This window comes from Alligator mississippiensis, chromosome 2 (assembly GCF_030867095.1).
Source record: "Alligator mississippiensis isolate rAllMis1 chromosome 2, rAllMis1, whole genome shotgun sequence".
Lineage (NCBI taxonomy): Eukaryota > Metazoa > Chordata > Crocodylia > Alligatoridae > Alligator > Alligator mississippiensis.
Window position 1 is genome coordinate 227458580 of NC_081825.1, and position 221422 is coordinate 227680001.

Below are 221422 nucleotides of genomic sequence, written 5' to 3' on the forward strand. Positions count from 1 at the left end.
GGAATGATCAATGGTGAAATGATGAGTTGAGGCAAGTAGCTCCCAAATAGGTACATTCACTTCTCTTACCGTCTGCTAGAAGTATAACCTAAGGCTGTTTTTCTCAGGGAAATGATCCTGCCACACTTTCTCCCAACCTCCTAGTTCCTTATAGGGCCACCACTATATTAAGAGAGGGAAGATAGCTAAGCTGCAAGAAAGCTGTTTGGGTCAAATGTAGGGATAAAGAACATTATTATTCTAAACTGCCAGGATTTAATTATGGTCCTTTTATAAGTTATAAGTGAGGAAATGGGCTTGGCAGGATTTGATTGTTTAAAAAACAGGGTAAAATGCCAACACAAACGTCAGTTTCACCTCACACTGACCCATAAAAAAATATTTCCATAGTTAATAACAAAATGTATAGAAAGGGGACATAAGACTATAGTTTGGACTGCAACTCTCAGAAACCCCAGGAGACTGGAAACAAAGGAAGAGGAAGTGACAAAGCAGACAAGGGAGCTACAGGCGAGCAGAGCCCGAACTGATGGCAGCAGTGTTGCTCAGCTGGCGGCAGTCCTCCAGTAGTTATGTTTGTTGCAGTAGGCAATTAAATGGCGCTATAATAATATACTGTCATGAATAAAGTCTACCTCCCCACTCCTAAGTGTGTGCAACCCTGAACATCGATAAAAACTGAAATAAATGCTTAAAATAAACATCTATATTATCTATCAAAATTATATAAAAAAAAAGAAAAACTGAATTCTGTCAACCATTACCACCATTTCAGCACTGTAAGCAAGAGCAGCCTTGTAGGGATTGTGAGGGAAGACTAGAACAGGCATCTTACAAGCTTACAGAACCAGAATAGTTAATAGCGCTTTATTTGTCATTTTAAGGGCTTCTATTAACTAGGCACTTTGCCCTCTCCCTCAGCTGGTTAGAAGTGGTGAATCCAAGTGTATTTTCTCCTTGCTTAATGGTGACAAAAAAAAGTAGCATCACTTTCAGTGCTAGCCTACTGCAAACAATACAGAGGAATTCATTTTTGAAGTCAGTTTAATGTTTAAACATTTGCTCTGGGCTGACGATTACGTGTACTTTTTGAATGAAAGCCTAAAAATGTTAAGCCAAAATTTCCAGGGTACTGAGTCCAACCACATAGTACAGAGACAGCACAGGGCAAAAACCCCATCTAAAAGTAAACAACTGTTTTCTACCATTGATATTCAATTGCTTCTGATCTTAGCTGCTAAACTAAGCTTCACATGTACATTAATATTGTACAGGTTTGACAGGCATTGCGCATTTATTGGTCACTATGTATCTAGAGTTAATTAGCAATTGTTAATTCAGAAACAATGCAGCATTTTCAATAAATGGGAATGTATTACTCATCTAAGACCTGCAGCTCTTAGAAATTGTGCAAAAAAGCCAGCTAGAACCCAGGAAACAGCTGGTGTTTTCGTCTCCAAGAAACAGTTCAATGAGTGGCAACAGGAATGGCTCCAATGCCAGTTAACGCAAACTGGCCACACCTCCACTCCAAATGCTCCAGCTGACATTTCCATGACTGAACTCTATTCTACTGCAAAGGGTACAAGCTACCACAAGCTAGTAGTGTTTTCAAGATAAGTAAACAGAAGCATGCCAGAGACAGAATGGCAGTGTAAGTGATGAACATTAAGTAGTAAAATGTGATGTAGGAAGGAAAATGCCTTCAAGAGACTCATTAAACAGACTCACCACAGCAGATTACAGCTCACCTGAACTCCAGACCCCGAGTTTCTGTGCAAAACTAAATTTCAGTCTTCTGCAAAAGCTGCAGCACAGAACTGCTGTGCATAAATACAAAGTTAAACTATATTTTTGCACACATGCCATAAGTTTTTAAGCCAAGACTGAATTAGGGGCAGAAGCTGCTGGTCTGGGTAAGAGACAGTAAGAGCCGAACTTTTAAAAAAAAGGAAGAGTTTAGGCTCTAAAATAAAAAGATGCTATGCAAGTCTCTTATGTCACAAGATCCTGAATACCTCAGAGATTACTGCTCAGGAGCAGATGTACATTTATACTCCATGAACAGCACATGAGAGCCAAACAGCCAAATGAAGACAATCCCCCTATCCTCCCCGCCAGAGAAGCAATCATCAGGCTGAGTCCAGGTCTTGACCGTTTAAGCATTTTTCAAAGGCAGTGGCCTAAGGACATTCTCTTATCACAACTTTCACAAACTGACATTACCAGATAATCTCTGATCACTTCATTTAGAAAGATCCAAGATAGAATCTGCCAAAGTTAGATGCTTGTAAGTGCAATGATTGTGTGTGCTGATATCCACCTGCTTTCAAGACAGCTGTATGGGGAAGACCACTGAGCAAGAAGTCCAATACATACACTGAATCTAGGGTACCACTTATACATTTCTGTGCCTCAGAAAAATGTTACCCAGTCCCTTTCCTTTGGAAAAGGCAGGCACGTCACTAGACTTATTCACAAAGGGACTGCTTGATCTGGGTAGTTGCTTCACAGGGACCAAAGATTTCAAACGACTAGGTTGCTACACATTTGTTGGTCTATTCTTTTCCAACTTTTTTACAAAAAAAAAAAAAAAAAAACAAAAAACACTGAGTAAACAAAAAGCAGTGTATTAATATAGCAAACGTACTTCTGATATAAAGGAATGCAAAAATCTCAGGGCTCCTTCCAATGGCTAGAAAGGGCACATTTTCTCAGGAGTCCAGTTTCCCAATGCTACATTCCAATGCCAAGGTTCAAATCAAGAAGAGCTGGACTCAGCTCATAAGTGCCCAGGCACTAGCATCCAGCAACACCAAGTGGCTTCTATTCTCACCAACAGTTGCTGCTGCTCCTACAGAGACTGGTATAGTTAATGCAAACTTTATTTACAAAAGACACTTAAATTAGTTACTTCATGCCATGCGTCCATACAGAATCAACAGTTCAAGGATTACATGGAGAAGAATTCACAAAATTAAAAGTGAAACCACTAAAGAGCTTCTAGGAGTTAAAAGCTAGGAAAAAGATCTTAAGACAATTTTACAAATAAAAACCCAAGTTATGAGAAACTAGTCTGAGCAGGAGGATGGCTGTTTACAGGTCTGTACACTAAAACTAATACACAGAGTCTTCTATTGTCAAGATATGTCAACTGAGAAGCAGAGTATGTACAAATACTTGTGCCACAATGACTCATCCTCCCCAAAATCCACTGTATTATACATAAACCAGTTTGTATACACTAGGCCTAAATGAGGCCACTTTAACTATGAAGACTTCTAGTTTAGTAAACTAAAGCTGAAGACAGCTTAAGCTCCAGCCATGATGTCCCTCACGGAGCTTCATTTGCGACTGCTTTTTATTCTCTCCAGTCTTTTTTTCAAGTCGTCAATATTGGCTGCTGTGGAAGAGGAGGATGTGGTGGTTCCAATGCCAGAGGAGTGAGTCTGATTGGAGTCCAGGTCCAAATGCTGGTACTGTTCCCGTGATTCACGGAGTTGCGAGAGCTTACTGTGGAGCATATCTGTGGAGGATGCAACTGTAGGGACTGCTGGTTTAGAAAGCAGCGATGTTAGTGGTGCTCTGTCTTCCTGCTATGGGGCAGGGAAAATGCGAGATGTTATTTAAAGGCAGTAAAGCCTCGCCCTCAAAGAGAACAGATGTGAAAAGCAAAAGTGGTTTTGTTTTGTTTTTGTTTTTTTTTCCAATCACTAATAGCAAGTCAGAACCAGCCAAGACAAAGCACTGCGCCTACATTCCAATTTTTTCATTCCCAGGACAAGTTATAACATAAAAGACTCATCGTGGCATATTATTAACTGCTTGGAAAGAAATGGTCAACAGTTCATCTTAATGATGACTGGAATGAACTGTGCACTTTTGACTACATGCACATGTAATGGAATCTTCTATACGAGATGATAATATTATTGCATAGTAACATTTTCCACAAGACCTACCAAGCTTAGTCAAAAGATTTACATTACTCACAGTAGAGACACTTGGTTATTAACTCACCTGAAAACTAGACTCTGTTTCTCATTTGGATTAAAACTTCCTGTTTTACTGGAGCTAAAGTTCTGCAAAACTGAGCATGCCCATAACCATTTGTACTAGTCCCTACTACTTAAAGACACCAATATCTACAGTAAGACCCACAGTCGCACAGAAAGGTTAAGCCAGCCAGAATTCCAGCAAGTTAGTGGCAGCAGGAACCAATGAATAGTTCAGGAAACAGGAGTTTGCTACAGCCAGTTTTTAACACTACTTCAGCACAAGCTTGCTGAGAAGCAGCAGATAAAGGAAGAAAGAATTTCTAGGAAGTAGCAGCAGAAGAGGAAAGAGACTGAAAAAGAATTAGTGAGATGGTTAAAAGATGTCACAATGCTGAAGCAACTCCCACCTCTTCCTTTGCCTGCACTAGTTCTGGCAAACTGACCTCCAAGGCTTTCACACAGGTCCTGGTTTACCTTTGCAGGGATTATAATCTGCATATCCCTGCCAAGAACAGGCAGGTGAGGGAAAGTGCTTGTGGTGTGAGAGATGGAACCCCCAGAACCCAGGTAAGCAGACAGCCTCAAAAGCATCTGGGAGAGAAAGGACTTAATTGACTCAGTGTACAGAGAGATCTCCAGCATCATGGAAGAGGGAGAGCTAGAGAAGGTGTTAGAGGACAGACAACCTAGACTCTCAGGAAGGTGGAACCTAGCAGCTTGTCACTTCTGGCATCAGAGAGTTCACTTCTGAACCTGCAGGTGTCCAGCTACAGAACAGATCCAAAATCCTAGCATCAGAAGAAGAGGAACCTACTCCATTGCCGCAAGAGGCCAAGTCATGTACTCCAGAAGCTAGAACAATCAAGACCATTGCCAATCAAGAGGGTGCAATGGATGGTGGTGGCTGGCAACTACCTTCTGCAGGAGACAGAGGCCTCAATCTGCTGGCCTGATCTGTTGACTTAGGAGGTCTGCTGCTTGCCAGGAGCCTGCATCCCAGATGTTATGGAAAGGCTGCAGAGACTCATCTAGCCCTCTGACTACTACCCCATGTTGTCTATCAATTTGTGCAGTAGCAATACTGCAGGGGTGACCCTGAGCAGATCAAAGGCGACCACAGGGCTCAGGTGGTGTTCTCATCAATCCTTCCAAGTCAAAAGTAAAAGGCCCAGGCAGGAATAGATGCATCCTAGGGATCAATATATAGCTGCTGGTGACACCATCTATGCAAAGCTTTAGCTTCTTTGACCATGGAGTGACGTTCCATGAAGGACTGCTGGAAATAGATGGCATCCACCAAATGAAGTGGGGACGGGAAGGGAAAGATGATTTTTGTTTACAGGCTTGCTAGCTTAGTAAGGAGGGTTTTAAACTTAGTTGACTGGGAGACAGAGACTAAAGTTCAGGGGTGACTAAAGAGCCAAGAGACCTAGACAAAAAACAAGTATAAGGAAGCAATAGGGGAAGCCTTAATGTTCCCAGAGAACTTAAGGCAGTCTGTTAACTACCTAAAAAAACTTTGTACATTAACACAAGACACATGAGGAATAAGCAAAAAGAAATGCAAATCCTAGTACAATCAGGGAATTATGATGCAATTGGAATAAAAGAGAGGTGGTGGGATAGTTTGCCTCTGGAATACTGTCATGGATGAATGTAAACTGTTCAGGAAGGACAGGCAGTGGCAAAGGGAGGTGATGTTGCTCTATACATGAACAAGATGTGTGTTTGTTCTGAGGTGCAGACTAAAGTGGAAGGTTGGCCTGTTAAAGTCTCTAGGTCCAGGTCAGAAACCAGCTTAAGATAAAGCTCGATGAATGTAGTATCAGATGCAAATGATTTAGGTTAAACTGGTTTATTGAACTTCTGTCCCAGGTCCCCTCCAGACTCTTAGCACTCCCCAGCATCCCAAGGTGCTTGCAGAATGGGTAGGATAGCTTTGGCCCAAGCTGTCTGCTTTATCAGAGAAAGCAGACATGCTATAGCAACCCCTTGCTTCTGGCCTGGGCCACTGCAGGCATGTGGCTGCATTTCTGGTATCAAAAATGAATGTCTGTTCACTTGCTTTTCAGTTCAATCTAAGCAGTTTAGACTAACCTGAAAAGAGTGAATCAATTCAGCCTTGGGCTTTTTGACTGTTCGTACTTAGCCCTACAGACCAAGCCAGGAGGAAGAGGTGGACAAGCCTTTTTTGAAACACCCAACTGAAGTTTTCAAGTCAAAGGACATAGTCTTCATGGGTCACTTCAAATACCACAACATCTGCTGGCAGGGCAACGCAGTAGTGCACAGGTAATCCATTACGTTCTTGGATTGCGTCAGATAATTTTTTGGTACAGACGGTGAAGAGGCCAACTTTGACCTGCTGCTCACAAACAGGGAGGAAGCAGTTAAGAATGTGAAAGTGGAAGGTAACTGATGACTGTGACCATAAAAGTATAGATTTCAAAAACCTAAGGAAAGGAAGGAAGGAGAGCAGTACAAAGTCACTTCTCAGAAAAGTAGACTTTAACAAGCTCAGGGAACTGGTGGCAGCATCCCTTGGGAGGCAACTCTTAGAGTTAAAAGAAGCCCAAAAAGGCTGGTTGTACTTTTAAGGAGTCTTTGATAGCACAGGAGTAAAACTATCCCAATGCAAATTGAGAATAGGAATTGCAGCAGGAGGTCAACCTATTTAAACAGTGAACTGTGAGCTGAAACTCAAAAAGGAATCCAGCTGAAAAGTAGAAGCTTGGCAATATTACTAGGTTAGAGTATAAGAGTATTGCATGAATATGCACAGAGAAGAACAACAGGAAGGCTGAGGCAGGTTTTGCAACTATTAAGAAATGTAAAAGGGATGAAAAAAGGATTCTATAAGTATGTTAGAAGAGAAAGACTAAGGAAATCTGTGCTCTAATTTTTTTATGCGTCCAATAACAGATGATGCAGAGAAGGCTGAAATATCTAATGCTTTTTTTACTTCAGTTTTTAGGAATAAGATCAGCTATCATAACAAGTGCAGTTAGCAGCAAGGATAGGGAAAGAGATCAGCAGTCTAGAATACTGAAAGACCAAATCAGGGATTATTTAGAGAAGTTAGATGTTTTCAAGTTAGTAAGGCCAGACAGGATGCACCCTAGGGTACCAAAGGAATTGGCTGAGGTAATTTTGGAGCCACTGGCTATCATCTTGGAGAATCGGAGGAGGTTAGGTGAAGTATAGATGACTGGAAAAGGGCAAATACAGGACCCATCTTTAAGAAAGGGAAGAAAGATCTGGGGAATTAAACCAGTTAATCTGACCTCAATACCAGGAAAAATAATGGAGTGAGTCAAGCCTACTTCTAAGCACCTAGAAGAGATCAAAGTGATCAGAAACAGTCAGTGTGGATTCATCAAGGGCAAATCATGCCTGACCAATCTGATTCCCTTCCATAACAAGGAGACAGGCTCTATGAGTGGTTGGGGGGGAGGGGGGGCTGGGGAGCAGTGAGCACAACACTTGAACTTTAGCAAGGTTTCTCATACTGTCTCCTGTGACATTCTCATTGCTAAGCTAAGGAAATACAGACTAGATGAAAGTACTGTATGATTACTTAGCTAGTTAGGTCATCACGCTCAACGAGTAGTCATCAACAGTTTGACATCAAGTTGGGAAGAGATTTGAGTCCTGCTTTACTTAGGCCCAGGATAAGCTAAAATCCTGTGTGGTGCTGAGGACTCAGATTCTAAAAAGACTGAGGGGAGAGGAGACTTAGGACTGTCTGATAAGACCCTCTCTGCCACAGGCTGAATCGAGTTAGGTTCTCCTGATGAGCTGAAGCTTCATCTGCTATCAGTAACAGAGGAATGCACACCTGCAGCATGTGCCACTTTGCCCTCCAGAGCTGTAAGGTCGATATGCATTTCAGACCTTAAAAAGGTCAGGATAGCGCTGTACACGAACCTCTGCCATGTATATTGTGGACAGTCCAGGTGTCTCTGGCATGTCTGAAGGGACAGGCAGAATATTTTTCAGCAAGTAGCTTTAAAAAGATATCCAATGTATATGTTGGGATTCACTGAAGGTTTCTGGCATCATAGACAGAACTCATTCAGAATTACTGTCTGCCTCAGAATCCCACACAACCAAGATGCACCCCCACAAAAGCCCTCACTTTAGAGTGCTGACTTGTTTTAGAGCATCTTTGTTTAAGACGCTCAGCAATCCAAACTCCTGGATCACATGAGAAAGTAGACATTAACCTTGAGAAATCAGCAAATCCTGGGCAGGTGTACAGCATTAACCTAACCTTTAAAAAGGTAGGAGATGCATCAGTTTCACAGATCTAAGGGGGGCAAAAATAGCACATGCAGCAGATATAAACCCCACAGTATTCCTGACACCTCCTTAGACACCAGCAATCACAAGCCAGTTATTCAGCCTCTCCCCGCAACTGTTACTGGACAAGCTACCAGACTCCAGATCAAAAGCAGCAAGCTGTGTCTACATCAGTGCAGCAGACAGAAGGAAACTGAAGCATAAGCCTACTAAGCCAGACAACAATTTTAACTGCACCTACACCACTAATGATGAGACCATGCAGAAGGAATCAAGAGCAATGATTAGCAAAGCCTGTGTGCTGCATAGCTGGCATTCAAGTGAGCAGCCCTATCATACTACATAGACCAGTTCCCTAAGTAGATTTATACAAGTCCGTAGAAGTACAATACCTTTGCATTGTCAAGACCACAGCGCTGCCTGAGGATTTTTAGCCTTTCCAGGTAGACTGAAGGCCCCACTTCCTCCCCATTTGTGTTCCCTATGGATGAAGACACTGTGCTGGTGGAAGTGGGGACACATGTTACTTCCATCTGAGGAGAAATTCCTAGAAAAAGAAGAAACAGATCTAAGCCTCTTGGTCAGTCATGTGACACCAAAAGGTAGCATGCAGACTGTGAAATAGCCACAGAACAAAGCTAGAACCCAACACTATACTGACTCGGGGCACTCTGGGAAATCCATTTTTTTCCTATTTACTGTTAGTGGGACAGAACTGGAAAAGGTGGAATACAGCCCATTTTCTGAAACAGGCCAGACCACTAAGTGAGGCAGACTGCTTCTCCTCTCCATAAAAAAACAAAGTATCTACATACAAACTAACATGTTCTGGCTAATAACTGAAAGAACTGAAGAGGTTCATTGTAGGAAAGAGCTGTTAAAGCTACTGGAGATGACTCAGCAGGGGTACAAGGGAGTTTTTGTGTTTACCCTTTGCTATTAAATACTGCTGAGGTGAGTTAGATGAACCCAGTGGAATTCCTTAGAAGAGGCTCTCAACCCTTCCAGGGTTCTTGCTCAGAAAGTAGAAGAGTGCTGCTTCTCTGCCAGTTCCTTTTTGTGCAATAAAGGACTCTGGTAGCCTTCCCTCTTTTAAAGATCCCCTCCTTCTCCTCCATATGCATCTGATAGCAAGAAAAGCCTTTCACATTAATAATGGAAGGAAGCTTTCTCTACTGCAGGAAATCAGAAAGCTTTAAGAAGAAAGACTCAGACTGAGGTAGGGGATGTCCTTAGATTTCACTTTACCAATGTAGTGTAGGGCTCTTCTGAAGAATGAAAGTTTAGGAGCAAGTTTTTGTTTTGTTTTTACACACTTCCAGCCCAGTGAAGCTAGAATCGCACCTTTTTGGCCCTGGTCTGAAAGAAATAGAAAACTTAATGGAATGAAATGCTGCTTGGAAGGCTATGCTGCTGAGCTGCTGTTTAGCACACATCTGGGATGTGCAGGGGACAGAAGGGAGTTCTGTATTTCCAGAGGCTTCTTGAAATTTCCAAATCCCAGTCACTGCTTCCCCAAATGAAACTTAAGCACAAGTGAAGACATCGATTGGCTGAGTTGGATGCTCTTGGAGCACAAGAGGCAAGATAGTGCCAATTAAATCCCTACCCTTATTAGTAGCTGTTCTGCTGTTATGATCCCTAGCAGGAACTACAATTTAGACTGCATTTTCTTAAGAACTGGACTGTGCCTTCCAGCAACGTGAATTCTGTTCTACTGAGAAGCTTCCTTGCACAAAATAGAGTTATTTCTTGCATCATGGGTGCTCAACGCCAGGTCCACAGGCAAATCCAGCCCCTTTTGCCGTGTTATCCAAGCAACCTGTGGTGACAGCTCTGAATAGAGCACCCAGACTGTGCACTGGGACATTTACAAGCTGTCTTACATCTTACCCAACAAATAATGCACTGATTAGGTCTGCTAGGCTATTTCTCATTCAACATTTTCTTTTAAAATTCTGTGTTCTATAGTTGTCTGCTGTGTTGATGCGAAATCTGTGCCAGGCTTCAATTTGGCTTTCACGCAAAGATCCTGTTCTTGTTACTTAAGTAACCCAAAAAAGTGTTAAGCTGCATCTGTGGTGCCTTCATTGCACACCTGCAATTCCTACAGGAAGACTACCTTAATGCAAGGAGCATGTCAGGCTAGACTGCCAGGTGTAACAAGAATCATTGCTTGCCACACCTTATATCTGGAGCATCTACAGTACCCAGAGTACTACACACCATTTGAAAAGATAAGTTTCTGAAAGTACTTTTGGAGAGGTGCCCACAAATTAGTGGTGGGGTTATTTTTTCCATCCAAAGCCACAGTCGTCTACACAAATCTATTCAGGTCTTTTATTTTCTTTTCTTGCCTTCCAGTAGGAAAGGCGGTATCTCTTACAAGTGGCAAAGTGTGAGTGGTGTCTGTGAAAGGTGGAACTAGAAGAGTCTCACATATTTGCTCCTAAGTGACATAGCTGCAGCTACTCCTCTTGCAAGATTCAGCTTCTAAGTCCCCAATTCAGTTCACTAGTGCCACTGAGCAGCTCTGTACCTGTAGAAGATGGAATGCGTCCTTTGCCTTCCCGCTCCATCTCAATCAGCCGGAGGCCTCGTTCAACATAGCTTTGGAAGAACTGAGATGAGTTTTTCAGGAAGGGCTCAATGTCTGCATCAGAATACTTCTTTTTGTATTCATACAGCTCTGCCAGGCCCTAAGGAAAGAGAGTTCCCGTGTTTTACCAAGCTCCTGCATACATCACTCCAAGCATTTATCTTTCCCCTTTCTCTATGGAAAGAATAAACTCACCTCTTTAGTGTTCTCCTTGGACCCAATCTTCTTAAATATCTCCGCTAAAATATCATTTACTTTGGCCTTTGAAGCCTTTTCATCCTAAAGGAGAAATTGAGACTTCTGAATGAGATTAAAAAGGTATCCCTCAAAAATAAGATATGACTGATTTAACAAGCGACTAATATTTGGAAATGCCAAGGACTTACCAGCTGACAACAGGCAGCCCTAGCTAGCAGAGGCTGTATCAAGGGAGTAGTCTTTTACACCCACTAGTTATAAAGGAGAAATGCTACAGGGTAGCATGACAGGCTGGAAGTCTCATCTAGGGAGACACTGGTGACCATTTCCAAAGGGCAGGTGCAACTCTCTCATTAACTAATAGCAAGCAGTCAGTTTCTTGGAACAGAATATTTCCCAATTTTCCCTCCACCTTTCAAAAAAATCATGCTACTTACTATGTGGGAAGCCCCTTTTTCTGTGTCCTTATCAGCCTTGCTTCCAGTTTGGTCCATAGAGTGTTTCATTACCCTACACAGGTGAGCTTCCAGCTCAGACTCATTTTTGTTGTCTATCATTGTTAAGTGGTCCAAGATCTGAGGAAAAGAAGAGAACTTCAGCAATCTGAGATACTTTAGCAATCTCTAAAGGAATGCTGCTGCAGTCGGCTCTCACCTTGGGCCCTTTCAGCTTGCACAGGGTATGAAGCAGAGTCTTCAGTGTCCTTATGGGAAATTCACTCTTACACTGTTTCAGCTTCTCCTTGGGAAAGACTTTCATGAAAACGTGGATGTCCAACAGAATTCGGTCCAGGTTGATGCTATTGATCGTTTCAGGCAGAAGCCGCACCATTCTCCATAGACACTGAAAGAAATAGAAAGCCTGACCCTAAGCAGTTGTCTCTTTGTAAAACAGAGTTTGTATTTTACAGACTAGCTAACTGCCTAGAGGTGAAAGACCTGGTGTTGAATCCACTATCAGTAACAGAAGATTGAATGTGTGTACACACTGGGACAGATATGTTATTCTTCCCACACTGACCTGCTTAGTGCTTGTATATCTCAACAAATATGTATCTGGACTGGGACAGAACACTTTCTAACATGTTTTGTTTTAGAACCTTAGTGCAGACAGGGCAGGTATGCACATTATGATAGCTGGCTGAAGCAAGTGCTTTTTCCCCTTAATCCATCTGGTCGAGCCAAGCAGAAACCTAGTGTTTCAAAGAAGAAACAAGTGAGCTCAAAGCCTCCATTATGGGTTTACCTTCATGACAAGCTCTGAAAACTTGGGAGAGCTGGCTGTTGCTAGCAGACTGTCCTGGAGCAGAACAAGCAGGGCACTAGAGAAAATAAGTTTAGGTAGTATTAGTCAGGTAAATGCTACAAGGAGCACAAGTACAATACCCTACTAAACACAGTATCAAAGGCTATAGGTTAGGGATAGTTGAATTATTTCATGCGGTGTTAAGCCCCTTTTTTCAATACCTTACTATGATTTTATAAAATTAGAGCACTGAACTTCTGCAGAACATGTCAGGTCTGTGTTAAGCAATCAACACTGAATACAATATCAGGTGGTACTTTCATCAAAGATTATTTGCAGTAATTTAGTCATGATTAGAACCTGGCTAATTACTATACAAGCATCCAGGAGGAATATTTGCTTTTTAAATAGCCAGCTGGACTGCTGCATGGCCAGCTATGCTCATTTCTGTGATAGATAAGAAAGGCCTTAGTCTTGTGAAATTGTTAAACACCATTTTATTTAACTAACGGTAAAGGAAGACTAGGATACTGATAGTAGTTATTGCATATAGTGTCATGATTTTAGTACAGACAGAAAAGTTTCCATAGAATTCCAGCAAAGACTATTTTACCTCAGGATATTTGTCTGGTCAGACTTCTCTAGAACTTTCACCACCAGGAGGTTGACTGATCGTATGACCTGCTGACCTTCCTCAAGGTCTTCGACTCGTGAATCCAGCATCAATGTGATAAGCCCATGCATCAAGTCCTTTAGCACTCCTGTGGAGGCCTCCCGGGCTAGGCTCTCTATTTGGAATAGCTATCAATAGAAATCAGAATTACAAATCAATATTATGAATCATTTTAACTTAGGGAGTCCTCCAGGACTCCCACGTCCCTCTTTAGAATGCACCTTTTCCACAAAGTGGTGTTTATACATTCTACTAAGATGCAGATAGTCCCCTGTTTCTGGCACATGGGCTATAACAGGTTGTATAGTTAAGTGTTCAAAAGCAAAGAATACAGGAAGTTTAGGCTGCATGTGTGTATCTTAATAGGGATTTATTTTGAAATAAGACTACAGCTTTTACCTATGTTCCTTTGGACAAATCAGCTGGAATTACTGATGTTCATGACTAATATAGAATTACAACCATTTACTGCTGTTGGTCTCAAAAAGCTATCCCAACTTAAGAGACAATAGATTCTAGTGCTTCTTTAGCATCAAGAATAGCTAAAATAAAAGTAACCTAGCTGCCTATGCAAACTGATGGAAAAAACATGGCTGCACAGGTATCACTAACTACTTTGACCTACAGAGAGGTTATTGCTAGTGATAAGACACTGACAGTCCCAGTTGAGTTTTATGGGAATGGCAATTAGGAAACACATTTCAGTTTGTAAGTTAACTCCCATGATACCATTTTCAGTCCATGCAGAATAGGACTGCATTCTAATTCTGTTCCCTTGTGTTTAAAATATTATTTCTTTTCAAATAATGCAACACTTATCGCATCAACAATGTCTGTATGTCAGAGACTTTAGAAAAGGTGAAGCACTGTCTATTGAAAGTTCCCCAAACATCCCACTAGCAGAACCTATTTTCAGTTCCTTAAAACGTGGCCAACCTCTTATCACTTGGGCTGAAGTTTTCTATGCCAAATGTCAGTTTCAGGCAGAAGTGATTTTAAGTTTCAGCCAAAATGGGCCACTCCGTTACATGAATGAGACTAGGGAGAAATGACCAGTAACCTATTCTTTGAAGAGTTCTAACGATTGCTATTCTTTGGCTGAAATATGGTATTTCACAGGGGATGGTGTATATGTCAGGAACATGGTTTTTCTCTTCCTCTGCAACTATCTGCTTGAACTTGACCAAATTGTAAGCCTTTGAAAAAAATTCTTTGTACACATTCAGGTAAGACTGATAAAATTTAGTTTCTAAAATTTAGTTACTAAAATCTAAGAAAAATTCTAGCCACACTGAACATGCTCCAACCCAGTGCTGAGCAGGACTTTCTTGCGATGGCCATTCTTAGCTGCTACAGGCCAGGGCAAATTCTGGGCCTGTCCTTAAAGTTCTGAGACCCATTTGTCTGGCATACTTTTCTGGTGCCTGGTAGGTCAGAGAAGGAAGCTGCCCCTTTCAAATTCAGAACGGACAACTACCAAGTGAAAATATGGTGGAAGAGAGATGGGAAGTATGATACAGGCTAAACAAGGAGACTGGAAATACATATGGCAGAGGGATCAGACTAGGCTAGCTGGGTAAGGAGCCACACAAATGGAGTGGGACCAGTTGAGTGAAGACAGACCAGGCTTAAAGGAATAGGGCAGAAGGATTCACTGTAAATAGATTTCACTCTAAATTCTGGATAGAAGTGTAAGTCAACACCTTTGCTGTCAGCAAGTATGCGACAATATCCTGACCCACCTTGCGTGGAGATCCAAATGAAGGGTAGCAGCCTATTCTTGCTCCCTGTTAACCTAAACAGTAGAGGTCTGTTCAGTGAACCCAAGGGTTCCAACCCTACTACTGACCACATGGGATTTATAATGCAGATTTCCACCCCCCCCCCCATTTAATTCTTAGAAAGTTGCACACAAAATTATTAAAAAGAACCCTATGGTGCCAAATTTAGGAGCTCAAAAGTGAAGATGTGCCAGAATTAATTACAATTCTGTAATTAAGATAATCTGTGCAACCTTTTGTACATGTACATTATGCTACACTTGGATTATGTGACCAAAGCCTTTTTGCCCTCCTAAGTCTCTGCCTCTTTTAGTGCACATTTAATGAATAATGATTCAATGATTCACATTTTCTTTTCTCCTCATTGTTCTGTGTGTGGCCTTGCATACTGTAACAAGGCATTTTGGAAGGTGGCATTCTCTAACTCCTGCCAGTGTACACATCCCTAATTTAATCTTTCTTTGACAATCCCCATACCAAGTTATGACGGCAAGACTTCAAGGATCGCTGCTACATATAGCTTCTCCCTAAGAATTCAAGTGTCTTGAGTATCTTAGAATCATGAGGCAGGACTATTACAAAGCCAAACCTCCTCTTTCACCCTGCAGTTAAATCAGGCATGTCTGCCTAAGTCTTCCTTCATTTAGGATTCAGGTAAAACAGAGTCCAGTACTATATTGTACTCTAAGGCAGCCATGATACTGGACTCAATGCGCAAGTTCCATGCCTGTGCAATGCAAGGAATTAGACTACATCATAATGCTTTTCTGACACTGCTCTTTGAAACATTATTCTCAACTCCTTTGCCTGGGCAAATGACAAGCCACTCCCCAACATGCAAAGTTACTTCTGTCCAGGAAGGCTTCTTCTGTCAAGTGTCAGCACTAGAGCTATTAAAATGTCACAGGTCTTTTCATAAGAAACTACATTTCCAGAATTTTTGCTCTTCCTCTAGCCCCTCATTTCATACTTTAATCCTTCCACTCTCTCTCTGCTCCCTGCCCTGTCCCTACCACAACTCCCTCACAAACGAAGTGAACTTAAAGCAAATGAAGCCAATGAATTAATTGTAAGGCACAGACCAACCTTCCAGATACAAAAACTCCACTGGAAAAACAAAATCTCAGCATTCACTTTCATAGAATTCAGTTTGGAATTCACTACTATTGACAGGCAAGATCTGTGTTCTGTACAATACTGGGCATATACCTCAATAAATAAGTCAACCCATCTAAAGTTTGTTTCACCCTATTCCCATTTGAAATCATGTTCCCAACTTCCCCTTGTTTTAGGATACCTATAGCCCACTTGAGGGGCTTGTGACCAGGGTGTCAAGTACTTATTTCCCAAAGGCCTCCTGTGGACTTAGTATTAAATTTGATTTCCTGCATATGGCTGTTGCTACACTATCTTAAAACACATAATCTATCATAAGCTAGGAACAAACTGTCCCCAAACAGGATTCGCTAGAAAGCAAGGCCAGTGGAAAACATTTCCATGTTTCTTGCAAAGCATCTGGCTCAGAGCTTGGTTTTTGCCCTACCAGGGAGCAGCCTTACCGAGATCATGTTCCCAATGATGCAGCTATAAAGCTTGACTATCTCATCCTTGTCCAGCTTCTCATCTGCCATGTGTGTGTTGTAGATCAGTCGAAGCTGCATGAACGTAGCTATTAGGAACTGGTCAATGTGGCCAGACATGGCTTCTGCTTTGTCCTCCTGTCTGAGGACTTCATCAATCTAGAAAAAAAAAGACACCCAAAACAGATTAAAAGTTGATCTTGGTACAGAAAAACTAAATATAAGAAACTATTCCAAAGAAACTGCCCACTTACTCCACTAGTGGAGTGATCCGCTTCCTAAAACTTCACCTAAAAATTAGTAATTCTGTAGCGAGGTCAGCTGTGAAAGTCCAATCAGTAATATGTGCATGATCTCTTCTATAGCTGCAATTTGCAGCCTATACAAGACGGAGGATGCAAGATGTATGGATTCTATACTGGATTTGCTTTGTGCGTTTTTTCTACGGACTCTAGTCCCAAACAGCTAGAACTGGTTTAGAATGGTGAAAGGGTTACAAGGCAGGAAACGGGATTCCTACAGTGGGAATCTGCAAGGTGATTTCATTAAAACAGCAGCCTCACTGCCACAACATGGGCTGCATCACATCCAATAACCTGAACATATTTCCAGGTAGAAAAAGTAGTTTATAGTAAGTTACGTAAATGTAAATAACATAAATCACCCACTCCATGGTTCAAGATCTAGAGCTGACAAGAATATTGATTTGATAAGTTCCCATGCCTAGGATGGTCTAATTGGAAGTAGCGAGTCAGATGGCCCCTGTGCACATAGCTTTGTCATCAGGGAGATTCTGAGTGGGGTCCATGTCACCGGACATGGCAGCTCCACCGAAGTGCAGCTCATCACTCTCGCAAACTGCTGGTCTTAATTAAACATCAGCCAAATGTTCCTCTTACTTGTGCCAGAGCCTGGATGCTAGTATTGATGTCACCACTGGCTACCTGGGAGATGACAAAGTTGATAGTGGAAGCCGTGTTACTGTGCATATCATCAAAGTGTGGGGACACAGCACGGATCCTAGACAGTTGGAAGAAAAGGATTAATGAATTTCTGTGGAAAGAATTCTAACTTGTACTTCACAGGTGACTTGTAGCAACATCTCAGACACTTGACAAAGCAGGAATTTATCCTAACAGGGATGTCTGAGAAAGTTATTCCCATTTACAAATAATGAAAGGAGATGGTAGGCCATTTGTCCTAGTCTGTGACAGAGCTAGGAGTGCAACCTAAATGTGACAGTCTATGCTGTACTCAAATTCAGATTTTTCTTCCCATATAACCACAGGCAGCTCCCTCAGCTCTTCCAGACAGTAATAATGTGTTGTCATGGCAGCTTAAACATCTCCTTTTGTACTCTCGTTCCACAACATCAAATGTACCATCACTTTCAGAGTTGGACTCTTCCAATTCGTTCAGGTTTTACTTGCTCATGCTAGCTTTTTATTCAGTTTCTTAAGACTATCCTGAAAAGACCATTTCAGGTAGCTTCACATAGGCAGGGGGGTATAACTAAACTCACTTGGGCTCCGGAATCAGGACTGGCTCAAAAATGTCATCTAGTTTATGCTGTACAAGTGTTGGCATCTCACATCGGACTGTACCATTGTCATTCTCGATCTCATCTAGATCCAGCTGGAACTCCCGTGGAACTGCATGCATCGTCTCAGAATGGCCACTCATGTTGCGGGCTTGACTATAGGAACCAAGAGAGATGCATTTATTAGGTCTTAATACAATAGGCAAAAGTGTTAACACTAGCATCCAATGGTAGTCTTAAAGCTCTCATATCAGGATAGCCATTTTGAAGATCCAAAATGTATTCAGTCCCTTATCTGAACCCCTTATGGATTCCCCCAGCTGTTAGCAGTATAGGCTTGTGTAAGCCAGGAGAGCAGCTGCCAGTTATTTGCTTTTAAAGTTCACCTGAAAAGCTACCAATTTCCCCTACAGCCTTCCGTAAGTCACAAAGCAGCAGTGACAAGTGTACACCACCCTGTTATGACATATCCAGTGCCACTTAAGACTGTACTGATGGGCTATCCTAATGCAGCTTAGGTCTCTTTCATGGTTAAGAGAGGAAAAAATGCCTCAATTAATATGTCTAACTGAATTAGCAGCCTTACAAGATAAAAATCAGCATCATAAAAGGTTTGCAGATCACTATGTTAGGCATATGATTATTGAAGTGGAACATTCTACTATACTATTTTAACTGGGATGGGGTTGAAGGAAGGGGACTTTCCCCAAAGATTGAGTTAATACAGGCTGTAGGGTATTGTTACTGAGTATTATAGGTGTCCCAAGGTCAAAAAAATTCACAGGGCTTAGACAACTCTGCTGTATATCTGCTCAATCAATATCAAGTTTAAATGCAATGTATGGGAATGAACTCTCCCAGTATCTCCAGCAGCTGCCCAACATGGAGGTGCCATGTCTGCTAGCAGTTTGGGTCATAGTTGCCATTGGCAGAGGCATTTTATACTTTTACTTTTAAACCAGAGGTATTTACAAATAACCTAGAACTGGGCTGCGTAAACTAGTCATCCTTTGGAGGGGACGACTAGGGCAAAAGTTGAAAGATACAAGAGCCCTGCTACCAAGGAGTTAGTGGGCAGTACTTACATCCTATAAGTGCGATACATAATTCTGTCCATGGAGAAGCAGTGAAAGAAGGCACAAGACCATTTAGAAAGGATTCAAGACAGACAAGACAAAAAAAAATGAAGAATCAAACATTTTGTTTTGCAATATTTGGCCTGCTTTTATGACATGCAAAGACTGGGATTATGAGAACTAAAGTAACATAGCTGCACATGTTTTTAAGCACATACACTGCAGACACCACACAGAAGATCTCACTACATACCTGAGTTTGGAGGACATGTCCTCAGCTGATCCCTTACGCAGCATGCTAGTATTGGCACTGGTGGTCTGAAGACGCTGTGGTTTTTCCTCTACTTGCCTTGCTGGAGCAGCAGCTGGTCTCTTGGCTGACCTCTTTATTCTCTCCTCCAGCATGCTCATGTCTTTCTCAGAAAGCTGTCAAAAAGATGGTTTTAATTTTGCAAACACTCAGCCCATTTTACAAATCTCAGGTAGAAAGCTAAAAGACAAATGATCCTGCTACCACACTCCATGGTGACTGAGGTGCCATTTTAATGAGTAACTGGATTCAAACCTCAGCCCTCATACAACCAGCCTCAAGTAGTACTATAAATTTGGGGATAAAAAAAAAAAAGTGAAAATTGTAAGGCCCTCTTAGTTCAAAATAAAACTAGCTGCTACAGCCCACTTGCGAGCTGTCCTTGGTCCATACTAGAAAAGGGTAGCCTGAAGAGAAGCCATACAATTAAAAAGATTTTCTCAATCCCAGATCAGAAGTGGTAGCAATGCAGACCTTACTGCAATAAAGGTGCACTCAAAACACCAGCATGGAAGGGTAGCCACCCAGAAAAAGGGTGGCATGGGCAGGTAATGGCTGCATTACCTGTAACTCAACGTTTGTCTGACAATGGAAGAGCCCTTAGAATTTAGTTTAGCCTGCTCACTGCTTGCTACATAAAGTTCTCTTCAGTTATTAGTTAAGAGTTGTGCAAATCCACTGAAGTAGCTGTATACGACTTGGAGGCCGTTGGAAACAGAATTTTGCAATCTTTAGTCTGTGCTATATTTTGTACATCTGTTGGTAAAGCAATCAAGACTGAGTAGAACATCATGGATCCAAGGTAAATCAATACTGAGGTGCCTGAGAAATATTAGAGGCTTTAGACAATGGAATAGCAAGGGATGCCAAGAAACAGAAACAAAACAGAACACCGCTGCTGTACACTAAAAGCATTACAACATTAATTGAATAAATTGTAGCAGCTGGGATTTTAAGGAGCTTTACATTAGCATGGAAACGAAGGTGAATAGAAGGGAAGGTTACTTCAAAGGAGTTCCCATTTACAGAAACAAACTGGTAAGTTAAGAATGATTGCAGCTAGCCGTATGCCTCTTTTCAAAGACAAAGCTTAGACTTTCATTCACATGAGTCATCAGCAGTTTGCTTTACAATGATGTGACACTATTTACCAACAATGGAATCTCCAAGAAGAAATACCAATTAGCATTGGCTTATTCTTTCAATTATAAATGTGTCACCTTTGGTTACTAGAGATTAGAATACTCAATCTAGAATTAATCAGTTAACTTTTAGAGGATCTGCATCATAACATCAACCCCAAATCACCACAAGTTGAACTCTTGGCATTGATTTTGCTGTCAAAGGTGGGATGTGCCAAGACTGATCATTAGCACCACACACAGTGTGAACAGCTGCCTTATGCAGGGTTCAGAACTGATTAAGCTACCTCTCCTCCAAGACTTCTAGTCACTCACATTTCCAATCAGCTTGAACACCTGGTCTCCATGCACATTGTAAACAGTCACAATGGTGTTGAGTGCGGCATTGCGGACGGTGTTGTCCCGGTCGCCAATGTGAGCTGCCATCTCCTTTAGGGCTTTGCCTGGAGTTGGTTGGCAGACATTCATACCGTAGGATTCAACTAGACACCCCAACTCTTCCAGGCACTCTAAGGGATCAGGAGGAGACATTTGTGAATCAAAAAAACCCTTCAGGGTCAGTAAAAAGGAAAGCCTGTCAGTCCTGCTACCTCTGTCCCAAATGAGCTCAAAGTGTGGCAATGCCTTTGGCATCTGGCACCGTTGTGCTGAATTTAATGACAAAACAAAAAATCTCTCCACTTTTTGGGTGGAGAAGGACCAGCCCCCAAGGGTGGCCATGACACCCTTGGCAATTGAACCAATCCTGCCCAACTCCAGCTCCTCAGGGTACCCTCCCCCCCACCTCACTTTTGTTTCATCTCCCAGGCTTTGATGGAATCTTTGTTACTTTGGGAGGTCACTCTCAGAGTCCTAGAGGGAGCCTAATAGTCCTGCACTTGGCCTAGTTCAATTTGTTTAGCCAGACCCTCGGCCCACTAACTAAAATATTATGCAACAAACTGGCACAAACTGTTCCTTGCTGATACTAATCTTGTCTTAGGGGGACCAATCATGGACTCCAGATGCCCCATAGCCAGACCCAGGCCTCACAGGTCTTACTCCAACTCCATTCACAAGGCCCTTGGGCCCTACACTGGTTTCAGCTCACCAGGTCCCCGACTCTTGGCAGAGTTCAAATTGCCAAGTGCCTCCCAGGCACCTCTTGTGCACATCCAGGCAAGCATGCATGTGCGTTATGTGGTGCTGCCGACCCACATGCGGCGCTGTGCACCACACATGCAGGTGTAGCAGCATAGGTTTTGTTTGTTTTTTTGTTTGTTTGGGGGTTTTGTTTTTTTTTGGGGGGGGGGTTGACACTGGGAGATCACGGTGTAAAAAAAAAAACAAAACAAAAAAACCAAACAAACTCCGCACTAGAAAAAAGCAAGGTGGTGCATGTGGTAACAGCATGTGCTGCCTGAAACTGGAGCCTGACTAGCCAGAGCCATACTCCAACTGCCGGTTAGGTTCCCTGCTGCCAGATTGCCGCAGCTGGGTCCCAGGAAGCTATGTGCTGCTGCTATTTGTCTGGATGTGGCCCCTACAGCCACTCCCAACCCTCCAGTTAAATAGCAACATGAATTGTATAATAACCTACTTAACCCTGTGTAATTTCTTGAAGAGCTTCTCTTCAGTCAAGTCTGAGGCTCCTTACCAGAAGCCAGGATTATGACCCTATGCTTCACCCTCTTCCACTCACCTGACCTTACTCACTTCCAGTAACAGGGGGTAGGGGTTGTTACAGTGAGTAGGGACTGAGAAGACTCAGGGAGGAAGAAAGGGGGGAAACTTTTTAATCTGTTACCAAGTCACACCACTGCCCACCACCCAATATTTTCCATTACAAGAGATAAGCATGTTGGATAATTACTTTAATGATGCAATCTTTAATTGTAAAATTTAATGATCAGACAGATTAACAGGACAGGGCAGGAACAGGCCATTTTGGAAAGAAGTCCAAGTTCTGCACAGTTCAGTCATTTGTGAGTATCATGTCATTTGGGGCAAAGAACTAATGTTTCATCTAATATTTCAACTTTAAAAAAAAGGGTCCCCCAAGCACCTAGGAAACTGTTAGAGGCAAGTCGTGTAGAAACAGGGAGGGGCTACACACCACGAAGACCTTGGTTTCCCTTTCAAGACTAAACTGTTAACAGCTCCCAATTGGTTGACATAAGTCACCCAGGCAAAACTAGATTCTCTAAAGTCCTTTGGCATTGAGCAGGCTCCTGGCTTGGTAAGACACAGACCTTCTAATGATTAGAATAGAACCATCATGATGGGCAGCTTACAATGTATTCTTTAAAACTTTTCTGTAGTAATACCAAAAAGAATCTGAACAAGGGTTTTTTTTTAAGTTTTTGTTTGGGGGTTTGTTTGTTTTTTTGTTTTGGTGGTTTTTTTACATCCCTGCTTGCCCCTAGAAGAGTTATGCATTCAAGGGAAATGGCATTTGTAGGCAAAGCTCAGAACCTGTTGGTCTGATTCTACCCCAAAGGTCCCAGTCCATACTGCTATTCCTCACCTGCCCGCTGTTTGGAGTTTTTGGACTTTGTCCCCTCCATAAGGAAAGTGAACATTTTGCTGGCTGGATAAATGAGGCACATCCTGTTCAGGATGGCACGCACATCCTTGCGAACAACATCTTTTGGTTCCCCGACCTGGGTGAAGGAGAAGCAAACCACAGGACCAAGTTTTAAGCATTCCACATTGCCCACTGCACTTTGCCAGGTGTCTACACAATACCAGACAAACCTGGCTTAACCTTCAAAAAAAATGTAAACACTCAAGACAAGGACCTTTGAAAGGCAACTATGCAAAGTATTACAATGAACTGAGTTGCTACAGCATTTATTTGTGCCCTGGTGGCATCCATAAGTAGAACTGTAATGCCAATTTCTGTTAGTATATCATACCTTCAAAATAAGATATGGGATGAAAGAGGATGCTTCGTTCTCAGTAAGGTGGTACTCCTCCTGGCTCAGCAAGGTAAAAAGCAATTTAAGGTATTCAAGGGCCTTCATCAGAACACTTGTGTTGGTTTCAAAGAAGCGCAGTGTGAGCCACTTCAGAATTAGATCCAGGCAGCTAATAATTCCATCTTTTTCACTCTCCAAGTGCTTGAAAGGAGGGGGGGGAGGGAGGGGAAGGTGAAAAAAACCCACACACATCAGTTTGTGTACTTCAAAATATGGCCTGAACAAATGACAAAGCATACATAAAAGCTGCATCTAGTAGCATAGTACATATTTATATGTTATTTCCTGCTGATGCAGGTGTTAAGTCTAAAATTCTTGTTTTAGGCCTGAGAGGCACATCAACTGCATATACACGTCACAGCTCCCTCCCCACCAAAAAAACAACTATATTAAAGTTATGGTCCTTCTGAACATGGTCATTTGGGTTTAATTTTCTCAGTAAAGCAAGCTAAACACAATGACACTTCTTACCTACTCCTGACTCTTTAAGAACTATTTAACACAACTGAGGCAATGCTTCTGTGGCACAGAACACCCAACATTTTGGCGGCTCCTGTCGCAGGTCCATTACTCACCTCGATCATAACAGTCAATGCCTTGTTGTGGTGCTGAAAGTCTGCATGAAACATCTCATCCTGTAGCCACCTGGCAACACAGCTGGACATCTGAGTCTTTAGCTGCTCGATATATTCGTCACGGGGAGTAGTGAAGTTCCATTTCAACACCTGGAAAAAACAAAAAAACAAAGCACTCAGAACTCAACGCAAGTAATTCACTGCTTTTTACCAAGCTGACACGAAAGAATAAACCTCCAAGTCTGCTGTTTTTTAATAATATAAAACAGTAAACTCTATCCCATCACTAAAAGAGCACAGATATATAACACTGCCCTTATTCTAACATTATAAAAGCCTACGTCTGTCTGTCTGTCCGTAACACTGTATTCGCACTCCAATTGGCTGACGGAAACAGTCAGAGTGCTCCAAGCATGGGGAGCACTGCTATGATTCCAAAGCTGCAACGAGGACCGGACAGGGGGTGTGGGAGCTGGGGCCAGCAGCACTGGTCTCGGCTCCCCTGCCCCACCCCCTGCAAGAGGCAGAACAGCAACAGCATGGGACGTTAAGTGGCAGCACTCCATCCCAGCCCCCTTCCTTCCCCACCCCTCATCAATCTTGACGGACAATTGGCTAGTATAGCCATAAGAATGGAAGCAGCCATGCTTCTCCACAGCATTTGGTAGTACTCTAACAAGGCAAGATTTTCCTAGTTCAGGAAATCATCTTTCAGCCATGCCTGTAATGTGCCAGTTCAACCACTTAGGTTCCCCGACGATGATTGATGCCCCTATAAATTATGGGTTTCAAGGTATAAACTTGCAAATAGCGATCACTAGCATTTTTCATAAGAGTGGATTTCAGCAACAGGGGTTGATAAGAATAACAAAACCTAATCCTTTTCTAAAAGTTCATACTTAGTGACTGAATTATCATGCTTGCAGAGTAGGACTCATGTCCATCAGTCAAATCTTAGCAGTCTTTTGTGCTTTAGTGTTTGGTTCAGTCTTGGAGCACTCTTAAATTAGATTGAAAGTACATCGTTTTCTTATATCATCTAAAAACTTCTGTGCTCCATAAACAGCCTTTCAGTTGGTCTTCTGCTCTTTAGGTGAGGACTGCTACTCATCTCCTTAAGTAGGATGCTAAGCTCACAGGTAAGAGATCAAGTACTTACTTATAGAATTCAAGGTGCTAAAAAGAAAGCATGCTCAAGCTCTCCCTCACCTTCAATCCTTTCTCATCTCTCATTCTCTGCTCTTTCCCATTTGGGACGATGATAAAAACAGGACCAGATTTGTCTTCATCTTCCTTCAGGTTAGGTTTGCTTGGTACTTTCTTCCCTTGAATACCCTGAAAAACAAAAGACCACTGAGGAAACAGTACCACAAAACCCATATACACGCCATCACTCCAAGTGATCCCATTCCAAGCACCGGACATTACCACACCATCATGCTGGACAAGTGTACGAGACCCAGGCAGAAGCTGGAAAACTATGTTTGTTAGAATCTTGAGGTAAATGCTCTGCTGCAAGTGGAAGCAAAACCCAGTACAAAGTGTGTGAAACAGCCTCTTGTGACACAGGACATCTCAGAGTTGGCCAGTGCACAAGTTACCCAGATATCTAAACCCAATTTGGTACCTGTTTGATGGCTCTGTTCTTTGTCAGACCGGAACTGCCTTTGGTGGGGCTTGTATTAGCTTTGGATAGGCTCGTATTGCCCTTGGACATACTGTTATTACCATCAGACTGCTGCAACAGGCCACAGAAAAGGCTTTGTGGTTGGACAGTTCTTAATACTTATCTCTAAATCACTCCATTAAGGCCCCCCAAGCCCACTGCATGCTCAGCAAGAACATTTTAGCTTAAGAGTTTAGATGAAATAATTAATCTGAAACATGAACATTTACAAAGGCATCCTCACTAAAATCTCTGAACAGTCAACTCTTTTACTTCAAAGAGGTGAACAGGCAAGCAGAACAGGACTTTCAATTTCTGGCCCACACAATAGCAAGACAATGAACTATGATATACTATCAATAAAAGAACAGAGTGAATGCCATAACTCAAGTACAGCCAGCTGAGGCTACCATTCCGCTCCTTAGCATTCCCTTCACATACTGTCTTAGAGAGAAGGATTTCCACTTCCAATGTCAGAGTTGACCAAAAGATGCAGTGGCAGCATAGTAACTTACTGGTTGAAGTATCACGCTACAGTTCCAGAGGTGCAAATTCAAGTCCTGCTCTGGACCCATGACAAATAAAAAAAACACCACCACAAAATTCCCACTTCACTTTGCAATAAACAGGTACCTGGCCATTTAGGTTGGGGAGTCCAAGGCAGCCAGATGTGATGCTAGTTTCACGCCTTTGCGGGCTGTTAGCTATGAAATTGCTATTCCTGTACTATGCTAGCCCAACGGACCATTAGGCTTTGGTGGACCATCTCTCTGCTATGGATTCAATTACTGTTCCAAGCTAAAACTTTACAGCTAGATACTTACTACAGATTTTAACATCTAAATCTATAATAGGGTAAAGCAGCCAAGCAGACTTGGAGACAGGTAGGTTCAGCCCCAGCAAGTTTCTGGTACAGCTGTGGCTGTGCTGACAAGAACAAAAACAATTATAAAAGCACATCTAGAGAACAGATCTGAAAAAAAGACTCCTTTGGTTTAAAATCCCTGATAGCCTGACACAGACCCTCCTTGTAAAAGAAGTGCATATTACAGGGTTTGTTGGAAAGCTAAAAATCCACAAGAATAATCCATTAGTAGTTATTAATCATATGTTTGGAATCCCCATACCTTGGCTTTAGAGGCAGCTCCTCCTGCTTTGGCCTTTTTTGGGTCAGGCTTATACTCCATGGTGCTGGACCCTGAATCGTCAGTGGGTGCTTGGGAACAAGAGAGTATTTCAAATATTTTACAAAGAATGAGCCCTTCCATAAATTCACACGGAGCTCACCTCAGATTTTCCAGTCTTACTGCAGAGAAGGTAAAGCTGCTTACTGAGGCAACAAATCCCTTTAAAGTTACAAAATGGGGGATTTTAGACTCAACAGGGAGCTTGCTTATCTGTGAATTAAAAGCTAAGTCTTTGCAAAGTCCATCACTATTAAGAAAGAAATCTCTCATATCTGAACAACCAGTAAAATAAAGGGTTCCACACTGATTTTCCTTCTTCCTCACTATTAGTATGCTGTTGTTCTTAAAAGGGCAAGCTTTGTCAGAACAGGGATGGTTTTTTTCTGTTGCAGAATTAAGCCTCCATGTGAACACTAATTCAGAACAGAAGTGACATAAACTGATTTTTCCTAAAGCAAATTAGCCAATTCAAACTAAAGCCAATTTCATTCTGAATGGAGATTGAGCACATGGAGGCTTAGTGCATTTAACTAGTTCATTTTAATTCATGCATATTGGCTTCAACATCCTCATGCAGAAAAAGCCCAAGGCCAAGAAAGTGTCTTGAGTCCAATGAAAGGTGCTTCAAGTTCAAAAAGAATTGAGAACGACTGTACTAAAGGAACAACTTAGTCACCAAAGTCACAAAAACTATGAAGAAATTATGTGGTTCATGATGGGAGAACATGCACAGGATTATGGGACATGCAGTTCAGCCAGAGAAGCTGGCCTACAGGACAGAATGAGGGTGCTAACCCTCCACACTAATTTCCACAAGGCAGTTCTCCCCAGAAGCCAAAAAGGACTCTGAAGGCAACTGTTTAGCTGTTTCATTTATTTTTTACTTTTCTTCCTCAACTCTGCTGTTAAATTTCCTATTCATTTCCAGAACAAAATCATTAGCCTTGGATATTACAGATTGGCTCTACTCCTATCCTAGTCCTCACACTATGCAAGCAAAGGCTTTCCCCAAAAGTACCAGCATCTTACAAAGACTGGGTTTTCAAGTTTGCATGACTGAGTGCTGAAGGGAAAGGTGAGGCTCAAGTCAGTCTTTTCCAGAGAATCTCTTCCTCCCCTCACTTTTTCCACCATTAGGGGGCCTGGAGATTACCTGATGTAGACTGGAATTTGGCTGGTGCTGCTCCTCCTGCCATCCTGGAAGATGCCTTAGCAGGAGCAGCTGGTTTGGCTGGCATGTTGGCTTTGGCCTTCTCAAGCATGGTCAGGACCTGGTCTTTGGAAGTAGGCTAGAGAGAAACCAATATAATATAAGCTATAAACAGAAGTTAAATAGATGCATATTAAAAGGTGCATCACAAAAGAGGCTAAGCAGAAAGAAGCTTTGTCTGAAAGACAGAGCTTTTTAGATACCTTGTTTTGAAATAGAGGCAATTCCTATGAATGTAGTTACAAGATATTTAGAATGTCACACAGCGTGTCAAGTTAAAAAAGAAATTTATATATGAGACTGTGAAGAGTAAAACCTGTCGTCAGAGAAGATGTTTTAAAATTCCAGGTCCCTAAAGGATCATTTGGTTGCTAGCTACAAAGCACTAGGGAGACATTTATTCAACTGCAAGCAAGGACGTGTAGAACAGTATTTCTCAACCTTTTAAATAGCAAGAACCCCCTGACTTGTTAAAATTTTCAGAAGTACCCCAACACTCAATTTTACAGGGGATTTTATATTTACAGACTAATGTGTCCCGTATGTTGGAAGATGGGCTGTGTATATAAGGCCATGACATTACAGATGTCTAAGCTAGTGTGAGTAGGGTTGCCATCTTTTATACCAGGGGTGCACAACTCAAGTATGTACCTGGGCTAGAGGTGATGTTGGCCAAAACTAGGAGGGCTGAACACCAAATTATTACTGGGGAATTTAAAGCACTGCGCAATGTGTGGCACACCAAATTTTTTACCATAGTTTTGAAAGGAAGGGACAAGAAAGAGGAAAAGAGGGCAAGAGAGAGTGCTGGGGTACCCGAGTACCCCCTTGCCTGTGTCTCACATACCCCCAGAGTTACATGTACCACAAGGTTGAGAAACTATGGTGTAGAAGAACAGTAAGGCAGTGGAACAGACTGCCTAGTAAGGTTGTGGATTCTCCATCACTGGAGGTGTTCAAGAGGAGGTTGGACAGCCACTATTGGGGATAATCTAGGTGCAGCTAAACCTATGCTCTACCATGGGTATTTCCTATGTTTCTGGGCTTTGCTGGTTGCCCCTCCCCCTCTTTCTGCTACGCGTGTCAGTGTGCTTTTAAGCCTTCCTCAGAGGCAGGGAGTTGGATTAGATACCTTTGGGAAGTCCCTTCCAGCCTTGCCTCTGGGAGGCTCCTGCCCTTCAGTATCAAGACTTGACAGCGATAGATGAGACCTTCCTGAAGGTGTCATGAAAAGGCCTCTCAAAATAGTCTAATCCATAAGGGACTACAGGAGTTCAGGATACCAAGCAGGTTGCACCAATACAGTTTGAAGGCTTTGCAGTGCTTGAGAGTTTAGAGTTCATGTGGAAATGAGCATTAGAAATATTTGTTTATGAGTTGTAAATTCTAAGTGAAGCAAGAGTTCATCAGTTAACTGGCCTAGATCTCTGGTACCTCATAATTCCTATCCCGTATGTCAGCAGTACCCTAGTCCTACAGACAGTATCCTTGGAATAAAGGAATAGAGCAAGGAGGTGTGTGGACAGACAAAACAAGTGGATATATCAACTTAAAAATAAATAATAAAAAAAGAAAATCTGCATGGGGACAGAAAACCCAGGGTCATGATGCTATACAATTTGTTTTGGCCATATCCACAGGGAAAACAAAGGCATTTCAGGCCTACAAAATTAGCAGAGATTTCTGCAAGTTTATGTAGTTCTAATAAAATGATCTTATGACCTATTTAGCAAAATTACATTTGCTATATATTACAGTTTACACCCACTTTTATCCAAGCTCACACTGCCATCCCCAGTTTAAAGTTAAGACCACAATACCTTCAGCTTGCCAGTGGCTTTAGCCATCTTCTCGAAACCAAGATGCATCATAAAGAATGGCAGGGCATCCTGGGCCTTTTTACGCACATCCCCATTTCGATCCTCTAGACAGGAATACAGATGAGGCACGCACAAAAGCAGATCAGAAGGAACTGAACGGAGGGTAGGTAACTTTTCAGCCAGCCATCCCAGAAGCTGGAAGAAAGCATAGATAAAGCTTTGCTCTTTTAATATTGTTGCTGTTGTCTGGAATACTTAAGTGGGGATGTGTCATCAGCAGGCTTAATAGGAGCAAAATTTCTCGCATCTGCCCTCATAGTCAAGAACATGCCTGGCTCAAACTTGGCACTTGAAATCACCTGTGTCTTCTTGAATATGAAAGTGCAATCCACAGAGGCAACAAGGCTTCAATATGCAGCTGACTTGATTCTAATTGAAAGGTTTCATCCCCAGCCTAGACTTCCAGAGTTCACAGACTGTACTTCATGTACAAAAATGTGACCAGCATTTCAAAGTACATATTGCTTTTGGTCAGCACTTAGTTCCAGTAACATCCCAAAACCTCAGTCCTGCTCTTATCCAGCATTTGGGCAAGAGGCAGAGTCATTCATTTTTGGTTTGTCTTCTTTAAAAAGTTTTGTTTAAATTTCAATACAAGCAGAGAGAGTGCTGCTTATTACTATCCTTGTCATGTTTGTCAGTTTCAGTACTGAAATTGCATTACACATTTTTTACCCTCATGGTGGCCCTGGTATATTATTGCAGTCTGCCTCATCTTATCCCCATTATTTTTGGAACTCTTTACTGTGGCTAAAAGGCAGTTCAAAGGCACAACAAACAACTCAATGTATACTACCAGTCTTTACCTCTTGTCTTAAGAAAGGATTCTCCTTTTTGAGCTCCTCTGACAAGTCTTCTCCTTCCAACCACTCTTTCATGCCAGTCTGTTCTGCCCACGCATTCACAGTTGCTAGTGCAGTAGCACGGACATTGTTCTGCAGCAAAAACCAAGATTTAAAAAGGATAATCCTACAGAGGGTTCAGAATATCCAAGTAAGGGAATTTCTGGGATCATTCATTCAAGCAGAAGGGAAATCCTTCTGTACCAAGATCTCCAGGCCTCCCATTTTTGTACACTGCTGTACTAAGTTTCAGAGTGAACTACTGTTTGTGATGGTATGAGACATGGAGATGTTTCTGAAATATACACACTGACTTGGACTTAATTTTTGTTTAACATAGTAATTCATCACTCACAGAAAAAGACTAGAAGCATCTCAAAGTGTTTTGTCTGCTTACAAGATGGTTAAGAAACAGGGTTAATACTTTACATGAAAGTTAAAGAAGTTTAGCAAATTGTGAAACCAAGGCAATAATCAGGAGACAAGTGGGTTACAGAATCAGTTTAAGGCATGAATTGATCCAAAGCAGGTATCAGGAGACCAATATCCCATTCATTACTTCCAGCATAATCCAATACTGTTCAACAACCCTTAGAAGGAAGATGCTGCTTTCCCTAAAGCCACTAGTATAATTTTTAGGGACAAACCAGACAGAAAGAACCACTGCTTAAGGAAATGCCAGGTTTAAAATTGCAGTGTAAATATACTTGCATTGTATGTATACATGCACCCCATTTGTGAGAGAATAGATTCTGTTAGCTAGCAGCATTCACTGGGATTACCTACACAGCCAAAACTTCCTTATGCTTTCAGGAGGAAACACAAAAAAAGGTAGAGTAAACATGACCCTCCTTTACGTCCCTTGCAATTCAAAGTCCGTAAGAGCAGAGGACTCTGAAGTAGGGCAAGAACTTGCGAGCTCCACACTGATATCCAATAATTCCACTTACTGTAAGGTGTTATCCCTCTAAACTATTTACTACTACAACTGTCAGAGACAGGATACTGGGCTAGATGGACCACTGGTTTGACTTAGTATGGCACTTATATATGGAACATAAGAGCGCAACTGCTTACTCTAACGCCAAAGCAAAAGAAGCCATGATGTTTTGCAGTAGAACCATTTCCATGGTTCCCTAGCTAACTGCAACCCACTTAAGTCCCAAGTTGACTAGCAGTCACCTCTCCCAGGGCGAAAAAAAAAAAAAAATAAAAATCACACAGTCCTCCCTTCAGGTTGGGCTCATATGGCATTTATACACGTACCTTTGTCTGTTCCAATGTGCCAGAAATCCCGCACGTCGGAGCAGACTCAAGTAATCAAGTTAGCAGATCATGTGAGCCAACACACCCAGTGCTGCGTCGCATACATTTGCATAAATGGCAAAATGCACATCAGCGCGCAGAAAATGGTAGCGGTGCGCTTTTGGACTAACACACCTTCGATTCATTTTAGTTCAAACGTGCACCACTACCATTTTCTCAGCGCTGACGCACATTTCTAAATCTTACCCATCGCAGTAATGCAATCGCTGGGGGGAAGGAGGGAACCAATACAATAGATTTTAAAAGCAGATCATCAAGTCCAACCCCCTGCCATGGGCAGGAAAGAATGCTGGGGTCAAACAACCCCAGCAAGGTGTCTATCTAGCCTCCTTCTGAAGACCCCCAGAGTAGGAGTGAGCACCACTTCCCTTGGAAGTTGGTTCCAGATCCTAGCAGCCCTGACTGAAGTAGTGCCTCCTGATATCTAGCCTGAATCTACTCTCCATCAACGTATGGCCGTTATTCCTTGTTACTCCTGCTAGTGCTCAGGGGAACAGGGACTCTCCAAGCACCTGCTGGTCCCTTAGCCAGTTTATAGATGGCCACCAGATCCCCTCTCACCCTTCTCTTGTGGAGGCTGAACAGGTTCAGGTCCTGTAGCCTCTCCTCATAGGGGCTGCCCTGCTGCCCCGATCACGTGAGTGACCCTCCTCTGGACCCTCTCGATGTTGTCCACATCCCTCCTGAAGTGCGGTGCCCAGAATTGGACGCAGTACTCCAACTGCAGCCTGACCAATGTTGCACAGAGAGGAAGGATCACTTCCTTGGACCTGCTTGTGATGCATCTGTGGATGCACGACAAAGTGCAGGTAGCCTTCCTGACTGCGTCCCCACAGACTACAAGATGAACATGGGCTGCCAATAATGACTCCAAGATCCTTTTCTGCCTCTGTGCTGACAAGGGAGTTCCCCAGCCTGTAGGTATGCTGCTGGTTCTCTCTCCCTAAGTGCAGTACCCTACACTTGTCAGTATTGAATCCCATCTTATTTTCATCCGCCCACCCCTGTAACCTGTCCAGATCCAATTGCAGCATGTCCCTCCCTTCTACCGTGCCCACTTCACCCCACATCTTAGTGTCACCTGAGAATTTGAACAAGGTGCTTTTCACCCCCTCGTCCAAGTCACTGATGAAGATGTTGAACAGCGAGAGCCTGAGGACCGAGCCCTGGGGGACCCCACTGCCCACATCCCTCCAGGTCGAAAATGACCCGTCCACCACCACTCTCTGGGTGCAGCCCTCCAGGTCATCATTTCAGTATTACTTTGCCTGGCTCTGACCTCTCAGCAGCAGACCAATCTGCTCTTCCAATATTGCTAAGCTAGATCTGTTTTTTATGAACTTAAATAATAAAGAGCTAGATACTACATGCATAAGTAAAGTGTACTGTATGCTACAGAAATTTTAAAAAAAGAGAGAACTATCAGCTTTAACAACACAGGCAGAGACTCATATAGATGGATAGTGAAGTTACAGTAATTTTGAAAATGGAGTTTTAATGGGGTTTAAAAAGCTTTTGAAATAAGAACTCACCTACCTTTAAACAGTTAGATCAAACACTAAAGACTGCTCTCAAGAAAAGAAGGGTAGTGTAGGGAACTGCAGAGGAAGGACCTGCATTCCTAAAGAAAATGTGGAGTGATGGCTTACCTTACTGTCCCCTAGGACTGTAATGATAGGAATACCCAGGTTTTTCACATGCTGCCTGATGTTTGGGCCCACTGCTATAGCTAGCTGCTGGAGAATGCTCAGTGTTTGTTGTACCTGGAGAGGCAAAAAAAGTCTGAAGTTGGCAAGTGTTAAATATAAATACTCTGTGCTCCAGATTCTCCTCCAAGATACAGTGCACTATAAAAATCACATTGCTGTTTTATGTCCAAAAGCCCTGCTGGAGTCAGTCTAGGTAATACTTCTCCTTGAATTAGTTCTTCCATTTGCAAACAATTTCACATACAGCTGAAAGCTGTTGCCTATATTTTATGTCAATTTTAAGAACCCCAACACTAATTATTTTCAGGCAAAGGTAGTTTAAATTTACATTTGTCACAATGAATGTTTACACTGCATATAGAGAGAGAGCTATAACATATTTCCTAATGGGAAGAAACAAATTTAAGAAACAGAGGAACTGTCAGATGGAGGAATTGAAACTACTCAAAATCACTGACTTGAATGGATTTCTGTTAAATCTTTCAAGAAAGAAGGTGGGTTCATTCTTCTCCCCATCTGACCCCAAGAAGGAAATGAAGTTAGCTAGATCAAAGGTGTTGAAATCATTCACACCAGGTAACCCAGAAGCAGTGGTGGCATTAATCCCCCCCAGCCGTCAGAGCTGCTGTTTCAGTGTGGTTCTGGAACTTGAGAGTAAAACATTGCTGCTGCTGCTCCCCCCTGAAAACCCAGATTTCAACAGCAGGTGAGGTGGGGGGGAGGGGTCGAGTACTGTTAACTCCCTAGGTTCCAGAACTGCGCTGAAAGAGCAGCAGGTATTAATGCCATGGCCCTAGAGGCTCAAGCAGCCAAAGCAACAAGCCCCATGGGTCAAATTCAGTCTGTAGAGATAAGCAATCCAAGCCACAAGAAGCCCCAACAAGCTGGATGTTTGATACCCTTGGGCTAGATAAGTTTAAAGTTACTGCCATTGTGATTTTGATTAACATACCAAGATTTTATTGGAGTCATTGAGGCGAGACTTCAAAGCAGCTGGAAGTTCTCCTAGATTTGGCTGTATGAACTTGGCATCATTAATGATGCTCGCCACTTCATCTAGACCTTCCTTTCGGATCTTCCAGTTTTTGTCACCAATCTTAGACACCAGTTCACTTGTAATCTTCTCACTATTAAAAAAGAAAAAGCAAGCATAGCTTAATCCCTTACATTTAGTTCCTTTTATGACCTATTTAGTGCAACTATAATACAATATGCTCCAGAGAACACACAAAGATTGCAGCACGCTAGACAAGAAGCACTTAGGATAGAAAGATGGCATTTTAGAAAATACAGAAGAAAGGGGCAGTCTTTAGCTTGTAGAATCAAACTCACCTGATATCTGCTCTTGGAAGGAGATCCACAACATCACTCCCTACATCCTCCTGCTCTTCTTCCTCACCATCATCCCCATTGCCACCACTGTGCCTGGAAACGCCTCGAGTTGGGGCTGGTGTGGTTTGTCCCTGCATCTACAAATGATACATAAAGTCAATCTTTAGCAAATGCTGGGAGAAACAAGGCATTTAAGAATCTTGCATTTGAAACTGTTCACAAACACAACCACAAATTAAGTGGTCAGAGCAATGGATTTTCGAGCTCCCAGTGTACTGCTCCAGTACAGAAATAATGGAAAGCCAAAACAGTTTCTTTGAATAGCTAATTACACTCAGAAGTTTTGAGGGCTGACTATTTTTTTTTTTGAAAGATAGCCAGGATAAGCAGCCCACTGGAGATTTCTAAACCAAGAATAAGTGGCACTTGTAGGTGTTTGTTAAAAGAGTTAAGTCCTGCAGAGTTACCTTCTCAAATTCCGCATCTATTTGGGAGAGAAGAGCTGGCTTCTCATCCTCAAAGAACATTCGCAGAGGGGGACCCACATAGAGATACATGACTCCCAACAACGTAATAGCAGAGGTCCTTACAGCCTGCCAGAAAAGGACAAAAGTATTTAAGATTTTAGACTAAATGTATTAAAAATTTCAGACGTAATCCTTAGTTACTCACTGGGTTAGTGGCAGCAAGAGCTGTTTTCACATTGCTAATGAAAGCTTTGACATTCAACCTGAAAAAAAAAAAAAAGGAGAAAAGCACATATGAACGTGACAGCAAAAATATTGAAGCACCAGCAAGAGACATCAGCTACAGCTGGTTATAGAACAGAGGCAAGCATGAAATAGAATGGAACATGACAAATGTCTAGTGCTTTGAGGTTTTTTGTTAATTAGCCCAAAGCTACAAATGCAGCTTGTATGTTTCAAAAACCAAAACCAAAAAAAACCCCAAACACCACTGCATGATTTTTCCATTTGCCATTGAACTGGAAAATCCAAAACAGAGCAATTTATTTCCAACTTGAAGACAGCTATTTTGTTGCTTGAAGAAGAATGATGATTTACTCTACATTAACTAGTTCTTCTGAGATGCAAGCGTGGGACCCATTGTAGGTGCTCATCAGGGATCCTGGTTTTCCCTGATAAAAAAAACAACCCCCCACAAAAAACACAAACAATTTCTCTCATAAAAAACCTCAAATCCATGATTAAAATGAAAGGCCACTATCTATATCTGTTGAACACAATGTTTTCTTGATATAATAAATACCTATAAATTTTGGTATTTGATTTGGGGTTATGGAAAAATCAGAGCTCCCCCTGCTCACAGAACTCAGGTCCAGACCCCTCATTGCCAAGCCATAAACAGCCCTAGCCCCCCACCCAAACAGCCTTGCCAGTGCCCCTCACTCCCCTCCTTGGCCCTGCCAGTACGCCCCTCACTTCCCCACCCCCCGCCTGCCAGGACTACAGGGTCAAGGACCTGGGTCCACAGCCTGCAGCACCCAGCAGCAGCACCTGGGCCCTGGCTGCCACCTGCAGGAAGCAGCAGCTGCAGAGCACAGCCTGCCCCTGCCCCCCACCCCCCTCTCTGCAGGCTTGGGGGTGAGGGGTGGGGAGGGGAGCAGGGGGGGACCCACATCCCCAGGTCTGTGCCCAAGACAGAGGGAAGGCTGCTTGTTGCAGGCTCAGGCTCCCTGCCCTGCTGGCCTCCACAGGGGACTCCGCAGCCTGGTGGGTGTGACCCAGTGATGCAGGGCAGGGTGGGGAAGCTCCTTGCTGCTGAGAGCTCTGTACTGCCCTGGCAAGGTACCCCCTCCGCTTTCTCACACATGCTGCTGCAGGATTGGGGGGGGGGGGGGAGGTGGCACCTGGCTCGCAGCAGCAAAGAGAGCCCTGTCCATAGCCACACCAGGTCTGCAGAGGCCCCGGGGGAGGAAAGCGGGGGGGAGCCTGCACCTGCCCCGCCCCGCATACAGATCTGGGGGTGTAAGGCCCCCCCCTGCCCCTTGGGGGTGCACGCAGTGGCGGGGAGCCGGCCCTCCCCCTCCCCTTCCCCTTCCTGAGCTCGCAGCAAGCACCAGGCGGGAGTGGGGACAGAGGGCTTCAGTCCATAGCCCTGGCAGCTGGGGGCCTTCTCCTGCAGGGTTGGGGAAGTGGGATGCACAAGCAGGGCCAAGGGGATGTGGGGGAAGAGGGGCATAGAGCAGGGCCAGGGGGGCCCGTGGGGTGCCTTCAATTTTAATTGGGGTTTTTTAAATCAGAGAACTTGCATTTTTTTTTAAACCAATCAGAGAAAACCAGGATCCCTGGTCATGAGATATTCCTAACTGGATTGAAGACTGAATAGCCACCTGTAAGACAAGACTGAGTCAGCCAGTACAGAGCCACCAGAATGATTATGGCTTTGTTTCTGATTATTTAAAATCACCATGAGAAGGGGGAAATTGTGGAAAAAGTCAACAACTAGTCTAATTGTTAAAGGAGAAAGATAACCAGTAACAACCACTGATCTGGGCTGGGCTGCCTCAAACATTAGTTGTCCTTGGTATAAACATGAGGCATCCTCAGTGATGGAATAACACATCATGAGGAATCTATGCAGGGGGCACTCATGGATGGCTACTGACTGCAGACTAAAGCAGCCTAGAGTACCAGCTCCCTGAAGTCAGGACCCACTGGTGTTTCCTATTCTGACAGCATCAGTTCCAGAAATCAATGACTTCCTGACAAGAGGAGTGGGTGCGCTCTTGATTCGTTTGTGTAGTATAGTGATTCTGAACTCGGGTGTCAGGGAACCCTGGAGTACTTTGACAGCTTTTGAAAGATGCCACCAAGAGAGGAGGTAAGCAAGATAATTGCAGGCTCCTGTGAGGAGCTAAGTGCTGCCTCTTTTCTTCATATTGACCAAGCTAACACCCCCACCTTCTCATCCTACCACCATGGCTCCCAAAAACTGTGACAAAACAAAACAAAAACAAAAATTAAAAACACGATACCTATAAGCATGAAGGAAGACTTATTCTCTCATGTCTTTCTTCTATAGAAAGATATAACTTAAAGTACCAAGACGCACATGTATCCGCTCTTGTTAATCTTGTCCTTACCACCCATGCCATCTCACACTTCAGTTTGCAAGATCTCTGGGACAGGTATGTATATCTGTATGCAGTGTCTAGCACACTTTAGGCAGCTATTAAAATAATAGTCCAATATTCTTCTGTTGTTGTTAGGGAGTGATGCACTTACGTACGTGAAACACGATCCTTCCACAGACAACAGTGCTTGTATTTGGGCTACAGGAACAGCAGCTTACTACACGCACTTATGGCAGCAGACGAAAGAAAAAGTTTCACACCAGACTAAGACCCTATGTCTTCATAGATGTTTCCACCCTAAAAGCATGAATTCAAATTTCCGTTCACTATTTCAAGACTTACCCAGAAAAGCCAAACTCTTTAATTGCATTTGAGAGCCAGTTCAGGGTTTCTGACTGGTTTTTAGGATTCTTCTGTGAGAAAGCCATGGCCATAACCTAGAACAGAAGGGAAAATTTGCATCTTTATCCCACTAACAGGCTATGACAAACCCATAAACAGAAACAAAACACCTACTAAGATTTTGCAGAACACTTAACTGGATCTCAGGCATAAGAAGAAAAGTCTTCCATGTGAATGGTACTGGTGTTCCCCACTCCCTACCTCCCCCAATATTGAAGTCCTACTGTGACTCACTGACCTGTTCAGCAGTCCACGGCAACTGACATGCCTCTGCTATTGCTGTCATAGCTTCCTTTGCATTACTCCCACATTTTACATCACCAATCTTGTCCACAAGACCATCCAACACAATTTGTGCTGATGTTTTGGAGAAGTTTCCTTTCTGTGCAATCAGGGCAACTATGTGAAGCTTCATCTGCATCACCTGGAAAGGGCAAAACAACACTAAGTAAATTCACTTGTGCTACTACATATTCTAGTCTGGGCTACAGGGTAGTTCAAACTGACTTGAAATCCTGTCAAATGGAATTTGGCTACCTCCCCAAATGTAGTAAATAGGTTCACAAACACTTTGGACTCACATTAGTATCTAGTGCAGTGGTTCCCAACCTTTTTTTGCCGCAACCTGCTGCCTGGAGCAGAGTGTGCGGCCCAAGGACAGGGGAGCTCCCAGCAGATGGCACAGCTTGTCCTGTGGATGCGGCACCACTGGCACTGCACCAGCAACCCTCATTTGGGTCACTACCTGAGGATGGGAATTGCTGATCTAGTGGAATACAGGATTAAAATCTTTGTTTCTGACACGTTAACATGGTTCATCTTAAAACCTAGTTTACCATGCATTATGGAAAGCTTTTAGCATATCATTCAGCTTGAGCAATAGAATTAAGCCATCAACTAGCTAAACAATTTTCAGACACAACGACATTCGAAGTACCTCATAAGAATGGCAATACTATTCCCATTATACAGATGGAAACAAAGAGCAGATCAGCATCCTGGTATAGCTGGCAAGTTTCTGTGGTAACAATGAATCTTTTGAATTCTAGTCACCTACCGTTCTGACTGGACTGCTGTCTTGTTTGAACTTGGGAGAAAAGCACAAATCCTTGAGTTGTACCATCAAATTCTTTTAGAAAATGTAGCTATGCCAATTTTGTGAAGAAAATAAATCACTTTATAAAAAACTGATCTTCCGAGCTAATCTCAAAAGGAGAAAGGCACAGTTCCCTCTCATGCTTTCCAAAGGCTCTAAGACTGCTCTACATACATCCCTTAGTGAAATTTTTCTTTACAAAAAATATTCTCTATTATGAAGGTGAAATTTGTTCAAACTTGCTGAACAGAGTAAAAGCATCTTCAGCTCACCAATGAGCAAAGCTACTATTAAAAATGAAATGTTTTGGGGGTTTTTTTTAAATCATCACTGCTTGCAAAATGCAGCACCTTCAGCCACTGGCTTTAAAACCAAGCTACTGCATGATAAACTCCCCAAAATAAACCTGGAATAAGTTTATTTTCCATAAAAACCTAAATCCGGGCCCAAACAAAAGTAACAGTATTTCTTTAAAAAAAAAAAATCTCTTTAATATGAAGATGTTTACAATTGTACCCATATGACAAAAACCACAAAGCAAAACAAATTATTTGGAAGAGCATCTCATTTGCATCAGAACCCTAGAGCAGACTATATGTTCAATTTAGAGTTTTAGTAGCTAAGTTCCAAAATAACTAGCAGAAGTGTACTTACAGCTTATGTTCTACATTTTTTACGTATGAAGAACCTGCACAATAATGGGCAAATGTAAGACTGTTCCAGCAAGGAACTGCAATCAATGATGTAAAACTGAAATTTTACCTGAAAGTTGGTTTCCTTCCACCCAGGTTTCTTGGCCAGCATCCTCACTAGAGCCTGGCAAGGCATTTCATTTTTTTCCATTAGTTCTACAGCCTGAAGAATGAAAATCAAATTAGCCATTAGATGCCAAATATGGAGAAAAAATAGCGAAACAATTGTGAAACAAGTTTAAACCACTCTGGGCTTATCTACAAAGGGTTTACACTTCATAGTAAATCAAGATACTGCACACCTGAGACTTGCATCTACACAATAATTCCTCAGTAAGTAGTAACTACCAGAAAGAAACCTTGCCACACAAGACTAGAACTTCGTTTCAGCTTTATAGCTACTGGACCCATACTGAAGTGAAACAGTTCAAACTGCCATTTAACTTATTTGTATTTATTTCCTTTAATAAATGTATATAGATATATAAGCAGCTGTGCCTAACAGCTCTTCTTTAGGTGGCAACATTTGTCATGGGAACACAACTGAGTTTTCATCAAACAGCCAACGTTGCTTAAATTGAAAATGCAGATACCTCCCTATAAGAACAGAAACAGACATCTTAAGATTAAGTCTATTAAGCAATTTAGACATTCAAAATTCTAGAATGATCCAGAAAGAAAATCTGCAGTCCAACGAAATCCTGATGTCTTAACATTTGGATAAAAGTTCAACGTTGATTCAGATTTGCGATAATGAAGTGCAGCCATGCATGGTATATAAACCATATGATTTCAGTTAAGCATGTTTTATGGCTAATGCTAAAGCTCAATGACAACTGTAATACAAATGCATCAATTATTTGTGCATCTGGAGTACCTGCTTTTAAGTGCAAAACTCACAGTTAAAAAGGGTCACATGGCAGAAATGCTTTAATGGAAAAAAGCCAGGCTCCATACTAAATAGAGCTGTTTGTTGTACATGATGCTTTGTTTGAGCTCTTTCAAGAGAGACACTGGGGTTCTCATTAGCAGATATGGAGGCTGATGTAATATGGTGTAATCAGATGGTGCTTACAGACCTACAAGTTTGCCAGCCAGGGTTTTGCATTTAAAACTGGTGCTGAACATTGAATAAGAAGAGATTTTAGTAGAGATTGTGACACACATTTCCAGGTCAGGACAACAGGTTTGATTCAGACTTGCCCTATGCACAAATTTTGCTAGCACAGCTACCCTCATCAGGAGTTGGAAAAAGTCAGTGTTATACCAGCAAAAAACCTAATATACATAAAGTTATACTAAAAGAAAAAAAGTATTTGCTGTTAAAAGTTATTTTGTTCAAAAAGCAGATTAAAACTATATCAGCAAGTGTTCTTTGCCAGCATACACTGCCTGTTCCACTAAGCAGATTTGTTGTTATTTACTAATATACACATGCTTCCCCTTTAAAAAAAAAAAAGTAAGCCCTAAAAGGCAGCAGAAAGTCACTGTCTTCCCTAATTTCATGCTTGCTTCTAAAAGCCATCCTTTTCTTTTCACCTTCTAATGCTTACCTTCTGAAACTCCTCCATACAGGCAAGCCTCTCCTTCCAGTTGCCACTATCCAGCTGCTGTATGCAAGAGGCTGGAAGGACAGCTGCAGCTTTCTCTTCGCACACTTCTATCTGCATACAAAACAGAACAGAATTAAACACCTCTCAACAGGCCCTCTCAAATGAGATACAGAAGCCTTAAGTGCATGTCAGAGACAGAAATACCACCTCTCAAAGTGCCTGCAATTCAGGAGTCAGACTGGTAGAGCCATGTAATTAACAGTTTTACCTTAATGGAGAGGAGTAATGCAAGTAAAACTTTTTGGGCCCTGTGAGTTTCAGGATACAGTTAGGCTGTTAGAGGACATAGAAAAGATTAGTTTTTGTGCATAACTGCCAGATGAAGTTAAGCAGGAACAGGGAAAAGAAGAAAATCCTGTGCTACCTGCATTTAGTTTTAGGGTTATGCAAATTTTAGCCCAGATTTGCTAGACTGCCATTAATATTTACCTGGCTTCAAAATCCAATCCATTTACCCACAGCACTTGGTAATGGGAAAAATTAATATTTTCGCAGGCACCCTAGGCAAGGGGCAAGTATATGATTGCAAAGTTGTTTTGGTGTATGGGAAGGAGCTACCATTATCAAATTGGTTTCCAACAATATCTGTACCTCCTACTAAGACTGCATATGTAAATGACACAGTAACATATGTACAACATTTAAAACTTGGAGAAATGTCTTCATTTCAGAGCCTGACAATCATAGAAAATTAAGGTTGGAAGGGACCTCAGATCATCTAATCCAATCCCATACTCAAAGCAGAACCATCCCCAACTAGATCATTCCAGCCAAAGCTTTGTCTAGCCGGGTCTTGAAAGCCTTCAAGGATGGAGATTCCACCACCGCTCTGAGTAACCTGTTCCAGTGTTTTATTACTCTCCCAGTGAGAAAATTCTTCCTAAAATCCAGCTTAAAATTTCCCTTGCTGCAACTTGAGACCATTGCTCCTTGTTCTGTCATCTGCCACCACTGAGAAGAGTTCAACTCCATCCTCTTTTGAATCCCCCTTCACGTAGCTGAAGACTGTTATTAAATCCCCTGTCTCCTCTTCTCCAGACTAAATAAATTCCAGTTCCCTCAGCCTCTGCTCACAAGTCAAATGACCCAGCCCCCTCACTTTTTTTGATGCCCTCCACTGAACTCTCTCCAATTTGTCCACATCCTTTCAGTAGTGGGGGGCCCAAAACTAAACACAGTACCCCAGATGTGGCCTGACCAGTACTGACTAGAAGGGAATAATCACTTCCCTTGACCTACTGGCAACACACCTACCAATGCAGCCCAGTATGCCATTAGCCTTATTAGAAACAAGGGCACACTGCTGGCTCATATTCATCTTACTGTCCACTGTAACCCCCAGGTCCTTTTCTGCAGAGCTGCTGCCCAGCCAGTCAGCCTCTAGCCTGTACTGGTCCATGGGATTGTTCGGTCTTCAGTGCAGGACTTTGCACTTCTCCTTGTTGAACCTCATGAGATTTCTTTTGGCCCAATCCTCCAATCTGTCTAGGTCACTGAATCCTAGCCCCTACCCTCCAGTGTATTTACCACTCCCCCAGCCTGAATATCATAATTGAAAACACACATAACAATTGTTTCAATGACTTTTATCATTGCTCAGCATGTATACAGCTTACTTGTGGGTTCTAACTTTAGCCCACCTACCATCAGTATACTACTGCATTAAGCAAACTAAAAGGATGACTTAGAATTGGAAATGCACTCTGGAAAGCATGAGGTTTGCAATTTAGTCTGAACAATATATATTTTACTGATTTGCTCATCTGGACTGTGGGAGTCAAGCTCCAGAACACTCCATTTCCCAGACTTAACTCCCGATATGCAACTGAATATAATTTGCAACTTTGAAAGTACTGTTGTGGACATTTCAGCCTCCTCCATCCTTCTGGCAACTGAGTTTTCCTGAGAGGCAAAAGACCTCAAATGTTACCCAAATAGGGATTTGATAATGGCTTGTTTACCAGAACCTGCCCCATCTTAAAACTTCAGGATCAAGTGAAACAGTTCCTCTGCCCCACCAATTTGAATGCACTGCTTTACTCTGGTATAGTGTAGGAATTGCAACTTGAGGGCCATAAATCCTACAAGATGTAAGTGATGCAAATTATTTTTCTCTGCAAGACATAGCATTCCCTTTTGTATTTCAGAGTGAAGAAAAGTACCTACCGAGAGCTCAGATTCAAATATCTCTTTAGTCTCAGGTCCTTTCTTGCCTTTAGTTCCAGCGCCTCCCATACCAGCAGTTGCTGCTGGTTTGCCTTTTTTGGGTGGGCCACCAGGCTGAAAAGGAAACAAGTCAACCAAGATAAAGCTCTCAGTAAAGAAACAATATTTATAAGTCAGAAGAAGGGAGTCTTGCTTTTCAATCTTTGGCTCCAATTCCAAAAGATACATTTAAGCAATTGAAGTCTTTCTTCACAGAAGGAAACTTTGATATATACCAATTGTAACTGGATTAACAAGCAAAGTGGTCAAGTCATTTATGTGTAATTTCAAGAGCAGCAAGTCTTAGCAGATGGGGAGAATTCTGCAGAGAAGTTAAAGACAGTGTAAAAAGGGTTTACATTTGCTTGAGAAGGGTTATGGAACAAGAGACAAGTGATTCCATTTCCTTTGGAGATTATAGATGATAGGTTCCAAGTTTGTCAGGCCTAGAAGAAAGCATTTTTCATTACAATGTTAAACAAAACATTTGAATGCCACCTTTCTATTTGTTCCTAGAATCCCCAACTCTCTGCTTGGCCAGAAAAAGATACCTGAAGGACACTGTGAAGATGGTGTACTATTGGAAACCTTTTTAACATCTGAAAGTCATCTCGATTCCCTTAACCAGATTAGCAGTTTTAAACAGCACTTGGTAGTCAAGACATTAAAGCAACATTGCAGATTATGCTTTCCTGCAAAAGCGATACCGGTATTGAATGTGCTGTGAATTCATATATGTGCCAGTCCTACACCAACATGCCTGGATGTTTTCTTGCTTATACAGTTCAAAAACCTCCGAGGAAGGTATTGGGTGGGTTGCCCTCAGGGTTTCAAAATTATAGAATCATAGAAAATTAAGGTTGGAAGGGACCTCTGAAGGTCATTTAGTCCAACCCCCTGCTCAAAGCAGGACCACCCCCAATTATATCATCCCAAACAAGGCTTTGTCTAGCTGGGTCCTAATCAGTACCTGGCATTACAAAAAATATTGGGATTTAGAAGACGTAAGAACAGAATCCTCATTCCACACCAGTTTGCTTTCTGAAAGAGTCCAGACTCCATCCTTTTTAAACCTTTTGCTGCATAAGCAGTGTGAAGAAGTCTCCCTCTATCTGTCCTTGGATTGGGACATTTTGGGCTGGAGGGAGAATGTAACACCCACACACCTGGAGTTGTGTGTGGTCAAGTGTTTCTGGATTTATTTTGCTGTGTATCTTGTGCGTGCTGTATGGGACACTCTCATCCCCCCTTATTGTCTCCAGAACCTCCGTCTTAAGTTTCCCTCCAATGAACCTGTGGAACCAGTTGAGTGACTCTGGTCACTTCACCAGAGGTTGCTGACCACTTTTGAAATGACTGGTCTGCGACAGCAGGGTTCAAATAATGCCCGTTTCTGGCTGGCACCAGGTGGTGAGTTTAGAAAAGTTATTTAAGGATCAGGCCACCTGGTCTGGGGGGAGCTCTTCCTCTGGCAGGCATCTTGGAACAGCTTCAAGCAGGGACCTTAGGCTGCCATCTGCATGAATCAGTGAGTATGCCTGAAGACTAGCTAGAAAGTTAGATCTATGTAACTTTAGCCACGTATTAAAAAGGGCCAACAAGACCATTCTATTTTGCTCAAGGCATTTTCTTTGAAGATTTGTCCTGTACCCCTTCCCTGTTCTCCCCCTCTGATTAATAAAAAGTTATCTGTTGTAGCGTGCCTGGCTCTGCATCTGAGGGGAGAAGGGAGAGACAAGCCTTTATAACTCCCTTGGCTCAGCTATCTAAAGTAGGCTTGGCTTTTTACTTTCCTCCAGTGCAGCAGGCTACTTTTGAATGTTTCAGGCTAAAAGAAGCACCCCAAAATACCAGTGGGCCAATCACCCCCAAGGTCTGCACGGTCCATGTACCCCAGGCTGCACAGAGCCCTAACAGAGAACGAAGCCTGGGTGGTGGTAGCGATTACCCCAGGCTTGTGCACGTGCTCCAGTAAGGGGTTCAGTCAGACGTAGGTGCCCTGGGGGAGACACCCAAAACGTAGTTAAGGTCAGGCACAGTGAGGTGGGTGGCTCAGCATAGTAGCACCCCCCACAAGCAGCAAGAACAAGAATACTTGCTGGGATTACCTTGACTCCCAAAAGAGTGCAACTAGGAACAATTTAAACAGGTTCCCAGGGAGTAACTCTCTCTTATAACAATTTGCTAAGGTAGGCTGTCTATATCCCTCCTACCTTGACAACAGGTGCTTTTTTTGGTGGTCCTGATTTGGCTGAAGTCTCTTTTGTATCCTTGTCTCCAGCAGCCCCCGAAACAACTGGGGTCTTTCCAGGAAGAGTTTTGCCTTCCTTTTTATCAGCTGCTCCTCCTGCCTTCTTACCACAAGCCAGTTCCACCTTTTCAGCACACTCTTTAATCTGGAGAAAAAGAGTTAAGACCACCACCATTTAAGTATCAGTCCCCAGCATCTAACCACCTAATGCCCCTTTTAAGAACTAGGTTTTTATCCATTAGCATAATAGGAATACCCCAAAGATCATTCAAATTGTTTTATTATCAAAAAATAATCAAAATTAGTTCCATTAGACATTAATAGCACCAGATTTAATTTCTAGCCCAAGCAGCATGTTATCTTAAAGTATACATATAAGAGTTGTAAACACACACACACACACGCACAGAAGGTCTTCTAATAAGACCTCTCAAAACATTTTAAAATATATTAAGAGTTTTCTTCACAGAAGATATTATTGAACAATCCTGCCACATGTCAATGCATGGTTGATCTTGTCACCTCAAAAAGGTACACACACAAGCACACCTCTGGGATGAGTTCAATCACATAAATAATGAGTTGAGTAAAACTTGGCTTCCAAAGGTGAGCACTGCACCTTGAGAACTGACCATTTCCAGCAAGGATTTTAAATAAAATAGTTACACAGTTCTGAAGGCTATTCAAGACCCACTACACATGGCATCCTACTAATACCACAGAGACTTACCCGATCAAGTTTAAGTTTGTCTACATCTGTAAGGAAAGGGTTCACAGCTTTCTCCCCCGCTACCTTCAGGGCGGTCCCTAGTGCTTCAAATGCAGCATCTCTTACTTCTGGTGCAGAATCATTAATATGCTGTGGAAAAATGGTATGATTCAGATAATCAGAAGTTTAAAGGTGGGTTCAGGATTTCTAATCCAGTTTCTTTACACCAACTTAATAAGACTTTCTCCTGAATATTCTGCCTGCAATTACTATAAGGCCTAATGTTTCTGTTACAGGAGAAATTAAGTTTCTTACTACCCCATTTACTTATATATTTGAGTGCAAGTTTCCACAATTTCCCACATACAGTGAGCTTTCACTCTTTGGGTCTTTCACGAAGGGAGAAAAAGCTATACACCTTTTAAAATGTATTTTAAATACCAGAAGAAATGACATGGAGACTTCTTTCCAGTTAACGGTGCCCTTTCAAAAGTACTGGGAAATGTGGAATTAGGTTTAAGACCAGGGGTCAAGAGGATTTATTTGAAAGAACAAGGCAAGAATTAAGCACCACTAATTTCAAAATAATGCTGTAAGATATGTTTTAAGTTTGAGCAAATTTTCTTCTGATGAAGATTTACCAGAAGAGAAATCAAAAGGGAAGAAATATTAGTTTACTCCACTGAATATCAGTTATCTTAAAGCTGCTGTCCATTCTAGTTTCATGTAATAAGATAGCTGGAGAAGTTTAGTTTAGGGAGAAAAAGTTTACCTGTCATAGTTGGATCTAGGCAATGAAAGCCTTTAAAAAAAAAAAACCAACAACACACATAACAGACTGAAACTTATTATGAAAGAATATTTGTTCAAATAATGTAAGGGGGGGGAGGTGGAAATCAATTTATTGCTGCAAGCCAATCTCGACACAACATTCCCAGTTACTCTGTACTTATTGCACCAGAAAAAGTGCAGCTTCAATATCTAGTACCCTCCCTACCAGAAATATTATGCCATTCCAACCCATTGTTTCCATTGCATCACTGGCAGTGATAATACTAGAGAAGTATCAACCCATCCCCTTCTTACCTTGAGAAGAGCAGCACAGAAGGGTTTTAACAGGTTCTTTGGCAGGGTAGAAGGTGTGCAATGACGAAAGCTTCTCGCAATGAAAAGAGATGTCTGTTGTTTGATGGTTGGGTTTTTGTTGTCCATTACAGCCAACACATCCTCACTTATGTTCTGTAATGTGGTCTAAAATGTTAGAAAAATAGCCTGGTTAGTTTCAGAGGGACAAGGGAAAAGAATACTGAAGAAGACAGAGTGACCAGCTCTCAGCAGGACAAGGCCTTTATTACTTACAGTAAGGAAGATTGCATCAATGGCCTCCTGTAGTGCTTGCACCACTTGAGGCTTCTTCTCTTTAAATTTCTCTAGGATGGTTGGAACAACCTGTTTAAAAACAAAGTACACATTTCAGTTACTAAGTGTAATGTGACAAGATGATGTTGGTTCCATCACTTCGACAGCATGTCAGTGGCTTTAAGTAGCATGCATCTCTTATTTCCCCAAGTGGGAAACTGCAGCAGCAGAAACAGCTCTTGCCAGTCCTACACATCACTGAACAGCACCAGAGCAGTGACCCCTGTGTACTTTTAAAAGTGAAAATGAATTAAAAAGGAGCTGGGCTCTTCTCTCAACCCCTTACTTAAGCACAAGGGCTACAATGGGACTCTGCTCCTCTCATACAAAAGAAACCTTTAGCTCTAACCCTGTTGCTGACGTCTTCACAACAGGGGTGCACCGATAAAGATTTTTTGGGCCAATGTAGAAGGCTGATTATTGACCAGCCATATCAGCCAATAACAATTCGACTGCTGATATGCAGCCCAGAAGCACGGAGAGCAGTGTACAGCTGGTAAGTCTCTTGGTGGGGAAGGGATGGAGAGAGGTAGATTAAGGCCCCCACGGTGAGGGAGGGAATGGGGCTGGGGCAGGAGATGGCTCATCTGGGGGCAAGGGAGGGGGTGGCTGCACACACCCCTGGGGAAGTCATGGGGGGCATGTGCCCCCTCAGATCTGTGCATGGGACAAGGACAGACTGCCCACTTGGGGTCAGGACTGCTCCAGCCTCTTCCCGGCAGCTGCACTCCAGCTTTTCCTTGCCCCTGCCCCAGCCCCACTGCCTCCTTCACCATGGGGGCCTCAATCTGCCCCCCCCACCATGGCCTTTCCCTCCACACCCCCCCTTTCCCCCAACAGGACTTACCAGCCAGATGCTGTTCTCCAAGCTGCCGGGCTGCACTCCTGGTCACACGCATACTGCAGTTGCGCACATGCACGTGGCATTTATTGGCAACATTATCAGCCACATCAGCCCAAAAAGCCGACTGACAATAAATGTCAACTTTCCTTTTAAATCAGTGCTGATACAATATGGACTGATGTATCAGTGCACCTCTACTTCATAACCAATCTGTAATAGACTATAATGCAGTAAATATTTGCCTCTCTCCTGAATCAGATAAGAGCACTAGAGCTATCATAAGTTTGTTTTCAAGAAATAAAGGTCCAGTACTGCTGAAACCCACCTTTGTTGGTTAGGCCAGCCATCACCACCACAGTTCTCACTTACACCCACATGCCCCCAGCATACTCATAACTACTTCAAAAAGCACTGCTCCAGCTCTGCTCAAATCTCACGATTCAACCAGCCATGATTCTAAAAAAAGATATTCAACAAATCCATCTTTCCATCAGCATCTGGCTCAGACAATAAATTACTCTGTTCAGGTCATCCCTTACATAATATAAAGTGAACTGTCTTCTCAGTCAAATCTGGATAAACTGTCCAATCTGAAGTCAAGCCAATGTAGAAACCAGATTCCAGACAGTGCATGGGAATTGGAATCACAGCACAAAGCAACACTAATTAAACTAATGCAAACTAAAACATTCTGGTGCCAAACAAGAAACATGCAGTCTCATTTACAATATCGAGCCCATTGCAGCCTGCATCATCAAGACCTACTTGATGACATCATAAGGCCTATATTGGCCAATGTCATCCCTCCCGATTAGCATTGGCCAGAACAATAGGCCAGGCAGGACAGCATTGGCCACAATGACTAAGGGATTCCAAATTCCAAATCTGCTAAAGAAAATCAGTAAGGGGTCAAGGATTTTATGAAGCACTAGCAAACTGCCTGTCACGAATGACAGATGACTCAATGTCACTACTGGGCTTGGTTACCGCCATCTTCCTTTGGGTTGCTCACAGGTTGCTTGGCCATCCAGGAGGTTGGATTAGATCAGGGGTTGTGTACTTGGGATATAGATACACTTTCAGGTCTACTGCCAAGCATGCTGGGGAGGCCCCCGCGCTCCTGTGGGACACTCCATGCACCCTAGCATCACAGCATTCACAAGCTGCCTGCTACCTAGAGGTATGTAGAAAAAACATTTAAAGCTATTGTCTATATCCGACTCTCCAAATCAATTTGGAGGGTTCCAGTTTGATTTGGAGAGATTAAAGGATCCTTTGATTCAATTTGGAGATGCGGCTACTGAATCGGGTCAAATCTCTGCCAAATCAAATTGGAGACTGAAGCTTTGCACAGCCCTAAAGCTCACACGCAGCAGCTGCCGCCACCACCAACTGCCCTGCACTGCTGCTGCTCAGGTCCAACCGCATGCCCCACTCTCCCCGCTTGAATCCCTGGTGGGAGCCATGCCCCCCCCCCGCCTTAAAAGAGCATTACAGACTCACACACAGACTAAGCCCTTTATATAGCTATTTATATCTATAACTATATCTCTATCTATAATGATCTCTTTATCCATCTATATATAATGATATATCTATATATGATCAACACTATGATTTTCTTCATGATAAATCCACATGTGGCAGACAAAAAAAAAAAAGACAGAGAGAGTACATGCGGCTTTACTTTAAATTCAGCACATTCCCAAACTGAGCTCAGCACATGCCCAGAAGAGTGCATTAGTTAGGCCTGGCTCACCCAATATCTGTACAGAGCAGGTGTTTTAATGGGCCTTTTTTGGCACTTATCTAATAGCTGATTGAATCAGCTATTACATAAAAGCACCAAAAAGCCCGGCTGAAGTGCCCAATCTATATAGACACTGCAGACCAAGGTCAAAGTAGCGTGCTGCTTCTTCTGTTAAGGCACAGTTGCTTGTTTTTAACATCTGCAAGCAGCCAATATTTACAGAAGCTACCAAAATTGCCTGCTGTATACCTGTTGTAAGCAAAACTACCACACATAACCAAACAGTCCATCCTAAGGAGGGCTCTCCATCTCAAAGACAGATTATACAGTTTACAGATGTAATGCTTCCAGGTCATCCTCACTGGCTGAGCTAATTTCTCATGATCCTATGCACCATGAAGATGTACCACGAGAGTCAAATTCAGTTCCCAAGACCTCCATGACTGTTGTGATAAAATCCTAACCTTTATTATGCTCACTGTACAACAGTTTCTATTAACTAACATCCTCTTTACCACAATAGGTACTAGTTATTGATACAACGTATTATATAGAGAGAAGTGGAATTTTGAACACTGACAGTTCAAGAGGCTGAAATGGACAGAACTACATAATGCAATCCTACAAACCTGTGCTGAGGTTTAGTAAAAACTATGATAGTAAAAAATGCTGCAACAAATCACCCTACTTTGCTGGGCTGGGGAGGATAATACATTTGAGAAGTATTTCCAGACAATTTGCATCTGTCCCATCTCTCAGCAGCACCATTCCCTCTAAGCTGTGCGGCATGGAGTCTGCGTGGCCACGCAAGCATGCTTGGCAGTGCAGCATGAGCGTGCCTGAGCAGCCACGCATGCCACACAGCTTAGTGGGAACACTACTCAGCAGCCTATCTGCATTTCTGGAGTTCAAGATACTCGAGTTCTGGATAGCTTTTAAAGTTAGTCTCAACTCAAGATCTGAAAATGCAACCCATTCCTTTCTTGGTCCATGAGACTGCCATACGGAATGTGGTACCACTCAATTAAATGACCAATGCTTTATTTAGGGCAGGAATTTTCCTTTTCTCTTTCAACAAGGCAATAGTCTCACTAACTCAGAAAGAAGATCTAACCAGATATACACATCACTTCTAGCCAACTACCAATTTGTAACAAACCTCCATTCACAAGCAAGCTCACAAGTCAATCATGCAACTGCAGCTAAGATTTTACACAAGTAATTTCCAAACCATGGGACAAAAATTCCCAAGTTGGTGACAAGCCAGAAATTAAATAACATTACAGCAGCTGTGCTCAGACTTCATATGGAGTCATAAGCCAAAGGATGTTAGACATTGCTTAATGCACTACTGGAAAGGACACAGATACCAATGATGAGCAGCATACAAAAATCTATGTAGGAAAGAAACAAAAAGGAAGAAGGAATTCTATAATTCTACTGAACTGTTAAGGGTTAAAGGAAGCACAAAAAAAAGCTTTAAAATCAAAGCAGCAGTGAGTTGTTCCTATGTGCAGTGCTGAAATGGAGTGGTATGTACTGTGCCAAGAAGGGCTCAGAGAACAGAAGCAAGCTCAAGGACTGTAGAGAAATTCCCCAAATTTAGAGGTGAATTACACAGAAAAGTTGTGCGGAAATAAAGCCACGTGTTAACTTCTTTCCATCTACCTTCCCAAAGCTTGTTGAATTCCATCTCTAAGTAAGCATGAAGCCTGACTTCAATTAAATAGTTTTTAACAATACTATTGATACCAGAATGCAAGCTTAAGATAAGATTTCTCATACTGCTGAAGACTAGGTTTAAATGCAGTAAACCAAGATTAAAAAAAAAAAGACTGGGGCACAACTTCATTGCCATAAGACAATTGGATCAAACTTCAAGAAAATGTTTTAATCACACATTCACCTCTGAAAGAGTTTGTACTGCATGTACAGTCATAGAATTAACATATATTCTGCTAAACATTAGCTAATAACTCAGAGTTTTCATTGCATATTAAGAAATCAGATGCAGTGATCTGGCTGAAGCAAATTCACTGGCAAAAAAAGCCTATTTGCCAAGTTTGTCCAACTCAAAGTTATTACAGTACTGAATAAATCACACCTCCACAACCAAACTAATTTACAGGTCAATTCACTGTTTCAAAAGCTCAGCTTTTTCTCAGTTAGCTGACTCTGTGGCCATAAGGGTTAACTTTTAAAACATGAATCAAAGTAAAGGTGCTTGCCTGCATCTAAATACAGCTCTAAACAGTAGCCTGGACAATGCCCGATTTGTCTCAATCAGGGCTCTGAAGACAAGCAATTCCACAGCAGCAAAAGCTGGTATTTTTCCAATCTGTCACAGAATTAATCACTTTTACAGAAGGCAGAAATATCACTTCACTCCCTCTTGTCAGAGTTACCTAGAGCTCTCTCTCTTGCTCTTTAGAAAGAGAATCAGGTTGGAAATCCATTGTACCCAACGAGTAGGGCTATGGAGACCAGCCGCTGACATCTACTACAGGTTCTTTTCCTTCCTTATGGATGATAAATCCCCCACAGACTCTGCCATTTTACAGGAAAGGAAAAAGGGTAAGAGATTAAACCAAAATTTCTGAAAAGCACTTTGGCAGGCAAGGCCTGGGTAACAAAGGGGAGGAAAGAAAAGAAAAAAAAAAAAATCAATCCTCAAAAGTGGCATTTTAGGTCAGCAAGTATTTTCAACATAAGCTTGAGGTATGAGCATGTGAGACTCTCTCTTGGGAGAGGGAAGAATAAAGGCTTTCACAGCAGTAGAGTAAGTTAACACAATTATGAAATTCAAGAGTTGTTCCTATAAACACACATACACACACACACACACACACAAACATGAAGCCACCTACCTCAACAACAAAGTATGGTACTTTTAACTTAATACCATAATCAGAAGTCTTTGCATGTAACTTCCTAGTTATTAGATTAAAGGGTAAAAATTTCTGAAACAACATGCATACATACAGGTCAAATGTACTTTATTACAGAAATGCTGGCCTCAAGCTGTTATACAAACTCAGTACTAATTTTTAAAGCAACTTTACTACTCGTGTACCAAGAAGGTAACAGAGTAAAATACATACTCTTACTTACATGTCCTGCATATTGTCCAAATTTCTTCCTGAGGCCAGTAGCCAGACCAGCAAGGCATTTGGCAGCCAAAGCAACCAACATAACATTTGTGTCCTTCCCAACAACCTGAAAAAGAACAGCATTAAAGATCAAACCAGCAAAAAATTCTTAGCATTGAAATGGACAGCCAAAGCCAGTGACATCCAAAGTGAAGAGAGAAACAGGTACTTGGTGAGCTCACACTATTTGAGCTGGCTAATAAAACAAAAACTTTATTCATCACTGTTCTGACATTCTGAACCAAAAATTTACTGTCTAAATCAGTAACCGTGTGTAATGCTGGCTAGACTTAAATTTCTACTGTGGTCCATATTAAAATGCTATGGCACCATGATTAACGTTTGCCCCCTTCTCAGAGAAGCTTAGAAAAGTTTGTGCAATTATACCTTGTTATCAGATTTGAAAAGGTCATTTGGCTTGACTGCGCCTACTACAAGCCCCAGAATTCAAGGAGTGCATACATTTTTACAGATGTCACACTCAACTCCAGCTGGACTGCCTTCAATGTCAAAGGTAAGTAGTAGGCCTTAAATTCCAGGTTTTTTTCCCCAAAGGGATTCTATATTTTTTTCTTTTCATATTAATCTGCCTCAATTTAGAGAGCACATGTCCTGGAACAATAATATTTCTCATGGCCCATTTTAGGAGGACACTTTAGAGGTACTTAGGCAAGACAAGCTTAACTGACATTTGAAAGTCAGGAGAAAGCAGTGTGGGTTTCCAATGGAATAAAAAAGGGGCTAGATTAAATTTTACCCACTTCAAAGAACAAAAGTACTTGTATGAAGCGATATAGATTGGTATCAACCAAACCTAAAGCTTAGGAAAGGCATTTATATATTGTTCTCTCACTGGGAGATGTTTCACTACATTTATGTCTAAAAGGCAAGTTTTATGAACAGCTGCATGGACTGCAAATGCACTATTCCAGAGGCACACAGTTATTTCAGGAGGGCCGCTTAACAAGGTTTGGCGAGCTGTCGAGGGCCACATGGGTAGCCCCATCCCTTGACAGTTGCAGCTCCCCCCAGTCACCATCTTGGGACCAGAAGTCCTGTAGTCAACACAGGGGGGGTGTGGGTGTGTGGCCACCCCCATACTCCCCACATGGTGCAGCAGCAGGCAGTGGTGCTGGTGCCTGACTCTGCCCAGTGCTGAGGAGCTCTCCACAGTGAGGAGCACAGCCGCCACCGGGCATTCTGTATTGCCAACACTCTCCAGCACTCACGTGGCAGGGGAGAGAAGCCCCAGTCACTGGACCTCACTGCCTTCCCTGCCCCAGTTGGCTCCTGTGCCTGGGGCTTCCCAACCATGCAGTGAGTGTGGGAAGTGCTGGCAATACAGAGGCCCGAAGGGGGCTATACCTCTTGCAGCAATGTGCAGGGCTGACCAGAACCAGCCACGAGTACCCTCCCTGCTGCTGTTGCTGCCCCCACTCCCTGCTGGGGCTGTGTACCATGTGGGGGGAGGGGAAGGAGGAGTATGGGAGGGGTCCCCACACTGCCCTCACAGCCACATACTGTCCAGCTGAGCTCCGCACTGAGCCTGCCCCCTGGGTGCAGGCTCTGCACTGCTGCCAGCCCTAGCCCCAAGTTCCATACCCAGCTACAGGCCCCACCCCCACCCCACTTCCCTTCTTGCTGCTCAGAGGGAGCAGGACGCTGGGTTTGGCTGCAGCAGCAGCCCCGCCCCAGTGCTGGCAGGGCTGGGCCCTTCTGCCCATGAGGGTGGGAGGGAGGCACAATAGGGTACATTGGGGGCAGGTGTAGGTACCTGGCTCCCACCTTTGCATGCAGAGGGGCTGGGTGGTCACAATTTGTAGATGGGCACCACAGGCCAGAAAGTGCCTGGTGGTCCAGATCCAGCCCACAGGCCAGGTTTTGCTTGCCCCTCCACTATTCTCAACCAGATGCATAAATCACAGCAGACACTCTGTAAGCTGGATGTATACTTCTGAACAGCCAAGAAGCTGCAGAGTTGGGGGGGGGGGGGGGGGGGAGGAGGAGGAGGAGGAGGAGGGAGGGAGGGCACGACAGACAGATGGACATTTTACTCGCTGCTGACCCCAAATAATTATCTTGGAAAATTAGGATTGTAATAAGTGTCAGAAGCATCTGGTTCCATTATCTTAGGTAGTTTGGCATGAATGGGGAAAACATGACCACTCCCTAGAGCAGGGGCAGGCAAAGTCTGGCCCATGGGTGGGATCCGGCCCACAGTGGGCTCCACTTCTCAGCAGTCGCTGATTGCATAGCTAGTTCCCATGGAGACCCCAGTAGCTGTGACAGTATGGGGCCAGGGTTTCCACAGAGACTGGCCCCAGCAACGCTGGCAGGGGTCGCAGCTGGGTGGGGAACTGTATGGGGCCAGGGCTGGCATCCTGAAGTGGTAACAATGTGGTCTGGAGCTGGGGATCCACTGCTCACATACCCCAGACCTGGGTGAGGGAAAGGGGGTGCCTGGGGCACGCGGGCAGCAGATAGCAGCTCTGCCCCAGCTCTGGATCATGGCGTCACCATTACAAGATCCCAGGCCCAGCCCCGGAGCAGTTCCCTGCTAGCACTGCTGGGGCCAGTCTCCATGGAAACCCTGGCCCTGCACTGTCACATCAATACGAGCAGGGGCTGCTTGGAAATGGAGTCCAACCACTAGCCAAAACCACCGTTTTGCCCACCCCTGCCCTACAGTCTCTTAGATAAGATTAAGGTACAACAGCTACCTTCTGGGAAGAGACAACAGGTCTATCTAGTTGAGTATCCCCCTACAGTAGACAGCACCAGTTTCAAAAGGAACATTCAAGACTGCCTGTTGCAGAAATCTGAGAGATCTGTCCTAGTATTTTTGACCAAAACCAAATCAAAAGTTGCCTTTTTCTCTGAAACATGGGGTTTTTTTTCTCTTTTCCATTTCTATTTTAAAATCTTTGCCATAACAACTGAATAGTTATGAATACAAATATCCAATCCATTTTAAATCTGGACAGCTACTTTGCCTCCAAAGTTATATGACAACCAATTCTGCTAGAACTATATATTATCCTATGTTTGCTAAAGTATTTAGCATTTAGAAGCAGTGCATTTAATTTCACCAAATGTCTTTGTTTTTGCATAATAAAAAGATCTGTGTGTATTATTTTCTCTAGGCAATGGGCATCCGTTTCTCAGAGGACCACTGATTTGTGCTGAGTAAGGAATTATCAGCTCAATGAACATCTGCAAGTGTGGCTGTAGAGCCCAATACTCAATCGCTACCCATTGTCTCTATCCTTTTTTTATTTCCATCAAAAGTAAGCACTCGCTCAGGGTTTTTTCCACTCTTCACAAACAGGTTTTTCCATGAGTAGGACACTGTACCTCTCTGAATTCCCTGCAACTCTGCCATATCCTTAACAGTGGGCACGTCTACACAAGACTCTTAATGTGCAGAACATAAGTTCTACTGCACATTGATGTGGCAGTCAAAACCCATGCTAATAAATAGGATTTTGTTTAATGCGCATTAAAATCACTAAAAAAAACAAACATTCATCTGTGCTAATGCACAGTAGCGCCGATTATGGTGCAGTTAGTAGCTAATTATAGTGCATTAAATGAATGTGTAGACGTGCCCAGTGTCAGATACAGTAATCAAAATGAGGGATGAGCTGGTGCTCTGTAGTACTGTTCACCAACCTGCTTTATTCTAAGATGCCCTTCAACTATTTTTACAAGTAGTTGTACACAGGCCAATTATCTTTGGTTGAGGAGAGGTCTGCTACAAAAACAGATTCTAACAAACCTGCAGGTTTCACCAACTTTCATAGATTCATAGATGTTAGGGTCAGAAGGGACCTCAATAGATCATCGAGTCCGACCCCCTGCATAAGCAGGAAAGAGTGCTGGGTCTAGATGACCCCAGCTAGATACTCATCTAACCTCCTCTTGAAGACCCCCAGGGTAGGGGAGAGCACCACCTCCCTTGGGAGCCCGTTCCAGACCTTGGCCACTCGAACTGTGAAGAAGTTCTTCCTAATGTCCAATCTAAATCTGCTCTCTGCTAGCTTGTGGCCATTGTTTCTTGTAACCCCCGGGGGCGCCTTGGTGAATAAATACTCACCAATTCCCTTCTGTGCCCCCGTGATGAACTTATAGGCAGCCACAAGGTCGCCTCTCAACCTTCTCTTGCAGAGGCTGAAAAGGTCCAGTTTCTCTAGTCTCTCCTCATAGGGCTTGGTCTGCAGGCCCTTGACCATACGAGTTGCCCTTCTCTGGACCCTCTCCAGGTTATCCGCATCCTTCTTGAAGTGTGGCGCCTAGAATTGCACGCAGTACTCCAACTGCGGTCTGACCAGCGCCCTATTGAGGGGAAGTATCACCTCCCTGGACCTATTCGTCATGCATCTGCTGATGCACGATAAAGTGCCACTGGCTTTTCTGATGGCTTCGTCACGCTGCCGGCTCATGTTCATCTTGGAGTCCACTAGGACTCCAAGATCCCTTTCCACCTCTGTGTCACCCAGCAGGTCATTCCCTAGGCTGTAGGTGTGCTGGACATTTTTCCTCCCTAGGTGCAGCACTTTGCATTTCTCCTTGTTGAACTGCATCCTCTTGTTTTCTCCCCACTTGTCCAACCTATCCAGGTCTGCCTGCAGCTGTTCCCTGCCCTCCGGCGTGTCCACTTCTCCCCATAGCTTTGTGTCATCTGCAAACTTGGACAGAGTACATTTGACTCCCTCGTCCAAGTCACTGATGAAGACATTAAAGAGTATCGGTCCAAGGACTGAGCCCTGCGGGACCCCACTGCCCACACCCTTCCAGGTCGAGACCGACCCATCCACCACGACTCTCTGGGTGCGACCCTCCAGCCAATTCGCCACCCACCGGACTGTGTAGTCATCCAAGTCACAGCCTCTTAACTTGTTCACCAGTATGGGGTGGGATACCGTATCGAAGGCCTTCCTGAAGTCTAAGTATACGACATCCGCCCCACCTCCTGTGTCCAGGCGTTTTGTAACCTGGTCATAGAAGAAGACTAGATTGGTCAGGCACGATCTGCCTGCCACAAACCCGTGCTGGTTTCCCCTCAGCATAATTTGCCCTGCTGGGCTCTCACAAATGTGAGCCTTGATAATTTTTTCAAAGACTTTACCAAGGATGGAGGTGAGACTGACTGGCCTATAGTTGCCCGGGTCCTCCTTCCTCCCCTTCTTGAAAATGGGGACCACGTTAGCCCTTTTCCAGTCCTCTGGGACTTGGCCCGTGCGCCACGAGTGTTCGAATATTCCCGCCAGTGGCTCTGCAATGATGTCGACCAGTGCCTTCAGTACTCTCGGATGGAGCTCATCCAGGCCTGCTGACTTAAAGGCATCCAGTTCTTCCAAGTGACTCTGCACCACCTCAGGATCTACGTATGGAAGTCTGGCGCCTTGCTGCTGCCTCTCTACAACCCCAGTGAGAGACTTGTCGTGCCCCTCACTTAGGAACACTGAGGCAAAGAACTTGTTGAGGAGTTCAGCCTTGTCCCCCCTGTCTGTCACCAAAAAAGCCAAAATAACTTAAATACCCAAAGGGTCTCATCAGTCCAAGATGTAATGCTGAAAGTAACTTGCATATACATAGTATTAGGAATGGGACTTCTGTTCAAGAAAACAGTGCTCAACAGTGCCTTTTCAGATGTGAGGTATAGTCTTCTGGAATTAAGGAGTTCACTGACAGAACAACGGCCTACTATATGCAGTGCAGAGATATTTACCTTTTTAAGAACTCTAACCAAGTCTGCATAGTCTCCTGCTTCCAGTTTGGGATTCTTCACCAAAATTTCAACAGCTTCTAGGGCTTCTTTCCTCTCTTGCCACTTTTTGGCTTCCTGCAAGACAATGCTTCCACATTTGCATACAGCACAGACATTTAGCAGCTCCAGGAAAATTTGTTTCAAGACAGTTCAACTTTGACCCAAGAAATTCAACAATTTTTAATGTCTTCATCTATTCTAAGCTTAGAGGTTGCAACAAAATGTTGGAGTGTACATTTCAGTTTTCATCTTGCTTTCTTGAACTTATATCCATTTTGCTGACAGATTAAAGGGCTGATATTTTGCAAACCATCTCCCTACTACTGTTTCTGTAGCATTACTCCATTCTGCAGGAGATAAGTTAGTCTTAAACACCATCAGCCCACATCTTTTTGGTATGGGATCTCAACACGACTTACTAGGAGCAGTTAAAGCTGTACTCACTATTTTGTCATAAAAGTCTTTGGGAAGTTTGGAAAGAATTTCCACGGCTTCCAGAAGCTCATATGCATCCACCTGTGGGACCACCTCGTCCCCATCATCTCCTCCTGCAGATGGAGGACAGGTTAACAGACAGGCATGAGAAGAGAGACTTGGGTAATTCTTAAATATCGCCATATTCTACTTACTCAAGGACGGCAACAAAAGTGGAATATGGATGGTAGCAAAATCTGCTACTCCAGAAGTAGGAAGCTTTTTCAGTTACTATCTTCTCCACCAGCTGTCATTTCAGAAGGCCTGGTGTGCTCTACACATCTTCATATCAGTTTAAATTAAAAGCACCTTTTTCACCTGTTCTATTTCATCATTAGTCTTGTAATAATAATAATAATAATAATAATAATAATAATAATAATAATAATGTTGTATTCCCAACTGAAGATTGAGATCAAATACATTACCTCCATCTGCATCACCTCCAGCTGCCTGCTGCTGCTCAAACTTTGCTTTCAGCTCTTGCTGAGAACGTAAAAATCGAGTCTGTTTGGGAGCTGCTGGTTGTACTTTGACCCATTCTTCCTCTAGCTCTTTTAGCTGTAGAAAGTCACAAGGCATCACTAATATAATATGTATTCCAGCCAAGCAAAACATTACTAAAGGCAGTATGGTTCCTCCTTAGTCGATAGGAATGCTTTTAAACTTGTCTGGATGGGGTATCCTTGCAATAGTTCACATACAATGGTATTATATTAAACTACAATATTTGTTCTGCTACTGTGGTGTTGGCTAGAGGTAGTCTTCCACCAGCAGCACAATACGTTTACTATTTAATCAAGTGTGCGCGTTACATAGAATAATACCAGATAGCAGTGAATTTTTACACTATCTGGCTAGAATGATTGGAACTGGTCATTTCTGGCTTATGTGAAGGGGTTACAGTCTAGATTTCTCTTAAAAAAAAAATGATTGAGAGTATAGGACAGTTTCACATTTCTACTATACATATAATGAGGGCAACAAGTTTACAGGATAAGGAGGGTTGGGCTAGGCCAGCGGTTCCCAAACTGTGGTGCACTTACCACCAGTGGTATGCAGACAACCTGTCAGTGGTATGTGTTAAACAGATTTATTATAAATTACTGTATATGACAAAAAATTGCTGGTGGTACTTAAGGTTGAACTGAAAAAATTGCTGGTGGTATTTAAGGTTGTATCATTTTAAACTGCTGGTGCACAGTCTGTCAGAATTTGGGAACTGCTAGACTAGGCCAATTCTGATGCAAGACATTTACCAACTACCTAGTTCAGACTTGTCCAACATAAAGCCCACGGGCGCCACACGACCCTCCAAGCTGTTTTCCGAGGCCCGAGGTACTGCGACAGGAAACTAAAGTAAACACTGTACTTCCATTTCGGGGGGTGGGGGTGATGTGATACCGCTTCCTGCAAGGTCTTTGAATATGGCTCGCCAGCCCACTGGGTAATAAAAAGTTCATGATCCAGCCCCACATTCAAAAAGGTTGGACATCCCTGACCTAGTTGCACAAAGGATGACAAATACTTTCACAAAGAAGGAATCACCATCCTTTTTATTTTGACTCATAGAAAGTCTTTCCTGAGTCCAACTAGAATGCTGAACCTCAGTTTCCATTTGTAAAGCTACAGAAGCTTAAGAAACTATTTTATAGAAGACAATGCTTGGAAGTTTTTGGCCAATAGTAAAAGTTTCTGTCATATTGAATGTAATAGCTTGAATGTTTGTAATAGTTGCCCATTAGCCAGTTTAGGAAGAAGACAAGATTCATCTTCTTATCTAGGCCATTGTTTTGGTCTATGTGCGGAAGGTCCTGACTTTGCTCAAAGTCTTAACTCTTTAATTTTATCTTTAGAGGCCTTTAACAAAGTTAACCTAAAAATGACCCTTAAGCAAACATCCCACATTCCGAGAAATCAAAACCTAGGAGCCTTTTAAAAGATTGGAAAGAAAGGAAATTCCTCAAAGTAATTAAATGATCAACAAAAGAAACTGAACCCAGCAGAAATCCGTTGAGTAAGATTTGAGCCCAAATTTGGGAGTAGTGACAGGTTTGGGTAGGAGGGGCCCAAGACAGCAACTCACTCAATAAAAACTGTAACCTACTGTTCCAGTTTGGAGGTAACCTCACTTGCAGAACAACGAAGGAAGAATCGCAAGTGTAGGCCAGATCAGACTGATCACCTGAACCACCCTCTCCGTGAACACAAATCTCTTAGTTCACGCTGAAGCTGCGGAGCACCCGAAAGGGACTGAAGGAAGGGGACTTAGTCCTATCAGTATTGAGGCCAGCCCATTGAACCGTATTACTGAGGGCAACCCATTAAATTCTACTATTGAGGAATGAAACCATATCTAAGTGTTTGGCTTCTCGGAATTCTAGGATTGTAAGTATATTATGAAAATAATAGTATTGATTCAAATTTAACTTTGAGTTGTAATTGTTTGGGAAGGAAGTACATTTGGAGCATTGTTTCTGATATATGTAGTTATTGTGTTCTTAATGTTTGTGGTATTTCTTAAAGCTAAGCAGTGTTATATGTGTAGCAGAGAATTTTAAAATAAAATTGTGTTGTATGAATTAAGTGTGTAATCATTGTGAAATCGTGCAAGTAGCTAAAAATTTCCCCAGCCAGTGCATCAAACGAATCAGTAAATTGTGTGGGATTTTCTCTATTCCATAACCCACTAGATACAGTTTCCTGCAAGCCAAAAAGGCACAAGAGAGATTTAAGCGAAAATACCCCATCTGGCATATAATAAGGAGGTTGGTGAAGCATTTTAAAACACAGAAAATGTTTGAACCAATGGTTCATTCATATCTTACTCAGATACTACCAACAGCATACCTGGACAGAATTTATGTTCTGTAGCGGGGGTCTCAGAGCATCTCTTATCCAACGATAGATCTCCACAGCAAGGAGTTTGGCTTCATCTCGAACAGCCTTCTCTCGAGACTCAAAAAGTTTTGGCAGTACTTTTATTATTGGCTTTAGTGAGATTATTTTTGAGCCAAATTCACTGAAAAATAAAAATATGAAGGTGGGTCAATGCTGAAGTGTAAAGTCCAGAAGACTCGCTCACAAAAAGTGTCATCAACTTAATATCTTGGCACAGCTGGGGCTCTAGACAGAGCTACCTGTATAGCTGATGCCTTTCATAAACCAAGTCAAGTACTAAATTTTGTCACACTGTGCACTATTATGAAGTTGTTCTGTATTTACTGCCATCATTTAGTAGTCTGAAGCTGTAGTTACGATGTCTGAGACTTAAAAAACACCCACCCTATCACACTTATTTGCCTCCCAAACCCAGATCTGGATGATAAAACCAGGTATTTAAACTGCTTCAAAGCCCTTAATCCAAAGACTAAAGCTTGTGACCTATTTCTTTTTTTTTTTTAAATCATGCTAGAATCTCCTTTGACTATCCTGGGAGGTAAACTGCAGTTAAAGCATGTGTCATTTTCTTACTTGTTGAACCAGATAATTAGCGAGCCAGGGTCATCTCACCGAAACCAGGTGGCTCAGAAACCAGCAGGTGCAATTTTTGTTTAGCTTTCCAAGAGTTATGAGATACAAGTCTTCCCATAAAATTGGTTTTAAGAAACAGTAAAAGGAGAAAGGCTGCAGTCTTGAATTAAGGCAAGTTAACTTACATTTTTCCGGATACGGTCTCCTGATGAGCCCTGATATAACAAACTTTGGCACCTAGCAAGTTACACCGGGGCAGTAGGGGAGGCTGGGACCAGCAATGGACTGGCCCCAGCAGCCTTACCTGGGGTTCTGAGGGCCTTCCGGGGCTGGAGCCGCAGTAATCCTGCCAGGCAAAGCCTTGCTAGCAGCCACAGCACAGGTCCGGGCAGCCCGGCTTCACTCCCCGCCCCCCCGGGTTAAAAACAAAAAAAACCCCCAAACGAATAAAAAGAACCCAAAAAAACGACACCACAGGGAAAAAAAACCTAGGGCAGCTCACCCTTGCAGCGTGGAGAACACCTGACTGTGCAGTACGTGGCGCTGCCAACATGTTTGTGGCCCCATATACCTCATGGGCATGCTCATCTGGATGTGCCCCATAATGCCCAGAAATCTTATACTACTCAGTAAAGCATTTTCATTAAAACCAAAACGTGGCAAATCAGTTGCCAAGAGTAAAATTGACCCAGATACATGACCAGCAACTGGATAGACAACACTTACATCTGACTATCCTCCACAGCAGCTCTCAGGGCAATGTATATGAATTCACTAAAGTTACGTTAAAAAGATTCAGCAATACAGAATTCCATGAACCTCTCTAAAGGCTCATAATAAACCCTCATGCTTTTACAAAAGAGCAAGACAAAAAGACCTTACCTTAGCGCTTTCCTCAGAGTCTCTATACATGCTACTATGATCTTAGGGTTTTTGTTGTCCAGACCTTTGAGTAATTCTTCTTGGACTGGTTCCCCTTTCTCAATTTCTATATACATTAGACACATGTCTATGCCCAACTCCTTTGCTCTGGCTTTTGGCTGATTGAACACTTTATTTACAACTCCAGAAACCACTTCACCCGTTGTCCTGAAAGGAGATAAATTTTTACTTTCAAATAGTACAAGCACATAATTAGCTCTATCATCAGGGGAAATTTACACTTAGTAATGCCCAAGATCTGGGCAAGAACTTACTAAACCTCACTTCATAGAAGTTAAATCCTATTTAGGTCAACCACGGTGACATTACTGGACTCTGCACATACTGCTGACAAGCCCATGGGCACGCCTCACCACTCACCTTCTTTCATGAGCCTATTGTCCCTTTTATTTTTACATTGTAATCTAGTTGCAGGCACAAGGCATTATTTTAAACTCATAAATATTATTAACCCGCTGTTGTGGTTCAGTGGTGGAATCCACATCTGCCACACACGAGACCAGTGTTCAATTCCTGGACATACATAATGACTGCCATTGAGGCACTGAACATCCAGACTCAGCCTGGCCTTTGGTTTGTGTGTCAATGGTCTAAGGGTGCGATGGAAGGTCTGGGCATCCTCCACAGTCTTGCCTAGGCATATGCGTCAAAAGGTCTAGGTGACCTCTCATGCATACACCATTATTCAGAAGGATCGACAGTTGCCTACTAAGAAACACTATTATGCTAACCCTAGACTGTATTACCTCCCCAGGAGATGACATCTAAGAATTCAAGGCATCAAACCTTACGTTATTTTATAAGTACACTGCACAAAAACACAGACAGTACTTTTCACGTAAAAGAAGAAGATGCAGACCATCCCCAAGGCATTTGCAAGCTAAGCTTAGCACAATAAGACCTGACCCTAGGAAGATTGCATACTCTGCTATGGAACCGTTTGTTCTAAATTACCAGAACCATTTAAAGTTAGAAGCTGGGCATGGGACAGTATATTCTGCAAGATTTTTTTTAAAAAGTGAGTTCAAGGAGGGATTTAGAAGAAAGTTAAGGTGAATATGCTATTTCACAGAGGCAGGCTGTTATTCTACAGAAACCAGCCCTTAAATATAGTAGCCTGCTATCTTTTTAGATACTGACAAAGTATCATTACAATATATAGTATTTCCTCTTTTAAGGAATTAGAATTCATTACGCAGAGAAAAATATATAAAATATGGATTAAACTGCCATTTTTTTTATTGAATTATTGGCAAAGTGGATCTTGCTCAATAAACTCTACTATTAAACTATGAAAGCAGGCCGTTATAAAGATTGGGACAGCATTGCTACTAGCAATTCTGGATTGCTAAGGACAAACTATTCTAAAGATCCAAGAGTTAATTCAAAAATTGAAAAGATATGTCCATAACAGCCAGTACACATGCAATTCTGGTTGCATGGACTAACCATGCAATTCCCAGTCATTGGAATAAGAATGTAATCAACAATTTCTGGGGGCACTTTGTTAACCTACTGATTTAAGATTAGCCAATTCCTGTTGCTACATCCAGCAGAATAGGCTGACCTACTAGCTTGCTTATTTCATATTAAAAATCCAGGTATGCACATCTATGTTTTTTTCATGCTGTTCTGAGCAAATAAATTCTGAAAAATGACTCCCTTAACTGGTCATCTTTTCTTTCCTCCAGCCACATGTTACTTTCTCTGCAAGTTAACAGAACAAAGTCATTGGATTAAAAAGAAATCTCATTACATATCAAAGAGAAAAATAAAGTTTCACCTCAACCTCCACAGAAAAAGCATCTGTATCCCACACCACTATTCCTATATGTTCCTTATGAGACTAGCAAAATGTCCAAGTGATTTTCTCAGCCCTAGACATTCATAAAAAAAGTCTACTTCTCTTTTTTTCATAAAGAAATATCCTTTCATAGCAGGCACACAAGATCTTCAGTAGCACCCAAGAGAATTAACCAAAAAGTTGAGTTTTAGGAAGAGATGGTTGTACTACACTATATATTGGACAATAAAATTACTATAGAGACAATAAAAATAAAAATCCATTCAGATATTTGTCAGTCACAGTAACCCAAAAGAAGCTCTGTTTATTGCGAAAATGCATTTTAAAACAAAGTAATGTATAGTATTGGCACAAATACCTGGTAGACTATTAAGTACTACTGCAAGGCTTTGAAAGAAATTAGTTTCAGTCCCTATTTGAGTTAGAGGAATGAGACTTTCAAATGTCATTAGAAAGATTTTAACTTGTGAATTTCTTATAACACGAGAGGATTTAAAGCATCAAATCACTTAGTTTTACAGTAAATTAAGAACAGGAACTTTAACTTTTGCCATCCATTCTTCAACTCTTGTGTCTCACTTTTTCCCATTTCAGAATTTAACCAATTTGTATTAATAATATCAGAAGAGATTATGTCCAAAACCCTAAACGTAACAGCATCAGAACAGTCTAATAACTGACAGTACAGAGAACATACCAGCAGGAAAACTAACAGCCACCCACTAACAGTTTCTCTACATCAGAAAATAAATCCTCCTCAAATTAACAAAAGGGTAACATGTAGAAATGCTGTTAAGTGATGTCTGCCTGAGCTAACAGAGCCCTTCCTAAGTGGGGCACATTTACAGTGTTATTTGTAATAGTTTAAAGCAGGGGCACACTAATAAGAGATTTTTGGGGCGATACCAACGGCCAATTTTTAAGAAGCCATAATCGGCCAATATCGATCCGATTCTGATATGCAGCTGGGCAGCTTGGAGACTAGCACTGGGCTTCGGGGGTGTGCACGCGCACAGACTGAGGCCCCCTGCAGTGAGGGAGGGAGTAGGGCAGGGGCAGGCGCTGCTCAGCCTGGGCAGGGCAGAGGATGGAGCCGCAAACAGCCCATCTAGGGGGTGCGTGGGGGGGGGAGGCGGTGGTGGTGCAGTTTCTGCCCTGCATGCACCTCGGGAGGCCATGAGGGCCTTGTGCCCCCAGATCTGCATGGGGTGGGGCTTCCTACCAGGGGCTGGGCCAAGCTGCAGCCACCCCAAAATTCACTGTAGCCCTCTCATAGCCCCCTCCCAATGCCACATACCCCAAGCACAGCCCCTGGGGCCCCCCCCAAATCCTCCAGATGACCCACTCGCAGCTCTGTCCCAGCCCCACTCCCTCCCTCCCGGTCCTTGATCTCCCCCATGCCCCTTCCCTCCCCCCCGACCCCTTCCCCCACACCAGACTTACCAGCCAGATGCTGGTCTCCAAGCTGCCAGGCTGTACTCCTGGCCCCGTCCACGCTGCGGCTGTGTGCATGCACGGGGCATTTATTGGTCACGTTATCAGCCACATCAGGCAAAATGCCGATTTCCAATGTTTTCAATTTTCCCCTATATCGGTGCCGATCCGATATAGGACCAATGTATCAGTGCACCTCTAGTAAAAGGAAAAAGGGACTTACTTTCCTGCTACATGAGCATTTTCAACGTAGGCAAGTGCTGCTTCTAATCCTTTCAGTTGAGCCACTGCATTGGAGTCTGTCACAAATTTTTTTATCAGACCCAGGTACTTGGACCACTCAGGGCTTTTCTCATCATCTATTTTCTGGAAGAGCTTCAGAGCTTCTTCGTAGCCATTCAGTCTGGCTTTCCACAGCTAGGGAGGAAAAAAAAAAAGGAAATCATGCACAGAAGCACACTTAAATATGATAGTACATTTCCCCCTCCACCTCCCACCCCAAAAACCAAGAGTAAGCCACATTAATTCAAAACAGTAAAAGTTTATTTCTTCTCTACGGATTGAGACATTTACTCTACATCAGTCATCTCACGATCTCTCTCTGCAAGTCACTGGAAGCTGGATAATAAGACAATACACATCCACTGTTCTCTTGGTAAAGAATGATCACTAAGTGACTGTCAATTCTTTCCATCCCTCCTCACAGGTTTCCAGAAGCAGTTCAATTGTTGATAAGCTGATACAGACACATCTATTATATATGTGGAATATCACAAACGGATCTATTCAGATTAGGCCACCACATAATTTAAGTTCTGTTCAAGAAATACCACTTACTGTCTGGTTTCAATTTTCTGTTGAAGTAAAACTGGGGCAGCTTCAAAAAAGGACCCACCCAATGCAGGATTATCTGTATTCTACCAGTTTTTTGTGCTATTAGTAAATACAGAAGTAAAAAGGAATCATGCTCACTGAGTAAACAGAACAAGGCAAGAAAAATATCTCCTTCCTACCTTGTGTTCACACTTCTGGTCAATGGGCAGTTTCATCCATTCGCTATCGTCTCCCATTGTGCCTCAGATTCTTGTTATAATTACAATAGTACCTGAAGAAAGAAAAAGAAACAATTTACTGCAAAAAAAAAACAAGTTTTGTAATGTGCTAGTTCTAAATTATTCCTGCAACACAAATATAAATATAAAGATGTCCTGTAATTTTTAGCCAATGCAACAATCATCTATCATGCTAGCAGTTACAGATAGCTGCCCACCCTTAGGACAGAAGTAATTTCTTAGCCTTGGAATACTACTGAACAGAGTTAAAGATTATAAACCAGTGGTACTCAACCTTCTGCCCCTGTGGGCTGGAAGAACAGCATGGGGTTGAACTGTGAGCCAGTTTCTGCATGCAAGGTGAGTCTATGGCTGCAATCCAGCCATTCACTGACATGATCCTATGCACTGGTTATACAGCGCACACAGCCACATCATACAGCCCATAGGGCTCCCCACAGGTTCAGAAAGTTGGCAGGGGAACAGCAGTTAATCCAATCACCTTCCCTGCCACCAGGGCTGTCCCTAAGTGGGGGGGGGGGGGGGGGGGGTGAATTGGGGCAACCGCCCCAGGTCCTGCACTTTCAGGGGCCCCACAGGGCTGGGCAGAGCGGCTGCAGCAACTGTGCTGCTGCCAGCTTCACATCCGGCCATTCGACACGTTGTCATCGTGTCCCGCCCCCCCATCCTGCCACTGAATCAGGCCACTCGGACCCCACCCTCCCCATTGCTGCCAAATCCATTGCAGGCTTCCTTGTGTCCGAGGGCAGGGCCCTGCACAGGCTGATTTGCCCCAGGCCCTGCACCCTGCTCAAGTCATCTCTGCCTGCCACCAAATTACTGGACCTGTGAAGAGACCCACAGACTGGATGATATGACTTCACAGGTTAGAGCAGGGGTGGGCAAAATACGGCTCACAGGCTGAACACAGTCCACCAAGCACTGTGTGTTAGAGGTGGATGGGGCTGGCCCTGCATGCTGCCACCACCTGCGGCCGGGGACTGGGGCAGGAGCATGGGGAGCTGCAAGCTATGGGGCCGGGTGGGGCTGACCCCACTTGCTACCAGCACATGTATCTCCAGGGACTGGCATACTCCAGGGACTCCAAGGCCCCCTGTTTCCACACACACACACCCAACTCCACCCACCATACCCCCACCCTCCCACAGCCCCCACCTCAACCACATACCCCACACCCAAACCACACCCCCGTACTCCTGTGTGCACACATGATACAAGAGTAAGACTATTTTGAACTATTATGCAATTGCCTCTAGATACACTCAGCTAAGCAAACACACATAAAATCATTAGGGTTAGGGTTGGATGGGACCTCAGGAGGTCATCTCATCCAACCCCCTGCTCAAAGTCCTGAGCAGAGATGACCCAAGCAGGCTGCGGGGCACAGGGCAAATCAGCCTTTGTGGGGCCCCGCCCCTGTGCACCCCAGACGTGAAGAAGCCCACAACGGATTCAGCAGTATGGGGGCGGAGGCTGAACAGCTGGACACGAAGTCACCACACTCCACCCAGCTCCATGGGACCCCAGGCCATTACCCCGATTCACCCCACCCCTAAGGACAGCCCTGATCCTGAACAAATCAGGACAGAAGCATTTTTTAAACTAAAATTAAAATAAGTTATAGTAGATGTCTGATTTTTTTTTTAGTAGAGGTGCACCAATAGAGATTTTGGGGGCTGATACCAATGACCAAATGTTAACAAGCCATACTGGCTGATACCGATTCAATTTGCAGCCCTGCAACGTGGAGAGCAGAGTCTGGCTAGTAAGTCAGCTGTAGGAAGGGGGGGGGGGCAGCTCCTGCTGCTACATGCCCCGTGTGCAGATTTGGGGGTACAAGGCCAGGCTGCCAGGCTCTTCCCAGCTGTGGCTGGGCAGGGCTGCATTTGGTGCACTGCAGCAGCAGCATGGAGAGTGGGGGCTACGGCAAATTTTGGGGTGGCTGCAGCCTCCGCTCCCAGTGCCGCCACCACGTGCCCCAAGCGCAGCCCGGCCCAGTCCCCAGCCAGGAAGATCTCCACACAGCCCTGGCCCCAGGCTGAAGCCCCCCTGCCCCACGTGCAGATCTGGGGGCACCCCCCCATAACCTCCCAAGGTATGTGCAGTGGCAGGAGCCCCTCCCCCCTGCTCCCCGGATGGGCCGCAGTTCCATCTTGTGCCCCGCCCTGCCAGGCAGCACCTGCCCTAGCCCTACTCCATCCCCCACCCCAGAGGCCTCAAATCGCCCCCGCCCCCCTCAGCCACTTCCCTTCCCCCACAACAGCCTGCAGACAATCAGCCAGATCAGACAAAAAAGCCGATTGCCACCACTCAATTTTCCTCTGAGTTGAGTACCAGTGCTGATCCAATATGGGACTGATGTATTGGTGCACCTATTTTTTTTAGTATATGATTTGGGTTCTTTTCTAGTTTCAAGATGGCAGCACCCATCCGTCTCAAAAAGAATACTTCTGGGGCAAGGGGAGGGACTTCCGGTGGCAAAGGTTGGAGGCCAGAGGTGGGACTTCCAGTCCCAAGATAAGGACCAGGGGGTGGGGCACCCATCAAGGGGCAGGGCTGCCCTTCTGGCCCTCAACAGCTCACCAAAACTCATTAAGGCGCCCTCCAGCCAAAATAATTGCCCACACCTGGGTTAGGAGGTTGAATACCACTATTACAGACTATTGGTATTGCAATCAGTAAGGAATTAATCAGAGGAATTAAGTTTTAATCTAAAAGAGTTTCAGAAAGCTGGAAATAAAAACCATATAGAATTCAGCCTTATAAAGCACAGTAAACATCACAGCAAGTTTGGCTTTTTTTGAGAACAGGCAATTGCTCTTCCACACTAGAAAACAGGCTCTTTCCTGACAACTGTTTTCAGCAACAGGTGCCCTGACTCAGTGTTGAGTTATTTGCTAGTGTGAGGACAGCCATTTTAGCAACCTAAAGATTATAACTCAGAAACAAAGATTTTTTCATGCTACCAGTACAGCTTAGCTTTGTCACCAATTCAGAGGTACCCAGCACTAAGCCATCAGCCAGCAATAAACTTTATTTCCCTTAGGACCATAAATTCATATTAATTCAAGTTTCTTAAACCAAACACAAATGTTGATAGTTAAGTTATAAAAGACACAATCCAGACCCAATGCCAATCAATCAGACACACCACATGATTAATCTGACTGCAGAAAATGAGCAAAGAATGCTACTACAGGGGAACAAGAGATAAGTAGAGTGAAAACAGTATGGTGCAGTGAAGAGCTCCCTGCATTACAAATACAAACAAATGAAGCCAATCCAGGGATGATCTACTTGAAGTGGTCACAAGTAATCAAGAATAGCACTTAAGAGGTACAATCAGAAAGTACAGGTAACACTAAAAGGGCCAATCTCATCTGTACTACAAGTGCTTTACCAAGAGGTACAGTACGCTGTCCTACTATACCAAAGTTTTCTTAGGGAGCTTATATTGTAACAATGAATCTCTTTTACTGCATGGTTCATTCCACTCAGTACACCTCACCCATGGGAAAAACAAGTGGCAACAATATAAGTACAGATTTCCTAGTATTATTGTGTATGCATTAGGAGCTTTTACTAAGTCACAACAATCAGAATTGCACCTTACACACCCCTAATACACTGTAGCTACACCATCCACAGCATAAACAGCCTCACTCTTTTTTCGTTTAAGAAACCTATACCAGAAAGTTACTTTCATGCAACTCTCAAACAGGTCTCAGCATCTAAGGGTATGGCTAAACACTGTTCTCACCAAGGATGCATAAACCTGCTAATTTGCACACTGTCTCCACAGATAAGAGAGCCAGCATCAGACTTGCATGCTGAGCATGCAATGAAAATATCAAATATATTCTGAAGTGTTACTATGTAATTTGTCCTTCCCATTTTGCAAACATGGATGAGATGTGATTGTTTTCTTTTTTTTCCCCCAGAATCAGCAGTTACTGAAACAACACTAAAACATTTTTATGGTAGAAAGGAGAAAAGGTTATGGGACCAAAAATATACCCCATGAACTTCTTATACCTGATTCAGTTTTTAAAAGAAAGACCTAGTAAGAATTGAGGGCCATTCCCAACTTATTCTCAAATTCTAAGCACAAAGGAGAGAATAGGACCAGGCCGCTTGGGTTTATGTGGCTTTAAATTACATAACAAAAATTTAACCGTTAGGGCAAGTTAAACACATAGCAGTTGTGACTATAAGTGGATACTGTGCATATTTATACCAGGCTTAGTTTTACCTTGCTTGTCAGATTTGCCCATTAATACCAGACATCAATATCAACAAGAAAAGGTTACCTGCATCCAGAGTCAAAATTAACCCTTTGAAATTGGTTTTCAAAGGTACTACAGAATAAGTTTTGTTAAAGCAGCTCTGGCACCAGTATGTCAATCTATATTACAAGCATTTCATAATTGAACTTCCTCCTATCTATCTGACATTTTCTCTTCCAAAACTGAACTGTTCTTTTTTCTTCTTCCAAGCACTCATTGTTTGCTTTTGAGTCTATTCCTGGAAATGGGACACATCAAACACTATCTTTCAACAACCTCCCAATTAACATTCAAAGCATCCTCATTTTTCCTTCAAGTCACTGCACCCTATTTCACAATGCTCATGTATAAATGGATTTTTTGCACCCTTACTAGTAGTGGTGGGCATGCCATGGAGGGGCTGGAGGGAGGAAGATTTGTTTCCAGCCCCTCTAAATGCAAAGGCAACCTTCCAGAAACAAAAGAAGGCCTTGTCCACACTACGTTTAGTGCAGACAGAATTAGGTCTGCCAGCAGAGTTGGTCAAAGGTGCAAAGAGGCACGATACTGGACCTTAAAAAAACAAACAAACAAACAAAAAAAAACAAGCCCTCAAAAACCTACTTTGCCAGCAAAATATCCTAGCCTGTTTTGCTCAGGAGAGAATAAACTATAAGATGTATCCATGCTAGGGGCATGTTACCAGTATTCTTGTCCTGGTATACTATCTGCAAAGTGCAGCAAGTGTGGACATAGTCCAAGTGCAAACAGATGCAATGTGGTCTTCCTAAATCTGCAGACAGCTCCACGTGTCTGCTGTTCATAAGTAGTTTTGCAAAGCAGCAGCAGAGAAAAAGTAACAATGTTATGGTACCTATTTAGAATTCTTAGGGGCAATGGAGAAACCCAGACTTATTTCATGTTGCTGAGTTAGTTTTAAGGAGCTGCAGATACAAGAGCCAGAGATTCAGAAGAAAACCTAAAAGAAACAGACGTTCATTAAGAAGAAATTACTGTTACCTATAAGCAATGATCCAGAAGTACTGCAAGCAGTTAAACAGTTGGATTATTCAAGACAAACCCCCATCTATGTCCATTTTATTCAGGAAGAGAAGACAGCAACATGAGCTTGCTACTTTTCCAGTAAAAGCATTTTTGTTTATTCCAAAAATCTGCCAATGCCAAACAAAGGCTTGTTACAAGACAGTGGATGAAACTACAGTTCCAATATTGTTTCTTGCATTAGGGTGAGAAAAGCAATAGGAAGAGGTAAAGTTATATCTGCTGAAAGTTCCACTTTGCCCAGCACAAATCTGACACTTACTCAGGCTGATGCTTTTATCTTTGAACACAAACACTAGTTCAGTATTACATTATCTAAACCAAGGGCAGGTAAAACACAGCCTGCAGGCAGCATCCAGCCCACCAGGCAATTTCATTCAGCCCCTAGGCAGGCACCCACCAATTAATTGCATCTGGTCTGGTCAGCAGCTGCCCCGCTGCACTCCTCATGGGGCTGAGCCCCGCCCTCTCCCACTTCAGCCAAGTCCCAGGACCCCCTTGTGAGCCACAGGGAACTCCAGGCCTGGCCCTACTCCCTGCTGCTATATGCAAATCCCGGGACTTGGCCAGATCCATGCATTGCTTGGGGAGGGGTGGTCTGCCTGCCACGGATGCCCTGAAGACCTGCAGCCTGCTACTGCTGTTGCCAGCAGTGAGGGCTATGCGCCATGGAGGGCTCCCAAATGCCTCCCCAACACACGCACCTTCCTCCGACACATAATATACAAAAGTAAACTTTGAGCTATCATGCAACTGCCTCTATATATACACTATGCAAATGCACAGAAATCAAGACCCAATAGTTTTTCAAATAAAATTAAAATGCTATAGTAACTGTTTGATTTTTAGTATATGATTTGGATTTGTTCTGGTTCAGATGGCAAGCCCCTCCTCCCTCCCCCCCCCAAACAAAGAGCAGGGGTGAGGGGTGGGACTTCCACTTCCAAGATACTGACCAGAGGGTGGGGCACCTGTCAAGGGACAAGGTTACACTTGCAGCCCTGGACAGCTCACTAAAACTTGTTAAGTAGTCCTCCAGCCAAAATAACTAACCACCTCTGATCTAAACTATAACCCTATGGCTTTGTGTGCATCCTATATCCTAAATAAGAGCAACCACAAAAAGCAGCAATTTTTAGGTGTTTATCATACAGATCACATCTTGATAAAATAATCATCTCCTGGGCATCTTCTGCCTCATTCTTCATTTAGGTCTGTGTGTCACCTTCCTTCCTATTTTCAGTCATATAACATGTGGCAGTTATAGCATAAAAAACTGTGTTCCTATGCTATTTCATATAGCATCTGGAAATTATAAGAAACACCCAACATCCTATAAGCAAGCAGCTGTAATGGATAACCAGCAAAAAGTCTCTGAAAAAGCTAGAGATTTGCCATCCCAAAGATCACTTCTCAAGAAATCTGCAAGGCAGTTAATAAATCTAAGTGTCCAACATGTTACACAGTTTGTATGTTACCTCTTATCGAGCAAAGCAATTTAAGATGATTGTTTTCACTTTCATTTGAGGCATACTTTAAGTCCCTCTAATGGATTCTGTATACTTTTCTTTGAATACTAGTGGGAAGAGTGTTATGGCCATGTTTTGCAAAGCACTGTTCTAATTTTACCGTTTGAGAGCTTCTTACCAAAGGCATATAAATGCCACCCCTTACTTTCTAACATCTAAATAGCAAGTAACCTCTGTAGACAACAATGCAAGCTATATTAAGACTGCTCTATTACTAATGGATTCACAACACTGCAGTGTTTGACTTTTGGAGCTCCTCCTACAAGTGAAACTGTTAACTAGGATGAAAAAAAAATTCAAATAAGGAGCATATTTTGGTTCTTTCAATGTCAATTATTAAAAATTTGGTACTAGCCCAGGATTGAAAGCCCCAGGGACTCCTGAACCAAAGCATGCTTGAGAACATTTTGTTATTATCTCGATCAATAAAAGAATTAAAAAAAAAAATCAAACCCCTAACAATCCTTGGTAGGACAAGCTCCTATGACACTGAGCAATTAAAATATGAAGAACACCAAAGAAGGGGGTGGGGGCAAGTTTCTTCAAACCTCACAGTGATTATAGAGGCAAGAGGGCTGAGAAAACTAAAAGCTGTGGCCTTCAAGCTTCACTGGTCTATGGTAACCTACTTGAACATGTTTTGCCAACAACATCACAGCATACTCTCCCTGTGACCCCAGTTTAACTTTTTAATTTCCTGTGGCCACAAAAACCATTAGAGAGACTTGCAGGCTACGTGCTGCTCAAAGGAAAGGGTTCAACACCATGAGATGCAAGAGTCAGTAAATTAGTAAATGGGAAGTCTCAGGGAAACACACAGCAAGGTGGACAAATTAACCAAAGACACCAAGTCATTATGGGGAAAAGCAACCCTTAAGTGAAAGTCTGAAGTAACCCTGAAATGCTACAAACTGGTTGCTAATTAACTATTTCAGTTTCACTAAGATTAAAAAAAAGCAGCACTACGGTTTACTTCTATTCAGAGTCCAAAAGTGTAGAACAGTTTGTAAGTGATGTCTTGTCATCCTTAATGAAAGTGTTGTCATCTGGTCAAATGTGTGGCAATACTGAAATGGCAGACACTTAGTTGAGATACTCTGAAGTATAGCACTTATTTCAACAAAATTAGTGTAATTTCAGCTTCCAGACCTGCATCCTATAACAACTGCAAATAATAATACAATTGTTTTGTCTTAATCAAGAGTGGACACAAGGAAATTGTTATCTGCTGCAACTCTTTCTATCTCCATCACTTCTGTATCTGAGCATTATCATTCCACATGGTATAAGCATAGGCAGCAGAAGGAGGGGGGGGCTAATGGGGCTTAGCCCCTCACTAAACATGGGCAGCAGTAGGGCTACAAGGCAGGTCTGGCCACAGGCTTCTAGTGGCTGCAGCAGGGGTGGGGAAGGAGTGGGGCTGGGGCAGGCACTGCACAGCTGGCAGGGCTATGGACTGAGCCACGAGCAGCTTGGCTCCTGCTGCTATGTACCTGGGAGGGATGGGGGGGCGTGCACTCCAGATCTGCACAGGGCAAGGTGGGCTGCTGCTTGCTGCAGGCTGGGGCTGCACTGGGCTCTGCCTAGCAGAGGAAGGGAGGTGGGGCCAGGGGCCGGGCAACAGCAGCCCTGGGACTGGGGTGGGGGGCTGCAGCCACCCCAAAATTCGCTCCCAACACCACTGCTTGCCCTGAACACAGCCCAGCCCAAGCTACCTGCCAGGCAGCCCTCAACCCAAGCGCAGATCTGGGGTACATGGAGTGACGGGAGCCACCACCCCCTCCCCGCGCATGTGCATACACTCAGCCACCCAAAATATTTTTTTAAACTCTCCACCTATGGGTATAAGTCCACTGTTCCAGTGCTATTCCTATAAAGCCAGGAGTTCTCACACCATGGGCTACGACCCCTTGGGGGGTCATGAGCAACTTAAAAGGAGGTCGCAAGCTTCCCAGGGGGTACATGGAGTGGTGGCAGCTACTGCCGTGTGGGAGCTCCCCATCCCCCACCACCGCCATCCAGCACTCGGGGTCACGGTATCACAAAGTTTGAGAACCCCTGCTATAAGCTAAAGCAAACTTTTTTAGAAGACCCTAAATTCTGAAAAAATTAATAAGGCATTCCCAAGAAGATTATTTCTAAAACCTAAGGAATAAAGGCCACCTTAGTTTCTCCTATAGCACAGTTTTCTTCATTTGGTCTGAATTATAACCACAACAAGGGTTAGCTGATATTATAATTGCCAGTTCAGGTTGTTGTTCTTTTCCGTATACAGTTTTCCTGACGGAAAGAACTGAATACACTTGTTTCATAGCAATTTTGAATCACATTTGAGATCAGGCTCTATGTACACAGTTCTACTTCAAAAAAGAATACGAGTTTAGCAAAATAAAATTAGGACATATTAACACATTCTAGTAGGGCTTTCTCGACCACAACTTTTCAAGATATCATCAAGCAGAAGGACAGTTATCTATTGAACTTTCTAATTTTTTTCTTTTTTAAGTATGACCCTCATACATTCCTATAAACTTTTTTGCATGTTGCAGACCACTCCAATTAAAAAACTGATGTCCAATCAGCAACTAGGCTGGCTCTAGTAGGTTTTATACTACTAAAAAAAGAAACTGCGATCTGATTTCCAATCATGAACTTTTGATGCCTGCAAGAGAACTAATGAGGAGTCAGAAGAATGTTCACCAAGTTACTCAGCAACAACATTCTTGAATGATTACTGATATAAAGCTTGTTAGGGCTTTATTCTCCAGAGATTCTTCTCTCAAAATATTGAGCCAAGCAATAGAAATAGGGTGGTTGTTGATTTTTCAAGGAGAGAGAGGAGTCACTTATGGGATCTGCACACACTAAAAGAATTTCTCAACCTGTGGGTCACGACCCAAAAATGGGTTGCAAGAATATATGAAAGGGTTGCAAACAAATTTTAAAAATAGATCAACAAACTTTAAAAATGGATTCTTCTTTAAAGAAAGAGAAAGACGGAGGAAGCCGTGGTTTTTCCCTTGCAGGCTGTTGGGAGTTCCAGCCTGCAAGGGGCTGCTAGGGGGCTCTCCATGCCCCCCACACTGGGGGACTGGGGCCTGGAGGCAGCAGGTCAGGAGTGAAAAGGCATTGGGTCAGGACTAGCCAACAGTGTTTACAAATAGGTCCTGGTACAAAAAGGGTGAGAACCACTGTGTTAAAAGGGTGCCTGTACTGAAGGAATTCCTACCCAGAAGGATGCTGGGTACCTCTGCCATAGATCCTCAATAGAAGAAAGGGGCTACTAAAACAAGCCAAAGCATCCTCAAAGGAAAATGGGGAAAAAAAAAAATGCACTCCCAACAAGATGGCTCTCTAAAATGTGACTGGAAAAACAACATCTTTTTTTTTCCCAACCTCCAAGCAAGCAAGCTGTACACCAACACTAAATTAATCAGGTTCAGACTCCAATATTCAGCAAGTCACTTGTTATACACCTGTCTTCATGGGAATTCACCAAAATCTTGAGCTCAATAAATTAGGCCAATGACAACACAGCCAGCTACTTTCTCTGGCAGATTTCAATACAGGCTCTTTGATGTGGTTTGGCAAGCACATTTACAAAATGGAAAAGAGGTTGTATGCAGCAAACTGACCATCCCACACAGCAAAGAGCAAAAGAGAACCTGAATCCAGAGGCTAAAACCCACAAAAGGCCAACATGGACAGAACCTGGCCCATGGTCTGAGGAGGACAACGAGGGCGGCAGCTACTGGTAGGATAGTGTTTATTCACCATACCCCTCCCACAAAGATGGGATGTTTGCAAAGCTAAGGTACAAGGCAAGCTAAAATTGTTCTACAGAAAGGACTGAATCCTCCTCAGCAGCAGTCTGGATGTCACACACATTTGAATGACCCCCCCCCCCCCAACCATCACAAGCTGCCTCCTACTAGATAACCTCCCCCTCCAACGGCATGCATGCAGCTCTCCTTTCCCACCCCCAACCCACTCCCGTCGGGCCTTCTGAAAAGGCAGCCCTCAGTGTCCTTGCTCCGTTCATCAGCCTGCGGCTCATGCTCTACCCACAACCCCTGCCTAAAGCTCAGGCCCTAGACGCCCCCCCGGCGATGCCCAGTAGGGCCCCACCTCCCCCGAAGGCCGCAGCTCGCGGACATTTTGCAGCGAGCAAGCAGAGCCGAGCCGAGCGGAGCAGAGGGGCGCCGCAGGCCCAAGGAGCTCGGCCCGGCCGGGGGCTGCAGCTCAGTTCGAGCCCCCCCCCGGCCAGCCGGCCGGCTGCAGCCGAGTAGGCCGCCCGCCCCGCATTGTTTATCCCCGCAGCCTCCCCTGCCCCGAGGGCCCCGACAGCGCAGCCGCCACCCCCGATCGGGGCCTGCGTGGCCCAGGGCGCAGCAAGCCGGGCACTCACCCACCGACAGCCGCGGCGCGGCGCGGCCCCGCTTAGCAGCAGCAGCAGGCGGGGAGCTGCATTTCTGAGCCCGGCTAGGAAGGAGGCGCCTCCTCCGGGGCGGGGCGCGGAGCGCTGCAGCCGGCGCCGCCTGCCCCCGCCTCCCGCCATACCTGGGAGTGAAGGGAGGAGAAGAGGAGCCGCTGCATGTGCCAGACAAAGGCGATCGGGCCCCCTTCCTCCCGGCATTTCACCGCCCCGCGCCCTTGCCCAAACTCCAGCCCCTCCCTGCCACCCCAACGAGCCGGCGTCGCCCCCGCGGAGCCTTGGCTACTGCCTTCCTCGAGAGCTGCACAGCCGCGCCTGGCTCCCTCTCGTGGGAGAGGGCGTGGGCCGCCCCAAGCCACCGGCCCGTCCCGCCTTGACAAGGCACAGACTCCTCCACGTTGCTGGCGGTGAAGCCACTCCCTGGACCAGCAACAACCAACACCATGCTGCATGGGGGGTGCTGTCTGGGAGGAGGAATTCATGCATCAGAGCCTCAAACTTCAATACTCCACAGGGTTTTAGCCGGAGCCCCCACCCAAAAACATATAGCTAAAAGCCACGAGCAAGTTTTTCAACATTTGTGTACAATGGTGACAGATGGGTCATTCCCCTCCCCCCACCCCAAGTTGCGTGGCATGCAGTATCCAAGGCCATTTAATGAGATTTAGAATTACAGCTTGGCACTGGGGAGGGATCAGGGGTGGCAGTGAAGGGCTGAAGTGATAAGATCTTAGGCTAGGGGTGTAAACCTGTAGCCTGAAAAACAGAGTAGGTTCCAAGAAACACTTGAAGGTGTAACCGGTCACTGTCAATGCCACTTCCTTTGTTGTTTGAGATCAAGGCACCCATTCTAGAATGAAGGCTGCACCCAAGCCTGGTACAATGGAAGTATCCATACTTTATGCCAGACTGTGCCCCTCCAGCCTTCTGCTCAGATAGCCTGAAGAAAGGGGTTTGGCTCTGGGCACCAGCACAAACTCTGCTCAGGGCCCAGATTTCTGAAGAGCACAACAGCTGCCTCTACTGAATGTTTGGAAGTTGCTGTAACTAAGCTACTTAAGTAATTGTTTCTATGCCACCTTGCTTCAAAGCATAGATGCCCAGCCTCAAGTGATCTGCAATAACTCAGCTCCAGTCTCCTTAGGTTGGACAGATGCCCAAAACAACAGCCTTGTCCACATGGTACAGCCAAGGTTTAATTTAGTTGTAAATCTACCAGGTTTTCCTGCAGCACGTTTTAGACTGCTTCTCCCCACCTCAAAGAGTCACAGGGGAGGCTCACACTTGGCTGTTCTATACTGTAAGGCACCTGCAACAGTTAAGTTGATGCCAGAACGAAAACAACAAGGCTATTATGGACTGAGATCATCCATTCAGTTCCTTCCCAACTTTGCACAACATCCATAAACCAAGTCATAGTACATCAGTGGTCTGAATGTATGGAACATTAGAGGTTTTTTAAGACAAGAATACAGGAAATTCAGAATAAAAAAAATAACCAAGTTATCCTGAACCTATAACAAAGTCAAAGGGAAGGGGGAAGAAGGGGTGAAGGAACCAGATGCATATTGTAACTTTCTGTACAAGAGTTTCTTTTTTGGCAGCATCATAACTTTGAGTGCCTTAATGTTACTCATATATATGGATATGCTGCTTGGGATCTCTCTAGTTGCTCACCATGGAAGCTTACAAGTTAGACTGTTAACAAACTGGAGAGAATTATAATTATTCTCCCTCAGATATTCAAATCCCAGTTTTTTCCCCCTCTGTTCTTTGTAAAGGGCCCAAATTCCAGATGTTGCTCAGCAAAATTGGGGTTCATGCTTTTATTTGACAGCTTTTAGGTCAAGGGTCATTAGACATGCAACTAGCATCTTTTCATATATGTAAAGTTTAGGTGGTTAGATCATAACAGAAGGAGAGCAAATGTTAGCATGGAAATGCCTTAAATCACAATCCAGAAGAGAAACATGCACGTAAAAAAAGAAAGAATTATGTTTTACAATGCATGTATTTGGTTCCAATACATCAAGAAATATAGGACACCTTACATCTCTAGAGGAATGTTTAAGATAATTTGGCCAGTTTCACCAGTTTTCCACCCTTCAGTAACAATCTAGGTCTTTTAATTGCATGCAGATCTTACTCACACATACACACACACCCTCTAGTTTTCTGAGCTTCCTGAAAATTATTCACTATGTTTTTTAACTCCAAGCTTAGTTGCCTCTGTTGAGAGCCATGTTAGAAGCACAGGTTACTATCCTGGCTAGTATTTAGCTCAGTATGCTTTGATGTAACAATTGCTTTTTTTCAGAACAAAAGTTGCAGGTCAAGGAAAATACATGGAAGTTTTCAAAACAGAAGTTTCCTTATCCTTGCAGCATAGGAGACCAGAACAAGGCCAAACTTGGGAAAGAGACGCACAGAATTAGGTCAACTTCTGACAAGCTCAGCTGATCTAGCATTGGATGCTGAGAAGTCAATACCTACACAGACAGTGCTTATTCACTTGACTGCCATCTTCTTGGTCTCATCACTTGTATTTCATGAGTATATGACAAACACACCTCTACCCATATTAAGTTTGGTAATCTTTTTTTAGGTTTAAGCATTGGCCAGAGGTTACCTGCCAGCATATCTTTCTAAATACGCATCTTTGAGGGCCCATGGGCTGCAGAGACAGACTCTGTGTAAACTCAAAGTTCATATGGTATCACCCTGCTGACAGCACAGCAAAACCCTCTCACTACAGACAGTCCAACAACAAAACAAACAGCTCTATTCCTTCTGCAAATGAGAATTGGAAGAGTTATGCAACATACAGGACCAACAATCTCAGATTGCAGCAAGGGAAGCTGAGGTTAGATATGAGGAGAAACTGTCTCACTAGGTGGGTAGTAGAGCACTGGAACCGGCTACCCAGAAAGGCTATGGAATCTCCATCCTTAGAGGTTTTTAAGACCCAAGGAGTCAGAACTGGCTGGGATGATTATCACTGGGGACGGTGCTGCTTTGCGCAAGGCTGAAAACCACTAGATAAGTGGCTTTCAGCCTTTTTCATTTTGCAGACTCCTAAAGAAGTTGGAGCGGAGGTGCAGCCCCCTCTGAATTGTAAGTGTGGGTATTTGCGTATTTTTCATGGATCACAATCATCTTTCACACACCCCTTAGACACAGTCTGCAGACCCCCAGAGATCCACGGACCACAGATTGAAAGCCACTGCACAAGGCTAGACTGCCTCCTCGGTCCCTTCCCACTCCCGTTTTCTCGGATTCTCTATGCAGCCCTGAAATTTAGTGCCCATGACGACAGCTGCCTCTTAGCCAAAGAAACAGAGAACCACCGCCAGGCAGCTGGAATCAAACTGCTCCAGCGGGCGCTTGCACAGGGGCTGAAGAAACCTTGTGGCTCCAAGGCAGACGAGGCGGGCCCCGGACAGCCAGCAGCCCGGCTGAACGCCTCGTGGATCCCTACTCCTCGCACGTAGGCTGCGGCCAAGGAGCAGCCGCAGGCAAGCGGCAGGATGCGGCTGCCCAGAAGCCCGACGGCCCCGCGTCCCACCGGAGACTAAGACACGCGCTACGCAGAAGCGGCCGTCACCGAGCCGCAAGGCCCTGGCCCGGTTAGAGCGGCCCGGCCAACCCCGGGGCACCCACGGGCAGCGACATCGAGGCTCTGCGCCGTCCGTGACCCTACCCCTGCCGCTACCCGCCGCCGGCGCCCGGCGAGGGGGGAGGGGCCGCGCGCGGCGGCCGGCACCTGGGAAACCCCAGGGGTCGCCCCGCCTCGCTCGGGCCCCGGCAGGCGGGAGGGGAGGGGAGGGGCTGGGCTGGGCTGGCCAGGGCAGGAGCGGGTAGCGGCGCTCACCTAGGCCCGGCTTGGTCGAGCGCGGGCAGCCGGGAGCCTTCTCAGCAACAGGGTTTGAAATCACTACCCCGCCCGCACCTCGCAGTGTCCTGAGCGTTCATTGGCCGCCGCCGGCCCCGCCCCCACCGCCTCATTGGGTGGTTTGAACGCGGCTTGTGCCACGCACGGAGCTGTGCTCTTAAAGGGGCAGCTGCAGGAGGCCTCAGGCTCGAGACAGTAGAGGATGTTAGGCCCGGCCTAGCTGAGCCTAGGGTGCGGGCCTGCAACTTGCCAGCCTCCAGGGAGAGTGGCATGGCCAGAACCAGCCCTTGCCTCAGAGGGGCACTGGGCTGCCTTAGGCCCCTGCCACATGTTACTCATGTCACACAATGGTGAATCATACAGTAAGTATAGGCCAGCCGTGCTTGCAAAGGGATGATCACTTCATGAGCATACACAACCAGCTCCAAAGTTAGTGCTTGAAAACATGCAGTAATTTTATACCTGGGTTCTATCCAGCTTTAGTTTGAGTGACAGGGGCCCTCTTAGATGAACTAGATGGGAGTATGTGCACACAAGGTTTAGTGGGTAGCGATACATCTAGATATAAGCATAGGCAGATCTAGGATTTTGAAAGGGAGGGTACAGACTGAAGGGCATCAGCACATAAAATACAACACATTTTTCTCTAGATAAAAATAGGAAGGTTCCTTTACAAGATAGGGGGCCAGAACTGGATTATTCAGTTTAGGATTGAAGTAAAACCAAATATAACTTCATTGGAATGAGTTAAAAAAACAATCTGCAGGGCTATGAATTGGCTGCTGTGGGAATGAAGCTCCTAACACACAGCAGAGTTGCAAAACAAAGGCTAGATTGATGGGAGGAACATCACAACCATTAAAAGGAAGAGGGTCATTGACAACTGGAATAAAGAGTTGAGAAGGAATCAGGTGTATTAGAATGAAACAGAAAGTCAAGTAGCTACCTCAGCACTGTCTGACTAGATTTGCTGCTACTGCCAGGCAGTTGATTTAAAGTGGTGGAGCAGGATTGGTGGGTGGATGCAAGTGCACTAGTGCACCTCTCCCTGATCCACCCCTGGATATATGATGCACAGAGAAAGTACAAGCTTTCTGAGCTTCTGCTCACTTCATCAGATGCTGGGAAAGGATATGCTGAAAGCAGAGTATCTGATGACCTGAGCTCCAGCCCAGGAAATATTGTGTTCACAGTCTGTCTTGGTCAGATCTACCCTGACTTCACCCTGGTTGAGACTCGCCCATGTAAACCACTCTTACAAGTCTTATGCAAGTACAGCTGCCAGCAGTTTGCTGACTTGCTCAATTTGGGTGGTGTGAAATTTGCCAGGTGCTCCCAGTGGCCTGCGGGCTTGGTAGACAGGGAGGAGGAGGACTCCTTCAAAGTATTAAAATGAATCAGTCACATGAGGAAGACTCACCTGCCAGAGATGGAACTTTTATACCAACTTCATCAAGACACTGGACCTAAAAAATGATTCCATAACTTTGGTGCAGGTGCAAATAAAAGCAAAAATCTGGTCTTTTGAATTCACTTTCTTACCAGAATGTGACTTGGTTTTGCTGATTGTGCCAGGATTAAGACTTCTGTATTTACTTTCCAGGGCTGAGATATCAGGGACAAGTTTTCTATAAATTTTACATGGCAGAATCAACAGATTTAGATGTTTACTCTGCACTTGTGGTATCCAAGCATTTAAAGCATTGGTTTTCTACCTTTTTATAGACTCCTAGCTTTTGTGAATTGAGCAACACTCTATTGCAAAAACTAATTTATTACAGTGCTAACCTCACTGCAGAGAGGCTGGTCATTGGGAGGTGGGCAGCAACCAGGTAGAGAATAGACTGAGCCCACACTGATCTCCTTACATCCCCCACCCCAGGGTACCCTAACAGCTTGTTTGAGAATCCCTGATTGAAAGCATAGTACGAATCTTGTCTAGAATTAGAAGTCTAGAAAACTACTCATTTAAAAAAACTGTATTAAACACAAAAATCTAGAATGTATTTAGAGTAGGATTTTAACCATTATGTGTATCCTGCTTAATCTTAATTTCTCCAGTAAATGTACATGGCCAAATTTCACTCTGGCAGCGATGCTTTCACTAAAGCTAAACAGTGGTGAATTTAGGTTCTGCTACAGGCATCAACAGGTGTATTGTAGTAGTGTATCATTTAGTAATTAGGACTGCTAAATACTATAAAACGGCATGCTACGCAGGAGGACAAGCTAGCATTATGTGAGCTTTTCATATTATGGTTTCTTATTGTTCAAAGACAATATAATATTTGGTTAGTTTACAGTTAAATTCCATTTGTTTGGTACTAGCAGCACAGAAATGTACACACAAGAAAAGAGAACTCAGCTCTTCCTGCTGATGTAGTTGAATATGCATTAGGTGTGATATGTACTTATGCAGCTCTAGAATCTCCCCAGTAAAACAACAGAACATATGTACACACCTAAAAAGCCTTACTGGTGTAGGCTGGAACTAATTTGGTGTAGAAAATCTGTCATGCAGGCACAACACAGGTGTCCTTTTCACCCTGCTCACTTTCAACAGCTGAAGGGATTAAGGGAAAAGTAATCTCAGGGCAGAGTCTAAAGTGAAGGACTTCAGTCACAAACATAGATGCTCTTGGAAAATTACAATTATGGGAAAATGGGGTTAGATTTTAAGACAGGTTGTTAACTATCATCATGAAAAGAAACGGCAGTATGTTTCAATTATTCAGCACTGCCTTTCTCCCCCCAGTATATTCAAAAGTCAATGTTTATAGTGAGGAACCAGCTGTCAGAACATCTTGCTTCTATTCTCTGCATGGCTTACTTCATAAACAGAGAGAAATTACTTCCTGCAGGGATAGTGGTAACATCCTCCACTTCCACAGCAGAACTGATGCAAAGTTCATTAACCTCTGTAAAGAGATTTTAGACCTTCATAAGGAAGAATCTAGAAAGAGTCACTGGTAGCAGCAATCCTGCCTTGTATTTGCAGTGCCATGATTAAGCATTTCATCCATTACCCATCTTATTTTGCCCAATTTAAAAGATTCATTAGTAGTTATTTAGAGATATTTAAAAGTGCCAGAAAAACAATGGACAAAGAACTCAGGAAAGGAATATAGCTTCTGCTCCTTTTCATCCCCGCTCTGATCTCCTCAGGACTACCCCTTTCCATTAGGAAAAGGCAGGGTTTACACCAATTTCGTCACCATGGCCTGCAGAATTAAGCTACTCTTGCTTTTACTGCCATGCTAACCTAGTAGTGAAGGGAGAAGGCAGTGAGTTTGCTGCATTTAAAGCTGTACTTGGATCTTTTTTGACACTGGGCCCCAGTTCAAGCTTCAACTGGTGGAAGTAAGTCATGTTATAGTCAGTTTGATGGTCAGCAGATTCCACCCATCCAAAATGCTTATTAAGCATGCAAACAAGGACCAAGGCTGTTCCTTCAAAGAATGTGGGTAGTATACATGACTCACAACCCAACACCAGGCAGAGTGATTAAGAAAAGCTAAATTTATATTAAATTATCATCAACCCCTAAAATACTGAACATAGTGGTTAAATAACTCCAGAAAGTCCAATGTCTCCAGTGAGTAACGTTAAAACCATTACACAGGAATGCAGGGGAATCACTGCCGTTAGCTCAGGACAAACAGGAGAGAGGTCTGCTTTTTACACAGTAAATCAGTGCTGAAGAGATCATCCCCCAGCTGTGGCCTTTCTACATTCCATACAACAAAAGTGCAATGAGGGCCTTCTCCTCCCCAGCACAGGGAAGTGTGATGTACCCCCAGCAGCATCTCACAAGGGCTGTTTGCCCACATCAGGGAATAACACTTTTGCTCATCTCACTAGTGGAACAGAGGCTGCAGTACATTTCATGCCCCATCTCCCCAGTGTAGCAGTCCCACAATCTCTACAGGAGTTGGAAGGGAAGGGAGAACATACTTGAATGGTCTTGGGGCTGGAATGTGCAAGGTGCCTTCCACAGAGGACAAATGGATATGTCAGGTGGAGTTTAAGCACTGCTAGCTGCTGGAAAGAGTTTTCCTGGGGTATAGATACCAGGAAGGGCAATTGCTCTGGGTTCCCCTTTGTTCAAAAACTGTTTAATACCTCCCCTACAGGACATGCTTCTCTGTGTTATAGCAACTGCCTCCACACAACAGCTCCTACATGCAGGGGGCCTGCCTCTACAAAAATCTAATCTATGTCCCTGGGCCTTCCCCTTTCATTCTGTACTGGTAACTCAAGCAGTTTTTCTTTACACAGGTTCACTGATGGCATGTCTATGCAGCACAATGCTGCGCAGTGTAGAAATACCCAACCTGGCTCTACATGAAGTAACATGGTGTAGACAGTCATAGCCACTGAAACATTTCCAAGTGAAATATATCTGATAATACTTCAAAAAGGAAATGTTTCAGCCAATGGGCATATGCATACCGTTGCGCTGCTCTGACTGGGGCATTTCAATACTGCAGCCTCCTCTAGTGGCAACCAAGAGGTGCTAGCTAGACAGGCTGCAGCACCCTTTGTCTCTGCTCTCAGTTCACTCCTCTTCCCTCTCCCCTCACACAGAGAGAAAAAGGAGGGGGAAGACAAGTAGAGAGGGGTAAGGGGGAGGGGTCCTAAATCCTCCCTCTCCTCTCCCCCTCTGAGTAGAAAGGTCCAGGAGATTGGGGGTGGAGGACTAGATTCTAGTAATGGCCCCTGTGGTCTGGTAGGGAGTGCAGGGTTTAAGCCCAACTCTGACTCCAGCCCCAGGCAAGCCCTCATGCGCTCACAGCAGGCACACACAACTGAAAAGAGAAATATTCCAAAATAGTATTTCACCTAAAGAGGTATTATTTTGGAAGGTTTCAGCCACATTTAGGACATTGTAAAAGGCTTATATGCTGTTTAGGGGCCCTTTGAAATATTTTAAAGGCACAGCGCTGTGCATTGTAGAAATACCCAACCTGGCTCTACATGAAGTAACAGGGGGTGTCATAAGCACCAAAATGTTTCCAAGTCAAATGTACCTGGCTGGGACATTTCAATACTGTAGCCTCCTCTAGCAGCAGCCAAGAGGTGCTAGACAGGCTGCAGCAAGATCCAGCAACTGAAATATTTCAATTGTTAAGTGCATCCATATTCTCAGGTACTGAAACCAGCATAGCTGTATTAGAATGGTGCTCTATTCAGTCTGAGTCCTACTAGTTCAGAGCTATCTCAGGTATTGCTGTACAACACTTCATTGTGCCATGTAGACATACCTTTGAGTCTTCAGTGAGAGGACTGGGTACATATATCCAATCCTTCCCTCAGTGCCTGGAGTTTTAATATGCAGTGCAGAGTAACACAGCAACACAGCCTGTCAGAACAGTAGGAATGTGCCCCAGAATGTCCGAGTCTTCTTCCACACACTCATACCCACTCCTGCTGCTGCTACTGCAGCCACCTTCTCTAGCTCCTGCACATAGGCTCCCCCACAACTGGACTCTTCCCCTCCTGCACCTGAACTCTTTGATCTTCCAGAAGTAGCCTAGACAGCCTAAGTCTATGTCAGTGAGCTGTGTACTGCTTTGGTTCCTGCTGCTCTGCCTCTTACTCCACATTGAGTCCAGGCCTCTATCCAGCAGGGCCTCAGCAGCTGATACTACACAAAGCACAAGTGGCACCTGGAACAACAATTTCCAGCCTGGAGCCAAATAATTAGATTTAAATTAAAATTCAATTAAAAATAATTTCTCCCTCTGGGAGCAGGAAAAAGTTACACATTAACTTAAGGAAATTCCAAAGTCTTAACTCTAAGCCCACTTCCCACAGGACTGTGCACTAGCTATACCTGGAATCTCAGCCTTGGCTTGGGTAGTGTAAGTTGAAACCTTCTCCTAGCTGCAGAACCATCCCTCGATTTACCTACTATTGCCCATCAGCTGGTAATGGTCACATTTTCCAGTGGACAGAGCTTCTGCAAAGTGAGCATGGGCTAGAACAGGGACTGACTTTGTTCACTAGCTGGAAAAATACTGCTTGGAATATACAACCCATCCAAATCCCCACTCTACATAGCTCCCCCGCATCCTCCTCATGTCATGCATGAGATGTGACAGAAGTCCCAAGTAGGGATCCTTCACAGGTGTTTCAAGAATCTCCTTCCTTGGATGGTTTTGCTTCCAAACAACTGGCCTGGGATTTAATGTTCTACCTTCAGTAACAACATCCATAAATGTGAAGGAAAGGAAGGGACTAACCTCCATTTCGGGAGTTTTTTTCTCCCTCTTTGTTCTCTATATAGGGTTACAGAGTGGTGGGTCAAGGGACAATGGTTCCAGAGCAGGTCAAAGCTCCAAATTACCAGGGATGCTTTCTGGAAGCTCAAAAAATGGCATTGATGGTTTTCCATCCCTTGCCTTCCTTGACCCCTCCCCAAAACTGAGACTAATTCAAAGGTGGTTTGTCTGTGGGTTTCCATAAAGCCTTACTTCCATACAGGTGCTTATTACTCATACCATGTCTGGCATATCATACAGAGTGTAAGGCCAAACACCAGCTCCCCTGCAGCTATGAAGGATCTGGCAGGAAAGCAATCATGCACTGTGTTGATGGGAGCCTAACACAGGGAAAAGGCTTTACAGAGCCCAGAATTCAACTGGGCCCTCCCACAGCTGATAGGAAGAACACAGTTCCCCCTGCAGAGGTTTGTTTGCTACTAACTTACAAATGCAGGTCAACTTGATAAACCAGTATTTTACAATGGTGCCTATAGCTCCATGACCCCAGGTCAAATTGGCTCAGTTTTAGTAAGAGAGTTAGTTTTCCTATGTGTCAGTACTGTAGGCCCCTAGTGCATCAGTCTGGGAATGTCCCATTTCCTACATCACCAGTTAGAAAAGATTGTAGAGGCTGAAACAGGACCTCAGCCACACCTAGGCAGCCCACTGGCCATCCAGAGGTATAAGTGACTAGTCTTCTTTCTGGAACCTGGCAACTGTTTTTGCTGATAATGCAGGAAGAGGAAAATAAGCTAGTTCTTTCTCCCCAGCTCTGAGATGAACTTTCCTTATCTCTACAGGGCTAGTGAAAGAACAATTAAATCTCTGTCCACATATGTGGTAGCCGACTCCAGTATGCATGGGCAGCAGTTGTGAAGGTGCTATGTGCATGGAGTAATTTTCCAGAGTAGAACCACAGTGGACAGGTGCCTGTGGTGAGGTGAACAGGAGCAGCATCCATTGCCAGCAACAGTCCCAGTGCTCCAGTCCCAGGATTCATCACACCTCCAAATTAACATAAAAACAACTGCAGAAGTCCATAATTTCATTTCTGCTGATTGGGCCAGGATTGAGACTTCTGTATTCAGAAGACGATAGTGACACTCTAATCGTGTGCAACATGGCAGCTGTGACTGCTCTCTTTATCTCCATATAAATCACCTTTCACTACATCCTTCAGCCATGAAGCCCACCCTCCACTTGACATAACCCATTAATCAAGGAAGAGCGAGCATAGCACAACACTCAACTGGTGCTGCTCACACCTGACTAAGGGGCAATAATATACATGAAGTCTGATCAGGAGCTAGCAGTAGAGTAGCTCTGCTCTCTTAGGAGCTGGACAGTGCAGGACTCTCAGGTTGCCACAGGGAACAGAATCTGAGCCAGACATAGCCCAGAGAGTCACTGCAGAAGTTAACATGGCAGCTTTCAGGAAAAAGGAACATATAAATAAACCACAAACAGTGAGAATGAGCCAAAAAGGTCTCAGGGTCCATCCCCCCCAGCCACAAGAACACAGTCTGGCCCAGGCTTCTTGCCAAATGGTAACTGCAGTCTCTAGGCTCCGTGAAACTGGGAGGCTAGCCTCTGGGCTCCTCCTGCATGGCAGGCAGAGTCCTGTCTCATTCATGCAGAGCAGAGGCTGGAGAGGGTATGAGCATCCTGAAGGTAGAATGTGCTTTAGACCTCGCTCTCTGTGGAGGGCTTGCGTTGGTGTTTCCAGCCTGTGTCTGGGAGTGAGCCGCGCCGCTCAGGAGTGGCTGCTGCAGTGTTGACACTGCTGCACTCAGACTGCTCCTCCTGTAGCAACTGCTCAGTTTCGGTATCATCCAGTGAGCCAGAACTGGCCTGGATAGAAACCGTGTCTGTCTTCATGCAGACATGGTCCCGGAGAATTCCTCCCCGGGAGCTCCGTATCTGCTTGAGGTCGTCCCACTCAGAATCGTCACTGGACAGGAGGCACATACCTTCCACGATCTTGATTTTCTCCTTGGTGTAGCTGTGATCAGGACTAGCCTGTGGAAAGGGAGACCACAGAATGAAAGATGCCTGCAGAGAACTGGTTACCCCTTGCCAAAGAACAAAACAGGCTGCAATGAAGGCAGGCAGCAAAGCAAGCAAAAGGGCTGAACTTCAATGCAAAGGGTAACTGGCTCTTGCAATGAAGGCACTAGTAGAGTCCACTCTACACTTCCCCTCACCATACTCTGCCCAACAGACCCTTACCCTCCTCAGAGGAGTTCCTATCTCAAACTTCAGGCTCCTTCAATCTGAGGACAGACAATGGGAAAAAGGTGGTTCTTATGATTCAATTGCATAATGCAAGCAATGCCATTTTGGGGCCAATAAAAATCTTATACTGGAGCCCAGACAGGACAGAAAAACAAAGGGAAGCAGAAGCAGCTGGAGAGAGAGACTGAATGGCAGGGACTCAGGTATGATTTTACAGTGAGACACTTCTCCAAAAAGGCTGATGCACATACAAATGCCTTACATCCCAGAGCAGTCATATACTGACATCTGAGTTGCTCTTTCTATTCCTCACAAGACTGGCCATCTAAGATACTGTGTTTGGGTCTGAGTTCCACAGTATTTGTGAAATACTGGAAGAACCCTGCAACGAATCAACAGAAATGACCAGAGGCAAATAGGGATCATGAGCAGAGACTGGAGTAAAATTGATCTAACTTATCTCAGTGATAACTAAGTGGGCATAGGAACATTCGATAGACAAAACTCCAGAGAGAGAATTATGAGGGACATATGCAGGTAGATCTAGGAGCAATGGGACAGAAATGAAAAACAGGAAATAATTATGTTCTCAGAGAAATTATCCTAACAGCAAGTTTTACAAGGCTGAATCTGAGCAGATAGGAGGGGAAATCTACAACATGAGACATTTAAAATGAAACCACTAATGGTTTGTCCTCTCTTTAATTGTCCTTTGGTGGGAAAGGGACTGAAGGATCTAACAGGCCTTGTCTGTGAAAATCATAAACACTCCCAGAGAAAGCTATTTTCTTTAAACATCATACACAGCAGACCCTGAGCCATGACAAGGGATCTCTGCTTCCCCGGCACCGGAAGGCAGGCTAAGCTTGTTTAAGGAGATGAACAAAGGACAGTGAGAAAAGCCAGCCAAACAGCAATTAGTACAGGACAGTGTTAGAACCACTCAGTAGTGCAGGAGTGAAAGATATGGGAGATGCACACCAAGCAGTGATACCTGGCACAAGGATGCAGGCAGAAATCAGAAGAGGGAAGATGAGAAGGTATCAAAGGAATGGGAAAACTTCTGAGGAGGAAACCAAGAAGAGAAACTAAGTGCTATAAGATATCAAGCTAAACCCTCTCCCTGTTGCACACAGACCCATATGGTTTCCTAACAATACCCTAGTCATCAGAAGCATCAGTTGTTCTCCCCACCCTATCCACTCCATATGGTGCATAGTTAAAAACTGTGTCCACCTTTCCTGCCCTCTTTTTGCTGCCTGGCTCCCCAGTGTCCAAAACAGCACTTGAGGTAGAAGCCACCAGGAAAGCATGGGTCCAGCAGAAGCTTCCCTTTGGGCTCCAATACCTTAGATATCAGTAGTTGCTGCTACTGCTGCAGCAAAAAAAGATAAGACACCATAGGAGTGGTAAAGAAGACAGGAGCCTAATAGAGGTCTGTGCTAGGGCTGTGAGAAGCTTCGGTCCCTGGTTCGATTCAGAAAGATTCAGCTATTCGGACATAGACACAGCTTTAAATGATTTTTCTATGTACCTTTAGGTAGCAGGTGGCTCATGAATGCTGCAGTGCTGGGACACATAGAGTGTCCTAAGGGAATGTGGTGGGGGCTCTCCAGCGTGCTCCACAGAAGACCTGGAAGAGGACCAGAAGCACTTCCAATCCACTTCTGGGTCTGCTGGGCCCACCAGCGCGCTTCCCAGCAGACCTGGAAGTGGACCGGAAGTACTTCCGGTCCACTTCTGGGTTCACCGCCAAGCACGTGGAGGGCCTCCTCACACTCCTGTGGGACGTTCCATGTGCCCCAGCACTGCAGCATTCACAAGCCGCACTGGTACCTCAAGGTACGTAGAAAAAACTTTTAAAGCTGTGCCTACGTCCAAATCTCTGATTCTCTGAATCGGCATTGAATCTTCAGATTTGGATTTAGCTGAATCGAATCAACAAATCGAATCACTGTTCCTGATTTAGGCCAAATCTGAATCTGAATCAAATAGGGCCCACTTTGCACACCCCTAGTCTGTGCCACTGGGGAAGCAAGGGATAGTGCTTGTTAACCCACGTGAGTCTCACTGAGTAGTCGACTGAATGATGCCCTAACCTCTCCCATGCAAACGTTGGAGAAAGAAGTGTAGAAGGCACCTGCCAAAAACCAAGCCAAAGTCACTTCCACTATCTCCTCAGTTTTGCAGGATTATAACAGCTTGAGCTGGGACCCCAAGGCCCCAAACAGCAGCTCTTACCTCTTTCTTATAGCACAGTTGGTTGTACATTGCTGGCTTAGGAATAGGTTCGATCTTCACTTCTTGGGTAGATGTCCGGTATGAGGGATTACTGTAGGTCAGGTTCCCCAAGCCAGGGTCTGTGAACTTGGATTTATTGTGCCTGTAGGAAGAAAACCATCATAAGGAAGGCAAGATTCTATTGCCAAAATGAAAGATTCCATAAGAAAAGCCACAACCCAATGTGTGACGGGGACAAACTCCCAGGCCCGTTCTCAGTATCAGCCCACCACCTTTCTATGGGCAAACCGCCCATCTCATTCGCCTGCCATGTTTTGTTGTTAATTGATCCTGATGTTAAATAGGCGGGAGGCTGCTCTTTGAACACCCTGATGTACAAGGGCGATAAGTACACGCTCCAAACTCCTCTTAACGTGTCCCATGCCTCGCAGATGACATATCGTTTGTTCTATCTCCAGCTTAAGGTCAGGCCAAACTCAGGATGTAGTTTGGCCCCTTACACACTGCCCTGTTCTGGGCCACATTCACACCACCCCTCTCTCACCAGGGCCTCTTTCACTCCACCCCTCTCTCACAGGGGCCTCTAGCATACTGCCCATCCCTGGGCCACACACACCCTGCCCTGCTCCCTTAAGCAACCCTGGAGGGCCATTAAGCTTGACTGTTCATTCCTCGAGTGGCCCTAGCTCAGCCTCTTGGATCTCTCCCATGACCTTCATCTGAACGGTTGCCGGTCAGTTCACCAACTGTGGGCTGCCTCTGCTCCTAACCCCTCACCGGACCATGCCGCCCCTTCCTTGGGCCAACACTGCACCCCTACTCTGGGGCCCCAGGGTAAACACCCCTCTCAGGCTCAGATGCTTCCCTCTAAGCGTACCTGGCCTCAACTCCACCTTCTCATTAGGGCCTGGGGTCTTACACCCCTGCAGGCTCAGGCGCTCCTCTCTGAGCATGTCTGGCCCCCACTCCTGGGTCTTACACCCATATGGGCTCAGGTGCCTCTTGGTAGGCATACCTGGCCCCACTGCTCTCACCAGTAACCTACCAGATAATGGGGGCTAGGGTTATTGAGTCACCTTTCTGCTTATTGAGGCACCACCTTTCACTGGGGAGGTTAGCAGTCCCGGCACTTGAATGGCACTGCCCCACCACAGGCAGTCCCACCAGGCCTCCCTGCCCCAGCCAGGTGCAGTTTTAGGTCATGCCCAGGACCATGGGGCCTCCTCCTTCCCCGTAGCTCAAGCCCTTATCTCCAAGGTGTTCCTGGAGCAGTATCTCAGCTGGGTGACGTTACTCCCTCGCTGGCTGGCAGCAAACTGCCCCCTCAGACCCGAGAGCTGGGCTCTAAAATTACCGCCCTAATCAACCACCTGCCAGCTGCCTATTCCAGCCCTTAAAGTGATGGAGCACTGAAGCTGCTCCATCATACAATGAATAAAAGGCTCCAGTGGTCTCCTATTTCCTCACTCAGGCCAGAGAAAGGCCTTTTTCATCAGGTCCCTACAACTGCCCTACAGCCATCATACATTAACACAGCATGATAGAGTTCTAATGACTACCACCAGACTAAAATTAGTGAGGGCAGAATAGGATGCATGGCTTTATAGGGACAATGACTGGCAAAAGGAAAACAGTCCCTCAGGGTGAAGCCCATGGAAGAAGTAGGCAGAAAGCATTTGGAACTCACAGATTTACCAGATAACCTCCATAGCTAGGGTGGCACAAATTTAAACACATTCTTGGACATCACATTCAGACTCTCTGTATAAAACAGAGACAAGGATCTGAGGGAGAAAGGTGTATACACATAAGGGTTTACACTTTTTTTGAGTTCCCATAGGGAGAAGGAGAGCTTTCAAGCCCCATAACAGCTTGATCTGCTTTCCAAGTAATGCAAGAGTTTTTTATATAAAATAAAATAGTCATAATAGAAAGCAGCCAACACAGCTTCCAACACAGATTGCAGGGAGTGTAGCCCTAGATGACCTTTGCTGAAAGTCTCTTTCAACCATGTGACTCCATCCACCAAGATCAAAGCTAAAGGGAGTGGAGAGGTACCTGTATATAATCAAAGCAGCGATAAGCAGCAGAATGAACAGGACACTCAGGAGGCCTCCAATAACATAACTGACATGCAATCCTTCTCCTGAAAGAGAAAAGCAATGACTAGTTAAGGGCCCTTCTGTACCACCAGACTATGTTCACCCTGGTATACCCACTCTGCATGTGAGCATGCAGAGTGGGTATCAGCAAGTCACATCTAGGAGGAGAGGAGGCTTTGGTTGGTGCAACATGAGCCCTCTGGTGCATTCTGGGGGCTGCAGGGGTGGAAAGGATGGACTCAAGGAATCAGGTGCATGGAGGAGACCTTGGAAGAGGGGGTGATGGTTTAGCTTGATGATAGGGATGAGTTAACCTTCTACCATTAGCCCTCCCATAACCTGGTAGTTACTTTGAGGGAAATAAGCTTCCCTTTTCAAAAAGTCTAGACTAAAAGAGTGAAGAAGGAAAAGGCAGGCTTGCTGAAGCTAAGCCTATCCCAGCTGAGTGGACAAAGGTGGGGGGCAGGGGAGAACAGAGAGAAGGGGCTCTCTGGCATCATGTAATGACTATCCACTGTCTTCTGGCCACCTGGAGCAGACACTGTTTGGTACTGGTGAATGATAGAAGGCTGATTTTCATTCTCTGTCTTACTTGGAATGAATTTGAGGAAGACTTCATTTGAGTCAGAAGCACTGTGGAGTGAAAGGCACTGGCTTGACCTGGAAGAAGGGCCAAACTAGAGATGGAGAAAGAAGAGGAACTTGCCTGTGGTTGCCAGCACTGCCTCATTTTCCCGGGCACACAAGTTTTGGCCAGCATCTTTGTCAGAACAGCTGGAAGGAACAAAGACAAACAGCCCATTAGTGCCAACCCTCAGGGCAAGGAGGGTGTGCTATATATATAATATATAAATACATAACTCCAGCCACAAGTGTAGGAAAGAGTGCTGCCAAACTGGCAGGCACAGAATATACTGTAAACCAAGTAAAAATTATACATGCACTGGCATTAGCAAATCCAACAAAAAATAACTTGAGATTCACATGTGCAGATTCAACATATTTACATATCTCACAGGGTGTCAAGCAGGAATGAATAGAGTGGAGCTAAAGATGGAGGCTAAGGGAGGTGAGAGAAGATCCTCCTTCCCCTGCTAAAGTAACTCAACATGAGGAATAAAACCTCATGTAGGACCTTATGTTGGACCTCATCCTATACATCCCAGAGGATCCACATCCTTTCTCCTACAGATTCACTATAGATGACATTGGGATTTTCAGGCAAAAGTGGACCTTACTAAGTACTGTGCACCCCTCTTCCCCTTGTCTCTGTGCTGAGATTGTGCTCCCAGTGAACAGGGAAAGATGTCTCTGCTTGTAGTTCTTAAACCCACCTACCAAGGAAAAGCTCTCTGTGCTGGCCAGGGGAAAAAGATGGCCAAAGAGACAGCTAATTATCCACACTGGAACATGAGTTGAAAGCTGCAGAAGCGCTGTTCAGTCCTGTCCAGGCTATTCACTCAGGGCCAAAGTAGAATTGCTCCCAGGGATCTGCCTAGTCTAGTTTTAAATGATCAAAGTAAGGCTCCCACCCAAGTCAGTTATGTTAACCACAGGATAACAGGCTTGACCAAAAGAATTCTAGCTTCTTACACAGCGCAGTAGGCTAAGTCATATCTGAATCGAATGGACAGCAAGGCCTCTACACCCCATGCCCACTCCAGAGACCCCTGTCCTCTCTTTTCATAGATGGGGTTTCTTCAACTACTTATAGGGCATTTAGATCTCAGGACGTTTCTTTCTGTCCTGGGAAAGTGGACGGGATGTGCTCGTGCTGTATCTGGCATGTATACCCACATTCCAACAGAACATGCACTCACTTTCCTTCTGTTGTTTCCAGAGATGTGTGAGGTTTACTTGTTGAAGCTCCTTGGCTGGGTGGGGTCTGGCTCTTTTCACTCATACTGGTTGTTTCAGGAGCAGGGGGCACCATACCAGGAACTAAACAATACAGAAAAAAAAACAAATAAGAGCTTGGTTCTGTGAGACTGAAGAAAGAAGATTAAGAACTTGTGTTAAGGGCCCCCATATGCCAGACCAAGCATCTCCAGATTGTACTCCAGAAATGCTTAATTTGTAGCACAAGATGCTGCAGGGATTTTTGTAGGGTGTAGAGACCTCCAAGATGGTCTGAAAACCATAAGGGGGGTACTAGGGGTCCTGGTGCAAGTATCATTTGTGACTCCTATAAGGAGGTTGTTCCCCCAGAGAACCTCTTAGAACTCACCAGTGGAGCAAGGCCACCCATCTGGTTCATCTGGACATGCACAGATAAAGTCAGAAGCTCTGGCAAAGCAGAGATGAGTGCAGCCTCCATTATTCACACCACAGGCATTAGAACCTGAAGGAGACAAAGTATTGCACATAGAGGTGGTGCTCAGATAGATTTGACTACACAAGGGCAGGAACCTTTCTTCCATCTCAGATAGGATAACCTCTCTCCATTTCCCCTTCCTCAAGGTCATGGATTTTCTACTCCATGAAAATCACACATCTCAGGGCTGAGTGAATTACAAGAATTAGGCACTGATAAGGTCAAAATAATCTTGGGGGAAAAGGGAGCTTAAGTCAGATGGGAATCAGTCAAGAGGAGCCCCACCATTGCAGCCAAACTTACAGGGCTTCAGAAAAAAATTATCTTCTCTTGCCTCATTATTTCACTATCATAGTAGCTTTCAGAATTCTCTCACATCAGCAGGTGTTGACAGAGGTACTCTCCACTCCCTCTACTGAAACCTCAGAGTGAGGCAAAGAAGAAACCCCAACAAAACCGAGGGGAGAGTCAACAGTTTGGATGTTGGCAAGGGCTCTGCACTAACTAAAATCATCAAGTGGTACTGAGGGGCACTGGGTTTTGTCTGGCTCCAATTAGCCAAGGCAAGAATCAAGACCTTCCCCACATACCTGTTTGCCTCTGAGGAGAAACCACAATGATATCCATTAGCCCCTCAACATTGGCCAGGATAGTCTCTTTGTTCCGGCCAGAGTATTTGTCCACTCGCTGGATTGATTTGGTTTGCCAGTCAGTCCAGTAGATCCATCTGTCCTGCTGCTCAGAGAAGACAAAAAGCACATAGAGATTAGAACACTTGGCCATATATATAGGGATTGTACGAGGGAGTTTTCATGTGGCTTAGAGCTCCATACAAAGTCCCTTCATCCAAGCCTGGCTTCCCTCTTCTCAGAAGTGTAACTCCATCCTAGAGCAACTCAGCCAATCTTTCCTTAGATAAACACTAAACCGGAGAGTGATACACCAGCTTCCACATACAACCAACTACACTATAACATCCTCGAGGCAGTCCAGCTCTCATACAGTCACTGATTTCCTCATCACTCTAGGGAGCCCCTGTTTACCTGTGTCAGGGCAAAGGGATGTGACACCTGGCTGACCAGCACCTGGCGCAGCTTCCCATGGAGATCAGAACTCTCTATACGGTCAAGATGTGCATCTACCCAGTAAATCCTGTAGATAGTGGGGGAGGTGGGGGCGGAGTGGTAAAAGAGAGGGAGAAAGAGAGAGATGAAACCAGACCAATCTTCTACCCATACTTCCAAACCTCTCTTTCAGATCACTCACTAGGCCACACTCTTCAGAGGACTGTAGTGATAAAGCTCACCATTATTACATCTCTTACTCAGTCCCTCTGGATATTACAGCATCAATCCACATCTCTCACTGACCTTCTTGTGTCATAATCCAATGTCAATCCATTGGGCCAACCCAGGTCAGTGTTTATTAAGATTCTGCGCTCAGAGCCATCCAAGTTTGCACGCTCAATTTTAGCAATGTGACCCCAGTCTGTCCAGAAGAGGTACCTGATGATTGAAAAGGGGTAAGCCCTCAGGAAGACACACAGAGACAGGAGACATTTCACTGGATTCTCTGAAAAAATTTTTACTTATGGGCCAAACCAATAGATTCTGCATTTTCTACTAAATGCTCTAGTTCTAGTCACATATCATACCCATCTCCTAGTATCTGTTCCCATCAGCTCCACATGGCCTTAGCTCTTCGCCAGTCATTTCACCCTGTAGAGCCAACCCTTGGGCACCCATCAGGCTCACACTAGGCATCCTTTCTTCCTATCCAAACTCCCCCTTGATTTAGCCTTGTATAATCTGTCCTCTCCCATCCCTCCCTTCTACTGACCCCAGACCTACCCCTTCTTGGGGAAGACAGCAATTGCTCGGGGCTCATCCAGGCTGTTATTAATCAGCACTTTTCTGCAGCTTCCATCCAGTCTGGCCACTTCAATGGTGTTCCGCCCTGTGTCTGTCCAATACAGGTTCCTGGCAACCCAGTCCACAGCCAACCCGTCTGTTGTCTTCAATCCCTGACCAATGACAGTCTCCATGTTCCTGCCATTCAGATCTGCTCGCCTGGGGAATTCAGTGCCAAATGGCATGAGAAAAAGACAGTTTCTAATGAGCCTTCAAGTCTCCCTGTGCCCATTCCTCTCAGCCACTGGATCTCCAAACATCAGCCCTAACACTGTCATTGTGTTTTTTCAGCCAGGCCCCAATTAGTTGCACAACCCAAATTATTGTGTGTGCTTCCAGCAGCAAGTGAGCATCACTATATCCTCCCACCCTTCAAGGAGGGACTTCCCCAGTCGATTGGAACATGATATAAGAATCTACAATACACAAAATCCAGTCTTTGAGGCTGAGTATGAACAGCCACTTACAAATTGGGCACTGTATGGGGAGCAGATGACAGGCACCTACCTGATGACGTCAAGGAAGACATCTGTGTAGTAAATCTTGCCATCCACACTGTCATAATCCAAAGAGATGACATTGTTCAGCTCTGGGACAGGGATGTGGACATCAGTGTGATCACTGGTGTCCAGTGAGATGCGCCGGATTGAACCACGGCTGGAGAAGAGCAGATAGGTCTCTGGAGATGGATCACAAGTCTGCTCGTCTCTCTTCAACTGGATGCCAGTGGGGCAGGCACAAGAGAAGCCAGTAGGATGGGGGAGGCAGAGGTGAGAGCAGCCACCATTCCTTATGCCACACTTGTTAAAGCCTTGGGGAAGAAGAGGAAAAACAATCTAAAGTACCTCACTTCCTAGAGACTAGACCCTTGCCATCTCCCTACATGCATGAGTGACTGGTGCCTCCTGAATCTGGGGGCGCACCAGCCCTACTGACAGTATCAGCATCAGCCGTCGGGGGGGGGGGGGGGGGGGGGGGGCGGGGGTCACGTGCATCCCTGGGCACCCCCTACCCGTCGCCTATGCTTACAGGGCAGAGAGACCCACTACTGGCAACTGATTTCACCCCAACCATGTTCTTGCTCAAAGTGCACCACAGGCCTCTAATACAAGGACCTACCTAAAGCTTTGCCAGCTGCTATAGGGATCCAAGGATACTGGTGGGCTCAGTGGAAATGGTAACTCCATGGTTTGTATCCTTTGATATTAGGATGTCTCCATGGAGGAGAGACAGCAAAAGGCTGGCTGCTGTTGGCTGGCTGAATATCATGCACCTGTAGTTAAGCTGTGTTTTTTGCAATCCTAACACTAGCAGTAAGATCCCAGACCATAGGGGAAGTAGTTAAATATGTCATTCCAATCTGCTCATGGAGCTTCTACAGTAAATCAGACACATCCTGTGAGATGCTAGAAAGGCCAAGGAAACAGGGAGGCCTATATTAGGCACTTGGCTTGTTAACGTCTTTTAGGTTTGTGCATTATTTTTTAAAACACAGCAGTGTCCAGAGTGTTTAATAAGTCAGTATAAAAGCAGTTTGAGGGAACAGTCTAGCAAGAAGGTCGGAGCAGTGGGAAAGAGGTGAGGGAGACAACTGGGGTAGAACTGGGACTGGGAGATTAACCAAATGCAGCAGGTGGTGAAGAAAGAGTGGTGCTACAAAGTGTACAGATTCAAGGGGAGGTGGTAGGGAGCTATATGTGAAGAGGTAAGACATTGTCTGTAGATGGTAGTGAGGAGAATTCCAGGGAACTGAAGCAGCAGTGCAGTGCAAAGGCACAGGGAGGATTGGTCAGCAGGTGGGCTGTGCAGTCCCTGAGAAGCAGAGGAAGGAATTTGGTTCAGATAAAATGGAGAAGGTGATATAAGAAAAGCAGAGGAAGAAAAGGTGCAGGCACAGAGGTGCCTTCAGTGGCAGTAGCCTGGAACATTGTGAAATGTCAAGCAAAGAGGTGAAGGCTACAAATAGTGGGTCAAGAGATGATCAGGCCTTCGAACAAAGTTTTAGCTTTATTGGGTCAAGATAAAGTAGAAGGGACAGATTTTAGAGAAAACAGACTCCTGTCTTTTCTACTGTACATGAGTCTTCTTGAACCAGCAAATCCCTTAGTAGTTCAAACAAGTGTGGATTACTTAGTCCTCCTTGTTAAGTCTGAGAATTGACTGGACTGATAGCCTCAAGCAGAGGATTGACAGGTGGGCTGTGTCTGGGTACCTGGGGGAGGTGGTGGTGTTGGAAACGACCACTACAGAACAGGGGGAAACAGAGAAGTGGGAGGTAGCAGGGAAGATTTAAGGTTGGAGGAAAAGGAGCAGATCAATTTCTCCAACATACACTCTGCTATGGAAATGTAAATGGGTCCCCTATAGTAACAGATTCTAGGGGCTCCTCTGAATCACTAAGGTTGGATGCTCCTGTCTCTTAAGCAACCTAGAAACTTACCAAAGGGCCGTGCCCTGTCAATCGCTTGGATGTCCATTAGGCCAGGCAAGTTGGCCCTCACCAGGATAACGTTGGCCCCAGTGTCCTTGTCAGCTCTGTGAATGCTGCGGGTTTGCCAGTCAGTCCAGTAGATGTAGGAGTCCAGCAGGGTGAGGCCATAGGGATGCTGCACTGGGGACAGCAGGGTGTGGCGGCTGGCACCATTCAGGTCTGCAGCTTCAATGCGCTGAAGGAGGAGAGAAGAGAAACTGCTTATTCAGACCCTTCCTCTGAGACTGATGTCCCCACCAGACCATCATCCCCAACAGCACAAGACAACAGGGAACCCTTGAGCCCTTCTACATAGTCCCTTCCTCTTCCAATGCCTTCCCCTGGAAACAACCTCCAGGATACCAGAGGCCCAGTGATAACCCTGTAAAAATCATAAAACAGACTCCAACCTCTGTGTGTGCATCAGCCCACAGCAGCTGAGACCCAGCCTTATCTACTGCCAGGCCATTGGGCCAGCCCAGATTGTTGCTGATCAGCACCACACGTCCTGAGCCATCCATGCCAGAACGCTCCAGCTTGGCATGCTCCCCCCAGTCTGTCCAGTACATGTACCTGGAAAAAAACAACAAGGCATTAGAGAAGCAGGAGAAAGAGATGAACTCTGCCTTGCTTCCCTCTCCCAGGATGGTCCCTTGTCAGCACTTACCCCATCTCATGGTACAGTGCAATTGCCCTTGGGCTGTCCAGGTTCTGCCAAACCAAAACCTTCCTCATTGATCCATCCAGGTTGCCCACTTCAATCCGATTGGTCCCTGTGTCAGTCCAATACACCTTCCGGCCAATGGCATCCACTGCCAGCCCATCTGTGGTCAGCAGACCTGAAAGAGCAAATGTTTCCAAAGTAGCTTCTCAGCATTCCACACAGATGAGGAAACTCTGGGAATTCCCTCTGCCCTTACCTAGAGTCTTGGGAGTTCTCCCCTTACAATATCCATAGGCCTCCCCCCATAAACACCCTCCACAAATCTGGGAGTCCCTCCCCACAACTCGGAGGAACTCTCCCCACTTTGGCTGCCCTAGGGAGACATGAAGTTCTCTAATAAAGCATTCCTACCTGTAGTGATGATATCCTCATACTGACAGCCATCCAGCGCAGCGCGGCTGATCTTCCGCAGTGTGCTGTCTGACCAATAAACCTTTCCTGGTAGGGAAATGGAGGAGGGGGAAAGGAGAGAAAAGCAATCAGCAAACGCCTTCATCCAACCCCAGGCCTCCTTGAGATTACAGGCACCTGGATCACTGTGAAGAACAGAAGGACTATGTAATCCAGAGATCTGACAGCATCATAGGAGAAACAGACTGCCTCCAACTCCATTAATGACAAAAAGCCTCTCCCAGAAGGGGACACTACAGGGAACCATGCAGGAGCACAGGCTGTGGGGAACCTGAAAGGATGCAGTTTTTTTAACATATTACTGAATAGCTATGTAACAGACCCACAACTGGTTTTCAGGAGATAAATAATCAGACTATCTCTTACTACCATGGAAAATGGAAACTACAATCTAAATGTATAACGTCAGATACCCAGCATAAATCAGTAAACATCAACTCGGCTCTTTTTACAGCAAAAGCTTAAATTCACACTCCATGTGAACCTATACAAAGGGAGAAGGCAGTTTATTCCTGTCAGCTGGTGTTGAAGCCCTCCAGAATCTGTTTTTGCACTAAGACAGGGCAAGGAGGGAAGGAAATATAAACAATACACATTGGAAAAAATAGGGCTCTCAATCTGCCCATATTCATGCTACCAAGTAGATAATAGATAGCATCTTTACACATGCATTCTATTGATTTAGTTAACTGCAGCACTTCAGTGATCAATGAAGGCCCAGACCTTCCTGGGGATCCACTCCGATTGCAATGGTATTTTTCATTGTGACATTGACTGAGACGACAACATCTGCAAAATATGGGATATCCAAGGAGACCATACGGATGTCCGTCCTCCGAGCAAAGATCAGGAAGCTGGTCATCCCTGTAGAAAGTTGGGAGATGGACAGGCAGTCAGTGTCAGCCAATTGTCCCTGGGGCATCACTTGCTAAACAATGCCCTTGACCCAATTGCTGAGGAATAGATCTCTTATTTACCTATGGGGCAGCAACCTGAAAGCTCTCATGAAGACATTAGCCCTGCTTGGATGGGTTCGGGTAGGATATTGAGTGTAAGCCTGATTCCTTGTCAAGGTGAATAAGATGAGGGGATAAATGCCAGCTCCAAGCCCTGAAGCCAAGAGCTCTCCATTGTCCTGAATGGGAAGGTGCATGAGGGATGGATGGATTCTACCTAGACCAGAATACAGCACAGTGCCTTCTCAAGTTGCGGGGAGCCCAGCCTTAAGCTCAGGGCAGAGCTACAGGAGAGACTGACATGTACCTAAACCACTGGACATAATATTGATGTTCCCTTAGGATAATCCAGCCCCTCTCCACAGGGTAACCTCAAGCCAGCTCACACCATACTTGAGGGTACAGCTACCAAAAGACTTCTCAAGGCAAGCTGAGACTGACCATCACACCTAAGTCCCAAAATTTTAATTTTGTTCCAGTAAATACTGTCACGGGGCCAAGAGTGGACCATGAACGATCCAGCTGCAATGAGGATCTTATGGAAGAAACCTACCAGGAGAGCAGGTCTTGCCATCAGGTTGCAGATTGATACCAGTAGGGCATGTACAGCTGTAGCCTTTAGGTAGAGGAGCCAGAAGGCAGAGGTGGCTGCAGCCACCATTATTAACTTCACATGCCGTGTGCACTGTATGAGAGAAAGGAATGTAAAAAAATTAAACAAGCACAGGCTATGAAGAGCTCAGCATGGAGCTCCTGGAGTGTCTTATCAAAAAGGACACCAGCTGCAAAGATGCAGGCTGGGGACACTTCCCTTAAATTTTCAGTACTGATTTATTTCCACACACATTCTGCACAGATGTGCATGGCAGCAAGAGCCTGAATGCTTGACAGGGGTGTAGACCTTGTACCAAGAGACCTGTTACAGGCAGCAGCTGTTGAGCAAGCTGAGTTCCTTGAGGGGTTGGGGCTGCTGGCCCTATACCTGAAGGTCTGTGTCGATGGAAAACATGGATGTCCATGAGGTTCTCCAGGTTGTCCTGAAGTGTTTCACGAGACTGCCCTGTCCTTCGGTCTGCACTCTGGATGCTCTTGGCCTGCCAGTCTGTCCAGTAGATCCGCTCACCATAAAGGGTAAGCCCAAATGGATGAGGTAGATTGCTCCCAATCAGCACCTGTCAACCCCCAAGATAAAGTCACCAGGAAATCATGAGGGGAGGGGGCTATTTTACCCATCCCTTGGCTCATTCCCCAGAAATGGATGTACAAGAGAGTCAGTAGCAGTAAAAGGAAGAAGGACTAGGCTGTAGGGCTCAAGGCAGTGCCCAGCTTCAGAGGGCCCTCCATACATAGTTTGTATTCAGAAAGAGGCTCTTTGCTCTCTGGATGAGGAGCTGACAGTGTTTTCCCAATTCAGGGATTTTACTTCCAACTGACTGTCCCTCTTTCTATGAGCCCTCTGGGACAGCCACTCAGCCTCCCAGACTCTCCCCTCCTGTAGCCTAGTTCTCTTACCTTCCTGTTATCTCCATCCAGACTGGCATACTCAATGGTCTTCATACCAGCATCTGCCCAGTACAGGCGCTGAGACTCATAATCAATGGCCAGCCCATTAGGCCAAGTCAGATTGGAGGAGATGATCACCATGCGGTTGGAGGCATCCATACCAGCACGTTCAATCTTTGGGCTGGCCCCCCAGTCAGTCCAGTACATGAACCTGAACACAAGCCAAGAAAGAATGAGTGCCTGCACTCTTACACCTCTACAGCTGCCTACCATTGACACCAGAGGAGCAATGTGGCTTTGTGCCTTCCACAGCCAGCAGAAGACTGTCAAACTACCATTCTATCTGCAGAGCTCCACCATCTTTCTATATATCACTCTAGTTCAGTGTCCCTTTCACTGCAAACTACCAACTGCCTGGAAGATGAAAGAGAACAGTGAAGTTCTGTTTCAACCCTTCAACACTTGGGAAGGAAGAGCTAGTAGTCTTGTGCTCAGGTATCTCAATTGACCTTGGTTCCCAGTTCTGCAAGGTCCCATGGCTCAGAACAGAAGCTTTAATTAGAAAAATTCACTCTTTCTGCAAACCTGCTGTGGAAATTTGCTTTTTTTGGCACAAAGGACAGTCACTGATAGGATACTCCTGAGCCTAGGACTTAGTGATTCTGAGCTTACTGGGAACCAAAAGTTGAACTAATGGTCAAATTTCACTGCAATTCAGATTTGTTTTTAGGTCAATCTAAATGGTTATGCAGATAGCAGGGGACTACCAAGACCTCAACATGGAACAAAGGGCATTTTCTTCTCTCATTAATGTAATTTCATGGACTTCAGTGGTATTGCTCCCAATTTTTGCTGTGCAAAACAGCAGGAGGTGGCTCAAAGCAACATAGAGCTTTGACTTATCTGTTAAGAAGCATGTGATGCTTACTCTGGTGCCATTCACTTTTAAAGCCAGGCCCCTCCTCTCAGACCTTGAAAGGAATTGTTATGGAGACCTCTCTGATACCAGAGCCCCCAGACATCACATGGAGGTGTAAGGGTACAAGAATCGTACTCAAATAACCTGAGTTTTACAGAAAGATTGACAAATCAATCCCACATGAAAAAGGCTCTTACCCTCCAACAGGGTCCACCACAATATCTCTGGGTCTGTCTAGGTTTTCCCAGATCAAAACAGTCCTCATGGTCCCATCTGTGTTGGAGACCTCTATCCGGTCTGTTCCTATAGAGATTGGGAAACAGGGACCGAGAGAGGGAGAGAGCAAGAGAGAAAACAAGAGAGAGAGAGCAAGAGAAAGTGATAGATTACAGCCCTCTGGAATCATAGAACAGATCACAAAGAAAACCATATCTGCACAGTGATCTAGTTTTCCCTCCCTTCATCCTTCACCCTGACTAGAAAGCTGGTAGTGAGTGTGGAACAAGTTGACTTGCTTATCAGACAAGATATTCTCACATTCACCTCTCTAGCCCACTGCTGCTAGTCCTATATATATGGGAGGAACCACTAAGTCTGGTCATTGAAAGTACCAGTAACTGGCATCAGAGGATGGCTAGGAAAGAATCATCTTCCTGACTGGCCTCAGTACTGTTATCTTCTGGCAGGACCATCCTCAAGATCCTAGCCATTATACTGCCACTGGCTTGGAAACATAAGTGGGTGTCCACCACAGGCTGTGCAGTGAGAAGCTAACAGGCATTTTCCTCTCACACCATATTCCTGTATGCATCAGGATAGGATCCAGACAGAAGCAAACAAAAAAATCCAAGTTGGTTCCTCCAGTGTTAGAAACATGGAGGAGAGACTATGTTTGTCTGACAGAGACAAGTTTGGGAGGGACACAGATGGGACTGCCCTGCTACTATTGCATCTTCATGAAGGGTGAAGACTAAACCTAAACCCAGCAGAGAACCCCAGTACCTGCATCAGTCCAATACAGCTTGTTGGTGACCCAATCAATAGCCAATCCAGCTGGGCTTTCCAAGCTGGTGTCCACCATAACCTGAGCAAAAACCAAAAGCAAATGTCATAAAACAAGAAATCAGCAAAAAAAAAGCCCTTGAGACCAGTTCACCAGCTTCGTCAATAGCAACACAAAGAACCCCCACTGGCAAACCCCAGCAGGAGAAGTCCATATGAGAAGTATTGGGTACACCTGTCCACATACAGAGAATCTCTGCTTCACTCTCCAGCCTCCAAACTCTTGAGCTCTGACAACTATTCCCTGGTTCAGTCAACAGATGCCTGAACAAGAGACAAAGGGAATGTCCAGAGAGGAAGCCAAGGGAGAGGGCTGTGTCTGCTGCATGTGGGGCAATTTGTGTTTTAGTGAAACATCCAAGCAAATCAGTTTGATCAAGCAGAGATTCTGAGACTGGCAGGCACGAACAGTTGCACACACCATGTGGGCAAAGAACTTCTGGGATCGCCAATGGTTAACATGGAACAAAATAAATGTGGCCATAAACAGAACCATAAGCAGTAATTCAGCTGAACTAAAACAAAGCCCTAATGGCTTATAGTCATCTTATGCCCAGCATCCAAAGAAACCTCAGTCTTCCAAACTCTGGCTGGCCTAACATCCCAATTCAGGACAAAGACTTTACCTCCTGCCCTGATCCATCCCATTTTGCCCGGCTAATGGAGTCGGTGCTAACATCTGTCCAGTAGACATAGTCATCCTTTGAATCCCAATCCAGAGCCACAGCACTGCGCACATCAGCAAGAGGGATGACATCATCTGACAGGTCGTCTGTGTCAAAGCTGATCCGACGGATGTCCATCCTTCGAGCAAAAAGCAGGAACTTGTCAAGACCTGATCAAAGGTCGAAAGGTCTTCTTTTAATTTCTCTAAGTTCAACAACATAGTGACAGACACAGACAATTCTCCTGTTACATTCAAGCTCCACTGCATACACACCTCTCAATGCTGATTCATAAGCTAAGACAACACAGTTTGAAAAAGGGTGACACCATGGAGGGGTTGGGGGGAGGGAGGGGAGGAGAGAGAACGTGGTGCTGATAAGCAGTTTCTTAGGGGATATCATTTTGCAGGGAACACATGAGATGTGCCCCCAAAGATGGCATAGATCCATCACAAGCCTCTTCTTCACCATTTTCTGCAAAACAAGCAAAAATGGCCTAGTTTTCCTGTCATCAACCTGGCAGCGAGACTTAAATGGGTCATCTTTCATAAGAGCCAAATAGGTCCAGCTCTAGCTTGTGGGGGTGTCTCTGAGCCAAAATCAGGTGTAATGCACAAGGTAACATTATCACCACCTCTGTTTAAATGGGTAGGAATGGGCATGTACAATATACAGGTAACCTGTGCCAAGCTGGTGTTCAACAAAAAGTGCAAAAGCAACATCACTCCCTGTCAAGGAGGATATAAAACTGGAGGAACCACCAACCAATGAATGTAAGCCACAGCAAGCCTCTACCCTACCCCACTCTTTCCTCTAAAGGCTTTTCCTGCTGCACCCCATCCACCCTGAGCTTTGCAGAGACACAGATGCTGCTTAATCCCATTTCTGATCACTTCCATTCGTGGTTCTCAGGGAGTACCTCTGGGGCTGGGAGTGTTTGGCTGGTGTGTTCGAGCTCTGATCCCCATCCCACTTACTCTGTGCACAGGCATAGCTGCTGGTCTTGCGGAAACCAGTGGGGCAGGCACAGGTGTAATCCTTGTTGCTTGGCAGGCAAAGGTGAGTGCAGCCACCATTGTTGGCCCCACAGCGGTTTCTCCCTGCTCAAATAGCCAAAAACAAACACAACCACACATAAGGCAACTAGTAAAGAGTAAGAGAGACATTAGCCAGAAGCAGGAGGGAAGCTGAAAGGAGTCTCACTCTGGGACAGCCTGCTATGACCTCCTGTCCTGCCCATCAGGCAGACTGGGCCATGGGTGGTTATCCCCCAACCCATGGGCCACATCTAGCCAGTGGAACTGGGTCATCAGGCCCACTGGACTCTTCACAAGTCTAAAAATGTGATGGTGGGAGGATGGCAGCAGTATTAATTGCTGCATATGCAGGAAGCTCAGCAGGCTGGATAGCACGGTCTGGCACACTAGATCAGATGCAAGGGGCTGGGGTGGCACAGGGCAGGATCCAAGAGCATGGGTCTGAGCCGAGGTAGTGCAGGGTCCAATTTGGGTGTGTGAGGCTAGGCTGAGGCAGCGTGGGGCCTGACCCAGGTGCGCAGGGCCCAACCCCACATAGTGACTCCTGAGGGATCCAGTCCATGAACCAGCTCTCTGCCACTCATCCAGCCATCAGGGCCAAAAGGTTGAGCACCACTGATTAACAGAATGGCAGAATGTCTATTTAAAGCAGAATAGCTCTTTTAGAATAAATCCACATATGGACACTTTTGATCTTATTCTCACTTTTATTCCTCTTTAGCCTAATCCACTTCCACTTCTTTTACTGAAGAATAAGAGCATCTATACATAGAATTATCCAGGAGCAACTTGTTAAAAACAAGGCTTTAATATTTGCTAACAAAAAGCTATTATCTCCCAGTGTCAGCAGAGGGAGCTCTTGTAATATCCGTCCACTAATGAAATGGAGGGCCCTCATACCAAATGTATCACAAGCTGGTGAAGGGAGAATGTTAGGGTTGACTCCAGCAGCAAAGGAAAGATTAGGAGAAGCATGGATCTGGGTAGAAGAGAAGCTGAGTGGCACACAGGTCATTATGCCAAGGGTCCAGATCTAGGGCTTCCCTGCCTCAGAACAGTAACTGGTCCCCAAGCTGGTATGCTGCCCTTGCCCCCTCTGCAGGTACCTGCTGGCTGGCGCTGAGGATGCAGCGTGTGAATATCCATAGGAAAGTGGAGCTTGTTACGGATAATCTCCTGGTTTTTGCCAGTGAACTTGTTGGCGCTGTTTATGCTCTTTGTGTGCCAGTCTGTCCAGTAGAGGCTGTCCTCAAACACCGTGATAGCAAAGGGATGTGGGAGGCCTGCAGCAAAAAGTACAGTACAGACAGATATTAACCCATATCCCAGGAAAGCCAGACTGGGAGAGAGACAAGGGAAAGTTCCTTACTCTCTTACTCAGTGCTGCCTTTAACAGGCTCAACTAGCCAAATCCAACTCTCAGTAACAGAAGGATTGGGAAGAAAGAGTGGGAGCACCCATCCCTGAGGGGTGTAAAGGGATGGCATAGCTCACCCCACAATGTCCAGCCAGTTGAGGTAAGTACAATTAATACAGCAGCAGCTCAAAAACAGGTACTGCTGGTCCTCCCAGGTACCCCAGTTCTCACCCTGACTGATAACAGCCTTCCTGTTCCTCCCATCCAAGTCAGCCCTCTCAATGACATGATGCTTGGCATCCACCCAGTACATCCGGTGCCCAGCATAGTCGATGGTCAGTCCATTGGGCCAGAAGAGGTGTGTATCGGCAATGATGCGCCGATTCGAACCATCCATGCTGGAGTACTCAATGCGAGGAGTGTTGCCCCAATCTGTCCAGTAGATGGTGCTATAGGAAGGAGGGGAAAACCTGAAGTCTGGGAAGTTGAGGCCCTACAGACAGTACCAAGTATCATTTCATATCAAGGGAAAGAACAAGCTATTCCTATGACCTGAGCCACAAGACTTAGTCACAGGCACAGGAGAGGCAAGGAAGGTAAGCTCCCACCCACCTTCCACACAACATATTCTGGTTGAAGGTTGCCATGATCTAAAAGCATGGAGCAGGAATCCTAGGCCTCAAGCTTCCTGCCTTCTAAGGCTCTCAAAACCCATGCATACATGCAGTGCCTATGACCACAAATAAGGCTCCATGCATGGAAACAAGGAGAAGCCTAGCCCCAGGATGAGCTGAATAATGAAGGGCCTAATGTGTTCAGAATTCTTCCCAGAGAGTTCAGCAGAGGTGTTCATTGGAATCCCAGATCTCCACTCACCCCTCCATGGGGTGCAGCGCAATTGCTCGTGGCTTCTCCAGATTCTGCCAGAGAAGCACTTTCCTGTGGGTGCCATCCAGATTTGCCACTTCAATTCGAGATGTCCCAGAGTCCGTCCAGTATAGCTTGTCATGGATCCAGTCAACAGCAAGTCCACCTAACCCAGTGGAGAGTTAATTACAGACTGAAACCAGGAATGGCAGACTACGCTGCTAAGAACAATTCCTCTTCCTCCTCCCTCAGGGTCTACTTGGCCTTACTACCACAACTGAAACTGCAGGAAGTGAGCATCCACTAGCATCCCCATCCAACCAGAGACATACCTGGGAGGTGGCGGACATTACAGAAAAACAGGGCTATCACCAACTGTCTTGCTTCCCACTAGCACATTATAGTTGGTCCATTCCCCATGCCTTTGCCCTCATTGCTGCCATGCACCTGGGCTCTCCAATCCTGTAGACACCACCTCTTCCACGTTGCTGCCATTGAGGTTGGCCCTCATGATGCGGTCTAGTGTAACATCAGACCAGAACACCAGCTCCTTGCTGTGGTGAAAGTCCAGGGCAATGGCATTTTCCAGGTTGTTCAGAAGTAATGTATACTCTGAGCGGTGAGGCAGCACCTGTCGAATATCGATCCGATTGGCAAAGAGCAGCACTGGCTCTGGACCTGTAGGACAACACAGGAAGACAATGTGAAAGGCGCCTGGTAGCAGTGGCATAACTGAAGGGGGGTGATCAAGGAAGCAGCCCTGGGCACTGTTTGGTGGGGGGGCAGGAAAAAATAGCTGTGATGATAGTAACAGCTGATTGAGCCACTGTGATCAGCACCAAAACAACAAGTGCAGCCTCAGGCATTGTGCACCTACCCTGGGTGCCTAGCCCCTCTTCACTGTTTTGTGGTTTTCTGGAGTCCCCACAATCCCCCTTTTTCTTCAAGTTCTAGCCCCTTCTGCCCTAAGCAGGGACTGGGCCTACCTCTGTGGGAGGGAGAGATGCAGAGCCAGCACCGAATTACAGAGCTACCTATTACTGAGTGTTAATCTTCAAGCACAGGGAGAAGTCCTGCTCAGGGCAGATCATGCCCATCTCTGAAACAGACCTGAGGGCTCCACCTCTCTTACAGGTTAGCACAGGAACAGGCAAAAAGGCAGATCTAGCCAACAGCCATACTCCATTTCCCAACAGCCTCTGCAGCGGGATCTTGCAGCAGGGCCAGCTTTGTCAGGGCCAGGGCAGAGCCGCAATCTGCAGCCTGCATGTTCCAGGCAAGGGCATGCAGGCAGAGGATTGCAGCTCTGCCCTGGCTTGGGACCATGGTGTTACTGCTGCAAGAAGCTTGGGCAGAGCTGCAATCTGTAGCCTGTGTGCCTCTGCCCAGAGCATGCAAGCTGCAGATTGTGGCTCTGCCCTGGTCTCCAATCAAGCTGCCCCCGCCGCAAGATGCCAGCAGCTCCGGAGCAGCCCCCTGCCCTGCCCTGCCACACTTCCTGCCACCGTGGCTAGGGCCAGTCTCCATGGCAACCCCAGCCTTGTGCTATCACAACATAGCTGCAGCTGGGGTCTCCATGGAGATCAGCCCCAGCCATGCGGGCAGGGGCTGCTGGCAAATGGAGTCCACTGCTGGCCAGATCTGGCCCACAAACTGGACTTTGCCCGCACCAGGTTAGCAGCTCTTGTGCTGTTTGCCAGGCCAATAAAATACTGCTGAAATGAATAACCAGAGTGTAGGCAACACTAATCTACTGCACAAGATAAAGTCCCTTCTTACCCAGAGCTTTGCAGCTGCGTTTGTCAGGACGAAGCTCATAACCTTGCTCGCACCAGCACTGGAAGCCACCTTCACTGTTGGTACAACCCTGGCTGCAGTAACCTTCCTCTGCACATTCATTCACATCTGTAACAGGGCAAGGGGGCAAAGTTACCATGTGATTACAAAGATGCCAATATTTCCATGGTGTGCCCAAATCTCACTCCCGGTTTGTCTCCAAGTCTGCACTCTGCCTTTCACTTGCAGCTCCAAGATCATTACTGTAGCAGTGGAAGGAAGGGGGTACCCTGACAACAGGAAAAACACCCAGCAGTGGTGAGGAGGGATGAAGGGCTGTTACCCTTGCTGCTTACCTTGACATGAACGGCCATCCTCCAGAAGCCTATAACCTGTGTGGCAGGTGCACTGGACCATCCCTCGCACCATCTGGCACTTCTGAGCACAGCCACCATTGCTGAGGTTGCAGTTCTCCTCGCCTGTCCGTGGACCTGTGACAACACGTGAAGAGGACAGAGATGGAACACAAAGCAGCAGTTACTGTGATGCGCGGTTGTAAAGATAACAGCACACCTCTATGGAAGATGGGGACAGTGAGGGAAGGAAAGAGACCCTGCAGGAGGCTGCATCCCCTTGACAACAGGAACACATCTAAACTGACTCTACACAAGGTATAACAACTCCTAAAGTCTGTGCCCTGGGGTTTGGAAAGCTTCCTTTGAGATTCAGTGTCTTTGTAGATACACTCAGGTGTCTGTGAACACAAGATTACTCCCCAGTATTCCCTCCTACTTGCAGGACCATTACTGAAGCATCTTTCCCCAAACTCCAGGACATAGCTCCTATTAATAGTCTGTTTCAGTAGGAACATGGCTCCCACTAACATCTGTGTAGTTAACCTCTACTTGACTTCAGCCCATCCCTGTGGCTCTGTGAGCTGAGACCAGGAAGACTTACGGCAGTTTTGTTGGGGGCTCTCATCGCTGCCATCTCCACAGTCATTCACACCATTGCACAGCTTCCTGTGGCCAATGCAGCGCCCATTCCCACAGAGAAACTGGTCTGGGGCACATTGGGGACTTCCTGCAGGGGCAGAAGGGAATAATAACATATCCAGAGCAGCAGCAGCCCAGCAGAGTACTTGGCAGACAGGAGAACAAATCCTGGGCAAAGAGAAGAAGATGTACAGCAGGAAGCTTACTGGCTACACTTGATCTTATTGCATTTCCCTCAGGTTCACCACTATCCTCTCCCTGGATTATATGATACACTTCTAACTTTGTGCTCCCTTGGATTCTAGGAAGGCAGTTTATGCTCAGCTTATACTTTCTTCTATACTCCCCTCTTCCCTTGTGTTGATTCAGAGAATCTCAGATCTCCTTCTGGACTGGGTCTAATGTTACTTTATGAGGAAGTATTTTGTTTCTTTCAGACCAAGTAGAGAATTCTGGCATAAGTTCTAATGGCTGCAGATTCCACAAACTTCTTGGGCCCCTTTTCAGCACAAGTTTGAGTGGATCTAGGCTGTCCACCCCTCCTCTGCCTTTATTTATTTATTTGACACGTCACCCTACTGCAAATCATGAATATTAGGTTTGTTCATGACCCAATGTGTGTCCCTTTTCTAACTGCACTGTGGTAAGTTTGGAATGGGATTTATATGCAGCCTTCAAGGCTAAACTTTGGAAGGAGGATTTCACACGTGGGCTGCAATCTTCAGAAGGGATGGCACAGACCGTGCAAAATTTTATCTAAGATCATTTTGCTTATTTCTTGCAACTCATGATTTCTAGGTTAAGGCGTTACACCTGTTAAAATCCATGAACTGCAACAGGGATGTATAGGGATCACTGAAAGATTAATTACACTGCAAAACCTTTATAATAAACTGAGTGGAAGACAAAAGAAGGTCAATAAGACTACTGTGATAAACATAAATAGAAGAACTATATGGATACACAACTTGGAACTTGGTTTCTTCCTTCTTTTACAAGATTCACTTTAAAAGAGCAATCTGAAGTGCTATAACATTTTCTGTATAACTGACAGAGAGATACCTTTTATCATTTTTGCAGACTAACACAATATTTTAGATTTGTGAACTCAGCTATCCAAATCTATGTCTAGAACCAAAGGGAGTTTATACATGTGCTCTGGGCAGGGGACTTTAATCCGAGAACCACTCTAATTAAAACCCCCACAGTGTCTTATGTATCAGCATCCCTGCGCTTAAAAATGGTGGTAGGGGCACTTTAACTAAAGCTCACTGAATAAGCTTTAGTTAAAGCACCCCCACTGCCATTTTTAAGCGTGGGAATGCTGATACGTGAGACACTGGAGTCTGCTGGAGTAATTACCATGCTCCAGCAGACTTGGTTAATTAAGTCTACTTGTGTATAGGCACCCAAAAAGGCTAAGACACAAATTGATCAGCTTTGTCCCACTGGCAACTACCACACAGATGGTTCTTGTAGCCTGTTTTCTTTCATACCTACCAATATTATACTTCTCTACTTTACTGTGAATGCTTAAGCTTCAACTCGTCTCTATGCCACTGGACATCATGTACTGCTTCTCACCAGACAAGCTTTCAGATGTTTACTGGGAGTGGTTCCTCTTGGTTAACTTTTACTAGCTGACCTTTACCATATCTATCTACTGTAGTTCTTGACAGTTTTCTGAAGATCCTCCAGAGCACATGCTGGTGTACGTATAATGTTGGGTGTACCCATTTATCCTGGTCATGACTTTTTATTTCAAGGGTGCTGTAGGTTTGATTTGGTTTCTTGGCTAGAACTTTTCAAGTTTGTTCTTGATACCTTGGTTATCCAGGTGACAACCACAGGGCTATCAGACTTCTTTTAGCCATGTGATTACTTTTTCAGGATCAACACCTGTTTTAGATGCATTATTCAGAAAGTGACGGGGCTAAGAAGATCAGCACGAACACCTGGTCCTCATTTACCCACTAGGGGGTGACCACTAACCAGTGCAACAGGTTCAGTCTCCATATCATAACCTGGCCTACAGACACACTGACTATCAACAGAGTCAAGGAAAAATGAGAGCTCCATATTGCTAGACCTTTGGGAAAGCTTCCAGCTCTGCAACAGCTATCACTACCACCTCCACCTGCTCCATATCCATCCATATAAAAGTATGGTAATAAATGGGTAATAAATAACCAATATTAGCAATGAAAGAGACTCCTGGGCAAATATTTAAGAGTACATGGCATCAAGCCCTCTGAAAGATACACTAGTCACTGCTTCATGTAACAGACCCAATGATTCCCCAGGTAGGCATCGAGCCGCTTCTTAAAGACCCCCAGGATAGAAGTGGTGCTGGCTCCTACCCTGGGGGTCTTTAGGAAATGGCTCGATGCCTACCTGGCTGGGGTCACTTGAGCCCAGTTTTCCTCCTGCTCAGGCAGGGGGGTCGGACTTGAAGATCTACAAGGTCCCTTCCGACCCTACTTCTATGATTCTATGATTGTGCTGGAATCTACCTGCAAAAAAGGTCATAGAAGGGCCCCAAGGACCAGACCCTTATTGATCTCGACTCAGTCCCTCAGATAAAGCAATATTTCCACACGTTCCTAATATCTCAGACAGACAGATCCACAGCAGCTTATAATAAGAGGATAATTTGGAAAAGAGAAGGGGTATAATATTTAGTCAGGAAGATCACTAGTGGCTGTGAAGTTCAAGATGGAGCATAAAGCCAGCTTCCTAAAGCTGAAGTCATAAAGTAGTTGCCTTCCAAGCTCAGCCAGCAAACCAGAGCAAGAAAACAAGTGTTTATCTTCTGTAGCAGGATGAGGAAAATTGCCTGTATTTTCCCTGGCACAGGGATTCACAGAATCTGTGGCTGAGATCAAGGAGGACACCCAGAAGAGAAGTACATGTGAGAGGGAAGGAAGGTGACCAGTATTTAGCTACCTATGGGATTCAAGGCAGAGCAGCCCCCTACTAGGCCTGACCTGTGTTCTCACAGTTCTCTTCATCACTGTTGTCAGAGCAGTCATCCTCTCCATCACAGCGCCATGACAGACGGACACAGCGCCCTGATCTACAACGGAATTGGTCAGCTGTGCACATGGATGTAGCTGGGGAAAAAAGGGAGAAACAACTAGTTGGAGCAACCATAATTTGACCCATCAACCCAACACCCTAAATTCTCCTTTGCTTCATATCACGGGCATAAACCGTATCTGTCTTGCCCCTCGCTACTTACTGCAGTTCTTTTCATCCGACTGGTCATCACAGTCAAAGTCACCATCACATCTCCAACTTGCATTGATGCACAAGCCACTGTTGCACATGAACTCTCCGGAGCGGCATGGTTGGTGAGATGCTGCAGGGAGGACACAACACATTAATGACAAGCCAATCATGGTTCAATAGAAACTCTAGCATCACAAATCCCCCATGATCATCCTCATGTCCAACTACAAAGAACTTAGGTCTAAACAGGCACTTATGAGAAAATGCTTCAACCTATGTGTCTAAAGTTCCAACTAGACAATGGCCCTGACACCATCCACCATGAAACCAGCCTGGGCTACACCAGTGGCTACCTTCCCCTGGGCATTGCACCTTTCCTCTTAGTTAATGCCAGACTCGGCCCCAGTATTGGGAGCACCTTCTCCAGATCTAGCCAGTGCTCTCCACCCCATCTGGGCTTGTAAAACAGTTGCTTGGACCCAGTAGCTTACTCCATTGCTGCTGACTTACAGCAGTCAGATTCATCTGACCAGTCCCCACAGTCATCGTCCCCATCACAGTGGTAGATATCCAGGATGCAGCGCCCATATGCACACTGGAACTCCTCCAAGCTGCAGGTTGCAGCTGGAACGTCTGATGCTAATAAGAGAACCAAAAAGAAAAGGCAGCTAATGACAGAGAAACAAGCCAGTCTATGATTATGCTGGTAGAATAAGGGGGCCCACAAAGCAGGTGGTGCAGAATATATAATGTATGTCGACAAGCAGTTGCCTCCTTCCAACCAGGCATCGGTATGGCCACAGCACTAACATTATCTGTGTTTCACTGGAAAGGAACTGACAGCTGTATGCAATAGCAGTAATGCCAACTGTTGTGAAAACATCGTAAGACTCAGGATTTCTAAATCAAAATAACTCATTATCTCCTGATCGAACCCTCAAATATCTGGATTTTCTCAGCTGGTAAGTCTGAGAGGAAGTCTTTGGAGGGGAAGGGACGAGGGGGGAGATCAAGGTCCCTACAGTGAAGGAGGGAGTAGGGAGGAACAGAGGATGGGGTAAACGGGGCACCGGGGCTGGTTGTCCAGAGGCGCGGGGGAGGACCACCCCCAGGGGAGGCATGTGCCCCATGAGGGGCAGAGGTGGGCTGCCCATTGCAGGCTGGGGCTCTGCACCTTCCTGCCTTTGCCCCTGGAGCTCAGCCACGCAACGCCAGTGTGCTTCCTGTTGCTGGGCAGGCAGGGGACGTACTGCGCAGCCAGCATGTCCCATGTTCCCTGCCCACCTGGTGGGCAGCAATGGCATTCCACAGCTGAGCTCCTGGGGCAAAGGCAGCAGGACAGAGAGCCCCAAGCCTGCAGTGGGCAGCCCGCCTCTGCCCCGCAGGAGGCACATGCCCTCCCATGCCTCTCCCAAGGGCGCGTGCAGATGTGGGGAGCTGCACCCCCCTACGCCTCTGGATGACCTGCCCCAGTCCTAGGGCCCCATTCACCTGCCCCAGCCCTAGGGCCCCTACCCCACTACCTCCTTCACCGTGGGGGCCTCCATCTTCCTGCCTCCTCCTCCTCTTCCCCCTCGCCCCTTCCCCTCCACTTACCAGCTAGGTGCTGTCTGTCTCTGTGAGTCTGCCCCTGACTCCCAAGCCACAGCATCCCCAGCCCTGCTGCTGCCCTTCACTACTGTCCCACAGTACCCTGCATCCTGCCAGGGTGTGTGGTGACCCTCCCTTCCTGGGCTCCAAACCCCACACACACACCCACAGTCCCCCACACCTTCACAAATAATCCCCCTACACACACACTTCAAAAATATCATCTTATGATTTACATGCCAATCTCTTGATTTTTTAAGGGTTTGTTTCAATTTTAGCATGGTGGGGTTGGTAATACTGCAACAGTGGCTTCCTAAATCAACTACCTTATTCAGAGCTCTGTACTTCAAAAAAGTTAACCCTATGTTACAGAAAGGAAGTCATAGAGATGGGAAGGGACAGAGAACAAGGCAAGAACAGGACCCCAGGAATGCTGACTCCCCCTTCTGTGCTTGGGACACCAGGTAATACTGGTTTCTGCTGGCATATGTTCTTAGTTGGTTTATGTGCTTATTAAAATAAGATCTTGTAGTTTTTATTAAATAGTTAACCAACTCCCATTTTGCTTTGTTAGTTATGGCAGGGTCTAACTAAACTTTACATGACCTTAAGTTAAGTCATCTATTTTAGAATTGTTTGTAAGAATCTTTTCCTTTCCACTGAACAAAATAATTTGCATATCTTGCACTTTTTACTTTTATTCTTTTCAGAATGCCAGGCAGTTACTAGTAAGAATAACGTGTGTGCCTGGTATTGGGGTATTTCTGGGATACTTCTTCTGAGATTAGCTCCTACACGTGATTATTTTATAAAATTATATGCTATAAACACATTAGCTGTTAAAAGGATTGTGTGAAGTCATATGCTGAGCTTGCTCTATTTGACTTACCATAACAGACCAAGGATTTGTAGAAGTTATTTTGACTTAGAAATCCCGAGTCTCACACCATAACAGATCAAGGATTTGTAACACATACTTCATGTCGCTGATGGATTATAGTCTTTTACAGTCTTCATAAACTCTCCATAAACAGTAGAAGACTCTACCCAGCATTCACACTCTACTGAAACTAGTGCAGCTAAGATGGGCCGGCCACCTTTCAAGAATGCCCAACACTTGCCTGCTAAGAAAATCTTCTACAGCGAACTGTCAAATTGAGTACATTCTTGCGGCACACCAAAGAAGCAGTACAAGGACACCCTAAAGGTGTCCCTAAAGAGTTTCAGCATCGACCCGGAGTCGTGGGAGCAAATCACTCGCAACCATTTTTCCTAGAGGTCATCAATCCAGAACAGAGCATTGGCCTTCGAACAGCAACACTTGGCAGAAGCAATGAAGAAACGCGTGGCTAGGAAAATGAAAACTTCTCACACCCAGTCCTCATGCTTTCCTGCCCCTGCTGCAGCAGATTGTTCAAGGCAAAGATCAGGCTTATAAGTCACCTATGTACCCAAGTGACCTCGCCTCCACCCCCTCCTCTCTCTTTCCTCTCTCTTTTCTCCTTTTTCCCTTTTTTTCTCCTTTTCTCTCTTCGCCCTCCCTGTTTCTTTTCCATTTCTTTTTTCTCTTCTCCCCATCACACTGGATGCAGTCATCTTTGCCGGTAAAGGATGAATAAATAAAAATTAAAAAACAAACAAACTAGCTGACCTGTGCTTGGTGATCTCCTGAAGTTTTATTCAAATAAAAGCTAATAATAATGCCTCTATGAAAGGCTTGTGTAGTTTATTAAACCTCAGAGGAGATGCAAAACAATGAGCCACCTGAGAAGCAAGGGCTTCCTTACATCCTGGCCCAAGCCTCTGCCTCTTAAAATAAAACCAGCTTTTGGGGTACAGTGAACCTCACCATACTATCATACTCAAAATCCAACAGGAAGGAAAAGAGCACAGCAGCAAGGCACCCAAGTCTGCACTAGGCCTTTGAAGTGTCGCTTTCCTACAGAACGTTGCCAAAACAGACCACTCCTTATCACTAGCAATCCTTGTCAGACAGAGTAACCCTGTACAGGGCACAGGATGCTAAGGGTTTGCCTACTGCCCTGCTCAGAGTCAGCTACATGGATACATTTTTCTGTGCAGCCATGAGAATTTCCTAGATGGCTCAGTACAACAGAGACTGAATTCTTCTCTCCCTCTACCTCCCTTTCCCTGAACCCCTCCTCCTCCCCCTCCCCCACCAGGACGGGAACCCTAGAACACCTTTTGGAGAAGGAAAACATTTAGGCACACAAGGCTTGGACCAAGAAACCCTATCCTAATACTCTGATTATCCATAGAGTTAGCTGAGGCAAGAGAGACAATGGGATAGGGACCTTGGATCTTTCTTGGATTGCTAGAGAAGTCGCAATGGGATTGTAGTCTTACTTTTGTATCTATACCATGAGATCATGAAGGTAAGGAGCGCTATAACATTCTTAAGAAGGTCAGGACTCCAAAATGACTGAGAACCACTGGCCTAGAGAGATATAAAGTCAAGGGTGGAGTTAGACGGGGAAAAAGGCAGCAGCTGGCAGCCACAGGGAGGCTGACACAATAAGCCCGGATAGGAGACAAACTGCTTCAGAATGAAGTACTGATCTTTAAATGTCTTATAGATTAAGGAAAGGGACAGGTCTACACTTTGGAGTACACTAAGGAAAGTGGGAGCGCCGTTTCTACTCCACCCTATCATGCAGGGTTCAGTTGGAGATCTCCCCTTCCTGCCCCCACCCTTTTCCCCAGGGCCTGTTCATGGCTTGCAGGGAAGGGACAGGCAAGGGAGTGGGAAGGAGGGAGGGAGGTTGGCTTCCTCTCAGAGCCCTTTCCTGGCTCAGAAATCACTGCAGCCCTTGGCTCCCTGCCAACACTCATTATCTGGAGAGATAAAAGACAACTCCCCCACATACACACACCCCCTGCCCTTCAGGAGCTGGAGGCCCTGATCCCCCTCCCAAAGCCTTTTGAAGTTTCCTCCTATCTAGAACAAATTCTGCAAAATGCCCTTGAGAGAAGGGCGGGGGATGGGAGCAACCTCTACAGATACTAACTGCTGCTCAGACACAGCAGGGAGGTGCAGAGGGTGGTGGGGAAGGGTGGGGGTGGGGATACTAGGATCCTGCCCAAGTCGCTACAGGCCCTGTAGAAGGGGGAAAGCAACTGCACGATCCCTGACACCCAGCCCAGCCATTTCATAGACTTCAGCTTGTACTGCACAAAGTTCTATATAAAATATCCAAACTAAAGAGCAGGGAGGCAGGTGGCACCGCTGCACCACTGATGGTCAGGCTTCCGGCTCCCAGGCCACAAGAATGCTGCCAGCAGGCAGAGCTCCTCGAAAACTTCCTACAGGAATCAGACAAAAGTGGGGGAGAAATCCTCTCTCCACAAGTACTGTATAGGGTGGCTTTCCCTGGTGCAGCCTTCCTTGCTCAGGCTCAAGGTCACACCAGCCTGGGAGCAGAAGGAAGCAGCAGCCTGGAGCTGTCACAATATGCCTGTCCAAGCTGACGTTCAGAGGGATGCTGTACTCAGCCTGCACTGTAGGGTTGGCAGTGGGCCCTGCAGCGGAGCTGGAACACAGCTAAGCCACTAACATAGGCAGGGTCAGCTCATTTCCACCATTCATTACATGACAAAACAAACCCAGTGTTGGTAGCAGGTCCAACATAACAGGGAGCTGACTTACGGCAGCTCTCTTCATCTGAGCCGTCCTTGCAGTCTGTATCTCCATCACAGAACCAATGTTCAGCTATGCAGCTGCCATCGCTACAGCGAAATTCCTTCTCTGAGCACTTTCTCATGTCTGCAGGACATAGATGGAAAGATAATTAGTTAGAGCCCAGGGTCCTTGAAGGCATTAAAAAATGCCAGTGTTGCTCACTGCACCCAACTTCCCTCAGAGCACCCAAATACGCCCATGCTACATAGTACCTGGGCAAAACACCAATGCTCATTTTTTTAATCACAGAAGTGAGGATTTTTAGCATTATCTTTTATTAGATCAACTGTACAGTTGGGAGAGATGTTAGACCAGTTTTCAGGCACAAAGTGCAAGATCACTCCTACTACTACATTTTTAATCAGTAGTGAGTGCTGGATTAAGAAGGAATCCACAGGAATTCAGAACTGTGTATCAAGGAACAACTGGTTCCAGCATGAGTAGAGGAGATTAGACCGTAATTTTGCTTCAAGGGGGAGCCACACAGCCTCAAATGCCACCCAGTAAACCCTGGCAAACATATCCCCACATAACTCCTCCAGACAAGCCACCTGTGTGGCCCTACAAACCATTAGAAAAGCAATGGCACCTAGCAGATAGCTCATCCCTTTGTAAGCATCTGTTGTAGGCAGAATGCTTTATGCATCAGGCACCCACTAAGCATTCCATCAGGCATTCCTTGGTTCATGTCACTCACCACACTGCTCATCACTGTTATCACCACAATCATTGTCACCATCACAGTGCCACAGGCTGCGGATGCAGTACCCATTTTGACATGAGAACTCATCTTCCTCACACTCCCTTGGAGCTGCAGGGACACAATGGAGAGTGAGCTGAAGACGAGACAAAATTTATTTTGTACACCCAAGTCTGCAGCTGAGAACAAAAGGGTATCTTGGAAAAATGTGCACCCCCCCCCCCCCACACACACACACACACAGTGGATGTCACCAAAATCTCACCCTTCTTACCTCACCATAGGACAGCAAGTAGTAGGGACCAGAGGGGGTAAAAGCCAGCACAGGATCCCAGCAGAGAATCTTCTCCATTCTAACCCTCACAGAACAGAAACCTACTGTTGGACCTCCTTCCTTGATATGCAGCCAGGAAGCAGTCATGACAAAGGGTCTGTAGCTGGAAGGTCTAAGCCTTGAAGAACCAGCCAGCCCAGTTTCAAAGCACAGCATAAGCTAGGGAAAGGTAATTGTTGAATTTATGTTGGACCATTTTGTTCTGAGGTTTGCTGAAGATCACTAGGTGCAACCAATAAGTGATGCTCTCAAGAAAGGACATGAATACATCAGAGGTATGGTGTTTAACCCTTCCTAGGCTGAAAAAACAAGCCATCAGCATCCCTCAGCAACATTGATTTTAGACTTATATTTCTCAATAAAACCATCACTCTTGCCCTCCTGTTCTGTTGCCTGAAAACACAATACAGAATGGAACCAGAGACTATTACCTTAAGCTACCAAACAGCAGAACCACAAATCTTTGCACTGAAGAATGGCAGTGTGGGCTGACCCTATTAATGAGTTAAGAACAGGGCACAGAAGTTGAAACTGAAAACTGGACTTGGTTATCCTATTCAAAGCATCACAAAAATCAACACCCTGGAACTCTAATCCCTACCAACCCACTCCATACAAAGGGAGAGACTGGGGTGGAATTCCTGTCAAGTGGTGTTTCTTCCATGGTAAGGAATGAAAAATTGGCATGAGGCACTTGATCGGTGAGCGTTACCCTCTGCAGCTGTCCAGAGAAGAAGCAGACACCGAGTGCATTGAGGACTGTGTGCACATAGAGCCTCTTGCACACTCCTCCCTCCACAGTTGAAAAACTTACAGCAAAATGACATTGTATCAGGGAGCTGAAAGCCCCAGAGAGACAGCAAAAAACTCAGTTCCAAACACCAGGTGCAGCTCAAGAGGGGTTATGACCTTCGTTAACACAGGAAAGGCTGGAAAGGCCGGTTCTCCAGCATGGTACTAGCAGTCACTGAGATGGGGCAACAGACAACCAGGGGAGAGGGGAGGGGGGGAATTCAATCAGTGACCAACCTTTTAGTTATGAAAGCTGACCCCAACTAACCTCTCTCATCCCTATACAAAAGGGGAGGGAAGGAGGGAGCCAATCTGTAAGGGTCAGAGTATAATCCCATTCAGCTTCAATTGGTTTAAGTAGCATGAGACCATCCCAGGTACTACCAGAGATAGTGTGGTATAAGCAGGGCTGTTTTGAGGATAGTGTGACAAGCTCCTGTATGACCAGGTCTCTGGCCAGGCCAGTGTCAACACTCTCTTTGGTGAAACTGGTCTGAAGGCAGAGGACTATGATGACAGCCTCACACAACAGTCAGACAGGGGAACCCTAGGCCACAGGAAACCAGCCAGACAAACTGCTCAGTGGGATTTAGCACAGGGTAGGCATTTCTGTGAGAAGCACATGAGAAGCTTGGCTCATTGGGAAATGAGGGGAAGTGTTTCATGGGACATTAACTAAGAGGCAGCAGGGTGTAAGCTGTTCTCCAGCTGGGAAAGGGAAGCCACCCCTCCCCCATGATGCAGAGCTGCACAATCAGCCAGGTGCAATGGGGGAGGGTCACCCTCCTCTGAGGCATCAGGTAATGACCTCTGCTAGAGGCAGTATATGGATTACGTGAGCCATGGGTCTTGACTTGGGGAAGATGCTTTTATGGTCCTGCAACAAAGTTATATCACTGGTTAAACCCTTTGGGTTTCAACTCTAGCTGGCCAGGGCAACATCTATTCTCTCCACAGCAACTCATCCTCCCCTTCAGGGGTTAACTTACGGCAGTCCTGTTCATCAGAATCATCTTCACAGTCATTGTCTCCATCACAGACCCATGAGCGGCGGATGCACTTCCCATTGTCACAGTGAAAATCCAAGGGGGAGCAAGTCGGCAGCACTGCAACACCAGAGAAAGAGAGAACTTGATATATGTCAGCAGCAGGGTCTCTCCCACTCCCAGTAATGAGGGCCAAACTCTCAAAAAAGGCAGCAAAGGTAAGTTTCAGGCTATTGGGAAGAGCCAGTGCCTGGAAATATATGGATAGGCTGTATGGCATCACCTCGGGGATTCCACCAGCCATGATAGAGGCACAGCCTCCATGATATTGCGGCACATGCCCTAATCAGCTCCTTTTCCCTCTCCCCTCTCTTACACAAGGAAATCCTCTACCCATCCTAGCATTCTCTGGAATTTGGGGGCTTCCCTCAAAATGATCAAGCAAGAGAGTTAAGAACACACATTTTCCCCTCCTGCAGGCTTTCTAGTGCAGCCCATCCTCTGCCTCCGTTATGCTGTAGGCTCTTTTAGGACAAGGGCTAAAGTTATTGGAGAGAGGGTTTTGCAAATCACGTATCCATCCGGCCCCACGTGCTTGGGGATCTCTTTCAGTGGGTTTTGTTTCAGGGGCTTTTAGGCAAGAGTTTAAAGACAACGCTTCACTGCTGAGGATGCTCTACTCTACTCCAGGAACAGGGGGTTCCAAAATACAGGCACTGCTAGAGGAAGTAGGGAGATGAGGAGAGGGGCCTTTAGTCTTTAGGAGTACAACAGCCTGTTGGCAATGGAATGGGGATACCATGCCATCCTTCTAGAGCGTGGGGTTTTCAATTTTTTTGGGTTACCCCTGGTGGCCAGTCAAGGAGGAAGGAGTCCCCCGGCAGCCAGTTGATGAGCGACGGGTTTGGGAGAGGTGTCCCCCGCAGCCAATTGGAGAGCGTGCCGGTGGCGCAACAGTGGCAGAAGTGGCAGCGGCATGGTGACAGCTGAAGTGCCGAGTACCCCCTGGGCCATCCCAAGTACCCCCAGAGGTACGCATACCCTTGGTTGAAAACTCCTGTTCTAGAGAGACTTGTGAGCTAGCTACACTGGCAAAGCTGGAATTTGAGGGAGAGCATAAGCCCAGCCCCATCCTTCCATCGCAGATGAGAGGAACACTTAGCTTGGGGAGAGTCATTCTTTCAAGTGCTGCCAGTTGCAGAGGGAAAGGGTCTGTATGAGGCTCAGCTCCCAACAGGTGTGTTCTCCCAAGAACAATGTTACCACAATGATAAAAAGAGAAGCAGAGCTGGGAGAAGCTGGGTTGCTGAAACCCTTTCATCCCAGCCCAGCCCAGCCTGCTGATAGCATCTCCCATCTGTTGTCAACCAGGCCAGGCCTGTTCTGCTATGCTCCTTCATCCTCCTCTGCCAAATGCATGTTGGGGAGGAGGGGGGAAGGGAGGGAATGGTTGACTACAGTGGCCACACATCAGAGAGAGAGGGGAAGGGGCAAATGCCCTGCTGGCTAGACAGGACACACTGCCTGGCTATGCTTTCTACCTTTCCAGCCAAAGCCCAGAACTGCTGCCAACATCCTATGTAACAGGTGCCCTAGGGGATATCCTACTTAAATCAAACCCACCTGGAATTGTAACAGGATTAGAAGCTCAGCCTAGAACAGTACCCTTGAAGCTTCACAGAGCCCACAGGCTCCAGCCCTCACAGCTTTACTAACTCTCCAAACAAGCCTCTTAGTACAGGGATCAGCAATCTTTTCAGGCTGTGAGCCACACTGACCCAGCTTGGGTCAGAGAACTGGTGAGTGACAGGTGGGTGATAGGACCCAGCTGCTGTCACCCTTTTTTCCAGCAGCTGCAGAGGGATAGCACCCATTGCACCACTCTTCCCCGTGCTGGCACAAGAAGAGTGGTCATAGCCAGTGCTTGTCCCTATGGCAGCAGGGGAAAGTGACTGTTGACAAAACTCCCCTGCTGCCCAGAAAAGCACTCTCCCCATGCCACTCTGAGGAAAAGCCGTACTAGCAGTAGCGGTGGCAGCTGGGTCCCACGCTCTATGTGCCCACCTGCCTCTGACTCAAACTGGGTCAATCCAGTTGCTGAAGCCCCATGTCTGTGGGCCAAGATCATATGGCTCCACGGGCCGGAGCCAGCATGCAGGCTGTATGACCCCTGTCCTGCTAGGACTTGGAGCATGCAAATCCCTTTGTAATATTAACATGTTAGAGAAAAAAGTGTCTGTCCTAGAAAATTCCCAACCCGATGGCACTACAATGTAAAAGACCCAGGGCCCCTTCATCTGAGGCAGACATGCCATTTCCCTCTTTTTAAGGGAAGTTTCCAGTCCTTTTGCTGTGTTTCTCCTCTCATCTGCCCCTTGGGATAAGACTTGTCAAAAAAATGCAGCCTTTCATCATAGGCTGCATCCCAAATCCCCAACATGAAGGCCCCTCTGCTCCTCAGCCTCTTGATGCTTTCTTTCTTTAAGGTATTTCTAATGCACTATGCAAAAGAGAATGCAAATGCTGATTATGCTTCTCTGACCAACCAACCATAGACCCTGGGGCTTCCCACCTTCCAACTTGTTCTCAGCATCTCAAACTCTTCCAGCCTTAACCCCCTTCCCTACAGCTCTACAACCACATGGGATTGGGTACTGCACACAGGGTTTGGAGTTAGAAGGGCCCAAAGTCTAACCTGACCCCAATCTAGTTGCGTAGCACTTAAAGCCTGTGTCTAGTTATCAAGTGTGTGAAATACAGTTATATAGACGTGTTGGGGGTTCAAAGTGAAGTGTGTGTTGTTGAAAAGACCTTTCATGATGTATGTTTCACTAACCTCTATAGAAGGCATTGCACAAGCTACGTGCAAAGGATGGAAAATAAATGCAAGATAAGTAGGCCAAGGTGACATGAAAACACCCTGACAGTCAGATGTCTCAGACTATAAAGTATTTGCCCAAGGGAAGGGATAGAAGTTACACTGCATACAACATTAAAACTGCTCTGGGCAGAACATCATAGCACTGTCCCCCTGGGAAGGAGTGTGGAGGATCCCAAAAGCTTTTCTAACTTTAATGCTGTGTCCCCTCTCCCAATGCAGCCTCAGTACACAGCGCACCACCAAGACCTTTCCTGGTCTCAGTTGCAGTTTTAAGGCTAAAACCATCCCCCAGCATTCACATTACTGTCTGTTCTCCCCACTCCCAGCGTGACTAATCACCAAAGGGCTGCACAGGAGCCGCCTGGAAAAGAATTTGTATGCTGACTCTCCGGGGGAGAATTCTTCAAGCTCCCCGAGGGGTAGGCCATTAGCACTGGTTCAGAGCAGATACTATTATCCCATTGAACTGCTTCCCTCCATGAGGTAAACGCACAAAATAAAATTCCACCCCTACGGGGAGCAGTTCAACCGATTTCATACTTTCCATAAATATGAAAAATAAGCTTCGGGAACTTGGCTGAGGGAAAGAGGGGGCACCACACAGACAAACTGCTACATACAAAAGGAGGGCCTCATTCTCACCCTAGCAGACAGCAAGCGTGACTGAGCTGACAGACAGCAGAGCACTGGTAAAGCCCACTCCATGTAGAGAAACCCAAGACAAACGGAAGTTTCACGGAAAATTTAAAACGTCGGGATCCTGTATCTATCAAGTCAGTACCAAACGCTGAAGAAGAAAGTTTAAGATATTCCATGAGACAATCATGCAAAAATCTCTCCAGAGGGAAAGTTTTTTTCCCCACCATCCTCGCTGTAAACTAGAGGTTGATTTGTATGCTAAGCAAAAATATTTATATTCTTATTGTATTTTTAATCCTATCTAGTATTACCACAGAATGTCACGGTAGCCATAAATACCTAATCCTTTTTCTTCTTCTTTTCTTAAATACTGTTGAATCCTTGGACTCAGCTAGTACTTTGTGGCAGTGAGTTCCACAGGTTTTTTATTTTATTAGTTCTAATAGGCTTCCTCTCAGTTTCATTGCCTGCCTCTCTGTTTTTGGTATTATGAGAAAGGTGATATACTTCACTTGTCATTTCAGACCTAAACAAAGAGGGAGTTCTGGTTGCAAGTTTGTATCAGTAAAATAAAGAAAAAAAATCAGTAGGGGTGATCTAATTATTCCTCAAACCAGTGCAACAAGTCCAGGAAATTAAAAATTGAAGTCAAACTTGAAGGAAATGCAAACATGTTAAGGTGTGGAAATGCACAGTTAAAGCATGCAAACAATTCTAACTCCGCTCTGTAACATACAGGAAATAACCATATAATTTCGATAAGAATATTTAATAGTTTCTGGTCCCCAGATTAGACTCATTTGATTCTGAAAGCTGTTACTGCCCTGCTCTGTTTAACTCTTCTGGTATTACTGCATAGCATAGTTTTTAAGAGGTTGGATTGCTTACCTGTGCATTTCCACACCCTAAAAAAATCCTAAACGATAAATTTAACCTAAACTCTTGATTTTCTGGATTTGTAAAGCTTTGTTTTACCTTTTAAAATGACTGGTACATACTTTCATCTGAACATAAATTGTTCTTAACATGGTTTACCTGGGAATAATGAATCTACCACTTTGAGAAAAAAAAGCCATTACTTTAATTAAGTTACAAAGTAATTCTTTTCAGATGTAGCATATACACGATATTAAAACTAGTTAGGAGTTATTCCCCAGTTAAAATGATTCAAAATAAAAACGTCTGGACAGAGGGGGGTTAACCTTCTTAGGGGACATATTTGAATTAATTTTATCTCAAATTAAGGTCTACTTTGAGAAGCTCAGAAATTTTATTCTGTACAAAAAAGGTAAGTGATATAATTCTGGAGAGGATATGCTTTAGAATTAAACAAGGTTGAAGTACAACTCTGCAAATCAACATATATATAGGCATGGAGATTCAACTCATATCTACCACATTCCTTTTGTTTGTTTCCTCAAATTGCCTTCCCATTAAAAAGTCAGAAGGAAAAAAAATATTTTCCACTCAGCAGAGGCAATGCAAGATAAACAGCAGGGACTCGCTCCTAAGCCCTCTCGCCAATAGAAGAGTCAGTCTCTCCTCAGCACAACAGGCTAGAAGTCAAAGTCAAGACCCTTGGATTTTCTTCCAGGCTTTGACACTCACCATTTGTAATCTGGGAGAGGCCCTTGCTTCTGTTTACCGCAGTTTCCCTAACTGTAAAATGAAGTGTGATCCTTACTGCCTCCCAGGGAAGCTGCAAAGCTTCAACAGAAATTAGAGGTGCACTGATACATTGGTGCCATATGGGATCGGCATTGATAAAAGGAAAATTAACATTATCAGCTATTGGCTTTTTTTGGCCAGTGTAGTCAATGTCACCAATAAATACAATATGCCTTCTGGCCGATGCCCCTAGACTTTGTGTGCACGCGCGCAGCCACGCACATGTATGTGGCTAGGAGTGCATCTGGGCAGCATGGAGAGCAGCACCCTGCAGGTAAGTCTGTGGAAGGGAAGGGGCATGGGGGAGGCAGATTGAGGCCCTCACAGTGAAGGAGAGAGTGGGGCACGATAAAGGGTGTTACCCAGCCCGGGTAGTGAATGGGATCTTGGACCAGGGCAAGGAGCACGACGGAGCTGCGGGTGGTTCATCCAAGGGGTGCAGGGGAAAGTGGAAGCTCCCGACCACTGTGTGTACCCCCCAGGGGAGGCATGAGGGGGCATGAGCCTCCCCAGATTTGTATAAGGGGTGGAAGTAGGCTGCCCACTGTGGGCTTGAGCTCTTTGCTCTGCTGCCTTTACCTTGGGGGCTCCGGGTTGGCTGCATGTCCCCTGCCCACCCAGCTAGCAGTGGGAGCGGCAAGTTGTGCCTCCTGCTGCTGGGTGGGCAGCTGATGTGGAGCCCCGAGCCCACAGCGTGCAGCCCACATCTGCCCTCGTCCCATTCGGCTCTGGTTAAAAGCATCGCTGAGCTTAAAAATGGTGGTTGCGGTGCCTGAACTAAAACTCAAGTGCCCCCGCTGCCATTTTTAAGTGCTAGGATGCTGATCCCCTAGACGATCTGCCTGCGGCTCTATCCCGATCCCCGCCCTGTGTCCCATTCACCACCCTGGTTGGGCAGTGCCCCCAGCCCCTGCCCTACTCCCTCCCTCACCGTGGAAGCCTTGATCTGCACCCCCAATGCCCCTTCCCGTCCACAGACTTACCTGCAGGGAGCTGCTCTCTATACTGCCTGGCTGCATTCCTGTAAATTGGTCATTGGACCTGTATTGGCCAATATAACTGGTTAATTGGTTATCAATATCAGCCAAGAAAATATTTATCAGTGCAACCCTAACAGAAATATTTGTAGACATTTTCTGTACTAGAGAAAACTCACAGCCTGAACTCAAATATTTTCACTACCTACTCACATCAGGATTAGAAAACAGGATGATAAAACACACCCAAGCCCAACCTACATAAGAGCTCCTAATATTAGCAATGCCAGCACAGCATTTTCCTAGTGTAAATAGACAGGAACTGAGCCAGTGCAGGTACTAATATAGGGCTGAAGAGAGACAAATGCAGAGAATTCAGAAGGGTGGGTTAGCTCCAGTGGGACCAGTGGGAGAAGCCTGCACATGACTTGTTTTATTTGAGGAGGCCATTCCACATCAACAACTGTACAGATCTTGGTGAAGGAGAAACCTGTGTCCATTGGCAAGGAGATCCAAGTCAACTTCTAATACAGTCTTCACCCGCCGTCGCAGCCATTGAGAAGAATGCCTTCTGCGTCCACCTGTTCCACCATTGAGGTCTTTGTGTAGTGTTGACCTGTTCTTTGTCTAGTACCTCACCTTTGACCTTACCGCCATGGTGACCCTACCAGGAGTATAAGACTCCTCATGGTGTTGCTCTTAGGGCCATCAGTGCATGCAAGCCTCTCCACCCCATCAAGGTGGCAGTCCATGGAGAGGAGGGCCAACTCCATTAGTTAAGAGAAGAGACACATAGTGGAAAACTGGGGATACAGGGAGAAACTTCTCATAGTTGAGCCTAACTGGCTAAGGATCAGCCACCAGAACTCAGCAACATAAAATAGTCAATCCCACTGTGTTTGTCCCTGATGCATGGTCACTGGACATTATCCAAGGCTTGAGCAGGGCTAGGTCTATGACAGGCTTGCTACTCCACCTGCCTCCAGCCATACAAAGCAGGATTTTTGGCCAAGAGGACACAGGTATGCAATAGGAAACACAGACTGAATCATGTCCCCCTATCCTTGAAACATTCCAAACCTTGCGGTATACAGGACCCAGGTTGTCTCATAGCCAAGGCAGCAAATGCCTCCTAGCCCTACACAGCAGGGAAATTAGTTCAAACAGCACTGTCTATGCAGTCACATGAGGAGCAAGACATTCCTTTTTACAGACTTCATGAAATCCATATTGACATATCACAACACTAGCTTCAGGCTGGCACTGAGCCTCACAAGCAGTTTACCATGCTGCTCTCCAGCTGGGAGTCTCTCACATAAGTCTGACCCCTACATAGATGTCAAAGACACCGCATAGAATTGGTAATTCAGTGATGGTCTCCTAGCTAAAGGAAATTAGCACAATGTTCAGCAGGCCCAGGACAGAGAGCAAAGGCCATTAATTCAGTTTCAAGGAAAAATTAGGAAATATTTCTTCCATCACTACCACTGAATTCTGTATTTGAATACACTGTTGAAATATCTTAACTGTCCCAAGAGACTTATAGAAGGTCATGACAGAAATACAAAGGAACCACTGCTTCAAGATGAGTGCCCAATCTTCTGTGATTCTAAAAAGGCTGATGCTTGGGAAAGCACCACATCCTTTGTAATGTGGTTTCTTTCATTTACCATAATCTTGCAGATGTCTGTGAATACAAAGCTGTTACACAAAGCTAAAATTCTGGGGTACACCAAGTCTCACCCAGAGTACGCCAGGACTGGGCTGGTGTCTCTCAGTCGTAGACACAATGTACGCCAAGTACCTTTACTCTGAATTTCCTGACTTTCAAAGTTGGATTTCTCTTAAGTTTAAACTGAACTCTGAGCTTCCTAGTTTCTGAATGGGTTTTAGGGCATTGTGCATTTACACTGACTACAGCACAAGGCTCCTGTAAGGATTCTTTTACTGTTGCTAAACTTGTCCATCCCAGATGAAAAAGCATTTGAGCCAATGCCCGTCACGCACATGGCTTACTTCTCGTAAGTGAAAAAGGGACCAAAGCCAAGAGAACATCTAACAAAACAAGCGACACACACTGAGATGACTCAAGAAGCATCTACACTTGAGCTCAGAGCAGACTGTGAACCTCTCTCAGTAAACCATAAGACAAAAAGAACAATTGCTCCTCCATGTTCCTTAAATCAGAAGGTTTGTACAATAGTATGCTGTGTCAAGCAGAGCTAACAGTTTTCAAAGGCAGAATGGGAGCTAATAAAGCAGAGATACAGTACATTCATCAAAGCAGGAAGGCTCCAAGGAGAGAGGAGGGCTGAGAGAGAGCCAGACAAGTCTTTTGGAAAAACAATTGATTTACCAAGTCTGAGACTGAATTTACTCCGTTATGCACCCCAATCACATAGAGTGGAAAACAACATTAGCAATAACTTGTCTATTGGGAAGGAGCCAGGAAGGACTTAGAAACAAACATAAGCAGAAGAAATGAAGACCGGTTATGTGTCTACACTTTGCTTTGACTAGGGACAGTCTCAAGCAGCCTCTGCTGGCACAAGGCATGCAGGCAGCTGAGCTGCTGTGGGCACGTACAGGAATGGGTTCCAAAACAGATGCTGTCAGGGAGCCAGAGAACTGACACCAGAGAAAGTCTATGAAGCTGGCGTGACAGCTGCAGGGTTGCTTATTACTATTATTACAACAGCACCTTGGCTTGTAAACATGATCCAGAGCAGGAAGCAAATATGACATGGGCTAATTGGCTCCCCTCACAGCAAGGGTTCAACAGTGGGAGTGAAGCAGTCCCTGCCTCAATCAGGTAGGGACAGGGAAGGTGCTCCTTGCCCAGACTCTCTGTGATTATGCTGAGGGTCAGGAGAAGACCCCATGACAGTCATACAGCCCACACCTGTGATAATGAAGTTGAGCAGGCCCATGGGGAAGTGTGGCATGGAAAAAGACTCATGTGTGGCAAAAAGGTAACAGCTGGGGAGGAAGGAGGGGGAAGGGGGCGGGGGGAGGCACCATAACTGACCCAGAAACCACAAACATTTGTCTCATAGCAGCCAGTGGAGAAAAAGCTACTCTAAGGCTCATTGAAATAGTCCCTCTCATTACATCAAAGGGTAGTCTATATCAGGGATAGGCAACCACTGGCACATGTGCCTTCACATGGCATGCAAAGGCATTTTGCTTGACAGGCATACCTCAGGGCAGATGGCAGGGGAGCCATGAGAGGCCCAATCCTCGCTGTGACAGTGCAACCCTGGCCTCTTCCCCGCCATCTGCCTTGAGGTGTGCATGCACCCGCAGCCACCCATGAGCTAGGACAGGGCTCCGTGGACCCTGGTGCAGCTGCTTGCAGCCTCCCTGCTACCTGCTGTGAGCAGCCTGGGCTCCGTGGTAGGTAGCAGGGGCCTGCCCAGAGCCCAGGCTCGCTATGACAGGCAGCCAGGAGGCTACATGCAGCTGCACCCAGGTCTGTGGAGCCTCAGCCTGGCTTTGTTGCCGGCAGCAGGCGTACACGCACCTTGGGGCAGACTGCAGGAAAGGGACCAGGGCATGCTGCCACAACAAGGATTGGGCCCTTCGCAAAGCCCGCTCCCCACCCCCACCCCCTTTTGCCCCTGGCACACCAACATCTTACAAGTCAAGGTTGCAGATGTTTTTGGCACTCTGACCAAAAATGTTGCCGACCCCTGCCCTACACCCATGACCACAGGCTTTCAGCTGAAGTGGAAGTTTTCCGGTTTTGAAGAGGAGATTGATATGGAAGGCTAGTTGCCATCACGGTTGGACTGGGAACTGAAAACCAATGCCAGACCCCACTCTTAAAAGAAAGAAATGTTCTCCTTTGAGTGTTTCTCTTTGCATCTGCTTTGGGCTGGCACACTTCTTTCCTTTTCTGAGCATCTTGCTTTCCATTTCACCTTCCTCTTCAAGCTTTTCCCACATGCTCCATAATACTAACAACAACAGCACTAGGCTTGAAAAGGCTTGAAAAACAGCCCTATTGAAGAGTTAGTTATCTGTAATGACACTGTTCAATTGCTCTAGCACACACTTTATGCAAAGATACAATATAGGTCCCATCTTAAAAAGAGCCAAAAATCAACCCCTGCATCTTTTCCACGCCTTTGGATTTCAGTCTTCATTTCCTTTAGGGTCATAAGCTCTAAAGGTTCTATATCCTCCTACCGTTAGGGAAGTAGGCTCGTCTTCTCAGGAGCTCATCATTATTTCATCCTCACCACTTTAGAAGAGAGCACACAAATAGCTCTATAGAACTAGAATCATAGGCCAGAGCAGACATGGCTCCTCTGAGTCTGAATCCTAGCTCTGTGGTTTGCAAGGACCTTTAAACCTTTGCTGAGTTGGTATGTGAAACCTTTCAATGCAATTCTATCCCATGCCCCAACATTTGTGCCAAAAAAAGTTACCTGAGAATTATGAGGCCTGAAATCAGAAGAAAAAAAGCAAGCAAGCAAGCAAGCAAGAAAAGGTTGCAATCAGAGTATTTTACAGGTGGGCTTGAGAAAACTGAGCAATTTCTGACATCGCTGAGAGCTTTCTCTTAACCTAGATTCTATACAATTAAATTTCTTTTTCCTTCCTTTTTCTTTGGTTTTTTTGTGTGTTTTGTTTTGTTTTTATAGCCAACGTGTCATCCAGGGAACAAAGGAGGCATAAATGGAGGCTGAGTCAGCAGTTGTGACCTGCATGGGATGTGCCACATTCATTTTCCTCCCATAGGGTCAAGGCTATTTCATAGTTGGTAGGGTCAGAAGGGACCTAAGTAGATCATCAAGTCCGCCCCCCTGCCATGGGCAGGAAAGAGTGCTGGGGTCAAATGACCCCGGCTAGGCGATTATCTAGCCTCCTTTTGAAGACTCCCAGGGTAGGAGCGAGCACCACTTCCCTTGGAAGTTGGCTGGACCAAGTGTAAGCTGGTTTCAAATACTGAAAGAAGAGATTGAAAGTTTGGAAGAACAGACAGCCACACTGCATGCTATCAAGGAAAATAAAGATTTCTTGAACAGGAGTTATGAGATGCTGGCACTAGAGAGGCCAAACAGAAAAGAGAAGTGGCAACATGTGATTCTTAAGAGGATCCTCAGAATTCAAGAGGAACAGACTGAAGTCAGCAACATTTTTCAAGCACTCTGCAGTGGAACAGGTGAGGAAAAGACAGCGGTGAGGACATCAACAGGCATCGGAGGACTCAGCAGTCTAGACAGCAGGAAGTGCAGGGCCTCAGAAATGGGGCCTCTAAGACCGCTACACCAGGAAGGAAGAGAAGAGTGGTGGTGATTGGAGTCTCTCTTCTGTGGGGGACAAAAGCACCACTTTTTTGTTTGGACCTGGGGTCCCAAGAAGTGTGCTGTCTGCCTGGATCCCAAATTCAGGTTGTCAGAAAAACTGGCAGAGCTCTTCCATCCCCCAGACCACTAGTCTATGTAGGTACCAGCAACACTGCCAGGAACAACACTAAATCGATCAGAGAAGAATATGGGGCTCTTGGCAGCAGGATTAAGAAGCTTGGAGCACAAACAGCATTCTCATCAATCCTCTCCCTGGAAGGTAAGGGCCCAGGCAGGGACCATTGTAACACAGAAGTAAACGCAAGACCGTAACGGTGGTGCTGACGTGAAGGCTTTGGATTCTTCAACAATGATTGGATATTCTGGGGAGAACGACTACTATCAAGACACGGGATCCATCTTTGGGCATTCTCTGGCCAGCATAATAAGGAGGGCTTTAAAACTAGGTTTTGAGGGACATGGTAAATATAATCCTTCAATGACAGAGCAAAGAATCAAGAGGGGAAAGGATTGAAAGAGGCAGTTCAACTCTGGGAAAGGGACAGAAAGCCACGGGACAGCAACAAGTGAAGCAAAAGGGAAACAAGTCAGTCAAAATGCAAAATACATCCTATGTATGATACAGATACATGAAATATGGAGAATAAAAAAGATTAGGTGGAAGTCACAGCCTGTGAAAAGAACTATAATCTGATTGGTATCACAGAGACCCAGTGCAATAGCTCTTATCACTGGAATGTCAACACTGAGGGCTACAATCTGTTTCAGAAGAACAGGGTTGGGAGAAAAGGTGATGGTGTCACCTACTATGTCAAACACACATATATTTGTTCCCTGGTTCAGGAAGAAGGAAAAGGTGGGCACTTTTGGAAGGAAAAGTTGGATAATCTTCAAGGAGGTGACAAAATTATCTAAAAGTTATAAGATTGTACTGATAGAAGATTTAAATTTCCTAGACATTTGCTGAAAGAAAAATACAACCAACCAAACATAAAATGTTGAGCCAGTTTCTAACTTGTGTGGAGGACAACTTCCTGTTCAGAAGGTTGAGATACAACTAGGGGATCATCTGTTTTGGATCTTGTCCTGACCAATAAGGACTGGAAGATGTGAAGGTGATGGGAAACCTGGGAGGAGGCAATCACAATATGATAGAATTAGGGATTCTGGGACCGGGAAAGCATGGGTCAGCAGAATTAAGATACTAGATTTCAAAAATGACAGATTTCAACCAATTTCAGGAGTTAATAGGCATCATGCCATGAGAAGACAGAAGGATAAAGGCACCCAAGAGGACTGGAAGTTTCTAAAGGGCATAGTACTGGAAGCCCAACAAGAAACTGCTCCAAGTTTCCCAATGGAAATATAAGAACAGTGAGACCAATGTGGATGCACAAGGAGATTCTAGATGCAAAACCAGGAAGACAAAGGTGAAAAATGAGCTGCACCTGGAGAGGGAGGTGAAAGACAACAAGAGGTTCTATAAGAATTTTGGCGAGAAAAGAAAGATCAAGGAAACTATGGGCCCACTGTTAAACAGCCAGGGCACAGAAGATGCAAAGAATGCAGGGTTACTCAACAGCTACATTGCCTCTGTCTTCACAAAAAAATTAAGTTACAACCAGACAGTTAATAAAGATTATTTGGATAAGGAGGGAGACAAGCTGAGAGATGACATAACAAAAGACACAATCAGCAAGTTTTTGACGGGCCTGAATGAATTCAAGTCAGCAGGGACTAAGGAATTTCATCACAAGATACTGAAGGAACTGGCCTTTGGCAGCAGTGTTTATGAAGGTGTGTGAGATGGGTAAGGTACCAGAGGAGTATAAAAAGGCCAGTGTAGTGCCCTTCTTTAAAAAAAGTGAAAAAGAGAACCCAGGGAGCTACAGACCAGTTAGCCTTACCTTAGTACCTGGGAAGTTACTGGAACACATCATAAGGAAGTATCTGGAGAAGGAAAGGCTGATCACAAGCAGCCAGCATGGATTTGCTAAGAACAAGAAATTGTGTGAAACTTGACCTCCTCTGATAAAACAGCCACTTGGGTAGATGAAGGGAATGCTGTGGACTTCACCAAGGCCTTCAGCAAAGACTCACATGACCTTTTCATAATCAAATTGGAGAAATGTGGGATGAAAAACTACTGGCTTAGACAACAGATAAGATAGTTAGACAACTGGCTCAACAGCTGCAAGCAAAGGGTAATTATAAATGGATCAATGTCAGAATGGCAGGAGATTGAGTGAAGTCCAACAAGAGTTGGATTTTGACTGGGATGTACCAGTGTTTCTCCTGAGACTTAAATCTGGCTACAGGGTCTTGCCCCCCCACTCAGGACAAGACCAAATCTCCACAGGTGACACACTGGGGGATCACACAGGGGCACGTGCTCCCCCAGATTTTTGGGAGTCTATGGAGCATGTCTAGGGGGTCCATGAAAGGTGGCTGTGCTGCTGCTGCTCCAGCTTCCCCCACAGCCAGAGGCCAAGTGAGAAGCAGCAGCAGGCAGGCAGCCCAGTGTCAGCAGACTGAGCCTGTTGCAACTCCCCATGAGGTCAGAGGCTGCCAGAGCACCAGCAGCAGAGCACGGCTGGATAGCAGCACCTCATCCGGTCCCTGCTGTTGCTGCCTCAGGTGGGATCTGGTACTGCTAATAGAGGGAGAGAGAGAGAAAGATTCAAGGGAGTCCACACCTCCATTCCCCATTTTTTTTTTTTTTTTTTACCAGAACCTTTAAATTGTGCCCCCCCCCTTATCAACAGTCACCTATGTCAATAATTATATTTGGGGTCAGGAAGGAATTTTACTCCGTGGTCAAACTGGCATGGACTGTGGGGGCTTTTGCCTTCCTGCATAGTGGGGGCACAGCCCTCTTTCTTGGATGCCTCAAGCATATTTTAACCTTTGTAGCAGCGGGATATGGGCCACCATGGTCCCCCTACTTTAACTGTGGCAAGGTTAGTGTGTTATAATCTTGTGGTTGTGTCTGAGTTGACTGTGTAGTTTAGTTATAGGTTAGATATTGAATTTGTGTAGGATGGTTCGGATAGGGACGACCCAGTCACAGGCAAGGAGTTGGACTAAATCAGTGTTTCTCAACTTGTGGGTCGCAAGAATAAATGGAAGGGTTGCAAACAATCATGGAAAAATATGGAAAACCATGGATTTTCTCCTTTAAAAGAGAAAAGGGGAAACTTCAGGTTTCCCATTGCAGGCTTACAGAGTTTTAGCCTGCAAGGGGCTGCTTGGGGCTGGGGGGAGCGAGAGGAGGGTGATCAGGCAGGGGCACACACATGCATGTGGCAAGCAGCTCTTGCAGCTCCCTGCAGGTAAGTCTATGGGACAGTGGGGGGCAGGGCACAGATGATACAGGGGGATACAGGCAATATGTGGGGGGGGTACATGCCCCTCCCCCCCACGTGCCCACAGCAGGCATTGGGCTACAGCCTGGCTGGAACGGCACAGGCAGGAGCCACTTCCATGGCCCAGTAGGCAGGACCCAGCACAGGACGGCAGAGCAGAGTGGTGAGACTGCAAGGAGTATTGGGGGTGAGGGAGAAGAGGCCACACTGCCCTCACCTTCTCCCACCACTGCCACTCCCCTCAGGCCACAGCTCTACCCTGGAGAGGAGGTGGAGTGGTGGGCAGCCTGGGTGGCCTGAGGGGAGTGGCCAGGGCAGGCCATGGAGGCAGAAAAAAGCTGCAGCCTGGCACACAAGTGGCTAGCAGTGGGAAGAGGTGACGGGAGTGAGGACCCCCACTGTCCATTACTCCTTGGGCTGCTAATGGTGTGGCAGGCACTGGGGTCCCAGCAGTGGCAGCAGCAACAAGTCTCAATGCCCTGCTCCGGGTCCTGTCCACTGGGTCATGGAGATGGCTCCTTCCCATGCCAGTCTGGCCAGGCTGCAGCCCTGTGCCCACTGTGGGTGCATACCCCCCCCCCTCACCCCACACTTCCACCCCCTACCCCACACACTGGGGGGCTAGGGGCAGCAAGTCAGGATTGAGGGGCACCAGCAGGGCTAGGGGTTGAGGGGCTGTGGGTTGGGACTGACGGGCACCAGCAGCTGCGAGTCAGGAGCAAGGGGCACTGGCAGTCAGAAGTGATGGGCACCAGCAATTTGCATTGTGCAAATTGCACAATGATGAACATCACTTGAGAGTAATAGAGGGCCACATGCTGATATTGCTGTTAATGTTTTCCTGGTGATGTTGATTTCTGCCTTTAAAATTAAGACTATTGAGCTACTTTAAGTTGTAGTGTGTAATAAGCATTTTAGGGTCAAAATACTTGTGTGTTTTCTACTTAAACTATTTACTGGGTTGGGGCTGGCCAATATTTTTTACAAATGGGTCCTAGTACAAAAAAGGTTGAGACCCACTGGACTAGATGACCTCTAGAGATGCCTTCCAACCCTGCTTTTCCATGATTCTATGATTTTAACCAGGAGCTTTTGGGCCCCATCATGGCCCTGTAAATTGAAAGATAAAGAAACCAAACAGCCTCACCTCATCACAAGGCTGACCTGGCTAATAGTATCACACCATATGTTGCAAGCTAAGCAGCCTCTCAGCAGGAGCTAACAGTCTCATTGAGGTAAAACTGTTTTTTGCAAACCTGAGAAAGGCACTCAATCTTGTTGGTCTAATAAAAGATATTATCTCTACTACGAGCCCTGATTGCTTTTTCCTCTAGATCAATACGGCTACAACCTGGATACCTTCTCAGTTTGGCTACTGGGAGGAGTCACAGAGATCTGGGCTTGGTGTATTCTTTAGAAGTCCTTTGTGAGAGTCACCAGTCCCACAGACACAAACATATAGCTTCCACTTTTCTCTCCCTCTCGAATCCAATCACCCCTGTCCCTGCTCTGGCTGTAGGCTGAAAAATTCTTTTCCTTTATTTAACCTGTTACCTTGCAGTATTTACAGAAGCAGATCATGTTCCAGCCTCTCCCCTTGAGTCACTTTTCTACCCTGTATAAATTTAGCTCTTTCCATCTTCCCTCCCATCTTGCCAGCTTTGTTACCCTTCTTTTGTATGCTCTAGCTCCTCTCACACAGTGTGACTGAGGGGAGCACTTGCTTCCATCTGGGATGTGCTGCTTTCTGCGGAATAGCCTCTACACATCCCCTAATTGCAGCATTGTTCTCTCTTCTTGAGAGTAAAGGGGATTCCCCTCAGTACCTGCAATTGTCAGTGTCGCTGACTGCTACCTGACTGCCAGCTTCAGTCTTAGGCATTGCCATGCTCCTCCAATCAGAGTAAGGTTAGCAAATCTAATCACAGCTTCTCACATTTACCACTCCCCAAATCTGTATGGCTTCCATTTGATTCTCAGCGAGAAACTCAAGTAGACCGTGTCCCTCCCCAAGCAGATCATCTTCCTAGACTCGTAAGTGTGCTGGATACTAACAAACACCCTTGGGAGATTTGGGGACAGGAAAGTCAGCTTAGGGTGGATGATTCTCAGGGTCTTTTCCAAAATATTTTAGCCTCAGTATCCCAATTTTCAGCTTGAGATAGAGAGGCGGTTAGCCATGTTAGTCTAAGGTTAGGTGGAAGGTACGGCAGGGTTACACCTTAGAAACTGACTGGCTCAGAGAGGCATGAGATTTTATAGGCCACAACCTACTTCGTCAGTAGCTATAAATAAACTGACAGAAAGGGTTTTATATAGAAAGAAAAGGGACAAGGGGAATGGGGTACAACTAAGAGGTAAGAAGTGCATTGATTAGATCAACTGAGATGGATGAGTATGTTAACACCTTGAGGGACACTGGAACTAGTCCAGCCAATGAGATAAGAATCCACAATCCCTGTTGAGACCACAGTTAACAAAATCCAGTCTGTGATGATTTCTTATTCTTTAATATCATTTTTGTATTAGTTTACAATATTTTTTTTTAATTAAAGACAGCTACTCTGTGGTCAGTAATAGAATGTTTAGGGAAGTTAAAGTGTTCTGCCATGGGCTTTTGTGCGTTTCTGGAGTTGATGTCAAATCTGTGTCCATTCATTCTTCTACACAGGGATCACCCCAACTGGTTAGCATGGGACACTATAAGTAAGTGATGGCCAGGGATCCTGTTTTCTCTATTTAAAATCGCAAATTCTCTGATTAAACCCCCCAAATGCACATTTTTCTGCAATTAAAATAAAACACTGCTATAAACACACACACACACACACACACACACACACACACACACATTGAACACAATGTTTTATTGATATACTTCCAATTTTAAAGCAATTTGGAAGCCTACCAGTGCCTCAATTATTACAATATATAGGTATTTAGAATTTATTTTATTTTGGAGTTTGATTTCGGTTTTTTATCATGGTAAAACCAGAGCTTCCCCTGCCCCCTTAGCTCACCAGGACATGGGTCCAGCTGAAGCTGTCGTCCCCTCGCACTGCTTTGTGGCGCTAAACAACCCTGATATGCTGGTGCCCTGCCCCTGCCCATGCCACTGCCTCTCACTCCCAACCCACAACCCCCCAGCCCTGCCTGTATCCCTCACTCTTGACCCACAGCCTTCCAGCACCCCTCACTCCTGACCCACAGCCCCCTGGTCCTGCTAGTGCACCTCACTCCCAACCCCCAGCCCTGCCAGTGCTTGTCACTCCCAACCCACAGTTCCCCTGGCTTTGCCAGTGCCCCTCACTCCCAACCCCCTCCCTCCCCACAGTCCTGCTGATGCCCCTTGTTCCTGACCCACTGCCCCCTCCCCCAAGTATGTGGGGAAAGGAGGCACAGGTGCCATTTGGGTAGGGGAGGGGGACACAGGTGACGTGGCAGGGATGTGCTCCCCCAGATTTCTGTTCCTACAGCTGGTACAGGGCTGCAGCTGGGCTGGGCCAACTCCAGGCAGGAGCTGCCTCTGTGGCCCAACAGGTGGGACTCAGTGAGGAAGGGAACACCACGCCACCATGGTGAGGCATGGCAGTGGCAGCAGCACAGAATTGTGTCCCCACTGCTGCCAGGTGAGCAGGGGGCATCTCATCTTGGTGGCCATGGTGGTGTGGCGCTTCCTCTCATGCCAGGGCCTGCCCGCTAGGCCATGGAGGCAGCTCCTGCCCAAAGCTGGTCCAGCCCAGCTGCAGGCCCATGACCCACCGTGGGCGCAGAAATCTCTGGAGGCACATGTCTCTTCCCACCCCCTTGGCTCCCCCACTGGGTCACCTTAGCCCCTCTTCCCTACCCCCCCCCAATGCCTGGTCTGTGGCCCCTCTGCCTCTCCCAGACGTGACCTGTGCCCCTTCCCCCACAGACTTACCTATAGGGAGCTGCTCTCCACCACTGCCTGGCTGTCATGTGCATGTGTGCACATGCACATGAACGTGGTGCCCCTGTCTGAACACTCTCCTCCTGCTCCCCACAGCCCCAAGCTGCCTCTTGAAGGCTGGAACTTTGCCAGCCTGAAAGTGGAAACCCATGGTTTTCCACGTTTTTCTCCACTAAAAGAGAAGCATCTGTGTTTTTCTGCAGTAAACAGAAAACCTGGGTCACTGGTGATGGCATATATGGTATGCTGGTGGAATAAGTGAATGAACCCTGGATGTTATAATTCATGTTTGGTTCAGCAATGATATGATCTATGCTCAGTTTGAGGTTGGAGGTTGCTCATAAACCAGGATAGGTTTGTCCCCCAAGACTACCTTGAGATGGCCATCATTTTTCAGGAGGGATTACAGATTATTAATGATGTGCCAAAGATGTTCAAAAGCTGGGAGCTAGAAGTGAAGACTTGTTTTCCTCATCACAGGGTTGGTATTGTACCAGGCCAGAACAAGGTCTGAATCTGGTTCTGTTGATGTGAGTGGCTATGGTTTTGAAATTATACTGTAAACATAGGAAACCCTGTTACCTGAAGTTGGCTTCTGCTTGGTGGAATCAGAGCAGATAGAGTTGTAATGCAGAGTTTAGCTGTAAAAGATGGATCTAGCGGTATGCTTAAGATGAAAGGTGGTGAATTTATGGAATATTCAAGAGTCAGTTTGATGGGGGTGTGAAAGTTAAAGCTGTAGTAGAATTTCTTTAAAGATTTCATCCCATGTGTCCAAATTATGAAGATGTTATTGATGCACCTCAAGTATACAATGGAAGTTACAGGGAAGCTGTGGAGGAAGAGGACTGAGACATGTCAAATATACTATGCCCATGACAGTGCTGCTCATCTGTAGGTAAAGAACATTTCCAAATCTGAAATGTGTGTGTGTAAGTATAAAGCTGGAAAGTTTGATGGAAACAAAAATAACACTATCATTAGGGATAACATTTCTTATGGTTTGAAATACATTCTCATGGGGGATGCTGATGTACAGAGGAATGACATCCGTGGAAGCAAATATGGCATTTCCTGGAAGTTTATCATTAGAGTCTCATTTCTTGAGGACATCTGAGGTGCCCTTTGAATAGCCAGAAACTTTGGCAGCATTTCATAGACATTAGGGCTGGAAGAGACCTCGGAAGATCATCAAGTCCAGCCCCCTGCCCCAGGGGCAGGAAGTCAGCTGGGGTCACAGGATCCCAGCAAGATAAACATCCAATTGACTCTTAAAGGAGTCCAGAGTAGGTGCTTCTACCACCTCTGGTGGCAGTCTGTTCCAGGCCTTGGGGGCTCAGGCAGTAAAGAAGTTCTTCCTTATGTCCAGCCTGAAATGGTCTTGGAGGAGTTTGTGATCATTTGACCTTGTCATCCCACGGGGCGCTCTGGTGAACAGGCATTCCCCCAGATCCTGATGTACATCCCTTATATACTTATAGCAGTATACAGCAGTAGATAGTCTCTAAAATGTCACCCTAAGATTCTGTACTTTCCTTCCTGCGTCCAGGCCTGAGGGTTAAACAGGTTCCATCCCTTTAGCCCTGGGGTATCTCTAGCTATTGTTTCCAATTATTTCCTTGTTTTCTTCACAAAGTTCCCTTCTGACTGGCCACCTTTTATCACAATCCTGCTATCCTCTCAGTCTGGAAAAAGAAAGCTGTTTTTAAATTTTCTGGGAAGAAATACAGGAATCAATGTAGGGAGGTTTCTATGTACAGCTATGCTGAATTCTTACATCCAAGCAGAGAAAAAGTAGGATTCATCAACACTCCTTTCCAGAAAGAAGAGTGAATCTCTCTACTTCACAAATGTCAAAAAGAGAGGGTGAACACAAATCATGTCTAATTAAATGAAGATTTCCCACCCCTAACTCCAGTTAGAGAGGCCCATATACCCCATGGGTACAAGGGCTTTTGAAGAAAATTGGTGCTTTCATGTTGAGTTTTTTTATTTCCCATTGAAATATGTGAAATCTCAGTGGATGAGTAAGGAATCAGTTGCATTTCCTTGCGGCCCCAGGGAGAGAGTTTTCTGTTCTAGTTCATTTGCTTCTTGCTAGGCCCACTAGGAATCCAACTCCATATCTGAATGCACAGCCATGGGACAAATCCGCTGTCAGATGACCTCTCTTAAAAGGATCCCACAGCAAGAATGGAATGAGTGATGGGAGTATAACCTAGAAGGGCGGCTTTACTTTCCTCCTCACAGAGTGGTCAAGTTAATAAACACCACAGCCCAGGGGCTGGGTGTGGGATACTAATCCAGAACACACCCATCCACAAAGCCCACTCATTCATGCTCTCCACATGTATAGTTCAGCTACAGTAATCATTTTAATGGGCACAAAAATTCCTTTCAGGCACATCCACAACCCATTCTCAAAGGGAGCAATGTATCTTGCATTGTGCCCTATGCCAGTGGATGCTGGCTATCACAGGGCCAATGTCTAACATTTTGTAGCTGTCAGTTCAAGTGCCTTAGCAGACTTCCTCAGCTCTTATAGTAAATGGGAAAAGAATCATCTGTTAAACCTAGGGTCACTGTGGCTCACGCAGAACAGCAGAGCAAAGAGCCAACTGGTAAAGGAGATGGGCTATCCAAAGAGGACTGATTTGCAGGGAATGGAGCGGAGGGAAGAAGTGGAGACAAGGAAGTTCATTTAGAGTGCCACAGCTTACAGTTGTTTTAAATTTTATTTTAAAAATGTATTTTCTTCCTGCTCACATAGGTTCAAATCAAGTAAAAAATACAAGCTGGGAATTGAACCCAAACATAGTGCAGAGCAAGCCTCCACCCATGACCTTAATCCTCACTCACAGCTCTTGTTGTTATTCCCATCCCAGGCTATCTAGACAGACAGCTGTCAAATTCCCATCCCAGGCTACCTAGACCAGCAGCTGCCTTCTATTCAGCTTTTACCCACAGAAACTGTCAGCAAGGATAGACAGCATCTGGGAAGCAGACCAAAACAAAAACCCATTCTAACTCTTAAATCAGACACAGATTTAAAACATTCAGTCAGCACAACCATGTGTACACATACACGCACACATGTATTCACAAACACACATACGCACAAGCATGCACAAATACACATTCAGGAGTTGTTTCCTTACTGCAACCATCTTCATCGCTGTGATCCCCACAGTCATTGTCACCATCACATTGCCACTGAGCAGGGATGCATGTACACTCGCCAAATGCGCTGACAGCACAAGTAAAGTGATTGCGTCCACAGGAACATTCAGTGCTGCTTATTACACCTGCAGACACAGAGAAAGAGAGAGAGAAAAAATAATCAGACGTTAGGAAAGAAAGAGGGGCTCCACTGTTTTAAAGTGAGTAAGAGAACCGGATTTAAAATGACATAATAAATAGCCCTCATACACACAATGCACACACAGATGTGCACACAGATGTATGACCCATTAGAAAAAGAAAATCACTCTTCATCCTTCCAATACTGAATCAGGAAGATCCAACACTGTGCACAAACTCCAAAGAGAACAGCACAATAAGAAGCCAAAAAGGAGCCTACAAATCAGCATAGCAGACCAATATGAGGAGTTACATGAATTCAGCTGCAACTGCTGTCTTATCATCAGGGCCTCTATTCACAACATTAATACAATCCTTCCTACCACAGACCCTTATGGACATTGCTATAGCTAGTATGCCAACTGCCCAACTACACAATAAAAGGGGAATCAGAGCATAGTGTACAGATAATCATCAGGACTTTTCCCCATGCATGAGCCCTCTAGCTGCTGAGCTTTTATACCACAGAGCCTAAACAATTTCAAACTCCAATGAGAACAAACCCATTATCTCCCAATGGTCTGTGGTAATTAATTTACAACATTGTCAAGAGACAAATAAAGGATTTTCATCTAAGATGAAACTAAATTGAAGTAATTGTGGCCTGAATCTCTGGGATGTGTTACATGAAGAAGTATGAGGCTGTGGCACCATCTCCCATAAGTCAGGGTGGGAACCCTGTCTTCTAGGACAATGGTTCTCAACCTTTTTTTGTACCAGGACCCACCTGTAAACATTGATGGCCAGTCCCAAACCAATGCCCCTAATTCTCCATCCCTCTTCCCCTGCCCCCAGTATGTGGGGCAGGATAGGGTGGGTGTGGGGAATGGGAGCCCTAAGCAGCCCCTTGCAGGCCGGAACTCTGCCAACCTGCAAAGGAAAAGCCATGGTTTCCCACGTTTCTCCTTTAAAGGAGAATCCATTTTTAAAGTTTGTTCGCGACCCTTTTGTCTATTCTTGCGACCCACGGATTGAGAAATGCTTTCCTAGGACAAAATGAAAAGCAAAGTCCTGCAGATCAGATTGGGGAACTTCCCACACTTGCTGCCAGCTAATGGTGGACAGTAGTTTAGCAGGCCGTTACCACCTTTAATTTCTATGAACTGAGAATGAAAACTCCCTTGACACAGCTGGCAACAGCCTCCATCTCTGAAGCACCCTCAGTTACTGCCTCAGTTCCAGGTTTGAAGCGTACAGAACAGGAATGGTTGGACAGGGCCTCCAAAAACAAACAAACAAACAAACAAGACATCAGCAAAGAAGTCTAATACTAGGGGTACCTAAATTCAACACATGGGGCTGCTCTTGCTAGAGTCTCAAGAGAATGAAGACATGCCCAATAAGAATCATCACCTTCCAGGAAAACAGAGGGGTAGAGGGGACAAAACTATACTGGCAGCATGGAATGACACTCTACTCGGTAAGATAGTGCTGCCAACTCTTGTGACGGCTGACAGCTTTACTTAAAGCCCTAGCTACTAAGATTATTCAAGGATCTCAGCTTCCAGGATACTTTTCCCCCTCAAAGTTCTATCCCTCAATGTAGAGAGAAGAAGGCCAAGGGAGAAAAAGAAACAATCTTTGTTTTGGTTTTGTAATCTCAAAACATTTTGGGCCAACTACACTGGAAACATAAGGGGAAACAAGGAGTCAGGAGGACGTAAGAATCAGGAGAGAGATTGTAGGGTGGCATGCAAGGCAATGAGGCGTACGAGAGAGACAGTACAGGATGAGTAAGAACTGTAAGAGAGGAAGGGAAGGGAATTTCAGGAGGCAAGTGAATGTCGGGGCAGGCATGACAGTAAATTGGAGAAGAGCATGGAGGCAGGACGCAAGGGACAGCTATTTATCCTGGCAAGCTTGGAGTGGGGACAGCACACCATGCTTCAGTGACTGGAAAGAGCAAGTAGTCTCCATCTAAGCAGAGAATAGGGAAGCTTGCATTTATGTGGATGTATTTAAAGTTGATTTTCAAACCTAAGATGACCACACACAAACTGAGGCCAGGCTGAAACCTGAAGGCAGACAAGAAGTGCCATTTATTAATTTTTCAAATCTTGTAAGCAGCTGTTGTGAGTTTTAGTGGTGGGATGTCTGATGTTTTTGGTCATTTGGAGCTGAAAATATTGAACGCTAGCTGCAGATGTCCTGGCCCCTCCCACACATGCAGCACTCCAAATCAAGTCAGAGGAACGCAAAACAAAGATCAGCAGATTTTAGCATTGCTGACCTCAATCAGCTACAGAAGGAATGGAAGTTCCTTGCTACCTGAATTCATGTCTACTAATGCTCCACACACCCTTTAAAAGAAAAGCAACTTTGACCAGACCTGAATTGCACATACTTTTTAAAATTAAAACCTTCCAGGCATTCTTTAACAGAATGCATGAACAGAGAACAGGGGAGGGAAGGGGAAGTGAGGGAAAGAGACAAGTTTTTCCCTTTCCTCTCCAAAACTGATTGGCAGCTCTCACCAAGCAAAAAGCAACAACACTCAAAAGTGACAGCATAGGAAAATGCATTACAAACTATTGTTTCTTGAGAATTTGCCATTGCCTAGGAAGACACAACTTGCTGCTCTTTGTCTCCACGTTCTCAAGTTGTCCTGCCTCTGTGCAGTCTTCAAAGTCACCATCATTCAGCTCCAGTTATTCTACTATCTTGTCTAATAATACCCAGCAACATCTCAGCTTTCCATGCTGCTCCAGTGGGAAACACAGCAGCACTTCCAGATTCACTTTCCCAGAGAGCAACAATCTAGGAGGCAGAGAAAAGTGGATGGGACTTAGATTTCAGCATCATCTGTTCCCCCACTTGGCTGACTCACACTCACCCTAGGCCCAGTCATGTGCTAAGGTGGTATCTGCCAATAACAAGGGAATCAAGTGCTAATGCAGTTAACTCCATAATTTGTGAATTCTTTTTAGACAAATATAGAGAGAGGAGAGAAAAACAGAGACAGAGATTGGTATTGGTGCTGATACAGCTATAAAATATCAGGATGGTGGTGTATCAGGGCTTAGTAAAAAGCTGAAAGGGAATTACCAATAACACTGAGAACTCTACATGGTGCAACCTAGACTACTCTATTCCTAAAGTATTGTTATCTTTGGGAGTCAAAATCTGAGATTAGTTTTCGTAACTTATTACAGACGATTTTATTCTGAAAATGCTCCTTTGCCCCAGTATACATTGTTAAATCAGTCACTGTCTCTGGCTAACATCTGATCATACTAGTCATTGATGTGAACTGAATGCATTTGGATAACATAACCATCGCTTTGCTTTATGTACTGGAGTCTGTTCTACAGTTACATACACTTCAGTTGCCCCAAGCCTACACATAAAATAGCTTTAGGACCTTCAGCAATCTAATGTGATGTGGCTTGAGACCTTTAAATTTTAATAATGCATTTTACAAATCCCAGATTACTTTATGTTGACAAATTTGCAAGCAGAGGGCACTGCATTCCTATACAGTTACTACAGGATCTCTATCCCACACTGGGAATCAGGCTTGAATGCTTTACACAGTTATAATTTCAGACAACTGGTATCAAAGAACTAACTCTAGAAGGACAGAATTTGCCCTCCTCTCTCTTCTCTCCACTGCCTTTATAAATACACAGGATGAAATTCCAGGCTTACTGCAGTCAAAAGGAATTTTACCATAGATTTCAATGGGGTTGGAATTTCACCCTCAGCATCCCACACTAACTGCTTTATCCTCTCTCACACTCACAGCGTGCGCAGAAATCAGGAAATCAGACACCCAAGACAAGTAAAGATTAGAATAATGTTTTCTCCAAAGCTCCAGATCACCTTCAGGCAAAATGGGAAGACAGTTGGTATGAGAGTACTCAATGAAGCCTTATTCTTTGTTAGCGAGTGTTCTCTCTAAAAATAGGTCAAGTGCAATAGGAGACTAACCAAGTGCATCTCAGCGTGGAACACGACCCTTGTCTCATGTTTCAATCCCAGGGAATTGGGGGGGAATCCGGAAATGGGCAGGAAGTCAGACTGCCTGTCTTTCAGGCAACCGTATTGGCAATCAAGCGTGTAGGGGGGGAGGGGGGAACCACCTTCCACCTGTGACCACGTTAGAGTGCGACTCACTTGGGCTAATGCAGATTCTTTTAAATGAGGGTTTAAACCCAGGTGTCACCAACCTAGACTGTGCCAAACATTTCCCTAGGATCTTTAAACATGAAGGAAACAAAGACTCTTTACTTACTCTTTGTATGCAGGAATCACTTTTATGAAGCAAGATGATAACTTGTTAACAGAATTTAAAAATCTTTTATTCTGGAACTGAATCATCAATATTTCCTGAATTATTACAGAACAGGTCTACATCTGCCACAAAACATCATCACTGTTACTGGGCTAACTGCACTTCTAACCCTTCCTGGTCTCCGCTTACATCTCTGTGAGGTCAAGAGGTCTTAAGGCCATGAGACTCTTATGCCAATATCACTATTCTCAAATAAGCTCTGGGCTGCAATCAACTATCATTACCAGGGATCCTAGTTTTCTCAGGGGGGAGACCAAACAAAAAAACCCCACATTCCTGCCTAATTTTCAGATTAAAAAAAAGTAACACAGAATCCAGATTTTTCCAAGATTAAAATGTAATGCCAGTAATGTACAGATACTAGCCACTTGCCCGTCAAGAATGACGGTGGGGGGGGCAGTCAGGAACAGAGGCCTGCGTCCCTTCCCTGCCCCCCTACCTCAGGCTGGGGCTGTTTTCCCTCTCCCCTCTACCACTTCAGGCTGGGGCCAGGGCCGTTTCCTGCCTCCCTCCCACCACTTTGGGCCAGGTCCAGGTCCTGGGCCATTCTCCCCCTCCCCCGCCACTTCAGGTCAGGGCTGGGGCGCTCCACCCTTCCCCCTCCCCACTGCTTTGGGCTGCTCTCTGCCCCACCCGCTACTTCCCCTCCAGCCCCTCAGTCCCCACTGTCATGATGGCACTCCGCTGTCTGTCCCCGTCTTGTAGGGTACTGTGATTGGCTGCTGAGACAGCCAATCAGAGCATTATGGACAGACAGATCAATTTAGGCTTTTAGAATATTAGAATACATATACTATAGTGATATTTCATTTCAATCACGGAAAAATGTGGATTTTGGGTTACTTTTTTTGTCCAAAAATTGGGGATTTTTTTTTTTTTAATCAGAGAAAACCAGGATCCCTGATCTTTACCCACCACACCTGAACATCTATTCCTTCCAGAAGCACTGAGAATACTATCCAACACTGAACTTCCTTAAAGCAAAGTATTACAGGGGAAAAAATAATGAAAACTTAAAAACAATTAATTTGGTCTCTATGCAAGCTTACCTACCTAAAACTTACCATTGCCCTGATTTCAGTGCGACAAGACCAACTTCTTCAGAGTTTCTCTATGTCACCCTGCCCCCTGGTTAACGCCTGACATTTGATTTCCCCTTCCTCTCCTGAGAGGGTTAAACTGTGTCATCCTTTTCATTTTTAGGCCTTAAGCCTGGCAGAACAGCTATGTCACTTTAGGCTGAAACCTGTAACGGTCCCGGCCAATGTTTGCTGGGGGGTTGCTTCTCTACTGATCTTTTCCCCGTAGATCCCTATTAAATTAGATTAATATATTAACCTAGAAAATGCTCAATGTACAATAACTTCAGCTCACTGACCAGGACACATACAATGTGCATAAAATGATTACATCTTAATCCTTCCTAGATTATTATAGAACAGGTCTACATCTGCCACAAATACAACCAGCCACTGAAACTACAAGGAAATTTAAATAGGCAGAATATAATCAACTAAACTAAACTTTGCAGCCTCCTATGTTACTGGAGGTACTACTTTTCACAAGAGATTAAAGTACATTAACTTGATGTAAGTTCCCATGGCATTTTCCCTTTCAGACATAAGTACATTTTTAATTCAAGTTTCTGCAAGAACAAAGTTTATGTGGCTGTTCTCATTTCTAATCTGTTCCTAGGCCATCTTTCACAGAGTGTTACTTTATGATGTCCCCCATTTACAGAAGCTACTATCAAAGGTTGGATGGCCAGCTTGCCAGGTTCAGAGTGAATTTCTAAACCAGAAGGGAAGAAATTTTCTGGTAATCCTTTAATAAGGCCAAAGTTGCTTTGAAAGGACATATGCCAAAGATGCAACATGGAATGATGCTGCCATGAATATTAGACCACATATATACTAATAGTTAGGGCAATGATTCTCAGCTAGGATGTAGAGGTTATAAGTACCTAAACTAAGCAGATAAGAAAAGGTTCAGGCTTGTCCCTGTCTGGGCAATAGCCCATTCCAAGGAGGTAAGCATTGTAATCTATAAAATTAGTTTTTGAAATTGGGTGACACTCAACTCACAAAAGATATGGAGGAGGGCCTCAAGTTCATGTGTAATCCCCAAAATCCCCATTTTTAGTTCCATCCTTTCTACAACATGCCACTTCCTTTCTCTATTGCCAATAAGTAGTAACAGACCCAGGAGAAAAGATTAACACCCAAAAGAGCTCAGGCTTTGGTTGCAGGCTATAGCTGAGGAAGGGAGGCCCATGTGGCTTGGGTTGGTTGAGGATAACCCTCAAGGTCAACACAAAACACCATAACCTGGGGTCCAAAAGTAGCACTGTACTGACAATGAAGGCTTGTCCTCCCATAAATGCCCATCTTCCTTACTCCTAGAAACAAATGACTAAGCCCCAAGCTTTTCTGCAAACCCCTCCCTCCCAATACCACCTCTTACACTCTATTTATCTACCAGGATTTATTATCTGCATAGCCTTCTAGTTGAAAATCACAGACATCTGGAAACTGAGGTCCAAGACTGAGTATGGGTCTAGGGTTTCTTCCCCCATCACCATGGGTAAAGACTGTAACACTCAGCTTTCTTTCAGTTTGTTTATATTTGCTTATAATGAGATGCATCATCCAGAACTCATCTTTCCATTATTCCATTATAGTATTTAATGCCAATCACAAAGTAAAGAGACCAATTTATGGGCAAGAACTAAAGTTTTGTGTGTAAAATCTCTTTGGGAGGGTGTGACATCACCCACTGCTGACACAGACATGGAGTCAGACAACATTCTACAAATATTCAAAGGGTACGAACAGGGCTAAGATATGTATTCCTATGGTGCAGTTAGCCACTTGATGTTTGGGCAGTAGTTTGGCCTTTGAACTGTCCTGACCATAGTTAGGCTGGACAACAGATTCCCTTGGTCTGTAGGATGTCACATCCCTGAATCTTTTTCAGCAGTAAATGATTATGCTTCCTTTGCTTGCCCATCTTGAGGAAAACTGAAGAATTTAGATTTCTCTCCCTTATCCAAAATGCAGTTTCCACCAAAGGAAGTACAGTTAATCAAGCTTTAGAAGAGCAATTTGCTGACCACTGTTTAAGCACGAAGTTGTTACAGGAGACACTGAAGAGACAAAAATTACACCCTGGTACTATTAATGAGGTTGTAGCTATGATGGTCCAGGAATTATATAAGAGGCAAGGATTTCTGTGAGTGATCTATTTTATTGAACTAACTGCATAGTTGGGACAGAATTAGACAAGCTTTTAAATGCAGGGTGCTCTTCTTCAGGTTAACTGAAGGAAAGTACAGTCACCTAAAAAAGAATCCTTGCCTCTTGCAATATTGCACCATGACATTCTGATGTCAGAAAGGGCACCAATCACTGACAAAAGCCAACAAGATTTTTTTTATTTTTTTTTAATAACAAGAAAATCTGAATTTGACTGGATATCATCTACCCTCCAGGGATCAGACACCTGACTAGAATGCAAGTTATATTAACTTCTTAAAGTGCCAGTTGTTGGAACAGGCTGGTAGCTTAAATGGCTTCAAGTGCCAAATTTCAAGGCCTCAATTTTGACAGATATCACAGGTTTTGCTTCATTTACCTTGAAGAGGTGCGGGGGGAAGGGAATCTCAATAAGGATGTTAACTAGAGGTGCACCGATATATCGGTGTCATATCAGATTGGCTCTGATAAAGGGAAAATTAACATGATTGGCTATCAGCTTTTTTTGGCCAGTATAGGCAATAATGTTAACTGATAAATACAATATGCCTTCTGGCAGGGGGCCCTGGATGCCATGTGCATGCACACAGCTGCACACATGCAAGTGGCCACGAATGCAGCCAGAAAGTGTGGAGAGCAGCTCCCTGCAGGTAAGTCAGTGGAGGGAAAGGGGCATGGGACTGAGTAGCGGCATGGGGGGGCAGATTGGGGCCCCCACAGTGAGGGAGAGAGCGGGGCAGGGGCAGGAACAGGGCTGGGGGTGCTGTCCAGCCAGAGTGGTGAATGGGAGCCAGGGCAGGGAGCGGGATGGAGCTGTGGGCAGCATGTGCCCCCCCCCAAATTTGTGCATGCGCTGTCTGCTGTGTGCTCAGGAATCTCAACCCTACTACCTTCCTTTGGAAGCCCTGCGCTGGCCACGCACCTCCTGCCCACCCAGCAGCACTGGGGGTGGCGAGTTGTGCCTTCTGCTGCCAGGCAGGCAGGGAGCATGCAGCCAGGGCAGGGCTCCCAAGGGAAAAGGCAGCAGGGCAGAGACCCCCAGCCCACAGTGAGCAGCCCGCATCTGCCCTCAGCCTGCTCAGCTCTGGTTAACAGCATTCCCATGCTTAAAAATGGTAGTGGCTGCACTTGAACTAAAGTTCATTCACTGAGCTTTAGTTCAAGCACCCCCACTGCCATTTTTAAGCACTGGGACACTGATCCCCTGGATGAACTGTCTGTGGCTCCATCCTGCTCCCCGCCCCATTCACCACCCTGGCTGGGCAGCACCCCCAACTGCTGCCCCTCTCCCTGCCTCACCATGGGGTCCACAATCTGCCCCCAACACCTCTTCCCCTCCACAGACTTCCGTGCAAGGAGCCACTCTCTATGCTGCCCGGCTACATTCCTATAAAACAGTTAACACAGGGATGATGACTTTGAAAGGTCCCAGAGGGTACGCAGGGGTGGGATGGAACACTGCCACCCCACGTCACTTCCTCACAGAAGCAGGGCTGGGGCAGAGTGAGAGATAGGCTGCACAGATGCCGCGCTGATGCTACTTACCACCCTCCACATCTGGCCACTCACCATCCCTTTCCCTTCCCATGTCTGGCCGCTTGCCAGCCTCCCCACTCCGCGTCCAGCCGCTCGCCACCCGCCCAGGGGTACAGCGTTTAAAAAGAGGGCCACCAGGGGTACACTTATTAAAAAAGGTTGAAAACCCCTGAGTTATCATATCAGTATTGGCCAATTTGCCTGGTTAATAATCGGCTGTCGGTATCAGCCAAGAAAATCTTTATTAGTGCACCCCTAATGCTAACTTTTTATACTTACAGGTTCTACTACTTTTAGTCTATAAAAAGGAGATACACTTGACGTGGATGAAGGCTCTCTCCTCCTTAAGCAGGGAACCCAACCCTCCAACAGTCTACAGTAGGAGAAATCCAGAAAAGGCTTACACTCTATAAATGTTGCACTTCTGCTTACTGGACCAATGCCAGCAGGTCTGAATTGTAACATATGGAAGACAAATGCAACAGGAGTACAATTCAGGTTTGAAAGATAGAAAGGGAGCAGCAAATGCTCAAAATGAGTTACTTCTAGCACAAAAGATTAAGAGGGACAGGAGACAGGTTCTTGGACCTACTTAATGGTAAAAGACACAAGGAATTAAAAAATAAATAAAAAAGAGAGAAGGTTTAGAATTCATGACTAAAGGAGTCAAGAAGCAGGTGGTCTTTCAAAAACAGGTATTAAAGAAAAAAAGAAAGAAAAAAAAAACCCAAAAGAAGGTTGAACACTTTGGTTCAATTCTGCTTTTACTGGAGTAAAATATCACCAAGTTCAGTGGAAGCCGGAGCCTTCAGCTAGGGACTAATGAAGAGTGAAGAGCTTGTCTAAACAACTGTGGTGGGGGAAAATAGCTGAAGGAATATCTAAAGAGTTTCCAGAATCAGGTGGTTCACAAGTGGGAATGACAGTTACTTCCCTTCAAATTATAAATTCACCCTGTGTAAGAGAAGATAAGATTAGAATTAAGGCCTCCCAAAACTTTAATATTTCAGTTCTCTTCCTGACTCACTGCAACACCTTGGCAAGTTACTTCTCCTCATCTGCAAAATGGAGATGCTTCTACTTCAACGGGGTACTTAAAGTTTACTTCATATTTGCTAAGTACAGAACTTGGGGAGTGTGAACAAAAGAGGCTCTAAAATGGGAGAAGTATTATTGCATTAAACCCTATTCACAAAAGTAATTCAAATTGGCTTGGCTATGGGCATACATGCATCAAAAACTGACTGAAGGACCATAAACAAAGAGTAATGGGAAATGGCAATGGATCAAGCTGTGGGGGAACAGGGCATACAGTGGATACCATAGGGATTTGTGTCAGATCCAGTCCTATTAAATATCTTCATTAACAATCTGAAAGAGGGAGTATATATCATATTAAAGAAGCCTATAGATGATACCAAAACAAGAAATGCAACCACCACTGAGGATAAAATAGTAGCACAAAAGGGATTTTAACAGATTAGAAATATGGACAGGAAATTAAGATTCAACCTACAAAAATGCAGCTAATGCATCTGGTAGAAAATAATTTGAAACAGATACTCAAAAGGGAAGGAGAAATCTGGAAAGCAGCAATGCTTGGAGAAGCTGAGGAGTGATAAAAGAGAAGTTCATAAGCTTATGATACAATATGGCAGCCAAAAAAACAGCTTTAGGTTACATATGCAGAGGACTCGCATCACAAAGCAGATATCTTCCCTCCATAAACAAGTCTGGAATAAAAGCATTCAGTCTGGGGACCTCAGCACCAAACTAGAAAAACTGGAGAACATTCCAAAAACAGTGTTAAGGTTGAACTGGGGTGCTGGAAAGACTTAAGGAAAAAAATTAAGGTTAACATGGCATAAAGTAACAAAAGAACCTGGTTCTGGTTACCTCTGTAAAGTGACAACTATAGGAAGAGGCAGAGATAACCATACACAGATAACTTATTTGAAGTTATAAGAAAGTTAAGGGGTTACATACCCTTGAGGTAAAGGAATGTTTCTAGAAGGCCACAGGGATAAAACTACAAGTTAGGCAGTGAAATTAAGAAACAGAATATTTTGGCTGAATTTGAGTATCTCTTGTGAGCTATTTACCCTGGAATCATCTCCACCAAAAAAGATGGAAGTCCCATCACTGGGGCATTTTACACTATAAACAAGATAAAACAACTAACAACAGATGGTAGAAAACAAACTCTGTTTGCAGTCGTTCCCAAAGAGATGTGAAGGGTTAAGGAGGCGTGAACTGCTTGCTGGGGAACTTCTCCGCTTCAGTGTCTAAAATTCTAATACAAACAGAACTGCTTAAGAGACTCCTGCATGGAGCAAGCTGTTGACTAACAAAAGGCTGAACAAGCAGCTCACAAGGGTGTGGTGATAGGGCCGGGACAATGTAGGAATGAAATTAGTTACATGCAAAGAAAGACTTACTGCAGGTTCCCTACTGCTGAGCACATCACTCCCAAGTTCTGAGCTATAGAGCAATCTCTCATTCACCCTTCTTATATGCCCTGCAGATAAGACAGAAGGAGCAAGCGTCTTGACTATGTTTCTTACAAGTGAGTACTTCCTTTCTTAGTTGCAAAAGAACCCTTTATCTGCTGTGAATATCCGACACATTGGACAACCCATAAGGTCAATGTAGGAATAGCTACCAAAGCATCAGTTTATCATACAAAAAAAAAAGTCTGGCTGAATGAAAAATAGATCCTGTAGTCTAAATTCTAGTTCTAATGTCAAGTAAGTAGGTTTACGCAGCTGCTGAACTGCCTAGCTCCAAACAACTGCGAGTCATCTTACGTGGCAAGGTCCACTTAGAGGAAAATACAGTCACACAAAACTTTAAATTGCTCTTTCTTGGCAACTCAAGGAGATGAAACTACATGCAAGAGTCTACACAGCCTAAAGAAATCAGGAAAAAAAAGCCTTCATTCTTTTAGCCCCAGCTTTTCTTGGCTGATGTGTGCCCACCTCATAGAGAATCTCTTCTCTACACATAGTTATCGCTGCTTGATTAGTTTTCTGCTGATACATAGGAGATTGACCTCTCACATCCACATAAGGCACTCATTTCTAGTCAACACAACAGATCGCAATCCGTATCTTGCTGGTGGCTCAGCGTGCTTACCAAGGTGCTCCATTCAAACAACCAAAGAACACCAGCCTCTTGAACTGGTCACTAAGCATCATGAATTCAGAAGTTATACATCCCATGATAATACAAGAGACATATTTTCATTCATTTAGGAAAATCTCCTTTTACAGAGAAGGATTTGGAATAGCTGAAAATACCTTCAAACTTTTACCATTCTCTCCACAGACGTTTCTGATCGCATTAAATCCTAAAGGCAGCAGTTTTCATCCACACAGGTTCTTTGAGGAAAGAATTATTCAAACTACAAAAAGTCACAGACACCAATGTGCCAAACTTGAAGTTCTCTCTCATTTCTAAAGCATACCAGTCCCTTAGATCTTTTCTCACCATATAATTACCCTCACTTGTTGAGGTCAAATTCAATGGCTACTTGGTTTGTCCTAGATAGAACCTTGAATTCCAGAAAGGAGAGACATTATGCTTCCCCCCCTTGTGGAATTTACTTCCTGTTACTATTAAAAGCAGCCTCCACCCCACCTTAACATCATTTTTTCTGTAGCTTATCCCTCTTTGTAAACAGTCCGTTTCATCCAAGTTACCCAATGGCTCCTGAAGGATGCTGTAGAAAAATGCGTTTTGTTGATTTTAGTCTTGAGTAGCTTTTTTTGCTTAGTTAAGAACCCTTACATAAATCCAACCAGTAACAGCTTCCTACCATCTGAGCAGAGTTACAGTGAACAGTTTGAATGCACTTTCCCAAAATAATAAGTTATTTGTCACATTAAGTCACTCTCACAGACAGTACTTTCTATGGCAATGAACTACCTGTTAGAAATCGATAATGCCAAACTGACCAGCACCACGAATGAAAGGGACCTGGGGGTAATAATGGACTACAGTATGAATATAAGCCAGCAGTGTGATGCCGTAGCCAACAAGGCAACCCTGGCATGTATCAATCGATGCATCTCCAGCAAAACTAGGGAAGTGATTCTTCCACTCTACCTGGCATTGGTGAGACCGCAGCTGGAGTACTGCATCCAGTACTGAGCGCTGCACTTCAGCAAGGATGTGGTAAAGCTTGAGAGAGTCCAGAGAAGGACTACCCATATGATCAGAGACTTGCACGACAAGCCATATGAGGAAAGGCTGAGGGATCTCAGCCTGAAAAAGAGTAGGCTGAGAGGGGACTCGATTGTGGCTTACCACTACATCAAGGGTGTACATCAAGGGCTCGGTGAACAACTGTTCACCAGGGCATCCTTGGGGATAACCAGGAGTAATGGCCATAAACTCCTAGAAGACTGTTTCAGGCTCAACATTAGGAAAAACTTCTTCACAGCCAGGGTGTCCAAACTATGGAATAGGCTCCCTCCAGGGGTGGTGCAATTGCCTACCCTGGAAATCTTCAGGAGGAGACTGGTCACCTCACCAGGGTCACCTGAACCCAGTTGTCTTTCCTACCTGGTGCAGGGGGCTGGACCCGATGATCTTCCAAGGTCCCTTCCAGCCTTGCAATCTATGAATCTTTGAATAAAACCTGAATAAGTTGTTTCTGTGTAGTGTGGTCTAGAGTTACCATCGCTAGCCTCTAGAAACCTCAGCCAGAGAAATAAAACCTATGTGATTCAAGCCCTGAAAATTCACACACAACGGAATGCTTCATAACTCTGTCCTCAGGTTACATGCATTGCAAACATTGCTGATGTAAATAACCAACTACCCTAAGACAAATTGCCACCAGACTCTCTCACATAATTGCAGTTTGCTCACAAAATCCCATCCAGCATGGAGCAATAAAGGTTAAAACCTGTTGCTCATTCCCATTCATGAAAGAGTGTTGAAGAGCGAAAATAGCCGTTAACCCATTCTGCCACCTATCACAAGCAGAAAACCTCCTAGCCACTAGATAACTGTTAAATTCCAGTTAAGTGACTGAAAGAGAGACAAAAATGCAGCTGCAAGAGGCCCACAGCCAGGAGGTATTTCTAAAGGATTTCATCCCTGCAGTAAGGTGAGCCCTAATACATTTTACTAATTACCCGTCCTGGGAAGGTGTGATATCAAGCATTCAGTAAGACAGTTTTTCCTAATGTACATCTCCTAATCCATCCCCACAGAATAAGTGTATCGTTTTGCTCAACTAATGCTAATCTTTTCCTCTACTCCAAATCTTCACCTTCTTTCCCAGTTACAAGGCACATGGTACCAGTATTTTCATTTCCTGGAGCTTTGCTACTATCTACCTTTCAGAGTGAGGGTCCCCCAATTCACAGAGGGATACCTCCAACCTTCCTGTTCTGCAGGCCACTTAAGAGACACTTTAAAGGCCACAGGCTCTTAGTCTTCAAGGCAGTTGTTCTCCCATTTGTGGTGGATGGACCAGTGGTTAGTCACATGGCATTGTCTCTTCCTAGACTGCAGCATACAAAGTATATAAGTAGCTGAAGAGACATTAAAATGCTTTAGTTTGTGATAACAGAAAGGGAAAAGAATGGAAATACAGTATCCCTGAAATTGTATTAAGTTGCAGACCATACTGAGTAAAGTCTGAGAATCCTCATGCCTCCAGGCACGAACCAACCACTAATTGCCCAGGGTTAAGGAGAAGCTTCCTCTAAAGCAGCGTTTCTCAAACCATGGGTCATGACCCAAAAGTGGGCCGCAAGAAGATTTTAAATGGTTCCAGGGAGGTCTCAGTGTAAAGCAGCAGGAGAGGGAGGGAGGGAGGGGGTCAGATGCAGAAGCTGGAGGGGAAAGTGGGGGAGAGAGAGAGAGACGCACACACACTCTGTAGGTCGGGGACAAGGAAGGCATGGGTCATGGAAAGCTGACAGTTATGCTAACGGGTCCCAGTGTGAAAAAGGTTAAGAACCACTGCTCTAAAGTGTCTGGTACTGGATACTCCCAGAGACAAAACATGGGATAACATGAACCATTGGTCTAATTGAATATATCAAGTCAAGTGAGAGATGCGCACTCTCACAGTCTCAATACTTCCATTTCCCACTACTTGGTTCTCAGTCTTTTATTCAGGAAGGATTCTGTACATCTCTGGAGGTCAAGCCATCACTGGAGAACTATCTGCTAATTTTAGCTTTGACAAAAAGAGTTGTGGCGTTTGGGTTTCACTGATCTTTCCACCATCTTTCTTGGTACTAAAATCTGCTCCTACCAATAGCTGTTATCTCCTGACCCAAAAGATGACTGGCAGCAACTCCCCACCCTCTATTCATGATTACAGGCATATATATCTACACTGTAATTACATCTGTGACTGCAGCATAATGTAAACATACCTGAGGTAGCTCAGATAATGACAGTAGTAAAGCTGCAGCACCATGCAGCTCTACACATATTGGAAAAGACACCTGAAAAATAGGGTAAATATTTAAAATTAACCAGCAACAAGCCAGACTGTAAACTGTACCTGAATGAGGAAGTGTAAAGCTAGCACAGGTATATGTAATGCTAATGTTTCAAGCTTAGAACTTCATAGTTATTTCACAAGTCAGGAACATGTAGCACCCCTGCTTGCCTACTCAAAACCTTTGAAGATTTTGTAGATTAATGCAAATGAAGTACAATGCACATGCCATAGCATGTGTCACTTGTGTCAACAGTCAGAGTTACATTCTAGGGCTGTGCAAAGATTCGGTCCCTGATTCGATTTGGTGGAGATTCAGCCCAATTTGGTGGCCGAACCTCTGAATCCAAATCGAATCCGGAGACCCTTTAATCTATACAAATTGAATCAGAACCCTCCAAATCGAATCAGAGAGATTTGGAGATTTGGACATAGACACAACTTTAAATGTTTTTTCTACATACCTCAAGGTACCAGGCGGCTCATGAATGCTGCAATGCTGGGGTGTATGGAGTGTCCCACAGAAGCACGGGCAGCTCCCCAGTGTGCTCGGCAGCAGACCCAGAAGTGGACCAGAAGCACTTCCAGTCCACTTCCAGGTCTGCTGGGAAGTGCATAGGGCCCTCCCCCACACGGTGACTGGTGCTTCCTGGGTCTGGGTCTCCCTGCAGCCAATTGCTGAGCCAGGGGGTTGCGGGCCCCCCCGCGTGCTCCCCAGTGGACCCAGAAGTGAACCGGAAATACTTCTGGTCCAATTCTGGGTTCAGCACCAAGTATGTGCCCCCCTGCACTCCTGTGGAATGCTTCATCCATCCCAGTATCACAGCGTTCACGAGCCATGCTGGTACCTTGAGGCACTGGCGATGCATAAGGGGTGCACATGGATGCACATGCACCCTCTGAGTATGGCAGTGCACCCCTTATGACAAGGTGTGGCTGACACTGCTGGCGGTGCCTGTGGGCAGTCGCTGCTTGTCGCCCCCCTCCCCACACCGTTAGTGCCATCTGCAGGTAGTCTGCAATTGCCGCTGGCTGCCGCCACCGGTGTCTGTGGGTGGCTGCCGACCATCGGTCAGTGCTTGCCGCCCCCTCCCCGCCACCGCCAACAGCACTGCCACCGCCTGCAGGACCTTACCGTGCCCCCCCAGCCTCCAGGGGCACGCAACATTCATGCCTCAAGGTACATAGAATATGTCTATGGCCAAATCGCCGATTCTCCGAATCAGCCTCAAATCTTCAGATTCAGATTCAGCCGAATCAAATTGGGGACAGTGATCTAAATCAACTAATCGAATCACTGTCCCCGATTTGGGCTGAATCCAAATTGAATATGGCCCGCTTAGCACACCCCTATTACATTCATGCATTTCTCCCTGCTCTACCCCCCCACGCTATTTCAGCAACTCAAGTACCAACTTCCAGTGCACACAAACTTCCAGTGTAGCTTTATTATTTCCCCCTGTAATGAAAATGTTATCGCCAGTACAGCTTATGCTACCTGCCCAGTTAGGCACATTGAAAATGACAAACATGCAAAGATGGGATATCCCACCAATGCCCCTATCTTGTCTTCTTTCAAACTGCCAGAGTCTTTGGCTTTCACAAGTCACTTAACTCAGCAGTTGAGGGGCACACCCATGTTTCAAGACCATACACATTTACCCTTGTACCTTCCCCTTAGTCTGGCTGAATTCAAAGGTACAGAGAGGTAGTTAATCACGATAGTCTGAAGTCAGGCAGAAGGCAAGGTAGATTTGCACCTTGCAGACTAATTAAAAAATATATAGCATGAGTTTTTGTAAGCCCAAGCTTATTTCATCAGATGCTGTGAAAGAACTCAAAAGGATTCAAAGGTGCCATCTCTCAATTTCTCTGGACCCTCTCTAGCCCTTAAAGGAGTCTCCCCTGGACACGGGCTGCCAGGATTACATTTGATAATATGATTTGCTTTTTGGGGAAGATCTTTTGACAGTCCAATTACTACTGTTATGAAACAGAAGGTCAGTCTCCTCCTGTTTAGTTCCCACCTAGCAGAATCATCTGAGTCACCTCCCTCACAGCTCATTCACCTTTTAGGTAATAAAGCATATGCCAGCAAGGAAATCAAACACCCAAATATTTCTATCAGACAACTGATACTTTGCTGCTTCAATCCGTTCTGCTTGCCAACAGTTCCTTACCTCACATACTAAAGCATCTGGCTCTGTTCTCTGCAGGTTCACAGGCTTCTCTTGCTTCAATCTTCCTATCTTCTGCTCAAGTCTCCACCCTTCACCATTCATCCCTGTGAGCATGTGGGTTGCCCATCTCTCTTTGTCAGGTTATGATCACAGGGACCTCTGCCTCATCTTCCCTCCCTCTTGTCTGCCATGTCTTGATGTTATAATAATTTTTGGGAGAATGGATGGTACCTTGAGGGCTGGTCTGCCTGACAGGGGGCCGGTCTTCCGCAGGGTTCCAGCACCCCTACACCCTGCCCCTTTCTTCTTAGGTGATGAGTTATAATTCTCTGTTGGAGGTGAGTGGGAGTCACTGGACCTCGATTCCTCCCCAGCTCGGTTCAGTCACTTGCTCCACAACCGGTTGGTGTCTGTCTTCTCTAGATAGGTGCCAGTCTAGTCTGCAGTCGCCTCCCTTCTCCCCTTTAACACACTCCCCGCATTACAGCCTCTGACTCCTCTAGCATGAGGCTTTATGTTCAGTGGTTATCTCTGTATTGGTGGGATTTGTATGCTGAAATCTCTCCCTGCTTGCACCCAAGACTCTGAACTAAACAGCTTTATAAGGTCCATGTGCACAGACTAGGACTCAATCAACTTTAACTCAAATACACAGGAGATCCTCCTTTCCCCAGCTGTCTCTCCCTTGCCTGAGAGCAAAAAACATCCCCAGGATCTCACCCATCTTGCTTGTGGGCCGTCCCCTTAACTTCTGTAAAGAAAAACTCTGGGCACTGGGTTCGAAGAAGTTAGACTCCTTGCTACTAGTTCGAACCTGGCGTACATTTAGTCAGCCAGCCCAAATAAATCCCTCCTTTGTCTGGGCTATTTCTGTGTCCCTGAAAGCTAACCCCAGCTCTGTGGGCTATTCTCGCCCTCTTCCACAATGGGCTTGGCTAGCCATCTTCCAGGGACTTCTCCCTGTGTGTCCCTTCCCCTCTGGTTTGTGGGGCCGCCCACCACTATCCTGCCACTCAATGTCACATATCTCATTGGATGCCGGGTTGTTCCTTCACTCATGGTCACTGGATTGTGGTGTCTCATGTGGGTTCAGCTGCCTGGGTCTCGACAATCTTTTTCCCAGTCCTGCTCAGTCTCTCAGCATCTCCCTTTAAACAACCCATGCTTCCTCCCAGGCCAATCAGCACCACCTCCCTGGGGCACATGTTCCCCTGACCTTGAAGCTGGCACACCACTCCAATTTCCCCTTGGGTCTCTTGTCCAGTGTGCCGGAGAAGCACAGCTCACCCAGACCCCGCTGGATGAGTTTTTCCCTGTACCAATTCTCCGGCATACCAGGGAAGCACAGCTCACCCGGATCCCACCAGATGCGTTTCCCCCTGGACCTCTTGTCTAGCACGCCAGGGAAGCTTGAATTGCCCGGACCCTGCCATGCTTGCAGATAAATTCACCTTAACAAAAAAGAGGGCCTCTTGCATCTGAGGCATTCATACCTATCCTATGTGCATTACAAAGCACATCATATCTATAAAGGCAGAGAGGTATCATTTTTGAGCAATCATACGAACACAAGTACCATCCTGGGTCAGACCAATGGTCCATCCAGTCCAGCATCCTGTTTCTGACAATGGCAAATAATAGACACAAGACAGAGAGAAAGGGAGGCCACATCTTGTGTACTCCATCCCCTGTTATATCCTCCCTGACATCAACCACCATTGGTTTTGGAATGTCAGAGGATAAATTCCCAGATTGTTCTATTTAAATAGCTCCTAATGGACCTGTCTTTCATGAATTTACCTAATCCCTTTTTGGACCCAAGTATACTACACCTGCCTCTACAACATCCAGTGGCAACAAATTCCACATGCTGTGTAAAAAAAGTACTTCCTCTAGTTTGTTCTGCTTCAGGACCTACCCAGAAACATGTCAGTCTGGACAGGGCAAACAGCTTCGTGTCTACCTCATGCCTAAGTTTAATCAAAGTCCAGAAAGCAAGAGATCTCCCTTGTCACCAAAGATAAGATCAGATACTTTTCTGTACAGGTTTTAGGGAGCACCAAGTCAAAGGTTTTTATCTTGGAGCAAAAGGATGGTAGTTAAGGGAGGTCTCATCTCCTGCGGTGCTCCAAAGTACAGCTTCTCTCTTCCAAGATAGATGCCTGACCTATCTTTACATCCAGAACATGGAACATTCTTTGCTTACATTAACTGATTCATGCCCAGAGTCTAGTTCTTCAACCTTCAAAAAGTCCCAGAAAACTCAATATCATGGTAGATACCTCCCCTCAGGAAATGAAGCTCAGCATAACCACCCCGATGAGTAACAGGGGGAATCTTCCACACCACCAGGACTGCAATGCCTAAACCCCACAGGGTGAGGAGAGGACAAGGACTCTGCCTCAAAACAGCCTATTTTGGCTTTTGTGGGTTGCACTCAGATTCTTCCCATCATCATGGCATGATACAGAAAAGTCCAGGTTCTTGAACAGGACAGGGACTATTCTCTTAGAGGGTCAGCTTATAGGGGTTATTCTGGTCTTCTTTAAAGGAGGTCATCTTGTTAGCGGTAGAGCATCTGAGCTGTGTAGCTCCCCAGCTTTCTACCACAGTAGAGACTAGGAAACAAACCACAATGGCCCAGCTTAGCAGAGGAGTTCTCTGGGGAAAGGATAGGATACACAGTGTGGTTTTGTGGCGAGAAGGAGGCAGAAACTCATTTTTGCAATCCCACAGGCAAGGGGACTTCAAAAGCACAAACCACAAGATAAATGGAACTATCTTGGGAGAGAGAGAGCTTTTCTGTGGACTTTTTGAAACAAAATAAGCTAACACATAGTATTATGCTGTCCTCAGAGAGCGAGCAGCAGAGGGGCAATTATTAACTGCCCAGACCATGCTGGCTACAGCACAGCTGGGTTGGGCCTCACAGAAGGGGTAAAACACAACCACAAAGACATCACAGCAACCCTGCTACCTACCAGAAAGCTGGAAGTTAACTTAGAAGCAAAAAAGAAACCCTGACCAGTTAAAAAAAAAAAATTCAAACACAAGTATATTTTATGGGCTCAAATGGGACCAACTCTTTCCAAGAGAACTGCCAGCAGGAAAAACAAGAACATCAGTTCTGAGGTTACTGAAGGGCGGCCATGCCCTGAATCCTGCTCTTAGCAGGAGATATCAACCCCTATTCAGCCCACCCGCATTTGCCTGCTTTCTAGGCAGCTCACGAACCACAGTCCTGTGGCTCCTGCTGCGCCTGGACTTCAGCCTCCTTTGCAATATTAAGAAAAGGGTCATGAAATTCTTCTTCTGCCAGCAGCAAGTTCCTCCAGCCCTTTCCCAGCTCAGGGTCTCTGGGTCTATGATGTACTTGCAAGGTCGCCAGTTCATTCTTAGTCACACCCTAGAACCACTTCTTGTGCTCCTGAGAAGCAGGATATCTTTTTAAAAATGGCTGTTTAACACAGAGTTTCACTTTAACCTGAGAGGAAAGAACAGCATGCAAGACCAGGAAGGAAAATAGTTACCTAATTACAGATCAAAATCTGATTGAAGTCTTGGTCCTATCTAAGTTCTTCCATGGCCCCTGTCATTCTGGTATTAGAGTATTTCACATACATTGACAAATCTATTCTGAATACCTTTGGCATTTGGAAAGTATCATCTCCATTTTGCAAGCAGGGAATGGAGGCACAAAGAGATTTAGAGTCTGATTTTCAGTCTTACTGACTACCCATGGCTCCCATTAACTTTAGCTGGCACTGCAGGTGCTTGAAGCTTTTGAAACTCAAGCCCTAGGTGACTTGCCCAGCAATGCACAAAAGAAGTCTTGAGACAGCATTGAGAAATTAACCCAAATTTTTCCAAGTCCCTTAACCCCAAAGCTCTCCATCCTCCTCCATGACAGATCTTTAAAACAAAACTTTCAAAAAACCAAATCTAAGTCACATGAACACAGCAGGATTCCACATGCAATTGTCAGAAAGTCAAAATAATGCCTCCTGCTCCACTCAGCAATCAAAGTGCCAGTCTTCTCCCTATGTCCTTTGATCCCCCCAAAATGGGAGCTGTGCCCTGACACCCTCAGAGGAGGTCAGAAATAGGTACTTCAGACACTCCTGGGGGGCCCAAGTTCCTGTATTAGCTTTATAATTATTAAAAGGCTAACATTAAAGGAAGTCCAGCCCTGAAGCCATTGTTCATCTAATAAACACTGGAATTAGATTTCTTCTCAGTGAAGAGGCTGCCCAGCCGGCTGGCATGACGCCAACACTTAAACGCTACTGTTGCTCAGAGCTCTAAATTAGTTTTGGATCTGGGGAGTTTGCGTTGATCCACAGCCAAAAGAAACATGGAAACTGGAGGGAAATTTGTTAAATGTTAACAGAGCTGCAGGAGAGGACTATAGCAGGGCTACTGGGTAGAAGGGGGACATGAAAGAAACGGAGAGAGAATGAAGATAGGCAAGGAGACAAATATAAGAAGTAAGGAGAGCCATTCCTTACAGCCCAAGACATTTTCATTGGGGCTGACAGATTAATCTCCTGCAGCAGAGGAACCTGACTAGTTTGGGAGGCTCAAGAGTTTGTAGATCAGGACCTACTTTTAGCCGCTTGTATTTACAACAGATCTCTATCCATTCTCCTGGTCCATTCCTGCCATAAAAAAGAATCAGTGTCCAAGGAAGTATTGTTTTTGATGTTTTAACTATACCAACATTGAGTCTGCGCAGCTCCTGGTCATCCGCAAACAGGTCGATATTCTTAGTCTTGCTGGCTGACCAATGCTGCTAGTGACTCATCCTGTTCTCCTCATCCTCTCTCGACTGAACACTTCTCCAAAAACCACTCCTGCAGCAAGCTATATAATAGAGTCCCTTTCCATAGCAGGGAGTTTCAGAGGCCCTATTGTTCCAGAACACATTCTTGGTAAGCTGTTCTCTAGCTTACTGATGCAGGACCCTTCTGTGGAATATGTAGAAGAAAGCCCCAGTGAGTGCCAGGTCTAACTCCCAGTAAAGGAGTAAGGATCACATTCCTTCTATCCCCCCTCCCCACCCCAGACATTCTCTCCTTCTCTTGCTATGGGAAATCTCAAAAAAGGCAGCTCAGTGATCACTGATAAACAGTTGCTTTCTGCAGAACCAGCCAGCAAGGGAGCAGTCAGCACTGCTGGTTTGGGTTGGGCAAGACCAGAGGTGGGCAGCATACTGAGAATGGAAGATGCACTAACCCTTTCAGAAACCTTCCAGTGCTATCCCCACAACCCCTCCTTGCTTCGGTTGCTTTCCCTCCCCAAGCGAGGAGTATTAGGCACTGAAAAGATAACCCCTCTTGAATGTTCCCAAAGGGTCCACAAAGGAGTCTTTGTTCTCCTCTCTGTTACATCCTGCTCTTTTCCCCTCTCCACAGAAACAATTCTAAGCCACTGGACACATGCATATAGAGGTGTCCAGGGAAACGGTGAAGTGGCTGAGGTTTCACCCTCCCATCCCTTATCCCATGGGGGTATCTAACTCCCATGTTAGAAGTCAGGCAGTACTGTGGAGGGCAAAACGGCCTCTCTTCCTTCCTCCTCTCCCCACAGCAGAACACAGAGATCCCTTTCAGGGGTCTGGGAGCCTGTACAAATACATCAACTGCACTGTTCAATGGCACAAAACCAAAAAACACAACATAAAAACAAGCAACAGAGCAAAGAGAGGGCAAAGATCAGGTTCTTTCCAGATGCTATATCAGATCACCAATAGATGGGTCAAGGAGAAGGACCAAATGTGTCATAGGAGGCTAACTGGGACAACCTTGAGCCCAAGACCCCTCTTGAATTTTCCTTGAGGTGAGACTGAGCAAAAGTTTTAATAAGAAAGAGTGCAAACTCCTCAGGGTGCAATGGTAGAATTGAGTTAACATCCATACCATAAACTCTTTAAAGCAGCTAATTGGGCCTACAACCCTGATCCTATCATTTAGAAGGCCAAAGACTGCAAGAGCTTAGATGCTTTCTACCAGTGACAGACAGCTGTGTTTCAAGCCATCTCTGTCACAGGTCATTGCAGCTTTAGTTTTATATCTGAGGGCAAGCATGCAAATACTCATGGATCTGTAGCAGGAGCCAATATGTGCCCTTTCTATCCTGGATTTTATCCAGGTTATACATCACAGGTATATTCAAGATTCTGTTGAGATCGGGCTTGCACTAGTTCCTAGGAACCAAAAGGACTTCGCCAGGTCTACTTTTGGATTATTCTCTGTAGGACTCAGAAACACTGAGAAGAAATTACATTATGGGCAATGGCTGTGGAAATATGGCCCAAAACAGTTGAGCAAGTTCTCTACAGTTAACACCACAGTGGAAGTACAGTTATAGATTTTCAGCCTTTGTATGAAATAACACAGCCTTTCTTGTATGCAGCAGCCCTCTGCCCCATTTGTACATACTAGCCATTTGTTTCATGAGGTAGCGTCCATTTACAGGTCCCCTGTGGTGCATACAACCTCTTCCCCAAATGGCAGGAAGTCCCCCTGCCCTCCTGCCTTCACATTGCTTGTGCAACGCTGGCTCCAGTTAATAGTCTTGTCAGCCTGCAAGGGGTTAAGAGCTGGTTATCACATGCTGGTTGGCTGACAGCTTTATGTCTGTAACAGTCTATGTGGGTTTCAGAGTCTCCCTTTAATCAGGTTCCATTGCAGTTAATCAGTGGGCTGCTTTTAAAAATAAATAAATAAATAAAAAACGGCCAGCACTCTATTCAGCCCAATTCAATCCAGCCGGCCAAATCTCATGACCAGCTGGAATGCCCCTTTCCTAGCCTGCCCAGCAGGATGCCCAAGAATGGCGTGTGAACATTTCTCTCTGACCCTGCTCCAGCGTTAAAATGAACAATGGTCCCTGCCAGTGTCATTCTCCAGCAATTCATCTCCTCCTGCTGCCAGACTCTTTCGTTCCTTCTTGCCCCTTCCACCTTCTTTTTGTAAGAAAAGCAACAGCAGTTCGGCAGCAATACAAAAAAAAAATTGTATTTATTTTTGGGTTTTGAGGGGAGGGGGCCTCGAGAAAAGGGAACAGCCCTCCCCTTCCACAGCGAAGATGCAAAACCCAAGAGTTCTCAGGCCCTAGCTGACCTATTCTATTCCTTGTTTGGTTTTCCTGCTGCAGAGAGCACCAACTTTGCTGGGGGGTGAAAGGAACAAAACCCTTTTCTTCTTTTGGATGTTGGAGCTATAATGGTGGCGAGACAGTTTCCTGGTGGAAATCAATGTGGATCTCAACCCATGTTCTCTGCATGTTTCTTGCACAGGCATGTGGCTTTTAGCCAGCTCTCCCATTCACCAGGCCACAGGTCATCAAAGGGGAAGTAGAAGGCAAAGACAAGGTTAGGAGGATTCAGAAAATTCTCTGCTTCCTGAAGCAGCAAAAATAGGAAGTGGTTGCTATGGGACAATTAAACAATGAAGAAGGAAAGATACTAAAACAGGGCCCTGAGATGCACCACATCCCACACACAGCCATCAGGATGGGAGCTGCCAAAGTCAAAATTAGGTACCAATTATTGCTCCACTAGGAACAGGCAAATTGAGTTAGTCACCTAGACCGCAGAGATATTATTGGAGGAGAGAGAGGCTGCTGCAAACTCCCCAATACCAGCCTCTCCCAGCAGGAGAGATACTTTAAGCCAAGGTGATGGAGTGGACTATTTTCAATGTAGAGCAATTTTTCAGACAAGAATTCAGAGGCATTTCTGTTTAGAATCTAGGAACTGCCACAGCAGGACCGAGCAGGAGTGCTACTAGTCTGGTCTCCTGCACCACATGCTTTACAGAAAAACAAAAACAAATTGCTATTGATCAAGTACAAGTAAAATTGTGTCTAAAGAAAGAAACAGAAAGAACATTCAGGCTACAAAAGTCCAAGTCAAGCATTCAAAAGTTATAAAATGCCAAAATTAAGGCTGCTTGTGCAGCCTTTAATTGGCCTCCCTGAGCAATTATGATATGGTCTAATTACATGATCACATGCTGGTTTTTCCATAAGACCTCTGCTTCCCCCTGAACCACTAGGTATTTCAATATTTTTTTTTATCCTTCTTATCCTTATTGTATTGCTTCTGATATCTGAGCTACCTCTGGTAGTTCTGTGGTGCGCTACGTTGTATCTAAATCCAAAAGAAGACAACAATGAGAGAATGCTGCTTGGGAATGAGGGGAAAAAGAGGTAGTGTAAGACTATGTAGGGCAAGGACATTGTACTGATACTAACATTGTATAGGCTCCTGCCTTATTTCCTGCATACCTCCCAAAAGGTATTGTCTTCACCACAATATCCAAGTGCTTCATAAACATTACCAAATTTACCTTCACAATGCTGCTGCAAAGCAGAAACATTGCGTTATTCCCATTTTACACATGGGAAACTGAGGCACAGATAAAGTAAAGCCAAAAACATCCACTCTTTGGTACTCAGCTTGAGATGACTGGGACATGGTTTGTCTATGTGACAAATACTCAAACGAAAAGCAATTCAAGTTTGCACTTTCAACACCTTTTAACAAAGGCAGTGGTCTATTCCTTGAACAACCAGGGGACTACGGGACCCTTGGAAGGACAGAACTGGGAAGCCTAGACAAGCTATGGAGAGACAGAGGCAAGCTGGAGACAGCATGGTAGATTCTGAAGCAGGAAAAGGAAGCAAGATGGAAAGAAATGGAAGAAGTATTATTAAAAAGACTAAAAGCACTCAAAAAAAGAATCAGGCCTTAAGAATTTCAAATTGCCAGCAGTCAATTGTTTTTGTCTTAAAAAAAACAAAACAAAACAACAACTTGTGTATTTGACTCTTTTAGTCAAATACTAGGGCAGAACTGGGGAGGCTGAACAAGCTATGGAGACATAGGTGACGCACGGAAGGTGGCACATGCTCCCCCCACTCCAATTCCTGTGCTGGTGGTAGGGTGCAGGGCTGAAGCCCAGCCAGAACCAGGGTCCAGCAGCAGCAGGGGCAGCGGCAGCATGATTTCTGTGCTGATGGCGAGGCATCCGGGCTGCAGCCCAGCTGAACCCAGCACCAGCAGAGGCGGCAGCGCAGAGTTATGTCTGTCCTCCCCATGCCCCCCCAAATCAACACTTACATGTCATCTGCGTAGATGGGGCAAACTGTGGAAGAGATCATAGATTTTGGAACAGGAAAAGGAAGCAAGGTGGAAAGAAATGGAAGAAGATAGCTCTAGACAGCCTCCCATACTATACACTTTCTTCTCATTATCCCACCATCTACCTATACTTCACCAGCCCCCCCACCCCACCTTTTGCTCTTGTCCCTCTGCCACATTTCCCTTCTTCCACATCCTTGCCCTACATAGATCTACACTACCTCCTTTTCCCCTCATTCCCAAGCAGCATTCTCTCATTGTTTTCTTCTTTTGGATTTAGATACAACATAGTGCACCACAGAACTACCAGAGGTAGGTCAGATATCAGAAGCAATACAGCCTGCACAGGGGCTAGTTTGTCCTTCTGAAAAGCCTGAAAGTTAGTTCACACAGAGCTCTGCCCCTACCACAGTTCTGCTACTTTTAGTAACTGAAATAGCTCGTTTAGAGAAACACAAACCGATTTTTCCATACAGAGCTGCCATGTAGACATACCCTACATTTAAGTCAGACTGCTTATTTCCTACTTTCTACGCTGGGCAAAAGCCGTTAGGGGGAATATTCAGGACAGGAGGTCTCCCTGATAACAGGTTTAGTTTATGGTCCTTGGGTAGCCCCAGCTGCCTGGAAGGGCAACTGTAGCAAAATCCTGCCTGGCCCTGGAGCACAGGCTGTACTTTACAGGAAAAATTCAGTTTTTTGCAGCCAGCCTCCAACTTTTACTGAACTTGTACAACAACAATTTTCAAAGATGTAGTACCTGATTGTGGGTGAATTCTCTCATCTAAAGGTGACTTCCCCATATGTTTTAAATCCCTAGTCCAAAACATGGGAACCTTCACAGGCGATTTAAAGCTTCTGAACTATGCAGCAGTAATATTCTGAAAATAGGCACACACACAAAAAGTATTTATTTTCCCCTAACCTTACTCTCAAAAGTGATGAGCCATTTTAGTTGGAACTTTTCAGCAAGACTCAAACTAGCAGATACCTCAAATGGAAAATTTCAACCTGAATACTTTATCACATGTATATGCCACTAAAAGGAGAAGTTTATAATGGAAACACAACCTTGGCTGAAGGCATTGTGGCAAGCTCTACCTACATATCATAAAGCAACAGGAAGTGCTAATAAGGACATGGCTGTCAACAGATCCCAGTAAGGGACTCTTATCCAGTGATTGGACACAGTCCTTGAGAATCTACCTGGATAGTTGTATTATCTGGACTTTGCCAGATGCAGTTTCTGGTCTGGGATCTTTGTATTTTCCTCTCTAGTGGGTATAACACCAGAGTGGGAGCAACTGCTGCCCCACAGAAGCCTCTTATGAACAGAGGACCTTTAAAGGAAGATGTCCAAATGCATCTGCATGAGGCAGAATTTCACTGACAGCTCTTCTGCTACCACAGCTCCCAATGCCCAGATCAGAATGCAGGGGAAGAACTGAAATTTGCACACTGTAACCCTCCAACTATCACATCCTACAGACCAACCAAAGGCCATGAAGTGCTATGCACCTACCCTATAAAGCCACAGTGAAATGAATAATGATTTGCTTCTCCTGTATCACCTGGGTAGGCCACGAATCAAAGCAATAGGTATATCAGTCTCCTTGCCCACCCATCCTTATTGGATACAGTTAAAGAAAGAGGCCGCATACAACTGATCACCGATGTGATCCAAAGGAAATAAATGTGTTGCTCACAGGACTCCAAGAGAAAGAGGTTCTGAGCATTTGAAAAGGATTTTACTAGTCCAACTTTATTAATTATTGGTATTATGGTAGTTCTCAGGGACATCATAAACCAGAACTCCATTGTATTCAGTGCTGTATAAACACAGAACAAAGAAGTCCCTGACCTGGGGGAACATGCTCTCTAATACAGTATGCCTCACTGCTCATGCTTGGGTTTAGTCTCAGTGCACAAAAACCCTGACCCTCCAACATTAAATTGCCACCTCACGCACATGTTATTTCATTCAGAAAGAAGTATGCTAAGAAAGCAATTAAATGATGCATGTGCATTTCAGTAAAGAGTAGACCTGTTTCCACAGAACTCCACCCCAGCCCAGGGTGGGAACACCATTTGAAGTCAAAAGTCAGCCCTGAATAACATGGATCACCATTTTTCCCCCTTCAGAGGCCCTTGTTAGTATCAGCTCAGTCAGGCCTGTACAAAACATCAAACTTTGTATCCTAAGCAACTACAGATATTCATAGATTCATAGATGCTAGGGTCAGAAGGGACCTCAACAGAACATGGAGTCCAAACCCCTGCCTAGGCAAGAAAGCGTGCTGGGGTCAGATGACCCCAGCCAGATACCTATCCAGCCTTATCTTAAAGACCACTACAGTAGGGAAGAGCACCACCTCCCTTGGAAGCCCATTCCAAATTTTGGCCACCCTTACCGTAAGGAAGTTTTGTCTTATATCTAGCCTAAATCTGCTCTCTGTCAGTTTGTGACCATTGTTCCTTGTTACCCCAAGTGGCGCCCTGATGAACAAAGCATCTCTGATCCCTTGCTGCCCTAATGAATTTGTAGGCAGCCACAAGATCACTTCTCAGCCTTATCTTGCAGAGGCTGAAGAGGTCCAGGTCACTCAGTCTCTCCTCATAGGGCTTGTCCTGTAAACCCCTAACCATATGAGTGGCCCTCCTCTGGACCCTCTCAAGTCTACCAACATCCTTCTTGAAGTACGGCACCCAAAACTGGATGCAGAACTCCAACTGCAGTCTGACCAATGCCGCATGGAGGGGAAGTATCACCTTGGTTTTATTCATCATGCATCTATCAATGCATGATAAAGCGTGGTTAGCTTTGCTTGCTAATTTCATCACACTGACAACTCATGTTCATCTTGGAGTCCACTATGACTCCGAGATCCCTTTCTGCTTCTGTGCTGCTGAGAGGGTCACTTTCCAGCCAGTATGTGTGCTGGATATTTTTGTGCCCTAGATGCAGCACTCTGCATTTGTCCTTGTTGTACTACATCCTATTGTGTACTGCCCACTTTTCCAACCTGTCTAGGTCTGCCTACAATCATTCCCTACCCTCCGGAGTGTGCACTTCACCCACAATTTAGTACTGTCCGCAAACTTAGACAGAGTACACTTCACACCCACATCCAAGTCACTGATGAAGACATTGAAGAGTTCAGGTCCAAGGACCAAGCCCTCTTGCCTGCAGAGCACCTGCCAGAGTCTGGATGTAGGAAACTAGCACCTACACACACAACCCCTAGCTACAAACAGCAAATTACTTGTTGGCAAGCTCCTGGGCTCTGTGGAAAGATACAGATTCTCAAGTAGGTTCTGGAGAAACAAAGCTTCAAGGACAGGAAGCATTTCAGGCTCTGAGATTTAAGCCTGTCAAAAGTCTCAAAACTTCCCATCCTCTCTCAGAATACACCTGTCAGCTTAGTGTCAATATTAGCAATTAGTTTATCTGCCTAAGACAGATGCCCAGCATTAGAAAGATTTTTTTAATCTAGTTGCAACACTGAAAATGTGAAAGCCCTTTAGAATCTAAGGAGGCAGTTAATAACACCAGCTCCCTTTCCTCTAGGAATGGGGTCAGGTAACCATTCTCTAATCATTTAGGAAGATGCGCCAGAACTGGAGATAAGCGTTTTTGCATCCCTCCAATTACAGTCAGAGAGATGATTCAAGAGTTTCAATCTGCAATACATAGTTCATAAAACATGTTATACAGGGTGATCATCGTTAGAAACAAGGCAACGTCATTCAGACACCAAGCCTGTCACTAGCCCTACACTGCTGAAAAGGTATCAAAGAGACTAGCCTAGATGCCAGCCCCATTAGCTTCTCTGATCATGCTGGGAAGAGCTGAGCCATAAATAGCAAGATACATTAGCAGGAAGAGTTTAGAGTAAAAGCCTTGAGGCACCTGCACACTGGCTGTAGAATGGGGGCATAAAATATGGTAGTCTGTTTTCATGAATTAGCCAGTGTAGGCATTTACATTAATTGTATCCCAGAAGGAAAGTGCTTACTTATCTATTTAAAAAAAAAAAAAAAGTAGTGGGGTGGAAGAAGACAGTATACCTACCAAGGCCAAAACTTGCCAGGTACTGCAGCCGTTGAAGCATTTGCTTGAAAACATTCTCTCCCTTTTGTTCCAGCTCTAGTGGCTGAACACCAAAAAATCAAACGAATTAGAAATTGGGGACCAGCACACTAGGGAAACAGGTCACGGAAGCTGAAAAAAGGATTTCTCAGGAACAAGGCAGGAATAAGATACAGGTTTATCATGAGAAAAGACTGTGGCTGTAGGAATTGCAGAACTGAGGAGACACCATTGTGTAGATGGGGTAGCTCAGTTTAGACACCCAAAGCTAGAGACGGGCCAAGTCCAGAACCACCCTGCTCCAAAACAGACCATCCCTTAGCCCCCAAAAAGTAAATATTAAAAGCAGACCCTCCAGCTTCAATATTAAAACCAAGTGCTGGAGAAAACCCTTGCTTTATAAGCCCAGACCTGCAGAAGAAGCCCCTCTACTCATCCCCATATTACCCTCCTCCCCTACACCACAGATCTACTCTCCCCCCCAACCCACCTCACCCTCCTCCCGTCAAAAGCGATTAAGGAAAAGCTGTAGAAATATTTGCCCAAAGCTAGAGCCTGTTGCTGGGCCTGGCTGTATTGTTGGTGGGAATACACACAGCAAACACGCACTGCAAGAAGCCCTGCGGGATTCCAGCCACTTCAGGGAGGCTTTGTGAGCCTAGCTCTGCGTGCACTGGCCAGACTATTGTGAAAGGGAAACAGAAAAACCGTTACAAACTCAAAATGCTCCCCATCTCAAATTCCACCCCCCTCCTTAGTACCCCCCTCCCACCAGCGGCCACCTTCAAGACAAATCAAAAGGGGAGGGGGTTACTTCTAAAGAGTGTGAAAAAGTTTCCTCAGTTAGATTTAAGGCAACAAGTCAGAGCTGCAAGGAGTCCTTTATCCGCCAGAGTAGCCTCCCACTGCTCCAGGGCTGGGCTGAGCTGGAATCCTGGGGGCCAGCTTTCTGAAGGCTGCCATTGATTTGTCACTGGTGATAAGTGAGGCCAGAACCGTTCCCACAATCCCCTGCAGAGGGGAAGATTCTCCAACAATGCCCAATAGAGGAGAAGCACAACACAAAGAGAGAAAATATGGAACTTAAAGGTCGAAAAATCTGGAATGTTTCTTTTCGCTAGCAAGTAACAACAACAACAACAACAAGAGTGACTATTCTGAGACCCAGGCAGGGGAAGGGAGACAATGGTTCAAAAGGACAGCTCATGAGAGCAAAGACCCTCTCTGGACAAGAAAGAGCAGATAGGAATTCTTCAGCCACTTGTCTCCAAAAGGGTCTTTCAGCTCAGTTTAACAATATTCCTTTAAAAAAAAAATCCACAACTGCTACTTTGCCAATAATAGGACCCTTTCAAACCTCTTTACACACAGACTCTCTTCCTCCCCTTTCTGAGGCTGCTGGGAACCAATTCTTTTACTTTTTGGGAAGATTTATTCTTGCAGAATTAAATAAATAAAAGAGTCTGGAAGTATAAAAAGACTAAAAGGTGAATTCCAAAAGCAAAGAGGGGGCCTTAACAGGGCATCACCTCACCACAGCGAGAATGGTAGAAGCAGCAGCATAGACACCCCCATATGTCATTGTTGACTAGAGATCAAGTGGTATCCTATGCCAATGGAAAATAAAAGGCAGGTGGATAGCAATCACAGATACCATCAAAGACCTATGGCTTTTTTGTAATTTGAACATTCAGGGAAGTCCCACCTTAGATTTGGTTCAACTTGTTTACAATGCACTTAGCCAATGCTCTGAGATCAGGTACAAATTAAATACGTCAGTACATCTAACTCATTTTTGAGTGGGGTAAGGGAAAGCCCTCTCCATTATCCCAACAAAAACTCTAAACTTGCATCTCTTCTACACAGGAAACGGTTGTGAAAGATAGGCTTGGTAGCATGAAACCAGAGCCAGTAGGTGCAAGCCTCAAGACAGCATGTTGCCTCCAGCCTCTTCCCAATTAGGCCAAGGTGAGGATCCTGTGGGTTGATGGATCTAACTACCAAAGTATCACATCAGGAGATTACAGAGATCTTGATCCTCAGATAACACGAGGAAAAGAGTATAAAGACATTAACAGCTAGGAGGAAATCCAGTAGGGAAGTGGTTCTCAACCTTTTTAGACACAGGAGCCCTTCATTAGATTCAAGACACCTCTCTGAAAATGTTAGTTCTTATTTTTCTGAAGTCAAAATACAAATGAAAACTAATACATCAGCTTTTTTTCTTTCAAAGAACCCAGAAAGATAACAGGACAAAATGTTTTTAACATTATGAATCCCTGTTTGAAATCTCTGGGTTTATCTTGTGAATCATGTTTGCATATCTAACAGTGTTAACGTCATGGGGCATCCCATAGCACCCTTGAGAGGATCTCCTGGTAATCTGGTTTAGAATCAATGCAATAAAGGGCATGACAGGTTAAAAATCACCATCTTAAAGTTTACGTGGAAACAAAAATTTCCAAGGGTAGCCATGACAGCTCTGAGCAGAGTGTTCCTCAACAGAAACACACTTTGCAACCAAATAGCCTCATTCTTCACATCTGCAATCTTCAAGTGAAGCCCAAAGTACAAAGTAAGACTCCCAGAATGCAAAACTCAGGACAAAAGGCTGACAGATATCCCCAATAAAGACAACCATTACCAATTTGGTCATTTCTTCTAAAACTGTTTCCTGTACCAAATCTAGATGTCTGAAGAGTGGTTGGGATCTTTCTTTTAAAGAGCTATGGGCTTTGGAACAGGGCCCAAGAAGTCACTGGTAAGATTTCCATTAATCAGTGGGGACTAGATTCAGTCTCAGAGCAAGTGAATCTTGTCAGGTCAGGATCAAATCGACTTTAGAAGTGGGATATCATTAAGCCATACGTACGTAGGGTCATGTTATTGTCCCTTTCCTTTAAGCTCTGGAACACATTTCCTCTCAAAAGCTATTTCTCCAAGATCCCTATTTCTTATCCCCAAGACGAATACAGTTACTTAATCCCAGATTTAGACTGTATTTAAAAAAATAGGCACATTAAAACGAGGCAGAATTACTCTGACCAGTTCATAACATTCACTGGACATCATTGTCATTACTCCCCAGACTTCATAGTCCCCACCCATTTCAGAGTACAAATATTTAGTAATTTGAAAAGCTACCTGGGATTTGAACAAGCATTAAAGACAGATGAGGTTTTAGGTCTGCAGAATTGCACAAATGTGTTTGTCGTCAGGAAGAAATAATCTTCTGTTCCTTGGGTCAAATCCCATTTCTTTCTTTTTGTCATGCAAAGATTTCTTGCCTAAACCTCCCTATACCCCCTGTACAATATTCAGTATGTGCAGAAAGAATCCTTGACATGAATGTGCTTAAGTGACAAAACAGCTCTCAGGTCAAAAAAATGCAGTGTTTATACAATGGGAGGGAAGTTCTCAAGGAGCAGTACTTTAGGCAGAAACCAAGTACCAAGACAAGCAGAAGAGGGTTGTTTCCTGTAAAAGGTTTTACAGATGCATTTTCTGCGGTAACCCCAGATCTATTTCCCCCCCTTATATTCTGTTTCCCAAATGTCTGCATATTTGGAAGAAGGATACACGTGCTGTAAAGCTGCATATTCCTATGAAGAGGAATAAACATTGGGAATTAGATCATGCTACACTTCAGTACAGTAAGTATTTAAAAAAGGAACGTTTTAATTTGGGAATAAGCCACCAACTTCACAATGTGAAGAGCTTTTTTAACAAATTACCGCTTTCAGCACTACAGTTCTTCATCCCTGACTCGAAAAAATTCAAAAGGCCCCCAAAAGAAAGTGTTCTAGTTGTCTTAGGGCCAAAAGAAAGACTAAACAGCCAGGAGAAGATCTAGGCATAAACCCTTTGCCCAGCACCCAGTGATCCAATACCTCTAGTGGACCATTAAGTCAAAACTGCAAATAGAACACTCTCAAAATATATTTTATGTAGATGATCCTCAGAGACTCCAGGGAAAGGCACTTAAGCTATTAAGTAAATATGGCTGCTTAGGGTAATTGCGTATTTATAGAGCTCTAACTAGCAATTTAGTTTAGTACTACCAAGAAGAGGAGACATTTAATAGTTATTTGAAGTTTACTGAAGCCAAAACATACTGAGTCAGGTCTAACACTTGGATTCTCAAGCAAGCTGGAGTTTAGCCTACACTCTAAATTCCCTGCTCTGTGGTTTAATACTTTAAATATCTACCCATGGTCCACTCTACAGGAGTTAAGAGCTCATGCTAAAAAGATCTTGGCAATGAATTGGATACCCTATTATAGCTAATTTTAAGAACTTTCTAGCAGAAAACAGGAATATACAGGAGTCTATAAAATCCCTTAGAGGAATTAGCTGCTACAGCCCATCAAAATGGCATTACTTTCATAACAGCTTTTGTCCCTCCTGTACCAGCCAACATATCCAAAACGAATAGGCTTTGCAGGATTGGATTTGATCAATAAACAAACATTGATTTTACCTGACACTCACAGACCAACAGAATAATATTTCCATCAGTAATCATCAACATTTGCATAAAGGAGACATTAAAAAAAATAAAGTAAAATAATCTGGGATGGAGGTACGGAAATCTGGAGCAGGCAGCTCTGTGTATGAGCAGGTGCGCGCGCGCACACACACACAGCAGCAGCTGCAGGAGCTGGGGGCCATGCCAGTAAGGATGTGCTGGGAGATGGGGGTTGGAGCAGCAGGGTTGGCAGCAGTGGGAAGCCCAGTGCTGCCAGCTGCTTGCTCTGCCCAGGCCCCAGATGAGGTAGGGTCCAAATTCCCATGGAGACTGGCTCAGCCCCGCCTCCATGGGAGTTTGACCCCTACCCCAGTCAGGTAAGGGCCAAACTCCTGTGGAGACTGGGCTGGGCCATGCTCTGTGGGAGTTTGACTCCTACCCAAGCTGGGACCTGGGCAGAGCAAGTGGCCCCAGGCTCCCAAGATCTTCCTGCCCTGTCCCCCAACCTCCCATCCTGGCACAGCCTTACAGGCATGGCTCCCAGCTCCTTCAGTGGCTGCCACATGTATGTAATCAATTAAAAAAAAACCACTGGAGGTGCACCAATACATTAGTCCAATATCAGATCGGCATAATATAAAGAAAATGGACTATATTGGAAAAAAAAAAAAAAAAAAAAATCGGCTTTTTTTGTCTGATGTGGCTGATAAATGCCGCATGCATGCGCGTAGCCACACTGCAGCACACAGGCAGCAAGGAGCACAGCCTGGCAGCTTGGAGAGCTGTGTCCAGCTGGTAAGTCTGTTGTGGTGGAAGGGGAGGTGGGAGAAAAGAGAGGTGAGGGAGGGCAGGTCAAGGGAGTGGGGCTGGCACTGGAGCTGGGGCTACCCAGCCAAGGCAGGATGCGGGACGGAGCTGTGGCTCATCCAGAGGGTGCAGCTCCCACAGCTGCATGCACCCTGAGAGGCATGGGGGCGTGTACCCCTGGATCTGCGCAAGGCGGAGTGGGCTGCCGCTGCAGACTGCAACCAGGGCTGTGCTGGGCTCTTCCTGGATGCGGCTGGGTCCAGTTGCGCTCAGGGCGGGGTGGGCAGCTGTACTAGGAGTGGGCATTGTCGGGGGGGGGTAGAGAGACAATGCCCACTCTTAGTACAGCTGCCCACCCCGCCCATACAGGTGAATTTTAGGGTGTCTGCAGCCCCCCCCCCATAGCCTCCCTCCCAATACCGCCATCACCCGCCCCAAGTGCAACCCAGCCCAGCCCCCGCCAGGAACAGCCTGGTGCCTCCCTGGCCCCAGTGGCAGCCCACCACACCCCACGCAGATCTGGGGACACACGCTCCCCATGCCTCCCAAGGTGCGTACAGCAGTGGGAGCTGAGCCCCCCTCCCTGCAGCCCCTGCCCTAGCCCCACTCCCCCCTTCACTGCAGGGGCCTCAAGCTGCCTCTCCCACACCCCTTCTCTCCCTCCTCCCCTTCCACCACAGCAGACTTACCAGCCGGACACTAGTCTTCAAGCTGCCAGGGTGCGTATTGGAAATGGGATCAGTAACAGCCAATATGCCTTCTTAAAAATCGACTACCAGTATCAGCCCAAACAATCTCTATTAGTGTGCCCCTAAAAAAACACCCCTAATTTTATACAGTTCTGAAAATTTTAATTAAAAAATTAAAAAATCAAAATAAAGACTTAAAAATAAACATTGATTTTTAGCCATCACAATTAAAACAAACAAACAATTCTGCTGAGCCTAAAAATGAAGTAGTTGCATGAAAGTGATGAGGTAAGGTCTTGAAAGTGAAGACCAGGGAAAAAAAGTTAAGTGTGGAAAAAGGAGGCTTCATAGACAGATATAGGGAAACTGCAGTGGAGGGGGGAGAAATATCACCCTACAAACTGTAGGGCAAATCAGAACAATGGCTCCTATTTATTTTGCTCATCAGGATTTCTCTATTTACTTTTGTCTGCCCCCATTATTTGATTTATCCATCTGTGCCTCTCCAATAAGAGTCTTCAGGCCTTTCTATTAATTAAATCTCTGAATCAGGCAGGTATAATTAATTTAAAACAAAAATACCATGTTGGAGAAGAAGGTGGCTCAGAGTTCTAGTGACTGGAAACAGTCTTTCATATATAAATTCCGGTTTCAATCCAGCCCAGGCTGGTAACAACTAAGTGCCAGTCTTCAGTTGGCCAGGTGAAGAGAGCTGGTATGTCTCAATCCAGTTCTTAATAGACAGATGCTCGCATCACGAAAGGTAGCATCAACTGCAGTACAGACCTTGTCAGTAACCAGAGAAAAGCAATTTAGCTCTTACATACTACCAGAGCAATGAATCTGAGAGAGAGAGAGTACCAAGAGGCCAAAGTTTCAATGGACCATGGAAACTGAATTCTCCCTTTTACTTTTAAAGGAAATCTTTTAGATGCGCATGGGGATACGTTAGCAGTTGAGGAAGTTGGTTTGGCTGTCAGCCACCCCAGGTATATTCAGAGATAAAAAAAAAAAAACCAAAACAGTCCTCCAACAATGCCATCCTGACATATTCACCAACAAGAAATTCACTTAAAAAAAACAAACCCATAGAAACAGACATCAAGTATTTTGGAGGGGGAAGGGATATTGCTGCCATCTCCACATCCCAAAATATGGGGACTGTACCACTTCAGTAAGTGCATTTTCTCAAAGTCACCTGTAATCTACCTTGTACTAAACTCGTTGTTATGAGGTTCCAGCTGAACTTTGTGCCCTTGTCATTCAACCACACCAGTCATTTAAGTTCCATTCCACAGTTCTCAACCCAAGTAACAGCTGGAAGGTATGAGCCAGAGAGCTGCCAACGCAATGGCCAAAACCACATCTCCCCGTGTAGCCTACAAACAAATGACTTTAAGGGAAGTTTGACTTATTCACTAAATTCTAACAGTAAAGCTAAGCCAGGAAAAAGAAGCAGGGGATGGGCAGGAGGTAGTCTGCAGAGATCAGGAATGAAGAACAGCAGAGATATCCATTATGATCCACATGTCATTTCCCCTAGTGCCCTGAAAGAAATGCAAGCCTATAGAAAAACAGGCAGGTAATGCCTACTGCAAGTTGGGATCATTGATAACAGCCTATTACAAGAGGTGGCAGAGACAAAGTCAGATTTCCTTTTGAGATTGATCACATTTAGTTTTAAAGCATAAATGATAAAACAACGGACCTCAGAAAGGGAGGACGGCAAGAGAAAGTGGAGCAGCCAATTCATAAGAGCTTGTCTACATTCCCCCTCACAAAATCCTACAGGCTGTGTCATAACTTGTACCACACTTCACCACACTCCATTCACAGATACTTTGTTGGCACATTAAGATCAACAGTAACTGCCCACTTGTATGAGACAAAATACCTGGGGCTAGTACTCTGGGGGCATCAAAGTGTTTGGGCATTTGGTGGTGGGAGGCTACCCAGCATGGAGCAGGCTCTTCTGACTTATTAAAATAACTAGGAATAATAAGGAAACACTGCCAAAAAGCCAGTCAGAAAAGGAAATGTTTATTTCTGCTAAGCTATCCCCCATATTCTGGGCAGAAGACTAGTTTCCATTCTGACCTCTATCATTTCTATTGCATGGTCACATTTCACTGGGTTTGTTTCCCCAAATTTCTAATTTTAATTTACCATTAAGAATTTGGTAAAGGTCTGGCCTTCATTTATACATTTCACTATATCTAATTTGACACTGTAATCAGTTTTCTGGCTCAGTTTAGCTGGCTATTGCTTTTGATCTGCTCTTCACAAAAACTCCTAGGCTGGTATAGGTTGCATCAATCAGCTACACCATTTTAAATTTGGGATTATTTGCCACATTAACCTGAAAAGGAGTGCCAAATCCCAGGAGCCATGTTTTCAGCAAAAGGACTGGATTGTATTTTCATCTGATAATACATTTTTGTTCTCAAGTATGTTCTGATGGAGATAATATTTGCTTGTTTGGTCAGGATGGTATCAGTCAGTCATCCCAGTTCTGCTCTACAACTACTATACCTGAAATTATTGTGTCCAGAAATCGTTGGTTTTCAAATCTGCAAGCAAATAATTTTATCCCAGATATATTACCTTGGAATTTACTTCCACAAAGAGGAACAGGTTGAATTATATTATCAGCTAGCTACAGCAGAATAATCAATGTGTGTTGTATTCATGTAGTTATTCATTTATAACAACTCAGAGGATCGTTTTTCCCCCTTAATGGAAAGTTTTAAGCTCTTCACTACATTTTATTTTACAATCCTGAAATACAGAATGCAAAATGTGTTGCTATGCCATCATTTGAGAAAAAGCCTGAAACAAACTCATTGAGATCTCACTTTTGTCTTTTCCAGATTAACCTGTAGGCTTCATGTGCTGCAGTATGTTTCTAGCAAATGTAGGTGTTTGGCAACTGTCCTAGTCATTTAAAATGAGCTTTGGGCTTTGCAGCTGATTCACTTGAGTGGGTAAGTCACGATGTACATGCTGAAGATGTCATTCCTGTCTCATTCCCCTTCCTTGCTTGAAGGCTTCTGTTTGCATACTGTCTGTTTTCACACAGCAGTTGATAGTTTGTTACATAGATTTAATTGTGCCACGAGTTTTCTGTCAGGTCAAGGCTCAGTCCTGAGTAGCAAACTGAGTCAAGTGGTTTGTCTACTTTATGGACTTAAACGTATGTTTATCTCCAATGTTCCCCCTACCTCTATCTGTTAATGAGCATCTGCAAACCAGAGATTCAGTCAGGTTTAATTTTTCAGGAAATAATCATGTAAGTTTCCACCTTCTTCTGCTGCACTACTATCTGGGACACTTTCTGTTATTCCTACAGCAGAACCAAATAGCACTAGATCATCATGGTTTTTGAGAACTTTATTCCCAGTTTATTCCAAAACAGGCGTTTGCACAGGCAGAACAGAAGGCAAAAATCCTGAGGAGTTATGGGTGGAGAGACAAATTAGGAGTGGAGACTAAATGTTTGCTAGTGAAACTTGACTAGAAGATGCACATAAAGCACTGTTTATTTTTTTGCTGCTTTGAGATTTGTTCTAACAATGATAGCTCATCCCAGCTCCCCTTCTTCAAATAAGTAAAACTAAATGCAAGCAACTGTCATTTTCCTAGGCTCTTTCAAAATATATTAACCAATTACTTCCCAGTTACAACAGGAGCAAAGTATTGGTAGTGCCCTCTACTCTTTCTTCCCTATGGCATGTTATAGGTGTTTTAGATATTGTTCCTTGTAATTGTGAGCAAGGGCTTGAGGTGATGATTTTGGATATTCCTTCAGTTAACAACACTTGCCTGAGAATGCAGGGGACTGGGCTCAATGGCTCAAGAGGCCCTTTCCAGTCCTATGTTGTAATCAATTCTTAACATGATGGGCACTTGGGAGAAATTGACTGGCTTCCTCAACAGAGGATGAGCAGATTCAAGGCAAAGAGAAGTTTGAAGCTGGGAATTCAAGGAGAAGAACAACGGGTCCTTTTTGGCAGATCAGTATTCCAGAGGGACGAAGGCCCTTGAACACAAGTGATATGTGAGGTATTGTACAGGTGCTAATGGTCAGCTACCCTGGGTTAGCTTTTACTTATCACAGGAAAGAAGCAGATACAAAAAACAGTTACCACAGAATAGCTGTGACAAGTATCCCCACCACCACCCCTTTAGAAATTGGGTCGTCTATATCCTGTTGCTTCTATGCAGCAAGGTTCAAGAAGGCATACCATGCCCCCAAGCCAGGTGGGGTGAAGAGTCTGCTGAGAAGTAGCCGCCCCCACAAAGCATGGTCTGCAGTTAGAAATTCTTCTGAACAATGAGGGCCAAGTCACAACCATCTCTGTGAGAAGAGAACAGGACCAGAAAGGAAAGAACTAACACGGGCATGCTCTTTCTCCATCCCCCCTCTCAACTCCCAATCTGCCTCAGTTTAAATTGTAAAATTGCCCCACTCTCAAGACTTTCTATGAAAAGGCTCAGGACTGAGACAGCAACTAGTAATCCTAAAATGCATGCCATTTTTCTCCCTACCCAAACAGTTACCAGGAAAAGAAAGAATTTGATCATTTGACCACTCACCAATTACCAACATTGGAAACTAAAACTGAGCAGAAAAAAGAAGAGAATGAAGATGTCAGTTTATTTTACTCTAATCCTTGTTCTTGTCATGAGGCATGATCTAGGAAAGGGGAATGACAAGGTCAGGGCATGGCATTTCCTTTTCTCTTCAAGAGAAAAGTAGAGGACATAAAGGCGCTGGGTTTCGTATCAGAGGACAGAGGACAACTGGACTGTCCCCCATGATGGCCACCCTACTCCTGGCTTCTGTGATCATATCCATGCTGATTCTCCTCTCCTCCCAAACTCTACAAGTCTCTCTTCCCTTTTACTCCCCCTAACCATCTTGTCACAAACACCCAGCCACCAACTTCCATCCAAAGCACCACTCAGGATGGAAACTCCAGTCTCAAATTCAGCACAAACAAGTACAAAGATGCAGCCTCTGCACTGGGGCTGTTATCAAGTTCTAGCACTATTTCCTGCAAAATCAGCTCCTTCCCTCCATCCCACTAGTTAGATCTCAGTCACTTCCAACCTCCTCTTCCTTTCCATCTTACCCAAATCTAGTGCTGCTCTTGCACAGTCCTTCAACATACTGTTGCTAAATTACCTCCTCTGCCACTCAGAATTCCAAAGATCTATATGGCTGGATCCCTTTGACTGTCTCTCCATTTAATCATCATCAATCAAGCTCAGGTTCCTGGCACTCACTTTCAAAACAGCACATACCCTGGCTCCTACCTATACCTCCATTCTCATTCCTCCTCCCCGACATCTCTTCTTACTACTAATGCCGCACGCAAGCCTCCTTCTAACTTATTTCTTCCAATCTCATCATGTTTCATGTCACCTTTTTCCTTTGGAAAACCTCTTATTCCACTTCAGCCTTACAGCTCCCATTAATCCAAAACCTAAAGAAAGCTAACTAGAAGGTTGGGGTTTTGGTTGTAGCCGTGTTGGTCTAAGGACATAGGCAGACAAGTTTCTTTGAGTAATATCTTTTATTAGACCGAGTAGCCGGAAAAAAGTTCTAGGCAAGGTTTTGGGCACAGTCTCCCTATGCCTAAAGAAGGGTGACTACATCCGAAAGCTTGTCTGAAACTTTTTTCCCAGCTACTCAGTTGGTCTAATAAAAGATATCACTCAAAGAACCTTGCCTGCCAATTAAAAGACTGGGGTATTTTAATTTTGGACCTTATCTGTCCCATCAGCATATCATGCATCTGATCTGTCTCATCTCTTTTATTGAAGCCAAACCTTTTATGGCAGGCAGTTTATCTTCCTTTGAATGGTACAGTGCTGCATAATAACTCGTCTGCCTAGTGAGAAAAAATATACTGGAATCCCAAACAACTTGGTCTTACCAAGACTAGCTTCACTTTAAACAGCAGGATTTGGAAATGACTGGGGGGTTTAAAGAAGCAAACTCTTAATAGGCCCCAAAACAGGAGTAGGTTTCCTGGTGAAGGCAGTTTTTCTGCACAAGAGGTGACTGCATGCGTAAGACAAGGATGATGGAGGATTGATTGGGCTTTTAAATAAGTTTCTCTTCCTTGAGCCTCCCCTCCCCTCCCCCATTCAGCAGTGGGGCTGAAGCTATCCCTTATCCTCTTCAAAAGCAGCAGCAACCAGAGTCACTTTTTCTGCCTTTCCAGAAGAAGCACAGCAGAAATAAACTCTGGGTGATAAATTATGCAGCACCTTTGTGCGGGCTGCCTCTTGGCCAGACGGGAAATTTTTCTCCCAAAGCCTTTTGTTTCCAGCTTTGATCCCAGCTTTGGATCTGCTCTCTTCACCACTCCCTCTGCTTGGAGGTGAAGGGAGAGCTGACACAGGCCAAGTCAGGGCTCACTGCAAGTCACAGTCAGACCTTCTTTTAGGCTGGCTCCCCTCCCCCTTCTCAACCTGTAACTGTCCTCGAGTCTGAAAAGGTCCTATTAAACATTTTCCAGAGGGCCTTACAGAGGATACATTATTTTGATGGATGCTGGGACTAAAGAAGGGGATTTCTAAGCACAGGGAAATAATGGCATTTGTTCTAATGGGTTTAAGAGATGCCCGGGGGCACCAAAAAGGTTTGTTTCTCTGTAAATCAAAAACACAGAAGACCAGAAAATGGAGTCAAACAAGTAAGCGCCAGGAAGCAGGGAAATCGGGCTCTATTTAACTGCTGCTCTTGGTTACAGCCAACTTGGGCTGCTTGGAAAAACAGCACACACACTCATCACTGGCACAAACTTAACAGGGAAAACAAAGAGACAACAGGGGTCAAACTGGGGGTGGCAAGCAGGAGGAGGAGGCAAACTTGTGTCCCCACCCCCTACCAGAGAGTCAGATCAATTATCCCTGAATACTAACAAGATTTCTGATTAAAGAACTGCTGCTATGCAATAGAGACAGAAAGCTCCAGCAGCCAGGAGAGGCTGTCAGGCAGTTACAAAGGAACATAGAAGATGATGCCCTGTTGGGCATACTGAGGAAATCACTGTTCTGATAACTAGGAACCCGGGTCTCCCCTGCCTGAAGTTCCAATTCTTTCTCATTGCTGGTAACTTTAACCTCAGGGATGAAACCAGCTAACTGCTATGGAACCTGGGCTTCATTTTCATGCAAAACTGTCACCCCAGAACAACTTCCAGCAATGAGTATTTCCCTGAATGGTGCTACCATCATAAAGAAACATCTGGATTTTTTTCTTGTTTTAATTCAAGATATGAGATCACAAGATGCTTCATTTAGCTAGGAATATCATTATGAGAATTCTAGAGGGCTGCATTCAAACCTGGGATTAGTCTGAGAACAAAAGCTTAAACCTTTTTTTGCTTAAATCTATTTTTTATTTTTAATCCAATTTACAGTTCAAGCATTTAACGCAAATATACAAGGCTAACCATTAAACGAAATCAAACTCTGGGTATGCCAGTAAAACCTACAAAAAACAAACACCAATGACTAGATGCCTTACAACTGCCAGCCGTACATGGAAGAGAAATTCAAGAGTCCCTGCTGCCATGTATCACACCCTAAAGGTTACACTGCCATTTAAGGTCTTGATGCAAGCATGTGTCTGCTCAATGACATATTATTGTGCTATTTTCAAGAGTCAGACTCCTGTCAGCACAGAAATTCTGATATTGCTAGAAAATATGCCTTGATCTAGAGAATCTGAAACCTTGCATACCCAGGTCTATTTGATACTAATGAAGTCTCTATCAAAATTTCCCTCCCTGCCATTTGTATTGAATTGCCTCCTATATGGATATGTAACATTTAAGAAAGGTTTGATTATCACTGCAGCCACAAGTTCTCAGAGGCCAGATGTGTGAACCAGGCTGCCTCAGCACCAAATGGTTAATACTATATGGTTGAGATGCAAAGAATTTAGCAAAAAAAGCTCAACCCACTAAACATCAAAGTCACGTCCAGACAAGCACAGACGTTTGGGTCCCTGGGGTCAGTAGCAACAGCACACCTTGCGCTGCAACTACCTGTCCCTGGAGAACACCCATGCCACACTCACTTTGGCACATAGCAAGTTACCCAGGGGGGCAGTAGGAGAGGCTGGGGTTGTACAGCCTTACCTGAGATCCTAGGGACCTCCCAAGGCTGCAGCAGTGGCGATCCTACCAGGCAGACCCTGGCTGACAGCCGCAGTGCAGCTCCGGGAGGCCCGGCTCCGCTTTTCAGTGGCGTGCACTGCCCATGCATGTGCTGCTCCGGTTTTTTGTTCTGTGTATCCAGGGGTCAAAAAAACCCATGGAAAAAAAAAAACAGAGCAGTGCACGCATAGCAGCACACCCTTGCAGCACAGAGAACACCTGATTGTGTGGTATGTGGCGCTCCAGATGTGTTTGCAGTACCACATATCGCACAGTTGTGCTCATCTGGACACGCCCCAAGGTAGCAATCACTCCCAAAATAACACATCCTTGAACCACCATATACTGTATAAAGCCTTAATAAAGCCACTGTCCTCTGGGACATGAACTGTCAGTGGATCCACAAATTCACTATTTCTGCCTTGAGTATTAGGAAATCCAAATCTTTGCAGAAGTAGGTACAAAAAGAAAGGATTAAAGAAATATCACTGCACCCTGTCTCTGGCCACTGCAGACAACAAAATCCCATAGAAGAGAGACGCCCAACATAACAGCCATATCAAGGAACCAAAGCCACTGCAGACCTAATGGTAAGAGCCTAACTGTCGGGGACGTTAAATTCATGGATGACAACTACGATTAGCATTCTTTGTAATGATCCCTGTGAAATACAGACAGCCACTAACTACAGTATGCCAATTAATGCAGTGGGTTTACTGAATGCCAAGAGAACTCCAGCTTTATATACTGTATCAGGTAAAGGCAGAACACTTTAAGGGGAAGCTGTCAATTTTAAGAAAAAAAAAATCTTTGGTGTGAAAATGTTTTACTTAAATGTTGCAAGTAATGCCTTCAGGAAGAAATAACATGAGATTGTAAAAACATTCTGTTTTTGCCACCTATATAATTCCTACATTTGACAGCCACTTTGAATATAGACAGGTTCAACAGTTCCCATATTTCATAACTCTTTTACTCAGCAACAGGGAAAATAGCACATTCTTTGAAAAGAAGAGAAGTTATGGCTACAAAATACAAGCAATAGCAGAAAGACTCAGCACATGTTTAGAACCTGCTCAAACTGTTAACCAGTTCTAAAAATCTTGACTAGGTTTCAAGGTGATAATATATTATAAATGCTTAAAGAGATGTCATAAAGTATATACATCACAGTACACTGTGGCATATTGCATTAGAGGAAGCACGGAGATGTCTTTAGGCAAGACAGTTTCTGCATCATTTCCCCACCTATACAACAAAGATAAATATTGGCCTTTTCCACAGACCTGTTTAAGCTTTAGAGACATAAAGGTGTCAGGTGAAATACTATTCTTATGAAGTTTCACTATCTGTATTTAAGTGTAAGAAGTTTTAAAATTAATATGAAACAATTAATGCTGATTTTCCAGGCCAGTGAAAAGAAGATTTTAAAAAGTGAAAACATAATGCAGTCTTTTTCAGTTCTGCCTCTAGGTAATGGGTAGTCAGTCCCAACACCTGCAGTAGCCCCTTACTGGTTTGAGCAGTAAACTACTGAAATACAAACATTTAGATCCAAACAAGTTTTATTTTAGGCTATCCATGAACATATTGTACAGAAACACTGATATCACTCTTAGGGTTTTACAGAACTCTATTAATCTAGTTTGGTACCTGAATGAACCTGACAATTCCCGTTTAAGGTTCATAAAATAGCCAGATTTTTGTCTTCAAACTATACGTTTATTGATAAAGTTTTGTTACAATATGTACCCTAAATCCCAGGGCATAAGTCACAGAAAAAGGATCTTCTATCAGAAACTTTTTTAAACAGTTTATTTTTATGTATTTAGATTATACTCTTGTATACTGACCAATCGTATGAAATTTTATGTGGGTATATTTAGTTTTTGCTACCACTGGCATGCTCTGGTGCACACAGAAGTATATAAAATACCACCCTCATTCTTCTCCTTGTAGCACTTATTCTTTAATAGGGGGCTAGGGGAGCATTATTTGCATTATATCTGCAATTACTTTGTTAATACTGTCAAAAGAGAAGCAGTCAGTGTCCCAGTCTAGCCTTCATAAGTGGCTTTCTTTACCTTTGGAAGATCATCCAAAGTAACCCGATCAACAATTATGTGAACCCTCTGCACACCTATGAGGTTTGGTGCATCTTCCACAGTTGACAGAAGAGGGAAACAGAGGTTTTCAGTGACTTGCCCAGGCTTACACAAATCTGGAGAGTCAGGAACAGAACCTGGAAATCCCAATTCCCAGTCCCAGCTCTAGGTCACGCTTGCTTTTCTGGAAACTTTCATTTTAGTTTGGGACTCCAAAAGTGTATCCAGTAGAACTGTGAAGTAAAACTTTAAAAGGAAGATTTTATTCTGTTGGCAGAAGTTCCAAGAGCTAAAACATGCACATCACTCGAACAGATTCTGAAGCAGACAAACTAAAATGGGCCATCACTCCATCAGACCCTTCCTTTTTCACCAACACCATCAATGCATGTAATTAGCTTGTGCAACTCTCCCTCTTCTCACCTGCAAAGCAATTTTCCACATGCCCCAGACATCTGTATATCCTTTTGGGCACAAACTTCCCAAGTTACAACTGCCACTCTGTTAATTAAGGGGCAAAGTTCAAGCAGAACTACTTGTTTGGTTAAGAGCCCCTCTTCCTACCCAAGGCAAGATGAAGTGGGAAAAAAGTAGTGTTTTAAAGGCTGTTATGTTTCAACTGGGTGGCACCCTGAATGTCTTGGGAACAGATGCTGTATAAATAAAATTATTAAATCCTTTGTCTTTCTCACAGATACTGTAAGATGCAATGTGGAAAGGTATTTTATAGAAAAGCAGCATAAACAAATGCAGGCAGTATTTATACTTTCCTTAACCTAGCACCCCAAAACGACAGAAAAATAAGTTATTTTTAAATTATAGTAAAGGGGATATCAGTTCCCATAAATGCACCCTATCAAACTCCCAAGTTCCTCCTGAACATAGTGTGGAAACACCAGAAAAAAAAAAAGGAAACTCCTTGAGTTGACCTCTATAGGATGTGATTTGTCTCTTTGTCAAGCAAACACAGCAACTGACTAGCACTTCATAGTAAAACATCCCCCCACACTGATATTAACAGCCAGGGCACATTAACTTGAAGCACTTTGGTAATAACCAAAATTAAGTTCCTTCCAGCCCTGTACCTACATAGCTATGCTTTCGATTCTTCCCACTCCTGCTCACTTCCAGCTAAACACCTGTGTGGCACTTAGAAGTCATAACTCCCCTACTTGGTAGCACCAGATTTTTCTAGGACACGGACTTGCCTGCAACCCTGTTTACCCTGCGTTTTCCCAGCTGTTTTGGCACCTTCTTGGAAGCTCCACGCAGCCAGGATTCTCAATAGAAAGGAAATAACACTGCTGGAAAACTAGAGGCGATCTGATCGTGCCCCAGGGAGAAAGCTTGCGGAACGATGGGCGCTTTGACTGCCACAATTCCCTGCATTTTCAAATCAGCATGGGAGAAAATGGATAAGTGAAATTACACAGGAGCAGCCAAGAGTGGAAGAAGAGAAATGAGCTGGGATGCCTCCTTTCCACTTCAAGTCCTATTCCCAGTACATACACACACAGACACTCTCTCTCCCTCTCTCAAACAAGGACAACACTGGAAGGTGTTCAGACATCCTTCCTTCATTCAGCCCCCTGCACAAACAGTCATAGAGAAGTAAAGCTGGAAGGGACCTCCAAGGGCCTTCTTTTTTCCTTTCTTTTTTATCTTATTCAAAGCCAAATCAGTTCCAAATTCAATTGGGCAAAGCCAATTAGTCACAACCCAAAATTTGCAGAGTGCAACTGTCAAGCCTGTGTGACTCTATCGCCCCCCCAGACCCAGGTCTGGGGCTTCAGCTACTCCCCCAATTCAGGAAAGCATCCTGCATGTAAGCCCCAGGCTGGGAGGCCTTGGGGTCTGGCTTGATTTTAGTCAAAAGACCAGAGGTCATCCCCTCCAACCCCCATTATCCCATAGTTAATTGCATTACGGGAGGACCTGGAGTTTTACTGAGAGCAAATAGGTCAACAAGCTCATTCACAACCAGGACTCCAGGCTGCTTCTTTCCTGCTCAGTATCCTACTACAGAGGTGGACCACCCCCAACATCTCGAGGTAGAAACGTCCCAGGAGCCAGACTGCCAGAGCAGGGCAGGAGAAGCCGAGGGAAGGGAAGGTGCTGGGGAAGCACCTCAGTTTCTTCCGAAGGAAAAAAAAAAAACAAGCCACGGGGGGCGAGGGACCAGCTCCCTCAGAGCAGGGCTGTAGCTTTAAGGGGCCCGTCTCCTGGGATGAGCAGCCACATTCCTGCCCGCGAGAGGCTGCTGCCCCGACACGCAGGGGAGGCTGCACGGGACCTGCCCGCAGCCTTCCCGCGCCCGAGCCGAGCGGGACTGGGACGGGGACCGGGCGCAGACAAAGGGGCCCCGGGCGCGGGCAGCAGCACGCGGGGGAAGGGGCCCCTGCGGCCGGGGCTTTGTGAGGGGCCCGCGCTGTGCAGGGGGAAGCCCCGCAGGGGATGCCGAGCCGCGGGGGCCCTCCCGGGTGCTGCCGGTGGGGGGCACAGCACGTCCTCGCCCTGCACCTGCACGGCGCCCCCCGGGCAGCGTCCTCCGTCCCCGGCCGCGCCGCTTACCTCGGGCGCAGACTAGGGCGAGCAGCGGCAGCACGGAGCCCCCGAGCCGCCGCATGGTGGCAGCGCCCGCCGCCGCCCGGCAACTTCTCCGGGTCCCTGTGGCGGCGCCGCTGGAACGGGACGGGACGCACTGGGCTGGCTCGCGCTGCCTCCTCCAGCGCCTCCGCAGCCCAGGCAGCTCCGGGGCTGGGGGCTCCGGCTGCCCCGCTCCGCCCGCGCCGGCCCAAGCCCTGCCCCCAGAGGAGGAGCCCCGCTGGCGCTGCCCCCGCCCCGCTGTCCCCGGCCGGAGCTCGGGGGAACCGTCCCCAGCTCGGCGAGCCTCCGCCGCCCCCTGGGGCAGGACCGCGCTCCCCTCGCACGCCACCCCTCTTGCCGCCTCCTGAAGTAGCCCCGGGCCCCTCAGGGAGCCCTGCGCCGCGGAGCCTCCAGTAGGGGCCCCAGCACCCTGCGGCGCCTCGAGAGCCTTTGAGGGGTGCCGCCGAGGAGCACTGTCGGATCGACCGGGGCACTTCACATCGGAACCCCTTGGGGTTCAAACCCGCCTGACCTTTGCAGTCTGCTCTGCAATGCCTTGAGTTGTCCCGTAGTGGAATAAGCCCCAAGTGAAAAGAGAAGAGCTAGCATTGTCTGAGGGGGTCCCTGCATCTCTCGAAATCAATAAATAAAGGCTGAGAACCGCTGCCAGGCAGCTAAGGGTGAATCCAGAGGGGGTGCGGTGGGGCAGCTGCACCCCCCTGTCAGATGGGATCACACCCCAAAGCAGGCCTTTCCCCACTGTTCACAAGCATGTCCCCTGTCCTGCTTCTTTGCCTCCCTCACCTGCCACTACTGCTTTTTCCCCAGTGGTCCAGAAAACCTCAAAGCCCTCTTCTGCCTGCTGCAGCCAGGCTGCCCAGGGGTGGGCTCAGCTGGGAAGAGTGACAGCAGCAGCAGGGATGGATAGGGGGGCTCCCCCTTCCTATGCCTGCTCCTGGGGGATTGGGTAGGGTGGGGGGATGCACCCCTGCCCTTCTCTGCTGCTATGGCTCTCCCTGCCCAGCCCCCTCCTTGCTCAACTGGACCAGGTAGCAGAGGCTCCTGGGGCCCAGGACGGCAGGGAAAGCAGTAGCAGCAGGGAGGGGATAGGAGGAAGGTGCCTCTGAGCGTGAAGGGAAAAGGGGGAGATTCTTACCTGCTTTGGGGACTTTAAAAATGTCCCCAGAGGCTCCAGCACTATGGCTTGTCCACACTGGTGGGCAGGGAGCAGCTACTGCAGTGTGGATGGCTGCTCCTGCCAAATCCTGGATTTGACCCTGCCTACACCTTTTAATCACCGAATGGTATGCCTCTTGGAGAGACCCAACCTCCAGCTTAGTGGAAAGGTCTGCAACTAAGATGGCTCACTGGATTCTACACCTTGCTCTTTATGGATTACTCCGTATAACTCAGTTTCTCAGAGATCCACCTAGTATCAGAGCAGTTCCTCGGTGCTTCAAGACTTCTTTATCCCAGTAGTCTTGAACAGCTGTCTAGTCTAGAGCATCTGGCAGGGCCCCCCCATTTTTCTAATGCATCTTGCAAAGCTATGAGCTATCTAGGCAATGAAGATAGCCTAGATTAGTGGTTCCCAGCCTTTTTTGTACCAGGACCCATTTGTAAACATCAATGGCCAGTCCCAACCCAGTGCCCCTCACTCCTGACCTGCTGCCCCCAGGCCCCCTGAGGGTGTGTGTGGGGACCATGGGAGGTCCCAAGCAGTCCCTTGCAGGCTGAAACTCTGCCAGCCTGCAAGGGAAAAACCACGATTTCACACATTTTTTTCCTTTAAAGGAGAATCCATTTTAAAGTTTGTTGATCCATTTTTAAAGTTTGTTTGCAACCCTTTCATATAGTCTTGCAACCCACAGGTTGAGAAACGCTGGCCTAGATGGATATATCTTCCAGTCCTCCTTCTTTAAAGCCCTTTCAGTTGGTCCTGTTCCCAACCCTTTTATCCAATATATGCTTCAAAGCCAGGGAAACTTTTAATATGGTGTCTCAATAAACTCAGCATTGCCAAATCTTAAAATGTTATCACAAGTCTCAGAATGATATTGGTGTGTTCCATAAAGTCCCAAGTGTGGTAAACTGCTAATTAATACAAGCAGAGATAACTTTAAAAATGTTTCTAGGACTCCTAGTTGTGGGAAAAAAATTAAAATTTGACCTAAATGCACCCTAAAAACTCACAACCCAATTGGTGAATAGAAAATAAACATTTCATGTAATGTGATAATTTTAAAGCCATTTTAAAGCCAAACTCATGATCTTTTGGGAGCTGACTGATCTTTTAATACTTGGGATTGGCAGTGCAAGAAAATATTTAATTGAAAAATGTATCTCAGTTGGCTTTAAACCATCCTTGTAAAACAGGATCAGATTCTCCAAAGAAAAAGTAATGCTGAACAGCAGACTGAGGTGAGGATTTTGTCAAAGTGCTACCAGAGTCGGTGTTAAGTATTACCTTATTTAAGATCATTATTGTGAATTCAGTGAAAGTTGTACCTCAGATCCTCTACTGATCTAGGAGAGTGAGTAAACAGCATATTAATTAAATATAATAATGATGCTAAATTAGAAGAAACTACAAAAACAGGGAGGACAGAGGATATTAGAAAGATGGGCAGAAAATTAAGAGTGAGAGAGAAATTCCAGATAAATTAAGATAATCTACCTAAAGAAGAATTAATCTGAAACAGATCCTCTTTGAAAGAGAAAAACACAAGAAGCAGAATGGCTGAGCAAAACAGCAAGCAGCTAATCAGACTGAAGCTTGCAATATGATATTCCTATGAAAAAAATACCAGTACCTTTTTTTCTATCTACAAAGAAGCATTACCATCCTGAGAAAGGCAGAAATATACTGTCTATGTATGGTACTGGTACAAAAATGCCTGGAATACTGCACTAAATTTGTGGCATTTCATGACCAGAGAAATATTAATGAATTAAAGGAAGAGCAACATCTATGATCAGGTAGCTGAAGGAAGTGGTTTATGAAGACAGATGAAAGCAACTCATGATGTTTACCTTGGCTGAGCAACAACTAAGGGGATGGACATGAAAAGAACAGGCAAATATTTGAAGGGTGTCAACTCTATAAAGGGCGGGGTATAGTTTAGAATAATACATTGGGTACAAATAGGATTAATGGTATTATATTAAGAGACAAAATCATTTGAATTTAGCAAGAAACTTTCCCGGTTTCAGAATGAAATGTGAGACCCATGGCCTCCCATAATCACAAAAACACTTACACTTGTATGTAGAAAAGGGGAAAAGAGCAAAAGCATTTATATTAAGCTTCCTTGTTGACTCTTAGATTCCCAGCAAAGTCACTGTAGCTCTGTCAACTTCAGTGGTCAGGCATAGTAATGCTTGTAAAATACCAAGATGACCAAGTGTTGAGCATGGACAAAGTCAAGGGATAGGATGCAAAACTTCCTGATATCAATGTGCAAAGGTTGTCCAATAATCTCCCACCTATTCAAGCATTTCCCCCCATGCTTGAAATCAAATCCTGTTGATAACATCCTTTGTCATGTAAACTAACAAACAAATAAGCCTGTGCTCTCCTTTCCCTTGGGCAAGGTATTATATGCATGTATGAGACTGTGGTGTTTATATCATCATATAAAGAGAAGAGAACTACTGGAGAAGTACAGTTAGACTGGAAATTGAAAGTTAGATGACCTGGATTCTGTTCCCAGTTCTGCCACTTACTCTGCGCACACCTGATTTTGGGTGAGTCACCTCCTTCTCCAGTCCTCAGGTTCTCCACTTGCACAAAGAGAATAATTATACTTCCCTGCCTTGTAAATTATTTTGAGACCCTGTGGGGAAAGTACTATAGAGGAAAAATTATTACTTATGTCTGCTCTCATCAGTGGAGACTAGTATTTACAATAACTTCAAAAAGAGGTGGGGGTAGAAATGATAGAAATGAGATAAACTCTTCAGCTAGGGGACAGTATCAACCCCTTTGCTGAGACAGTGCCTAGATTCAATAGGAAACTGATTCTTCTAGAGATCTTGGCTACTAATGTAATATAGTCCTCACATGATAGATCCAGCGCTTTCAGTGCCTGTTCCAGCTGGTCCAAGACTATGCTATGTATAGCATTCACTCCAACTGGTCTGGGGTAGGCACCATGTGCAGCATGGGTCCCAGATGGGGTTCCCTGTGCATTACAGTCCCAGACCTGCTCACGCAGGCCCTGGATGTAGCCCATGGACTGGTCCCAGGCTACTCATCTAGACGGCAGGACCAGATGAATTTGACACCTCTGGTCTAAATTAAAACACCATAAGGTACATAGACCATTGCTTGAAAAAATGATTTAAAAAGGAGTTATGAATGGTTTTGCTATTAAACTGTGAAGAGAAATCTAGTGGGGTTCCATAGGGACATGTCCTGAGTCCAGCTGTATTCAATTTTTTCATTAAATTATTTGTATAATGGAATAGAGAGTACACTCAACAAACCTGTGGATGAAGCCGAAGTGGGAGGAGTAGAAAGCACCCTGGAAGCCAGAATCAGAATTCAAATATCTTGACAGATTGAAAAGATGGTACAAAATCAACAAAATGAAATTAAATAAAGACAAATGCAAAGTGCTACAATAAGGAAGGAGAAATCAAATGCTCAGATACTAACTTGGGAATAACTGATTATACTTTATTGCAGCTAAGGATCTGTGGTTTATAGTGGATCATAAGCAAAATTAAAGTTGACAATGTTTACAAATCTCATTTTGGAATCTCACAAGGGTGGTGTGTGTAAGGTACATACAATTATGTTAAGTTAATACATCTGCTCAATTGTCTGGCCTAAATTAGAGCACTATGTCCAGTTTTGGGCACTATGCTTTAAGGCAGTGGTGCTCCACTCCCAGCCTGTGGGCCAAATGTGGCCTGCAGAGCCACGTCATCTGGCCCACAGGGCTCCCCATGGGTCTAGAAATTTGGCAGTGGAGGAATGGGGGCAATTAACAATCCCCATGCTCCCCTACTGCCAGATTTCCATAGGGCTGGATTGGGCTTCAGTCCCACGTGGCTGGATCAGACCCAAGCCAGGTCAGCACTGCCCACTGAACTGAGCCCACAAACCGTTCTGGCACTGCTCATCCTGCCTCTGGGGCAAAAAGATTGGGCATCACTGCTTTATTGAAAATGTAGGTGAACTGGAGAGAGTTGAGAGGAGAGTAACAGAAGATTTAGAAAATACAACTTGGGAGGAAAGGTTGAGGGAACCAGATTTGCTTAGTCGAGAAAAGGTCAGGCTGAGGAGGAACATAAAAGCAGTCTTCCAAAACATAAAGGTTGTTATAAAAAGGCCACATTCTCCATGGCCCCTGGGGGCAAGGACAAGAAGAAAGCAATAATTTGTGGGAAAGATGATTCATATTAGGTAATAAGAAACAGGTATTGGTGAACTATTGGGACAGGCAACCTGGGAATATTATGTTATCTAGGAAGTTTTTAGGAATAGTTAGACAAACATCTGTCAGGAATGGGGTGTAGGTATATTGGATTCTGCCCCAGTATGATCCAACCCTGCATTTCTATGAGAACATTCATTAGGAAGATCATTAGGAAATCTTGCACTGTGATTAGTCAGAAGTTTAGTCTTCAGTGAGTGGACCATTGGCTACACTGGAAATACAGTGAAACATATTGTTCCAGATATGGCTGTTGAGGCAGGATAGTTGTGTGGATCTTGACCAATCAAAATACAGAATTTCCCAGTGTTCTTTTATTATCCATAATTATGGCATTACTACAACGTATACATCAATTCCCTTCTCAGTGACATCCCTTGTGATCAAAACAGGCTGTAGCTGGAATGGTTTATAATTGTGGAGTCCAGGAGTCAGAGCACTGGTTCCACCTCCCCACAAATGTGAGATTTAGTGCACCTAACAATGGCATCTACATGGGGTGTTTTATACTGTACATTCACCTTTCCTTGGTTGTTTCCTCTTAAATTTTATAACCACTGGTGTTAATTTTCTGTGCCCATATGTGTTTATGGATGTCAGTTAAATGCTGCCGTTTTTCCATGTGCTGCTTTCCACTATCAACGTTATGCTTAACACTGCAGAGCTGCAAAACCAAAGAACTTTTGTAGGAAAGACACAAAAGAAAGTTTTCTATTTACAGCAGTGTTCATCATTTCTCAGCCTGTAAACTTATAAAAACAATTTTGTAACTTAATAAATTAAAGATTTACTTTGAATTGACCCCTCTGTTCTTGTATAGAAAGGTGGGAGTGGAGCCAGCTTGACAGCAAATCTAGCCCTCAATCACCATGAACAACAAGCTAAAATGAAATGGACTAGTTCAACTAGTAAAATCTTTCATTTTCTTGTAAATAGAAAACTTTCTTTTGTGTCTTTCCTAAAAAGTTCTGGTTCTCATTCTTTTTCTTTCTTATGCCTGTTGCCTAACCAGGGGTCAAAAAAAAAAAACTCAGAAAAAAACCAGTGCAGCACATGCTCGGCCACCACATGCTGCTGAAAAGCGGAGCGAGGCTGCCCGGAGCCACGCTCCACTACCAGCCAGGCTCCACATGGCAGAATCGCCAGGCTGCAGCCCCAGGAGGCGCCAGGACCCTAGGTAAGGCTTCTGGGGCTAGCCTAGTGCTGGTCCCAACCTCCCCTACTCCACGTGGGGCAACTTGCCACGCACCAGAGCGCACGTGGCATGGGCGTTCCCTGGGGACAAGAAATGACAGTGCAAGGTGCATCACTGCTACTTGTCCCTGGGGAACCAAACATCCACACATGTCTGGACGCGCTCTGAGAGCTAGCAAAGGTATGGTGAGAACTTGGTTTGAAGAACAAGCCCAGCTACCTCCAACCTCCCATACATTTTACATGTGTGGGTAGAAAACTGGGCTCCCAAATTGAGTTGAGCTCCTTGTGTAGTGGTTTGATTCTCCAAAGGTCTAAGTACCCAGTGCTCTTTTTGATTTCAATCTCCTAAATTAATTTGTAAGTCTTGGTCTCACTGGGCGCATCTACATGTGCAATTAATGCTCATGAATAAACTCTGGTACAGTTTGCACTGAGGTTTATTGCTCCTGGGTGCATGTGTAAACACTGCACCCAGGAACACAGCACATTGAGCTAGGTTGGCACAGTCCTGGCTGGCAGGGGACCCATGGGGGGTCAACCTACCATCCCAGGGCTGCTCCGAACTGGCTCAACATACTGCAGAGAGGCTGACTAGGGCAGGAGGGTGCTATAATGCAGGGTTAGCTGGCAAGCAGCCCTCTGCACTGTAATACCCTCATGCCCCAGCTAGCCCCAGTCACTGTCTATACATGCATTGTGACAGAGTAAAACACTCTGCTGTAGGATAATACTTATGCCAGGCAGTGCTATCCTACTGTGGAGTTAATTAGTTTACTCTGGCCTAATAGGGGTGCACGTGTACATAGAGACACTTTACTAAGGAGTTAATTAGTCAACTCTGCAGTAAAGTGCACATGTAGCTACCCCCACTGTTGAGGTAAAAGGTGAAATTTAACCATGTCACTTAGAGATAAAAGGATTTACATTATTTATGTCTGACCACCTGAGCCAGTGTTCTTGTTTCTCATAAGACAAGGCTCCCCATTCCTAAAAACATAAATACATCTTTCAGCTCCATAAAACTACATACTTAGAGAGATGGTTCTCTTGTTTGCAAGCGCTCAGCTACTATGGTGATGAAGGATATGTAAGGATGAAGACAGATAGCAGGGTGTTTGTTTTCTTGCAGATGATTTGGGCCTAATACTTTATTGGCGTGGTAAGCCAGACAGTATTGCCAATGTGGAAAAGACAGAACCCTGTATCTGCCTCATAGAGATACAGAATATCAACTCTCTGCTTCCCTATCTTATGACTGAATCAGATACGCCTCTTAGCACCTTTCACATTAGCTCTCATAAATGGGAATGAGAGAAGATTAGAGCAAATAGTTTGCTTCTTGTCTGTGCTAAATGAAAGCTGCAGAAAGGCACACGTGGGAGCAAAGTACACACTTGCACACACCCTCTATATGCATCTGAGATCAGCCACCCACACAAACATATACATATCCAACCTCCTTCCCAGCCTTATACCTGAATCCATTATGTTCATGCAAGTTGTTGCAGCATTGGAAGCCCAGCCCAGACTCCACAGCTCATTAATTTATTTGCCTCTCTTTGCAACAGAATCAAATAGTGTTGGCCGCAATAAGATTTTGAGATATGGCTACTACTCCAGGAGTTTGTGGGGGCAGAGCAATTAAGACATTTCACATATCCTGAAAGCATGAGTTCAAGCCTTGTCACAGACTCATGCTGGACACTACCCTTAGTTAATCCAGCTATAAGTGGGTATTTGATCATTTGGCCTGTAGAGTCAAAGGTGATTAGGTGTGATGCTGGAGGTTTCACTCACTTGTAGTTAACATACATCAGTTTCTGTAGCCAACAGTGCACACTTGCCTGGTGGACTGTCTAGATCAGATGTAGGCAACTTTTTTTGGCTGCAGTGCCGAAAAAAACCACAATGTCCACCTTGCAAGGTGCTGGAGTACCAGCATGTCAGAAAAACAAAACGAGGGCAGGGGGTATACGGCAGGATGCACTGCATATTAGTATAGTTAATAATCATAAATGTTGCACTTTTTTACGGTGAATACCAGATTTTCTAACAATTCTAAACCTGGTGACAATAAATAAAATTTCTGATACTCCCTTTGATCTTGTGTATTTATTTTGTGCGGGTCCCCCCACAACAGCCCCCCAGCCCTGCCCCCAACCCAAAGCCTCTGCCCCCTAGCCCTGTCCGTGCTCTTGCCCCCCACCCAAAGCCCCTGCCCCCAAGCCCTGCTCACGTTCCATGCCCCCCACCCAAAGCCCCTGCCTCCCAGCCCAGGCTCCATGGCTATCAGCAGCTACCCAGAACCTGGGCCGGCTGCAGCCAGGAGGCTGCAAACAGCTGCTGTCTCCCTGCCTTGGCCCTGGCCCTGGCCCAGAGGGCCCAGGGGAGGGCAGCAGGGCCAGGAGCACAGCGTGTGCGAGCGTGTGGAGCGGCAGCACACAGACGGGCTGCACAGGGAAACTGCCTGCTGCTCTAAGCTCTGAGCTGCCTGGGTCACCTCCTGTGTGCATGGGAGCAGCATGGGCAGCATGCAGGGTTGTGCCCCTTGCTGCTGCCCCCGCCTGCAGGGGAAGTGTGGCAGGGCAGTGTGGAGCTCGGAGTGGCAGGCAGCTTTCTGTGTCCCATGCTGTGCCCTGCCTTGCCAGGTTCCACACGCTGCTCTGCAGAAGCAGTGGTGAGGGCAGCACAGCGGGGAGCATCTCCAGCACCTGCTGCCTCCCCAGAGCCTGGGGCTGGGGCTGGGGCCGGGGCCAGGACACAGCAGCTCTTTGCAGGTTTTGGACTGGCTGGGGGAAGGGCTTCCATCCTCGCAGCTGGCTGCTGGGAGCAGCCTGGGTTCCGTGGCTATCAGCAGCTACCCAGAACCTGGGCCAACTGCAGCCGGGAGGCTGCAAACAGTTGCTGCCTTCCCGGACCCAGCCCCGGGCAGGCAGCAGGTGCCAGCATTGCGCCCATTGAGTCTGGGGCCAGGGCCAGGGCAGGGAGGTAGCAGCTGTTTGCAGCCTCCTGGGTGCAGCCAGCTCAGGTTCTGGGGTAGCCGCTGCGAGCCACGCTGCCCAGGCTGCTTGCAACAGGACTTGCAGCCTCCCAGGCACCTGCTGGGAGCAACCTGGGCTCCCAGCTGGCAGCAGCTACCCAGAGCCAGGGCTGGCAGTGGTCTGCTGAGGAAAATGGCCTTGCATGCCATGCTCGGCACGTGTGCTGGGGGTTGCTGACCCCTGGTCTAGACAATAGCAGACCCTTTTCCCTACTGGTCCAGTAAGAAATGGACTGAGATGCCCTCCCTCCTATCCCCCTCATTTCATGCAGAACCTAAGATTGATATATTATCTTTTGGTTGTTATTGGTGTGGGATAAATTTGAATGATGCCTGCATCAAAAAAATATATCCCATTGCTACTAAATACCACTAAAGTATTGTGGCTTAATAGTAACAAATTTGAACTCTCTTTCCTCTGTCTCTGGCACATTCTCTGCTGTGGCTGTGAATTTCCCTTGCTCTCATGCACACAAACTCTGCCAATATAAAACTCAAAGCAGGGATGGCAAAGCAGGGGTATAAAACTCAAAGCAAGAATGCAAAATGGTTTAGTTGTAACACCCTATTTCAACCACTCAGATTTACAGAATTCTTCATTATAAAATAAACTTTTACTAAATACATAGTTAACTTGTAGAATTCATTGCCACAGAAGGTGGCAGACACATCACATAGACAGGTTAAAAAAGGAACTAACTGAACTCCTGGATGACAGATCTATTAATGGTGCTGGGTTGCAGGAGGATGCTAATGTCAGGGCATCTGTCTTCTCACTGGATTTGAAGGATCTTCTGCAGGCAGCATTGATGGTACTTCTCCAGCAGCTTGAGATGTCTTTTTTATGTTGTCCATATTTCAACTCCCTACAATGAGGTGGGAATCATGACGGCTTGATAAACCATAAGCTTGGTTTTGGATCTAATATTGTGATCTTCAAACACTTGTTTCCTCAGGCATCTAAAGGCTGCACTTGCACATCTGAGGTGATGTTAGATTTCTTCATCAATGTCAGTCTTCTGTGAGAGATGGTTTCCGATGGCTTCCGTACGGAAATACTCAACATTTACCAGAGTCTCACCGCAAATCTGAATTACCAGAGCTGGGGACTGCTCATTAAGAGCTTGTAGATGGAGGACCATAGTATTCTGAATGTTAAGCGTGAGTCCCACTTTCTTGCATGCCTTGGTAAAGATATCGATGATTGCCTGAAGGTCTGCTTCTGAGTCAGCAGACACTACAATATCCTCAGTGTACTGGAACTCATGATTGATGTCGGGGTGGTCTTGGTTTTGGCTCAGAGTTGTGTGAGATTAAACAGCTTACCATCCATTTGATAGTTTAGCTCCACTCTGACTGGAAGTTTTTTGGTAGTCAGATGTAGCACTGTGGTAAAGAATATCAAACAGCATGTTGGAGCAATGAGGCAGCCTTGTTTAATTCCAGTTTTCACCTCAAAGGGATCTGTGATAGATCCATTATTGAGAACTACCACTTGCATACTATTATGGGTCAGGCAAAAAATGGTGATGAATTTTGGTGGGCATCAGTGGCGCCAGCAATGTCTGTGGGAACTCCCTGCTTACCGCTGCCTTGCTCCCACCACTGCCAGTGTTGCTGTGCCCTACCAGCCACCGGGGGCATGTGTCATTCATGATGGGCATCCATACTTCAGGAGGATCCTCCAGAGTGTTTCTCAGTTGACATAGTCGAAGGCTTTCATGAGGTCAAAGAAGGCCATGTAGAGAAGTTTATGTTGTTCCCGACATTTTTCCTGCAGTGGGCGAGCAGTGAAGGTCATGTCAGTTTTGCTCCTTGATGCCCTAAACCAGGCTTGTCCAACATATGGCCCGCGGGCCGCCATGCGGCCTGCCAAGCCATTTTATCTGGCCTGCGGTGGTGGCATCACTGCCGCCGCAGAGCTCAGAACTGTAGTGGCAGCAGTGGCGGCAGTGCGGAGCATGGAGCTACGGCGGCGGCAGCAGCGGCGCAGATCGCAGAGCCACTGTCACGGAGCGTAGAGCCATGGAGCCACCGCCACGCAGCGTGGAGCCGCAGCAGTGGCGGCGGCGGAGCATGGAGCTGTGGCGGCAGGACTGCGGTGAGGCGGGCAGAGCTGGCCCGCGGGCCCCAACCAGCAGCAGGGGGAGGGGAGCTGCTTACGCCCGCAGGGCCTGGGGGAGCGGCCCCACATGGGAGGCCAAGCCGCAGCCACTGGCACTGCTGGCCTGCGCCTGCCTCCTCACCCGCCTGCTTCAAGCCAGCCCCGCTACCCTGTCCTGCCCTGCCCCACAGCAAGGCAGTGCCTGCTCCACCAGCCAGTCTCCCCCTGGGTGCTGTGGCTCTTTGGGCCTGGCCACCTGCGTGGGAGGCCCTGAGGGGACCACTTCTCATGTGCTGCTGGGGACGGGAGGAGCCCGGCCGGGTCTGCACCGGCCAGCAGAAGCGGCAACAGAGCCGTGTGCCACTCGGGACAGGACGAGCCTGCACCAATCAGTCCCGAGTGGCACACGGCTCCGCTGCCGCTTCTGCTGGCCGGTGCAGACCTGGCCGGCCTCCTCCTGTCCCCAGCAGCACATGGGAAACCAGCTTCAGCTGCATGCTGCTTTTCCTAGCCAGTGCCAACCCAGTTCTGCCCAGGTGGGTCCTGCAGCACCGTGTCAACCCGGGCATGGCACCGGCAGGCTGGGCGGGCCCCAGGTTAACCCCGGCCTGGCCCCACGGCTTCTCCAGCACCAAGTCAACCCGGTTGTAGCCAAGCGGCTCCTGCAGCACCATGTCAACCCGGGCATGCATGCCATGTCAACCAGCACCATGTCAACCCCTGCAACTTAATTGGTGTCAAAGGTCACATGACATCACTTCCTGATATGATACCACTTCCTGTCACGTCTTTGAATATGGCTTGCCAGCCCCTTGGGTGATAAAAAGTTCATGATCCGGCCCCACATTCAAAAAGGTTGGACACCCCTGCCCTAAACCCACACTGAGATTCTGGAAGGAGCTCTTCAGCAAGTACAAAGAGATAGTTCAGGAGGGTTCTTGCAAAGATCTTTCTTGTGGTGGATAGCAACATGATCCCTCCGTAACTTCTACAGTTGGACTTGTGTCCTTTCTTGAAGATTGTCATGATCATGGTGTCCTTGAGATCATCTGGGATTTTCTCATCATTCTAGATCCTTAAGATGAGGACAGAGAGCTGTCATGTGAACTCCTTTCCCTTCTGCTTGAAGATTTTGTCAGGGATTCCATCAGTCTCAGGTGCCTTGTCACTCCTCATCTGCTTGATGGCTTACCTCACCTCATCAAGGGTTGGAGGGATTCTGAGTTTTTCTCTGACTGGGTGTTGCAGGATGGAGTTGAGAACACTCTTTTCAACAACAGAGTCTTGATTGAAAAGGTCTTCAAAATGCTCCTTCCAGTGGGCTTTGATGGCTCCCCTTTCCTTGATCAGGTCTCAAGGCAGTTGGTCCCTGAGTACTTAGACCAGATGGCTTTGGTGACTTGAGCAAGCACAAGATCAAGTCATTAATGCAAATTCTTTTCTCTGTTTTGCATAACACATAGAATACTGAGTGTGTGCAGTAAGAAAGAAAAACAGATTCATGCCACAGAGTATCTGAGCTTTCCCCAAAACTCAGATCTGTTAATTAAGGAATAAGAACCCCTGTCTCTGTCACTAATACTATTGAGACTTTTCACAGAATGACTCTGAATTTCCTATACTTTTCACCATATAAGTATATTGACCCAGTTTGCATTTTACTCTCAGCTAAGGTAGGGGAATTGACCAGTTAATTTCTGTTCATCAGGGCTTAGCCCAGGGGTAGGCAACTATTTAGGCCTGAGGGCCACATGGGGAGTTTTGATGAGCTGTTGTGAGCTGGGTCATCACCCCCTCCCTCCCTCCAACAATTTACAAAAGTCCCCGTGGGGATGCAGGGAAGAAGGGAGCAGTGTTCAGGTAGTAGAAGGGGCAGGCAAGGCTGGGTTCACAGGGCCAGGTTGCATGGTAGTGATAGGTCCCGGGGGTGTGGGGGTGGGTGGCATGTGGGGGGAGCATGTGCATGTGTGTGGTGGGGGGATAGTTTGGGTTTTAGGCCCTGAGAGCCTGCAACTGTAAACCTGGTGACAATAAATAAAACTTCTGATACTCTCTTTGATCTTGTGTATGTGTTTTGTGTGGGTCCCCCCACAACAGCCCCCCAGCCCTGCCCCCAACCCAAAGCCTCTGCCCCCCAGCCCTGTTCGTGCTCTTGCCCCCGCACCCAAAGCCCCTGCCCCCAAGCCCTGCTCATGCCCCATGCCCCCCACCCAAAGCCCCTGCCTCCCAGCCCAGGCTCCATGGCTATCAGCAGCTACCCAGAACCTGGGCCGGCTGCAGCCAGGAGGCTGCAAACAACTGTTGTCTCCCTGCCCTGGCCCTGGCCCAGAGGGCCCAGAGGAGGGCAGCAGGGCCAGGAGCACAGCGTGTGCGAGCGTGTGGAGCGGCAGCACACAGACGGGCTACACAGGGAAGCTGCTTGCTGCTCTAAGCTCTGCACTGCCTAGGTCACACTTCTCCTGTGTGCACGGAAGCAGCGTGGGCAGCATGCAGGGTTGTGCCCCTTGCTGCTGCCCCCGCCTATAGGGGAAGTGTGGCCAGGACAGCGTGGAGCTCGGAGTGGCAGGCAGCTTTCTGCGTCCCACGCTGTGCCCTGCCTTGCCAGGTTCCACACACTGCTCTGCAGAAGTGGCGGTGAGGGCAGCACACTGGGTTGTGGGGGGTATGTGCGGCAGAGCTCTCTGGGGTGGTGCGACCCAAGCTGGCCACATGGTGCTTCGCATAGGGCCAAACCCCACCCACTCACGCTGGAGAAACCTGTGCTGCCTTCTTACTGGCACTCACAGCCTAGTCCAGCTGGGTGCTGTTCTGTTCCCCCCACCTCCAGCAGTGGCTCCAGCTCCTGCTCCTGACCTTTTCACCATGTCATGCCAAGCTGTGCCACATTGCAACTGAGCGGGCAGCTTCAGCCAGGAGGCTCCTGCCCCAGAACAGGGCTCCAGCTCCAGCCCCTGGGAAGGCGGTCAGGAGCTGAAGCTGGAGCCCTGACCACTGTGGCAAGATCAGGAGCAGGAGCTGCTGCTGGAGGTGGGGGGAGCAGAGCAGCACCTGGATGCAGCTGCACCAGGACCAGCCCTGACAGAAGCTGCACTATATTTTTCCCACCCCTCCCTTAGCCCAGTAGTGTAGCTGAGTGAATTAATCACCAAGAACAATGTAACTACAATCTCTCCAATTGGCCCTCTCTGGCTACTATGTCCTGGAAGTTTTCCTCCTCCATTTTGAGTTTAGAAGCAAGAGAGCTGCCAATATTTTCATTTGCTGTTCTCTCCCTCTGTTTTGTAAAGTTTATCAATAACTGATTTATTTTCTACATACTGTTCTTCCACCAGCTCCTCAGCTTCTCTTTTCTAACCTCCCCCAAAATTATTAAAACTTCTGACTCCTATTGTCTCTCCACATGGCACCAAAAATACTCAGTCTTGCAAAAGGCTCAGGTGTCATGTGACCAGAAGGGGTGTAGGATGAAGAACATTCCTTACTTACTCCTTAACAGTATCAAAGGCACTAAGTGACTCAGGTGTCTGATCCTTTTCATCAATAAATGGTACAACAGCTGCTGTGTAACAGTAATATTTCACAGTTGTGTTTTAAACTTTTTTTAATCTGTTTGTAGCAAGTACATTGGACAGATGTAACAAATAAGAGTAAGGATTCCATTTACATCCTCCCTTGTCTATACACATGGCCTTCTTCTACAGATATTATGGAAAGGCAGCATATTTTTAGGACATCAGATACTCGGTTCTGTCTACAGGAAGTAAGTTCCTGTAAGACCCTCTATAAATGCATCAAGGTTACTGCTTAACTATAGCCAAAGAGGCTGCAGCTCCCTTATAGACATCTAAAAGAGAGAGAGGGGCAGAATCTAAGATACAGACACACATCTGGTCCAGCAGATAGACACAGCCCTGTCTGCTGTGGGTTACAGGGAATATTCAACAGGCAGGAATGAAGAATGAAAAACACAGGGCTTCTTAGGTTACCCCCCAGGATGAGCTAAGCCTTGGCTGTCAGAAACATTTCCTATGCCAGAATTTCCAAGTAATATTTATTTTTACCAGGCCTTTTAGACTTTTTTTTTTGTTTGGCATGAGAGATCCTGCAAAGTCTGCCAGAAATGGCTGTTTTTCTTCTCTGCTTCATTAGTAGGGCGGCATTCCAGCAGAGAAGGGTCACTCGCTTGGTACTTAAGTACTTTTAAAGATGTTGTCTTTTCCTTCCTGAGGAGATAATACGAACAGAAACTATTGATGTACTTCCTTCCAGTTTCCTGTCGCAGCAAAAGCCAACTTTCCTCTTTGAGGCTTGAATTTAGGAATGACCAAAGCTCAGCCCGATTTATTAAATCAGGCCAGAGTTCTGTAATGCAGCTTGGAACTACCCTCAACTTTAATATGAAGATGCAGCCTGCACAAGCTGCACACACCAGAACAAGCAATGTTTCCTCTTGAACCAAGCAGATCACACCCAAGGCTTTTAGCCTTGGGTGTGATCTGAGACAGGAAGAAATGTTTCAGGATTTTTTAGTACAATATAAGGATCTGGGAACTACATTAGACTTCAAGCCTTGTGGATATATTGCTCAGGAACCTACAGAGACTTCAAATAAGAGAACACTGTTCACTTACATTCCTTCCACTCACCAGCCCAAGAAGGAAAAAAACAGAATTCTCACCAACCCATAATAGAATGCAGGGGAACAAGGGGAAGAGGAAGACTAGAAGGGTACTGTGCTCCCAGATACAGGTTGCCTTTTGCTTCTGTAGTAGGTTCTTGGCTTAATCAATCTAGGTATAATTGCAGGAATTAAATCAGACACCCTTTACAGTGTGAGTTGTGACTGCTCCACCAGGAGACCTGCCTCTCCCCTTGTATCCTATACCTCCTATACCAGGAGATTGGCAGTAAAAAGTCCTTCAAAATTTACCTTACTCTCCTGAAATATGTTAATCTTCAGAGCACACTGCAAAGCCTAGCCATTTGCCCATGCTTTTACTTGGGGTGGGAATTTAGGTGGATGAGGTTTCTTTTAGGTTAGGGACAGAGGTTACACATAAACTGGTTTAAGTGATCAGAAACTGGTTTAAACCTGTAACAGAACAGAAGTTCAGTGCACATAAACCAGTTTCAAAATGGCTCAAACTGGTTTAAGATAAACCTGGTTGAATGTAGTATCAGACTTAACTGATTTAGGTCAAATCAGTTTATGAAACTTTTGTCCCAGACTCCTTCCTGGTTCAAGTTAAATCAGAGTCCCCCAGCATTTTACAGCCCTGTGCTGTCTGCTCTGGAGAGCAGGGCTGGCCCCACCCCTCTGCTCCCTAGCTGGAGCTGTGAGGGCTGGCTGACAAGGGGGTGGGGGGACCAAGCCTGGCTAGGGATGCAGCCCAGCCTACAGGAGAGGGACTACCCCCCAACCCCAGGCAAACCCCAGCTGGGGTCTGAGGCCAGGGAGGGGGGTTAAACATTGTTTTCCCTGCTCAAATTTACTGTTGGCTGCAACTGTGGATTACAAATCCCAGAGGCACCTAGAAGCAGGAACTGGAAGTGATGAACAACCCTACAGAGTCCAGTTGCTGTAATTCTGGACTGCAAATCCCAGAGACCTCAGGGGCAGTAGGAAGAGGAAGTGAACCCACTGCAGGTATTTGGCTGCATTTCTTGATTCAAAGATAAATATCTGTTCACTTCTGTTTCAATTTTATCTGTGCATTTTAGATTAATCTGCAAAGACTGAAATGATTCAGCCTCATGTTTTTTGACTGTCTGTACCTAGCCTTAAGGGGTGGTTTAATAAATAGAATCAAGTTGCTAGCATAGGAATAACTGAGGGAATAGCTGTGTTAAACCTCTGCACATGTCTGTTATGATCTAGATGGTTCTTATCGCTTGGGCAGATGCATACTGAGCTGAGTGGTAGTAGTTAATAAAAAGTATTGGGCTTTTCCTCCATGCTAACTTGGCTCTTACAAGTTGACTAATACCACATGGTATAGATTTCAAAATGCAAGTGCACTGGATTTTTGGCTGAGGCCTCCATTGTCATGAAATCAGTCTGTTCATCTTCATATTACTTTTCAATTAATATGTTTCAAGAGGTTGATAAACATATATCGTTAAGTCAGTTATTAAATCAGTCATTCTGTGAGAGTTCCAAGGGATTTACAACTGCCTTTCATGAATTAATCTGCCTTGGCCAGAACATGTTTCTATAATATATGGCAAAACTATATCCTCTCTCAGCTAACAATGTACTATGGCAAATAATTAATAGTCTATAAAGCCACTATTCCTTCAAATCTCTCCCCAAGACGTATCTTCACTGCAGTGCTTGCAAAATTACCAAGTATTAAAGGAAGTTTGTTTAATTTACTGTTAGTGCTCACACTTTTTGTCTTTTTACCTTCTTAAATCACAAGTTCTCTGGGGCAAGGCATCGTGTCTTGTAATATGTTTACACAGGGAAAAGTTAGTAGACAGTAGGTGCATCCACACATTCATTAATATGCTGTAGTTACTGTGCATTAAGTTTGATACGTGTATAACCAAGCACTAAAGTAACGCACAGTAACCGGTGTTACTATACAGTAGTGCCGGTGCATGCCTTTTTAGTAATGCTACTGCACAGCAGCCTAATAATACTGTACAGTAGTGGATTATCACTGTTTGTGCTGTGATGTGCTATTATGCAATATTATTAGGCTACTGGACAGTTAGCATCTCGTGTAGATGTGCCACTAAACAGCATCTAGCACCCTGTGCGTCCTACAGAACACTATTATGTTGGAAGGTATTAATAGTTGTAAACAATCACAAATATCTCAGCTGGGAGGTACACTAAGCACTTTTTTATTCTGGCCAAACAAAAATCTGTTACTCTGAAGTCAGACAAAAGGAAGAACAGGGTGCTTTCTTGAAGACTACCTGGTTCAAAGAGGCAAAAGCTTTTGGAGGCAACATTCTTAGTGTGGCAGGAGGCTTGATGCTCCTGCCTCTTACAAGTAGGGAGGCTGGGCCTGAAGCAGCCTGCAGCTGAGACCTGGGTTGATTGCAGTCATTTGACCCAGGAGGAGGATATAAGCCGAGGCCCTGAGATGAGCTAACAGTAACATCTTGGAGGCTGCTGAGAGAATACCACCTCAGCAGGATGGCTGCAGCTCCAGAAGGTCAATATGGAGGGTAACACCTAAAGCAGTCTGAAGGTTTGAGGAGGAACTAAGGGGAGGAAGAGGTTCCTAGGGACCCAGGGAGGGGTCCAGAGCCCAGATTGAGGGGCTGAGAGTGTGGGACCAACAAGTGTCTGGGAACCTATTGAGAGACTGAAAGTGTGGGACAAGTGAAGGTCCAGGAACCCCAGAGGAGGGGCTAAGTGGAAGAAAACATCAATGAGGATGCCATCTGTGAAGTATGGGGCATAGTGTAGGGAAGGAACAGAGCCATGACATTAGCCTGTAATGCAGCAGCCACCAGCACCAGGTGGTCATTTGAGAGAGCAATTTGGGAAGCCCTGGGGCAGTCTTCCTCATATAAAAGTAAAAAACATCAGGTGTGGTGGGTGACTGAAAGGATGATTGTCCACAAAGTGAGGGCTGAAAGGGCTCTAGGAGCTCCCCTGCCCCCCGGTACTCTGTCACACTTAGCATCTGATAAAGTAGGCTGATGCCTCCAAAACCTCATGCCTTTCTGATCCAGTTAGTCTTTATGGTGCCACCTGGCACGACACATAGGAGGTGTATGCGCACCCCCTGCAAAAAGGTGCTGCCAACACTGTCGCCACTTGCCACCCCATCTGCGGGCGGTCCCTGATCATCCCTGGCCGCCACCGCCGCTGCCTACAAGTGGTCACTGACCCATGGTTAGTGCTTGCCACCCCCCCTGCCACCGCCAGTGCTGGCAACATCTGTGGGAGCTCCCTCAGTCACCACCATCAGAATCCTACTGCTAATGTCACACTCCTGCCGCCGCCAGCACAGCCATGCCCCCCCAGCCACCGGGGGGCACTCACCGTTCATGGTGCCACCCTGCCCTACCTTCTGTCAGGCCAACCAGAAAGAGAAGCTACCCGTGCTTTTGCATGATTATAATAGAAAACATAGAAGACACTACCCACAACCTGATTAGCATAGCAAAGCCTGAGCAGAACCAAACCATAGGGGCTGAGAAGCTTCCCTGCAGAATGAACACAAACAGGAGCTAGGGTATTGATTAAGGTTGCAACTGTGTATATCTGTATGTGCAAGACAGAAATGAACTAGGGAGCCAGGACAATGCCAAAGAAGCAATGAAGAGTGGGGGTGTGAGAGGAAGCCAAGAGACAAAGCTTATATTGGACAAGGGGCTTGGCAGAAAGAGAGACATACACTTCTGAACAAAAAAAGTACATTCTGTTGTTTGCTTCCACTGTGTTTAAGGAAACAGGACTTTGTGTACATTCTTAGCAAATAAACAGGACTGCCCTAAAGAAATAGCTGACTCTTATAATCCATTTATTTTACTAACAAAACAGTTTAGAAGACCTGAAATCCTGGTTAAGTACTCAAGCCAACAAGACAATAATACAAAAAAATAACAACAGCTATTAAAAACCAATTGTGTTGCAAAAGCCTGGAAGAGATGTGACACCCCTAAAATCACTAACTGGTTTAAAATTTTGAGGAAGTTTTCATAACAGAAAAGTTTTCCTATCAAATCAGTGTGCAACATGGAAGAAGGAAAAGATACTTACTTAGAAATTTAGCAGAACTTCTTGGGATTTGCTAAAAGAGGGACTCTTCTCCTGCCTGCAAACTAGAAAGTTTGAGAAACACTTCTTAATATTAAGGAAAGTTCAAATTCTATGAGCTTACACTTAAGAACAAATTTGGAAAAAAATAAAATGTGAAAGCAGAGGTGAGTAGACAATAATGAGATATGTATTATGCATAATTCTGAGGGAAAAAGTGAGGGTGAATTATTACATAGAGATGAAGAAAGCCCAACATTGATTGAAATATAATGAGACTGTTAGAGGCTGAAAGGAAGAGAAATGGACACAAGGCTGTGGACACTGTGTTAAGGAAGCACTGTTGATGGAAGTTAAATATCTGTCTAAATATATTTTAGAGGATTTGATGTACCTTTAAATGTTAAATATGTTATGTGATAAGTTGGATTTGTTAATAAAGTTAAAAAAAATGTGCTCAGAAAAGTAAATGCTGTAAAATAATTTCAGAGAAGAAAGGATGTTCTAGTTCTGTGAATTTTAGGTCGCTTTCATCCTTGTATTTGTAGGAAACTAGCCATTGGTCCATAGTCATTCAGAACAACCAGAAAAGTGGGAGGCACTTCAGTCCTTTCTGCTGGGATTCTAAAAAAATGCAAAAGAAGAGAGAAGTACATCACATTAACTGTGTCTGAACCTCAATCTAACAATGGAAATGCAACTAAGGTATGTTTCAAATGGATGCTGTACACGATTTTGTGGAAGACTGATAAGCAGGTGCTTTTAGCATACATCATTCTGTGCTTATGTACTTTAAAATTGCTCTGTTCAGCTGGGCCCTGAGTGCTAATTTACCTAAATCCTTCTGCAATGGCTCAGGCGTTTACAAAACATTTAGGTTAGTCAAGATTATATCTTGTCCTATTGTGTTAAATGCTGAGAACTGGAGACTAGAGGCAGAAGTCTTTTTCCTGTAGAAGACTTCTTTCAGCCGATGGGTGACCTGCAATAACCACTTCTTTATCCCAGTACTGGTACAACTTTGGCTTATTACCTTGTTCATTCTCATATGTTGAGTAGATCTGGGTAAGTATTTAGATGGGAGGCCTCCAACAAAAACTAAAATGTTCCAAAAGGTGGACCTTAACTACCTTCCCCAGCATGAGGGTTAGAAGGCAACAAATAAGAGGGTGGTTGTAAATGCCTTAAACAATGAAATTTCCATTGCTTTCCATTAAAGTTGCGGAGTCCATTTAACTGTTTCCTCCAGCATGTTTAGGGTTTATGTAGTAAAAGTCCTAGACAAATAAAATGTATCACTTTCTGTCGAAAGTAAGAG

The 221422-nt window shown here is 45.2% G+C and overlaps 2 protein-coding genes and 1 non-coding gene across 8 annotated transcripts; all 3 read right to left on the bottom strand.

The window, feature by feature from the left end:
• Positions 1–2867: 2867 nt before the first annotated feature.
• Positions 2868–84588, bottom strand: CKAP5 (cytoskeleton associated protein 5). Of its 4 annotated transcripts, none has more exons than XM_059722824.1 (45): positions 84492–84588; positions 69270–69361; positions 68480–68673; positions 64959–65165; positions 63453–63624; positions 61031–61163; positions 60573–60676; positions 60090–60203; positions 54321–54425; positions 48556–48645; positions 48283–48447; positions 47218–47346; positions 46450–46632; positions 44198–44311; positions 41972–42082; positions 40489–40581; positions 38869–39054; positions 38571–38665; positions 35804–35861; positions 35599–35724; positions 35132–35268; positions 34752–34926; positions 33740–33853; positions 30729–30857; positions 29863–30057; positions 27986–28121; positions 26773–26861; positions 25607–25717; positions 25189–25314; positions 23980–24129; positions 23342–23545; positions 22951–23086; positions 20760–20953; positions 19246–19418; positions 17899–18072; positions 17276–17396; positions 16356–16535; positions 12956–13143; positions 12343–12418; positions 11752–11940; positions 11535–11672; positions 11095–11178; positions 10840–10999; positions 8693–8847; positions 2868–3596 (listed from the first exon to the last, which is right to left on the bottom strand). In XM_059722824.1, the coding sequence occupies exons 2-45, from the start codon at positions 69324–69326 to the stop codon at positions 3345–3347; spliced, it is 6222 nt and encodes a 2073-aa protein (XP_059578807.1). In that variant the 5' UTR covers positions 69327–69361; positions 84492–84588; the 3' UTR covers positions 2868–3344. The 4 variants fall into 4 exon arrangements, with proteins under 4 accessions (XP_059578807.1, XP_059578808.1, XP_014457711.1 ...); XM_059722825.1 differs by lacking the exon at positions 84492–84588 and adding an exon at positions 80594–80683; XM_014602225.3 differs by lacking the exon at positions 25607–25717.
• LOC132248944 (small nucleolar RNA SNORD67) lies at positions 17122–17232 on the bottom strand. Its single transcript, XR_009460415.1, has one exon. It is a non-coding gene; the product is annotated as a small nucleolar RNA SNORD67 (small nucleolar RNA).
• A 3422-nt stretch (positions 84589–88010) lies between the features above and the next one.
• LRP4 (LDL receptor related protein 4) lies at positions 88011–199769 on the bottom strand. Of its 3 annotated transcripts, none has more exons than XM_019476693.2 (38): positions 199580–199769; positions 149590–149736; positions 127659–127775; positions 125541–125654; positions 124811–124927; positions 120064–120192; positions 119564–119683; positions 119310–119435; positions 116285–116410; positions 115684–115818; positions 115331–115456; positions 113999–114229; positions 113561–113717; positions 112916–113133; positions 112434–112610; positions 111268–111390; positions 110252–110460; positions 109566–109647; positions 108761–108866; positions 107654–107855; positions 107124–107313; positions 106695–106826; positions 105909–106049; positions 105126–105212; positions 104718–104889; positions 104461–104623; positions 104021–104246; positions 102088–102391; positions 101521–101739; positions 101041–101175; positions 100714–100822; positions 100261–100405; positions 99584–99697; positions 99177–99297; positions 98063–98130; positions 97313–97400; positions 95255–95396; positions 88011–92797 (listed from the first exon to the last, which is right to left on the bottom strand). In XM_019476693.2, the coding sequence occupies exons 1-38, from the start codon at positions 199632–199634 to the stop codon at positions 92462–92464; spliced, it is 5709 nt and encodes a 1902-aa protein (XP_019332238.1). In that variant the 5' UTR covers positions 199635–199769; the 3' UTR covers positions 88011–92461. The 3 variants fall into 3 exon arrangements, with proteins under 3 accessions (XP_019332238.1, XP_019332237.1, XP_019332241.1); XM_019476692.2 differs by having other exon boundaries at positions 111268–111393; XM_019476696.2 differs by lacking the exons at positions 127659–127775; positions 149590–149736; positions 199580–199769 and adding an exon at positions 125818–127646 and having other exon boundaries at positions 111268–111393.
• Positions 199770–221422: the final 21653 nt, after the last annotated feature.

Bases quoted from the DNA above. Each gene is read 5' to 3' on its own strand.
- CKAP5 (XM_059722824.1), bottom strand. From the start codon at position 69,326: ATGGGAGACGATAGCGAATGGATGAAACTGCCCATTGACCAGAAGTGT. The intron at 46,633-47,217 runs GTAAGTCTCTGT...CTTTTTCTCCAG, and splicing joins ACAAACTTAAACTTGATCGG to ATTAAAGAGTGTGCTGAAAA. The intron at 23,546-23,979 runs GTGAGTAATGGA...CCTCCTTTCAAG, and splicing joins CATTGACTGTTATGATCGAG to CACTTGGAGAGTGAAAAAGA.
- LRP4 (XM_019476692.2), bottom strand. From the start codon at position 199,634: ATGCGGCGGCTCGGGGGCTCCGTGCTGCCGCTGCTCGCCCTAGTCTGC. The intron at 113,718-113,998 runs GTGCATGGCAGC...CCACTGGGTTAG, and splicing joins TACAGGATTGGAGAGCCCAG to GTGGACTTGCTGTTGACTGG. The intron at 110,461-111,267 runs GTAAGTGGGATG...ACCTTTGATCAG, and splicing joins CAGCTATGCCTGTGCACAGA to GTCTTGACAAGTTCCTGCTT.